At 40.9% G+C, this 262,170-nt stretch overlaps 1 protein-coding gene and 1 pseudogene across 1 annotated transcript; both read left to right on the forward strand.

Moving 5' to 3' along the window:
* Positions 1 to 11,125: 11,125 nt before the first annotated feature.
* On the forward strand, positions 11,126 to 26,888 carry LOC121961728 (annotated as a pseudogene).
* Positions 26,889 to 31,597: 4,709 nt separating this feature from the next.
* chst11 (carbohydrate (chondroitin 4) sulfotransferase 11) lies at positions 31,598 to 203,627 on the forward strand. The gene is made up of 4 exons (XM_042510939.1): positions 31,598 to 31,747; positions 156,923 to 157,008; positions 201,110 to 201,339; positions 201,919 to 203,627. Exons 1-4 carry the CDS (start codon positions 31,630 to 31,632, stop codon positions 202,541 to 202,543), a joined length of 1,059 nt encoding a protein of 352 aa, XP_042366873.1. The 5' UTR covers positions 31,598 to 31,629; the 3' UTR covers positions 202,544 to 203,627.
* Positions 203,628 to 262,170: the final 58,543 nt, after the last annotated feature.

Consider the following 262,170-nt stretch of genomic DNA (forward strand, 5'->3'; position numbering starts at 1 on the left):
TCACTACTTTCTTCTGGTTGTAAAGATGCAGACATGAAAGTTTCACATTTACCAACAAAAAATTATACTGAAAACTGTGCAAGACAGTTCCTTGATGTTCTGTGCAAAAATGATAACTGTTAACTGTTTTGCACGTGCAACATTGTGGTGGGACAAATGTCGAGACATTAAAAACTTTTATACCACAAAACAATTGAAACAACTGAAACAAGTTAAAACAGAGAAGACAAATCACCAAGCTGCTGCATCCACATCCGTTGCACCTGCTCAGAGTCAAGATGAGTTGAATTAAATATGCAGGTTAGTGGTTACATCAGTGTAGTATATGGGGATACAACATCCAATACTGATATCAATATATCCACTCTTTTCCCACCTAATTTTAGTCATCATCAAGTCAAGTGTAGTGGAATTAACATCATATATGCATACTCATGTGATGGCCCACCAGCAGATTGAGACAGAAAATACAATGCTTTTCAATGTATGTAATATTCATTCGTTGTGCAAAATAGGGAAAATATTTTAACTGAGGGTTGTGTTCCACATGTTCACTTTCTCAATTAAAAAAAGGTTTGTGATGTAGCAGAAATCAGTATGCTAGCTGATTTCGATATTTCTTTTTAAAGCCAGTATCTGTCTGTATGCCGATGACTTGAATATTATCATGCATCCCTGGTAACATAAATCATTATTTTGGAACAGTGCAATTTTATTGTCACTGAAACAAGTTGCCTTCCATTTTTTACGAATTAGACAAATTAATTGCTACTGTTCTTGTAATATTTATTTGCTCTGGCAATTTAATCACAAAAACACTTGAAAACATTTTAACATTCATAACAATGTCTTTAAAAAGCTGCTGTAAAATTAGACATGGAGCACTATATAATCACTGAGATGTATATAAGTGAGATGTATCTAAGTCTAAATTCTTGCTTTAAGTCTAAATTCTTGCTTGTGTTGTACGTCGCTTTGGATAAAAGCGTCTGCTAAATGAAATTGTAGAATTGTAGAATATAAAACATAAAGATTTAAAAATCTACAGTTACTTCACCACAATTACACACTCTGCCACAAATATATGTTATATTAGGATGATTGCTAACTAACAGCCTTGTTATCTCTGCAGACCTGCAAGAGGTCTGTAAGCCCTTGAAGTGGAACTTTTAGAAGCAACAAAAGGCATCTTACAAAGCTAAATGGTCTGAGCACCAACTGCAGCAACATCAGTCCAAAAACCAGCAACATGCTTCATGACATCAAGAGCTAAACATTTACATATTTGAAATGTAAGAGCAAATTTCTGAGCTCTAACCTGTAAAACCTGCCGTCAAAAGGTTGATAATCACAGGATCCTGCATCCCTCAGAGCAACCAATCTTTCTCATCAATCAGTCTGGTGATGGATCAATGGTTAGCCATAACACAGTATCCCCATTCTGAGCTGAAGCTGCCAGGACCACTGACCTCTATTTAACACTCCATTGAATGGCTTATTAATGAAGTTTGGAAAATGTCAAGTATTAACCAGCTCATGTCCTCTGGGGTCAGTCTCCACAGACATGGACTGTGAGCTTTATTAAATATTGTCTATGAATAATTCAGGCAGGCAGCATTCAGAGGAAAATCATTTGAATGTGCTGCTCTAGCACTGACCCCAGACAGCTGGGCTTTTCCAATGGCCGAAAAGTGACCTCTCAGCACAGTACCTGAAAACACAGTGTGACAGGATATCAAGTAGGTGAATGTTAATGATTGTTAATCATTGCCAGGAGAGAAATTCATAGGTGTCAAAAGCAGCAGGTAGCCATATTGCAGCAGTGTTGAAGTGGGTTCACCAAAGCTTTCCAAGGCTCACACACATTGTTTTTATCGATGACGTTTCAAAACGTTTGCAGAATATTTTACTCCACGTCCATGACTTGATTTAAAAACTTCTATATGGAGGTCTATATAGCTATCACAGCCCAAACAGCACTGCCACCTTCATAAGACCCAGGCTCTGTTTATGCAAGCTCCAGGTAGTGACAGCGCCAGTACTCCCTTCTCTTGCAACTGCCACATATTATATTACCTTACCTATATTACCACATGGCAATCGCAGCCCAAACAGCAATGCCCCTTTCAACAGACCCAGGCTCCGTTTATGCAAGCTCCAGGTAGTGACAGTGCTGATGCTACCTTCTCTAGCACAAGCATCACACTTGTTATATACTACAACTCAAATACAAGGCTCAAGCTAAAGGAAATAAGGATGAACTGTCAGAATCAACAAACAAACTTACTTGGGTGGCAGCATGATCTCACACAAAGAGACTCAAACAGGCCACTCCCACACCTAAATACCCTCCCACTTCCTGGATTTTCTCCTGAGAAGACTGATTGGTGGATCCGTCCACCTGATCTCAAGGAGTTGTCCATTCAGTCGGTCCCCCTGCTGGACCCTAAGTACCATTGTTTTTCCTAATCCAAATCCATTGACTGGATTTAACTGCCTCATCTGACATTTTCCTCACTGTCTTCCTCACTCCCAGTTCCCCCAGGAGTGAGACAGCTGATCCTGCTACAAATCCCCTACATCCCACTTCAACTGGGTGAACCCTAGCTTGCCATCCTTTCCGCTCAGCTTCTGCCTCTAAGTCTGTGTACCTAAGTTTCTTCCTTTCATAGGCTTCTTCCACTGAGTCTTCCTAAGGGACTGTTAGCTCAGTGAAATAAATGATCCGTTGACTCACAGACCACAGCACTATGTCAGGCCTCAAATTAGTACAGACTATTTCCTAGGGAATAACAAGCTTTCCTCCTAAAGCTACCTGTGTTTTCTTATTACAAAGTCCTTCCAGGCGGCCGCACCCCTGCCTCCTCCCTTACTTATTGCCTCTATGTTTCTCATCCTCATGCACAAACTGGACAACTAGACTCTCTTTTTAAAAACCTCCTGAATTCACCTGTCTTCTCTCTTCAGGGCCTGCAGCTAAGCTTCTCAACACCTGATTATGTCGCAAAGTATACCGGCCCTGTGATAAACTAATCTTCCAGCCTGACAAAATACGTCTCAAGGTTGCAGTACCTGAACACATGATGGCATGGGCATAATGGTTCGCCATTTATCCAGAGCTCCAGGTTTTGGGGGTTTCGACAGCACATTGTATGTAGCCCCTATCAGGAATCTAATGCAGCTCTCCTCCATGCTCCACAGGTCCCTCCAGCTAAGCCTCTTCCTCTCTTAAATTTCCCTCAGGATCAATAAAGTACCTATCTATCTATCTTTATCTATCTCTACACTTTCCCAAATCAACCACCTTCCCCTGCTTAGCCTGAGCCACTGTCTTAGCCCTCCTTATCGGCTCCTCCTGCCTGCTTACCTGTTCCACTACCAGCTTTCTTCTATCCTTGGGACGCTGCTATTTTTGATTCAAGCTTAGCAATTCATACTAAAGCTAAGCTAAACTGTAGTTCATTTGAAAGCCTTTTTCTTAGTCTTTCTCACCCACCCTGGAAAACTCTACAGCCAATTCTATTTGTTATAGTGTACCACGCCCCCGGCCCATACTCTGAATTTCTATCTGAATTCTCTGAGCTTATATCAAAAGCTTAAGCAAAAGCTTAGTGCTTAAATCAGACAAAGTTATTATCGTAGGGGATTTTACCATCCACATGGATATTAATAAAGATAACCTTAGTTCTGCTTTTTCCATGCTTTTTGATTCAATTGGCTTCAGTCAGTGTGTACATAAACCTACCCACCACTACAATCAAACCCTTGACCTTGTCCTTGCATACGGCATCGATATTGAAGATTTATTAGTCTTTCCTGAGATTCCCACTCTGTCAGACCATTTAATAACTTTAAATTTTTTATTATTCATCTACAAGCCTCTCAGTAAGAGTTACTATTCTAGATGTCTATCTGATTCAGCTGTGGCTAAATTTAAGAAACTGATTACTTCTGCATTGACCTCATTACCATGTCTCACAGTGACTGAGAATACTCTTACTAACTTAAATCATTCTCAATTTGACTGTCTCATTGATAATGCCACTGACTCACTGCGATCAGCTCTCGACTCTGTTGCACCCTTCAAGACGAAAATAAATAAATAATGAAACAAAGAAAATTAGCTGGAGGTTATGGTTTAACCTCCAGATCCGCAAATTGAAACAAACATCGCAAAAATTTTAAAGAAACTGGTGTTCAACCAACCTGGAAGAGTCCCGCTTAGTCTGGCTGGATAGTCTTTAAATGTATAAGAAGGCCCTCCACCATGCCAGGGCAAACTATTACTCATCATTAATTGAGGAAAATAAAAACAATCCCAGGTTTCTTTTCAACACTGTAGCCAGGCTGACTCAGAGTCACAGCTCCATAGAGCCTTGTATTCCTTTGGCCCTAAGCAGTGACAACTTTATGAGTGTCTTTAATGATAAAATTATAACTACTTGAGATAAAATCCATCGCCTCTTGCCCTTCAGGTAGCCTGGATATGGCAGCAAGGCCTGGAATTTATTTGGACTGTTTTTCCCCCATTGACCTTACGCCAGCTCTCTACTTTGATTTCTGCATCCAAACCATCAACATGCCTGCTACACCCCATCCCAACTAATGCTTTCAACCAGGCCTCTGTATGCCATTTCAAGTATGTGTGAGCTACAATTCTACAATTCTACAATTTCATTTAGCAGACGCTTTTATCCAAAGCGACGTACAACACAAGCAAGAATTTAGACTCAAGGAAAAAAACCCTTAATAAGTGCAAAAAGTGCTTCAGGTGTGATTGGTCACAGGTATTGCCGTCTAGTGCCGCACAGCCCCCCCCTTTTTTTTTTTTTTTTTGAAACCAAAGTACTAACCAGTAGCGATCCCAGTATCTGAGATTCAACAATCTCAGTATCACTACTTACGATAACAGTCAACATACAACATCACACAACTTTGTCAGTGCTAGATAATCAATAGGTGCTGGGTTTTGGACCATCTGACTTAATCTACCCCAAAGGGCAAAGAGGAGGAGAGTCAGGTTAAGTGCCTAGGTGTTCTCGGAACAAATGAGTTTTCAGTTGTCTCTTAAAAGTAGAAAGGGACTCAGCGGAACGCACAGAGTTTGGAAGTTTGTTCCACCATTTGGGAACAACAGAAGAGAAGAGTCTGGCTAGAGATTTAGAGCCGTGCTGGGCTGGAAGCACCAGGCGTCTTTCGCATGCAGAGCGTAGTGGGCGAGAAGGAGAGTAGACCTGGATCAGGGATTCCAGGTAGGCTGGAGCAGTTCTTGTGATTGTTTTGTAAGCCAAGAGAAGTGCTTTGAATTTCATTCTGGCTGCCACTGGAAGCCAGTGAAGAGAAATTAGCGGCGGGGTGACATGTGCTCTTTTGGGCTGGTTGAAGACCAGACGTGCTGCTGCATTCTGGATCATCTGAAGAAGTTTGAGTGAGCATGTAGGGAGGCCTGCCAGAAGAGAGTTGCAGTAGTCAATGCGTGAGATCACAAGAGCCTAAACCAGAAGCTGTGTGGCCTGTTGGGTCAGGAAGGGTCTGATCTTCCTGATGTTGTAGAGGGCATAACGGCAGGACCGAGAAACTGAGGCCACATGAACCTTAAAGGTCAGCTGGTCATCAATCATGACACCCAGGTTTCTGGCTGAGTTTGTGGGCACAAGTAGGCTCGAGTCAAGTTGGACACTGATCCGAGGCTGAACAGATGGACAAGCTGGAAAGACCATGAGTTCGGTCTTAGACAGATTTAGCTGAAGGTGGCGTTCCTTCATCCATGTGGAGATATCAGCCAGACACGCTGATATCCGAGCTGAGACCGTTCTGTCGACAGGTGGAAAGGAGAGGAAGAGCTGAGTGTCATCAGCATAGCAGTGGTAGGAGAAACCATGGGAGCGGATCACTGCACCGAGTGAGGTGGTGTACAGAGAGAAAAGTAGGGGACCAAGCACCGACCCCTGAGGAACCCCTGTCGATAGGCCATGTGACCTAGACACCTCTCCTCGCCATGACACTCTGAAGGATCTGCCTGTGAGGTAGGACTTGAACCACCATAGGACAGAACCTGAGATGCCGAGCTCAGAGAGTGTGGAGAGGAGGATTTGATGGTTCACCGTGTCAAAGGCAGCAGACAGGTCCAGCAGCAGTAGGACAGAGGATTGACCAGCCGCTCGAGCCAGTCTCAGTGACTCAGTGACTGACAGGAGTGCAGTCTCAGTGGAATGGTCACACCTGAAGCCAGACTGAAAGAAGTCGAGTAGGTTGTTGTTCCGCAAGTGTTCAGAGACCTGGTTAAATACTGCGCGCTCCAGTATTTTTGACAGAAATGGTAGAAGTGAGACTGGCCTGTAGTTTTCAACCTGGGCGGGGTTGAGATTAGGCTTTTTGAGCAGTGGGGTGACATGGGCTTGCTTAAAAGTAGCAGGAAAAGTGCCAGTTTTTAGGGAGGAATTGACAATGTGTGTGACTGCAGGACACCAAAGCTCCTCAGCTTCCTGATTAAAAACAGATGCTGATTTGCTTTCTTAAAGATGCTCTCTGTATTATCATCAAAATTCAGCGTCTGATCAATAATTGTGCACAAGTACTTAAAATGTTCCACTTTTTCGACAGGCTGATCATAGAGTGTGACAGTAAGGATGTCACTGGTCCCCTATGGTTTTGTTTGTATTTTTGGCCACATTCATCTCCACTTTACTTGCCTGACCACAGTCCTGAAGTACAGTGACCTGGCTAGAGTGAGCTTCACCATACACAGTATTATCTTCCAAGAGAAGACTCACCAGAAGCATATCATCTGTGTATTTAAACAGCTTGACATTGCTGAAATTGGTGTTCAGCCAACCTGGAAGAGTCCCATTTAACACTGTAGCCAGGCTGACTCAGAGTCACAGCTCCATAGAGCCTTGTATTCCTTTGGCCCTAAGCGGTGATGACTTTATGAGTTTCTTTAATGATAATATTATTACTATTTGAGATAAAATCCATCACCTCTCGCCTTCAACTGACCTGACACCAGACACAGGGAGCTTGGATATGGCAGCAGGGCCTGGAATTTATTTGGACTGTTTTTCCCCCATTGACCTTGCGCCGACTCTCTACTTTGATTTCTGCATCTAAACCATCAACATGCCTGCGAGACCCCATCCCAACTAGGCTGCTTAAGGAAGCGTTACCATTATTAGACAATTCTTTGGTTACCGTTTTTGGCCCCAAACACCTCAGAAACTCCTTTTTTAATGATGTAATTTCTCTGGATGGCATTACCTTGGCCTCTAGCACAACTGTAAGGAACTTCTGAGTTTTATTTGATCAAGATTTATCTTTTGCCTCCCATATAAAACAAACTTCAAGGACTACTTTCTTTCACTTGCATAACATCGCAAAAGTTAGACTTATCCTGTCCCAAACAGATGAAAAATTAGTACATGCATTTGTCACCTCTAGGCTGGATTACTGTAACTCCCTAGTATTCAGCCTCTCCAACTAAATGGTCAGGTCTAAATGGTCAGGCTCCATGCTGTCTGTTGCAGCTCATAATTCTTTTCCATCCCTCAAGATTACTGCGCTCTGAAAATGCAGGGTTACTTGTGCTTCCCAAAGTTTCCAAAAGTAGGATAAGAACCAGAGCCCTCAGCTACCATGCTCCTCTCTTGTGGAACCATCTTCCAGTTTCGCTCAGGGATGCAGACACCATTTCCGCTTTTAAGGGTAGACTTAAGACCTTCCACTTTGATAAAGCTTATAATAAGGGCTGGCTCAGGTTGCCTGGACCAGCCCATAGTTAGGCTGACATAGGTTTAATCTGACTCCCTATAATACGCTGAGCTCTTTTTCCTTCTCTTACTCGCGCCATCTGAAAATCATGCATGTCTGTGTACTGCATTACCCTTACTGCTAAGCTTAGCCTTGTATCTGTGACAGCTGTTTGTAAGCTTAGCTTAGCCTCAGTAGTTTAGCTTAGCTTTGCATCTGTGATAGCCATGTGGTGCTGTCACTACCTGGGGCTTGTGATTATGGAGCCTGGTACTGATGAACTGCACTACGCTAATCCCGTTGCCTCTCCAGAGCATTCCTGCTCCCTTGTTTCTTAGTTTTCCCGGATCCTTGCTGTAACCTTTGCTGTGCCTGATTGTGGTGATAGTGGTGCTGGCACTGTGACCCTGCCTTTGGTTGTGCTAGTGCTGTGGGTGCACCGATACTGTACCCCCTGCTCGCCCTGGTCGTGGTCTTCGTCCTGGTTGCGCCAATGACGTGATCTTGCCTTTCTTGCCACCTCCCTATATAGGGAGGTGGCAAGAATGATAAGAGTCTCATGATAAGATGAGACTCTTATCATCACCCTCAACATCATCATAGAGTGCATTTAATAATTTCACATCCATCGTTATTGTAATATGACATGCATCTGTTTACATTATTGCTGTGCCTCTTTCCCCCTTTACTCCCCTCTCTCTTGTTATTTATAACATCTATCGCACTTCTGTCCATCCTGGAAAAGGGATCCCTCATCATCCTCTACCGCTCTTCCTGAGGTTTCTTCCTTCTTTTCCCCCCGTAACAGGGGTTCTTTTTCAGGAGTTTTTCCATGGGTGATGTGAGGGTCTAAGGGCCGAGGGATGTCATACACTGTAAAGCCGAGGCTGAGGCAAACCATGTTTTGTGATAATGGGCTCTATAAATATAACTGACTTGACTTGACTTGACTTGATTCCTCCTCCTCAGGAGCAGTGTTACTGATATCCTGCGAACTGTGGTTTTCTACCTGCCGCTGGACATCATCCGACTGACTTGACTGACCTCTTAAAAAGTACTGATCAGTGCAGCCACTCTGGCCTTCCACTGCTAAACACTTCTTATTTCCCTGATGAGTTCTAAGGCCTCTGATTGATGTTACTTTCTGCCAGCCACAAGGACAAACCTGAAGCATCTTGCCCTCTATTGTACTACCTTTGTCCTCTACAGATGAGCTCACCTTATCCCAAATGCTGCTAGTGCTAGCGCTAGCCCTAGCAGATAGGTCTGTGCCCCTATCCTTCACTGAGTCACGTATCCGATGTATAGTCATGTCCATTCCAATGTCTTTTACCTTGTAATCCACTTGTGAGTCAACTTCCACCCCTTCTCTCACTGACTCTTGGGGTATTTTTCCTATGTTGTCTGTAACTTATTCTGGTTGTAAAAAGCCGACTACACCTCACCACAGCCGCTTTGGGTTGCCAGCCCATGTCAGCACCATTGGGGTCTTTTCCCCTCTGTCAGCTGTCTTTCCAAGTGGTCACATGGTTTTTCCCTTGTTGTCAGCTGCCCTAATCACAGCAGTCACTAGCTAAGCTAGCTCTGAGTTCAACTAAACACAAGAAACTTGTGCTCCAGAAAAGGATAAGCACTCAACATGTCAGTTTAAAAAAAACTCCCATTTATTGCAAAACAGTTTTTACGCTTGCATGAGGTGGTATTTCAAGGGATTCGAAAAAGCTGTTTTTTGCAAAACTGCAATGGCAACACCTTTTTGGCTTTTTCAGGTCACATGATGTTATGGCTATCAGCTTGTCGGTAGAAACTAGCTCCCTCGGGCATGATGCAACAGGTGCTACAGTAGGTCTTATTGCATCACATAACTCTTCAAAAGTTAAGGGGATCATCCAGAAGTTTTGAATCCACAATTCCTCTGTGAAATTGTGGACTATCGCCTCCCAGAAATCGCTCAAACCTGGCTGCTACCATGTGTAAGGGGCTTGCCTTTCCATTACCGCTCCATGACATGACTGCGTTGGAAATAATGATGGCTCGTGCGGTGGCTGCAATAGAAATAAAGCTGCTAATGTTTTGAACATCCATTACCATACTTCCTGGAATGTTATCACCAGAGAAGTTGTAGAACATCACTTAATGGAAATGGAAGCATCTCGCAATTGTGCTTTATCCATCCATCCATCCATTGTCATCCCCCTTATCCGTGGCTGGGTTGCAGGGCCAACAGGCAGAGCAGAGCATTTCAGACATCCCTCTCGCATTCTGGGTCTGCCACGGGGCCTCCTACCAGTTGGACGTGCCCGGAACACCTCCAGTGGGAGGCGCCCAGGAGGCTTTCTGATTAGATGCCCGAACCACCTCAATTGGCCCCTTTTGATGCGAAGGAGCAGCAGCTCTACTCCGAGCTCTTCCCCAATGTCCAAGCTCCTCACCCTATCTCTAAGGCCCAGCCACCCTGTGGAGGAAACTCATTTTGGCCACTTGTATCTGCAATCTCATTCTTTCGGTCACTACCCAGAGCTCATTACCATAGGTGAGGGTTGGGATGTAGATGGAATCGAGGGGTTTGCCTTCTGGCTCAGCTCCCTCTTTACCACGCCAATCCGATGCAACTCCTGCATTACTGCAGACGCTGAACCAAACCGCCTGTCCATCTCACGCTCCATTCTACGCTCACTCGTGAACAAGATGCCAAGATACCTGAAATCCTGTGCTTGGGGCAACAACTCTCCCTCACCAAGAGGTGACAGTCCAACATTTTCCAGCAGAGAACCATGGCCTGGTGCTGACCCTCATCCCAACTGCTTCACTGGGCACTGCAAACCGCCCCAGTGCATGCTGGAGGTCACAGTGTGATGGAGCCAACAAAATCATATCATCCACAAAGACCAGAGAGAGATGCACTTCTGAGGTCCCCCACACCAGACCCCTTCCTCCCCCCCAGCTGCACCTTGTGATCCTGTCCTTGAAAATCACAAACAGAATTGGTGACAAGGGACATCCCTGGCAGAGGCCAACACCAACTGGGAACGTGTTTTATTCACATTTCCAAAATATTGCTTAAGTTTTGTGCAAATCTGTATCTGAAACACTCCTAGTGCCTCAGAGAGACTTCAAAGAAAGACATTTTCACATTTTCAAATCCTAAACATAAGGGCTTTGACTCAACACTTTTATGGACATTACTAAGATTCATTGCAAATAGGTAAATGCAAATGTTACAAGTCACCATCTTACAACTGCAGAAGTTTGTTTTACAGGATTTCCATACATGTTAGACTGAGCTCAGCTCATTGAACCAAACCCGGCGAATGTCTGTGGCCTTGATGGTGAGAGGAAACTGATGAGGTTAGACCCCTGCCGTCAGCTAGAGTTGCCTATGGCAACAGTAGAAGACAGCAGGGAAGTGCCTGCAATAACCCTGACGACTGACGGGAGCAGGATGGCTGAGAGACTATCCAATGACATCTTCACCTGGAGCCTGATTGACAGGTGGGCAAGGACCGATGCTCTGCTGCTGACACGTCTCCCTCTATGCGGAGTTTCATGTCTGTGCTGCTTTTTAGGTTTGTTTGTTTGCATTTTTTATGAACTGTTTGCTTGGAGCAGAACTTTGAAATAAACAGCACCATTGATGCATTTTTATGGCTCTCAACTTTAAAGAAGATAAGATGCTCCCTAGGGTTCTGCCTCTGAAAGCCTCTGTAAGCTTTAATATAGCTGAGTTTTAAAGGCTGCAGGAGAGTGATAAGACTCTGGGATTTGATGCATTTACATGGAGTAAAAGCTCAGGCTTATACTCTGTGTTTTTATTGCTATGGCACAAGCCTTGGGGGTTTTACAGCCTTAATTTCATGTAATGAACTTGACAGGGATTATGGAATTACCCAAATTAATAGTGTTTATTGGCGACTGCTCTTGCTTTAATTGATGCATATGTTGTCTTTATTGAGACATTTGGCCAGAGTTCCTGATGCACTCTCTTGTTTGCGTTTCCTCTTTTATTTTCTCTTTGATTCAGTGCTGCCAAGCATAACGACTCTCTTAAAACAACTGTTGAATATTCATGCAGATCATTAAGTAATGTGTCTCCTTCAAATGAATGCAGAGACTGGAGTGCAGATATTTCCTAAAAGCATACCACTGACCCTCGAAGCTGCCCCACTACCACCACCTCAGGTCCACACTCTACATCTGAATAAAAAAATAAGAAAAAATTGTGAGTGCGCAACATGGGTGTCCCACGCAAGGGCCTCATTTTCATTCTGTGGGTGATGTAGACTCATCCATCCCAGGTTAATGCCTGTTCTATTTTGCACTGTACTATTGCTTGCTAAACACTATTGCTTATTATTAGATGCAAATTTTCCATGGTTATCCTCCAGACCACCTTCTGACTCTGTGCCTGACAGACTGGCTTCTGCAAGTAAGACAGATATCCTAATTAGAAAAATTTCACAGTAGTTTCTCTTTTGGCACATGCCTGAAAGTGTCATTAGAGTATAACTTCTGTATCAAAGCAATGCAGCCTGTGACTTTGTGCAGGTCTCACAGCAAGGTTAAGATGATGCACAGGGGACTATCTATCACTGCCTGCTTGTATTGGACTTTATTCAGGATTTCACCTGATCCTCGATAAGTTTGTGCTGTTTTGGCACCACCAGATGGCACTGTAGCTGCGTGTGGATAAGAGAAAAGAAGGAGTTCCATAAAGAAACAAAGATAAACAGGTACAAAGATGTGTGGTTTGAACAAACTTATTATAGTAATACTGTTTTTACTTCTACTATCATGTCTGCAACTACTAATACTTTCACGACTGCTACTTTCAGTACCACTGCATGTATTCTCACTTGTACTGTGACCTCTGCCAATAGAGCTTCCACATTACCTACTACAACACGAAGGTCTATCACAACTGCTGCAACCACTGCTATCTGTGCAATTACAAAGGTTTCCACGGTCATGGAAAAAAAGGAAAAGTCATGAAATTTTCCAATCACATTTTCCAGGCATGGAACTGGTAAAAAATAATGATACTTGTTTTAATGTATTTGTTTTAATGTCTTTTAAATCAGTATTGTTGTGATGACTTGTTTTGGATGGCTGAATTTCCTGCCTGCACAACAAATTTACCCTTGGGTACCAATAAGGAAATGTTGAATCTTGAAATCATTGAAGGTTGTGGAAAAATCATGGAAATGGGTTGTGTTTAATAAATTAAATTACATAAATGTAACATGATGGTGAATTAATTTTTTGTAGCCAACAACGTGTGACAACAATTTGGTGGTTTTGGTCTATTTGTTCAATATTTTTTTCATGTTCTCCTCGCATTGCGCCTTTCAAGTTACAAGGTACAAGGTAAATTTATTATCATTTTTCTTAAACGTGGTTTAAGGAGAAATGAAATTAACTCATTGAGTGCCAGCCCTATTATATAATGGAAAGTGGCTTGTGCCAGCTTTTCTGGCCATTTTGAGTCATCTTTCAAGACCCACAAAATATTACTAATAAATATTAATATTAATAATATTACTTGTGGTTCCCAAAGTCTCCAAAAGTAGGATGGCCTTCAGCTACCACGCTCCTATTTTATGGAACCATCTTCCACTTTCGGTCAGGGAGACACCGTTTCCACTTTTAAGGGAAGACTTAAGACCTTCCTCTTTGATAAAGCTTATAATTAGGGCTGGCTCAGGTTGCCTGGACCAGCCCCTTGTTAGGCTGATATAGGTTTAATCTGCTGGGGGACTTTCTATGATACACTGAGCTCCTTTTTCCTTCTCTTGCTCCCTCCATCTGAAAATGCTTATGTCGGGTTACTGCATTACACTAACTCCATTGCCTCTCCGGAGCATTCTTTCTCCCTTGTTTCCTAGTTTTCCCAGAACCCTGGCTGCAATCTTGGCTGTGCCTGATCGTAGTGATAGCTGTGTTGGTGCTGTGACCCTGCCTTTGGTCGTGCTTGTGTTGTGGCTGCACTGATACCGTACCTCCGGACTCACCCTGATTGTGGTCTTGGTTTTGCCATTGCTGTCTGTGGTCCTGTCTGAAGCTATGCCTGTGTTGTGGGTCCTGGTTGCACCGATGCAGTGATCGTGCTTGACGCAACTGCCATTATTATGAGCCATGCCTTCACTATTAATATACACATGGGACTCGTTTCAACACCCACAATATTATCATAGAGTGCATTTAGTTATTTTACACCTATCGTTATTGTAATATGACATGCGTTTGTTTCCATTATTGGTGTGCATCTTTCCCCCTCTCTTCCCCTCTCTCTTTCTATTTCCTTTTTGTCATAATTGTAATTCAGTTGTTATTTACGACATTTATTGCACGTCTGTCCGTCCTGGAAGAGGGGTCCTTCATCATCCTCTGCCGCTCTTCCTGAGGTTTCTCCCTTTTTTTATCCCCTATTACAGGGATTCTTTTTCAGGAGTTTTTCCTTTGGTGATGTGAGGGTTTAAGGGCAGAGGGATGTTGTATGTTGTAAAGCCCTCTGAGGCAAACCGTGTTTTGTGATAATGGGCTTCATAAACAAAACTGACTTGACTTGACTTGACTTGACTTGACTTCTTGCTTCCAGTGTTGTCTAGAGCACAAGGCATTAAGGGTCAGTCACACCGAGACGCATCGTGCAATCACTCCAAACGCCTTGAAAGCGCATCTGGAAAAACAGCTGGGAGCACCTGTGGAGCGGGCATGGCCAAAAATGACATTGACAAGTGGTGTGACTCCACGCCTTGAGTGGAAAAGTTGAAAATATTGTATCTTTTATGCGTGCCCAAAAACCACCAGAAACATGCACCACGCAGCAGCAAAAGAGGAGTTCCTAACAGGTGCGCTGTACCATAGGGAAACAATGATTTTGCTGGCAATGCTTCTCTAGCGACAAGTCTTGGTGTACAGTATGTGCAGGTAGTACTCATGGGAGTTGCAATGTCTTAGTGTCACATTGCAATGTGTTTATATTCAGACTGAAAAATATACTGTATATTAAACAATGCTGCCTGCCAAAGTGGTTAGTGAGAGTGCCCCTGTTTCCCACCACTGGTGAAATCTACCTGCATGTGGTGGGTGGGGGGGTGTTAATGTCAAGCCCTGCCCTCCACTGCTGGAAGACAATCAAGCGTAGACTTAATTCATTTTTGACAACTGAACTATTTATCTGAGTGAAACCAGGCCAGAGATGGTAACCAGTGTTATTGGTGAGTCGGAGGACCCTTGAGGAATGTAAGCAACTGTTTGAAAGGATAATGCAGCTTGAAAAGAAGACTGAAACACTATCAAATACATTTGAGTAAGCAATTCAATGACTGTTGCAGCTGCAAGGTGGACAGACAGATGTAGAGCATCCCTGGCTGACATGCTTCCCTGGATGTGTCCTAACGCCACTGGATTAACTGCAGAGGCTTCTCGAACCAGCCTCGATGCCTCTTACTGGCACAATAAGGATGCTAGACCCAAAGCATCGACTCCTACCGCGACTTGGACTGAAGTTGTCCACCACGGAGTTAAATCAAGCAAGAAATCAAATAAGAGAGTACCAACACTCACACCACTACCTGCACTCTCACTGACTCTAAACAGAACGTGTGATAATACCAACTACACTGAACCCAGGGAGGCAATCCCACCACCAGCACCAGGGCTGACCAGAACCCTCGAAATGGACTCAAAGCCACTGCTAGGTCGAGGGTGAGAGGAAACATTGTATCCCCAATAAGGTCAGAGCCAGAGAAAACATTTCTAAGCAAGAAATCAAATAAGAGCGTACCAAAGACTTAAAATCCAACTTCAGTTGATACATCAGGGAGCTAACAGAGCTGTTCCCAGTCATCCTCTTCACACATCTAATTCATATGAGCATTCTTATCCATACTGGGTCTACTGACATTCTGCAAAGGAAAACTGCCCCCAAGATTCTGAAAAGAGACACTGGTCTGCTACTGCTACTGTCTGTTAAACTGAGTGATTGATAGTCATAGCATGTGTTAGTTTCAGACCCCGTCCCAAATTTAGGGAGAGGAATTCAATCTTTTTGCAGACTCCTCAGCTTGAATACATGGCTGGCATGCACATGCCTCACTCATGGGATAAAGTTTATGACACCTTCAATACCTTTTGGGACTGTGAAGAAGGCTGATGGGATATCCCGTGCCTCTCTCCCCTGTCCTGTTCCTCTGCTTCACATCAACCAAGGAATTCAGAAGATGTCTTTGTCACAATCAAGGACCTAATGCCCCTCCACCAAGGGCCCAATTAAACCCAATTTAACCCAGCTGACCACCTATAGGCCGAAAGCCAACTTTCCATATATAAGTAGGATATTTGAAAAAATATTTTATGCAGATAAACTCCTTTCTTAAAAAGAATAGTATACTTGAGGAATTCCAATTAGGCTTTGGAACACACTACAGCACTTAAACTGCTCTTACTAAGATTATCAGTGACCTCAGACTAAATTATGATGAAACTAACCATCCATCCATCCATCCATTTTCTTCCGCTTATCCGGGGTCGGGTTGCGGGGGCAGCAGCCTAAGCAGGGAAACCCAGACTTCCCTCTCCCTGGCCACTTCGTCCAGCTCTTCCTGGGGGACCCCGAGGCGTTCCCAGGCCAGCTGTGAGACGTAGTCTCTCCAGCGTGTCCTGGGTCTTCCCCGGGGCCTCCTACCGGTGGGACGTGCCCTGAACACCTCACCAGGGAGGCGTCCTGGAGGCATCCTAATTAGATGCCCGAGCCACCTCATCTGGCTCTTCTCAACGCGGAGCTCGGAGCTCTACTCCGAGCTCCTCCCGGATGACCGAGCTTCTCACCCTATCTCTAAGGGAAAGCCCAGCCACCCTACGGAGGAAACTCATTTCGGCCGCTTGTACCCGCGATCTTGTTCTTTCGGTCACTACCTAAAGCTCGTGACCATAGGTGATGGTAGGAACGAAGATCGACCGGTAAATCGAGAGCTTTGCCTTTCGGCTCAGCTCCCTCTTCACCACGACAGACCGGTGCAGAGTCCGCATTACTGCAGACGCCGCACCGATCCGCCTGTCGATCTCCCGTTCCATCCTTCCCTCACTCGTGAACAAAACCCCGAGGTACTTAAACTCCTCCACTTGGGGCAGGACTTCGTCCCCGATCCGGAGGGGGCACGCCACCCTTTTCCGGCTGAGAACCATGGTCTCGGATTTGGAGGTGCTGATTCTCATCCCAGCCACTTCACACTCGGCTGCGAACCGATCCAGTGAGAGCTGAAGGTCACGGCCCGATGAAGCCAACAGGACCACATCATTTGCAAAGAGCAGAGACCCAATCCTGAGGTCACCAAACCGGACCCCCTCAACGCCCTGGCTGCACCTAGAAATTCTGTACATAAAAGTTATGAATAGAATCGGTGACAAAGGGCAGCCCTGGCGGAGTCCAACCATCACTGGAAACGAGTTCGACTTACTGCCGGCAATGCGGACCAAGCTCTGGCACCGGTCATACAGGGAACGGACAGCCCGTATCAGGGAGTCCAAAACCCCATATTCCTGGAGAACCACCCACAGGACTCCCCGAGGGACACGGTTGAATGCCTTCTCCAAGTCCACAAAGCACATGTGGACTGGTTGGGCAAACTCCCACGCACCCTCAAGGACCCTGCCAAGGGTCCAGAGCTGGTCCACAGTTCCACGACCGGGGCAAAAACCGCATTGCTCCTCCTGAATCCGGGGTTCGACTATCCGGTGGACCCTCCTCTCTAGTACCCCCGAATAGACCTTACCAGGGAGGCTGAGGAGTGTGATCCCCCTGTAGTTGGAACACACCCTCCGGTCCCCCTTCTTAAAAAGAGGGACCACCACCCCAGTCTGCCAGTCCAAGGGCACTGCCCCCGATGTCCACGCAATGTTGCAGAGTCGCGTCAGCCACGACAGCCCCACAACATCCAGGGCCTTGAGGAACTCCGGGCGGACCTCGTCCACCCCTGGGGCCCTGCCACCGAGGAGCTTTTTGACCACCTCGGTAACCTCAGCCCCAAAGATAGAGGAACCACCCCCAAGTCCCCAGGCCCTGCTTCCCCAACGGAAGGCGTGTCGGTGGGATTGAGGAGGTCTTCGAAGTATTCCTTCCACCAATCCACAACGTCCCGAGTCGAGGTCAGCAGCGCCCCATCGCCACCATACACAGTGTTGATGGTGCACCGCTTCCCCCTCCTGAGATGCCGGATGGTGGTCCAGAACCTTTTCGAAGCCATCCAGAAGTCGTTTTCCATGGCCTCGCCAAACTCCTCCCACGCCCGGGTTTTCGCCGCGGCGACCGCCGCCGCCACACTCCGCTTGGCCTGTCGGTACCTGTCTGCTGCCTCCGAGTCCCACAGGCCAAGAAGGCCCGATAGGACTCCTTCTTCAGCTTGACGGCACCCCTTACCGCCGGTGTCCACCAGCGGGTTCGGGTGTTGCCGCCCTGACAGGCACCGACCACCTTACGGCCACAGCACCGGTCGGCCACCTCAGCAATGGAGGCACAGAACACGGCCCACTCGGACTCAATGTCCCTGGCCTCCCCCGGGACATGGTCGAAGCTCTCCCAGAGGTGGGAGTTGAAGCCCCTTCTGACGGGAGACTCTGCCAGACGTTCCCGCAGACCCTCACAATGCGTTTGGGTCTGCCAGGTCTGACCGGCGTCCTCCCCCACCATCGGAGCCAACTCGCCACCATGCAATTAACCATAACATCTTAATCAGTCATCTTGAAAAGTTGGTTGGTCTGTCTGACAGTGTGTTAAACTGGTTCAAAACATACATCAAGGAGAGAAAGTTTTACATGAGTCTGAGAGATCATGTGTCTGAGAAACATGACCTCTGTTTTGGGGTATCACAAGGAAGTTGCCTCGGTCCATCATTATTCTCATTGTACATGCTGCCACTTTGTGACATCATTAGAGAGCACTATGTATATTTCAGTAGTTACGTGGATGACACGTAACTGTAGATTTACACTGAACACAATGATGTTGCAAATATAAACTCCACTATTATTATTGCTATGATGATGGCAGCGCATGTAGAGCAGCTACTTTTTTGCTATATTTTTCTTTTTTTTTTTTTTTTTTTTTTTGACTCCATGCCCCCTTCTGCTGAAGCACGACTCTTCTACAATAGAGAAGCACTTATCAACATCGAGAAAAGTTGCTTGGGGTTTGGACTGAATGCCAACAGCATACGCTGAGCAGCCAGTCAGACCAGGGGGGAGAAACGAAACCGAAAGTGCTGGAGGAAGAGAGGGAGGAGAGCTGGCATCAGGGCAAGGCTGACCCGACTTGGACCGAAGCTGTTCCTCTACCAAGCCTTCTCCTTGCTAATGTCCAGTTGCAGGAGAATAAAGTGGATGGGATGTGATGGCTCACTCCGCAACGGGAAATCAGACACTGCTCTGCCCACATCTTCACAGAGACATGGTTAACCTCTAACATCCCGGATCAAGCTGTTGCACTGATGGGTGGACCTTGTTCAGAGCTGAAAAGACACAAGACTCTGATGCAAATTCAAAAAATGCTCTGCAGGAATTGTATGATACCACCAGCAGCAACATATCCAAGAAACTGGATGGAATCTTCATAGTAGCTGGTTATTTTGATTAATTCATCCTTCAGCTCCAGGATCAAGTATCTACCATGTACCTTGTATTACCTGTCTTGTGGCAATAAATGAATGTAAATATGAAGTAATCACTTTTTAAAAGTTAAACAAAGACAAAATTTAAATCCTGCTTGATGAAACTAAAAAATAGACAAATGCTGTGTAATAATCTGGTGAATTTGACTCCTTGGATTAATTATGAGGTTACAAGTCTTAGTGGGATTCTAGAGCAGCACTGAGAGACTTCGTCTTATTCAACTCTGCAGCCTTGCTGTTAACCAGAACCAAGAGGAGAGAGCACATCAGGCCAGTGTTAGCTGGCTGCTCTGGCTTCCCTCTGCATTAAGTATTGATTTCAGGGTCCTCCTCCTTGTATACACAGCCCTAAATGGGCTCGTACCAAGCTACAGTGCTAACTTTAGTCAACTATTTCCCTTGAAGAACATTGTGATCAGCTTCTGCTGGTTTATTATATTTTGCTAGCATAAGGGTTACACTGTAAATAATTACCAGGATTTCACAATAGTCAACTGTAAAATTTCACTCTAAATTGCAGTATTATCACTTTACAGGATTTAACTTTAATGTTCACAGTATGACACTGTAATTTAGAAGTTTACTATAAAAACAGTGCCATCACAGTAAACTACTGTATTATTTGTTGTTTTAATTATTACTGGGATTTCACAGCGTTTTATTGTGTTATTTCAGTGCAAAATACTGTATTAAGACTCTCCACGCAAAAACACAGCAAATTACATGAACCGCACTGAATTGTGGGACCTCGGGCCACGGACTTTTTCAAATATTAACTGTCGGTGCATGGACTTGATACCACCCGCCCGGAGAACAAGAGAAGGTAATTTAGCCTTGTTTTCCACTTTTGTGTTCACTGTATTGACATTTTAAACGAGTGTGACGTTCATCGTATTAATTACTCTTTATTCTCTGACGCGTTTATTTCTACGCAGTCAAAACCAAGTGATACCCACCTTACCGAAGGCTGCGAGGGACAATCACCTGGAGGATTAACACGGTTAGTTGGTTTGATTAACTCTTTGTGTGAGCTAAAGGGACGTTTTGTGTCACTGTTTGCTCCACATTTTGATTTGAGGCTGTGGCTGCGGTAACGTTAGCAAGTTAGATAGTTTGGTTTGATACGGTGCAAAACACCCACGCTAACGTTAGCTTACGTTTCTCTTTCATCTTGCGTGTGAAATTCTCAGTAGAGCAGCATGTAGGCTAATATAACGCCAGTGCTTTTTTTCCCCTTTTTTCCAAGCATTTCTTGACCCATCAACGGCTTGTAACCAGGGTGTTTGTCTTTTAGGCCTTAACAACTTTATTATTTTTTTTTTACAGCCATCAAATGATGGAATAAAAAGTTGATTGTAGCTAAATCATTGACCTGTTGCATATGCTCTAGTTTATAGTTTGATTTGCATCGGTTGTCCTGTTTTTTGTAACTCAGTTTAAGAGATTTTGCTTCGGCAGGGGTCCATTTTCCTCTTCACATAACGAGTTGTTATTATTTTTGCCTGTATTTTCCTCTTCTAGTTTATTAATTTTATTGTTTTGGTGAATAATGTTCCACTGTAAATTTAGTGGGTGCATTTATGTGTCTGATAACGTTAGTCACTTTATTAAGCACATAAAGCTGCACAGTAACACTCCCAATTATTACTATCAGTGTGTTGTGCCTGACTGCACACGGAAGTACCTCAAAGCCACTGTTCTACAAACGCACATGTATAGAGAGCACAGATCAGCAGGATTGCATTGCAAGCAAGTGGACACAGCCTTAAAGTGTGTGGCTCAGTCTTGTGCATTCAAGTGTGATACTGTAACCTCTCTTTTAAAGCATTTGAAGACACACACAAAAGATGGATTGGAAATCAAATGTCCATTCAGAGACTGCAGCTTCACAGTTTCATCCAGTTTTGACTCGCACATTTCCAGGAAGCATAGAAGTAGGCGTGTAGATGATCTAATTGATTTGGTTCTACACAAGTCTGTTCCTACAGAGCCTTTGAGTTAGCCTGAACCGGGGCCCTCATGTTCAGATGTTTCTGATGAGCAACATGAACCAGAAGTTCCATTTGCTGTGGATGAAGCCCTATTCCTACACAACCTTACACTTCTCTACTTGAAATTACAGGCTAAGTTATTGTTACCAGTAAGTACTATTCAAACTATCATTGAGGACTTTCAAAATGCCCATGAAATTGGCCTGTCACACATGTTTAACATTCTTAGTGAAAAACTGAATTCCTGAGACCACAATAAGCAACATTATTGACGAAATTAACAGAGAGGATCTACTGAAGATCTATAACAAAGGAGCTCTGAGCACAGATTTTAAGAGGAAGAATGCTTTTAAAAAGAGTTTCCACTATGTTGAGCCTGTGCCTGTATTCTTGGGAAATGATGAAAATGGTAAAGAACGTTTTGCTCAATATGTACCTGTACAGGAGACATTGGCTGCCCTGTTCAAAAATGAGTCTGTGCGAGAACAGTATGCCGCAACGTGCATTCAACCCTCCACAGTTAATGTCTATCAGGATGTTAGGGATGGAGAGGTAGTTAAAAGTAATCTTCTGTTGAAAACTGAGCCATCTTCAGTCGGTGTGATACTGTACCAAGATGCATTTGAAGTGGTCAATCCGCTTGGCTCAGGGAAAAAAAAACACACAAAGTGTTGGCTGTGTACTCAACTCTGACTGACATTTTGCCTCACAACAGATCCAGTTTAAATCAAATGCAACTCGTCCTCCTATGTAGGGAGCAGGACTTTAAATACTTTGGGATGAACAAAGTTTTGGAACCACTTATCAAGGACCTTAAAGTCCTGGAGGAGAGAGGTATTGTGACAAGTGATGGTAGTGTTGTAAAAGGTACATTGGTTGCCATTTCAGGAGATAACTTGGGATCCCATTCTGTTGGTGGCTTTTTAGAAAATTTCAGCCGGGCTGATCATTTCTGTCGCTACTGTGAGGTAGACAGAGCCACATTTTTGAATGAACCCCTGTTGTGCGGTACCCCCAGAACAGAAAAATATTACCAAAGTCACTTGCAACATCTAACAACTACTGTCACTGACTCAGTATGTGGCATAAAGTGTGACTCTCCTTTTAACCAGCTGGCTCATTTCCATGTCTGTCAACCTGGCCTTCCACCATGCTTAGGCCATGACTTGTTTCGAGGGTATTGTCTCTTATGACCTTGCATTGTTCATCAGCGAATTAGTCAAGGAGAAGCATTTTACTTACCTGCAATTAAATCGGTGCAAGAACCAGTTCAAATACCAAGGAAATGATGGCTTTGACAAACCAGCAGATGTCCTCCCTGGAAGTGAGAGATTAAGTGGGCACGCAGTTCAAAACTGGTGCCTGCTAAGACTACTACCTCTCTTGGTGGGAGACAGGATCAAGGATCCTTGTAACAATGAGGTTTGGCAGCTCATTTTGCAGTTGAGGAGATAGTGGAACTTGTCTGTGCACCAGAAATTACAGCAGGCCAAGTAGCCTATCTGAAAGTCATCATTGAAGACTACATATTCCACAGGAAAAAGCACTTCCCTGGTCATTCCCTGAAGCCTAAGCACCATTATTTGTGCCACTATCCAGAGCTGATCATACACTTTGGCCCACTTATTCGCCTGTGGACTCTCAGGTTTGAAAGCAAACACACATTTTTCAAGCAATGTGCCAGAAAATTACAAAACTTCAAAAGTATTTGCCAAACTCTGGCCGAGAGACACCAACTTCTGCAAGCCTATTTGAGTGCAGGCAACCTTTTTCCTGCACCTATACAAGTAGAGAAGGGTACAGAGTTTTATGTACATGATTACAATGACAAGATCAGGTCATCTGTTGCCAGTTACAGGTTTGAATCACAGTCTGCCATGGCCTGTAACAGTGTCACAGTTAAAGGCACTCTTTACAAAAAAGGAATGTTCGTTTTGCTTGGGAGCAGTGATGATGAACTTTATGCTGGGAAATAAACCAAATCATTATTTGCCATGACTGTGTGCACTTTGTGACAGAGAAAACACACCTATGTAAAGTTGAGAGACATGGGAATCTGCTCTGAGTTAGGCAAAGCCCAAGAGCATTATGTTTGCATCAAGCATGATGATTTGCTTGACTACTATCCTCTTCCAGCTTACAAAGTGTTTGACCTGTCACTAATTGCTCTTCACCATTCTTTTTCAGAGGCGGTATAAACAGGCAGGTGATGCAAGTAGACAGGACACCTCAATACTGGAGCAGGCTGTTGAGGTAAAAAATAACTTTAAATTGCGAGAAAAAAAGGTGTATGGTGTATAATTTGATGAGGCATTTGGTGGAGTATCAAACTACATTATTCTGTTATATTCATAACTTACCACAAAGTTGCTGTTTATTTAATATGACTTGTACCTCAACATTTTTGGAATGCACTTACCCACCATCCGAATAGAAATATAAAGTATATTTTGTTGAGCTGTAGTTCAAAGTGTCTGTCTTACAATTGGAGCCAAAGCCAGCGTGACACACAGTGTGTTTAGGGTCTAAAAGTTATGGGAGTGGAACAAATGTATGGTTTAATTTCTAATTTCATAGCACAGTTGAAACTCGTTAAATTGGCATATTTATTTTTAATTTATTGAGATGACTCTTATCCTTGATTAATGAACAGAGGTATTGCAACAAGATGGGAATTGTTCGTCTTAGTGGTGGCACTCTTAGGGCCCCCACTGTTATAATAAATAAAGCACCATTAATTGAAGACTGTACATTGCTGTAATCAATTTGTCTGTCACTCTCTCTCTATCTTAAAGAACATGAATCGTGAAGACATAGAGAGGAAGCAATCTCAACACATCTACCTGGCCTGTCTGCTCAAACTCTTACATCCTTGGTGGAGGTGTTGGAAGAGCTTGGTGTTGAGAGTAGAGCAGACCTTGTTTTACTTGAAGAGAATGATCTGGTGAGATGCCTTTGACCAATCCAGTTCCGTAAGCTGCTGAATGGCCTTAAGAATGAAGGTAAATACACATTTAGATACTGCTGTACAAAAGTTGACCAAATGCACCACCAATTTCAAATAACAGTTTGAAGCTTTTGAAAATGTTCTATTTTCATTAGAGCATGAGTGGGTCATGATGAATATTTGGCCTATGATATCAGTAAAATAGCAAAAATTGCAGAATGTAACATTTTATTAATTGACACTTTTTTCAGCAATATATTTATCTCATGCCTCCCATTTACTTATTGATATTTTCTTGTCCTCTCACTTCTAGCACTTCCAATAGTTGAAATCGAATATGCATTGTCAAATCAAGCAAGACCATCACCAGGGGACAGGAAAGACATGGTGAGGGCAGTTGTTGACCAGATGTTTGAGCATGATCTCAACCCAACAAGAGCAATATGTCACAGCATTGCCCGGAGCATTGTACGGGAATACCCGAAATGTTTTGCTGATGTCGGGAAGAAAGGTGATATTGTTGGAGATGGCAGTCACTCTTCTCCAACAAATTAAGCGAGAGTGGAATACAAAAACAGAAAAAATACCCTTGCGCGGCATCGCCAAGAAAAACAACCGCGCACTGCAGTGGTAGAGGGAGGCAGACTGATGGCAAGAGGCCCTGTGGATCATTACGGCTGTGTGAGGTGGAGTCCCACAGAACTTCCATCTGGAGAGCTTGAATGAAATCAAAAACCAACTGTCTAACATCTACTCGGAGAAAGGAATGGGCGGGGAAGAGACAGCAGCAGCTCTGATGGAGAAGACATATGTTATCCAATGCCAGTACCTTAACAGTGTCCCTGCACCGGCGGTTGCAGACATTCAGAAGGAGTGGCCTTTTCTGTTTTTCACAGAAGGGCCTTTATACCCACTTCGGCCTACTGACAGATGTCTCCATCCTTGTTAAAATGCACGAGGCCATGAACAACAAAGGCAGTACCATCATTCGGTTCTGCCAGGAACTCAGCCGTCATCCCAAAATTGAAGAAATCCTGGCTGATTACGAGCCAGAGACATCAGACAAGGCTGTGTGTGTCCTTCTACTCCTGATGGCATACTTCAAAGAGCCCAAAACCTCCATCATGCTTGAGACTGATGTAAGTTTTTAAAAAGATAAATAAGCATGTAGTGATTGCATAAGTAAGCACAAATTTTGCTGCAGCAGATGTATGATACAGGGATTTTATTTTACAGCCATGTGCCACTGCCGTTGATGTACAAAGGACACAGGAGCTGCCAAGCACCCCCTGCTTGATTGTACAAGGTATTGTTCCTTTGATTTTAAGTTTATATTTGTATGAAAAATGTGAAAACTGTGAATATTTTATAAATGATTATAAATTCATTACATATGTTTACTTACTGTAACTGGCTGACTGATGTTTTGAAAATTTTTTTGCTAAATTTTGTATCTTATCTCCATCTCTTCTGATTCTGATCTTTTCTGATAATTTTTTTTTTAGCATTGAATGTTGCTAATCATCTCAATGACACCTTCAGCATTCCACATCTTTATGACAGCACCCATCTGCTTATTTCAGGTGACCTGATAAAGCCAAGGGCGTGGATGTTGTCAATTGAGGAACGAGTGGTGATGGGACCATACAGCAACATCGTGAGCGGGTTGGCTGCGCTTTTTGCCAGCTTCTACAATCTGAATCTTCAGTACCCTGAAGACAGTTCCTGCACTTTGGAGTTTATTCAGAGGTACAGTATAGTAATTTCAAAACTAGCATTGTATTGGATCCTTAGTTGACGCCCTTTTTTACTCAAAAATGAAAATCTTAATGCACACACACACACACACACACGAAAGAACGTAAATAGCGCCATCTACTGATGGAACAGTTATGCATCAAAATCAGTTTTTGTTTTTTGTTTTTTAACAAATCTTTGACTTATCCAAGACTCTGATACCAGATAAAAATATCCCTCCCCCCAGATCATTTATTATATAGAAAATCAGCCTTTGCATTTGAATTATTGAAAATATTTCAATTTTTGTGTTTTTTTTTTTTTTTACAAAAATTTGCAATGCCATCATAAACACTGGCATTTAAAGGATTAAAATTCTGAAAATAATTGAATATTTGGTAGTTATGATTAGGACTGGAGTTGATTCAAAGATTTATGAAAAAAATCAGAAAAAAAATATTAATGTGTGTGTGACTATTTTTTTACAGTGTAGAAAAGTATAGGGTTTGTCTTTGAAATTTCAAAATAGGTAAAAAACTACACACCTTTGCCAAATATCATGGCTAAAAACATAACATAAAGAAAATAAAACTTGCAAAGGACACTTTTGTCCCTAAGAGGGTATAAAGGTTAATTTAACATAAAAGATCACCTGATATTAATACTTTATTGTTGATTTACAGATGCTTCCTGGGTATCAATCCAGACACTGGCTTGAAGACAAAGAGGAGGCGTGGAGGGATCAACGCACATGTAAGCACTCTAATGCGCAAACTGGTAGATTTCGAGTGGCAGGCAATGTAGACGGTTGTAGAAGGTAGAATGTTTTGTTTTGTTTTGTTTTTTTAAAAACTTGTGAGTGTCCTTATCTAAAAAAATAGCTTGTACGGACAATTAAAGATAATGGACCTACTGACTATGGGGTTATGGCAATGGGCCAGTTTGCCAAAATGTTGAACTGTTCCTTTAAAACATGCCTTAATTGTAGTGGTTATACTATTGTACAGTTTTGCTGTTGCACATTTTAAATCGTTAATTTTTTAAAGCTGCTTGTAAAGGGTGTCCCTTTTGTCATGACCTCTCGATTCCATTCGCAGCCATTTAGATTTTATGTAAGAGCCAAAAAAATCTGTATTTCCTGTGAGTGGTTTACTGTTGCACATTTTTGCTGTTGCACATTTTATACATTTTATAAAGGTGCTTGTATGCTTGTTCTGAATATGTTGGCAGCATGTTTGCCCAGGAAAATTTCCTGTTAAATGTAATATTGCACTTTGCACTTATCGCAAGCTTGATTAAAAAGTGAAAAAAAAATCATCATTTTGTTTTGTTTTCTTTTTTGAGCATAAAGTGAGAGGGTGCAGTAAAATTACAATTAACAAATGGATTTTACAATATATTACTCTGTTAATTAAATTGTAAATTTACAGTAAATTATTGGTTAATAATTGCATTACTTTTACAGTAATTCAACGTAAATATTTTCAAAGCAATTTACTGTACTTATTTCACATTAGTTTACAGTAAGTCCACAGCTAATTACTGCTATATCACTGTAATTCCTGTAATTTACGGTAAAGTGTTGTTGTTTTATTGTAAATTACTGTGGAATAATTACAGTAAAGTACTGTGAATTAATTACGGTAAATTGTTGTGAAAATATTTGCAGCTAATTGCAAATGCAATTATTAACCAATAATTTACAGTAATTTTACAGTGAAATTTCTTACAGTGTAGGGTTAACAGCCAAAAGAAAATAGGGAATTCAGCCTTTGTCAATTACATCCGAAAGCTATGGAACTCACTACCTATATATATGAGAGAAGCCAGCTAACTGAATACTGTTGAAAGAAAGCCGGCAACATATCTCTTTATTTCAGCCATCAGCTCAGACTTTAGCAATACAGGCCTTGAACTCTCTTTTTACACTTCACAGTGCTGAAATTCTTTTAAAATGTTGTATCTTACTTCCCTGTTGAATTCCCTTGTTGGCCTGTTTTATGTTTATTCTGCTGATTTTCACAAGAAACACTCAGTGCAAATAAGTCCCTTACTGTGAAGCATTTTATGCTGTATTTCTTCCATGAAAGGTGCTGTATAAATAATGTCATTATTTTTACTGCTACTATTACAACTAAAACTTACTGGTTATTTTTAGATGCTTAAGTAAAAGAAAGATATCTATAGAAAGCGAAGACCACTGTATATACACCAGACCACAGACCCCCTCTTACATGGCTTCCTTCTCAGCTCAGCTGTAAAGTTACTTAGCTTGGTGGTGCTAGGTGAGCTAGCAGTAAACGCATGCTTCCTTCCTTTCTTCTGTTAATACTGTTGATGAGTGAAGTTCAGTTGAAAGAAAGCAGTTCTTACATAAAATGCTCACAGCAAGGTCTGTGAAATATCTTAAGTAACAGGGTCATGATTTCTGGGAAGGGGCGTTGCTTTTGAGTTTTTCAGATGGTTTGTTTCGACTATTGGAGAGAATTAAGACACTTCTGCAGATATTTCCAAAAATTAGCAACTCACACCAAAAGTATCTAGACTGATGAATAGTAGCCTACACTGTAAAATCTGACAAGCTGATCTTACTTACTCTAATCTTGGAAACCAATTACCTTGAAAAAGGAAAGTAAATTTAACTATTAATTTTAAATTATGTTGTATATTATTATGCCACAGTCTCTAGGTTTTCGTTTGATATCCAGTGTCTGCAAAAAATATTGTTGCATATTTATGATCCCTGGTTTACGCCATTAGTTTGTTTACTATGACATGACTGCTGTTGTCACATTGCAAACCAAAATGAATCATTAGAGTACAGCCCTCGTTCTTTCTAACTGTTAGCAACTTCAGTTAACCAAATTAATCCGACTTGATCATGGAGTTACTAAAACTCTGAAAGATTGATTTAATTAATTCTGTCATTTTAAGTTGCAACAACTTCACGAAACTAAGTAAATATAACTAAAGTTTAAGTTAACTTCAAAGTAGATAGGTACATATAAATTAACCTAGAGGGCCTTCTTTAATATTACACATACTCTGCACACAAAATATGCTTTTCAAAATCAAGCTTTAAAAAAATATTATACATTAATATTATTTTCTACTTTCATTAAGGCAATTTTTAACCATCAGTCCCAATCATAAAAATCAAATGATAATTCATTTTCAGAGTTGTAACCCTTGTAACATTGATCTTTATACATTATTATTTTTTATCCAGTATCAAATACTCACAATCATACTGCTCTGCACACAAAATGCACTTCTCAAAATCAGGCTATAAAAATATTATACATTATATGGTTTTCTACTCTCATTGAGCTTATTTTTAACCAACATCAGTCCTAATCATAAATATCAAATATTCATTAATTTTCAGAATTTTAACCACTTAAATGCCATTTTTTATGATGCCACTATAGTCTTAGACCCCCACCCGCCCACCCGCAAACACGAACACACAGACGCAATATGAATTGTGTTCAACTTACATGGTAAGTAGATTTTTTGGTTGAACACAGCCTGAGATGCGTCAATGATTAGCAGAAACATTGACTGTGATCCTGCATCTCATGGAAATAGCATGTATTTTCTCCATATGCCAAATATGGTAAAAATTACGTCATCAGGTGGAAAATAGTAAAAATGGCAAATTCTAAGGCAAAAGCCCAGAATGGCACCCAGAAATAATACAATGCACGTGTTTATGCTTTGATGGCCAAAAATGTCAGTTTGAATGGGTTTCAATGGAGCATTTTTTGCCTTAGCAGTCTGAATGTAACAATATTGTTCATACAGTGTATTTTAGACTTATTATATGAGCTGAGCAAGAAATTCCAAGATCTAACAAAAATAGGGCCTACATAATCTTTCCAAAATTTATGCCATAGGCTATGCATCAACACAGCCAAAATGAAAAAAAGGAATAATGAAAATGCACCAAATAGTTGCTAAGGGTTACGATTAATGGTTATATTTAGGAAATTAAGAGAGTCACTCCAGACTACTGAGCCATAGCACATTTTTAATTTTAGGTCATTTTTCAAGGCAATCTGTTTCCCATTTTTGTTAAGTAAAATTAACATTTTGCTGATAGTAACTTAAACGTGAGTAGTAATTGAAATGTAGACTTTATCTTAGGCCTTCATTGTAGTGGGCTATTTAGCCCACTTCATTGTAGTGGGCTATTTAGCCCACTACAATGAACACTAACTCTAACTCTAACTGTTGAAAGCACATATGTAAAGCCTGACTCTGTTAGACTGCTCAAACAACAGGTTTGAATTATGGATGTATTATAAGGAAGTCTGGATATAGCCGTGGGGGCGGGGCCTCATTCATTCCTATGAGAGCTGCTCAGTGGCGCATGAAGCAGAGAAAACTCTTTTTCCGATTCAGAAAAGTGCAAAATACCTGGATCTACTGGCCCATGGAGCATGCGTAGAAGTGATTAACGACAGCTGAACGCCGCCGAGTGTACCCAAACATTAACTGACTCGCTCACACAGATGACCCGAGTGCTCGAAGTGAACAGCAGCAGTGCACAAGCATTGCTCTCGTAGTAGCTTAGCTTATTAGCAAAAGCAGCTAATCGGCGGTATAACGACAGCGCTGTCGGTTTTAATATTTATGTGATTATCAGATAATGGTATATTTATCTCTCTTTACACACACACACACACACACACATATACATACAACTCATCAGGGAATCATATCGTAATCACGACCAGAGAAATCAAATTAACAGAATCAGAATGTGTTGTGCCCATAAAAAGGTAATAAAAGTGGGTGCCTTGTAACATTGCCCCGTGTTCTATCACACAGCTCAACTTTTAAAAATACTATGTTCAGTACCTTTTAGTAACTGTTACTAGTGCTCTGCGCTGTTCACTGATAACCGGTAGTTTGAATACAGACCGTAGACTGTATATACGGTCTCTGATACAGACACGGTAAGACATCCATATTACAGCTTTACAGCCAGCACTGTATGGATGTGTTGTAAAATGCTAAAAATGATGAATTGAGTTACATGCGCGCTCTCATGGTAGAGTCCCGCGGTTCTTAAAAATAGCGCATTTTACGTCTTTAGGACTTAATGTTTTTAATAATGGCTATAAAAAATGCGTTTTGAAAAGTCAACATGTCTCAAAAAAATATCCAGTGATTTAAGGAGGTCTCTTTCCCAACGTTAACAAACGGGGAAAAGTCTTTCTGGGCCAGTGTGCATCACGTGACGCTGTAGTTTCGCTTCAGAGGGTGGCGCACTTCCTGGGGGCTTGGTTTGAATCATGGATGTATTATAAGGAAGTCGGTTTGAATGTGATGCTCTTGAGTGGAAGCGCACACATCTGGACGCGCTCATTCCCTCAGAGCGGGGGTGCCGTCACGCTGTCCCTGCTCCCCCCTCCGGCAGCTCCGCAGTGGTACGCTCCGTGCTGGATGCATACAGCTCATTGACCAGCGGACAGTAGTCATTAGTACCAGCAGAACCCCGGAGCCTCCGACAGACCCTCCGCCTCTCCGTCCTGTCATGAAACAGACTCTTAGCGAACTGATGAGGATGAGCAGGATATGCCGGATGGTATTTGCCACTTGTTTGGGATCCTTTATTCTGGTCATCTTTTATTTCCAAAGTATGTTCCAACCAGGTAAGATCTCCCTCCTCTCTCGGCTGTGTGTGTGTGTGTGTGAGAGAGATATATATAGAGAGAGATGTATTGCATCTTATCTGGCAGCCTCCTGGCATGTTGACACATGGATTTGTTGGGGCTGTACAGTAACGCAGCGGATAAATAATTGATAGCTGTTCCGCGTGAACGCGTAAAGCATCCAGCCGGAGAACACGGCTTTAAATCAATCTTTGCTGTTGTACAATTAGTATGGGTCGATTGTCTTGCTGCACCTCAGTCCGGCTTTTGTTCAGGGAATGCTTCGGGTGTAATTGGATGTGAGCAGCCGGGCGCTGTCGCCTCGCTTCCCCTCTGCTGACAAGTGGCATGGAGATGGGAGGGCAGCCTTTTTGTCTGCGGAAACGTGGCTTGGCGACGGGAATCGGTGCATGGGCGTCAGTGGGGTTTGGCAAAGTGGGCAGGCTGAAGCTATCCACATCTGATCCACCTCGAGAATGTGACCACGACAGCAAAGACTGAGCTATAATGGGAAAATCAATTTGGAGTCCACATCTAAAAATAAAGCATCTGTAAGAGAATTCAACCCGATGTCTTCTCTACTCTGCGCGCATCTGGGGACCCCCTCAACAATTTATCACGTAATACAGTAAGCCTTCTCCACGCTATTAGGAGATTTGATATGTTGCTTTGTCAAATTCTCTTTTCAGTGAATCAACGCCCATGGATGTGATCCCCGTGTACAGCAGCTATCTGTGCGCCAAAATCACACAAGCCTGCATTCAGACGCGCAGAGCAGAGGAGGAGCGCGGTGTTCTTAGTGCTGCTGACCTACAGTACAACTGATTCACTGTATGTTGGGAAAGGAGAAACATCTTTCTGGTATTTATTTTCCACGAACAGAAACTGAATAATCCCTGAGCAGAAATGATAATCCCATAATGCTGCTGCAGGAGACAGTGTCTGCAGGGCTGATCTCAGACAACCTGCATCGTGCTTTATGAGAGTGTGACATCTTGTACACATCACATCCATCTACTGTTTTTAGGTGATGATGTGAAAGCAGAAATAGTGGAGCTCCTGGTGTGTGCTGGAGTAATGGGGCTACTGGGATGACAGAGGGAAGAAACACATACCAGTATGAGTGTCAGCAGAGCATACTGGACAGTCATCCACACTAGCATGAAACCAAAGCAGACATGCTGTCACATCCCTGATCAAAAGGTGTTTATGTGGAGATGCAGATTCTCAGATGTTGTTCTGAGAATCTTGATTTCAACCCAATTAATTAATTCAAAACACTTTAAAAATGGACCAGAGACATAGGCCCATGAAAGCTGCAGAATGCATGTTTTATGAATTCTCCACATTAATGAGATGCTGAAATTTGTGTCCTGTAGCAATAACTTTGTACGGAGTGAGACCTCTCTTCTGTGGAGTGTCATTAAATGAGCTTACAGGCAGGGAATTGATTATAAATATTGAACCAAGACTACAATAAACCCCTGTCAGGGACCCCTGTATCCTGCTCCCAAAGTGGTGCCAATCTCCACAGGCATTGCATCAGCTTCTGGCCAACTCGCACACACACACGCACACACACACACACACACACACACATAGAGCACAAAATGGATGTGTAATTGTGTTGTGGTGATGACAGGGTGCTGCATCCAGGATGCTGTAATTGAAAAGGTGGCGTCTGAAGCAGGGTGTCAGTGCAGGAGCTGGACAGAAGTTTTAATGCTGCAGTGTGTATTTATGTGTGATTGCACAGGTAAGAAGGATATTAGTGAGTAGTGTGTGTAAGCGTTGTTTGCTTCCTTTGCAGCTCTTCCTACCTCAGTCTGTTTACCTTCTTTGTGAATAACTTCAGCCCTCTGTCATAATCCCCTCTCTTAATTCATGTTTTTACTCTCCCCTTTCTTCCCACACACATGGCAGCACCATTGTTGTCCATCAGATAAAGTTCCAGGCAGTGTCTCCCTGCTGCAGGCATGTTTGGTGAGCCTGGAAATCCTGTCTGACCTCCTAGTGTAAACACTCACCTCTCCTCCAGGACCTACAGGGTCGTGACCTCTTGTAGAGTCAGAGGAGGGGGAGATGCTGTGGCCTGTGTGTGTGCACTGTGTGCACACACACAGTGCAGGGCTTTAGAGATTTGCAGTAAATTCAAAATAAAAAAGGAATTAAAGTGTTATGATTTCTACTTCTTATCTTCTGTGCATCCACTGTGACTAAGAAGCTTCTCCATCTGGTGTGGAAGCCGAAGAGCGAACAGACCTGGGGGACATTAGCCTGCAGTGCTGTATTTGACAGCCGTTTGAGAAAACGCCAAATTAAATTTAGTTTGGAGTGTTGTGCCAGCCTGAGTCAAAGCAGGCAGAAATCATGGCAGCAGTCAAAACATTATTTAAGCCTGTTCTCATGCTCTGTGTCCAGTTAAGCTATTTGCACCTGTGTGTTGAAGGAATATGCCAATGTTTTGTTAAAAAGTGCTGTTGGTGTGGTGGATGGGGATGTCCTGACCAGTGGTGCCCCCAGGAGTTATTTCAATGGGGGATACAGATGGGCTGAGGGTAAATCTTGGAGTAGCACACCAGATCAAAAAGCCATAACTGAATTTCAGGTATTTGATGATGGTGTTGAAGTGTATAGGGTAATTACAGTCTATGTCAACATAAGAGTTACATAATCACATACTGATATACTTTTATACTTTGATTTCCTTTTTAAAGTAAATATTACTAATTATCTAATGTTTATAGACAAATTGCAGTACCAAGAGTGGGCAGTATGGCCTATACATAATATTGTGATATTTTTAAGTTTTATCATAATACACAATCTATCTATCTATCTATCTATCTATCTATCTATCTATCTATCTATCTACCTATCTATCTATCTATCTATCTCTCTCTCTCTATATATATATATATATATATATATATATATATACATACATATATATACATACATACATACACAGCTCCTCTAAATACTATAGACTGCAAAAATACTAAGCTACTAAATGAACTACTGTTTAAATCTTCTTAAATAAAGTACTGTTATCATAATATTAAATTCTAACCTTCCTTGAGGCCTGAGCAGGGTGCTTCCCTGGCGGGGAGAAGCAGTGAGGAGAGTCCATCGAGCCAACATTATACATCATATCTACAACACTGTCAGGACTAAGGACTGAAGGACAGAGACTGAGCCCGGCAGCACTCTCCAAGGTGTGTTTGTGTTTGATAGAGAGAGAGATTTTAAAATCAGAACAAAGAAAACCAAAGCTCCCTGGATATACACATATTAATGTGATTTGGGTGAACTGATGATTTAATATGCTGTACACTAAAGCATCAGCACAACGTTATCCACCAGAGACTTGTGATTTGGGGCCAAACCTCTTATCCTACAGTGGCCAAAATTCCCAAAAGTTGGTGAAGTCCTTAAAGAGTCAAGTTGTAAATTGAAATTAAATATTCAATCTGACAAAATGTCTGCTAGCATCATAGAGAGCTCACATTAGAATATCACTCCGTTTATTTACTGACAGCTGTTCTCTCTGCCTGCCTGAAACATTGAGTCATGAGCAGCAAAAGCTCTTTTCCAAAATGAACACAGGGGTTTTGAAAGCAAACTGCACCCTACAATAGATTCTCTGTACAGTACACATAGCTGCACACACAAACACAAACAGCCTGCTGGTGAAACGCGGGTCAGCCGTGCCAAATGAGGGTTGTCACGCCTTTTGTTATATTTCAGCCAAAAGAGCCGGCTGGTTTAGTTTAGCCGCTGCTTGCTAACAGCCATGAGTAAGGACCTGGGCTCTTCCACCTCCATCTTGTCTGTGTGACTTCACTTTGAGCCTGAGGTTACTCTGTGCCTGTGACACATGGAGTGTGCCTCATCAGTTCGAGCGTCTGCTGCTCCTTTAAAGGCATTGTTGCTGCTGAGCTCAGCACCACTAATAAGGCAGTTTGCTCTGTAGGCTGCTTGTTGGTCTCTTTGTGAGAGCCTCTGGGAAATTTCTGAGTCTGTGTATGTGTGAATGTATGTGTGTGTGTGTATGTGTGTGCTGAGACTGCAGCTCTGTTCACCCACTGTACTGTGTCATTTTTCAGTCTGTGAGTAGTAACCTGCTTGTGCACTCAGGCCTCAAAATTGCCCGCTCACATGTCTTGTCTCTCACTATGGTACAAACCTTTGACGCAGTCACGTCACTCAGAGACACACCTCAGTGACCTGGTTTAAAATCCCAACTTGGTATTTTTGGCTGGACTGCAGTAAAGTGGAAGCCAGTCCTGTTAAGTGTGTCAATTGAGTGAGTGATGATGTTAAACCATTGGTTGGTTTCCTCATCTTTCAGAATGAATCGACATGACAGACTTTTGGCTGGTAATGCCTTTTCCTCTGTGATCAATCAGCTGATCCCCTTTTAATACATACAGGGCTGTTGTTGCTGCTGTGCAGGGCGTTTGTTACACTACTAACAAAGCTTACTCAGAAGGCTTCATTTAAGACATTCCGTGGCTTTGTATAAGTGTTTCAAACATGGTATTTCGACCATGTATTTATGACATGGCTTGATCAGTTATAAGAGAAGCATGGTGTCGCTGTAGCAAGTTTAAGGCCGAGCGAGAGAGAAAGTGACGGTGGATGCACTGAAAGCAAAGAGGTGTTGGTGATCGAAGCAGAGAGGAAATCAACAGTAAAGTTGTCAAGTGATAGTAAAGTTTCAACACAGGCACCAGAAAAAAAGTTGCCATTGAACCTTTCTATAAACCACAGATATGTTACATTTGTGCATCATTTTATAGTGGATACGAAAAGTTTATGTTCCTCAACAACGCTGTGGTTAATATGTGGTTATGTTTAGGCACAAAACCACTTGGTTACGATTTGGAAAATAATATGTTTTGGCTTACAGCACCTACATTTGATTGTCTCAAAGCAATGCAGCGCAATGTGTCAGCGGAAAAAAAAAGCAAGGCAGGTGCCAGAAACATGCTGGAAATGCTGCAGAGTAGGGCTGTGCCATATCATATCCTTTACCATAATACTGGTGTAATTTGTTTTACTTTATTAAGAAAAATGTATATTGTGATTGTGTCAATAATTTGACTTGTTGACATTATGATGCCATACTGTTACACACAGCAACAACAAACATGGCTTAAACAGAAATTGCTACCAGCTCCATGGTGGAAGAGTTCAGTTCCAAAAAAGGAAGCAACATCAGTCATTTGGAACCAGTGGCCTGGGTGTCCTGAATATTTTTGCCTGTGCTTTTCAGACTTGCAGCTTAGAGTAAACTAAGTCAGTGGCTTCGATGGCAGCAGCACAGTGCCTCTCTTTCCCTCTCTTTTTTTGCAATGTGCTGTATGTTGTAATATAAGACTTCATGACAGGCAGACTATTACATTTATGTTGACATATAAAACTGTGACACTTTTTTTTGCAATTATATATTCTTGAAATTGATAAAATATTTTTCAGTATTTGTTATCAAGAATATAATTATTGCAAAAATACCTTAAGGCCTTATCACCCACCACTACCACAAAGGGTTGGCAGTTAACAGGCTGTGTTGTTGTTTGTTGGTTTCGAACAGTAGCACGCCATCCACTGTCCCCAGAAAGTAATTTTGAGATGATACGGATGAAATGTGCAAATGTAACATATCTGTGGTTTGCAGAAACGCACAATGGCATCATTTTCTACTGGCAACTGGGCTGACAGTGAAGGCTTCAGTTTGTCTATGAATAACTCTCAGCTTTTCACGACCAGAACAAAGTTTCTGTGTGCCTTGCTTCCCAACTGCTGGCATGTTCACAACTATCATGGGATGCAATCTGGTGCAATCTGTTTAATAAGGTAGCCTAACACAAACCACTGCCTGCACACTCTATGCTGGCAGCTGACTGAAACAGGACAGTAACACTTAAGTGTAAAAACAGAATATTTGTTTTAAAGTAAAAAAAGTTAGTGTCCTGGCTGCCTTAAATTATTAAGTCGACTGAATTTGAGAAAACAAGTTGAATCATTACAAAATTACCTTAACTTGTCTTCTCAAATTCAGTCAACTTAAAATTTTAAGACAGCCGGGACACTAACCTTTTTAAGTTCAAACAAATTGTTTATTTTTTACAGTGTTAGAGTGTAGGTGAAGAAGTCAGAACAACAACTAGTTAAAAATAGCATGAATAAATTGTAGAATTTATAAAATGAAAGCAGTCCGTAATTATTTGACTCATAGTCATAGCCATGCTATATGACATGCTACCTCAAAGAACAAATGGCCTCTGCAGAACACTGCAGAAGAACAGTTAATATCTAGGGATTCATAGTACAGATACCACTGGATATCCTTGAAACAATTAGGGCACAAAAAATGGCACTTTGCCACTACATGGTACCGGGTCTACTCTACTCGCCTTTGGTATTGGGTACTTTTCTGGGGGTTGTTTTCCATTAGAAGATAGTACCTCGTCAGTGTAGCTAGTCATCATAGCGACATGACATCAGTTTCAACATGACACACACACATACGCACAGGGTTTCGAATTAAACAGTTACTTTCGGGGGAGCTCCATTTTCCGGTACGCACTACTAAATATGTAACATTCATAAAGTGTGCGGCAGTGCGCGGTCAATAACAGGGTTACTGCTAAATTTTTTTTAGTAATACCTGCCGTTAACATTTCCTCTCTCTCTCTGTCCCTTCTGTCGGATGATAAGGACTTCATTTGAGTACGTAAATGTTGAAGGTTGAGCGCAGCAGAGATGGCCACAGCAACGATAGACATAGAAGTTAGAGAATAATGGAGACAGATGTTCTAAAATGGAATGTAATGAGTGAATAAACACATAACATTGACATATTACTTCTATACTATTTATTATTCCAGGAACCATTATGTGCAGAAAATATATAATCTGTAACACAAAAGTGAACCATTTTTTTAGAGCCCCCTCTGAAATCTCAAGGGAGGCTTTCAGGGGATCCGAGCTCCCCTTAGCCCCCATAATTCGAACTATGCATACACACAGAGTTGCACTCGCTGGATACACTCGTCGGCCAGCAAGTGAGGAACGTTTGTATCTCCTCAAGCGACAACGGCGTGATCTTTCCGGTTGGCAGTTTGGGAAAGAAAAAAATGATACAAAACTGCGGCCGCAACAATAGCTTGGCTGTTTGCACTGTTCAGAGTATTCCGTGCGTGCCGTGCATTGAAGACGCACTGAAAGACTGATGTTTCTCTCTCTGACCAATCAGTGGTCTGCAGTGTTTCACGTCACAGTACCTAGTCGGCTGTTTTTGGAACCCCAGGAGAGCAGGTACTAAAAAGGTGGTACTAGGTACCAGGTACTTTTTCCTAATAGAAAACCAAAAAAAGGCGAGTAGACTAGAGTAGAACCGATACCATGTAGTGGAAAAGCGCCATTAGTAAACAAACTTACCATATACTTGGTTCCAACCTGGTCTTGTTTTAACTCTCTGTGTGCCTGTGTGTGTGACGGAGAGATTTCCATAACGACAAACATACAACAAAGCTACACTGGTTTGGGGCAAGGAATGGGAAAAGAGAGAATGAGGGATTCTTGCCTGGTATTTCAACAGGAAACTTGAAATTCCTCACCTTCATTGGTCAGAAGGAGACTGCTAAGTAACTGAGGTCGGTGACCTCAAACATGGGACACTGCAGTTGGAGAAATGGGCTGCGGTGCTTAAACCTTCCTATAAAACATTTGTAGTGTTGCCTTGGAGGTTTTCACTCTGAGGACACTGCGGACTATGAAGAGTTGTCAAAGTGTAATCTAAACATCATTATCATTGTGATATTTACACACCAACTATCACCAAACACAAAGTGGCAGCTGATGCCAGCACATGGCAGAGCAAAACCCATTAACGCCTCCTTACAAAATAGTCACTGCTGGAAGTTCAGTGATGTAGTGACCACTTACTGGTTGAGTGACCCAGCTAACATGATAGCTTCCACCAAGGGGGAGTTACCTCTCCTTTACTGACATGATTAATGTCGCAGACTACTCTGAGCTTAACATGAACATCTGTCTTTTTTTGTCCATAATAGCAAGCTAGCTGGCCTGGGACAACTGAGATCTGTTTATGTTGTGGACCGTCCATCTCAAGCAGCTTCATTCAGCCCCTGCATTTTTACACAGAAACAAATGATTGAATGTTATTGTTTTTCCAGTTTGCAGACATTTACGGCCGCTGTTCTTCTTCTTTGCATAAGCCACTATGCTAACAGCTAGGGATTCACGATACTGGGCTCACGATACATTTTTTTCATGATTTTTTTTTAATATAAAATTTTAATATAAATTTTTTTTATAAAATGAAAAAATACTGGCTGAAAAATATTCTGTTTATAATTTCAAACAAAAAATATACAAAATACTGCATTTTTTCTTCTTTTCTAAATCAAATTAAAGATTCCTTTTTTATTTCTTAGGTAGGGTATAAATGCAAAACACTAACTATGCAATGTAAGCACTTCTGGATATTCACAACGTCCCCTGCTGTAAAAAAAAACCAAAACAAAATTCACTCTGGACAGAAGTGGCCATTTCCCACTCATGAGTGATAAGTTAGGCACTCTCTTTGGTCTCTTGTATTTGTTTGGGCAAGGAAGGTTGCAACGGTGCTTGTAGGTGTGGTTTGGCTGTGTACTTGTCTTTAAGGAGTAACGTGTGTAGGTGGGGCTGACCGAAGCTCCGGCTCACATGCTGCATTATGTTAGTTGTACCATTTGTGTAGTTCAGCACCCTCTTGTAATATTTACAGACTGTTTTTGCCTTTTCTGTTACCATCTCGCCTTTATTACTTTCTGGTGAAACTGGAGGGTGCATCTTCTCTTTCAGTATTGCCTGTCACGGAGCCTTTGCCTCGTCTTATTTACGTACGTGAGTTGTATCTAGTCTCGGACATGACGTAGGAAGTTGAACACATAGTGACATGGCACGTCGATCAAGCGAAGGGGTAAGCAGATTACGCCCTCTGCTGTTAAAAAAAGTATCACGCTTTATTTTTTTAATTTCACCTATTTAAATGTAACATAATTTGTATCGATTCTTAACTGCCTTGCGATGTATCGTTAAATTACGAATAACAGCTGCTTTTAAATCTCCCATGTTGGGTGACACTCAAACATGTCCTCATGATAACATCTGTCCAGCCTTCCATTTCACGTAGAGCTCATTATGGTGCTGTCATGGCGTCCTCCATGGCTCAGAGGTGAGACCATGCTGTCCCCCGGACCTTATATACAGAATAATGAGGCGCCATAATGGTGTGATATTGCCACCTCGAACTGGCAGTTTAAAATGAGGTACAGGTATGACAAGACTCACTGAAGAATCAAATATTCAGTGATAATTTGATTTCTCAACATGAAATTGGAAGTCTGAGATCAGAAAGGACACAGATAGGAGTTTCCCATCACAAATGAACTTCAGATCAGACAAGCACTTTGGATATTGTTGTGTAATGAGGCCCATGAAGAACTAAATGAAAATAAACAGTATTTTGCACCAATAATCAGTGAGAGGGGCTCAGAGAGAAGAGGTGAACTTTACTAATCTCTCTGCTCATCTCATGCTTGTGTTCACTTCAGTCATAAGATTTGTATTCTTTGACAACACAGTTTATTTTCTATGTTCAAGCGATAGCATCACATTTGAAATGCACCTCAGTACATATTCAAAGGCAGAAGCAGCTGTGTGAGGAAACTGCAGGTCACTTTCATTCAGCTCAACGGATCTGAGCTGAAACTGCTGCTGTGCAGGAGAGAGGAAGCCCTCCTGCTTCTTTGTCAGGGACTGCTCAGGTTTAAGTGTGTAATAAAAGGCTGTCTTCCTATTTCAGTGTTCCACACAGAGCCCCCCCCCACCCACCCACCCGCTGGCCCCAGTCATTGTCCCCTGCCTTAGTGTGTGTGTGTGTGTCTGTTGTGAGACTGTATCCAGGATATCCTCTTTGTGAGATGTCAGTACTGTGGCTGTTTTCCTTCCCAGCTCTGCTTTAAATCCCACATCAAACATTAGTCCATAAGGGGGGAGGGGTGGATCCCTTGCTGAGTCCAACCAAAGCCTCCACAACCATCACCAATACACCCAGATCAGCTGCCTCTCATACTGTAAGCCTTTCTGTTTCTCGGCAAAGGTGCCCAGTGTCCTTTGTGATCTGAACTCCTGCTACAGTCTCTCTGAAATCTCTAAATTCAGTCAGGCCGGGCTTAGTGTGGGTAGAATCTGGCTCTAGACCATGTAGTCTGTGAGTGTTTTAAGTGCCCCACATGTCCTCCTGAATCTCTCTGTGAGTAACTCGGAGCAGACCGACTGTGACGTTTCACAGTCTGGACTTTGGCTCAGGCAACAGCCGGAGGGCAAAGCTGAGGACCCTTCATTTACTAGAATGAGTTGATAACCATCTGCACAAGCGTCTGGACTTCATTAGAGAGGCGATGAAAGGGCTGCCACAGAGGACACACACACACACATACACTTTTCAAGATCACTTTAAGTAGTGTGTAAAAGAATGTAGCCTAGATTGGCAAGATTTCCTTAACTGTCTCGCCATCTGACTTCACTTTTGTCCTTGAAGGTATAGAAATAGTGCACACACACACACACACACACACACACACACACACACACACACAGCTTTTACAGCCATTAAGGCATTAGTAGAATCAGTGAGACATCCCCATAGCTCAGCAAGCAGGTTTATTCTTTGAGGAAACAATAAACAGACACTGGCTGCCCTTCAGTGAGTGTGTGTGTGTATTAGAGAGAATAGCCCTGCCTCCAGTTTTGCATCCCTGATAACTTCATGTGCACATCATCGGAGAGGCCTCCCTGCCTTAGGGGAGTTACACACATGAAACACACACCCTCACTCAGTTGTCCTCAGCAGACACACAGCGGGAGTGTTGCACATGGGAAAATTGCCGTCACCCCCACCCTCTCTCTCTCCGAAAAACCACTGTCTGTCTGGAGAACAGGAGTCAGCTGTGTCTGTGCTCCTCCTCACCCAACTTGTACAAGTCTGTTATTGTGACCAAACTGTCATAAAACTGGAGTGAAGTGTGTGTCCTCATGTTGGAATATTAATGGGTAAAAGGTGTTTCGACGCAGACGTCTGTATTTAACAGATAATGGTTTCTCAGACGTTTTGGGGGGTTTTCTTTAGTCGGTAAAGATCTTTACTTGATGTTTCCATGAGTCAGACAGAAAATGTGAGCAGTGTACTCTGCCACACATCATAAAACATGTCTCAGGTTGCTCAGGTGGTTTAATGCAGGTTTTGAAAGTTGTCAAATCACTTCCCAAAGGCAGAGAGCTGATTCTGCCAAAACCTGGCACAATCAATAATCTGGCACATAAATACTCACACATTTAACATATTTACTGTGTTATTTATCACTGGGATTGTGCTGGTTTTTAAGGCGTCAGTGTGTGTGTGTGTGTGTGTGTGTGTGTGTGTGTGTGTGTAGGCCGATTAAAATCTTGTACAGCAGTAAACTGAAACATGGCTTCCATCTGTCATTTGACTTCCATGCTCCACACAGACATCTGGTCTGTCTGTGGTTGTTGTGTGTGTGTGTGTGTGTGTGTGTGTGTGTGTGTGTGTAGAGGAAAAGGATGTCTGCTACTAGCAAGAAAACTGCCAATAATTAATGGAGTCTTCAAACAAAAGAAGATGCAGGGATTTTTTAGTCTGTAGCTTCGAAGGCAGTGACACAAATGTGAACTTTAAGGATTTCAGTTTCCAGACATCACAAAATGAGAGTCAGTGAACTGCACACTCCTGAGATCTTTGGCTGAGATGACAGGTAGTCATTAATGATGCTAACTCCATGAACACTGCTTATTAATAGTGGCAACAGTGCTGAGAGAGCATACGGTGTGCACCAGGGGGAACCCAAGGGTGGGCACGATGTTTGACACTGTTCGATATCAGCAGAAACAGCTTTATATGTGCAGCACAGTACGGCAACAGTGAGCTAGCCTGTCAGAGACACATGCGTTGAAATCAATGCGCAGCCAGACCATCTTACCACAGCAAATCACAGAGAAGCTCAGATTACAGACACAGAGGGAGCGGGACCTCATTCTCTGTTCAGGATGCCAATAGACAGTATTGGTTTGCTGCTGTATTTAATGCTCTTAATGTCCCATGTTGAGCATTAAAGTGAATCGTATTTTTAAATATTCCTTATTTACCCAATGGCACTTTACTGTTAAGGATCATCCTTAAGGTAAGCTATTTATCTTTAACCATTGAGCTCATTAGCAAAAACGATGGTTTGTGTTGTTGGTAAATATGCTTTGTTCTTTCAGCATTGGACTATGTAATTAATGAGCTAGCATCAAGATTTGGTTTTCCTTTTTGAACAGCAGTTACAGACTACCACCATCTGCTGGTATGGTGGGGTGTTTTCTCTGAAGCAGGCGCAGAACATACGTACTTGTTAGGTGGTTTGGCGGTTTGGTGTGTTTACGGACAACTTTTTGGCTGAGACACTGCAACTGGGGCTTTTGGGGCTTTTGTTGTGTCAGTTCATCTGATATTGTTCTCTGATGTTGGTTTGGTGTGTCTGGTCCTTAACACACATGCCTTTGGTCTTTTTGTGTAATTTGTTGACAATAATAAAAACTGTTGACATAACCATTTCGAGCCTTCCTTTCTATGATTTACTGAAAGAATATAGTAAATAATAGAGAAAATATGAGTTAGTTACTGGACCATTTAAAGTAAGGTAATTTTGGGGAATGAATCATTTTCCAAGATGCAAAAGAAATGCAATGCATGATACTTAAATAAGACTGCCTCTAAACACTAGCAAGTGGAGGGGCTCAGTGCTATATGGTCTGTCAGGATCCTGAAGTCCCTAGCTGCACCCCTGGGTGCGTGCATCTCTGTGCATTCAGTGCTGGCATGTTAATAAGTGTATAGTGGGAGTGGAATGGTTACCATAGTCATTGTGCACGCTGCTCCTGCTCGTCTGCAGACCCCGAACAGCAGCAGTGGCATGGATGGGAATGTAATCACACCACCACTGCCTATAAATATTGATTTGGTTGTTAGGTTTTAGCTCCAAGCAGTGAGCCGAGTGCGAGTGTTGCGCGTTCGCCACATTTGGGCATTAATAATGGCAGAGCTGGAGGGAGCAGGGGGCATTTTTAGGCGGTGACAGAACGGCCTTCAGACCAAATCTCATTACCAGTGTTTACCTCTGGATTGCAAGGAGCCAGTGAAGTGTGTGTGTGTCACTCCTTATCTTTTGGTAATGTCAACACATTGATTTTGGAATTAGGGAAAGTACATGACTATGGTAAGCTCTTTGAAAGTCAACCCAAAACAGTGTAGGTGTGTGTGGGTGTAAGTGTAGGTGCAAGATGTACTATAGACAACATGACATAAGAGAAGAGAATCATGGCTTTAATTAAGTGGAAGAGGGCTGAGCCGTGTCTCATCAAATGGCTTGTGAAGGAACATTTAAACTTGCCTGCTCTCCACCAGCTACTGGGACAGTTAACTGAACTGGGAGGGATTTTCCACTCCTCGCTCCTCTTCTTATCTCTGGATTTGACTCATACTTGTCGCAAAAGAAAAGCAATAATCCACGATTGGATTTAAAACACTAAATGCCAATGCTATTCTGACCATTCTGAGAGGGTTTTTGTGATAAAGTGGTGCAGTTAACTTTCTCAGTGTACCTACTTTATTTAAATGGGTCCCATCTTGTTCTACTTCAGTCAGAGATTTCCTGCATTTCTTAGAGGAGCAATCCATCACATTTAAAGCCTTGGTGTTCCCTTAAATAGGAACTCTGCCCTTATTTTAAACATAGGTCAGTTTAATAATCTTAATGCCCAAAGCTGTGAAATCAAGCGTTAACCCCTCTCCCCACTGACATGTACCCGAATGGTCTAAAATATGGTTAACTAACCAAATAGTTTTCAGTTTTAAATATATGTTGTCCCTCACATAGCCGGCTGTCTTTAGAGTGCCTCTGGGATAATTATACATTTAGTGTTGCTGTGTTTCCCTCATCAAAAGGTCTGTGGAATTATTAAATCGGATTTTGGATCACTGTAGAAAACAAGCTACCTCTGGAGGGTGCATTTTTATTTTTTAGGGTGTTTTTTGCCTTTAATTTTGGACTTGGTTAGGGTTATGGTTTGGATTGGACAGCATGAATGTGAAAGGGGGAGAGGCTGGAATTTTACCCGCGGCCACTGTGGACACAGCCTCTAAACATGGGTCACCAGCTCTATCCACTGTCCCACCAGGCGTCCCTGAACAAGTATTTATGATACTTACCCATGTTGTTCAGCAAGGTAATGTTGACAAAGAACATTCCTTTTTGGATTTATGAAATGCAATCAACAGAAGTAAAAAGCTATTGTTAGGCAATAAACAATCTACACTAAGGTCACATGATTTAACGCTGCCACCACATTAAAGCTGTAAAGGTTGCTATGACAATGGCAGCGGATGTAGTTGCAGCAGCCAGTAGCTCCTGAAATCCTTGCTATCCTTGCAGTGGAGTGGATGAGATGCGATTAAGGCTTACTCAGCAACAGGAGATTAGAGACTGCCATTTGGACACAAGACTCTGGAGCATATTAAAAAATGCACTGCAGGAATTGAATGATGCCACCAGCAGCAACATGCCCAAGAAACTGGATGGAATTTTCATAGTAGCTGCTGATTTTAATCAACTTATCCTTCAACTCCAAAGATGTAGCAGATTCAAGAACTAAAGTAATTTTGTTTTTTTAAACTTGGTTTAAAAAATGACCAATAAATCTACCTTCTTCCTTCTAAAGTTGTATTCAGTTCGGCACGGCACAATGACATGCTGTAGTCTCATTTAGCCCCATGTTAGCAACAGTTTTTTAAGACACATAGATGCTTCAAAGTTCACAGGGGTATTAACTGACATATTCTGTGTCGTAGAACAAAACATGAAAGTCTCTTCAGCTTAACCGCAGACTTTATTTCAGACTTCTAACCAAAAACCCATTAAAAAAACCCATTGACCTTGAGACAAGGGAACTGCAATGCTGAAATTTCCAGGTTTTAGGACTCATTCCCAGGGCTCTCTATGCATTACCATGCCAGCTAGCAAGCTAGGTATGTTTAATGTGGTAGCATAATATAAGCCAATGTGAGCATTATGTGGAGAATTGTATTTACACAGCATCCGATTGGTTATACTGTTTCTTAGTAATCATTTCCAACTTCCTCAACAGTTGGAAATAGCAGTGTCACTTGATGGGGGCTCACAGGGCATTACTTTGTGTCATGGTCAGCTGTCTTTTCCCCCACCGTATTTTGGTTTAACTTTAATGATTAATACTCATATTTCTCTTTCACAACAGCAAAAATGCCACAATGATTTTTTTTCTTCCAGAGGGGCAGCTCAGCCAAAGAGGGCAAATGGGCTATTGTTCAGGCAACTTTAGCAACTTGTATACATGCCTGCACATGGGACCAAGCCAAGATGGCTTACGTTTTGGTCCAATTCCTGCTCCTGCTAGTGTAGAAAACTTGCTTCTACATCTCTTTCTGGATAGATATCTCCCTGTATTCTTGTTGAAGATTGGTTGTAAATGGACAGACTTGCATTTGGACAGAGTCTTTAACACTACGTGTCACATTCACACACTGGTGGCTGAGGTTACCATACAAAGCGCCACCTACTACTCAGTTTCAACCTTCACACACTCAGTATCCTTTAACAAAGTTTACTGGAACATCTGGACTGAAGGAGCTGGGTATCAAACTGCTGATTAATGATTGACTCGCGCTACCCCCTGAGCCACAGCTGCTGTTCACTGCCAGGCGGGCTTTCAAGCGCCTTTTGCATTGTGTTGTGTTTCTTCCCCCCTGCTTTTCTGACACAAAAAACAGACAAAGCGACACTAACACAAATATCCCGAAACACGCACAGAAATATGTCCCCGTAAAATACAATACCACTGTGCACCCAATGTAGCCTGAATGCACACTGTATCAGGAAAGTGATTTCTGCTTGATGAGAAGCTGTTTTCCAGCTTTTTATGCTACTTTTATCAATGTCTTGACAGTCTCTAGTTTTCACCAGTTCCTGTTGGGTGTGAAGTGAAATTACTTTTCTATCTAAATTGCTGACATGACAGTTCAAATCTGTGGATACTGAACCATTATGTGCAGTTCTACCTGAGTAATTGTGCAGCCAAACACTGACACTATCCCCAATTACTCACAAAGCCTCCACATTTTTCACACATCACATCTTTCTCCTTCCCTTCATGCAGCTCCCTTTTCCATTATCTGTCCATCTGGACTCAGTGTTGGGGGAGTTTTTCCAGCCCAGGTGATTTCTCCCAGCATGACCAGTTTGGCCTGTGGAGCTGCGGGATGCTGCCATTGGTCGTGCTGTAGACTCAATGGTGTGGCGGGCCCCAGCAGTGCAGGCCCTGCTCAACTGGACACTTCAACAGAGACTTAAAGACTCCTTTGGTGTCCTTCCAAAGAGGTCAGGACGGGCATGTTGGCAGAGAAAACAAACCTCTTCTCATTGACTGAGCAAGAATTGGGCATACAAAACCCACATTAGCCTCAACAAACCTTGAAGAAAGAGCTGTGGAATGGTATAACAAGGCAGTCTTGCAGCAGAAATGAGTCTACTCTCTCATTAAGTTAGCGTATCCCCCTGGGAGCATTCACTGCAATCTGTCTGTTAGATGCAATAGTTAAATTTGGCCTGAAAGCTATAATAGAGATAAGCACATTTTATCCTCTGTGGAGCATGAATCTGCACTCTCCTCATTAGATTTTAATGTTCTGTGTACATAAAGTGGAAACTTGCACTGAGAAAAGGTGCTGTGGAAAGGTAAGGGGGTCACTAACACAGTAAGATTCATCTTTGGATGGCATTAAAATCCACAATGTATGGAAATCCAGTTGTTTGTGAGCTACCTTGTGAAAAAAGATAAGGAATTGGCCCTCTGCACCATCCTGCCTGATCTCTAGTGCTTTCTGATATCACTACCAAATGTTAAGGACACGTATTGCTCTAAGGCCACATCAACGCAACTAAGTTTTTGTTTTAAATCAGTTTTTTTTAAATGAAAAAAATGAAAAACATGAAAAACGATCTCTGTACACAGTGTTACAGCAATGTTTTAGAAATAATCTTCATCCATACTAACACAACTGAAAACGCTGATCACATGAGCACACTGACCGGATACAGGCTTGCTGATATAAACAGGAAGCATATTATCTTCTCTGCAGCTGATTGCTTAGTCACAGAAAAATACTGCAAAGATGGCGAAAAGAAAACCAAATATACCGACAATAAGGTAAAACTGTGACTGAAAATAACACGAGCAGCCATGTGGGGGAAGACAGATCAAAAGTCAATATCAAGCAAATACCGTGAAATATCAGGAACATTACCATACTAGGAAGAAGTCATGGTAATAGGTAAAAATAACCACACAAAAGGAATGAAATCATAAAAGGTACTTAGGCCTAGCTATGACGTTTTGGCTTGACAACCTTTGACTAGAAAGAATCAATCAGGAAGTGAATGTGCGTGTTTGCATCAAGGTTTCCAAAAGTCTCTGCTTACGTCCATTCAGACTAAAACACAAATGTGGAATTATTTCAAACTAAAACAGGGTCAGCAGCATTTTGAAAGGTCTCTATTCAGAGGTTCCAAAATGCTCCAATAGAGTGGACTACTGTAGATGTAGCCTAAGACTACTGAAACATAATGGCGATAAGACAAAAAGTCAGTGTTAAGGAGTGCCCCTTTGTATTGTTAAAGATGTTAAAGAGGCATCAACAAATTTTTCTATGCTACTTTCAGGATTGAGCCCTCTCCATTGATATGTTTCAGCACTGTACAACAGCTGCTTTCCCTGGCCATCACTTTGAAAACCAAATTTCAGAGGTGTTTACCGCTCTTGACTAAAGCTTTAGACAAATAGAGAGCTGGATGGAAGGACCAACCAGCAGACCAACCAGCAGTGGCAGCCCTTGGTGTTTCTGTAGTGGGCTAAAATGAACCCCCTTCTCTCTCTCTCTCTCAACACACACAAACACATACACAATCCATCCCCTCCTCGTCTGTGTTGCGGTGTCTGGCCGGGTCATGCCAGGACACACTGTGTCTTAACATGACTGAGGGGAAAAGAGAGATTTCAACAGAAGGATAGAAACAGAGGAAGAAGGGGAAGGCACAGGATATTGAGACACTGAGGATGCAGAGTCCAGCAGAAGTCCAGTTTTTTCTTTTGGGACAGACGGTAGTAAAGCTTGAAGAAATGAACAGGCCTTAAAGCCGAACACAACCTAAATTAAAAATGTGTTATGCCAATGTGTTATTTCCACGTCCTAGGAAAGTTTATTTAATTATTTCTGATTCTAATTCTGATTTATGAACATGAGCTGCTCTCTCTCAAAGCCAGGCTTTACTTTTCAGAATATACTTTATGTAGTCTGCCAGGGTAAAGTAGGAAGTGGGGTGGCTGTGGCTCAGAGGTAGAGCAGGTTGTCCTCTAATCGGAAGGTCAGTGGTTTGATTTTCGGCTCCTCTAGGTCGAAGTATCCTTGGGCAAGATATTGAACTCCAAATTGCTCCCGATGCTGTCCAGTGCAGTCCATTTACCATCTGCTGTACATTTAACTACACAAGAAGAACAAATGTGTTTTTACAGCTGGTAAACAAGCAAACAAACCATAACCTAGCAGCAGACATTTGCTGCTAGGTACTCAACATAGCCACAGCAATAAATGAAAAGTTGACAGTAAGAGCCGCCACTTACAGAGAAATGTTTAATAGTTTGCACTGAAAAACAGTTGTGTTAAGAAATAGGAGACTAATTTTGTGGACCAACAGAACATTTTTTCATTTTCATTCCAAACTATATATCTACTTATTTATTTATTTATTCTATTGTATCTAATTATTTATTAGTTTATTTGACAGGGACAATGCAATGACCATAGTAGCAAGTTCGAAAACAATTTACTGATGTGTTGCATATATGGCCTCTAGCCAAGGCTAATTTGGAACCCCTGTCCCTGGTTGGGGTTGTAGTGTTCTCAGTTGTGAAACAGAAAATGATCCTATGCTAAGATCATTACCACTGATGCTCTCAGTGTCAATTAAAACATTTTTTCACCATTCATTGTTGATAGAGCAGCTCCAGATTTTATAGCCTTAGAGTTGTTCACGTTTACTCAAATATTCGGACTGTGTTTGACCATAGAAATAACAAGTATCAATTTTGACAATGTTTGTACCCTCATTTTAATGATTGGCAGCTTGTGTCTCATGCTCCTGGTATTGGTAGTGCTTGACTCCCTCAAAATCAGGACTACATTTTCCCCAAACCCTATGATGCTAACATTTGCCTGTCTCAGTTTGTCTTCTCTTCGGCTTTTCTAAAGGCAGATAACTGCGGTAGAAGTGATTTATCACCGGCTTTCACTCCTCCTGTCATCTACTATGAGGAGAATCTCTAACAGCCAGTTGAGATCAAAGATTCATTAAGCGACAGTGTGTAAATGACTCCACCTTAATACAGTGAAGTAGATTTCACTTCAAGTTGTTACATGACTATAAAATGCAGCATGAAGGCTTCTAGAGACTGCCAGGGTTCTCTGTGACAGTCTGTCTTCACAGTGATTATACTAATGTCTCGAAATGAATGTATTTATGTGTTGATGACGTGAAAACACTACAGCACATAGCACTTTGTGAGTGTGTTTACTGTGATGGAGAAGCAGAGCTGGGCTCAAGTCAAACCACTACCAGATAGGCACAGCACAGCATCATAATAGCTAAGGGTTAATGACAGCTGTCTGCTCCTCTCTTCTCTACTCCTCTGTCCGCACTCCTCTCTCTATGGAACATTTAGAAATCCTCTTCTGTGTCCATCTGTTTGTCACTGAAATTAATGTATCAACAGAGATCAATGAGTATTAATTTGATGTATCCTAATACAAAGATTTGTGTGATGTTTTATTAGCAGTTCATATGATATCTAACACAGGAACACATTACATACCTAACATAAGGCCAGATAGATAGGTAGAGTGATGAACTATACTAATCCCAAATAAAGGAATTCTCTTAGACCAGCATGATATTAAGACATTGCACAGGAGCTGTAAAAACACAGTGATACAAATATTGCACTAGAAGAGAAAAAAATTTATCAATAGAAAAATAAACCTTAGCATACTCAGTAAGTACAATATATATCTATAGAATATCTAAAGAATATACAGTATGAAGAATATAATATAATCCACTGTAAATATAGAAAAATACAGATAATGAAATATTAAATATAGGCAATAACCAGTATAACAAACTGTCTATTTTATCTATAGATTAAACAAAATGTACAAATTTGTTAAAGTTTTGGTTTTACAGAATGCAATAAATGTAGTGTTTTAAAGTGATATAATGAGATGTACAAGATGTGCACGGTTACTGACGAGCAAAACAGAGTGCAGATGTTTGGGACAGAACCTCTAAAGCTGACAGTTTTCTGTTAGACAGAGGTCAGGAAAGACTACCAGTCCTTGTGACAGTGAAGCTGAACCAAAACCAAAGCTGTTAGAAAAAGAGCTCCACTGCCTGTCCAGTAAGGCTGTCCCCGACTTAGTTTAATTAGTTTAATTAGATCTTCTACCAGTCTGTTGTCTCCAGTGCCATCTTCTTCGCTGCTGTTTGTTGGGGTAGCAGCATCAGAGCCAGTGACACCAACAGACTTAATAAAATCATTAAGAAAGCTGGCTCTGTGGTGGGTTTCAGGCTGGAGACTGTGGTGGAGAGGAGGACACTTAAAAAACTGCTCGCCATCATGAACAATGCTGAGCACCCCCTCCACCGCACACTGGACCGACAGCGGAGCACCTTCTCCAACAGACTGATTCAGCTTCGCTGTCGAAAGGACAGATACAGGAAATCTTTCCTGCCACAAGCCATCCACCTATACAATAACTCACCTCTGTCTGCTCTTTAAACTCTGGTCTTAGCTCCATGTCACTCTACACTGCTGACGTTATTTTTATTTATTCAGATACTGTTCTACACTTTACACGTATATATGTATATATGTACAGTCTCTTAGTTTTTTAGTTTTCTTAAGCGTATTCCTTTATATTCTATTAATAATGTGTGCTCTTTATTCTCTTGTTGTTACTGCATGGCGCTGCTACACCCCAATTTCTCAGTTTTGAGATCAATAAAGTATATCTATCTATCTATCTATCTATCTATCTAATTAGTTTATTAAGATCCCCATTAGCTGCAGCAAAGCTGTTGCTATTCTTCCTGGGTCTAAAAAATTATACATACAATAAAGAACAACAAAATGCCAGAAAAACTTTATTCAGCATGAAAAAAACAAACAAAAAAGAACCCCAAACAAACCTAAAAACATTACAGAGAAAAAAAACATTATAAAGCCTTTCAAAATAAAGCAAATTGAAAAGTTGTGACCTTTATGCTTCAACTTATCTCAACATACAAAAGTCTGTGTCCTTAATTTACATGTACCTACAACACACACACACACACACACACACACACACACACACATATACACACACATAAATACACAATATCTTACATTATATAGATATATAATATCCCACATCATATATATACATTACATATAATATCTTATATCTGATATCTTCTCTCAGTATACCACATAAAACAGTATGTATTATCCTTCATACACACATACATACACAAACATACACAGATATTTTCTCATATGTCCTATATCTTTTATCACAGGTATATATATCTTATATCTTACATCTATCTATCTATCTATCTATCTATCTATATATATATATGCGTATATATATATATATATATATATATATATATATATATATATATATATATATATATATATATATATATATATTATATATATATATATATACACATATATATTTACATAGTTGTTGCCTCCCAGATATGTCCTCATTTTGATAGATACTGTTTAACCAATATTTTAGAATTATTTAAGGTAGTGGTGAGTTTGATATGTTTAGGCAATGAATTCCATTCTTTCATAAAAGTACTAAAAGAAGGGTTATTAAACAAAATAAAAGGTGATTTTGAGTCAGAAATATTTCTAGTGAAAATGATCAGTGAATATAATAGTTTGTCTTTGACCAATTGCCAGTTCAGATATTTATGCATGGAAATGATATTTGTCCTACAGTTGCACTTGAGTGCTGTACGGGCAGCTATATTTTGCAGGACAACTCCCTTGGGGCACTCCACATGTCATAGTTCTGATCTCAGAGAAGCTGCCATTAAAAAAAAACACTGTTTGTGTTCTGTTTGATAGATAGCTCTAAAACCAGGTGAGTGCTGATTGCTCAACGTTGTAACAGGAAAGTTTTTTTATAGTAATAGATCATGGTCAATAATATCAAAAGCAGCAGAGAAGTCAAGAAATACAGCACCAACTCTGTTTTTCTTTTCAGTCTCTCTGAGCAAATCATCAGACATGTGAGTCAGCGCCGTGGTGTGGAGTGACCGTTTCTGTAAGAGTGTTGATAATCACTGAACAAGTTATTAGTGGAAAAATAGTTATATTAATTTGTTCGCATACAACAGACTCTGTCATTTTTCCTAATACAGGTATAAAATACTTATAGGATGACTATTTGTATCAGAGAAAGGCAGTTTCTTGTTTCTTGTTTTTATTTTAGCCTGTCTCCATGCTTGTGGACATGTACAGCATTTGAAGCTTAGATTGATGATATGGGCTAGTGCAGTAGCAATATAATCAGCAGCTAGTTTGAAGAGCTAGTTTGTCTTTACAGGTTTTCAGGAAATTCTTTACCCTTTTTATGTTAACTTTTTCTAGTTTAAACCTGGTGTTTTTAGTTTTCATAATTTCATTTTTTTATCAATAGGTGAGATATATCATTACTAAGATTAGGCATATTTCCTCTTAGTTTGTCTAGTTTGCTAATGAAATGATCATTGAGATTATTTGCAATATCTATGGGCTTTGTTATAAATTTACCATCTGCCTCCAGAAAGGATTCTTATCTTTCCTATCCGTCAGATTATTTAAAACATTCCATAGTTTTTTACTATCATTTCCTACCTCTTTAACTCTATTTTCAAAAATAAATTTTCTTTTTTGTCTTGTTAAGTTTGGTGACAGAGTTTCTTGTTTTAAGATAGAGGTCCCAGTTACATTTATTTCCTGTAATGACTGCAGTTTTTTTCATTAGATCTCTGATTTTCTTTGTTTAACCAGGGTGTTGTGGTATTTCCTGATAGTAAAACTTCTTCAATAAATTGTTAACTTCAAAAGAGCAATTTCCGGATTCCTCGTGAATAACACCTCTGACCAACCAATCTCTTTAACATTATGAATAAATTCATTATGATTAAACATTTTGTATGATCTTTTAAATATTACTGTGGGTCCAGGTCTACTCACCTTAGTGTTTATTACAATTATAATCAGATTGTGATCACTGCTGCCAACGGGCACAGACAATACCTTACTACACAGCTCAGGAGAGTTCGTAAAATATGATCAATGCAAGTTGATGTTTTAATGCCATCATTCCCAACACATATTCTTGTAGGTTAATTTATGACTTGAGTAAGTCCACATGTATTAGTGGCAGTTAGCAGTTTATTCTTCATGGGGCAGTTTTTTTAGTCTTTTATCAGTCAAATCAGATTTGGCTGTTAAATATGAATGTTTGACAATACTTTTTTTTCCAAATAAAAATTGTAAAGTTTGAACAGGCAAAGCAAGGGTGTTCAGTGTGATAGTGGCATTCACATAATATAGTCAACAAGAAAACGCGCGCTAAAGAAGGATCACAAATGTGCAACAACATTTTTTGCAGACACCAGATTTTCAAACAAAAGTAAGAGACTGTGTTGTATTAAGTTGCTGTGAGCTGTAAATTCACCACCTCTAAGCAGAAGAAAGAAGATGTTATCTCAGACCCTCACGGTGCAAACCTTGTCCTCCTCTGTACCATTGCCTTCATGTCAGCAGCTGCTTCTACCAAAGAGTCTGGAGAAAGTTAAGAGCAAAGGGTCTCAGACTGATGATTCCAATCTCTGACTTTCAAGGAACATCCCAATGTCCTTTAGGTGGTGGAGAGGGTGGATTATCCATGATGGACAACAGTTTGGTCAATGTCCTCCCCTCCAACCAGCTTCAAAAGTGTCTGGTTTGCAGTCAGTTACAGAGCTAGCGCTCAGTAGGTTTATTAAGTCTGTTGGTGTGGCTGGTTCAGATGCTGCTCCTCCAGCAGACCACAGCAAAGTACAGTGCGCTGGCTATGACAAACTGGTAGATGGTTTCGAACATCTTGCTCTACATCCACTTTTGTACATAGCCTCTGTGTTGGCTTTCCAGTTAGGTCTGTTGTCAATGTATACACCCAGGTACTTGTAGTCCTCCCCTATTTCAAAAATCCACTCCCAGAACACACAGTGGTTGTTAAGCTGTCCTCTTCCTTCTGAAGTCCATTACTATGTCTCTGGTCCTGACCACATTGAGAAGTAGATGGTGTTTCCCAGCCCACTCCACAAATCGTCCATCAGTGCTCTGTACTCCTCCTCCTGTCCATCACTTATACACTGCAGAGTCGTCAGAAATTTTAAGCAAGTGCCATGACCTGATATAAAAAGTCACATGCCAGCAAAAAATGTCATAACTGAGTTGATAGCAAATAGTGTCCATCTTTTCACAGATTGGATATAAAACAAAATTAAATACCCCACTTTTCAATGGAGAGTGCAAAGGTTGTCAGCAAAAGTTTTTGCAAGATCTCATAAAACGTTTTGCGATCTTGCAATCGTTTGGAGTTTCAGTGATTAACATCACTTAAAAATAGTAGAAAAAGAAAACTACATCCTACTCAAATAAACAACTTGACTGAACATGCAAATATGAATGTAGTTGAACTACCAGCAAACTCCTACCAGATATAATTACACAACTAGAATAATTACATGCAGCTCTCTGCAATGCACTCCCCAACACTGATTGGTCAAGTCAAGTCAATTTTATTTATAAAGCCCATTATCACAAATCACAATTTGCCTCAGAATACTATAAAGCATACGACATCCCTCTGTCCTTAGACCCCTCCATTTTCGTCCGCGTATTGGAGGCCGGGTTGCGGTGGCAACAGGCTAAGCAGAGCACTCCAGACGTCCCTCTCCCCAGCAACACTTTCCAGTTCCTCCTGGGGAACCCCAGCCATCACCACAATCTAGGCGCAGCCAAGATCTGGGTAAACTACAAAACAAGGGAGCAGACATGCTCCAGAGAAGAAGCCCAGTAAGTGTAATGCAGAAATAATACATGAGCATTTACAGATGAAGAGAGAGGCAGAGATTGGTGGTTTGAAATGCTTCTATGGACTTTTAAAATTCTCAACTCTATCTTTTCAAGTCAAAATCTTTCAGTCACTTTTAAACCAAAGATTTATAAAATTTATTTATAAAAATATACTTGTTCCAAATGTGACTATGTTCCCTTAAGGTTTAGTGTTGGACTGTCAGTCAGAACAAACAAGGAATTTTAGTATCAACTAACACTTTGGAAACTTGCAGCTCTAGAGTATTTTACCACTTTTGCCATGGCTCGGAGTCAGCATTAGAATTGTAATTGTGAGTCTGAGCTGACTGCAGTGTCCATCTTGTGCAAAAAGCTATTCAAACCTTTTTGAGAGGCACCTTTTGTATGAAGGTACAAGGTACTTGATGCAAAGGATTCCAGTGCAATATTCACTGAGTGATTTGTTTTGGAAGGACAAATGCAGACCAAGGTCTAAGTAAATGGAGACATATTTACTGATGACTAATCCTGTAGTCTGTCTGGTGTGAAGGTGAAACACTGAATGTGTGTTCACTACCGTGCCTCATACGAGTCTGTGTGGGAAAGTGATATAACTCTCATTTTCTCTTTGCTCGTTGCCTCGGCTTTTTGGCTCCTTTCTTCCCTCTCTTCTCTCTCCTCTTGGATCCTGATCCTTTCACTTTTTCTCCTGTCCTGTCCTGTCCTGTCCTGTCCTGTCCTGTCTTGTCCTGTCCTGTCCTGTCCTGTCCTGTCCTCTCCTCTCCTCTCCTCTCCTCTCCTGTGGTAGCCAATTGCTTTCAGCAGGCAGCTCAGGAGAACCTCAAAGTAATGTGTCACTCTCTGCCTGTGAAGGCCCATCTCTCCTCTGCTTCTCTGCATGTGGAACAGTTGTATATGTACCTTTAGGTTATCGTGAATGAGCAGTGATGGTGATGAGGAGATATTTATGAGGATGTGCATGTGCTGAAAGATGCAGGCTCAAGATGGAGGGAGCTTCAGCTACAGAGAGGAACAAACAACGATAGAGCGGGATAGGAGAGGAGGGGGGTAAACAAATGCACAAAGGTTTTACACCTTCCTCCTACTACCAGCATGCTTTGCAGGCAGGATGGGGTTGCTATGGAGACTGGGAGAGAATGGAAGCAGAGCAACATCCCAGTTGTCTGGGGTTTGCCAAACACAGTAGCGTAGCAGAAGTGTGACTGGCTTTGTTGAGTCTGTCTGGTTTTGGTGTGAGGGTTTGAACACATCTGTAATGGAAGCAGATGAAGACATCATGGCCAGTCACATCTATATTTACCATGACTGTCAGGTGGAAACCCTCTTTATGTCAACTTGCAGAGACTGAAGCAGCCTTGTTTACTGCATAACCCACAATGCATTTAGGAGTTGATCAGATAGGGTTTGAAAGGTTTTCATTGGGCATGTATAATTATCTCAGCCCATAGAGAACACTATGATCCTTGAGTTGGAGTTTAAATATTGTAACGGACTGACTGACATGTTTATGTTAATTGTGATGTCAGGTTCACAGTGTTAAGGCAGTTATGCTTAATTAAGGAAGGGATCAGTTAGAGAGTTCAGAGTTACCAGTTTTCTTCAGGTCAGTGAACACACCATGCCTGTAATATGAGATGCTTTGACGTTAAGCCTGTCAGTCTCTTGTTGCTGCCTATCACAGTGATTTGCATGAGAAGACTCACTTGTGATTGGCAGAAAGTTAGGAGGGTTGGTTGTTATTCTTCCTGGAGAGAGCGTGGTGTGTGTGATTCGGAAAAGACGGCGGCAAAGCTAAGAGTTGATGAGTTGTGTTACCGGAGCAGTAGACAGGCTGTTTTTGTTATTTTGGCGTTGGTTACGGCCTACAGTAACCTGTGTTCTGTGTCAGAAATAAAGAACGGAGAAACGAGAGAACGCCTGGTAGCCTCGTCAGTGTGAGTCGCTACAATATTCTCAATTTCGAGTCAGAGGGTTTCCACATAGCATTGGTTATATACTGTAAGTGTTATAAATCCATATAAATCCTGTATCTGTGCACAACACTGTGTATGTGTGTGTGAGGTAAATTCCTCAGTTGCCTTAACCGCAGAGGCTTTTGAATAAGTGTTACAGTAGTGGCATGCTTTTTATTTATTTTTTGTTAAGTAGGGAAGCAGAATATGGGATTTTTTGCAAATATCCGATATGCAGATATATAACAACTCATTTGCCCAGTAACCAATACTAATATCAATATATCTTTATATCTTTATATCTATCTTTTTATATATTTTCCCACCTAATCTTAGTGATCATCAAGTCTCTTCTGTAGTGGAATTAACATCATAGTATGCAGACTGTTATCGTGATGGCCCGCCAGCAGATGGAGACATGAAATACAATGCTCTTCAGTTTGTAATATTCATTCACTTAGGGTTAATGTGTTGTACATGTTAACTTTGTCAAAAAACAAAAACCGGAAACAATAAATACAAATATTGGTTTGTTCAGCATGGTGGCCAGTACCGATTTTTCATTTTAAAGCCAATATCGGCTGACACCAATGACCTGCCAATATTATCGTGCATCCCTATTTATAAGTATAATTTAAGGAAGCCATCTTCTGGTTTACTGATCTACTCCTGTTCTCATTTTTTGTTGCTGCTCCATATTTAATTTTTGTCTTATTAAACTCAGCATAAGTGTCCACAGCATTAGCATCAGCACAACAATGGTCTTTCTGTCTTCTGTTGAAATGGGTTCTATTTTGCAGGTTTTTTTTCGATCAATCTTATTCTTTTGTCAGTAAAACTCCTGCACAGGTGTTTCACATTAAAGGATTCTCAGCAGCTCAAAGGGCCTAGTCCTTCTCTTCACTGGTATGATTTTAATGTGGAACATTAAGGAAGTGTTGAATTTATTTTAGTGTGTTGTAGCACTGATAAAAGTAAAAGTGAAAATCTACTTTTTTTTTGTGTTACTCTATTTTTTTGTAACTTTATTTTTCAGTGTTGAAAACAGTGAAACACTGTGGTGAATTAAGTCTTGGATAAATATGTAATTAATCTCTAAATAAACAGCAGACCAACCTAATTTATCCAAACACCTATTAAAAAAACCAAATCAAATTAAAACAAAATAACCTGACAGTCACTACTAAGAAATTTCACATAGTAACAGTTATGTTCCCTCTTTTGGCTGTTGACCTAAAATATCATTAATTGCCTATTGCGTTGTTAGTCTCCCACTTGGACCACCACTTTCTAATTTGTGCCCCCATTCTGCTAATATTATATGTAAGTTGTTCAATTTCTTTTACTTGCTCTACTAATTCTCTCTGTTTCTTTATAGAAAGAATTAATTTCTTTCACCACTTTTTTGTCATAAGTGTAAGTGCAGTTTTCCTTAATATTCTAATTTGATACAAATCTCCAACCTCACAATTTTTGGCAATTTAAGTGTTTTCATTCTGACCCTTGTTTTTTTTGCCATCCCATATAAATTTAAGTAATAGTTTTTAAATATACTTGGTTCAACATACAAAGGCAGTGTCTGGAAGAGAAATACAAATTGGTGGGGTACTGTCATTCTTACAGCATCAGTTCTTCCTCTTAAAGATCTGGGGGCTAGATTCCATCTGTTTAAGTTTTGTTTAATCTTAATTTCTAGTATACTGTTGTTTAATTTATATAATAAATCCAATTTTTTTGTATTTCTATCCCTAAGTATTTTTACCCTTCTCAATCTCCCATTTTCATGGGTATTCCAATATCAGTGACATGAGGATTATATATCCTAGCGTCATTTAGTTTATATCCTGATACATGTCCATATTCATTATTGATTTTTATTAGTACTGGAAGGGTGGTCTCAATTTCAGTTAAATAAAGAATAATATTTGCATATAGAGCCAGTTTATGCTGCAGTCCCTCAATTTCTATCCCTTTTTTTTCTTCCTTCCTTCTAATGCTTATTGATAGAAGTTCAATACATAATGCAAAGATTAGCGGGGACAGTGGATGTCCTTTTTGTGTCCCTCTTCTCAACTTGAAGCGGCTGGATAATGTGCCATTGACTTTAACGTGGGTTTTTGAAATACCATACATGGGCTGTAGCCAGGAAATACATTTGTTATTGAAGCCAAATTTTTGACAGGTTTAAAAAATGAAATGATTGAATGCTTTCTCTGCATCCAAAGTCAGGACAAGTGCTTGAGCCTTAGTTTTCTGTATGTGATGGATTATATTGATTGTACGCCTAATGTTTTCTTTTAACAACGAAGACTGTCTGATCAAAGTCTATAATGTCAGGCATGATCTTCGCTAACCTTTCTGCGATTACACTACTTAAGATTTTTTTATCAGTATTTAATAGGGCTATAGGCCTGTTCCCCCACAGTCTAATGGGTCTTTACCCTCTTATATAACTGTATAACTGTTATCAGTGAATTGCACCAGGAGTCAGCCCATGTCCCATTATCAAGTGCCCAATTAAAAGCTCTATGTAGAGAACCACCAACACAAGAGGAATGGCTGGAAATTGTGGCTGAAATATATAACATGGAACAATTAACCTACAGAATAAGAACTCAAGAGGAAAAATGTCAAGAGAAATGGGAGAAATGGACATTGTTTATATATCAACGACAAGTCAAGAGGATGAACAGATGAACTTGTTATAGAAAGTGACTGATTTTGTGGAGACAAAGCAATCCAGACCCTTTTATATGTTTTTGGTCTCATGTGTTTGTAAGTTTACACTTGAAATTAATAAAAAAGAAAATGATAAAAAAAAAAAAAAGCTCTATGTAGAATGCGGACCAATTCCTCCTTAAACTCCATATAGAACTCAACTGTGAAACCATCACTGCCTGGGCTCTTTCCAAGTTTTAGTTTCCAAATTGCCTTTAAAATCTCCTCAGGTGTTATTGGTACTGTAAGGTTTTGGTTTTGTTTTTCAGTCACTTATGGTAAAATAAGTCCTTGGTAGTGTTGTTTTAATTGCAGAGGAGTGGGTATGTTCTCTGGGCTATACATCTGTCTATAATAGTCTGCAAACACTTCTCCAATCTCCTGTTTGTCTGCTAATATTTTGTTCATAGAGCCCTTTCTAATGGATACAACATTTGATTTTGTTTGCTGTTTCTTCAATTTAAAAGAAAGAATCTTAAGGCGTTTGACACTCCATCACAATATTTTTGTTGCGTAAAAGCAAGAGCTCATTTTACTCTCTCAGTTAGTAGCCCATCCAGTTCCTTTTTCAATTTTGTTAGATCTGTAAGGACTGAGGTGCACCCTGTTATCTTGTGAGTTCTCTCCAGGTTCCTGATTTTGAGTTCTAAATCTTTTGCTTTCTTCTCTGTCTCCTTTTTTTCCACGATGAGAAATAGATAATTTCGCCTCTAATAACTACTTTATAACTGGATTGGTATCTCTCATCTTAATTTTAAACTCTTTCATATGTATTAATGAGTTATTCAATCTCCATATCGTTTTCCCTTTTTTTGTTCCTGCCTCTAACAGTAGCGATGTTGGTGCATGGTCTGAAAGTGATATTGGGTGGATTTTACACTCTTTTACCTTAGGTAGCTCATTTCTGGACATAAAAAATATCTAATCTCGAACATTTATCATGTGATTTTGGGTAAAATTTGTAATCCCCTTCTCTTAGATTGATGGCAACAAATCCAAATCAACAAATCCAATCTCATCAATTGTTCTTCTCAGTATTTGAGCTGCGGGCTCAGTTCTATGTTTTGTTTTTGCCCCGAGAGTCCGATGTAGCATCTATAACAAGGTTAAATTCCCCACTAGCGATTGTTATTCCTTCTGAATGGGAAGCTAACATTTCCACTATTTTCTTGATTAAGCCTGGTCCTGGTGTACACATTTACTAAAGAGACCGCCACATCATCAATCTTTCCAGTGACCGTAACATATCTCCCTTCTTTATATGAGACAATTTTGTTAGCTTGCTATACAATACGGGGGATATAAGAATTGCTACTCCCCTCCTTGCTGATTTGTATGAGGAGTAGAAAACTTGGGCTGATGTTAATTTGCTCAATTTTTCATGTTCTATTTGAGTAAGATGAGTCTCCTGAAGGAAACTATATCATGTCAATCTTTTTTAAATTGATTTGTAATATCTTTTTACGTTTGATAGGGTTATTGAGGCTATTAATAGTGTGTGATATAACCTTAATAAGGGTCATAATGCTTTTGATTTCCTATATATATATAAAGGGCCCTACTTTTTTACAATATCTCTGAGACTTTTGGTCTCTTCTCATGATGGTAATGCAATTCAAGTCAGCCAAGTGTACAAGTGAACATTAAACAAACAAAACATTTAAGAAGTAAATCAAAACCTTGACAAGAACTTAACTTCCATATGTGACAAACTCTAACAGTTTGCCAAATAGTTTATTTCATTTTCATATTTAGGAACCTTGGGCCTTTAAAATTTTAAAGTGGTGACACAACTTGCGAGCATAAACTAAAGTGTCTCTCCCTGTCTGTCCCTTTGCTATATATTTGTATGCATAATCCCTGATCCCCTTATAGATCATTAAAGTATTTAGTTTACCCATAAAAACAGTTAAGTGAGATTTAAAGTAAGGAAATAAATAGGTACCTAAATAAATTAGATAACAATAACAACAATGAAACAGAATGTATTAGTAAACATAGATTAACTTGTTCCCTGCTTGGCTTTATAAAGGAAAGAGGTGAATGAATAAGAGCAAGTGATGGGGTCAATTCAGGATCCCATGACAGGGTATCAAACAGGAATTTGCCAGTAATTTGATACTCTTTTAGTTTGATTAATACATCACTTAGCATTGAGTTAGCTCGTAGTGCCATCTATTTGTGTGCTATTCCTTAAATTTAAAGAGAAAAAAAGAGCTTTTCAATTGAAGAGGCTTACAGCTTATACCCTAAAAACAAAGAAGAAAACAAAACAAAAATAAAAACCCATACAGCAGAACATTGTCTAGTGTATACATAGCTTCATGATATCTAAATAGACATACGTATAGTCCCCTATTGTAAAAACAACCGTCTTATCACATGCCCCCTCATATTTGTTATTCCCCATGAGAGAATGTTCATGCCCACAGATGGGTTTACAAGCCCTAAGAAGGCGGGGCAGTTTTTATTGGCCTTTTGGATGCCCAATGTCCCAGGCTCACGGTAGTTATAAGTGTTTTTTTTTTTTTTTTTTGTTTAAGTCAAGTCAATTTTATTTATAAAGCCCATTTTCACAAAACACGGTTTGCCTCAGAGGGATTCACAGCATACGACATCCCTCTGCTCTTAGACCCTCACATCACCTAAGGAAAAACTCCCGAAAATGAACCCCTGTAATGGGGGGGGGGGACCTCAGGAAGAGTGGCAGAGGATGATGAGGGATCCCTCTTCCAGGACGCACAGACGTGTAATAGATGTCTTAAATAACAATTGAATTACAATTATGACAAACAGCAAAGAGAAAGAGAGAAGGGCAAAGAGAGGGAGAGAAGCGCAGCAATAATGGAAACAAACGTATGTCATGTTAAAATACTGAAAGGTGTAAAATTACTAAATGCACTCTATGATAATTACTAAATGCACTCTGATAATATTGTGGGTGTTGATAAGAGTCCCATGTGTATATTGATAGTGGAGGTGTGGCTCGTAATAATGGCAGTAGAAGGTTGCATCAAGCATGATCACGGTATCAGCATGACCAGGACCCACAACACAGGCATACAGTATCAGTGCAGCCACAGCCAAGCACTACCAAAGGCAGGGTCACAACACCAGCACAGTTATCACCATGACCAAGCAGCCAATATTGCAGCCAGGATCTGGGAAAACTAGGAAACGAGGGAGCAGGAATGCTCTGGAGAGAAAACAGAGTTAGCGTAATGCAGTAACCAGACATGAGCATTTTCAGATGGAGGGAGCAAGAGAAGGAAAAAGGAGCTCAATGTATCATAGAAAGTCCCCCTGCAAATAAAACCTATGTCAGCCTAACTAGGGGCTGGTCCAGGCAACCTGAGCCAGCCCTAATTCTAAGCTTTATCAAAGAGGAAGGTCTTAAGTCTTCCCTTAAAAGTGGAAACAGTGTCTGCCTCCCTGACTGAAACTGGAAGATGGTTCCATAAAAGAGGAGCATGGCTCTGGCTCCCATCCCACTTTTGGAGACTATGGGAACCACAAGTAACCCTGTGTTTTCAGAGCGCAGTGATCTTGAGGGTTGGTATTGATCATTTAGAGCTTTGTAAGTAAGGAGGAGGATTTTAAATTCAATCCTGAATTTTACAGGGAGCCAGTGCGAAGAAGCTAAAACAGGAGAAATATGGTCCCTTTTCTTAGTTCCTGTTAGAACACGTGCAGCAGCATTCTGCACCATTTGGAAAGACATAAGAGATTTGTCAGGGCAACCGAATAATAGGGATTTACAGTAATCCAGCCTAGAAGTAACAAATGCATGTACTAATTTTTCGGCATCTGTTTGGGACAGGATATGTATAATTTTTGCGATGTTATGCAAGTGAAAGAAAGCAGAAGTTTGTTTTATGGGGGGGGGGGGCAAAAGATAGATAGAAGGAGTTTTTGAGGTGTTTGGGGCCAAGACCAATAACTTCAGTTTTGTCTGAATTCAACATCAAGAAATTACAGATCCAGGCTTTTATGTCCTTAAGACATGGTTGAAGTCTAGATAGCTGACCAGTTTCATCTGGTTTCATAGATCGATGCAGTTTTGCATCATCAGCAGAACGATGGACATTTACAGAGTGATTTCTAATTATGTTGCCAAGAGGAAACATATAAAGTAATAGTAATAGTAATAGTTAACAGAATAGAACATAATAATTGTTCAACTATAGCCCCCTTGAAATGTTAGCATGAACCACAGAGAAAATGAACAGTTTGAGATGTCAAATGTACATTAGAAGAAAATGAACATAAAAATCAGTGCAGAAGAACAAGAGATTCTTTCTTTTTATTTCATGCATTCTATTTCCCTTTCAAAACCTGTCAGCCAGAAGCTATGGCTGTAACAGCTCCTACATTAGTAGTATTGAATCATCATGGTTCAAGGATCACGGCTTAATGCATGCAGCAACACACAGGATACATAGTATGTCAACATGTCCTCATCCCATCTCGTCACGTTGCTGCTTTGCAGTGGTCTTCTGCATCTACAAATCACATTTTAGCTATCCTTCTGCTTCTGCTGTTTATGTTCCAGGATGCTGTGTTGTCAGCAAATGCACATGGTAACCAACTCCAGGACATCAATAAATGTTCATGCTGGCATGGAAGGTTAGGATATTAGGGGGAAAAAAAACGTATTCAAATCGAAGGGGGAACACATGACTCCCGCATGAAAGTCTGTTGTTTGTGGGACTCATTCCCCCCCCCCGCCCCCCCAATGGTGGCCTCTCACTCCTTGTATTACGTTGTTTCGGCACTGTTTCAACTTGCCGCTATCCTGCCGCATTGCACATGAGTGCAACAGGCTCTGGTTAGCCACATTCTCACATTATACGCCCTTGCGTATATCATGTGGATGCGACAGGTGCCGTACAGCATTTCGACGGCATATGATATCATTGTGACTGGTTCTGTCAGGCCACATTTTCACCTGATGCCATTCAGCGGCATTCCATTGGGTGCCTTTTGGCGTTGCACCCTGCACTAACAAAGCAGGGCTTTATTACAAGTTTGGAATGAGAACAGGCTGAGGATGTAGAGTAATGCACATAATTTGGAACCAAAGTTCACTAGATTCCACCACAAAACTTTTACCTGCACGCTCTTGGCAATATATGCTGGGGTTAGCACAGCTTATTGACTGGCTGCAGGTCAGTAAAGCTATGCATGTGCAAATGAAATGGGGGAACTGCAAGACCTGTTGTTGGATTTCCGGTCAACATCCATGGCAACAGAGAGAAAGAGTTGTGTATAAGACAAGGATGGTGTGTCAGTATTGCTCAGCTGTTGTAGGATCTGTGAATGGAAGCACATCCAACATGCTAACGCACATTTGACTGCATCAGTTCAGGTTCAGGTTACTTTATTTGGTAGATTTGTTTTGCAGTCAAGTGAGGTTACAGTGTCCATTTCAAAACACAGGCCACAGAACAGAACAAGCAGCAAACAAACAGAAAAACTAAATGTTATTTAAAACCTCCTAGAACATAAGAGCCCACCCCCACCCTCCAATTTATCCCCTGAAAAATTAAGCAAACATGCCATAAACAAAGGTTAAACATTAAAACATTAAAGTGCTCAAGGTTACATTAATAAAACAGAAATAGGCATAAAAGAGTGTGAAATACCATTGATTAAAATCAAATCAGATCTCAAAAACCAGGGTAAAAAACAGGTTTAAGATTCAAATGTGAGAAAAAATATAAAAAATAGATAAAAGTGCATAAACAAATAAATACATGTATTCTAGATAAGGCTACGACTTGTTCAGTTCAGCAATAGCAGCAGGGACAAAGCTGTTTTTATACCGCTTTATTCTGCACCTTGGGACTAAAAACCTCCGTCCAGAGGGGAGAAGCTGAAATTCACAGTGCAAAGGGTGGGACTCATCATTTAAAACAGAGTTAGCTATCCTCTGCAACTGCTTAGCACAGGGATGCTGGATCAGTCGACTTGACCATTTCACGACTTAACTCAAGGAATTTTTATCTTTCAAAGACGTGTGACCAAACCAAGACACCAGGGAAAAAGACAAAACTGATTCAATAAAAGCCAGGTAGAACATAGTCATTAGTGTTCGTTCAATGTGAAAGTGTGACAGTTTCCTCAGACAATACAGACGCTGATGAGCCTTTTTACACACCGCTTCAAAGTTAGCCTCAAAGTTCAATTTTGAGTCAATGATTGGCCCGAAATATTTGTATGACTACACACAGTCAATGGTCTGACCTTTGATTGAAGTCACACAGTTTTGTTGAGGTCTCTTCCTAAAATCAGTCAGCATATCTTTTGTTTTTGATGTATTTAGCTGAAGGTACGACTCCTCACACCAAGAAACAAAATCATCAACAATTGGGCCGTGGCTGGACTCTTTCTCATTAAGTAAACTTACAATAACAGAGTCATCAGCATACTTTATGTTGACTCCGTTCTCATGTTTACTCTGACATGCATTTGTGTACAGGATGAACAGCAGGGGTGAAAGCACACACCCTCGTGGAGATCCTGTGGATGTTCATTTTTGGTCCGACAGAATATTGTTTAGCCTTACCCTTTGTGTTCTCTCAGTTAACATCTTAAGCCCGAGAGCCCCAGGGGCGGGACAAGATTCCAAGATGAATGACCACGAAGCACATGATAATCATGTAGCAACCTAGACATATTGCATATCCACTTCATTGGAAGAATCTCAACTACAAGTCTAAAACAACCATTTCCACATGAACAGAGCATAGTTTCAATAACAAGCAACTAAACGAGCAAACAGCAAAAACAACATAGTGCCACCTACTGACAAAGATGACACCAGAAACTCTTATATTCTATCCTACCGTAACATACTGCATATTAATTGAAAGCCAAGAAGGGTCAGATTTCAATGCTATGAGTCTTGCAACGATACAACCAAAACTCACTGAACTAAAAGCGATAACTGGAAATTATGTCTTACCTTTGCTGTTTTGTGACCATAATTCTCATTTGTGTGCAGAAAGCCGCTATGGACAGATGGCTCTATACCTCAGTGTTCCATAGCAACGATTTTCATAAACATTCGACCAAGTTCGCTTTTGTTACGTACCTCTAAACTGGGAGGGCTGGGTCCCTCATGTCACTGTGTATTGCATTTACCACACTCTGTTTGGCTGATGGTGTTGCTGATGTAGATTTGGGGAGAATCATTTGATTCTATTGGCTCTGATGATTCAAAAGAGGGGTTGACCATTGAAATCGACCAATGGGATCGCAAGATATCTGTGCACGTACACATAAGTTTGTGTGACCCAGTTTATGCGCCATTATGCACTGGACCCATGACAGAGCACGATTTTTCTTCATTTTCACACACTCTTGGGAAATTGTGTTTGGAAACGTGTTTTCGAAGATGGCGGGCAGAAGTAAAAAGATGTTCACCATTGCGGAGGTGCTTGATATGGTGACTGACAACAGTTGGGCTGCTGTTTGTCTGGAGGACTCCTCCTCAGACGAGGACAATTTGATGCAGCCTGAACAGGATCAGGACAACAGTGATCCTGACTATAAAATACCTTCATCAGAAAGGTAAGTAACTTTGGTTTTATTGTTTGTTTTTTATTGTCATTTTTTATTGTGATTAGTGAGTCTATGTACCATGTTGTTGGCATTATGAGCTAGTCTAAACTTGTTCCTCTTGGTTTCCCCATTACAGGGCCAAAAATAGCTTAGCGTGGTGTGTGTTTTGAGTAACATTTTCATAGTTGTAGACCAGTAAATGAAGATGTTCATATATATATATATATATATATATTAATGTTATTTACAACAGTTTTTTCTTCTACATTTGTTTCCACAGTGATGATGATGAACACTCATCATCATCTACCTCTACCGCTCAGCCTAAGCAAGGCTCCACTCAGCGTGCCTCTGATCCTGCTCCTCAGCCAAGGTCAGCCAAGCGATTGAAGTGGTGGAAGTTCAGCTGCTTTGGCAGTGAGAGAGGAAGAGGACAGGTGGCACAACAGGGAAGACAAAGACAAAAAAACAGACCCACTGAGATTCATGCCAGCCAGGGTACCTAGTCCCACAGTTTGACACGACAAGGCCCTGGTCTCTTCTTTTGCTCTTTCAACTTTTTTTTAGTGCTTCTGTAATCCGGACGCTCATTGACAACACTAATGCCAATGCTGCAAGAAGACTAAAGGCTGGAAAAAAGTTTTGTTGGAGAGCGCTGACAGTGAGCAGCTTCTATATTTTCATGACTATTGTAGCCGAAGGTTTCTGTTGCGCCTATACTTATGAAGCTATAAACAAAGAAATACGGAGATTCCGTGGAGTTGAACAGATGACTTCTTCTTTATTACCGCACACAGCGTCAAGACACCCATCACCAACTTACACACTTCCGTTTTTGAACTTTTCACAATAAGAGCTGCTAATATATGCAATACAGTGATTCACCAGATAACTTCCGTTTACTCCAATAACATAATAAAATAGCTTACATACCTCCCCTCCTCCAAGAAGAAACGTCCACGTTTCACAACATGAACAGCACAAATGCAAGAAATAAACACATAACAAAAACAGAAACCTGCCTCTAGAACACCAGTATCAGAATTAACAACAGCATCCCAGAACTGCACGCTCCAACAAGTATGCCCCCACAAATCATAATTGTACACCAGACACAGCTGATACACAGTGAATAACGTTCAGACATACTATATGCACAGAAACAACCTGCCTTAACAGAAAGACATGTAAACAAGAACATACACATAATCTTATCACTCTATCCCTTCCTTCGCACATATCCTGTTGTGTACATTTTTCCTTTTTTTTTTTCTTTTTTTTTTAAACAGCAAGAACCAAAGCAGTCAACCATCAACAACAAAGTCCTTGAAACGAACTGGCTGTTTCACAGTTCTACCAGAACGAGACACAGTCCGTTCCGACCCGCTGGTGGCCGTGTCATACGCAGCCCCAGTGCCACCATCAAACAGCGGCTCAGTCCCCAACTCCCCATGTGTCGACCCCTCATCCTGCAGCGAGGGAGCATGAACACGAGAAGCTGAGACGCTACCTGAAGAATCAGCATGCAATGGCAACGTGTAGGGTTTCAGCCTATCATAATGGACAACCTGCCCCAGTCCGTCAGAGTTCAAAGGATTGCCAATACGATAGGTGAGCCCAGGTTCCCCCTGCGAATCCAACACAGCCATGACCCTGAAGGGTCCCCTCCAGTGCGGGGCAAGTTTCCTCCGGTCCTCTGTAGGATTATGCAGCCACACCAGATCCCCCACACAGCATATGGCTGGTGACGGACTGCTCCATCATAGTACAGTTTTTTGTCCCTCGTGTGCAGCGGCACCACGTTGCCTGGCACCACTGAAAGCTGTCCCCAGCTTGACAGCCAGAGAAGTCACAAAGTCTGCATGAGAACAAGACATGTCCAAGTGCACCGCTTGAGACGGCACTAAAACATCCACTGGAACACGTGCCTCACGTCCATGACACAAAAAGTAGGGAGTGTAGTGACAGAGAAGCCCGTTCACAACAGACAGGCGAGGCAAATACTCTGTCCATAATTTCCTACCCCCACAGGAGCTGCCTCGCATCTGCTCCCGTGGAGGCCGAGATCCATTACTTTCAACCAATCCAGCACTTTAGCAATATCTGGATCAGCCTGCTGCAGCTCTCTCAGTCCAGACCCCTCATGTGAAAGTGCTGATTATAAAACAAGTCATTCAACTCACTGTCCATGACCATTTGCTGGCCTGCGGCCTGGGCGGCCACAGCCGGTTGCCGAGACGATAAAGTGTCTGACTTGGGAACCTCTGATTCACTGTCCTCCATTATGGCATTTACCTGGATGACTGCTTCCTCAGAGGTATGATTCATCATAGCAACTCAGGGTTCTGAGGTCTCCGTGAGAGAGCATCAGCGTTAGTATGCTTTTGTCCATCCTTGTACTTTATGACCCAGTTGAAAGGGTCCAGCAGCCAAAATCCATCTTGCTCGTTTGCCTGTGGGATCCTTGTCGACAGACATGCTGCGGACGGGCCCAACAGCGGCTTATGATCCGTTATTATGGTGAAAGCAGCTGATCCAATGTAGTGTCTGAATGAGCACGGCCCATACTACAGCCCACAACTCCCGATCAAATGTGGACCAGCGCCTCTCTGTGGGAGTGAGCGCCTGACTGGCATATACCACCACTGGAGTCCATCCCTGTCCTGAGCCAACACTGCCCCCACCGCTTCCATGGAGGCATCCGTGTACACTCTAAAGGGGGCACTGAAGTCGGGCATAGTGACAACTGGGGAAGAGAGAGAGCACCCCTTTAAGGTACTCAAAGGCAGCATCACATTCAGTTGTCCAGAGGAAAGGTGTGTCTTTACATGTTAGGGGTGCAGGGGAGCTGCACGCTGGGCGAGTTCCTCACATTACATCTATAATAAGAGCAAAGGCCCACAAATGCTCTCACTGCAGTCGGGTTTTGTGGTGTGGGCCAGTTCCTGACTTTTTCATGTGTTTGAAAGGTCAGACTGTAGGCCAAACGTGAAACCACATGCCCCAACACCACATGATCCCGGGCCAGATGGCACTTTGTAGGGTTTAATCTAAGACCTGCTGCCTGGATTCTGGTGAAAACTTCCTGTAGACTGAAGAGATGATCCTCAAAGGTGGGACTGTATATCAGTACATCATCCAGGTACACCATACACACCTGCCATGAAGCCCTCTGAGCACGAGCTCCATCATGCGCTGAAATGTTGGCGAGTTGGTGAGGCCCATTGGCATCGACCGCCACTGGTACAGGCCCCTGCCTGTTGTGAAGGCCGTTTTCTCTCTGTCCTCCTCAGCGACCTCCATCTTGCCAGTATCCTGTGGAAATCTAACGTACTAAACCACATGGACCCTGCTTAAGGCATCCATGGTGAAAAGGCATCCACTGTGCTTTCTGATGCAGACTTGGGGATTCCTCCAGCGACACAACAGGCACATCCGTGGCCAATGTGGACCAGACACACTCTCAGCTGGAACCGGTGGGAGGGGCACAAGCTCACACTCATCCACAGAGAAAAACTCCCCCAGGTGCATGCCCTCTCTTAGTACAATGTCCTGGTCTGTTGGGTTTAAAACACTGCCCCCATTTTTCACTGATGTCACTGTGTGAGCCACTACACACTCACTTTTACTCTGGAGGTTACTGGGTGCCAAGTAACTCGGGGAGCTGGTCAAATGAGCCCGGCTGGGACACCTTCGCAGGCACCAGCATCTCGCTGAGGGGGGGGGGTGTCACCACAGTGGCGATTGAAACATTACAACACACAGGTATCAAATCCTTGCCACTCAACAAGGGAATAAACAGTGTCCCATAACTGCAGTCGGCGGCGGGCATAGTCGAGTTTTGTGGTGGTTGGGCAACAAGAAAGTCCAAGCCTTTTTCAGTGCTGCTTGTGTAGAGCCTCGAAGTACATAGAAAACATGCTGCCAGGTCTCATTACCTAAGTGGGGGTTGCTGTTTTGTGCCCAGTGTAATCGAGCATCTGGCCATTCACAGCGCGGGCAGCAATGAGGTCAGCATTTAGGGGTGGGACGTTATCAGTAGTGCTGGAACAGCCATGCGAAACTCAGCACTGATGAAGACTCTGTCGATCCTGAATCCACCAGTATGTTGATTTCTGTTCCTTCAATGCTGCCCCTCACATATGAGGTCTGCTGCTGCTCAGTTCTGTCTGGTGTTAAGGCATTACTTGCGGAGGGGGTAAGCATTATTCCCCCCAATGGGCCCAAGGAATCTGTAGCTGGTGTCTGCGCCGCAACATCAGCTACAGCTCTTTTCCCGACTGACTGACTAAGTCTCTCTCCTGGGGAGAGAGAAAACGCACTCCTCGACGCCTTGGGGTGTCATCATTAAAGGAGCCTTTGGCAGGTCTGGGGCTCCTCCAATTTGGAGACCCAGTGCGGCTATGTTCAGGCACCCTGTAATCCTGTCTTTCCCCGGGTCCTTCTTCTGCTCCACGGTCACGCCAGCTGCGGTCAAGGGAGCGCCCTCTCTGGTCCCCACGTGATCGGCGTGATTGGCAGCCTTGCTCCCCACAGGTACACTGACACTGACCTCCATGGGGAGGCAATCTCCATTCCTCCTTTCGACCACCGGACCTCAGTCGATGATTTTCCTCTCGGTGATTTGTCTCATTTCCATCCTCATTTCTCTCATGTCCTCTGTCAGTCTGTCCATAGCCCTGTACAACCCACCTCCATCAGATATGGCTGCTGCAGTAGGAGGCTGGTGTACATGTGGGTTTACATAGTCCATTTTTAGGGTCTCTCTGGCCATCTCACAACGACCAGCAATAATCAGAGCCTCTTCCAAATCAGTAGCGCCTTGCTCGTGGCATTTAGCTCTGAGTGCCGGGTCAAGTCCAGCCAAAAATCTACGAAACTTCTCCTCTTTCTGAGCTATGTCACCATAGCCTGGGAAGGCTTCCTGCACTAGCTTGCTTATTTCTGCTGCATACACTTCCAAACTCTTACCTGGAGCACGGCGTCAAGCAGCAAGGTTTGCTCTGAAACAGTCCATGAAATATCTTTGTCCAAAAGCTTCCAGCAATTTTTCCTTCACTGTAGAATAGTCAGCCTGGACAACCGCTGGGAGGCTATCCCACAAGAGGAAAGCAGCCTTGGAAAGTCGTGTTGGCAAAATCCTGATCAGTTCATATCATAGTCACTTCCATTGCCTCCCACCAGTGCTCTCACCGCCACTTCATACTGTCGGGCCCAGCACGGGAAACTTTGTTTTTCATCTCCAGCAAAGGGCGGCGGGAGTTCGATCCTGATGTTGCTGCTACAAGGTCTTTCACCGCGGCGCTCACTGTAGCTCAGCGGGTCCTCATCGTACTTCCACATTACGCCGGCTTTGTGATCGTCTTTGCTTTCCTTTATTTATTACACTCACTAAACTACTCCGGTGAGGAGACGGATGAGATCATCAGGCGAAACGCGCACGAACTCGTACGCTAACTACACTGCAAAAGTTAAGCTAAGCGTGCGTTAGCAGTGGCTAACATCGGCTAACTATCTGAGACTTCAACAAACTTATCTTACGGTGAATCGTCGGAGCAGGAAAACATCCCACTGCTGCCACCAATGTAGCCGAAGGTTTCTGTTGACTTCGCCTATACTTATGAAGCTATACTTAAACAAAGAAATACGGAGATTCCGTGGAGTTGAACAGATGACTTCTTCTTTATTACCGCACACAGCGTCAAGACACCCATCACCAACTCACACACTTCCGTTTTTGAACTTTTCACAAAAGAGCTGCTAATATATGCAATACAGTGATTCACCAGATAACTTCCGTTTACTCCAATAACATAATAAAATAGCTTACACTATCATCATCTTCAGTGGTCTTGTGAAAGTCCATCACAGAGCGGACTACTGGAGGAAGAAGTGGCTGTACAACTTTCCCTTCCCCTGTGAAAAGATGACGCATTACCATTTTGAAGCCATCTTGTGGTCACTTTACCTGAGCAACCCAAAAGAAGATGAGGATAACGACTGCAAGAAGAACTGTGCTGGTTATGACAGACTCTTCAAGATAAAGCCCCTGTACAGCAACATAGTGACTGCATGCCAAGCCTATTTCCAGCCCCATCAAAACATCTCCATTGATGAGTGGATGGTGGGCACCAAGGCACGCATTGGTATGAAGATGTACATGAAGGACAAACCAACAAAGTGGGGATACAAACTGTTTGTCCTTGCAGACTCCTCCACAGGTTACATATGGAATTTCTTTGTGTACACTGGCAATAGTGTGTCAGCCACAGGCCAAGGTCTGAGCTACTCCTCAGTGATGAACCTTCTGCCACTCTCTGTACTCGGTGGGGGCTACAAACTTTATGGAGACAATTTTTACATGAGCCCTGCCCTCTTTCAGGACTTGAGGCACAAGAACATTGGTAGGACCATCAGGACAAACATAGTTGGCTTTCCAAAGACTGTGGAAAATGGCCTGCTCAAAAACGCAGGGAGGGGTGATTTACGGTGGATAAGGAAAGACAATGTCTTGTTTCCCAAGTGGATGGACACACCGAGAAGGGACTATGTGCTCCTTGGTACATGAGGCTTTCAGTGGGCAGACCGTCAGGCGAAATGTAAAGGAGGCTGGTGTGTGGCCGCAAAAGGCCATACCTGCTGTGGTTGCCTACAATCAAAACATGAGTGGTATGGATCTATCCAATGCTTTGATTGGCTACTACAGCATCCGCCACAAATCCATGTGGTACAAGACTTTATTTTACCATTTTGTAGACATTGCTGTGGTGAACAACTACATCCTTTACAGAGAGATCAGTAAGTTGAGAAATGACGCCACACCACTCACCCAGAAGCTTTTCAGGGAGCAGCTTGCTGCAGAGATGCTGCAGTTTGCTGAGGGCTCAGCACCACCACCACCTCCACCACCTCTCACATGCATGCCCGAGTACTATGGGGAGGATGCCACACAGTCACGGATTATTATTATTATTACATTTATTTTTTATTTTTACATTATATTTTATTTTTACTGTTCCTTTTTACATTGTACTTTTGTTGTTTCATTTTTATGCAAATTCACATTTTGCATTTTTGCATTCAATTCAATTCATTCAATAAATCTGCTCCATTTGGAGTCAAATGTTATTTCCTTTATATTTATTTGTGTGTGTGCTTGGTGGATTTTCAAAAACACACCTAAAAACAGTTGTAATATGATAGAGTATGTACCTTTGGTGACATACAAGTGGAAGAAAATGAGTTTTACTGTTTGGTACCTGAGGAACCTCAAATGGCACACATGGTGCCAAAATTTGCCCAAATGGAACAGCTGGGGTGCTCGCCTACACATTCATCTAATAATATCTCTCTAGAATTCCAATATTTCACGTTTTTACCATGGATTTTGGCAGGGGTAATGGTCAGTGGTTGTACTATAGATTACAAGAGGTTTTGGGTTGAAACTGCATCATTTCAGAGGGATATTCATTCTAAAAGTGAAATAAACTTTAGGCGGAAATAATTTTTTTCATTTTCTGCTGTGTGCCATCATTATTTACTCCTACCCAGTAATATATGCTAATTCTGACACCTTTGAATTAATCTCAAAAGTGTTACCTTCACAATGATTCCAAGATCATACAGATGCACCTTGTAATTACTGAGATACACGCAGTTAAAGTTTGGGTATGTCATTTTCCAGCAGATGTTCAAAAAAAGGGCCTAGGGCTTAAGAGGTTAAAAAAATCAAGGATCCAGCCCACCAGATTGTTACTTAAATGAAATTGCTCCAACAGCCTTTCACAAGATGTGGGGCTGGATGGTGTTAACAGCAGAGGAAAAGTCCACAAATAAAAGCCTGGCATGCGTCCCATTATTATCCAAGTGTTTTAAAAGCAAGTTTAGCAGCATTACCATAGCATCTTCTGCTCCTCCATTAGGCCTGTAAGCAAACTGCATTGGATCCAGGGCACCTTCTGTTGTCCTCAGGATCTCAGATCTGACCAAGGTCTTCATTGAATTGAGGTAAGATCAACAGGTCTAAATTCATTTAAGGACTTAGGATAGCTGGATTTAGGAACTGGGACAATTTCAATTACCAACAACAGATATTATCTGGGCCATGTTGTTTGTTGACTTTTACAGTGCGAAAGGCCTTTTCAACCTATTCCAGCTGAATATTAAAGTGCTGATCATCCTTCAGTTTGTGGCTCAGTTCATGAATTTCAGTGCTATAATCAAAGGTATTAAAACGACAAAAACAGTTAAGAAGTCGGTGTCTGTGTTAAAACCATCTAGAGTAACACGAGTGCTATGCTCTGTGCTCTGAAGCCCTGTTAAAGTTTTCATGCTTGCCCAGGCTGAGCCAAGATTATTAGCAGCCATCTTGCTTTCTAAGTCTGACTTGTATTTGTGTTTTGATTAGAAAAATTCCGTCTTCAACTCTTTTGTTGCTAATAGCAAATCAGATGCTGATCCAAATTTAAAAGCCATTTTTTCCTTTGTATGCAGGATTTAACAGACCCAGAAACCCATGGTATGTTGTTTGGGTATATCTTCACACGCTTGGAAGGAATAATCATGTCTCTGCAAAAAGCAATGTATGAGCAAGTCACATCAGCCAATGAGTCCAAGTCATCTCCACAAGATTGAGCAAAGATATTCTAGACAGTACAATTATAGCACTCCTGAAGAGAGAGAACTGCATCCTCTGAGCAGATTTCAATGTCCTTGGTCTTCGTTTTTTCCCTCTTTAAAACAGTCTTGTATGAGGGTAGCAGGTACACGCAGTTATGATCCGCGGAGCCAAGGAGAGGAAATGGAATTGATTTATAGGCATCCTTCACTGATCCATAACAACGATCCAGTGTCTTATCACGTCTGGTCGGACAAGTGACATACTTGTGAAAGTTCTTAAGTGATTTTTTGAGACAGACATGATTAAAGTTGCCATTCTAAAATTAGGCACATCAGGTGAAACAACCTGCCGTTGCCGTATCACATCAGAGACTGTGTTGGCGGCAGAGGCAGCATCCGCTCCCGGGTGAATATACACAACAGTTATAAAAAGTTGAGGGACCTCACAGGGCAGGTAAAAAGGCTGTAATGATACCGATAAGAGTCACATGTGGCGTGCAGATGCGCTCTCTTACAGTCACAGAGTGACAGCATCGTTTATTCACATAAACACACACCCCACCTCCCTGAGACTTCCCTGTTACCACTGCATGACGATCCAGACGGAGGGGAGCTCCAGAACCATCGATAGTCAAATCGATGTCCCGGTCATGCTCATTAAGCCACGTCTCAGTGCCTCAAAGCCATGATGCAACAGTTCATAAAATCCTTCTGGAAACGAACATTTCCCTAGAGTTCATCCACTTTTTATCTCAGACACTGGACATTCCCCATTATAACAGAGGGCAGGGGAGTCCGGTTGAGCCGCTGTTTCCTCAGGCGTTGTCTGAGACCACCACATTTGCCCCGCTTCCTCTTCTTGAACACTCTAGTCTCACTCGCTTCATTAAAGTTTCTGAGAATAAAATCCGGTATACCGGTGAGGTCGGCCGGCTGGGCTATAGTGACGACATTTTGCTCCAGCAGCACATCCCTGGTATATTGAGTCCTCACCGTTCTCACCTGGCACACTGCCCTTCAGACATTACAGGCGAGCAGTCAGAATAAAAGAAGCCAAAACAGAATTATGTAGAGAAAATCCATCGCTGATGAATGAATCCAGGAGCACTTAAATATATTAAAAAAGATAAAACAATAGAAACTCAACGAAGACACTAAAAATACTTAAAACACGAAGATGAGGACACAAAGCTCTCACTCACTGCCGGTTGCTGCAGGCGCATGCGCCCTGCGCCTTAGTCAGCAGCTCTCAGTGTGTCAGAGGACATCACCCTGAAACCACTTTCTCTGATGAACTCCCTTTGAGATTGTGTTTGTTTAGTGTTGTAAAGTGTAACATATTAATGTTGGAAATGTTCCAAAATCTTAGCTCAGTCCCCAGCAGGAGGATGGTGTCTTTGACACTTGCACTAATGCATGTTCAAAATTAAGAAAAAAGAAAAACTGAACCTTGTACATTTGGATTTATTTTCCCATTATACTGCAGTTATTCTGAACAGTGACTTCTTAAGTGCAGTATGAACGGAAAATGTATGTCAGTGAAGAGCCTTTCTCACCTTCACGAGACAGAGAGAATTTATTTGCAGGACACACCCCAGCTATTATTTGACAATCGTTATTGAAATATCAGCTTTTCTTATTTAGTATGTATAGTATGTATGTTTACTCTCTATCTCTCAGCACTTATTTCTGCTGGCGTCTCTGCATGTCCACCTCTGTTTAAGTTGTGACAACTGACACATGTTTTGTGCATCGGTGCCATCCTGAGTCAGTTACCCACACATCCTCCTGCCAAGTCACGGCCGTGCTCAGCTGCAGATCTGACAGGTAACAGAGACACCTAACATGCCGCTCTCTATCCCTGCTCTGTGTCTCTCAGGGTCCAGCAGCTCACTGATTCACCATCTCCATCACTCACACACACACACACACACACACACACACACACACACACACACACACACACAAAAACACATGAGCACACAGGGCCATAGTTTCCACATCTGTCTATTTTAAGAGAGCTAGCAGTTCTCAAGAAAAAAAAAACATACACTATAATTTAGAGGTGCATAACTGCAGAGTTGCGCGAGTAGGCAGCATTAAAGGCATCTGAGTGCACTGAGAGAGAGAGAGAGAGAGAGGAAGATAGACAGACACAGCAGGACTACATGCATCCAAATCCTCAGTGCTTATCTCCTTCATTTATTTCCCCTTTTGTCTAATGCTATGCTCTCACAAATGAGCTCTTTGCATGTTCTGTAAGTTACTCTATAAAAAATAACTATACAAGTCCACTTAAATAGCTGTAATGGCTCAGTGCTTACATGGAGACAGATGCAGGTTTTTGGCAGCTGTGCTGTCAATGTGCGTCCTCTATTGAGGACAGCACGCAGCAATAAACACATGAAGGCCGTTGTGGATGGCGTGTCTGTCTTGCTGTTTATGTGAGGGCGTCTAAAGAAAACCAAAGAAACATGGCCCTCCATTGGCAGGTCCCCCTGCATGATATGTGTTTGTCTCTGAATGTGAAAGTGTGTTGTCCAGGCTCTGTCACTGAAAAACAAGTGAGAATAGTAGCTGCCAGCTGCTGTGGCAAAGTTGTGAGCTCATTCATTTTGGCTGGATGCTGATGAATCAGGGCAGAAGAGAGAGTGAGGGAGAAAGCCAGTGTGTTGTACTAATCCTTGTTTCATTTGTGCTCCGATAAACACTAAAATAATCAAATGAAGGGCCATATTGCTGTTTTCCACATAACTGTAGCTGTAATCGTGCTGTCATGGTAATAGATTGCATCCGACTATTCACGACAGCACCATTCTCTGTTTGAGAAAGAATGTTAACACTTAAACAGGAAGTAACACTGGCTGGCTGGAGGTGAGCTTTCAGTAAAGTATGCTGTCTTATTTGAAAGACATAAAGGCTAATATGAAGTTGTCAGTCAGTTGTCTTTATCATGTTTAACCAGGCAGGTCAGATATACAGTTACGAGTTTGATAATGATCCATCTCATTAGCACTCCTCTTTTCCATCCAGCATGCATCATTTTCTGTGCGTGCATTACATTTGCATATTTGCCAGGAACGTGAGATGTGTGATTTAGAGGTTATGGAGGAACACTTACAGGTGTGAATACATTAAACAGCCTGGCAGCCCCAGGGAGAGATACCAAATAGGACATTTGAAGATCTCTTTTGTTAACGCTATAAAGACTAATGACAGGCACATTCAAAGTATGATTGTAGATGAGCACCTAAATTACAACGGTTTTATTCAGAATGAATATGAAAAAGATTATGGAGAAGAGACTCTGAAATGATGGATTAGGGAAACATCTTGAGATTAAACCAGGCATATCACTCTGCTGATGCATCATGACTGAACTCAGCTAAATCCCCAACTTCTGCACTGTTACAGTACAAACAAACTGCACATCAACACATAAAGACAACACCGGTCTCATCAACGGTGAGAGTGTGTGTGAGCCGAGAGGAATCCCAAGCATAATGATGGGGGAATGGAGACGAAAGCCAAAAAGGTAATAGGTTCATTTCATTTGGAGGCATAATGAAGAATTGATTTCTTGAATGTAAGTTGAGATGAAAGCAAAGTGGCAGCTCGTTGCTGAGGATGTGCTGGCCTCCAAATAAACTAATGAAAAAGAAAATGACAACATGCACTCCTGAGCGATAAACCACCTATTAAAAGAATTACACTGACACACACACACACACACACGCACACACACACACACACTTGAGAAATCTTTTTTTTTTAACCTGCCTGGAAACTATTGAAAGGTAATAAGAAAGACTGTGAAAGTACACAATGTGACTCATTTTATCTTCAGAATGCACACACACACACACACACACACACACACACACACACTCACTCACACACACACACACTGACTGTACATACATATTAATAATTTACAACTTTTCTTGGCTGTGCACACAAACCAACACTGTGTCCTGACAGGATGTGACACGAGCAGCTAAATCAGTTTGATTGGATTGATTTTGATTGATTAGTCGTCCTAACTGCCCATGAGAGATGCAGCATGATGAAGCATGTCATTTTTGAGCAAACTTTTGTTTTGTTGTTGCAACGGACAAGGAACAGCTGATTCATGAGTTTTCAAGAATCAGCACCTCAGTTCCAACATGTTCTCATTCCAAGTTTTCACATGTTGCTGCTTTGCAGTGAACTTCCGGGTCTACATATTACGCTCTAGGTGTCCTTCTGCGTCTGCTCTATACATTTCAGAATGCTGCTACCATGATGTCAACAAAAATTCACATTCAGACAGAAGCAAACACTGGACTCTTAGCATGAAAGTCTGGGGTTTGTTAGACAGCCACTCCCGCCTGCCTGATAGGCACTGTTGCACTCATTATATTATTTTGTCGTTACTGTCAGTGTTTCAACCTGATGCCATTCGGTGGCATATCATGCAGATGTGACAGATTCTGTCCAGTCTTGCTCCCAAGTGACACTTCAGACTGACAAGGGCAGATGCCATCCAGCGGTCTGGCAGTATATAATGACACCGCCACAATGACGCCGGTTGGGTGGGGCTGGTATGGACACTTTCACAACTGATGCCATCCAGGGGCATATCATGTGCACACGAAAGGTGCCTTTTGGCGTCAGGATGGTACGTAAAAAGCACTGTCAAAGTGGTGGTATATAACAAGATTGTAATGAGAACAGGCTGTCAAATGACTACAGAAACCTGAGCCGGCATCTGACTAGAGGAAGGTGGCCAGGTAAGTTCTGGTAAGTTCTACACACTCACTCTGAACACATTCTTAGACCTACACACTCGAACCACTTTAAGAGCAGCACACACAAAATCTCAGGACATACACACTGACATTAAGGTTATTTTCAATGCAACACACACACACATAATCCATGTCCACACACACTCATTTTCTAACTATTTTCAGCTGTGCAAGCCCATTTAAATGCACATACACACTCCTAAACACACACATTATCGACAGTCATTTTGTGTCTATTTTCAACTATACACAAACACACACTTTCCCGTCACGCACTCACTGCACACACATCATTTTTTTGTGTGTAGCAGCAGACGCAGTAGTGTCTTGTAAACATACACACACACACACACACACACACACACACACACTCACTCTTCTCCTCTGCTCCCTGCTGATGAAGACTTTTATTATTACAGCCATCCAAGTGCCAAACTTGTTCACACTTTAAAGGCAGCCGGCCTGATTGGAGGAGCAGAGGCGACATCCTATCATTTCTCTCCAATCAATCTGTCATCATCTCTTTTCTTCTTCTCATCTTTTTACTGAGGCTAACATGTATTTATGGTTCCCAACACAAACTCATAAACACAGTATATGCAGTCATCCAGAAATTAAACACACACACACAAACACCAGCACACACACACACACTTAAAACAAGCCAACTTAAAGGAACAGTTTGGAGTGTTTGAGCTGAATGCTGATGCAGGTCACGCATTAGGTAGGTTCTCTTTCATTATCATTCATCCTTTTCTCCAGACTGGACTCTGTGCTCCTGCTTTTATCTGCAAGTGATGTAAATCCAGAATCCTCCTCCACTGCAAGAAAGCACTCCTCTGTGCATGACGCAACAGCAGTGATAGACTTAAAAAAACCCCACATGAACAGTCGGTTTCATTGCTAAATTAAGAGCTTGTTTCATTACTCTTTTAGTCTCTCTGTCCATCTACTGCTAATCCCCAAGTATGAATTCCAGTTCTTTTTTTTCTTTTTTAAAAAAACCCCAAACAATAATGATAATTCTTTTCTTGAGTTTGGTTAGACAATTTTCTTTAGCTTATGTTTCTGGATCTTTACAAACTGTGATTGATGAGGTCATTTGAGTTACTTTTCATTTTATTACAACAGAAAAAAGAACACACTCTTGAAACCTTTGTTTGTTTCTGGTTTGTCCAGGAAATGACTTTGTGACATTGATGCAAGGGATCATAGAAAATCCAATGATGTCATAAAGCGGTCCAGCTCACTGATTTGCAAAATTACGTACAATGGCCTAATACACGCAGACACAGCAATAACTCTATCATAGTATATAGGGCAAGCGTGTATTGTATAAAGATAAAGTTAAAAAAACAAGTGTAAGGACACAGTGGAGGCACATGTTTGCAGAGCTGCATTGACAGGACAGGTGAGCAGAAGCAGTCTGCAGTACATTAGCTCTCAACAAAGGCTTTCTGTAAGCTTTGTGGTTTGCTTGTTCTCTCGTGGGTTCACAAATCCTATTTCATTCTCTAAAGCACACTGTGACAAGTCATACATACAACTTGCCTACATATCCAGACATGGGGTGCTAAATAACACCATCATAAGGTTGAAATGTTCAAACATCTGCAATGCTATCACACATGCATTTATTTAATTTTTTCTAAATTCAAACGCTCAGTATGCAATTCTGAAGAAATATAATTGATTCTTGAGTATCATTCTGTGCTAGTTATCCTTTTTAAACCTTGATCAGAATTTATTTTCTTGTGCTACATTCAGATGCCTTTCACAAGTATTGAAACCTTTGGACCATGAGCAAATTAGTTTGATTGCTTAAAAAACAACAACATGGAAAACAAGTCAAAGAGCAACTTGGCAAGAAATTCCCTGCAAACTGCAAGAAATTCATTAAAAAAAATATGTCCCCAAGCGGTTTTTCATTTCCTCTTTTTTTTTCCTCAATTTTTTTTTTTGTTTGTTTTGGAGTTGTTTTTTTTTTGCTAGTTTTTGTTTTATGTCTTTGCAAATATTCAGGTAATTTTCTTGTTCTATTTACAAAATTCTTGGTTGTTTCTTCTGAAGCTGCCCATTACCTTATTCCAATGTTTTTGAAAGAGATTTGGATCAGAAGAACTTTATCGATTTATTTATTTAAGTGTTTATTTGACAGGGACAAATGCATGAAACATTGCTTCATAAGAAATATAAAGTAGATGCTATGCATACAGGTTTCTAGCCAAGGCTAATTTGTAACCCACATCCCTGGTTAGGCTTCCAAAGTTTAAACAGATATAACAGAGTACTGAGTTGTTGAAAATACTACAACCATTAGAAACATACAATAGAATCAATGTATACAATAACATGTAGGACTTCAAAAAAGATGGAAGCCTGCATAGGTAGAGACTAAAATAAAATACAATAAAAATAAAATAAAATATTGCAACATTATAAGTTTGAGGGGTGTGTGTGTGCATGCATGTATACAGGTCAATATATTTGTGCTTGTGTGTGGTCTAGGATTTTTAACTGCACACTCAGTGTTCACAGACTTGCTTCAGTTTCAGCCACTTCTTCATATGTGCGTTAGAAACCTCGAGTTCTGTCAGTTTCTTGAGTTCAGATGGTAATGCATTCCATAGTTTTATACTTCTTTCTGAAAATGATGATTGACCAAAGGTTGTTCTACGTTTTGATGCCAAACAGTTTCCACTTACTGCACCTCTAGTTCTGATTCCACTGTTTTAACAGAACTATCAAAACTTAATAAATTATTTTTCTGTAGGATGAGGCAGTGATGGTACCTGACAGATTTCTGATCCATAATTTTTAATGCCTGTTTATATAAAGATTTTAACTATGTGATTGTTGTTTGTTTGGCCTGGCCCCAAGTAGTTACACAGTAAGATAAATGAGAAAATATCATACATAGGTCTTGTTTAACAGAAACAATTTAGATTTGTTCTGACAGTTTTGAAAATTTTTTTTTAACATGTCCAAATTTAAATGTATTTTTGATCTCTTCTATCTCCCTCTCATCAAACCTTACTCCAAAGTTTTCACTGACTTTTCTTTTTATTGAAAAGCTCATTGAGACTGTCTTATTATAGTTCAAAGTCTGACGATTAAGTCAGAGCCAATGTGACACACCAGACATTTCTTTTGAGAGTATCTCTGCTGCCATCTCAGGGGTTTTAGCAGACACAACTGTGTCATCTGCATACGTCTGGCAGTTAACCCTTTTGCAGCTCTCAGGTAAATCATTTATATATAAACTAAAAATTGAAGGGCTTAAAATTGAGCCTTGTTGAATCCCCATTCTGCAAGTGAACAGATGACTGAGTAGAACGTATTCTAACACACTGCTATTTGTGTTCAAGATATGATCTAAACCAAGTTCTAGCATTATTTGACATGTTAAATTGCTGCAGTCTGTTCAAAAGGATTCTGTGATTTGCTGTATTTTTTTTAAGTCCAGAAATACTGCCCCCACTACTTTGCCTTCTTCAAGTGACTGTTTTCTCATTTCAGTAAGGTAATAATTTGCCAACTCTGTCGAGTATTTTGATGTAAACCCAAATTGTTTGGGGTGTAGAAGATTGTTACTAAGTTGTTTGGCAACAGTTTTTTCAAGAACCTTTGAGAGCAAAATGGAAATTGGTCTATAATTTGAGACCTGGTCGCATGCTCCAGATTTAAGAATAAGAGTTATAATTGCTAGCTGATAGCTTGATAGCTTAACTAAACATGTTATTGGTGTTAAAAGAAGAGAATTCAGGTTTTTTTTGTATAAAAGAGGTATCCAAGCCAGGGCTTTAGATTGTCTTAACTGCATGATGATTTTATCAGTCTCACTTTGGTCCACCTCTTTTGTAACAAGAGATGTTGATTGGTTTCTTAATGTGTCTTTTAACTGTACTGGTTTGAAATCTGTAGCCAGTTCCTCTGCAGACTGGATAAAGAAATGATTAAATTCATTTGCTGTCTCAGTTCTTTCATTACTAATTTTACCATTTATATTCAATTCAGTTACTGATTGTTGTGACTTCAGGGCTCGATTAGTTAAAATATTTAGGTGCTTCCAAAGTAGTGACGTTTTTCCTTCTGCTTGAGTACGCAGTACGCAATTCCCTGACTACTCTATTTCTTTGTCCTTTATAAACAAGTATATCCATTTGTGTTTTGTAGATAATGAGTGTTTAAGAGCAAGGTCTCTTTTTTTCATCAGGTTGTAAATATCTTTATTTAGCCAATGTTAAGGCTCTCTTGTGCCTGAGGTGTTTCAGAACCTGAGTGGATTTTTGAATTACGTCTGTGAGTTTTTTCATCATTCTAGCACAGCATGTATCTAAATCACGAGTTTGTTTAACATCATCCCAGTTAATATCTTGCAATTCATTTTCAAACCAAGTTAAGTTACTCTTGGGGATGCCTGTGACTTGTGGTTTGTGTGAATCATTACAGAGGGATTGTAGCCACTTTTTTGATAATTTTCTAACAATTAAAAACATATTATGGTCAGAAAGACCTGTGATTAAAAGTTTTTGTCACTCGCTCAGTTTTATTAGTGTTTTGCTGCTTTTAGTAAGTCTTGTTGGTTCTTTGATAATTTGATAAAAAATTATGTTTTGAATAGATCATTTTCAGTTTTTGCTTACTGCTTTTAATTAACCAGTTGATATTAAAGTCACCTTGAAAGATAGTTTTACAGTGACAATTAAGCTGTTTTAGTAATCCATCCATATTCTGATAAAAATAAACACCATGCAAGGGATGATTATAAAAAGTCACAATATTAAACATCATTTTTGTTGACAACATTACAGTGATGGCCCCCCTTCTAAAGGTGTGTCTAAATTAATTTGAACACTTTTAAAATTTTCTTTGATATAAATCAACACACCACCTACCCTATATTTTCTGAAACAGACATAACCAAGTACATCAATCATGAGTGTTAGGATATTACTATTTAGCCAGGATTTACTTACAGATAGACATTGATAATCCAGATTTCAGTCTATCAGTAGGTGTTGAATCTGATCTATTTTTGATATGATGCTTCAAATATTCAAACAATGATTCAACAATTCAAATATCCAACATCCCCTTTGGTTTAGTCTTTGAGTCTGATTTACAGTCTGAAAGAATTTAAGGCGGGGGGGGGGGCTGGAGCCAATCCCAGCTGTCATCGGGTGGAAGGCGGGGTACACCCTGCACAGTGCGCCAGACCATCGCAGGGCCAACACATATAGACAGACAACCATACACACTCACAGTCACACCTAAGGGCAATTTTAGAGTCACCAATCAACCTGAGCTGCATGTCTTTGGACTGTGGGAGGCCAGAGACCCCAGAGAGAACCCATGCAGACACAGGGCGAACATACAAATTCTGCACAGAAGGGCCCCCGCCAGGACCGAACCCCGTTCCAACTGGGATTTAAACCAGGGACCCCCTTGCTGTGAGGCAACAGTGCTAACCACAAAGCCACTGTGCTAGACTGTCTTTTGGCAAATCACATTTTTGGTCCGGGTTGAGGTTTGCTAAAGGACCAGGGTTTAGTTGTATATCCCCACTTATTAACAAAATAAACAGTAGAGTACTGTAGATATGCCATTTATTTATCTTGGTGTATTGTTTGCTGTTTTTACTAGAAACCTGATTGTTAAGTTCTTTCTGACAAAATATGGAGTAAGCATTCAAATTTCCATGTCCAAAAAATGTCAGTCTTGGTGTATTCATAAGTGCAGCGTGTCCTGGAGGAATTGATTGATTTCCAGCCATAGAGAGGCCTTGAGCAGGTGGGACAATCAGAAACAACATGCAAAGTGACAATATCCCAAAACATCCATTTTCTCTTTACTTTTTGGTTGATTCTTGTCTTTGATTCAGGTGTTTCTTTGTGTAAAAGCTTCATTGTTGAAATGCATTGGCTAGAGCTGGTAAAATCCAAATTAAAATGTTGAATAAAAGGATAGGTGTGGAGCCTAACAATCCACATCCACCCTTGGCAGCCATCTTGAGTGTGCAGTATGCCCCCTTTTTTATTGTGTCTGCATAGCTAAAACTAGTATTTATCACTATTAGAGTGCTGTTTTGAGCTTTTATTTCAGAGTAGGTATTGTCCAAGGACAGGAGGAACCATGAGTGCTAAAAGTGTATGTTAATTAATCAAACAAACACACAAGCTACTGCTGCACCAGCAACCAGCAACTTTGGCTATGTAAACAACAAACAACATAATACTAAAATAACTAGAGCTGTAACGATCAGCTGGCTAATGGATTAATATAGAACATAATCAGCAGATTCAGTTCAAGTTTTATTAATAAAGTCTAATGTCACAAATCACAATTTGCCCCAGAGGGCTAACAAACTTTTGTGGCATGATTGATCAATAACAAAAATATTGGTAAGTTGCAGCACTAAAAACATCAGCTAGTCACAAAAAATAGAAATATCCTGAAAGTTAAGGCTTTACTGAGCATTTGATGGGGAAAATTCAAGCTGAGAATAAAATAATAAAAACCTCCAATAGTCCACTTACATTACAGTCCAGTGTTTGGTATTGAAAATGCAAAAATAAATTAAAAAACAAAACTGGAGGTATGTAATACTTAGATGAGCAACTCTCAAGGAGTCCCCACAACTGTTTGGTGCCAAAACATCTAAAAACTGTCCACAAAGTTGGTTTGACTCCAGAAATGCTTGGTAAAGGGCCACTTCACAAAACTTTGGCCCAAGGAAGTGAAAACCCCTTATAATTTGGGTGAACTGACCCTTTAAAAGTGGCTGCAGTAAGTTAAGATGGTTTTATCTTTCACTACACTTCTATTTCTATTAGTAAGATTATGCACATAAATACACACACACACACACACACACACACACACACACATTCATGTCTGTGTTCACTGTGGCAGGATTGATTGCATGTTATCAGCTTGTGTGAGAACGTGATTTGTGTTTGTGTTTCAGGTCAAAAAAAAACTATCCTCTGTTCTCCCAGCAACATAGCTGGCAGTTCGATCCCTGCCGATTGATTGTGTAGATGTTTAGTAGACAGTTTTTCAATCCCTCTTCCTCTAAAGTGCACCTGGCTGCTGAGCCAATGTTGGTGTGGAATCAATCCTATCTCTCTTCCTGTCAGCATCATCACCATGCAGACTTTTCTCTCTTCAAATTGGTGTAATTGAGATGAAACTGGCCGCTTCCCTCTCCATTTTATGCTTCAGTAGCATCAGACGCACATGCAATACAGTGCAAATAGAGCTGACACAGGAAGTTAGCTCCATCGCTGCCACTGAGGCTATGATGGGAGCTAAACTGCAGGTCAGCTTCATTCAGTTTTCTTCTGGTTCTCGTTGATGTTTTTGGCATGAGAGAATTTCATGAGTAAAGCTGCAGAGGACTTTCACACTTCCAGACTGAAATAAAGGGTTTGATTTATCCCTCTTCAGTATGAGAGGTGCTTCTGTGGAGGCACAGGATACTGGAGGCTTCCACACAACAGCAGACAAATACAGCTGTGTGACCAGAGTACAGAAAGTGTATTTTTAGGCCTCCTTTGTGTGTGACACTTGTTTCCTTCAGCCAGCTCACTGCTGTCCTTTTCCAATACGCAGGAAACCACCACTCACAGTAGTTATCAATGGTATAACTAGTAAGCTCTTCGCTTTTTTCACTTCCATGTTTTGACTTGATAGTCAACATTGTGGATCTTACTTGAAACAGAGTCTGTAGAAAGCTACCAACATCTTAGGTGTATAAAGTATAAAGTACATTAAAAAAATAAACGTGGCCTTGAAATGACAAACAGAAATGTTCCAAAATAGACTCAAGGATGATAAGACTATATCTAAAATGTGATGCACATTATAACATAGTGATAAAGTTAAAGGACGCTAAATGAAGAACATTGTTGGGCCCTGACACACCAAACCAAACAAACTGTTAAAGTCAAGAAGGAGTAAGATCGAAACAAACTTCTCATAATTGGAGGGTTTTTTTCTTCAACTTTTTGGCTGTGACACACAAGAAATGAAGTGATACAACAGTCAGCCTCCATTGCCACTAGTCCCTTTGGTGTGTCTGGGCCTTAAAGCTGATGTGGCGTCTCTGCAAGTTAATTTTCATACTGAAGAATAAATTTATCAAGCTAAGTAATTATGTGCTCTGAAAAAACGTAATTTGTAAAAGAGCACAGGAATGAGCCTTTAAGTGTGCAACAGAGATTCTGCTGTAGCTTCATGCTGAGGTGGTGATGTGTGTGAGCAGCAGGACTGGCTGTAGTGCTGCTGCTGTGATCTACTGAGCCTTTTCAGCCTCTGGCCAGAGAGCACAGATTGAAAGCACAGTCAGAGCCATCGATACTGGTGCGTCTTAAATCACCTCAATCCAGTGTGGAGGTTTGGATTGTAAAACATGCTCTGTTATGCTCTCATGCTCTGCTCCTCTCACTGTCTTTATTATATTGCTTTCTTCTCCCTCTGTGCAACAAGCCTTCAGGGTTTTATCTAAATCGATCTTCCTTCCCTCTGCCTTAGTATCAGTTTCAGCCTCTGTTTTCTTGCCAAGGCCTAAGCTGTCTCTCTATATTTCATCCCTGAAGCCAACTGTGGCTCCGGAGGGGGCTGATCTGGCTTGAAGCAGCTCGCACTGGGGCTCAACTCACCCACAAAACCCTTAATTGCTGGGCCGCACCCTGGAGAGGAGCTAGATGAATGGGGTGCTAGCGAGTGGAGAGAAAGAAAAGACTGTATGTATGTGGAGTAAAAGGGATAGAATGCAGACAAGCTAAAAAGTAGATTTAAAAAAACAAGTGTGTGAAGGGAGGAAATGAAGAGTGGGAGAGAAAAGCTGAAAAAGAGCCCATAAAAGCAGCTAATTAGCTTTGGTGAGAAATCTCATTTTCAGCCTCTGAATGGAACAAAGAGAGAAATGAAAAGAACCTGGAAGGAGGAAGGTTTACCATGAGAAAAACACAAAACCTCAGTGGAACTGATGCTGTGCCCCAACAGAAAGCGAGTGTCTATCACATAACATCACGTAACACTAGAGCTCTCTGTCCAGAGGATGAGTGAGTAATGTAATGTTAAAAAATACACATTTTTTATATAGTGGCTTTGACTGGAAATTACATACAACATATCAAACAGCATGAAACTTTGGCCTAGCTTGCTTTTAACAATGATCACCATAAACTTTCAGCTTCCTGGCGATCTCCGCAGCTGACAGTGTGTTTCAGCTTCACGAATCAGCCACTCCTCTTCCACTGCAGTACTTTAAAAATGAGAGACATATATGAATGAAAAACAGAGCGCCTGATGAATGTTCAGCTCACCCTACTGCAACCAGTAAAGACAGCTCTTTTGTTGGCTTCAAATCCAAAATGTTGCCATGTTGGTGCACTTTTAGTCTTCTTTCAAAACTTTCAATACCTTACAATAGCTTACACTTAATATGCCACTAGGACAAACTGCGCCCACAAGTGTCTGTCAGGTTAGCTTGTTTAAAGCACCTGTGGTTGCACCTTGGAATGTCGCGAATTGTGTTCTGTCGTCAATGCTAGTGTTGGAAAGTAACTTTTTTGTCCACCTACCACTGGTGGATTCCAAAATCTGCCAGCCACTTAATTTATGACAACGACTTTAAAGGACTATGGTACATAGCCTGTTAACAGACACTGATTATATCTAACAAGTTGTCAATTAAGGCTAAAACTTCCTTCCTAGATGGGATGGGGTCTAACAGGCAGGTGCACAGATCAGATTTTACGGTACTTGAAGTGCTTAACTGTGTGTAGATTCAAGGCTTTAAGTCTTGTCATTAGTGGTATGCACATGCACAATGCTGTCCATAAATAGATGCTGCTGACACCCCTTATTTAACCTTGTTGGACATAACCTGGACTTGTTCTGTATGTTATTATGTAAAACACTTCTGAGAGACAGCATCCAAACTGAAATGTTATCATAGTCTGTTCCTGCACTGATGTAAAAATATTCTAATGGCTCTTTCTGTTTGTATACCACTTCCTGTGTGGAAAGTTGCACTAGTTTTTTATGCATCCCTGCATGTTGCTTCAGGCCTATACTGTGGGTCGATGACAGGTAGTCTGGGAAGTGTAGGAAACCACTAAACGTGGCAGAAACAGATGGGCCAGGTTAAGGGCATGTGGGTACCTCAAAAGTGAATTATAGGATTTCATGACAGAAATAACTCCTGGGATGTACCCAACATCACAGAATGCTGATATACATATAATGTACATGTGCAACAGCATGAGGTGTAATATGGTAGTATCTATATGTGACAGTCATAATCATATGGGTTATACTAGTGCACTACAATAAACAGAGTAATGACAACGGAAGTTCAAAATGCTCGGGCGTCACGTGACTCTTTGAATAGTTCCCGGAAGTGTAAAATATATATTTTAAAATAAAAAATATATAAAATCTATACACAAGCACACAAGCACACACACACACACACACACACACACACATACATATATACTGTATATGTATAGTACTTTTATATGTAAAATGTGTATATGTATACTTATATATATAAATGTGTATCTTATTTATCTTTGGCTTTCTATTGACCTACTTACTTACTAACAATTAATTAATGTAATTAATATCTAATAAACTCAGAAACATAAATAGCACATCAAGCAGTTGGTATGTGTCCTTTCTTTGGTGGTGTCCTCTCAGATAGTCTCCACCATGCTTTGCTGTACTGCATGGGGACGATCCAGGCGTGTAGAGAAAGGGGGTATGAGTGCACATTCTCTCCACTGACACGCAGATGAGGAAAAAATTGTTGAATAATGCCAGCAGAAGTAGTCTTACACTCACCACAGATTACAACTACAAAAAAATATGTGAGGTTATCATTTTCAAAAATTGCATTAGAACATTTTCCTCAAACAAAGAGCAGACCATTGGGAAGCCTTGTATATGGTTTAATAAAATAAGAAACAGGGAAAGGCTTGCAGAAGACAGGGAGCTGACACTCAGGATGAGGGTGCTGTCTTAGTGCAGGGAGTCTCCAGGCTCCATTGAATCCCTGTGTAGCTCTTTAGCTGAAAGAGGGAGGAAGAAAAGGACAGGAGAGAGGGTTACACATACCTTTATAGGCCTGGGTGGGAAACCACTTTGGGAGATGAGGTGTGTTTGTTCCCCAACTTCAGTTATGGAACTTTGTTAGTTGTGTAAAGTTTGTTCTTATCATAGTGAATTACTCACTTGGACATTAGCTTTTGCTGTGCTAACCTCAGCATTTGTCTATAGTGTTTTCTATTAAAGGCCTACAAATACTGATCCTTTTTTAATCATTTATCAGACTTTGATCCTTTGTCAGCCTGCCCGTCCCTGTGTCTAAGCTTTTTCCTTTGTTTAAAAAGGTCTAGGCTACTTAATTGTTCTATGTAATCGCACTACTGTTAATATTAGAGAGTGATTTTAAACAGTGTAAACCACTGCATGTGAATGCATGAATTATTCAGATCTGCGCTCCAGAGGAGAGCCTTCATCAGGCTGTGTAATATTGCCCTCTACTGGATTTATATGTTAATGAACTGCATTAAACAAGAGCTCTCTGTGTTTCTATAACCCGCCCCAAAATAGTTCATTCAGCAGCCAGTGCTCCTATTGTAAATTACCAATATAAAATAAAAAGATTACATATATAACACCATAATAAAAAATAAAATAATACAGTAGTGTAACAATTTCAGTATTTAGAATAATTCCCCATTAAGCCTAGTATGTTTCATTTTTCTAAATGATTTACCCTGTGATCTCAGTCAGGTCTTTCAGCTTCCCTCCCTTTGCCATCAATGGAAAATCAGCTGAGCTGAAAAATAATATAGACAAATGGAGTCAACAGAATCACAAAGCTAAAAACACTCACCTTTAAATTACGTTTCTGTTTACAGAAATGTTTTTTACATTGTTTATTAGTCTCAAATATGCACTCTTAATCCATATCAATACTAATATATCACAAATTAGCACTCTGCTATCAAGGACCATGTTATCTTTAACAAAGCTGACATGTAACTCAATCTGACCTGTAAAATAAATCACACAAGCCTTTTCTCTCCTTTAACTCCTTAATGTTAGATGAAACAGGACATGAGCAGGACATTTTAAATAAACAGGCTGTTAGTGGCTAACGATATGTGCTTAGTGTATACAGTGCAGTTTACTAATGTTAGCTCACTCTGTTAGCATGTCTGTTATTGCTTCGGAAATCTACTAATTTAGCGGAAGATAATCCAATATCATGCTTTGATGCACATGCTAATTTAGCTAAGATTTGCTGATAATATGAAAAAGGATTCTTTAGACGTTTTACCCTGTTAAAGCCCATCACAAATGGTCTTCTCTGCTGTAACTCCACTGCGCCGCTAGCAATTAATGCTACTTCCAGGACCTATTGAGATGCTCCATGTTCCACCATTGCTGTGAAAAAACGGTCCATTGGAGTGAATGGAAATGACATGACTTTAAGGGCTCTGGGTTATACCAGTATGACTAGAATGATAGCAGTAGTTGTTGGCAGCAGGTAGGACAACAGCAGCAGCGCAACCATCATTTGTGGGAACCTGTGAGACGAGAGAACAAGTAACAGGAATGAATCGATGAGACATGAAGGTTCAAATTTCCACCAATTTCAGACTTCTTTTTTCAGTGCTATTTCACATGACAGCTCTGCACTCCAGCCTCTGGTTCACAGAGCTCCTGTGTGGAGGTAGGTTAGTGACAGCAGTATGTCAGCAGTCGTGTCCGACTTGTCAACATTTCTACACAGGATGTGTAGGTCACCTGTGTTTGGCAGCACAATACACAATCACTGGAGTTACTTGCAAAAAAATATATAGAAAGCCTAAGGCCTACTCCAAACACCAAGGATAGTTTTTAAATGTAACCTTTTCTATACATTTTGGCCTTTTTTTCTGCACAAAAACTGCATTTAAGATCACTGAAAATGGATCCAGGTGAAGATTTTCAAAAAACTGTTTTCAGTGTTGCCATGTTGCGGCAGCCTGTATTGACTGCATTGATATTCATGGTCCTCAATTGATTGTCCTTACAGTAGTGGTTCTAGAGCACTTGGTTCAAGCTTCCTTCGGTGCCACTTGCCACTTTTTTTTTAAACTTAGGTTTTATTGTTTTCAATACATTAAATAAAAATGAAATAAACATAGTGTTAGAGATGGAAAAAAAAGTTGTTATAGTCACAATGTCCATTTTATTCGGGAGTATTAATGGTGTCTCTGTGAAGGGTCATACAGACAGTCCATTTTAAAAATGTCTCGAATATGCGGGTAGGGGTTTTTCTATTCATCAGTAGACCTTGATACAGTGCTGATATTACTCTACATGAATTATTACTGTACGCTTTACACAATGTTACAATCGCTTAAGTTCATGTCTTAAGTGAAGTTTTATCTTCTTTCCCAAAGAAATCTCTAACTTGCAAATACTTAAACAAATTATGGTTCTCAGGTCAAATTCCTCTTTAAGTCTTTAGCTTTTTTATTTTACCCTTGACAATAATGGTACTAATTGCTGTAATGCCCTTGTCTACTGATTGTTTATATCTTTTGTCTAAAATTCCTGACTTAAACATAAGCCAACCAGCTAAGAACTTTGATCTCCCTCTCAAATCAAATTATACTTACTGACCACTGTAAACCATACCTCAAAAGTGAATTTCGTAATTGAATCAAGCATTTCCTTTTTGTCCTTAAACATATCCCTATTTGCAGTCATATTTGGGATGTGACAACCTGCTGCCACCAGATGTGACACCAGTAATCTAGGTAGCAGAGCTGTGCAGCATAATAATATTCTTGTAGGTTTGGAGAATAACCCAGTTTTATGTTCTATGTCTTTTATCACCACCCCTTCTATGCCTCCATCTTGTCTTCTTGCTTTAGCTAAAGGCTCAATAAAAACTGTTAAAAGGGTGGGTGACAGACAGCACCCTTGTCTGGTAGATCTTTCTAGCTTAAACTAATTTGTGAGGTTACCATTTATTTGTTATTCTTGCCCTAGGATCTTGATAAAGTGTTTCCATGCAGTTATCTGAGTTTATATTACAGTCTTATTTTTCTAAGCAGAGGTAGAGAAACTCCCAGCTAATGCTGTCAAAAGCGTTTTCTCCATCTAAACTAAGGAGCACTGCACTCTCTCCTTTTTTGTACTTTAATTATATGTAAAGTTCTTATTATATTAACATGACTTTGGCGTCCCTTAATAAATCCTAATTGGTCCTCATCTATCATTTCTGTCATGAAATTCTCAATTCTGTTGGATAAGATACTTGTATTAATCATATAATCACAGTTCAGTTGGTCTGTAATTTACAAACAACTATTTTGCTTTGCCCTCCTTAGGAATAACAGTGATTATGGCCTCTTTCCATGTGGGGGGGATTTTACCTTTTTTCATAGTTTCATTGAATGATGCTAATAACAGAGGGCTTAACTCCTTAAAACTTTTGTACCACTCAGATGGGCAACCGTCACTTCCAGGGGCTTTATTAGATTTCAACTTATTATTGGCATCTTCCAATTCTTCTTCTGTGATATTTGAGTTAATTATCCTGTTTTCTTCTTTACCTAACGCTAGTAGGTCTAGTGAGTTTAGGTTTTTTTCCTCATCTGCTGCAGCTGGCTGTGGATAAAGATTTTATACTAATTTTTGAAAATCTTGTCTATCTTGCCTGGTTCAAATTCTAATGTGTTGGTTGTGGGATCTCTGATTTTGTGGATTGCATTCTGTTGCTGTTTCTTTCTTATTTGTTGCTCCAGAGTTTTGTGTTCTCCAATCTTTTTCTGGTATTGTTCAAGCCTAGTTTTTTAAGGTATGCTGTGATATTAATTTGACTACTGCAACTCTCTTCTGGCAGGCCTCCCTGCATGCTCATTCAAACCTCTTCAGATGATCCAGAATGCAGCAGCACGTCTGGTCTTCAACCAGCCCAAAAGAGCACGTCACCCCGCTGCTAATTTCTCTTCACTGGCTTCCAGTGGCAGCCAGAATCAAATTCAAAGCACTTCTCTTGGCTTACAAAACAATCACAAGAACTGCTCCAGCCTACCTGGAATCCCTGATCCAGGTCTACTCTCCTACTCGCCCACTACGCTCTGCATGCGAAAGACGCCTGGTGCTTCCACCCAGCACGGCTCTAAATCTCTAGCCAGACTCCTCTCTTCTGTTGTTCCCAAATGGTGGAACAAACTTCCAAACTCTGTGCGTTCTGCTGAGTCCCTTTCTAGTTTTAAGAGACAATTGAAAACTCATTTGTTCCGAGAACATCTAGGCACTTAACCTGACTCTTCTCCTCTTTGCCCTTTGGGGTAGAGTAAGTCTTATGGTCCAAAACCCAGCACTTAATGATTATCTAGCACTGACAAAGTTGTGTGATGTTGTATGTTGATGCTGAGATCGCTACTGGTTATTACTTTGGTTTCTAAAAAAAAAAAAAAAAAACAAGGGGGGGCTGTGCGGCACTTCTTCTGCCACTTTTTGCACTTACTAAGGGTTTTTTCCTTAAGTCTAAATTCTTGCTTGTGTTGTACGTCGCTTTGGATAAAAGCGTCTGCTAAATGAAATTGTAGAATTGTAGAATTGTAATTTCGCGCACATAACTGCCTTCAGAGCATCCCAGAGTCAACATCCCCATTATCATTCTCTGATAATGCTATGATACACTGATTTTGAAATTTTGGGCTGATGATGATACTACTGTTTAAAATAACATTCACTAACAAGACAATGCTGGATTGTTGGATAAATGGAGGCTCAGGGATGAAGTGAAGGGGGTCAAGTTCGATGGGATGATGGAGGTTGAGGGGAAGGATGAGAAGAGGATTCTTGTTAGACCCTAAAGTTATCAGGGTCATGTATGATGGGATGATGGGGACAGGGTCGAGGAGAGGGGAAGAAGGGGGAATTGAGTTTTTTTTTTATATATATAGAGAGATAGAGAGACTTTATTGTCCACCTCAGTGGAAATGTGTCTTTGCCTTCGCGCAAAGATACATACAACACATAAAAACAATACAACATTAAAAACACACAAATGTACAATATACAAGAGACAATACTGCAAACAGGCAATAATTTATATAAATATAAATAAATAGTAAAAGAGAGCATGTCTTACAAAATAGTAGTTTCCCAAATACAATTATCCTGTGTTCATTGCCTGAATGGTATATGGAATAAAAGACTTCCTATAAATGTTACATCTGTTTTTTGGGACCTGAAATCGACGGCAGATGGTAGCAACTAAAACTCTGAGTGTGATGGATGTGAGACATCTGCAATTATATGTTTGGCCTTCCTGTGTACAGCACTGTCAGATATATCGCTGACTTGTGTCTGTGACTTGCCAATCACTTTCCCTGCAATGTTGACAATTTTAAGGGAGCTTGTTTTTACTCTTTCCACTTAGGTTCCTGTACCATGCTGTCACAGCTCCATAGAGCCTTGTATTCCTTTGGCCCTAAGCAGTAATGACTATGAGTTTCTTCAATGATAAAATTTTAACTATTTGAGATAAAATCCATCACCTCTCGCCCTTAACTGACCTGACCCCAGACACAGGGAGCTTGGATATGGCAGCAGGGCCTGGAATTTATTTGGACCATTTTTCCCCCATTGACCATCGCCGAATCTCTACTTTGATTTCTGCATATAAACCATCAACATGCCTGCTAGACCCCATCCCAACCAGGCTACTTAAGGAAGCTTTACCCTTATTCGACATTTTTTTATTAGATATAATCAATCCGTCTTTATTAACCGGCTATGTACCACAGTCCTTTAAAGTAGCTGTCATGAAACCCCTTCTAAAGAACCCCACTCTTGATCCTGAGATTTTAGCTAACTATAGACTGATATCTAATCTCCCCTTTATTTCTAAAATGCTTGAGAGAGTGGTTGCTCATCAACTCTGTGACTTTCTCCAAGATAATGGTTTATTCGAGGACTTTCAGTACTTCCGGGACTTCCTTCAGAGTTCATCATAGTACAGAGACGGCACTAGCAAAAATTAATAACGACTTATTGATTGCTACGGATACTGGTCTGGTCTCTGTTTTAATCCTGTTAGATCTCAGTGCCGCATTTGACACCACTGACCATCAGATCTTACTGCACAGACTGGAACAGTTGATTGGCCTTAAAGGAATGGCACTAACCTGGTTTAAATCTTACTTATCAGATGGTTCCCAATTTGTTCACATCAATGATCAATCCTCCATGCATACTAAGGTCTGCTTCGGAGTGCCACAAGGTTCTGTGCTTGGACCAATCCTTTTTACTTTATATATGCTTCCTCTAGGCAACATTATTAGAAAACACTCTATAAATTTCCATTGTTATGCTGACAATACGCAAATATATCTATCTATGAAACCAGATGAAACTGTTCAGCTATCTAGACTTCAAACATGTCTTAAGGATGTAAAAGCCTGGATGAGCTGTAATTTCCTGATGTTGAATTCAGACAAAACTGAAGTTATTGTTCTTGGCCAAAAACACCTCAGACACTCCCTTTCTAATGATGAAATTTCTGTAGATGGCATTACCTTGGCCTCTAGCACAACTGTAAGGAACCTCTGAGTTTTATTTGATCAAGATTTATCTTTCGCCTCCCATATAAAACAAACTTCAAGGACTGCTTTCTTTCACTTGCGTAAATTAGACATATCCTGTCCCAAACAGATGCTAAAAAATTAGTACATGCATTTCTCACCTCTAGGCTGGATGACTGTAACTCCCTATTATTCGGTTGCCCCAACAAATCTCTTAGGTCTCTCCAACTGGTGCAGAATGCTGCTGCATGTGTTCTAATGAGAACCAAGAAAAGGGACCATATTTCTCCTGTTTCTTCTTTGCTTCTCTGCACTGGCTCCCTGTAATGTCCAGGATTGAATTTAAAATCCTCCTCCTTACTTACAAAGCTAAAAATGGCCAGGCTCCATCCTATCTGTCGCAGCTCATAGTTCCTTACCAACCCTCAAGGTCACTGCGCTCTGAAAATGCAGGATTACTTGTGGTTCCCAAAGTTTCCAAAAGTAGGATAGGAACCAGAGCCTTCAGCTACCATGCTCCTCTCTTATGGAACCATCTTCCAGTTTGGGTCAGGGAGGCAGACACCGTTTCCACTTTTAAGGGTAGACTTAAGATCTTCCTCTCTGACAAAGTTTATAATTAGGGCTGGCTCAGGCTGCCTGGACCAGCCCCTAGTTAGGCTGACATAGGTTTAACCTGCTGGGGGACTTTCTATGACATGCTGAGCTCCTTTTCCTTCTCTTACCCCCACCATCTGAAAATCACGCATGTCTGTTTATTGCATTACACTTACTGCTTTGCTGAGCCTTGCATCTGTGATAGCCATGTGGGATTGTCACTACCTGGGGCTAGGGATTACGGAGCCTAGGCCCGTTGAACTGCACTACGCTAATCCTGTTGCCTCTCTGGAGCATTCCTGCTCGCTTGTTTGCTAGTTTTCCCAGATCCTGGCCGTAACCTTGGTTGTGCCTGACTGTGGTAATAGCAGTGCTGGCACTGTGACCCTGCCTTTGGTTGTGCTCGTGCTGTGGCTGCACTGATACTCTTCCCCCTGCTCGCCCTGATCGTGGTCCTGGTCCCGGTTGCGCGTGATCATGCCTTTGGACACCTCCCTATCAATATACACATGAGACTCTGAGAGAGTCTCTAACTCCCTCTCTCCTCTCCTCCTCTCTCTTTCTCTTTCCCCTTTGCCACGATAGTATTTCATTTGTTATATACGACATCTATTGTACGTCTGTCCATCCTGGAAGAGGGATCCCCAATCATCCTCTGCCGCTCTTCCTGAGGTTTCTTCCTCTCCCCTCCCCGTTCCAGGGGTTCTTTTTTTGGGAGATTTTCTTTAGGTGATGTGAGGGTCTAAGGGCAGAGGGATGTCGTACACTGTAAAGCCCTCTGAGGAAAACCATGTTTTGTGATAATCGGCTCTATAAATAAAATTGATTGGACTTGACTTGACTTGCTGCTGTGGGCAGTGGTGGTCAGTTAAAGAGCCCCTAATCCAGCAAAATAAGACCCCAGTTCACATTTATTATAAAACATTCTTTCTAAAAGAGCACTGATTTGCATAGTATTGAAATCAGAGCTAAAATCAATAAAAATGATTTTGGTTGTTGCAGGTGTCTTGCTATTTGGTCCACCATAGTCGTCTGTTCCCCAGTGCAATTTATAATCAAATTTTAGGCGGTCAAGCTGATTCCCAACAGAGGACTTCAGATGGACACTGACCACCCTCTCCTTGCACTTAGCTACAAGTGAGGTGAGCGCAACATGTCTAAATCTTTAAAAGATGTTGCTCCAGGGACTTTGTGCACAGGCCTGATAGCTGATTTTTCCATGAGTGTGGAAAAATACAATTGTTTAGCAGTGTTTGAAATAATCAAGTGATGGGCCCTTTAAACTGTTCCGAGCTCACTTTGAAGACCCTCCCTCTCAGACCATCAGGTCCAGGGGTTTTGTTGGGTCTGGTTTTGGAAAGGCATGTGGCGATTTCTCTCTCAGACAGCTGAAAAGGTTCATAGCTACCCAACTCCTCGGAGATTGTACTGCAGCCTATTCTTGAGTCTCTCTCCTTTTTCCTTCCTTGCCCATCATCCTATTAAGCCCCTCCCATGCTTGCTTTGTATTCCCTGTACAAAATTTTTGCTCAACCTTATTTCTAAAAACAATTTTGGCCTGAGAAAATCTACATAGAAATCCCTTCTCTTTTTCCTTTACTAAATCAGTGTCACCCGCCAGAAATGCAACCCTTCTCTCATTTAAACATGCTTTAAGGTCTTTTGATAGCCTTTGATGGCTTGTTATTTCTGAACGCCTTTACTGTCTTGGTTGTGATAACATTGTCCTCACAGAACTCAATATAGCTTGTGATTGTATCTGTCAGTTCGTGGGGATCAGCACATGTGCCAAAAAACACCTGCCAGTCCGTGGTGTCAAAACAATCTTAGAGCTCCTCCGCTCCCTCTTGAGACCATCGCAGTCAGTCTTAAGGAGGGCTTTGTGATGATGGCTTTTGCAGGAGTTGTGGAGAGGCTGGAGCTTGTATGAGGGTCGAGACTCATAGTGGGGGACATGTCTCAATCAGTTCTGTACTGCGTAGTCCCCCAGGTTTCATAGCCAGGCACATTTGATGTGAGGCAATAGTGCAGATGGTCAGGCCACTTGCAGCCCTGCTGAGAAGGAAAAGAGGAGAAGAACAGGGTTTAGAGGGAGAGGTTGTGAGAACTGAGAAAACAAGGGAGAAGGGGTTAGACACGCCCATATACGTCACAGCAGGAGATTGAATTGATGAGGCACAGGTGATTAACTTAATGATGCTCCAGTGGTCATTTTTACTGAATAGAGCGCATCACAGTGAAACACAATGTAGCCTCTGTGAGCTGTTAGTTATAGCTAATGGTAATTATCCCTCTTCCTGCCGATTTCAACACTGATTTGTTTGTTTTGGGTTTTGTTGTTCATTTTCTTCCTCTCCTTGCACACTCCTCTCAGTGGAGTAGTGGTAGCTGATGATGTGGGTGTTTGACCAGGTAGATGGTTAGGTTACAGAGGAGGAAGTAGGTATAATCTGGCTTAATGGCTGAAAGGTGGGTGCAGAAAGGTCCTCTGATGTCCACATGACTCATACATCGCACTTTGTTGATAACTCACTTGAATTTTTTTTTCTGAGCGTATTTTTGGTGCCCCCCCTTGGGATTGCATCCTAGGCAGCTGCCTCTATTGCCTATGACATGTGCCGCCACTGTATCCTGTTGACTTTATGACTCCATATCAGTAACATTCTCTGAACATATTCATCTTGAAAAATATTTTTAAAAAATGGGAAAATTGAATTTAACCCAATTTGATTTTAATAACCTGGTGGCTTTTCCTCAAGTTCCACCTCAGGAAAAACTTAACATGTTTAGCCCCATTTATTTAAGGCTCTATGAATAGCACTGTTACTAGTGTGCTCCTTATTCCGTCAAACTCTTTCATACTGCAAACAATGCAGTCTGTATGAAGCCTGAAGAGCAACCTCTGACTTTTAGTCTCTTTTTACTTCGTCAGTCATTTGAATTAGGTGGTTGCCGTGCAACTGTTGGTTTGAGGAACTTGCAGATCATGTCTTCTCCCCCACATTTTCACATACATCTACTATATCTGTTGTGAATGTCATTAAACAACTTAAACTGACATTTCTACTTCAGATTGAGAACATGCCAAATGTGATGCTGTTAAGTATACTGCCAGCCTTTTACCTACTCTCAGTCCAAGCTTTAATCTGGCTCCTGGAAGAAGGGAAGATCAGCAAACATGACCTCACTTGGCAAAAACATCCTGTCTCTGACAGTCTAAAACTCAAAGTGCTTCTTACAATGATAAACAAATAGCACGAGAACACACACACACACACACACACACACACACACACGCACACACACACACACACACAGAGTATGTTTACCATCCCGGTGTTGAGGAGCACATCCCACAAGTAAATCCAGTACTTCTACGCAAACACAAAAATGAGATACATAGAAAATCAGTAAAAGAAGTGCGACAGTGAGAAGGACTCTTTGTAAAGGCCTTCGAGTGATATATGGAGAAAAGGGTGCTAGAGCATGAGAATAACAATCTGTCAGCTCCTGTCAGCCATCCCTTCACCTCAACGGCTGACATTGGAACGACATTGGTTTCTGTCAGGAAGAAATACTGTTGGCTTCACAGCCTTGTACAACTCTGATACACACACACACACACACACACACACACACACACACACACACACACACACAAACTTATGCTTTGTCGGAATATCATCAGTTATTTTACACCCAGCTTTTTATGCTGACTCTGACTTTCCACTCTCCCTCTCCCCCTCTCTCTCTCTCGCTGTCTCTCTCTCTTTCTCTTTCTCTCTGTCTACCTATCTCTCTCTCTCTTTCACTCTCTCCTGTTAAAAGACTCACTGTAAGCTCACTTGGTGACGTAGATCAAGGCGTTGTGTCAACAACACGCTAATGCTGAGATGACGTCAGCCACAGAGACCTTCCACAAAGAACACTTGATGAGCTGCAAGCAGTGAAAACACACAGCTTGTGCCATGTGTTGTGCAAACACATGTACAGGTAGACCACAGATGGTGCTCAAGCTCCTGCACTTTTGGCCTCTGTCTTGATAAATGCTCCTTTTGCAAGACATTTTTTACATTTTAGTTTTAAATTTTTTTTCCCTTTGGCATCAATTCTCAATTAAAAGCTTGTTGCTCTTGAGTTTTAATTTTGTGAGACAGCAAGAGCCCCTACCTCTCCCTCTTCCACTTCCCTTGTTGTTACAGCCACCTCAAGGTGGTTTTCCATTACAGATTTGCACAAAACCTAAGCAATATTTTTGAAATGTCAGTAAAACACAAAAGTAAGATGACTGTGTTTTCGCTGAGTGATTTTCTTCGACTTCTCCTCTGGGAATAACATTCCAGTAACCATGGTGATGGATGTTCAAAACATTAGCAGCTTTATTTCTATTGCAGCCATGGTACTAGCCATCATTATTTCCAATCCAAGGCCACGTAGGCTTGTTATGGAGCGATAACGACAGGACAAGCCCCTTATATATGGTGGCAGCCATGTATTTTTTCCTACATAGCCATAGCATCATGTGACCAAGAAAAGCCAAAAAAAGGGTTTTCATTGAAATTTTGCCGATTATAGCTTTTTCGAATTCACTGAAATACAACATCATGCTAGCGTAAAACCTTTTCTTACAATAAATGAGAGAAAATGACCTGTTTTTATTCTGTGTTATTGATACCCGCAATTCCAATTTGCGCAATTTTAGGGTTAATGGAAATCTGCCTACAGTTAACGCATCTGCAGAGCACGATTATGTTATCTACTGTGTGGCGAAGCTCTCACCAATGTGTCCAATATTTATTGTAGTTTCTTGCTCGGCCAGTCTCTCTTTTTCTCTTCCTAGTTTCCTCTGTCTCCATCCTTATCTGGCTTTAGCCACAGCCATTGTATCAAACAGCACCACAATAAGCTAACTGGCTTTTTTTTCAGACTGACTATTGTACACAAGATCGTTTACAAAAATGCATACAGATACATAGGAGCTAACTAGCTTCTTTTCAGCTGAGGGCTGGTGTGTGCCACAAAGCTGTACGCGAACCACAGCCTGCTGGCTAAGTTCCACAGTGCTGAAAGCAAGCGGGCAGGACACTGCAGGACTGAGAAGCCATTCGATGCTATTCTCCATGTTAAAAGTTAGTGTGGTAACTAATCAACATTGAAACTGTTATTTTTAAGGCAGATGAGCTTAAACTATAGATTTAACGATAGACTTAAATGAAACGAAGACTAAAGTTACTTCAGTTAATTCACAGCTGTCTTATTCACAAACATCATTGTTCACAAACACAGGCAGGACTGAATTTTAAAACGGGAATTTCATTTTATTTTTAAACCAACAGGAGATAAAGCAACATCTAACTGGATCATGGGGTTAAATCAAAGGGTTGTAATGAGAAAGTTACAACAAGAGGAAATATAAAATAAACCTTGCATTGAGGCATGCATAAAAGAAGCATTTGTAGGAAGCTGAATTTAATGAACATGAACCAAACAACCCCAAAAAGACTATCTTCAGCACTCAGTTAACTCAGTGGCTGTGGCTTAGAAATAGAGTGGTTATCCTCTGATCGTAAGGTGGGTGGGTCGATCCCCGGCTCCTCATGTCGAAGTATCCTTGGGCAAGATACTGAACCTCAATTTGCTCCCGATGCCGCATCACTGGACTGTGCATGCGTATGAATGGTTACTACCTAGTAGGTGGCACCTTGTACAGTAGCCTCTGCCAATACTCTGTTAATGTGTGTGTGAATCCGTGAATGTGACATGTTCTGTGACAGCGCTTTGAGTAGTTGAAAAGACTAAAAGCACTATACAAGTACAGTCCATTTACCATTTATTATATCTAACTGAAGAATTTCGAGGTAGAACTGATCCTCAGTGTCACTGTGTGCACTCTGTACATCTAGGACCACCCTCCCCCCCATTTGTCATTTGTCACCTGCATCCTGAATTAAGTGTTTTTCTTTACATCAATTGAACTGTTTCCACCATGAATCTGTGCAGAACAATTCACCAGAATATGGAAAATTAAGTGTTACCCTTAATGTGTCCCCCTCAAAATTCAACCAAAATGTCATGCCTGTCTCCATGACTGTTGAAATAAATAAATACATACATATTTAATTAAGTAAAGATATAACTTTATTCTTCTATATACAGTTACAGCACCACCATGGTGCAGATGGCAGCAGAGTTTAACATCACGTGAAAGCAACACATTTGGATTCACAAAGCTCCTACAGGAACAGCTTTTACAGAAGTGGCTCTATCAACAAAATGGCCACAGATCAGGACTTCATGGTATGGCGACAGGACACTGCAGCAGGGTAGATGGTTGGGATTTAAACCCAGGCACCTATCTCACCCCAGTGCCCCAAACCAATGAATGTAAAGGGCTGCCATAGCGCTGTTGCTGGAGACCTCCTGTGTGGCAAATGGCTCTGACCTGTTCGAGGCCCCACAGCACCATGGGAGGGCTGCATGAGACAACGCTCTTCTCCACAGGGTGCAGCTCATAAACAGACTAGCTCTATGGTTGCCATTGGAAACCTCCTGTGGTTGACCACACATACCACCAGATACCAAAAAAGTCAGCAAGCAGCAAACGGGTTACATGTCAACAGTGAAAACATGGAGAAATTTTCAGGGCTGTACATTTCAGATGTACACGTTATTTTTTACCTGTTTTGTTTTCTTCCCTTCTTCATCTTCTTTTGTTTTTCTCGGCTTTCTTTCATTAATTTATGCTGTCCGACCTCCAGGGCAAAGCCTGCCTGGGGGACTATGGAGCATGCTCAGAACACCTAGGCTAGTTCAGATCTGACTGAGGCATATATGTGAAAGAGTGGCTTGATTCCCAACCCCATTATCTAGGTGTGTTAGCCCAACAGTCTAACCTGTTTACATGTATTTTAAAGTCTAGTCTTACTCAGACTAATACAATAATTTGACTTTTTCTAACATCATGTAAACATACTGACACTTACACAGTACCTCTAATCTTTATTTTCTTTGTAACTCCCCCTGTGGGAAGTGAATTCCTAACCACAGTGTCAGGGTCTCGCTCTTAAACTGTTATAGCTATTAAGAGTAAAGGCTATAGAGAACTTTGTCTGTTTGTTTGTGTGTGTGTGTGTGTGTGTGTGTGTGTGTGTGCGCATGAGTGTGTCAAAGTGCTTTGCTGTGATTATTGGCAGCCTGATGCAGCTGTTGTGTGGGAGTCTGTGTATTAACCAGCATGATATTTTAATTATCCTGTAATCAATGTGTGTAATGAGCCACATGAAGACACAATGGAAGGTCAAAGGTCACAGCTCAGCTACATCCAAATGCACAGAGTAATACAGTTCCTGTTGTTTTTTAGACTTAGTTTAATTGTGCTCTGGGCACTATTGTGTTGAATGAATCACATTAATTTTTCATTACTTAAGTCATGAACATTTGTTTTTATTTGCTTACTGGTATGCAGGATGTTTGCAAAACTGATGAAAGGATTTTTATGCATACTGGGGAATAGTTAGGCTGTTTGCCAAGGAACAATTGATTAAATTCTGGTGTGGATCCAGATGAAGTGTTTCTTCCATCAGACAATTAACATTCTTATGCCCTTATAGTAAAAGTGACAGTATCAGAAGCATTATTCCAAACTGAGTGCATGTTTGCTAATGGAAATTATGTATTTTGGTGTGTTGGATGTGTTTTCACTAAAAACTAAAGGCAACATGACGTTCACTGTGATGGATCACTTATCTCTCTAGAAGATGATTTTCAAATGGAGCAAATGACTCTTAAAGGCAATCTCATGGCAATTTAGAGCACCTACTGCATTTCAACAATAAAGAAAGAGTTCTATTTTTTCCAGAGGAGGGAAGCTTTTTTTGGTTTCTGCAGCAGGACCCTCAGGCACAGCAGGGGCAGACTCAGCAGCCAAGTTACCCATTGCTTGCCACGAGAGCAGAGAAAGCTAATTAACTGAGCCAATGGTGGAAAGTCACACTCCTCAACAGCTGTTACACCTACATTTCAACCTCTTTCTGTCTCTCCGTCTGTCTGTACATCAGTGAGTTTTCAGCTTCCTGTCAAAGAACTGTATTTCCACACAAGCTCCATTTCAGCTTAGCATGTGTATATGTTTGTGTGTGTGCTTGTTTCACTCATGTTTGTCTTCTCATGTATTATTTTAGACCATCAAACATATATTTGAATTTGTTTTTTCTTTAACTTTATTGAATTATTCATACACAACCATACATATTTAGAAAAACATTTTTCCATACAGTAATGTATCCCAAACACTTGGAGTCTTTCACTGGCAACACACTGCTTGTAATGGGTAAAAATGCATTTGTATTTTAATTTACAAATACAAGTGTAGAGAAATAAATGAAGAAATTGCAGGCAGACGGTGGCTGTGATAAAGAATCCTTCCAGTCGCTTACAAACAACCTTTAGAACAGTGTGTAGCAATGAACTTAGGGTTGATAGTAATAAAGCTGTGGTAATCAGGGGTTGATCATCATGAGGAGAACTTAGTTTGCCTCGTCTCTACAAAGCAAATTAGCGTCTTTCAACTCACTGTTTTGGTTTACAAACTGCAACTTTCCTGTTATGGTTCAGTCTCCTCTCAGCGTTTGTTTCCAACAGCAGGAAGCTGTTATGAGTTTATAGCTGGTTCTGCTGCACCCAGGTGTACAAAAAATACAATAAATAAATACAACTTTAAGTCTTATTTTGGAAGATTTAGGCTACATCCACACTAATCTGTTTTCATTTTAAAACACTTTTGCTATGCTTACTCATATTGTCCATGTCCTGTTTTGAAATCACTGAAGAACAAATCTTTGAAAACACTGCTGACCCTGTTTATTTCATTGAGTTTACAATCCCTTGGGAAGCTTCAGTGGAAGAAGCCTATGAAAGGAAGAAACTGAAGTACACAGACTTACAGGCAGAAGCTGAGCAGAAAGGATGGAAAGCTAGGGTTCGCCCAGTTGAAGTGGGATGTAGGGGATTTGTAACAGGATCAGCTATCTCTCTCCTGGGGGAACTGGGAGTAAGGGGACAAAGTTTGAGGAAGACAGTGAGGGAAATGTCAGATGAGGCACTCAAATCCAGTCAGTGGATGGATTAGGAGAAACAATGGTAGTTGGGGACCAGCAGGGGGATCCACTGAACGGACAACTCTGAGATCAGGTGGAGAGATCCACCAATCAGTCCTCTCAGGAGAAAATCCAGGAAGTGTGAGGGAATTTAGGAGTGGGAGTGGCCTGTTTGAGTCTCTTTGTGTGAGACCATGCTGCCATCCAAGTAAGTGTGTTTTTTGATCCAATTCACCCTTATTTCCCTTAGCTTGAGTCTTGTATGTGAGTTGTAGTGTATTGGCAATTGTGATGCATGTGCTAGGGAAGATAGCATCAGCACAGTCACTAGTCAATAAATAGAGCCTGGGTCTGTTGAAGGCGGTATTGCTGTTTGGGCTGTGATAGCCATGTGATAGCCAGCCTAGCTAGCTTAGTTAGCTCAGTTTAGCCTCCTGGGGGATAGCCATGTGTTAGCTTAGTTTAGCTTTGTATCTGTGGTAGCCTGTGGTATCTGTCTGTAGGCTGTGCTAGCCATGTGATAACTAGCCTAGCTAGCGTGGCTAGCATAGCTTAGCCTTAGCCTTGTATCTGTGATAGCCATGTTATAGTGTAGCTTAGCCTTGTAACTGTGATAGCTTTATAGTAGTTTAGCTTGCATCTGTGAGAGCTTTGTAGTAGTTTAGCTTAGCCTTGTATCTGTGAAAGCCAGGTGGTACTGCCACTACCTGGAGCTCGCATTAACGGAGCCTGGGTTTGTTGAAGATGGCAGGGCTGTTTGGGCTGTATAGGAGCAGTGAGGGCTGGCACTAGGGGAGTGGCTTTGGAAACACTGATGAAAGGAGGTTCCCACCTGATGACCCCAAAGATGTGTTAGTCTTCACTGCTCTCTGACCGTTATATTAAGCCATAATAGCTGATTGGTGATCCTAGTTTCTTTAGTGCGTATATTCCTGGAGCACAAGTTTCTTGTGCTCAGTTTAAATCCCCATCCGTGTGACAGGTAGGAGGGGGAGGTGGCAGAGCTTTGGGCCCGATCCGGCTGGGGTGGTTTTGAGTCCATTCAGATCTGCCACCCTGGCTCTGCTTCCTCTTTCCCCCTTTTTTTTTCTTTTTCAATCTCTTTCTTTTTCTATTACTGCTCTCTGGCATTCATATTTAAGTCATAACTGTTGATCAGTGACCCTAGGATCCTCATTGAGTGCTTATCCTTTTCTGGAGCACAAATTTCTTGTGTTTTAGTTGAATGTGGCTGACTTTTAGTCTGGACTGAATCGGTGACACAAACACACATGTTGGCATCCATTGCAAAGCAGCAACATGTGATGATCCAGGGTGAGAACGTGTTGGAACATCATTACTCCATGATATCTTTACTTAGTGGTTTGCTGCTATATGAATACCCTGAATGTTGCACATAAAACCTTTAACTCAGAGACAGTTCCAAATGGTGCTTCAGCTCTAGTGTAGGTAAAGATCTTTTTGTTATCTTCATAAGTTGCCAAGATGGGAACTTGTAAAGATTTTTTTATAAAGCCTTAATATAACCATCACTTCCTGTGTGACTATTAAACCAAACTATGATGTCTATTTTAAAACCCAACCACATGCTTTTGTTGCACAAGGAAATAAATGGAAAAATGAATTGTTTTACCAATGTTGTGTGTGCGTTTTTAAAAAACTGTAAAAGTTTACTTTGAAAATCACTATGCATATAACAAGGGTAAACTGACAGGCAACAGATGCAGGAGGGTACCTAGTACATCATAATGTGATGTGTAGTGCCACTGACCAAGCAGCAGTCTTTCCTGGGTTGGGATGAGAATGTGTCAGCTCACTATGAAGATATGAACAGATCATTCATCATGGTAACAAAAATGCATTGGATGATTTTACATGAAAGAAAAGAACATCATATCATCATCATATCCCCCCAAATCCTGGTGTGTGTGTGTGTGTGTGTGTGTGGGCATGATTCAAGTCACTTAAGATGATTCTGTGTTGCGTTTAGATGGGTTCACCCTGTGGGCGTCTTAGTTTATGACTGATCTCCATGACTCTGAATGCTTATCTGTCTCTTTCCATTCTGTTTCCCAGCTCTGTGTGTGTGTCTGTATCAAGTGTCTCAGTAAAAAAAAAAAAAAAAAAAAGTTTTTTTTAAGCATGGTTATTGGTTTCCTCTTATGGGTATAAAAGGGTATTTTTAGCATTGTCAGCTCCACTGGAAATAAAAAAAGGAATTCAGAGACGCTTCAAACTGATAAAGGAGAGTGCTTTAAAGATCACCCAGGTTCTCTTCTTTCATGAAGTTACAGTACACAGGGTGAGGATGAAGGTGATTTTAGACGCGGCTAGAAGATCAGATGAACACTTTGTTTAAATTTTTAACCACAAGGGACCTGCTTTCTAAACCGAGCTAACAGTGCTAGCCAGCTAAAATAATCCTGTTTGCTCTGACCCAGGGGGCTTGGTTCTACAAATGGTACAAAAGTAGAAAAGGAGAGTCAAACTGGTGCCAGCACTCATTTGATTGGCAGAGTGCTGGTCATACCATGAGCTAATTCAAAAAGGAGATTAAACACCAAACGATACAACTGGGGTGGCAAGACATGACACAGCTATTAAACTATTAACACTTTCTAGAAAACTAGATGGTATTTCTTTGTCAGCAGGATGCAGCCATTGTTCAGCAAGCTAGTTGGTGAAATCAGCAGCCTGACCTTTACTAATGTTATATTCAGTGTCAGGTTGCTGTATCTGACAAACCACACAAAACACTTCTCCACACCAAATATGTGCTATAACACTGTCTCCATAAAGTATTTTGTAATGTGTCTTGCAATTTAAAAAAAAATGTTAACTGTAACTAGAAAAGATATGAATGCACCAGCTGCTGAGTCTGGCAATTTCTAATAATATCATAATCTTTTATAAATTATGTGATTATTATGTGATCACATCCATTGTTGATTAGCCATGAAACCTATCAGTTTAATGCCGTTTTTAGGCGTGTTAGATAAACCATTCTCATAATGTCAATAGCAGGATTATTATAGGTAGCTGCACTGTATTGGCAAAAGAGAGAAATACAATCCCATTTTCTAGCAAATCTATGTGGATATCAAGTTTGATTGGGCACAGGGGGATGTTTGCATTCTGGTGCTGGACACACCAACACCAAAATGGCTTTACCCACTTAATTAACCCACTAAATAAAACAGTTAATAACTGATGGATAAAATTATCATTCCTGTCACTGTGTGTGTGTGTGTGTGACAGGAGCAACAGTAATATCACTGAAATGGCATTCGTCCCCTGCTAAAAAAAAAAAAAAAAAAAAAAAAAAAAAAAGAATAAGAAGAAGAAAAGAATATCCCAGTGCCTAAACTGAAAAAACCAAGCACCCAAATATCCGAGTATTTGGGTCCTGCCCTGTTAATTTTGTTGCCTAAACCTAACCACCAATACTACACAATACTACATAAAGGGCTGCCAGGGTTTCTGCCAAAACATAAAAATATGACAAGCAGGGATGGGATCATACTGGAGGAGCAGATCAAGAAACTGTAAATGCTTCTCTGGCATATTATCACCTTGTATGAATGTGTGTCCAAGATTTTCTGTCCTTTTAGCTCGGTCTTTGGTCTCAACTAAAACTGGGGAGAAACATCTTTCCCTATATCTGGTAAACACTGTGTTATGTTCAATAGTTGCTCTCTGTGTCCAACTATTATTTGCTGCTGAGCAGATAGTGTACAGCGCCTTTTTCACTAAAAGCAGCTGCAGCTGTAAAAGACCCCATGAGAGCAACTACAATGCTGCATAGAGCAGAGGGTGATCATTTTGTTTTAGTTTGTCATGATGAGCAACCTCAGTCCCATCAGACATAGTCATTTCATCCATTGCTATAATAAAGACATTTATGAGAGCAGCTTTAAAGCCACTATATGCCCGCCAGTGGCTGTATCCACCATCATTAACCATTAACAATTCAGTCAAGTTGTCTGAGACAGCCAAGAACAGGGCCCTGGTGATGACTCACCACAGACAAACAGCTAAGTGCTCTTATTCATGATATCATGCAAATATATTCTATAACGGCTCTGGAACAGCTTTCAGCATATTGAATATCTTTCTCTTCCCGTCATGTTCCTCTGCCATGAACCTGCATTCTGTCAGTCGAGCCAGAGGGACACAGTCTGTGTCTGTGTCCTGCTAAGCTGTGCTGCTCATGCCTTGTTGCAGCAGACACTTGAACGAAATGAAACCGGTCGTGGTGTTGACAGAAATCACAGGTAGTGCATTAAAAATATGTTTCTTACAGTTTTTCTCAGTCACTTTGGTACATTTCTCAGATCAGAATTGAAATTCTCAAAACTACTTGTTCAGTCTTCACATCATTGTGTCACTTTTGCACATCAAAAAAACAGTTTCTTATTTCTTTGAACAAGTTGCAAATGCTTTGGGACATCCATGCAAATGATTATGTACAATTCTCAGCTGTTTCCTACATTATCAATTGCTTATGTCATTTTGATCAAAATGTATTATAATGGACCCCGCCTTCCGCCCGATGTCAGCTGGGATTGGCTCCAGCCCCCCCCGTGACCCTTGCGAGGACAAGCGGACTAACTGACTGTATTATAATGGGTCTCTGTTGACTAAGTCTCACCCCCCACAACATTTAGGCATTAGTTCATCGCATAAGTCTTTACATGCAAAATGGTTGAACAACTTGTCATAGTATGTCAAGCGTATTTCTACACATTTCCATTAGACTATTTCCTAAATCTGGCCTGAATTGGTAAATTGCTCCCAGGTGAATCTTGACTTTCTCTAACGAAGGGAAATGCATGAAGCATTAAATCAACCAATGATCAACCAGTTTTCTGAAATAGCTCAAAGGTGCATCTCATGAACCATCAGCTGGCAAGTATATATATATATATATATATATATATATATATATATATATATATATATGTGTAGCTGGAGCACAACACAATGTTACAATGTCTGACAATGGAAGGACAAGGAATTGGACGGGGTCGATAGCCAGAGAGAAGAAGAACAGGAAGAGGAGTGAGGCTGTGTGGCCGAGGAGTTGGGAGGCAAAACAGAGGAAGAGGCAGAAGAGGCCGAGGTCATTTTTAACATCCGTGATACGATCAGAAAGTTTTATCATGCCGATTATGAGCAGAGGACAACGACGCTTCCTCCGTTTCTGGCTTCGGTGCCTGCTGAGCTCTTCAGCCGGAGTCGGTTTTCCGTCCTCGGCGAGCGACCCGTAGGAAACGGGGTCGGGCTCGTGGCAAACGTGCAGGCATGCGTGTGAAGCTTCGGATCTGGTCTCTGGAGAAAAGTCGACATCGTCTTGGTGATTTGGCTCTTGTTCGAATGGATCTGTTTTACCGCCAGCGATGCCTTCTTCTTCCTGTTTACCCGGCGTTTGTGGAGCTCGACCAGCGCCGCTGGTCACGAAGGAGGTGGGGCTGGAGAGCCGGAGTGAGCCCCGACAACCTGCATCGGGTGCACTGTACTGCTTTTCCTCCGAATCAGGAGCAAAGGGTCCAAATGGCACTGATAAATGCCAGGTCTCTTTCGAATAAAACATTTGTCCTCCGTGATTTTTACGAGACTCATCAGCTGGATGCCATGTTTATCACGGAGTGTTGGCTGCGTGATGGTGAAGTGGGCCCCCCTGCTGGAACTCAGTCCTCCTGATACCAGCTTCTTCAGCTCCCCCAGACTGACAGGGAGGGGAGGAGGGGTGGTTTCAGTTTTTAATAACTTTCTTAAATGCAGACAGTCCGTGAACTCTGCTGCATTTACCTCTTTTGAGTCACTGCTCTTCACTATTAATCATCCCTGTGTGGTCCTAGTTGCTGTTATTTATCGCCCTCCCAAGTATAATGAACAATTCATATCGGACTTTGCCAACTTTTTAACTAGTTTTATTGTTCATTATGATAGGATTTTAATCGTGGGTGATTTTAATATTCATTTATGCTGTGAGGATAAGCCACTGGTCACAGACTTTTTAAACATAATTAATTCTTTTAATTTTACACAGTTTGTGTCTGGACCAACTCATTGCCGTGGACATACTCTGGATCTCATCTTAGGCTTTGGGTTGTCTGTTTCAATTAATGACTTTTGCGTCTTACCAGCGTTAGACCATTTATTAATTTTATTTGACATTTTAATTCCAATGTCATCAACTTCAGGAAGTGGAACGGCGACGTCAAGGATATCTCGGTACATCAGCCCAAGTGCCTTACATGATTTTAACTCAAGACTGCCTGATTTGGCTGACTCAGTTTTTAGTATTGATTGTACAGTGGATAACCTGACTGAACACTTTAACCTTGTCCTTCGGAACCTGCTGGATTCGGTGGCCCCAGCCAAGGTTAAGAGGAGTCTTAAAAAGAGCCCTACTCCCTGGCTGAATGACAATGTTTTACTTCTTAAAAAACATTGCAGGAAGGCTGAGCGTCGGTGGCGTCAAACCAGGCTAGACGTTTTTTATCAAGCCTGGAAGGACAGTCTAGCAACATATCAGTCTGCCATGTCAGCTGCAATGTCTTCATTTTATTCACATCTGATTGACAATAATAGGCATAATTCTAGGTTGTTGTTTGATACTGTGTCAAAACTCACCCAGATCAATCAGGTGGTCAGCTGTCCACAACTGACAGCACAAGACTTTCTTTTATTTTTTAATGATAAGGTTATGGACATCAGGCTGCAAATTCCAAAGTCTCTTCAGTTTGACTCATTATGTATTGCTGCTCCTTCTTTTAGCAATGGACAAGGTTTTAGTGATTTTGAGCTTCCTTCATTGTCTGAACTATCCAAGATTGTTAGTTCATCTCGCTCAACAACCTGTTCGTTGGATCCTCTCCCTTCTTGGGTCATAAAGGAGCTCTGGTCTGCACTTGGCCCGTATGTTTTATCCATTTTAAATTATTCTCTGTTTTCAGGGGTTTTTCCAACGTGTTTTAAATCAGCAGTGGTAAAACCATTATTAAAGAAGCCAGGACTAGATGCTGAAACACCATCAAATTACAGACCTGTCTCAAACCTTGCTTTTTTATCAAAAGTGTTTGAGAAAGTGGCGTCAAAGCAGCTGATCCACTATCTGACAAAGAATGATCTCTTTGAGCCTCTTCAGTCTGCTTTTAGGGCAAATCACTCCACAGAGACTGCACTGATAAAGGTGGTAAATGATTTGTTATTGAATGCTGACTCTGATTGTGCTTCAGTTTTATTGTTGTTGGACCTCAGTGCTGCTTTTGATACGGTTGATCACTGTATTTTAATTGAAAGACTGGAATACCATTTTGGCATCTCAGGCAAGGTGCTGTCATGGTTAAAGTCGTATCTGTCTGACAGATCTCAATGTGTTTTATTTAATAATGTCCTATCTGAGCCTTGCACAGTGAAGCATGGGGTTCCTCAGGGTTCTGTTCTGGGTCCTCTGCTTTTTTCACTGTATCTTGCACCACTCGGTAACTTATTACATTCCTTTGATATTGATTTTCACTGTTATGCAGATGATTTGCAATTATACATGCCATTAACATGTGAAAATAATTCTAACTTGTCAAAAATTGAGGCTTGTCTTTCAGCTGTCAGGATTTGGCTCTCTGAAAATTTCCTTTTCCTTAATGCTGCAAAGACTGAAATGATGGTCATTGGACCCCAAAAGTTACAAAATCTATTCGGTAATGTTTCTTTGTCTCTTGATGACTGTGTTGTTCTTGGCAGTGACAAGATAAAAAACCTTGGTGTCATATTTGACCAGACCCTTGCTTTTGATAAGCACATCAAGGAGGTGACTAGAATATCATTTTTTCATCTTCGAAGGATTGCTAAGATCAGGCCAATCCTGAGTGACAAAGATGCTGAAGTCCTCATCCATGCTTTTTATCACATCTCGTTTGGACTATTGCAATGCTCTTCTGTCAGGATTACCCAAAAAAAGTTTCCGCGCCCTGCAGATGGTGCAAAATGCTGCGGCTCGGGTTCTGACGGGTGCTGGGAAATATGAACACATGACCCCGGTATTGGCCTCTCTTCACTGGCTTCCATGTCAGGTTCGTGCTGACTTTAAGGTGCTTTTATTGACTTATAAAATTTTAAATGGAGCAGCACCTTCTTATTTAACTGATCTGGTCAGACTGTATGCACCGTCTCGTGCTCTCCGCTCTCAAGGATCTAGCCTGCTGATGGTGCCGAAAGTCAGGAAAAGGACTGTTGGTGAGCGAGCCTTTTCTTTCCGAGCACCAACACTTTGGAACAGTCTTCCTCTGGACATAAGACAGGCATGCTCTCTGGATGTTTTTAAAACGAAGCTGAAGACCCACTTTTTTATTTGCTATATGTCCTGATTTGTTTTTACTGTGTTAATGTTTTTATAGTTTTAGTTTTATGTTTTATTGATTGATTTTATTAGCTGTACAGCACTTTGACTGAAAGCGCTTTATAAATAAAGTTATTATTATTATTATTATTATTATTATATGCGTGTTCCTGGTGAAATAAGAGCCACACTTGTAGACCACCTTCTCAATCATGGGCTTACAATGGCCGAGGCTGGTTGAAGGGTGCAGCCAAATGTTGGGAGAACAACTGTGTCCTCAATCATTCAGATTTTTCGTCGACAGAACACTGAGGCACTGTACAGTAATACTGTATACTTTCTGTAATTCCTACAGCACTGCATGTACAGTTTTCCCAAAGGAGATTGTCCTATTTTCACATTACTACTTTTGTTTTTTTTTTTTGTTTTTGTTTTTTTTTGTGTTTGTTTTTTTGTTTTTGTGCTGTGCAGTGCTGTCTTTTCCTTTCTGTATCACAATGACATGGTCTGTCGACAAATTACAGTGCAAACAGTAAAAGCATAAATGGAAATCTTGTCCAGTCCCTTGCAATTAATCTCCCACATACACTAAGGTGCAACCTACAATTTACAATAATTGTCATCAAAACTTTAGCCATCAGAACATCCCTCCAGAGTACGCTGTTATATTGTCAACATGACTAAGCAATTTGACTGTCTTATCCGTATACAATGACACAAGGACTTGTCATTCTGATGGCACTGACATGTTCATTGATACAGATATTTACTTGTGAGAGATGAACTAAGGATTTTGAGCAAGAGACTGGCTTTTGCAGGTAATCCATGGTGTTTTGCTATTTGTATGAATTGTTTTGATAAATGCACTAACTTTGCAAATGTCGAGGATGATTCGAGAAATGTACCAAAGCAACTGAGAAAAACTGTAAATCATCAAGACAGATCTCTCTTCCTCTCTCTCCTTGTGGTTGCTGAGGAAATTCACCCTTAAACACAACAACACTGTTTAAGCAGTAACTCTTCACCCATTTTCTTGTTTGGTGACATGTGACTGCCTTAAGGTAAACACATGTCAGGGACAAAGAGGACAATTAACCTAAAATAGACAGATATGAACAAATTCTCTTTGAGTCTTTGGCGGACCCAAGATAGAAATTTTGCATGGGTTGTTGGGGGGGTATCCAGTGCGAGTAGAGAAAAAATACATTTCCTCACTAGTTACGCATCCAAACACGTATTATACATATAAATATATATATATATATATATATATATATATATATATATATTATAATATATCCAGACACAAAGTCCATGTATCCAGTTTTTGAAGGCAAAAAAATGGAATATTCTCCAAAGGCCAAGTCAGTCACTTGACCTCAACCCAATAGAGCATGCTTTCCAGTTACTGAAAACAAAACTGAAGGCAGACAGACCCAAAAACAAACAGCACTTGGAGACAGCTGCAGTGAAAGCCTGGCAAAGCATCTCCATGTCACAGCCCCTGTCTCTCATTCCCCTCCTGTCACTCTGCTGCAGTACTTTTACACTCACCCTCCCTCTGCTCCACTCTACCGCCAGCCAGCCACGCCCACCTCACCAGCCCAACTCTGCTCACCTGCCTCACAGCTGCAGCTCATCACAATCAGCCCTCCATATAAGCCTCTCCAGCACTCTCACTCACTGCCAGATTGTTCTACAGTGTCATGCGAGACTTTCCAGCGTTCTTCTCCTGCCTGATCTCCCGAAGCCGACTCTGCCTGTCCCCGACCTGCTCTCCTCGTCTGCCTCCCGGTAAACTCACCTGCCTTCTGTCCCTGACCTCGTGTTCTGCCGCAGCGTTTCTGGTATCTGACTGATCTTGCTGGTAACGACTTCTCTGCCTGGCCTCGACAATCCTTCTGCCTTCTCCCCACAACACAATCTGAACACATTCTTTTTTCTTACTAGTGTGCAGCAACAGTTAAACAGACATGTGGTCCAGCTTGTCATTTTTTGACTTTTGTAAAATGCAGAGCACATGTACCTATAAAACATGGGTCATAGTAGACAAAAGAAATTACCTTTACTTATGTTGAGGTGTGTGCCCTCTTGTGTTCCTCGAAAAGGTCCTGATGATCTTCAGGCTCCATCAGGTCACTGGGAGAAAAGGGCTCAGGATGGCTGCTTGGTGTGGTGTGACTCCTTTTCTCAGACACTGGAATGAAATGTTTAGTTGTGAGAATAAGTTTGCTTGAAACTTTGTAGGCTATCTGTGGCATCTGGTCAGTTAGCTGACTCAGAGATTTCACCGAATGGCTCATGCTTACTCAGGCAAAGCAGCATGTGTCCCACTACAAACAAACATGCATACCACGAAAGTTCTGACTTGAATGGTTGCCTGTGTTGTGCCACATACACTGTTGCTGTCTGTGATGCTTGATATGAACGCATGTGTATCAGTAGGCAATGACTCAACAAACACAGACTCCACATTTGAAGTCTGTACTGGTGGCTTGAAAAATCTCTGTAATGGCGGATAGAATGCCATCATGTTTTGGTGTCTCTCTGCCAATTAACACATTTTTGTTATGAGTGTCAAGAACTATTTTCTTGAAAACTTTGTGTTTCCCCTCAAATCTCATTGTCCAGAGATGCACCAGAGGACCAAAGCACTCAGATAAGGATAATGTTCAATGTAATGGTGCTTTGGTCGTAATCTTAAGTTGGGAAAGACTTCTCGAAGCAGCTGCCTGTGATCTGAAATCATACAGGCCATGTACTGAATGGTATCATCTGTGAAAGAATGAGACACAGCAAGCTCAACTATATCTTTTAATTCCATCATGCAGGATATCTGGCAGAAATCCTGTGATAGAATAGAAATAAGAGAGATGGTCGTGTATGTGTACTGCGCCAGCAAATCCTTCCAGTAACACTACAAAGTGTGTCTTTCCGACTGCTGAGCTCCGTTATTCCAGTATCCAATCTGTATTCCAGTACCTCCGTTATTCCAGGTTCACGTCGTGGCTGGAGTGCCGTCACTGAGTTGGAACACGTCACACTGTGGCCAGAATGCAACAAACCAAGCTGCCTTCTCTCTTTTTTTTCTCGTATATATATATCATCAGATACCTTTTGTTCTACCAAACCAATCCAAACCCCCAAAATATTAAATTTACATATTAAACAATAAATACATTAATTAATTAAAAAAAATAAAAAGGAAGAAAAAAAATACTCACATTTCAGACGCTGGAAAAATAAAGTAATGGTCACAAAGCAATGGTTTTACTTGCAAATGTATTTACATGGTTAATCAAAATAGCTGTTGGCTGTTCTGTTCTGTTAATTCAATCTTTATACTTTGGGAGCTCATTAAGAATTATTTGGATGCATTCTTTAGTTTATTTGCTCACAATATACAGATTTATGACCTAAAATAACAACAAAAACTGAAAATTCCTAACCTGTACTTATTATTATAGTCATACATTTTTATTTTGATATAAAAACAACTTAAAGAAAATTAGTCAATGGAAAAAGCTTTAATTACATCACCTCTACTTAAATGCTCAAACTTTTAGTGCACTCAAAACAACTGAGTTATTACATCAACAATTCATTTTTGAGTTATTTTAATTCATGGGAATGAGTGACTCTAACTTTTAAGTTCAAGTTATGTTAACTTATTTCTTTTATTAAGATGTAGTTAGGGTTTTGTTGTTAGTGAAACGGGTGGTGGTAGGACCCAGATGCAGTACAACAATAGGCTCTTGAAGTTGGTAATAACTTTTATTGTAACCAACACAGAAATGGCTCAGCTTACAGACAAAGAGTTCGTTCTTCGTGCAGGGAGCACTAGCAGTGTCTCTGGGTTTGTCACTGAGTGAAGAAACGAAGCTTGTACCCACAATGGCTGGCGGGGAGGAAACCCCGTAGCTCCACGAGCCGTCTCCACGTGCTGGAACGCCGACTGGGATCGAGCAGAGGGATGGTCTGGGACAAGCAGGGATTCGGTAACCAGGAAGTCCGTCCGCGGGAACAACAGTACCGATAGGGATCAGGCAGGAGGATCGTCTTAGCGAGCGAAGGAGTCTTTACCAGTGGAGCCGTCAGTTTTCCGGAACGCCGAAACTGGAAACGTGGTCGAGGACAAAGAGCAGGTAGGTCCGGGGGGAGTCAGGCGAGGAGGGCAGGTCAGGAACAGGCAGAGTCGGCAACGGGTGATCTGACGGAGAAACGCTGGAAAGACATGCATAATGCAGAGGAACAATCTGGCAATGTGTGTGTCCTGGAGTGTCTTAAATACTGCATTGATTGGTGATGAGCTGCAGCTGAGGGGAGAGCAGGCTGCAGCAGTGGGCGTGGTCAGCAGGTAGAGTGGAGCAGAGAGAGGGTGTGTGTGTGTGTGGAAAAGTACTGGCAGCAGGTAGGAGGAAACAGACAGCAGGTCCATGACAGTTAGGTTTTACAGTGTGTTTTGGTATGTTTATAGTTCACTGTGATGATGGCTGATAGGATGTTTATGATTAGACAGCAAGTGTCACGGTATTAAGGTGTGGGGCCAGGTTCATGATTTTTGTGGATTTTGTAAGTACGGTATGATGTCATCTGCATATAGACTTCTTTTATGGTTGACTGTGATGGATTGTACTCTTCTCTACTCTTCTATTTTGTTGTTCTAGCGGATAGCTGCGGCAAGGGGTTCAATGTATATTGCAAAAAGGGAGGGAGAGAGTGGACATCCTTGTCTTGTGCCTCTGTGTAGTTTGAAGTTTGATGAGGTTAGACCATTAATTGTGACTGTTGCTCTTGGTGAGTTGTACAGTGTTTTGATCCAGTTGGTAAATGATTTTCCAAAATTAAATTTATGTAAAGTGGCAAATAAAAAAGACCAGTTTACTCTATCAAAGGCTTTTTCTGCATCAGGTGAGGCAACTGCTGTTTCTTCATTGTTTTGGGTTGTCAGATGAATAATATCAATCAGTCTGCGTGTGTTGTTGAATGCTTGTCTTCCTTTAATGAAACCTGTTTGAACACTATGTATGATGGATGGGGTGACAGTTTTGATTCTAGTTGATAGTGTTTTACTGATGATTTTCATGATAGTATTGATAAGAGATATGGGTCGGTAGCTTGCGGGGACAGAGGGGTCTTTGTCTGGTTTCAATATTACTATATACTATATTCAAAATGTTTATGTTTTAATTGTTGTATTAAAAACTTTGCTTTTTTGTTTGTTATCTCAGTCATATCCAGTTTATATTTCCTGAGTTTGTTTAGATTTTCTTCCGTTGGATCTGTGGCATAGGTATTTTCTAATTTCTTTGATGCTTTTTTCTAAGTTGTGTTTGTAGGCAGTTTCTGTTTTTTTCTTGTATGATAAAAATTAAATAATTTTTCCATGTATTACTGTTTTTGCGGTTTCCTAGATGATTGTTGGAGAGTGGTTTGGGGTCATTAATGTCCATAAAGGATGTCCATTCTCTCCTTAGATATTAATTGAAGTTTTCATCTTGAGGTAATCAGTTGTTGAAGCGCCACCTGGTGGGTGGTTTGTGAAAGTGTTTGCTGTGGAGATTCAGGGAGATGGGTGTGTGATTGCTTATTAAAATCGGATGGATTAGGTTTTGTTGTTAGTGAAACGGGTGTGGTAGGACCCAGATGCAGTACAACAATAGGCTCTTGAAGTTGGTAATAACTTTTATTGTAACCAACACAGAAATGGCTCAGCTTACAGACAAAGAGTTCGTTCTTCGTGCAGGGAGCACTAGCAGTGTCTCTGGGTTTGTCACTGAGTGAAGAAACGAAGCTTGTACCCACAATGGCTGGCGGGGAGGAAACCCCGTAGCTCCACGAGCCGTCTCCACGTGCTGGAACGCCGACTGGGATCGAGCAGAGGGATGGTCTGGGACAAGCAGGGATTCGGTAACCAGGAAGTCCGTCCGCGGGAGCAACAGTACCGATAGGGATCAGGCAGGAGGATCGTCTTAGCCGAGCGAAGGAGTCTTTACCAGTGGAGCCGTCAGTTTTCCGGAACGCCGAAACTGGAAACGTGGTCGAGGACAAAGAGCAGGTAGGTCCGGGGGGAGTCAGGCGAGGAGGGCAGGTCAGGAACAGGCAGAGTCGGCAACGGGTGATCTGACGGAGAAACGCTGGAAAGACATGCATAATGCAGAGGAACAATCTGGCAATGTGTGTGTCCTGGAGTGTCTTAAATACTGCATTGATTGGTGATGAGCTGCAGCTGAGGGGAGAGCAGGCTGCAGCAGTGGGCGTGGTCAGCAGGTAGAGTGGAGCAGAGAGAGGGTGTGTGTGTGTGTGGAAAAGTACTGGCAGCAGGTAGGAGGAAACAGACAGCAGGTCCATGACAGTTAGGTTTTACAGTGTGTTTTGGTATGTTTATAGTTCACTGTGATGATGGCTGATAGGATGTTTATGATTAGACAGCAAGTGTCACGGTATTAAGGTGTGGGGCCAGGTTCATGATTTTTGTGGATTTTGTAAGTACGGTATGATGTCATCTGCATATAGACTTCTTTTATGGTTGACTGTGATGGATTGTACTCTTCTCTACTCTTCTATTTTGTTGTTCTAGCGGATAGCTGCGGCAAGGGGTTCAATGTATATTGCAAAAAGGGAGGGAGAGAGTGGACATCCTTGTCTTGTGCCTCTGTGTAGTTTGAAGTTTGATGAGGTTAGACCATTAATTGTGACTGTTGCTCTTGGTGAGTTGTACAGTGTTTTGATCCAGTTGGTAAATGATTTTCCAAAATTAAATTTATGTAAAGTGGCAAATAAAAAAGACCAGTTTACTCTATCAAAGGCTTTTTCTGCATCAGGTGAGGCAACTGCTGTTTCTTCATTGTTTTGGGTTGTCAGATGAATAATATCAATCAGTCTGCGTGTGTTGTTGAATGCTTGTCTTCCTTTAATGAAACCTGTTTGAACACTATGTATGATGGATGGGGTGACAGTTTTGATTCTAGTTGATAGTGTTTACTACTGATGATTTTCATGATAGTATTGATAAGAGATATGGGTCGGTAGCTTGCGGGGACAGAGGGGTCTTTGTCTGGTTTCAATATTACTATATACTATATTCAAAATGTTTATGTTTTAATTGTTGTATTAAAAACTTTGCTTTTTTGTTTGTTATCTCAGTCATATCCAGTTTATATTTCCTGAGTTTGTTTAGATTTTCTTCCGTTGGATCTGTGGCATAGGTATTTTCTAATTCTTTGATGCTTTTTTCTAAGTTGTGTTTGTAGGCAGTTTCTGTTTTTTTCTTGTATGATAAAAATTAAATAATTTTTCCATGTATTACTGTTTTTGCGGTTTCCTAGATGATTGTTGGAGAGTGGTTTGGGGAGTCATTAATGTCCATAAAGGATGTCCATTCTCTCCTTAGATATTAATTGAAGTTTTCATCTTGAGGTAATCAGTTGTTGAAGCGCCACCTGGTGGGTGGTTTGTGAAAGTGTTTGCTGTGGAGATTCAGGGAGATGGGTGTGTGATTGCTTATTAAAATCGGATGGATCTATGTATCTATTATGTCTTTGATTATTGATTTGCTGGTCAAGAAGAAATCTATACAGGAGAATGAATTATGTAGTGGTGAGAAGTATGACAATTCCTTCGTGGTTGGGTGTTGTAGCCTCCAGCTGTCGTCAAGACCGATCTCTTCCATGTATTGTTGTATGGTGTCGGTGGATTGCCATTTCTGTTTGCTATTCCTAAGCAGTCTATTGCTGTGTTGGGAACATTGTTGAAATCTCCTATTATAATTGTAGAATCTGTAAAATTACCTAACAATGTGAAGAAACTATGGAAGAACAGTGTATCAGTGTGCTGGGACTATAAATGTTTGCTATAGTCAGGTTGGTATGATTGAATAAAGCATTTAAAATAATCAATCTGCCCTTGGGGTCTGATTGCTGAGACATTGGTAAGTAGGGTATCTTTGTGAATCAGTATGGATACACCTCTTTGTCTTGAATTGTAGGAAGCAGAAAATGTCTGGGTAAAATCCTGGAAGTCTAATCTGTTTACATTGGTGTCTTTCAGGTGGGTTTCTTGAAGTAGACATATGTCTGGGTTTAATTTTTTTAAATGGTTGAATATTTTTGTCTTTTTAGCTTGGGAGCTAATCCCTCTTATGTTCCAGCTGATTTTTTTAAGTGATGACATGTTGGAGTGTGATTGGTGTGGGTTTTGTATGTGTCTGTTTGTGTGTGTGTTGTTTGTTGTATGTTGCTAGTGTGCCTGTGTGTACATGCTTGTATGTTTGTGGGATGTGTGTGTGTCTGAGTGTATGTGTATGTGTATGTGTGTCTGCGTGCGCACATGTGTGTGCATGTGTATGTGTGTGTGCATGCATGTCTCTGTATGGGATTAGCCTGGGGTGGTGGGGGGCTCAGAAGAGCCATGGAGTTATATTGGAGTCGCGGTACAGCTGACCGTGTATGTGGAGTTTATGAGGAGTCACATTAGCACGTTTATTGTTTTGTCTGTGTTGTATGAGGATGGGGAATAGGATTTTTGGGCATTTGTTGATTTCATGGGGGAATTGGTCGTAGAGTCCAAATTTTGTTCCTTTTAGTTCTTTCCCTTTGTTTTTAATGAGTTCCTTATGCTTGTAGTGTTCCAGTTTTGCGACGATGGACCATGGTGATTTGTTTGAGTGTGATCCAAGACGGTGGACACGGTGGAAGGTGATCTGTTTGAGGGTATCAGGTGGGAGTTTTTGTTGGTTTTCCAGAAAATCCATTACGAGTGTCTTTGCATTTTCAGAGGGTTGTTCTGGAATGCCAGGTCATCCAGTATTGTTCCTTTCATTGTTTCGTTTTCTTTGATAATCAAGTGCATTTTTTCGTTCAGGTCTTCTACGGTGGTTTGAAGCGAGTTGTTTGACTGTTCTAATTTTGGGCAAATTCAAGGCTGGAGTGGATGTCTTTCAGTTCGTCGTGGAGAATGACCAGTAAATTCAGTTTTTTGTTAATGGAGTGTAGTACACTGACCACAATGTCTGTAGTCGGCAAGTCACTTGTGTCTGTTGATGAAGTTTTTTGTCCATTTATTTGGTTTGCTGGGGTCTGGTGTGTGTGTGTGTGTGTGTGTGTGTGTCCCCGTTACAGGGGTTCTTTTTTGGGAGTTTTTCCTTGGGTGATGTGAGGGTCTAAGGGCAGAGGGATCTCATACACTGTAAAGCCCTCTGAGGCAAACCATGTTTTGTGATAATGGGCTCTATAAATAAAATTGACTTGACTTGACTCGACTTGACTTGACGTTGTTGTCCATCGTTTGGTGGATGTAGTAGTTGTCGATAAATTATTCCAGTTCTGATATGGCTTCCAGTATGTGGGTTTAGTGTTCCAGTTAGTCAGTGGAAAAAGTCGACTGGAGTGGAATTTTCAATCACAGACATGAAAAGTGTCGGTTGATGTTTTTCCAGTGACCGGGCACCGCCATGACATGAATGTTTCAGCAGAGTAAAACTTAAGCAGTGAACTTGATGTTTTTGCATTAGTAAGACCACTAAGGACAACAACCTGTCTAGACGCTGAGCATGGAATTGACTCAAATGCAATGCAGCCACAATGGTTTTTGGCCTGAAGACTAAAATCTTACACACTGTGAAAGAGGTCAAAAGCCACACATAAAACTACAAAAAAAATCCACAAAATAAACTTATTGATAATCTCCACAAAAATCACAACACTACACATAAACTGCACTGTAACTCACCCATAAAAGATGAAGATGGAAGGGAGAAAAGCAGAACTGAGGTTAAGTCATGGTTGTATTCCTTCATAACATGCACTCAGATTCATAAACACCATTTTATTTTATCATCCATTTTAGATCTTGGCGTCATGTTTGAAAAGGACCTGAATGCTTTTTCTGTAAAATCTGTCCAGTTTAGGGCCAAGTAATAATTTCTACACAGCTCAGCATTACCGACAAAAGCAAGCACAACTGAGCTCTAAGCTTGAGCCTGAAGATAACCATTATACTGTCACCTTACCTTTACTTACTGTTTTACAAACTGTTTATATGGCTCTTTTACTGTTTACATTTGGCTTATTCATTTACAGTACTGTCTACAACAGTTTATATTAGCAAACAATTCAATGGAAAACTTCACAAGGACTGCACCCAAAGAAAATACTGGAGCACATGATTCACTTAAATACTTAATAAGGTGAAAACAACCAGCGTTTCGAGGTGCATTGCGCCTTCATCAGAGTCAAACCATGGTCCATTCTGTAAGCACCGATCACCGCCTGTGGAGGGGCTCAAGCGCAAGAGATTCCTTCAACACTAATTTATATATTTATTATATATTTTTAGCCCTATATTTTAATTTTTTCTTTTTTATAGATATTTATTAAAGCCTCTGGAATTGTGGCTTGAAAGTACAGGTATAGTATAGTACAGGTATATATATATATATATATATATATATATATATATATATATATATATATATATATATATGAGAGAGAGAGATACAGACTACTTCATACGTTTGGATGTTTGGTTGTGAAAGGGCTAATTAGATGGCCACCTGTCCGATCACAACCCAAAGACTAGTATTGTTCACTTCCAATATTTTCTATTTTTAACATCAAAAAGATAATGCTGTTTGTCTATATCTAGATAATGTTTCTGTCTCACTGTTTTATGTGTGAGGTGTTTTTTAGAGCCAAAAGTGTTTTTGATCACACATGGTAGAGCAAGACCATGACAATAGGGTTCAAATCCTCTGTTGGTCAAAGTTTTATTATTGTTTGGTTTAATGTCGTATTACGAGCTTAAATGGAAGCTCAGGAAGAATGTCTAGCGACAGGTCTCATGATGTCCTAGATGTTTGGACAACTTCGATTATGGAACTTTTCTTTTTTTATTTTAATACTCAATAAAATGGTGCAGGAAATGAGTTAGTATTTTAGCATTCCAGTTCCCTCACCTTGATGTCAGTGTTTTTTGAAAGTGTTTTTGGTTGGATGTGTGAAATAAGGTCTGTGGTTAACACAAACTGAAGAGACTTTCAGTGTTTTGTTCGAGGACGTAAAATACATCAGTAAATACCCCACTGTGAAGCTTTTACTTGTTCAAAAATGGACAATTGCTAAAAAGTTGCTAAATGATACTACACAACGTCATCACGCTGAACATGACTGTAGAGTATCACTGAGGAAGTGATGTTTAAGTCATGCAACAGTAGTGTAGTTTATTTCTAGCCTAACATAAGCTTTTTACTCCTGGCAATTGCATTCAAACTTAGAAAATGATGAAAGTGGTGTTTGTTTGTGAAGATTTATCTTCTATCAGATGTGTAAGTATCATAAACATTAGTTTGCCGCACAGTTTATTTTAAGCAATAATCTAAAATCCATTGGAAAAATTACAATTAGCCTACTTTTTGTTGAGGGAACTAGGGTTATGTTAACTTCCAGGTTGGCCTACAAATAATCGTTTTAACACTCTAACACTCAATCTACACTGTACTAAATATTGCGTTAATTAGCACGTTATAGTTTGCTTTTATGACTTACAGAATCAGGCTAACTGTTCTCGCTTTCTTCCAGTCTTTACACTAAGCTAGGCTAATGGATGACAGGCTATCCAGACATGATTGTATTGATCTGGTCATCTGAAACAAATGGCTTTTGCACCACTTCTCTAGATATTCTACAATGTTATTATGGGAAGTGCAGGACACCACTAACTTAGAAAGAAGTATGAGGTAGGTTGAGAAAAAGTTGGCTTATTGAGAAGTCGATCAGAACACCACTCTGACAGAGCCTCTGCAATTTGGTGGTCAGCGCACATTGATGATCTATCAGTATAAAGCCTCATTCCCACTTATCAAAATACCTGCTAGCACCTGCCAACATCTGGCTTTTTAATGCAATGAGAATGTGTACGAATGGCATTATGCAGCAGACACAGGTTTTCATCGCCTCCGGCTCCAATTGGCATTGACTGAAACAAAACATCCAAATAAATGTGGTAATTTCAGCTCCTTAAACGGCGAAATGCAATGATGAATGAATAAGTGAATGAACTGAATAAGTAAGAGGTCTATAAATAAAAAAGAAATCACTGAAAAGTTTTCACAGACTATTCCCCATGCTGCTGTCTAATGTTTACTTTTCTTCAGCCTGTCCGTGACATCACATGGACACACGCACACAAACACACAAAAGCTGACAGGACGGTAGACTCGAGTGGTTTGTTCACTGGCAATGGGAATGGAATCTATTGTCTTTATTTAGTGGGTTTACCTATGTTTGAAAAACCTGCATGCATGTGCTAATTTTGGTGGAAAAGGGGGATAAGAGTGTGAGGGTGGGCTCTCCAGTGTGTCAGGCCTCTGCTGGAGCTGTAGCCTGACTTCCAGGCGCAGTTTGGACAGGAATCATTCCTGAACCTGGCTGTTAGTGTGAACACAGCCCTACCTTGCCTGCAGCAGCCGGGGCACCGCTCCATCCGAGCCTCATTCTTCTTTTTCTTCTTCTGAGCTTATTGCCACGGGGAGAGCTGCAGTCGCTCCTTATGTTCAACTAGAATTGATAACTTATCTCTTTAAGAATCACTTCAAGTCCACTCTTCCTCCCTCTTCCCTCTTCCTTAGCCTGTGTCTGACACATCTGTCATCATGTGGCACTGCCTGGCAAAATAAACTGTAATATTCAGCTCTATTCCTTACATCTATTATCACACTCTTGCGGTTTTGATCCTTGGCCTCTTTACAGTGGCTTTGTGATTTTCAAAATGGAAGGCTTCTCTGAGATTACAGTACGGTTGTACTATGCAGACACAGTAAAGACAAAGAGCTAGAATGTAATGTAAGTGTGTTAGTAGCTGTATTTCTCCGATCCCGCAAGGCTTTATGCCTCCAGCTCCACAGCAAACCTCAGGAAAAAGAGTTTTTCTAAATGTCCATGGTAAAAAAATAAATAAATCACACCCAGAGGTTTTAGTGCTGAGTCTATGCATTAGTATTCTCCATGTGAAGAACAACTTTCTCAGCTGAAGACTGAAGGTGACCCTCTGATGAATATTTATATATAGAGTCTCATTCCACAATTAAATTATTTGAACAGCATGGCTCTGTGCTTTGCTTTTGGGAGATGATTGCAGGCAGAGGCTGAAAGGAATTATTAAAGATAACAATCATATTATTAATGCTTTAGCACTTAGACATTTCAGGGCTTTCTTCCTAAATTATGTCAGTTAAAAAGTCCACCCTGACTTTTCCATACTTAACAAGTACTTATATTGTTGCTCAAGGATGGTCTCTGGCTCTGGCTCGTTTTTTAGCCATGCTAATGGCATGTATAGGGATAGCATTTTCAGTCGCACATTACTTTGGTCCAAATTGAAATATCTCAAAAATTTGTACAGACATTCATGGTGGCAAGCGGATTTCAAGTTCATGGTGGGAGGGTACGCAGCGCTGTCCCGATATCAGCCAGGGGTGCAAACTCATTAGGGGTGACATAGGTGAAGATGCAATCTCTCTTTGAACCCACTTTAAAATGTGGATTTACATTTATATTTTTTTACTTTTAATTCTGCTACAAAGGTGACGTAAGTCGGACATCAGTTCAGGGTACTAAGAAAACAGTTCAGAGTGCAGAGCTTGATCCAAAATTGTATTAAAATATATGCACTGTAGTACCTTGTAATTGGCTGGACCATGTACAGTGTTTGAGTAAAATGAACATGCATTTTAGGGATATTTCATATTATATTAAACTCATTACAGTAACAGCAGAGAACAACTGATAAACTGTACATTTAACCCAAATGCCTACCTGCAGAAAGTTTTTGTTAGATTAGCATTTATGCGTGGTTGATTGAAGTTTATTTTGAACATAAAGAAAGGAATGCAACAACAGATGATAAAAAGTTATCCATGTTCAAAAGGAGTGGGAAGAAGTAAAAATTTATCTAATCCCACCCCTTCTCCTATACTAGTGATTTATGTCACGGCTGGTGCCAGGACCCAAAAGCAACACACAAACCGGTAGGAGCCTTACAGAGTCTTTAATAACAAAGGCAGAATGCATCAGTTCCAACAAAGTCCACAGAGCTGAAAGTCAATGCCGGTGATCCACCGGAATGATCCCCGAACCGAGTCAAACCAACGATGAGGCTCAGGCAGGAAACCCACCAGGAAAGCGGAGCAGGTGAGCCGCGGAGATCAGCCGATCTCACCCCAGCGATGGCGGATCTCACAGACGAGCAGGCTCGCAGAATTCCACCTCTTTTCGGTGACCAGGGATCAGGAAAGCATGGACCGAACTCAGAATCAGGAGACAGAAGGCAGGTCGAATCACTGCGACGGAGACAGAGCGGGTTAGTCAGGGTCCAGCAGATTCGGCAACAGGAGGGCAGACAGGAAAAGAACGCTGGAGCGTCTCATTGAGACATTGAGGATGAGACACAGGACAGGTTAAATGCAGGAGCAGGGATTGGCAACATGTGAGCGTGATTACCACTGATGAGGGTGCAGCCAGACAAAGGGGGAGAGAGGGAAACGTCACAGGTGCAGGATATCAGCATGATTAAGGGAGAGGTGAGTGAGGTGAAGCAGCAGTGGAGCAGATGTGACTGATTTACATATCTATCATGTCTATCCTGCTTCCCCAAAATAGCTATCACTAATAGTTATATTGATCATGATAATAATAATAACATAAAAGTATCATAATAATATAAATAATCACAAAACAAAACAAGAACAATAATAATAATAACAATGATTGTACACCTACTGTATATACATCTGCATCAATAAAATAGGACAATAAAAAAAATGACTTAACAATAACAAACATAACGATCAGAAAAAGACCAGCTAATAATGTACATAAAAAAAGGAGGAATTAATATCAAGTAAGAGTATCCTGTGAACACGTAGTGACTGTCACACCCCTATTTCATCCCTGTATCCCGTGAAAACAGTCAGTCAGTCATTTTCTGTAACCGCTTGTCCTTGTAAGGGTCGCGGGGGAGCTGGAGCCAATCCCAGCTGTCATTGGGCGGAAGGCGGGGTACACCCTGGACAGTTCGCCAGACCATCGCAGTCCCGTGAAACCATATTCTTTATATTTTGCTTTAAACTGTTTTATGTTTGGACATCGTTTGAACTCACCTATACCATTCCACAGCCTCACCCCACAGAATGAAATGCAAAATCTTTTTCTGTTATGTTTCCCTCTTAATTGATAACCCCCCTCTCTATCCCTAAACAATGTTTGTATATTTTGTGGTAGAAGGTTATTTTTAGCTTTGTAAATAATTTGTGTTGTTTGGAATCTCACTATGTCTGTAAGTTTCAGTAATTTTGACTGCAAGAAGAGTGAGTATGATCCAGATAACCAACATTATTAATGCCCCGTATTGCCCTTTTTTGAAGAATAATCAGTGAATTGATTGAACTTATGTAGTTATTGCCCCAGATCTCTACACAGTAATCAAAATATGGTAAGACATTGGAACAGGATGCAAGATTTTTTATCCAGAACATGTTTTGCTTTGTTTAAAACTGAAATGCTTCTTGATAACTTGGTTTGCATGTTTGATGTGTGCTCTCCAACTGATTTTCTCATCTATTTTTACCCCAAGAAATTTATTTTCCTTAACCCTTTCTATCTGCATCCCATCTATCTGTATTTTTACCTGTACCCTAATTCTGCAATTCCCAAAATAACATTATTTTTGTTTTTATTTAGTTTTATTTAGTTTAGTGATAATTTATTTGTGTCAAGCCAGTTTATTCATTTCTTTTGTGACTTCTTTCAGTAGCAGAAAATATTTGTGTCATCAGCAAACAACACCAACTTCAATACCTGTGACACCCTACAAATATCATTGATATACATAATAAATAGTTTAGGGCCCAACGCTGACCTCTGGGGGCCACCACAAACAATGTCCAAACATTGTGAACAAACATGACCCAGCCTCTGTAGATACCTTTTGATCCAGTCTAGCATGATACCTGTGATGCCAAATCTTTCCAGTTTTTTTTTATTAATATGTCATGGTTGATTGTGTGAAAGTCTTTCTTGACATTGATAAATATTCCAACAGCATATTTCTTTTGCTCAATAGTGTTTGTGATGTCTTCAATTGCTTCTATTATTGTTAGTGACGTGGATCTATTTGGTCTGAAACCATATTGACTGTCAGAGAGTGTTTTGTGTTTTACTATGAATGTATCCAGTCTATTGTTGAAGAGTTTTTCAAGTATTTTGGTAAAATTGTGCTAGTAAGGAGATAGGTCTGTAGTTGGTGAAATGATGTTTGTTCCCAGTTTTGTACAGCGGAATGACTTTGGCAATTTTCATTTTGTTTGGAAATGAACCAGTTTTAATGATATTACAGATGTATGTTAACAGTTTTGAAATCCCTTCAATGACCTCTTTCACTACTGTCATATCCATACCATTATAAACATTTGACTTTTTATTTTTACAGTTTTTAACGATGTCCAGTATTTCTTTCTCATCTACCACTTTGAGTTTGGATTTCTCTCTATCAAAATCGATATCGATCTCATCGATATTTTTACCAAGTGTACCTGGATCAGAGATTTTTTCTGCAAGGTTAGGTCCTACATTTACAAAAAAATTATTAAAATTGTCAGCTACATCATGCTTATTACAAATTACATTATCCTTATCAATAAAGTACTCTGGAAAGTCTATTTGTTTAGAACTACTTCTTATAATACTGTTTAATATTCCCCATATCCTTTTAATATTGTATTATATTTCTGTTTTTGTTTATATTCTTTAATTGGGCAGTTTTTATCATATAATTGCTTAAATACAATCAAAAATCTTTCATATGCATTGTCCACATTATTTTCTTGATATACTACCTCCCAATTCTGTGCTAATAATCCATTCTTGAATGTGTTCATTGTTTCTTCTGACCTCACTCTCCTATTCATATTCTATTTGCTTGTCTGTCTTTTTGTTCTTGTAATTCCAATCATAGATAATAAAAAAATGGTAGATTATCACTGATGTCATTAATTAGTATACCATTTATTGTTTTGTTTTCAATGTCATTAGTGCACATGTTATCAATCAAGGTGGCATTGTTGGGCATAATTCTGGTGGGTCAGGTGATTTTTGGAAATAGACTCAAAGTGTACATCGCATTGATGAGTTCCTCTGTTGCTTTATGTTTATTTGGATTTAATACGTTGATGTTGAAATTGCCACATATGAAAACTACTTTGTTACTTTTATTAGAAAACATACATTCCATTCATTCTCTAAAAATATCAATGTTTGTACCTGGTACCCTGTAAAGGGTTAATGGTTACACATTCTTGCTTGGCATTTACACATTCTTTATTTTAAGGCCGACGTAAAGGGCATTGCAATAATTGAGTCTCGAACTAACAAATACATGAATTGCCTTTTCAACGTCCTGCTGATTGAGAAAGGGCTTCACTTTGACCAGGAGACAGAGCTGAAAAAAGCTTGTTTTAACAACAGAACTGATCTATTTATCAAATTTCAGGCCATTATCGAATATTACCCCGAGATTTTTTACTTCCAGTTTAAGAAAGGGAGCCAGAGTGCCACAATTTGTTACAATAGCATTAAGTGTAGAAGAGGAGCCAAACAAAATACATTGTTTTGCTGTCGTTCAAGTGCAAAAAATTATGCCAGCCACTGCTTTATGTCACTAATACAGCTCAGTAAGTTATTAAATGCAGTGCCTTCAATGGGCTTCATGGGTAAATATAACTGTAAGTCATTTGCATATAGATGGAAAGACAGGTTACATTTAGTTATAATTGATCCCAGTGGTACCAAATATAAGGAAAAGACTGTAGGGCCGAGAATAGAACCCTGTGGCACCCCACAAGGGAGAAATGCATGTGATGACTGGAGGTCACCAATCAACACAGAGAAGCTTCTATTGGCTAGGTACGACCTAAACCATTGAAGAGCGGTGCCAAGGATGCCTACAAACTGATCCAGACGAGATATGAGGACTGCATGATCGACTGTATTGAAAGCTGCTGTGAGATCAAGGAGCACTAGCACAGCAGGTTCCCAGCATCCACAGACCGGGCAATGTCATTGTACACCTTTAACAGTGCTATGTCGGGATCGGAAACAGACTGGAATTTCTCAAGGATCAAATTTGACTCTAAAAAAAGACTAAATGTATAAAAACAACTTTTTCTAAAACCTTAGAAAGAAAAGGCAGATGGGAGACAGGTCTAAAATTAGACCACACAGAGAGATCAAGATTTTTTTTTTAAGGAGGGGCCTAACCACAGCATGTTTGAAGGCAGCTGGGACAAACCCTGAACGTAGACAAGAGTTAATAAAAGCAAGCAAGACTTGACCCAACAGAATTAAAAACCTCCTTTAAAAGTTTGGCTGGAATGACATCCAGGAGACAGTTAGTAGGTTTCATGCTACCAACCACCTTAGTGAAAAATGGCAGAGAAATTGTCTGAAACTGTTCAAAGACAGTTAACTGAGCAGGAGGAACACACATATCACCAGGAGACATAGATCCATTTCTGACACTCTGCCTGACGGACACCACTTTGCCGGTAAAGAAAGAAACAATCTTTTCACAGGTTACAGTGGAAGCATCAGACAGGACAGTGGGACATGGATTAATAACAGAATCTATAATATTAAATAACACTCTTGGACAATGAGAGCTGTTACCATTAACTGACTGAGTGAGACCAAACAAGTCCAGAAGGCCTTTAAACTCATTGGCCAATTGATTGGCTGCACAACAAACATGAATATTAAAGTCACCACAGATTAAGAGTTTATCAAACTTTGGGATAAAATTAGACAAAGACTCAGAAAACTCTTGAATAAAATCCTTATTAAATTTAGGTGGGCGATAAACAGTGGCGCACAACACAGGGCAGGTGAGATCAATCACAAATAGCTGCAGTTCAAAACTGGAAAAGTTATTTGCGGTTATCATTCGGCATTTGAAGCTGTCGTTGAATATAGCAGGCAAGCCGCCGCCATGACTGACAGCGCGGGTTGCTGAAGAAGGAACAGCCGGGGGGAGGAGCTCTGAGAAGGCGCTGTCATCACCTGGTGTCATACAGGTCTCAGTCAACAGGAGGAAATCCAGATCATGCTTGGTGAAAAAGTCATTAAAAATAAACGTCTTATTCATGAGAGCTCTGATATCGAATTCATTCCATCCATTTGGACTGAGTATTGGTCTGTCAGCTGAGAGACGGGACCGAGCGGGCGGAGATTCCCGGGCACACGGCCCCGCCGAGAGATCCGCACTGGCCAACAACACGGAAGCGGCTCCCCGGTGTCTCAGACAGTCGGCCCGAGCCACTGGTACCTGTACTCCGTGGAATTCCGCAGATCATAGCTGCTGTACTTCATAGAAGATCCTGGCAAGCGACAGGGATCGTGAAGGGGAGAAGCCAAGTAAGTCTTCAGTCTAATGAGGACTCCTCCTTCTACGGCGACTCTTGCGAGGTAACCAGCACGAAGGATGCCGTAGAAACGGTGGTATGGACACCAGGAAAGGCGGGGGCGTCTTAGAATGCCCATCACAGCCACTAATCGCGGCGACTTGCGGATGCTGAGAGGGCTCAGGTGATCATACACTTGCAGCGGTGACACGCTCCATGTAACAAGTAGCAGGAACAGGAAAAACAACAACACACAGGAGAGGGAGATGACAAGCCAAACACAGGGGCGCCATCTTCACCCATTCAATATAATATATTACTATCAAAGGACAAATCAACTGTTTGGCAGATCATGTTTTAAAAAATGTATTTGAACCCATATTAGACTTTATTTTTTTATTAAATTAAATTAATCTGTTTGCTAAGACCTCTTGAACTATGACATGTTGAATAAATCTGCCTACCTTTGAAAATCCCACCACAAAGAGCTCTCATGTCTTGTGAAATTTTTGTTGTCATTGGATAACTGAAAAAACAGTAACTGTGACACAGACACAGCATCATCAAGTGGATTTTTTAGACTAACAAACTTAAACTAAATGATAGTGACAGCTCAATTAGATTGAGTTGAATTCAAAGGTTTTTAATTGAAATAAAGTGACTCAAAATGTGCTCTACCAAACAGTTGAGTAGAACATTAAAGGAATATATATACAGTATGGTATATACCCTTAACTCAAGTTAATGTGTTAACTAAGGTTTTGAGTCTCCCCCGACAAACAGATTTTAAACACAAGTCCAATCATGTGAACACCAGCAGCCCCCACGTATCCTCATCATTACTACATCCCTTGGCTTGAAGCAGTGTAAGGAATCACAACCTCATCGACAGAGAGCATCTCTCCAGCTTTAGAAGTTTTATGCATAAGACCCTGGTGCGCAGGCAGAGAGGACTGGGGAAGACAAAGATAATTTGGATCTGTAGTTTTTTGGGATTTAAATGGCTTTGTTTCTTCAGTGTATGGTGCAAATTTTCTCCCATCATGCCCCCTATGTCCGTCTGTGATGGTTTTGGGGATGACAGTTTGACTTGTCAGCTTTCCATCAAGCAAATTTATTCTTCACTTAGTTCAGTTTAGTTGTAGTGTGAAAGCGCTTTGAGTGGTCAATAAGACTAGAAAAGCGTTATACAAGTGCAATCAACCATTACCATTATTGGTGGGTAGAGTGTGAGGAGGTGGAGGTTACAAAGTATTAAGTGCGGGTTGGAGTATGTAAGTGTGTGACTCCCAAAGTGCATGTGAGTGGAGGGTCAGTGAGTTCGTTCTGATCTCTCTGGTCTGCCCATCTGTATCTAGGCAGAAGTCTCTCCTCTCACCATCCTCATGACTCCCCCCTGCAGCTTTTTTATCCCGTGATCTTGTGGTTTTGCTCTGGTGCCCCAGTTGTGGCTTCTCGTGACTGGGTTGGGTCTCTTCTACGCTTGACCACCTTCAGACTGAATTGGCCCACGGTTGACCGCATTTCACCGCGGGTCCATTGTCACCCAGTCTGATTGTATGTGTATGTTTGTGTGTGCCAGTGAGTGTGCCTGGAGGGAGGGGTGAACTATAAACAGTCATTGTTGTTGACTTCCTGCCATCCATCAAGGACTTGAGCTCCTTTGGGTCAGTGTTGCTTCTGTCTCCCTCCTTCTCCTGAGACCATCATCCCACTGCAAACTTCTAATGGAATGAAGGCTCTTTAAAAACTTTATTTGCATATTTCATATTTTAAATAGTTTATTTAACAACAGTTTTGGTAAACACCCCATATTTCTATATTTATGTCTTTTGGTGTTTTTTTTTAATGTTTGATGCACCAATACACTAAAGCACATCCCCTGTGTGTGAAAACTTTTAGAGGCAGTAAGTTTCCTTTCCAATTAAATGCCCCTCATTTCAACAAAATGTCAATTTTTAGGTTGTAAAGGGAGACTGTAATCATCAAACAATCTACAGTGTAAATTCAGGAGACCACCGCTAAATGCCTGGCATGAAAATCTTTAACTCCAAAGCCATCAGTTGACCTGTAGTTCGTACATGTTTCACTATCTGTCTGACTCATGCTTTCCACGTGGACTCCCATGCTGCTTGGCAACCTACCATGTGTGAGTTGTTGGTGTCATAGTGGAGGCACAAAGACTTAAGTGAACGTCTACAGTCTTGGTCGCCATCTTAAGGCTACTGGGTCTGGATTCCATCCCTTTTTAGTTGAGGGAACGTTAAGTCAGTAATCGAGAGGGTAGCTTTCACTCAGGGGTCCGGGAACACTGGGAATAATCAGATGTAGAAGTAGGAAAGTGATGTCATGGACAAAAGTTGACTTGCGTATTAACTGTGTATGTCTTACATATTTGTTATTCTATCTATCTATCCATACATACATCCATACAAACATCTTATTTTGAATGGTTCAGGTCACCCAGATGAAATACCTGTAGCAGTGGTGAGGTTTCATGCATCCTGTTTTGAGGTGTCAGACTCTAAGCTTTCAGTCTCTGCCTAAAAACCCTAAACTACGTAAAAACACCCTCTCACAGACCGCACTGTGATTACATACAGTGCTTTTTCTTTTCTAGAAACTGTCTTTATGAAAATTACTGATAGACTGTAGCTTATCCACAGTGTAACACTGTATTGTGTGATAACAATGGAAATATCTGACATTGGTATCTCAATTATGGAAAAAATGATTCACTTTTTGCACTGCTTAAGTTTGGGTCAACTGACCCTTTAACCCGTTGAAAACTGAGCAAATTGAATTGATTTCTATCAAAAACATGGGGAGCAAAGACCAACAAAAAAACTGATCAAAAACAGCAAAAGAAAATCAACAACAACAATTATTTGTTACTGTTAATATTATTATTAAAAAGGTGAGCTGGAAAAAGTGCTTAAAAATTATAATGACACTCTAAAATACATTTTATGTAATTATGATAAGCTATAAATTTATTTTCCCCTCTAGCTTTTTTCTTTTGTCCCTAGACATTTCCCCTCAGCTTTTTTTTTCATTAATAAGTTCAATATCTGCTAATTTCTTGCAATTTGTGGAACATTATTTACCACGTTGGTAATTGCCTTTACCCTATGAAATCTCGCCCATTTGCTCAGGGTTCAAAGGTTTAAATACTTCTCTGTGTATATATATATATATCAATAAATAAATATATATATATATATATATATATATATGTACCAGGTAAAAGACGCATTGAGATTTAAAATCTCTTTTCCAAGAGCGACCTGGCCAAGAGGGCAGCTTAAAACAAGGTTACAACAATAAATACAGACAGACAAATACAACTATCAAACAAATACAGCTATTACACAATACAAAGAGCAAGCACAATCTCCAGTTAATATGTGAAAAGTGCAATCATCAGATTTCAGTTGTCATTGGAGCAGCAGTCCCACTGACCAATAGTGCTATATTTTCTCGACCTTTTAAAGCGGACTTCAACTCAGACACAGTTTTAAGTCCTTGTGAAAGGTGCCTGAGGGAAGCACAAGAAAAGTGATGTCAATTCAGGTACCGAAGGGTTAAAGTGTGGTGTTTTGATAATAGGTATTATTTTTTAACCAGCTTTGCCTGTGGTGCACTATATACGTGCACAGATTTACCATTCACTGTGTTGTTGTGTGCAAACTTTCTTCCACTACCTGAGCAAGGACTTAATCCCAGAGACCAAATCAAACAGAAATATGTAATACCTTTACGTCCTCCTGCATGGATGCAACTCTTGGAGTCGACAGGGAAACAAAACTCAGCAGCACAACAATATCTTTCTTTTGGCCAACCAGAATCATCTACTGTAAGCATTATCATCTAAATGAGGCTGACAAAGCATGATATCTGCCACCAGTTTTGCATTTGAAATACTTTAAAGATCGATCACAGAAAATGCAATGTGTGTAGCCGTGTTTGTTGCATCCATAATCTTGGAGCATAATTATGTTATTAAATGCTGAGTATTGACCTAATTAATGGAAGAAGCCTTGAAGCTGCAGATTTATCATTTATTATTTCTTAGCAACAACATTTATCTCAAAAAACTTAACGCAATAATGACTGTATTTATTAAACATGTTCAAGGATTCATAATTTATTTCATCGCCTGTGCAGAAGTCATCCCTCGTGGCTGCATTGCATTCTGGTCTATTGAGAATTGAGGAGAAATTAAAAAATATATATCTACAAAAATAAGGAAGTATGATACAGACAAAACACAGCAGGACCGGATTCGGGTTTCATGCTTATTATCTCTGCATACATACAGTACATGTTACTGCATACTGCAGAGGATTGATGCATCAGTGTTGGGACTGCTCATGTTAAATGAATGAGAGCCCACAGTGAGGCGATGCAGAGGTTGTCTGAATGGGAGAGCCTGCTCAGTGACTCTTCCTCTTCACCCTGCCTCTTCCTGACCTGCTGTGTCTCTGTGTTCTGCTCCAGTGTGCTCAGTGACGGCTCTAAAGTGTTCCAGGAGGCCTGAAAAATCCTCTTCACTATTTCTTTAATTATGATGTAGACATTTTAGAGGCTGTCAAGTGCTATCTTTGTCTCGGGCTGCTTTTGCATTCTGTTAATGCTTCTGTATTGTCGTACGCGCTCTCAGAGTCATCATTTTATCTGTCAGCTACACAGTGTGGAATTTGCCTTAGTGATGATGGCACAGAAACATATTGACAGCTAACATGGGGAAATGTGAAAAAGTATGCTGGTACACAGGATACAGGACTACAGGAGCTCACATTCAGTGCCAAGAGGCAGTGCAGGATGTACAGTGCACGCTGTCATTGTGTGTGCAGCACTAATGCATGCAGTCACATGCAGACTCCCTGTCTCCAGGAAAAAAACAATGGCATTATACGGTTGCTGCAAACCACGGATACATTACATTTGCATGTTATTATGTCGCAGATACATTTTTCAACATCACTGTGTCAATGTTTAGGTTTAGTCAGGTGTCATCGTTGGATAAAACATCATTTTTCAGCTGATGCACCTAAAACAATATGACAATTAGCCATTTTTTTTAACATACAGCTCGCAGTAACTTTGGCAGAAAAAGAAAACTTAACAAGATGGCTTAGCTGTTACTCACAGTTTTCTGGCTCGAATTTTGATACGCCCCTCTTTCTTTGGCATCTGACATCTCTGGCACTCCACTCTCCGGGGTAGAAACAATTCCAAATATATGTGTGTATATATATATATATATATATACACACATATATTTGTATATATATATATATATATATAATATATACTGTATATGTGTGTGCACATGTGTGTGTGTGTAACATGTTAACCAGGTCAATTCATAGTCTATTTTCTTTTAAATCACCAGCCAACAGTCCTGTATTTAGGAGGTTGTACCGCACTGCGTTTAAAAGCTCGAGTGATGACTCTGGTGTCATATGACACCTGAAGACCTATGAATCGTGGTTTCTGATATCTGAATGAAAATGCATTCTATGGGTACATTAGTCTCCCCTTTAAAGACATGCTCACTTTATTTAAATCCTAATCAAGACAGTATGGTAAGAATTGCTTTACTTTGTCAATATGGAATACAGTTTTGTAATGCAAATCATGGAATTGAAAACATGATTACAAAATATGATTGTTCTCAATAAACTATTGACATCATATGATTAATCCCGATTTTAAAGAAATATTTGATTTTGGATGTCAATTACCATGGCAGCGAAACTTTCAAGCACTGAAGCATTCAGGTCAGCGATGATGCAAATGTTTCATATCCATCCAGTCCACAGGTGGAAGTCAAATCTTATATTTCTTATTCCAGAAAAATCTTGTCAAGCATAATTTGTTTGTGAGTATTTAAGTTATTACAAGGTTTGTATCATGATTTATTTATTTATTTTACATTTTGAGACAAAAATCTAATTCTGTTATCAGTGAAACACTTTCCAAAGCTCAGTTTCATCTTATTATCAAACTGTGCTATACTGATTGAAACCTCTTGCCTCCTGCTGCATAAAGCTGTCATTCCCAGCTTACAGTGATGCAGGCTGATGATAAAACCAAGCAGAGGAGAAATGTAGTTAAGAGTGATATCTGATCATCTCTCTTTTCATGACTCTGTCTCTGAGCCAGAGGTTAGGACTGTCAGAGCTGTAATCGCTTGTGTATTATCGTCATGTTAGTAATCATCATTTAGGGGATTAGACTCAGAACTCTAAACAGGAAGAGACACACAAACACACACACACACACACACACACATACACACACACAAAACCACTTCCCCGAGTTTGTATTTAGCAATGTTTAATGAAGTTGTGCCAACATTTGCTAATCACCTGTATCTCTACTTCTCTGCTCTGCTTGCATTGTTCATTTAAATCTCAATTAGGCTGCAGCACTTCAGTTTTGTGTAGGGTAATGATAACAACCACACACACTCGCACAGAGTGGATCTCCGAACTCTCCCACTGTGAAGGTAAGATTAGCGACAAATTAATCCTCCTCCAGCGGCCCATAATCTTTTGCTGATAAATGGCGGCAGATGTTGTGCGTGTTTGTGGGGCTGTCCTGAGCATGTGCAGCCTGCTGTGTAATCAAATGCAGAGACAATATAATGCAGTGTAATATACTGACTGCAGTGCCAGTTTTACATAAGGTGACTTCAGGGCTTCACTTCTTTTTTCTTTTTTTTTTTAAGATTTTTTTTTGGCTTTTATTGCCTGTAATTGACAGGACAGTGAGAGTGTTTATTGTGTGTGTGATTATTTCACTAACTCAAGAGAGACTCAGCAGACAGACGTTTCTCCATTATCTTTTTAGAAGCAGCTGGGAGTGTCACTACAATGAGAAAAGCTGGTCCACCTTAACAGTCCATCTGAAGGGAGCCTGGTCTGTTTTCAGTGGGAAGCTAACTCAGCTTGCTAACTTCAGGGCTAACTTCTGTCAGTTCAATCAACAGCTGGCAAGCTAGACATGGGATTGTATCTTGGGTCTTGAGGAGTTGTAGCATTTATGCTCTGACAAACAGCCTCAACTGTTGACACATCACACAGCTGCGGGTCACTTCATACTCTCGTGCTCATTGTCACTCGTGCTCTCTCTCTCTCGCTGCACACGCTGTAGGGAAACAAAATGAAAAGTTTCGAAACAACAAGAGAGGCAGCGCACTGTCACTTGCTGTTTTTGAATCGTGCTGAACTTCTGTTTCTGGGTTCCCCCTGCCCTCCCACATGCTTACGTGAAAAGCGTTAAGCCAGAACAGCACACATTCCTGCCCTTCCTGTGCATACGAGGAAAGCCTGAGGCAGAGAGAGCAGCAGCAAAACAAAAACAAAAAACCCCACAGAGCAGGCATCAACGACAACACTGACATTGATCAAGCCAGAATGGCAAAAAGGAGGAGGAGGATGCAAAAGCGGCATGCAGAGGTAACAGCAAAGAGCAGGCAGGATAGAGTAGCTTAAATAAGGCAGAGCGAGTGAGTTAAGTGAATCAGATGCTGAATTAGGTGAATTCGCTGGCCATCAGCTGATGAGGGCTTTCATGATATCAGCTGAAATAAACAGTAACAGCGTTTGACTGTATATACTGTATATAACACTTATATGAACCCATTTTATTGTAACATTTTATCTCTTTTTATGAACATATTCATCTTTTTTATTTGTAAACATTTGTCAATCTGAGATGTCATTTTAACATATTTATTAGTAAGAACTAAGCAGTTGTAAATTGAGGAATAAGAGATTTAGCTCTCAGTTGAGGAGAAGATACCTGCAGTTACGTGTGGTAACAGCAAATGCAATTTAATGCTACATGTCATAGAGCTCTGGGACAGCAAAAGAAAGTGTTGTTTCAATATGAACGTCAGACAATAATTGGATCTTTTGACCATTGTGTGAGCTACCATGATTTGACTGGATGCTGCACATGACATGATAGCGCAGACAGCAGGGCACAGTGATAGTTTGAGGTGTGCAGCCTGTCGCTAACAGCTTACTGTGGCTGCTGCTCACTGTTCCATCACTCTCTGCAAGATTTTAAACTGATCCACTGTCAAAAAATGCTGGGAATGGGTGCAATAGTATAGCGATTTCCTGACTACTTCATAACAAAAGTCAACTCACATATAAACAGTAAAATGCTTTTAATGTGAAGCTGCAGCAGTAGGAAATGTTAGGTTTGCATTTGCAGTTTCTTAATGCAGAAAACAAATAACCACAAATATTATTGCCGACCAAATTCATAAAACTGCAAATATAATGCCACACTCAGTGGCTCAGTTACCTTTGTATTAACTAATTGGCTGACAGACAGTGACAGACTTCAAAAGCCAGGGTGTCTTAAAATGCAGTTGCTCTTATGACCTTAAGATGCTTGCAGAAAAAATTATACAGGTTAAGATGTCCCAGGAACATTTACACCTTTATGTAGGAAGACAAGGAAGACCTGGTCCCCTCTTCAAAAAGCTTATAGGATTTTTCCATTGTATTTTGGATTACTGTAGAAAATAAGCTCTGTGGCCAACCAACATTTATGAAACTTATACATTTTGTTCAGCATGTTTACATATTAATAAATCTTTTAGGATTTTGAGGCCTAAATGCTATCGTCAAAAGTAAAAGGTTTGCACAAGCTCGGCATGATGACATTGTGTAGTCTCATTTAGCCACTTGTTAGCAACTGCCTTTTTTAAGACACATAAAAGCTTCAGCATTCACAGTGAGGTATTTACTGATGTATTTATGTCATAGAACAAAACGTGAAAGTCTCTTTAGCTTTTTGGCTCAACTGTTTGCAACATGGTCACAACATTCTCATTTAAGGCAATAAATTAACAGAATTTTGATTCATATTTGATCAGTGTGGATATAGTGACAGTTTTAGCATTAAAAATTCATCTTGTTGTAGTAAAGTCAACTTCAGTTTAATCAATAGGGACAAGTGGCATATCAAAATTAAAATGATACATAAACAAGCAAATACGTAATTAAATAAATACATACATACTGAATGAACTGAACCGGTTTCTTGATTCATCATCATCATCATCATCATCATCAGCAGCAGCAGCACAAAAGTCAATTGGGTTAAGTCTGTATTTTAACTTTCATCGAGGAACTTGATTATTTTGCTCAATCCATCCCAAAAAGGCCGCATTTGTAAAAGTTAAACCTCCTCAACTGTAGCTTTCAAGTTAACCCTGGATCACAGATCACAAAACTGGAGTTAAACGTTTTGGTGCCACAGAATTACATTTAGGGGCAGCACGGTGGCATCGTGGTTAGCACTGTTGCCTCACAGCAAGAGGGTCCCTGGTTCGAAACCCAGTTGGAATGGGGTTTGGTCCTTGGGCGGGGGCCCCTCTGTGCGGAGTTTGCATGTTCTCCCCATGTCTGCATGGGTTCTCTCCAGGGTCTCCAGCTTCCTCCCAGAGTCCAAAGACATGCAGCTCAGGTCAACTGGTGACTCTAAATTGCCCTTAGGTGTGACTGTGGGCATGTATGGTTGTCTGTCTATATGTGTCAGCCCTGTGATAGTCTGGTGACCTTCCTTTATTCTAAGCTAGTTAAAATGTAGTGCAGCAGAATTTAAACTTAAACCATGATTAATCAAGCTTAAATGCTAATCCTAGTTGATGCATTCCAGCCTAAGTGTACATTCTCCACCACTCAGTAGCTTCACTAATTTTCTGTAAGGGTGAAATCTCAACCCCCCTGTTTCTCTTCCAAAAATGGTCCTGCAATAATAAATGTGCCCTGCTGACTGTTGTGAGTCCACAACACTGGCCTCACATTTATGAATACTTGAGCCTATTAGCACATCATCATAAGTTTGTTTGCACTTTTCAGTTTTGCAGTCAATACCTGTCAGCACTGAGGAAATGAGAAGGTTCTGCTTTCCCATGACCTTACCAGATTCCAGACTCAAGGAATCCAGCCAGCCAGTGCAGGTGAGAGGACGGTGAAGGGTAGCAGTTCCCATTGTTAAGGCTCCGTTCTTACCAAACAAGGGTGACTTTATATTCCCATTTCCTGGGTGGGTGTACACTGGTGCTTACACACACTCTGTAATCTGGTTTTCAGTTTGGTTTATTTAGGTCCCAGTGGCTTGAATGTTGGTATGCATGGTGTGAAGCATTTGCTAAAGACAGCAAACAGACCACAGATGGGATTACTGAGAGATTAAACAGCTCACTTTGTGCCTGCCTGCTGTCTGAGTGTGTGATGCGTGTGTCTGTGTTCACACCTGGAGAAATCAGCAGACCTAAGCACAGTGATAAGGCCTTTGTGGATGGATTTCAAATAGTTGCATGTCACTGTATGCATGTCTGTGTGTGTGTGTGTGTGTGTGTGTGTGTGTGTGTGTGTGTGTGTGTGTGAAGCTATGCACCATTTGAGGGAGAGGGATTTAGAGGGCTTTTCACTTTTCTCTAAGGGTGGTTCTCAGCATAAACCTGCATAGAAATTAGTTTCATTTTGAAATTGGTTGAACACACCCAGAAGGATACAGAATGGAAACCATGCTTCCAAATGAAAAGGTCCCATTTGTTGAACTTTGACCTTCACCTTCATTAGTTGAAGCATTTATTTCGGATCAGGGCTGCATGTATGGCTGGGCGATAAAACAATTTCAATACAGGATCACAATAAAAAGTACGTCGATGACGCTGATAAACTATGGTCATTTTTACTCGATATGGATAGACCTAGATAGATTCGAACAGCTTGCCGGCCATGCTGTGTCATACAGCAGAAATTGTTAGACGTCTGTCAGTCAGCAGCGGGGGGGACACATGTCACAGTACACGCCCATTTTTCACTGCAAAAAATTCAAAAATGCATGCCCGGCAAAACAGCGCGACCGGCAAAACAACGTGCCAAGTGGAGTCTGTAGTAATAATGAAAAGAGGGGAAAATGAATGGAAGTGAGAACCAAAGCAGTAGTAAAGGTGAACTAGACATCACATTATCATCAAAAATGGAAGGAAATTAAACGTTTTCCCCAGTGTATAATAGGCCTATAATGTGTAAAGTGTATACTAAAGTTTTTTTATTTTTTTCTTTCCCCACCATTGATGAGCCGTTACTGAGGGACTTTTCTGTAGCTGTGGTGCTGTGGTGCTTCCTTCCGTTTTGGAATGTTCCAGAATGTTACACTCTATAGTTCCACTATAACTCAAACAGAATATTATTTTCGGCATTATTTTTGTACAATTCAAGTTGACATAAGAGAATTAGAGGGGAAAAAAATCTAAAAATGAAATTGATTTTGCTTTTGAAAATGACTTTCCTTTACAAAAATGTGATTTTCACAGCTTTTTGTCCTAAATGTCATTATTTTTAAATTAAAATGCACAAATTCAGATATTGATAAAAAAGGAGCAGAAGAAGCTAGAATTAAATGTTTTTTTTGTGTATGACAGCTGAGGATCTGTTCTTTATTTTGATGTATTAATTGTTTAAAAACACAAAATATTCTAGAGGTCTTGAAATGAATATGACAAAAATGCTGGCGCTGGCTGGCAACTTCATAAAAATACTCTGGCGGGGAAAGAGTTAAAGAGATTTATAGACTCCAGTCACAGTGGGGCAGTTGGAGACAGGGAACATAAATATTTTGAAAGCTTTTGAAAGACAGTGCAGAAAGGCATGTTTGCATGTTTACAGTTTAAGTTCAACTAATGAGTTTTTTTAATGAGTCCTTTGATTTCTTCAGGTGTCAGACATTATAAGAATACTTTTCAAACTGGCAGCGTTATCAAATTGTATATCGTGATAAATATCAATATCGATCAATAGGGGAAAGTTGTGAAAGCTGTGGGCTTTTTCTTTTTGTTTCTTTTTTTGTAAGAAATCTTCTGCAGGAAATATAAAGAAGGGCTTGAAAGGCTATAGGCTAGTTGCTCTCTGTTATAGAGCTGAAAAGTTCAATGTTTCAAATTAATCCTTTGACTTCAAAAAATGTTGATGAACTAAAAACACACTGAAATAGTGACAGCTATGGTTACACCTATACTTTGTGAATGTAGGGTTACACCATGGTAACCAGTGTTACCAACTGTATTTGAATGCAACAAGCTAGCACTAGCTCCAAAAGTCACAAGATGATGTTCTACACTAATTAACATTTTGGTAACATTGCACGTTCATGGAAGCATTGAAACTACCAAATAAGATTAAACAGAAAAATCCATAACAAAACATTTAAAATGGCATGATGGCTATGGTGCTTATACACTTTGTTGCACTTCCAATGCAGAGGCCTTAACCTTAGAAACTTAATACAACAGAACTCCCACAGTGAGTGTTGTCTCCTCTCCTACAGCCTTTCACACACCTACTGGCCAACACGTTCTCACTCCAAACTCATCACATGGTGCTGCTCTGTCAGGTCAACCTATGACATTTTAGATACCTTGTGCGTTAGCTGTTTACGCTCCAGGATGGCGTTGAAGTGATGTCATCAACTGCATGTGGTGGGATGATGTCATGGTGGGATGATGCTGGCCGTCACTATGATGTCAACGAATGCACGTTTGGTGGGATGAAGAAGCTTCACAGACTCTATGTTAACACAACAGCAAGGACTGTCTCAATATCACCCCAGCTCTGTGACCCATCCATGCCACGCAGCATACAAACACACACACATCCAGATTGAAATCTCATTACTTTAAGCTCCACCTCCAGCCTGTGTCCACATCAATCAGTGATCCCCACTGCTCTGCTGATTCAGCCAGCTGAGAGCGTGTGTGTGCTTGTGTGTTTTTGTGCTTTTCAGTATGAGTGAGCCTAAAAAGCAAATATTCCATGATTGCATTATTGCACAAAAAAGAGATCCAACCCTCAGAGGAAGCAGTGATTGCCTGTTTACATCATCCACAGTAGGATGGAGTGTTGAACTGCATTATTTAATACTAGCTTAAGTATGAAGGTTATCAATCACACTCTTTGTGTGTGTTTGTGTGTGTGTGTGTGTACGTGTGTGTGTGCGCGCGTGTGTGCGTGTGTGTGTGTGTGTGTGTGTGTGTGTGTGTGTGTGCGTGATTAATCATGTGTTGAGGGTGTAAAGGCATCCCTGCCTCTCTCTATCCTCCCTCTGGCATTTGAAGGTCATGGCTGTCTATTGGGGCTTGTTACACTAACAAGCACTCAGCTCGCTACCCAGGGCTCCATCAGTGGATCTGGTTTGGGCCAATAGAAAGGTTCCAGTTCATATACAGGAATTCTGGGTATATTTGTGGCCAGCACCAACCTCAGCACACTAGACTCTTCAATTTTTTTTCAATTTTTAACCAGGTTTTTAAAAAATCAACACCCGGCCAAGAAGTGAGTCTGCATCTTTGCTTTGATGTTCCTCTGACGTGAGATGAGAGTAAGAGCAGATGAACCCTTAGTGATTTTTCAAAGGAAAGTTGGCCAAAACTGTTGCAAAAAAAAGAAAAGAAAAAAAAGATGAAAAACAGTCACAAACTGCATCTTCATTATGCAGATACTGATTGCGTACTGGCAAGAAATCAGAGACAGATTTACATGTTTGTCGTCAGTAGATCTGAAAATTTACAGTTCAGCACACCAGCAGGTGTGTAGATGAGGAAATGTTGATTCTGACATTATCAGCCTTAACAGCCGATGTGCAGATTTCAATCCTGCACTACTCCCACAGACAAACACAGAACATGGCGGTGTCAAATGGCTGCACTCCTGCACATGTATAAATGGCTACTGACCATTTATCATGGACAGATTATGAAACAACAGGTCCCTGGGTATAGATATTAAAAAGGCCCCACACACCTCCTAGCAAGACAGAAAGAGAAAACACTTTTGCCTCTCTTTGTGGTAATTTTGTGTGCCTTTTTGGTCATTATGTGTCTCTTTGTGGTTATTTTGCTTCTCTTTGTAGTTGTTTGCATCTCTTATTGGATGTTAGGCAGCTGTGGTTTTGGGTCTCTGTAGTCAATTTGCATCTCTTTTCAGCTATGTGTCTATTGTTGGTGTTTTTGTTTCCATTTGTGGTCATTCTGCTTCTCTTTGTGGTCCTTTTGCATCTCTTGTTAGTCATTTGGCATCTGTTTTTGGTTGTTTTGCGTCTCTTTTTGGCCATTTTGCATCTGTTTTGTGGTCATTTAACATCTTTTTTTGGCTTGTTTTGCATTTCTTAATGATAATTGGTCATTTAATGTCTTTTTGGCTGGCTTGCATATATTTTGCACGTTTTGTTTCTAATAATTTCAAACTGATGATTTCAAATGTGCATAGTAATTTTTTACATATCTGCATAGTTGTACTTGTATTATTTTGGATGTAACTAATGTCAATGATCATTTGTTTTAGAAGTGCAACAAGGGCTGCAGCTAGGATTTTAGCTTTAGGCTCAGTAAAAATTCCATTTAGTTTTAGAAGCTATTGGATGATGTCAGGACTTCAGCTTTCAGAAATTAGTAGAATTATATAGTCCTAGCACTTTATTACAAAATAACTGGCCTGTGAAATAGATCAACACAATTTCATCATGCAGGTCTATAGGCTGTTTCATTGCCCTTTCCACACTGCCAGGAAGAAATTTCTGGTGGTCATACCTGAATTCAGGTGGAAAAATAGTAACTAATAACTGAGAATGCTAAAATGAGGCTTAAAAAAGTTGTAGAATGTGCCCACCTGTGGATAAACCCAAATATACAAAGCATATGCTAGTTGTAAATATTAGTTTTGGCATTGACTGCAACAATTGTGAGGGACTTACCCTCAAAGGGCTGAAACTGTTTTTGTATAAGTTATTTGAATTTTTCCAGAATGTTTTAGTAAATTCCTCAAAATTGTACACGTATGACACTTTCACCAAAGAATAGAACTTGTGACCAAATGCCACCAATCAAATATGACTCCAACCAGCCTGGAGGGGAGCACTACGAAGGCCCAAAAATGCCATTTGGAAATGTCACACCGTAAGTTTGATTCATTTGAAATTGGACACAAAAGTGCAGCTCAAAGTGCTCTACAAAAAAAGCCTCAAGAGCCTTTAAAGTCAACCGCACTAGATTTCAGCCATTTTGAACCCTTTGTAAAACATATTTTTGAAATCTTGCTCAGCACATAAGCAGACCTAGACAACGAAGCTTGCAGGATATGTCAATGTCAATGGGGTTTGATCATAAATTAATGAGCATCTGTCCGATCGTCAGAAAACCTGTCAAAGAGCCAGGTGCAACTGCTCCAAACATGCCTGGAAATGCACCTGGAAAAACAGCTAGGAGCGCCTGGAATGGGGCCGCGTGCACATACTGTGTGCGTGTCCAAAAGTGACATTGTCGAGAGGTGCGATTCCGTGCCTTGAGTGGAAAAGTTGAAAATATTTTAACTTCTATGCATGCCTAAAAACCACCAGAGAACACCTCATGTAGCAGCAAAAAAGGAGTGCCCAACCTGCGTGCTGTACCAGAGGTAAACAATGGTTTTGCTGATGACGCTTCTCTTGCGACACATTTCGGTGTGATTGCCCCCTTAGTCATCTTTAATGCACATGTGGGAAACTGTCAAAGATCCGGAGCATTTGTAGCTTTGATCTTTTAAAGGTCCATGCTGGCTTGATCCTGCAATTGCTGCCTGACAATATTATAGAAAAAAAAGAGAATATAAGAATTTGAGGTGCCTGAATATTTTTCTTGATTAATGACAATTAATAATTTATCACAACTGCTGTCAATTCATTATTTTCTGTTTATCTGCTATTCAAGTTATCGGGTAATAACCAGTTCTGACCTGTAAGGTTACATATTGAGATGGACACAGCAGTATTAAATAAGCATAGTTTTTGTCCATGCTGTCTTATAATGAATTACTTGCAAAAAATGGTAAGTTTAACTGATGGAGATGTACTCTATAGAGTTGTATCCTGTGAGAACGTGCATCATTTTCTTTATTAGCTCTTGTGATTGCAGTAACACATGTTCATCCATGAACATGAGGCAGATGTGTGAAATAAACTCCCATTAAATGCCTCGCTTTCTCGTTAGTGGTTCATTTTCTTCTCCATCGATCCTGTTCCGTCCTTCAGCACTTTTCCATGCAGAGTAATTGGAGAGAGTATGTTGGCGGGGGCAGAGTGTTGCGCTGGCTGCTCCCGCTGAGCTGCTGCCAGCAGCTACCGCTCTGTATTGAGTTGTGCAAAGAGCTAAGATCCAGCCAAACGCTGAACTGTGGCTTCGCCCTTGGCACATAGTCGCTGTTCTCATTATTTAACCCTGTAGCTTTCTGCATCTTTCTCAGAGCAGTTGGTGGTTTTAAGCGATGGTTTCCAAGCTAGTGTCCTTGAGGATGGGCCCAGGTGGTCCAGAATGAGGCTTAACAAAGAGCAGTTAGATCTCACTCTTACATAAATCACAGGAATACATCTCAGTGAAGAAGTGACCAAATTTTAGTTGAAGTTGCCCACTGGTATATGTTGTGTCCCACTCATCTTGCTCTCAGTCAGGTTGCCTAATGACAGATTTTTCCAGCTAGGATCACGTCTCTCTTGGCAAAAAAAAAAAAACAATCCAGCCCTGTCATATAAAATATAATATCTGGTATCAGAAATCACTGCTGATAAATGTTAAGGGAGAGGGAGGGACTGGGTCCTTTTAGGTGTGGTCTGTGATTCAAATCCAATACACTTTTTGTCAAATTAAGCTAAAATATATTCTCACAGTCTGCTAGTTGTCCATTGTGTGTGTACTGAAAAATCTGGTCGTTATACACAGCCCCACTCTGTAAATGGGAAATATACTAAGGAGCTCAGACCAAGCTTCACAACACTATTGTAGCCATAGCAACAGAAAGCGAGGGAAAGGGCTGTGGTAAAAGAGAAAGCCAGTTGTAGCAAGAGGAATGGTAAATCTGGCTACACATGCTGTGATGCTGAAATCCACAACACATTATCAAGAAGGAGAGATGACCAAGAAACAGCCACAGCAGAGAAGTTTAGAGGAACAAAAAACATAAAAGAAGGGATATATATGATTAGACTAATGTTAGGGTGCAGAACCAATTCAACATCAGAGAGGCTTTTCAGCAGGGGAGAAACCCCTGACAGTTGAAAGGCATAGACAGCTCAAGACAGCTGAAGATAGATGTGGAGGTTGCTCTGTTTCTGGGTAACATTAATTCTGCTTTTTCACAGAACTGATACCAAAAGGTCAGCTGTGAGTATCGCTGTCTGGAGCTGCTTACTGTTACTCTGTGAAAATGTGTCGTCCTCTCTGCATGTTATCTTTGCAGCATAGACTGCAGCAACAAATCGGATTGAACATCAATCAATACATCAATATTTAAGTGTGTCTGAGTGCATAGAAACAGAGTAGCAGGTGCCCGCGACTACCAGTGTATGCAAGTGTGTGTGAATGGGTCAACGAGACTCATAGTGCATTGAGGGGTCAAAATGACTTGAAAAGCACCATACAAGCTGAGGTCCATTTACCATTACTCTATAGGGAATGGGAACTGCATTCTGTGAGTGGTGCTGCCATCTTAGAAGGATAAGTGTCAGTAGTTGTATAGTAATTTATTGTGATGGCTGCCAGTGTAATCATCTGTCAATCATTTATCATCAGAAATGTAGATTTAAGCCTGAAAAAAAATGCTGATTTAAAGGGAAACTCAACTCAATAGAGGTAGCCGAGCAAATTATTTGAAAATTTGAAGTTAGTTAATGATTTTGATCCCTACAGACCTTTCCAGCTTGCCACCCATTAACCATATGGTCCCTGATGTCTATCTGGTGTTTAGTGTTAGCACCTAGCAAAAACCTTAAATCTTTAGAGGTCCATCTATCCATCCATCCAGTCTACAAACAGGTGGGCACAGGACCTTCAGATCTACAAGCCAAATGCCATCTACATAAATCTCTGAACGAAGATAAGCTGGCTAATGTTCATGCTAACTGAATGCTAACAAAATGGCAGCTAATCATTCATATTTGCCGCTATCCTTTTCTGTGTTCCAATATGACAGAGCAGAGGACTCTGGTGAGAGAAGGAGCGGAGGTGTGTGATTTATGGTGACTAAGAGTTGGTGTGTCAGTGGGTTTGTGTGCTGTACCGTTCTTTTGGTGTATTGACAAAACAGACTCAGGTTCACAAGCACCTCACTTTACTCGGCAATGTCACACAATACAGATAACTGCGCAGCACGCTCCAGCACCTTAACACAAAACAGTATTCACAGAGTTCCAAAAAACTGTCATATATGTTTCTACTATACAGCTGCTATGTGATCATTATACCACAGTACTGCTGTGGAATACTACAGTAATGTTAACATTACACTGCTTAGATAGCAGTGCGCATCCATGAGTTTGGGGGGCAGAGCTTCTGCAGGAAGACTTGTGTCTGTTTTGGTTTTGAGTTCCATTATCAAAAGTCTGTCTTCAGAATCATAGACTCCACCTTTTAGTTTGAAAGTTTAAGAGGATGTGTGTTGATAAATCACATTACTGTTGTTCAAGACGGACATAAAAACTGTTTCAGCAACCCTTCTCCTGCAAAACATGGGGAAGATGGTTTTGCTTCTGTAAAAATAGGAAATCTTTTGCCTGAATAGGAACATAAAATTATCTATGTGACTTCTAAATAAGACATTTATATTATGTGACCCTCAATTGTAAGTCCCTCCATGTTAGAAATATTAAGGTCAGTGTGGTAGATAGCTTTGGCTCCGCAAAATATAGCCTGAACTTTGTTTTATCAGTATCCAGGTCAAGTTTTAGGTCTTAAAGATCATTGTGCAGAATGTTAAAGAATGCTGTAAGTTTTTGTCTGTACAGAATCAGTGATATGATACAGGACAGTGTCTTCTGCATACAGATGGGCATGACAGTTTCCCAAAGAAGAAAATATTATTTTTGGTATAAATGTGAACATGGGGGTTTCAGTTGGGCTCATTAACTTGAATGGAAGTTCTTAGTCATGTCTCCTCTGTGTTTTTTAGTCATGCGGAGGAACCCTTTCGTGTTGGACGGTTGCTGTAGGAAAGGGTCCCGCAATGCCCTGCAGGAACTCTACAATCCCACACAGGTAAGAGGCCATCATGCTGGCTTTCTCTTTGAATATATCTCTCTCTTTCCCTCTTGACCCTCATCTCTTCCTATTATTAGTCTCCTTCAGCTGTGAGAGGTCTGACACACCAAGGTCCTCTGAGGCCCTGACCCTAGCTGCCTTAATTTTAGCATTTTTTGTGTTTTTTTTTGTCTTTTTTAGCTTCCCTATTCTTACATGTGGGTGTCTGCTCAGTCCTGAGTGTGACATGTGTGTCAATGCCAGAATGTCAAGGTTGAAGTGACAGCCATTGAAGTGTCCACCCTCCAGAGAGACCGCATCATGAAAACTCCAGGAGAGAGTATTATATAATGGTTGTACATATTCAGTCTGATTGTTGGAGAATGTTACAACAAACCCGAGGCGAAAAAGCCATCTTCAGGCTTGCAGGAATGAGAACAGACAACAAGGGACAAAACAAGGGCAGAGTTCCTGAAGTTTATCAGCTTACCTCTGTTAAGGTCAGACAGGAAAGAATAAGCAACAAAATACTGTGTTAAACATCCGCAGGTAGTATTCTTTAATTGTCTCTGTGAACAGCAAGACTGTTATTGCACTCAGTCAGTGCCTGTTCCAGCCAGTGAAGCCTCACATCATCTAGCACTCCACAATATACAAGATATAAAGTGCATCATGAGATAGGAGCTATCTGAGAACATGACACCTACTATAACTGCATGATGGCTGACATGAAATTAATGTATATTATGATTCTATTTTTCTAATGAGAAGATTGGTGGTTTGATCCCCAGATCTTTCAGTCAATATGTTGAAGTGTTTCTGGACAAGATACTGAACCCCAAATTGCTCCCGATGGCTGTTCCATCAGTGTGTGAATGTGTATTTATGTGTAAAAAAATTAGTAGCGGGTGAATCCTTTTCCAGTAGCCTCAGCCACCAGTGTGAAAGGGTGAATGTCACTCATAATGTGAAGGTGTTCTGAGTTTTCAAATGACTAGAAAACAGCAATATAAGTGCAGGTCCATTTACCATACACATTAGTCGGTAGTTTATAGTGAGGACAGATGGCAGAATGAAATGGAGACAGTGACAAAGGTTTTAGCGAGCTGCGTATAGCAAGACACTCTTGACAGACACTATTAATAGTTACTATTATAATTGCAAAAGGCATGATTTTGGTAAAAGACACCCGTATTAACAAATTAACAGTGAAAATGTGGGGGAAAGGGTCTCATATCCACTGTGTAGATTCATCCTATTTCACCAACATTTTAAAAACGTTATAAGTTATCTTAAAGAAGTATATCTGCAGTGTCACACTTAACCCATTAACTATGATACTTGCGTATTTCACATTCACTACTCAGTCCCTCCAGAATTTTGTGATGTTGTAATTGCAACGATCCATGCAAATCCGGCCAAAACCTGCGGATTCTGTTCGACTTTGTCAACTTTGGCAATTTTGTCCAATCACTGAAACTTTAACATAAATTTGGCAAATGTATACAGTCTCTTTTTATTGTAGAGCTGCACACAATGTATTGATTCACTCCTCAATGTCCCTCTGACCCCCCTATGTTTATCATGAGAGAACTTTTGCCCCAGCGACAGACAGTACTCTGTACACACATAAGGATAACAATGAGGATAGTTTTGACACCATATTGCTTGTATTCAGCAGGGCCAAAACCTTCCAAAACCATGTCAGCCACATGAGCAGAAATTAACTGTGTTTGAGTGAGTGAGGGAAATCTGCAGCTCACAGACAGACTGGGAGCTGATCATTCAATGTAGATATGGTTTTTATACAGCACATAGACAGTGGGATATTTGTGTGACTTTGAACAGCTGTCTGTGCAGATTATGCTTCACTAAAGGCTCAGAAACAGACTCGGACTGTGAAAAAATGCAGGCTGTCTCTGGTTACCATGGAGACAACTGAAACTTTTTGCAGAAGCATAAAACATAAATTTAAAATGTCACTCTCTCTGCTCTTTAATTTCTGTTGGGCAACACTCTTCAAAATGTCGAGCACCTTACCATAAATAAGGCTTTAAGCTGGCAGAGAAAGCAGTGTTAAACCCGCCTCCACCCCATCCCCCACACCATCACAAATATATTTAAATTCTGTGGGAAACAGTTGTGATGCTTACTGAGACAGATTTTTTTGCATTTTTAACCTGCTTCTAACCACAATTTCATGGAAAAAAAAACCTTGAAATATCACACCTTGTATCGCATTTTCTTTTAAGAAACGCTGCCACGTAATCAGGCATTTTAGGCCGCAACAATCCTAAAAACTGCCCACAAAATCCTGGAGGGACTGATTACTGCTGACCACTTTCAAAGTAAATTATGCATTTTAGGATGATTTCGTCCTTCCAGGCAGCTGTTATTTTTAAGGGTAAAAACATTTTTTTGGCACCCAACTCAGTTAAGATGTGGCTGCCAAAAAAGTGTTGCATTCATGAGCTTTATATAAGAAAATGAAAGACAAAAGAGCAAATGTTGTGAAAAGGATAATTCTAAGTGGATCCATGATAACTTTAAAGCACCTGTGCACAGTTTCACTGTGATTACACCTTTCTTTTAAGTCTTTCTGATGGCTTTGAAAAAACGAGAGCAGTGGCAGTTGGAGCAGTCTGTGTAGTTTTAGCTGCTGTCAGCCGGAAAGTGTGGTGCCTTGCAATGTTTGTGGTTTGCTTGTGGGTTTTTTTTTGTGCATGCTTGGTGGTGTGTCCCCTTGTTCTCTTGTGTTGCAGGGGCTGGGCGTGGCTTCCGGGTGCTGGAGCTCTGAGCACACTTCCTCACCTGCGCCTCATCTCCAATCACCTCCCCCATAGCGTTAAAGCTCCTGTTCCACTCTTCACTGGCGCCAGATTGTTTCCCACCTCACCAGTGTGCCATGCCGAGCTCCAGCGCCTCGCCACTCAGTCCCTAGCCTTCGTGCTCAGCCGCTCGCCTCCCTCACCACCTCGGACAATCCCTGCATTCTGCTCTACCAGCCTCACGCTTCCCTTCACCTCACCACTGCCACCAATCCCTCCAGGCTCACCAGCTTCCTCTGCCCTCTCATGCTCTCTCATGCCCTGGCTCCCTTCAGCCAAAACTCCATTCCCTTCCTCATTCATTTCCAAAATCATTAAAACCATGTTGATTGTTCTCTCACTGTCTATATGTTTGCTCTTAGGTCCTCCCCCCTTTGGTACCGAGTTGCTTAACAGGAAAGACTGTTTTCCCAGAAAACAAACAATTAGTAATTTGCATAAAAAAATAACAACATGTGATTAGAATATTAAAGTATTGCTTTATACAGCAACAAAAACAAGCACCATATGTGGTCACTGTAAATCACATCTTGACAGCACTAAATTAAATACTGTCAGCCCAACAATCAGATCAATACAGACAAAATACAGGACAATAGCATACAATATAACAAAACCATCAAGCTTGTCCAAATTGCAAAAATTCAAACAAAAGATATTGCAGGTGTCAGAGAGAGGGGTGCTACACTTGGTAAAAGGCTATGCTTTATTACAACTTGAATTTTAGTTTCTGTAGTTGCTTATCTTAGAATGCAGTAATCAGTAGAAAAATGCCCAAAGGGGTCCAAACAAGGGTGAGTCATCAGACAAGCAAACAGGTTGCAAGCAATAATTCTGCCAGATAACATTGCTACGACTTTAGTTTGATGTTAAAGCAACAGCAAGCATACTCGTAATGTCTGCAGTAATTTGTTGTTTAATTTATAAACTGTGTGAGCTAGGTTTGTGCTGGTGTAAACATTTTCAAACCAGTTTGATATAAAGCCCCAAACTGGACAGGTGTGCTGAATTTTACCACTGGGTGTTGTACTTGAATCAGCAGCTGCTCTTGAGTGGAACATAATGATACTGTGTCCCAACAAATGTGCGACTGACTATCAGCACCACAGACTGTTACATCACAAAACACCCCTAACCACATTGAATCCATTTGGCATGCACTCCTTTTTACATAATGTAAACAAACCACATAAATATCAGCTGTGTGCTTGAAATCAAGCTGGAGATGTAATCATTTAACAGATTGGAGGGTCCTTAATGTCTTCCTACATTTGTACTTTTTTGTTTTTATCTTTTTAAAGATTATTTTTTGGGCATTTTAGCCTTTATTAGAAAGGACAGAATAGCATGAAAGGAGGAGAGAGAGAGGGGATGACATGCAGCAAAGGATCTCAAGCGGGAGTCGAATCCAAGTCCGCTGCAGCAAGGACACCGCCCCCATTCATGAGGCGCCTGCTCCATCCACCCAGCCACTGATGCCCCCCACATTTGTACTTTTGAAACAAAAGACATGTTTTATGTTGGGATATTTAGCAGAAATATGTATAATGAAACAGCCTCGTCATTTAACAGAAACTTTCAGTACAATGCTATTACAACCAACAGAGCTGCAGCTGTACAAGCTTTCAAGCTTTCAGGTTATAAACCCAGCTGTGATAGTTTAAAAAATGATGCTCTTTGGCACAGGCCCCTGAGTGTCCTTGCATGCATCAATAGTTACCAAAAGCAAAGCAACTTAATGTTCGCTGTGATGAATTATCAATATCAAGCAAGTGAAGTGAAACCAATGGATGGCTTGAAGGTAGGAAATCAATTCAATAACTTAATGCTCTAAAAGGGGTTGGCAAGGATGAAAACTATCCACAATTTGTAGTTTATGAGCTTTGTCATGCAAAACCACTTTTTCCCAAAATGGATTTCTTCAACATTATGTAGGGAGGCCTGTATATACTATATATATATGTATTTATATATATTGAGAGAGAGAGCAAGAGGCGAGCACAGGCTGAAGAGCACTTTGTTGAGTAGATGCAGGAGAATAGGGAGAAGAGGGAGACAGAAGGACACTGTTGGAGGTGATGTTATCACTGTGACTGACTGGATAGTTTCTGTTCCTCCTCTGTTCTCTCATCACTGTCCCCCTCGATATCTACCACTTACTGTCTGCCTGCCTTTGTGGTCTGCAACTAACCGCGATCTCTTTCCATTCTCACACCTCCAGCTGTCTCTCCGCTCTGCCTCTTCTGTCCACATTTTCTCTGTTGCTCTCTTTTTCTCTATCAACCATTTATCACTGTGCACCTTTTAAATGTATTTGGGGGGCTTTAAGTAGTTTTCTGGACAGCCAAGATTAGACCAGGTACACGTGGACTCAGCGTAGGTTCATTTTCTGTGGAGGGTTTTTCCACACGTTCTCACTCATGTGAAGTCTCATTGATATATGACTGTGTGCAGAGGGAGGTGTTACTGCAGCTAGAGTAAACTCTAGCAGGATGCTCTTTCAGTGTTGAAGAAAGAGAGCCATGGCTGTGTGTGTGTGTGTGTGTGTGTGCGTGTTTGTGTGTGTGTATGAGAGAGAGAGGGAGAGAGAGGGAGAGAGAGGCAATTTGAATGGTGAACCTTAAGAGCGGGATTGTTTTGGCCATATTTTAGCAAAGATATTTTCACTCCACTGGTTGACTTCTGGTTTCTGCCTTGGTTTGAGGGTTAAACTAAAGGTCATTATGCATGCAGTGTTGAACTAAAAGTAATGCAAAGAATATTTTGAGAAATGGCTTGTTGGTCGGACACCAAAATTATGAATCATAAAGTAGCTATATTTGGATAATCTGGACCTTGTCTGGTTAAGTTAAAGTGCTTTTTAAGGTCCAGTGAGTATGATTTTAGGAAATTTTTTGGCAGAAATGGAACATATGGAACAATATAAGAAGTATCTTTTCGTCAGTCCCTGTGTCTGCGTGGGTTCTCTCCGGGGTCTCCGGCTTCCTCCCACAGTCCAAAGACATGCAGCTCAGGTTGGTTGGTGACTCTACATTGCCCTTAGGTGTGACTGTGAGTGTGACTGGTTGTCTGTCTATATGTGTCAGCCCTGCAATAGTCTGGCGACCTGTCCAGGGTGTACCCCGCCTTCCGCCCAATGACAGCTGGGATTGGCTCCAGCCCCCCCGCAACCCTTACGAGGTCAAGCGGTTACAGAAAATGACTGACTGACTGACTTTTCGTCAGTGTATAATCACCAAAAATGAGCTGTTTATATAAGAAGCAGGTCCTTGTCCACAGACATCTCAATGTTGTACCACCATGTTTCTACGGCACAGAAAGGACAAATCAAACAGGGTTGTATGCATTTTTGTATGTTGGCCAGATTAGTTAGCAGCTCCATTTTTTTTCCTTTTTAATCAACACCATGATCCCTTCTGCTGAAGCACAACTTATCAGCATCGGGAAAAGTTGTGTGGAGTGGAATGAATGCAGCAGACCAAGAGAGGATCCCCACCAACAGCAAACTCTGAGCAGCCAGTCAGACCAGAAGGGACAAACCAAACCAAAAGCGCCGGATGAAAAGAGGGGGGAGAGCTGGCATCAGGGCAAGGCTGGCCCAACTTGGACCGAGAGCTGTTCCTCTACCAGGTCTTCTTCTGGCTAATGTCTGATCATAAGAGAATAAAATGGACGAGATGCGATTGAGGCTCACTAAGCATCAGAAGATCAGAGAATGCTCTGTTTTCATCTTCATAGAGACATGGTTAACCCCTAACATCCCAGTTCAAGCTATCGCACTGGATGGGTGGACCTTGCTGGGAGTCGTAAGGACACAAGAGAGCAACTGGATGGAATTTTCATAGTAGCTTCTGATTTTAATTAACTCATCCTTCAACTCCAAAGATGTAGCAGGATCAACGTACAAATGTAATTTTGTTTTTTAAACTTTGTTTAAATAAGTGACAAATAAATCTACCTTCTACCTTATTTATTCAATATCATTACCTTTTTAAATCACGTTTCTGGCTTTTTTTTTTTTTTTTTTTTTGGAGAGGAAGATACCTCTGTTGGTAATTTAACTCCCTGTAAAAACTTGATCCTGCATCTGTATCTTGAATTATCAGACAAAAAAAGTGAGCACAAATGAACAGCTACAAGGTTTAGTGATCTGTTTGTGATGAGCCAAACAGAGTTGGAGAAACACTGATTTGTAACATGGACCTGCTTTATTCACTGTTTTTACCAGTTCATTCACCTACGGGCTATTGCACAAAAGTGAAAAGAATTCAGAAATCCAGGATAACAGAAAAAGCGAGGCCTGACCTAGTCTCATCAGTGACTCCTGGCTTAATCCATTGCACATTTGCCAAACAAGGGTGAGAAGGTGTGACTATGTGAAACCAGGTGTGAGTATTCTGGATAAGTGCATGCTCACAGCTGTCATGAATAGACCACATGTGTTGATCACAGATACACAAGTGCTGAGTAGTTATATTTGGGATATACAGTATAATGTAGTCGTTAACATCACTACTTTTTGTCAGCGGGTCTTTGTCTCTTTAGATAATAAATTGTATTCATTATTCATTACTTTTATCTGTAGCTGCACTGACTTGTCATAATAACCACACAAGGAGACACTTGTTACTTTTTCAAATCAGTTGGACACAAAAGTTAGTAGTGGAAATTAATAATTAATGAAATGTACTATGAAGACCAATTGCTAACACTTATAAAAGTAACAAGTATTTAACAGACATTTTTTTGCTTCTCGGCCGCGTTCATCCACAACGCCACACAGAGTATCTGTGGGAGGGTGAGAGCCTCATTTTTGACTTCACTGAAAACAGCTTTGCAACTTCATTGGCCATTTCTTATCATCTCAACTATCCTAATAATAAACTACAGATATATGTTACATATTCATTGAACTTCTGAGAGCAACATAACCAGGAGGACACGTGGTATTGTGGACAGGAGTGATGACTTTTAACTGTTTGGCCCTGGTTTAAATCTCCCTCATGGGGTGCACATTACCTTTGACTTTACTTTTATAACAGCAGGCCTATTTTAATGAATTACAGAGTAGAAGTCTATTTTAATGCAATAAAAATTAATAAAACACAGAGGCCAAGAGGACCATGGAACACACTGACTGAACAAATAAGGCACCAGGATTAAACCTGGCTGTCAGCCTCGTCAGGAGTACAGAATTAATCTCCATGGTAATTTATTTGCTGTCTGCTGTCAAAAACTAAACTTAAACCAACCATAGGGCTATTGCATAAAACCTGGATAGCGGATTAATCCAGGATTTTTCAGGTATCCAGGCTGAATTTAGCTGTGACTCAGTTGCATGAAAACAGAGGCACATAAATTACCATGGAGATTTATTCTGTGCAGCTAGCCTGCTACCGACCAGGCTGACAGCCAGGCTTGTTTAATCATGGTGCCTGATTTAGTCTGTCAGTTGTCACTCCGATTGGAAATGAATATTCAAACTATTCCATGGTCTCATTGGCCTCTTTTTTATTCATTTTTATTAGCCTGCATTAAAATAGAATTCCACTCTGTAATTCAGTAGTAGGCCTGCTGTTATCATTTTCAGTGTAAATTTCCAGGTAAAGTGCACACTGAGAGAGATTTAAACCAGGGCCAAGCAGTTAAAAGTCAGCACTCCTGTTTACAATACCACCTTTCCTCCTGATCATATTACTCTCAGAAGTTCAGTGAATATGTAACATATATCTGCAGGTTATTATTACAATTGTTGAGATGATTAGAAATGGCTAATGAAGCTTCAAAGGTGGTTTCAATGAATTCAGTGATGGGGCTCTCAGCCTCCCACAGATGCTCTGTGTGGCGTTGTGGATGAGTGTGGTGCAGGTAGAACATGTCGCTTTATTAAATACTTGTTACAGTCTTAATAGCATGTTTCTGGAACATTAAGTTCGCCTGCTGACTTTTAAGGCAAACTGTCCAACTGATTTGTAAAAATAACATTACCTCCTTGCATGGTAATTATGATGTGTCAGTGCAGCTGGAGGTAAAGGTAATGAGTAATAAGATCTAAAGAGACAAAGATCATATCGAAGGAGACTTGAACACGAACCCCATGGGCAAAAGTCAGTGGCAGTGGCCACTTCACTATATTCATCATAACTTTGTAGAAATTAAGTCTGTACTTCTTTTACTGCTTAGGCATATAACTGGTCTGCTGTTGTCTGTCAGGCCTTTTCTCTTTTTGATTAAAATGTCCATATTTCTTTTTGTTGCACATTAAATGCTTTACCTCCTCGTACATTTCCATGAGAAGCTGCTGATCACTTGCTGAAAACTCCACCGCACACATCTTCTTCGTGTCTGTATTAGGACAATCTTGTGATCCACACATGTGGTCTATTCATGAAAGCCGCTTACGCATATTTATCTGGAATCTAGATGGTATCTGACCATGTGTTGGGCCACATGGTCAGATACCAGCTAGATACCGGGAAGGAAACTCATTTCCTTACACAGTAACAATCTATAATCCTCACGGAAATGTTTTTTTTTTTCTTCCAGAGGCATGTAGACACCATTATTTGCAAGCTGAGGCCTGGCTCCCAGTTAAATGCTTTCTGGTATTAAGAGATGAGAAGTGAAGCTGGTGAAAATGGTGTGAAGATTTGGGTTTGGAACTGGGATGAATTATTCAAAGCACTAATAGAGTGTCACATTTTGTGCGTGTGTGTCTGTTGTGTGTGTCTGAGTCAATTAGTTTGTTGTTAAGTATCTGTGTTTTTAATGTCTGGATTTGTCTGAAAGCCTTTTTAGATACACCAATTTAAAATTGGGTGGCATGGTGGTGTAGTGGATAGCAGTGTTGCCTCCCAGGTTTAAACCAGGGTGGGTTTGCAACTTTGGGTGGGGGAACTTTGAGAGTTTGCATGTTCTTGCCGTGTAAGCATGAGATTTCTCTGTTTTCTTCCCACACTCCAAACAAACGCAGGTTAGGTTAATCAGTGACTCTAAGGCAAGACACATATGCATGATGCCATCATGCATATGTGTATGGACAACAGGGGCAGTGAAGAGCCAAAGCAGACAGGTGATAGCACTGGTGGTGCTTTTCATCATGCAATTGTCTTCATTGCTACGATGATGGCAGGGCATGTACATGCAGCAACCTGTAGCTCCTTAGATCCTTGCTACTTTTTTGCTAAATTTTGCTATATTTTTCTATCTTTTTCTCAACACCATGGCTCTTTCTGCTGAAGCACAACTTTTCTACAATAGAGAAGCACTTATCAACATCGAGTAAAGTTGTCTGAGGTTTGGACTGAATGCAGCAGACTGCGAGAGGATCCCCACAAAAGGCATATGCTGAGCGGCCAGTGAGACCAGAAGGGAGAAACCAAATCGAAAGCACCAGACGAAGAGAGGAGGAGTGCTGGCATCACGAGGCTGACCCGACATGGACTGAGAACTGTTCTTCTACCAAGCTTTCTTCTGGCTCATGTCCAGTTGCAAGAGAATAAACAGATGAGATCTGATTGAGGCTCAATCAGCAACGGGAAATCAGCAGCTTCTCTGTGTGCATCTTCCCCGAGACATGGTTAATCCCTAACATTCTGAATAAATCAAACACTGGATGGGCAGACCTTGTTGGGAGCCATAAGGACACAAGACTCTGATGCAATTTCAAAAAATGCACTGCAGGAATTGAATGATGCCATCAGCAGTAACATGCCCAAGCATCTGGGGGGAATTTTCATAGTAGCTGGTGATTTTGATCAATTCACCCTTCAACTCCAAAGATGTAGCAGGATCAAGGACAAATGTAATTTTGTTTTTTAAACTTTGTTTAAAAAATGACTAGTACATCTACCTTCTACCCTTTAACTTCTTGGCAGAATGAGAGTCATGTACTGATTTTATAGGCCTTATATACCAACATTGTCGCCTTTTCTGCCTTAATCTCAGCAATAACATGATAGTAAACTCCTCAAGTGTCACCATGTCTGATGTTTATATCACACACATCCAGTAGTTGCATACAGCCTGATCTCTCTCATGTGCCCTCTAGAGGTCTCCTCCAGCAGCATGCGTTGCTTATAGGCAAGTATATTTACAAAAATGCATATGATGCAGCCGTATGCAGCCGGACATGTGTATGTGAACGCATGGTTAAACAACAAGCATATCTTCGGCCTGGACCGTAGGTGTAAATATGAGTATGAATGGTTGTCTTTATGTATGAGTCTTTTGATAGTCTGGTCATCTGTCCAGGCTGTACCCTGCCTCTCACCCAATGACTGCTGGGATAGGTTCCAGCCCCGCATGACCCTTAAGAGGATAAGTGGTTATGGCTAAAACGTGAATTAATTATTTAAAATGTCAGCATGTTGGGCAGAGAAAGAACACAAACAGGAGAAACCCTAACCCTAGACTAAAGAGTATCGCCTATCTCTGCATTTGAGTGATTGTATTGAGAATTCTTGTTTACCTGTTATTTGCAGAGTTTTAGGACCCAAGTCACATGACTTAACTCAAGCCAGATTCGAGTCACAAAGTTGATGATGTGAGACTTTCTTGACTAACAATGATAAAAGACTGAACTTCACCTTGACTTGCATATTGTTTTTGAAACATGATTAGGTGACAATGGAGAAATCAGTCCTCTGTGCTCTGGTTCTATATATAGGGTCTATTCCCAGTCTGACATGCCTAGAATACCTCCACAGGGGTCTCCGGGAGACTCCTTGGTTGGATACTGAGGCACCTTTACTGGGTCATTTCACTGTGAAGAAGTTCCACCCGAGGCTCCTTCAGAATGTCCCTGTGAACAAAGCCTATTTTACAAAGCACTTACATCCATGGTCTCATTCTTTCAGCCATTATCAGATCACATGGACAGAAGGGAGGATTGATTGCTAAATTAAGACTGACTTTTGGCTGAATGGTGAAGACTGTACAAAAAAAAGCCAAAAAAATACAAAACAACCTGCTTGGAAATTTAAAGAGAAGATAATCTACTGATCAATCCTGGTTGAACATCCAACAGTTATCACTGGAAATGCTTTGAATGTGAATATTAATCACGTTTTGAGTGGTCATTTTATCATGTCATACATGTGTTAGTGCCACTAGATGATACCTGTCTGGATTGCTTCACCAACTGCAGCCCCACAATTCCTTGGATTAGTTTTGTGTGTGTGTGTGTGTGTGTGTGTGTGTGTGTGTGTGTGTGTGTGTGTGTTGGTTTCTCACGCTTCTCCTCCCCTCCTCCTTGGAACTGGGCCCCTGGGTCAGATTATGCAGTGACACAGCAGCAGAAGCTGGCACCAATTTCAAAGAAACATTGCACCTTTCAGCCACAGCAAAGACGCTAAAGCAGCTGTCTGAGTCTTGCGCTGTTGTAAAACCATCAGACAAGAGCAAAGCTATACGCTGCAGGTATGGGTATAGAATATGTGTGTATGTGTATATGGGAAGCTAGATAAGACATTCTGGGTATAAAGACAAAGGTATTTAGAGGATGAGGCTTCACTGTTGTTGTTTCTGTCTATCTCTGAAGGCTGCATATGAGCGTGGCTGGTGAAAGGAGGTGAAAGGAGAGAGACAAAGGGAATTAGATTAGATGTTTTGCTCTCTGAGAAGATAAACTGTGTAGAGAGAAGAGGTAGTATTATACAATAGCTGCAGAGAATATAAAAATGTTGTGTTTTGTCATTATCAGAAGGAAATTTCATGAGCTTGACATTACAAGTTCTAATCCAACTGGGACCCTTAGTGCATGTCATCCCTGTTGTCTTTCTCAAGAAGGCGTTAGGCTCATTGTTTTACTCACTAGCGGTCACCTAAAAAATATCCAGTTTTAAATACAGTTTATCATGCTTCATATATCCCCCTAAATTTCATGTCCAAAATCTGTTGGTTTTATCTTTTAAGAGGAACAGAAATAACATTACCTCAGTACTACACTCAGTCCCTGCATTTATAGCAAGGTGATTGTATCAAAGGTATAAATGGCAATCAATTAAAAAAAAACATACAATCTGTTTGAGCTCATGTCCCGCCTCCCAGAAACCTAGTCTGCTCTGATTGGTCAGCTGGTGCTCTCTATGCACATTCTATTTTATTTGTTGCATTGTGATGTCACCATTTTATGGAAGTAAACACTGAAACTCAAAAAAGCTGTTTTAGGCAGCTTAGGAGCAGTGTCTTTTTAAGGAGAGAGAGCCTCCTTATTACAAGCACAAAACTGCGATACAAAACAATACAGACAAGGTTAAAAGCATAACAGGTTCCCGTTTAAATTATTATTCATATCATGGCAGAAAAAATTCCTTAAAATATCACAACTTGTATAAATTAGCAATTTTTTTAGAAAAGCTGCTGCTGAAAGAGAGAGTTTTCTTTTTTAAATCACATTGAAATATATGGAGTTGCACTTGGCCATAATACACACCTCTACTATGAAAATTACATAACAAAAAGTAAGGAAATTTGTGTTTGGTAGATTATTTCTTTGTTGTAACAATGCTTCTTGGCAATAAATCTTATACCGTTGGAAAGCCTGATGATTTCCCTTTTATGGTGCCATGCATAAGCAACATGCATTTGTGGGACAATCAGCAGAACCGAGTATGTCAGATGTGACCATGAAAAATTTGTCAAATCTTCTCTGCCCCTGCCTTGAAATACTTGAAATGTGCAACCATAAAAAATTTTTATGGTGCAATAATTCTTTATTTCACTGTCTCAACTGCAATATTTGGTGCAATATTTCAACCACAGCAATCCTCTATGTTCTGTACTCAAATGTGCAATATTCTTCCAACTCTTGAACATAGGCTATATTGTGACACATATTGTATATATTGTATATATTATATATACAATAATATATATATATATATATATATATATATATATATATTCTTTTTTTTATTCTTACTTGTGTATGTCATTGTTGTTCATTGTAGCATTGCACAACTTGTAATTTTTATATTTTGAACTTACATACTAGTTTTATACATTGTGTTGTAGCATAAGGCACAGTTTTATATTTTACACACTTCACACACTCAGCACATTATCCAGATTATAATTTAAATATTCAAATATTAGTGTTAATTGTCTATTATTGGATTGTATTTCTTTTGTATTTCTTCTCTTTTTTGTATTTCTTTACATTTACATATTTACACACTTACATACTTAGCATATACTTACATTCCTACATTTAAAAAAATACACATTGTATTAATTGTTAACTATATACTTGTGCTTGTACTTATTTCTACTTGCAACAATTCTCTATGCTTACATCAGAACAACTGTAACAAACTACAACCTCCCCCCAGGATCAATAAAGTATTTCAGATTTCTGAAAATAATCAAACCAGAGATTGAAGCTTGAAGCTACACACACACACACACACACACACACACACACACACACACACAGACACACACACACGCACACACATAAAATATATATATATATATTTGTTGGAATATATTGATATGTGGATAATCCTAAACCATCATAGGTAAGTTACAACACTTTTTCTTGCAAGTTGTGATTGTTTCTTTTTCTGATATAAGTGGTTATAGAACCTGCTGTGGTGGTTGTATCTTGAAATAAATCACATCACAAGATTCTCAGCTTTCTGGTGATATGCAGCATGCCATATACTGCATTGAATGGCTGCTCTATTAATAGCACAATGTAATCATGATGTGTTACGGTCCGCGGGCAGGCCTCTTGCTTACTTGTTGATTTAACCATACGGCAATATGGTCCAAGACTACAGCTTTCATCTCACCATACATAAAGGGGCACAAAAAGGGAGGCTTGCACCGCAGCATTTCATTTTGAGTATTCATTATGAACCTTTTAAATGGATTTTTACTACTTATTTACACTCTACCAATGTAGTACTTCTGAAACAAATCTGAATCTGTTGGTAACCAATATTTAACTCTAATAATCCTATTAGTCCTGTTTATTTTAAACATTTTCTTTACAGAAAAAGGCCCTACGTTCAGTGTTTTCTCCCATAGTTGTATCCCTGTCTTCAGTTAGATCATCATAAAAACTCTCCAATAAAAGGTGCTAGTGCAATTCTTGTGAAATGATCTGTTAACAGCTCCTTTAGGCAAGGTGAGGCCTCGGGCTTCACTGCAGCTTTAACCATCTCTAAAGTGCCTAGAGACAAGTAAAACCTGCACTCCCAATATATTTCTGCTAGGCAATACTGACTCACTTACCCCTGACTTTTCTTAAAAGGCTATACAAATGATTACATCATTATTATCCAGCATTCTTTTGTACTGAAGATCAATGAAGAATATTGACCAGAAACCCTGCAGCAAACAGCATCACATTACTTGTATATCTGTGTGGCCAGTGATTTTAGCCCTCATCATATACACTGTGTCCATGCACTGCCTCTCTGCAGTGGCCTTGCATAAAAGGTGTCAGTTCAGGAATCATAAATCAGTTGATTTACAGCTTTAAAGTTTTTTATTTGCTGCTTTTCAAAAAGTTTAGGGGATGTCTCAGGTTAGAAAGCTAAGCGAGGTTAGCATGTGACCTCAAGGTTGCTGGTTTTAACCCCAGCAGCTTGTTGCACCAGCTGTGTGTAAATTTAAATGTACTTTAGTTTGAATGTCGTGTGGGAGGGTGTAGAGTGTGCACCCTGTATAGGCTGAGTCATTTGCAGCAGCTCAAGTTCAATTCAGACCATGTCGATGGTCTATATTGACCCTGACCTACAACATTTCATCCCCCTTCTTTCTCCCACCTTTCCTGTCTACACATAAACCCCACTCCCTCCATGCTATTGTATGTTCAAATATTCCTTTTTTGATACCTCTGTTTTTAATTTGTTATTCGATGCTATAAAAAAGGGGCTTTAACATCATGATTGACAGCTCTTGTACCAGTGGTTGTGGGTTGCATGGGTAAGAACTCCAGCTACGCAGAGATTGCTACTGCATAGACTCCAAATCAGGTTACCAACACAAGATGGCCATATCCATATTTTAGCTTTCTTTTTCCTGCATAGTTGGGGGAAGTGGAAGCCATAGAGTGTAAAAATAATGGACGATAATAATAATAACAAAAACAAAACAATAATAATCGATTCTCGATTCAAAATGATTTCCAATTCAATATCGATTCCCGATTCAAAATATAGGAGGTGTAATTTCAGGATCTACTCCAATCTTTTTTGCCAGTGGCATATTATGTTATGAAAGCAAAGTGTGCATGAAATTATGGCGGTTTTCTCCCAAGTTTTTGGAATTAGAAATTGAAAAAATAAACGTAATTATTATAGTTCAAAAAGTGGACACACTTTTCCAAAAAAAGTCCCATCATTTTTCTGCAGTTGTTTGTGTATCCCATTATCTGTGCCATTCTGCAAAGCAGCTCATATCTGTGATGATGCAGAGGGCCACATCACACTCCTGACACTTCCAGAGAGGGGCCTTATTCTCCTGCTTGGTCTGCCTGTAGTGAACAGAGAGTTTACATCCATATGAGGCCCTGCTGCTTGTTAGACTGTCTCTTGATTTACCCATGTCTCATTATTATTATAGGGGCTACCAGAGTTTATTCTAATGCACGAGGTGCTACCAATAACACAGAGCGATAAATACAGTAGGATGAGGCCAATCACAGTGCAGTTTGCTCCAGATTACGTGACATATGTAAGCGAATACAAAGCGTTGGATCGTCTTCCGATTTGTGGACAAGACCAAAACAAACCTCTGACCTCTCTCCAAAGGAACCATGAGAAACCAATATGGCATTTAGCATCGATGCCAATCTACTTTTATTATCGAAATATGGATAAAATATGGACGGAAGACACCCAATATCGGATCTATCATTATGAATTTATTGAACAAGGTCCTGTAAAGACATCCAAATTCCCAGGCTAGATACTGAGGCTTCTAAAAGAGCTACGGTGCATCTGAGTCATCCCTCTGCATGGCAACAGCCCACAGCTTTCACTGGTGAAAAAAATAAGGCGATCTGACAAACAGTCTCAAAATAATTAAGACTTTTCTAAATTATAAAAATTTTAGAGGGTTAAAACAGACTATATCTAGTAAATATAGTCTATTATCGATGTTTAGGATTTTTAATTGATTTTTAATTTTAATAGATTTAATTGATTCTGAATTGTTGGAAATGAGAATCGAGATTCTTATGTGACTCGATTTTTTCCCCTACCCCTAGTGGAGGCTGACTCTGTTTTGGAGCCAGCCTCAAGTGGACATCAGAGAAACTGCAGTTTTTGCAGTTGGCTTCATTTGTCAGCCTCAGAGGTTGCTGCTTGGTGACAGGAATCTTAATATACAGTCTAGTATAAACTGTATTTACTAACTTACGGTGTAACTTCATAAATGTGGGTTGCGCCGTAAAACATGGAGTTAAGACATAGCTTAAAATGTACACCTACTTCAGCAGGTGGAAGTCAGTGAAAAGGACAATTAAAGGGATTTAAAAAATAATTGGCAGTGAAATACATCTAATTGTATCACCTCTTGCTGGCACTTTCACTTATTTTTGTAGAATTGAACTGAATATGACTCTTGTCATATATATCAGTCATTTCCTACTTCTACATTTTTTTAAATAGGCAGTAGGCTACTTATCACTCTGTTGATTTGTCATTGTTGATTAGTTAAAAGTCTGGGTAAAGCAAAATCAGTGCAGCTTTGCTACAGCTGACAGTCAGTGTCCACAATTAACTTTTTGATTTATCAGCAAATTTGGCTGGAAGAGAAAATCTACTAGCCAAGCATATTTTTTACCAGACAAAAAAATAAATAGCCTTTTTATCCTCACATTTACATTTATTTGAGTAAATGTAATTGAGATAATATGCAAACTGAAAGAAGAGGTCAGAGCAAAATCTTAAGTTAAAGTATTTAATATTATGAACATCTCACGCCACAACCTCTGTGTATAAATAAGTTCCCTCTGGCAAGCTGTGATGCTCTGTATCTGTCCAGGGTTTTTATTGTGAAAGGTAAAAACAGGAGAAGTGCAGCTACTGCACTGACGCTGTCATTGTGAGAGCCAAAAAGAGTTTGCTCTGATGGTTCAAATTATGGGGCCTCTGTCATAATATCTCATAACCTTCATCAGTATGCATGCAGCATTAGCTCCCAGCAGACCGGCTGCTGGTGATAGTTTAGTAATCACCTGATGTCTTGTGCTGTAAACAGAGCCACAGAACAAGTAGCGTTCGAGATGGCTTGGCGCACCGTGCAGGTGACACAGAGACAGGTAAAAACGTATCTGAGATTCTCAGCAGAGTTTAATATGTGACTATTTTTCCATAAATATTTACCTGCCAATGTGTTGAATAACCTTCAGAGATTTGATCATATTTGGTGCTTGGTGGGTGATCATTTGGGACCCCGCTGTCAGTTTTTACCATGATTTCAGAGCACCATGATCACTCAGTAATCATGATAATTAAAATTTTAAAGGTATTACTAACCCTCGTGGAATGTCACCGCAGTTATCAGTGGAAACCGTGCCATCTGTGTTCCTATGTATTTTAAAGTGGCTTTCTGGTAAAACACGCTGCTCCACTTCGCTCTCTTGTGCACTCTGTGCTGAGAGTAGTTTAACAATGGAGTAAGTAAATGACAGTATATTTCTCCCCCATCCCCTGATGATCTAAATAAGTGTAAGTGTGTTTCTTGTTGCTTTTTAAATACAACGCCGATGAGAGGGTCCGAGAAATCCCTAAATAGGGATAATGTCGGCACGGTAATAGTCCTCTCCTCCTGTCAACCTGGGATCTTGGATCGTCTTGTACATGTGCAGAATGATGAGGCCATTGTTTATTAACTTCACAATATGTATTTCATGTTGCTTACTGTGAAAAAACTCTGACTGACTGCAACACCATCCACTGTTCTGCAACGCTGTCTGTCACTAGGTGCTTGAGGGCTGAGAGTAGTTTAAAAAGAGCGCACTCTGCTGGACAAACTGTAGACACAATTTCTAAACCACCGACCTTCATTTCCTGCATTATATGGTCGGTGAACAAAGTTTTCCTATCAGCGATCTTGGAAAAAATAAACGCTGATGCCAAAATGCTCCATTATGTCTATAAAAGGCTTGTATCGGCTGATAATATCAGTGAATTAAAAAATCAGTCGGGCTCTACTAGAAATGACAAAAATTCGCCCTAAACTTTCAATAAAACAAAAAATTATGGGCTTCATGTTGGGTTTAGGGCATGGCTCCAAAAGGTTTTTTTGTAGGTCTTGGTATGTTACACATGTCTCCCGAGTTTTGTAGCTCTAGGTTAAACAGTCGGCAGGGGCTGCTTTAGTGAAAATTTCTAGGGGGCACTATAGAGCCATTTGACTGATCAATGCAAAAGATTCATATCAACTATCACAATTAGCGATTTCTAATGTTTCTAGCCACGTTTGGTGAGTTTTGGTGCATGCCTTGCCCTTAAAAAAGTGTTTCCAGTTTTTATGGCAAATTATGCGTATCTTTGGCAACGGCGTTTCATGAAAACTCAAAAGTTTAATTTCTGTGCATCATGAAGGTCTTTTCAGTATTCTAACTGAGTATGAGGTCGATTGAGTTAAGAGTAAAAAAAGTGACTTCAGTTACCAATAGGTGGAGCAAGATTCAAAATTGCACTGCAGATGTATTCAGGCCCAGACTCACCTACAAAGAGAAGGATTAGAGAATTAAGTCAAACTTTAAATCACAACCTAGGTCCAAGCGATTCTGTCAGATGTTAGTCTCAACACAGGGATGTATAATGACTTTACAACATGTTCTGCCTTTTTTCATCTCAGCAGTGGGGGCAATGAATGACTGTTGCTTCATGTGCCTGAGTGACCCCAGGAGGTCATTCAGATATCTTACATCCTGTGGTATGCTGGATGTGGCCTCAAGAGTGCCTATCTCCCACACATCTTGTGATGGAAAGGGCCAAGCACTGACGCTCTCTGTGGCTTAAAAGCAGAATGTGTTTGCAGATGCCTACATGGAGTATCAGTTAAGTTAATTAACAACCCTCTGTTGGATGTTTTGGGTTGTAAAACAGTGTCTCTTGACGTGTCCCCCACTTGCCCAGGGGACGTTGAGCTCTGGAGTTCCTCAGAGGAAAAATGTAATGACCACGCCAAGGCAGTCCACTACAAACTGGAATTATGACTGGTCATAATGTAGTTTCAGATATCTGCATTTCACGTTTTGACTAGTTACATTCACTCATTCAGGCCGATCATTTTTACTGATTAAAACATGTAATACTGAAAAACAGAGGCGACATAAAAAAGACGAGGAGGAAAAATCAGATTTGTTACCTAGCAACCAGAAGATTCTTTGTAGCAACTTAAAGTCTAAACGCTACACTAACTGACGACAACACAACACATTTCTATTTCAAAATAAAAACACTTATTATTGTAACCTGTTACTATTATTATTAATCTATTGTCAGAGAAAAATATTTACAACACTAGCCCACATTTATATACTATTGAAAATATGAATATACTAGAAATACAATAAAGTAAAAAAAAATTTCACCAGGGTAGTCACAATTTCAGTTCAAGGTATCTCTATGTTGTTTTAACTAACTAGTTAAAACATAATTGAAGATATCTTAAAAGGAAAACTATAGATATATTTAATTAAAGGGAGCTGAAGATATCTTTAACCGTAATTATGTCTAGTCAGAATTAAATTGTTGTTATCTGTAACTGGAATTTTGACTCGTCATAATGTAGCTAATTGCAGATATTTCATGTTTTGACTAGTCACAACTGAATTAAATATATACAGTATGTCATGATGTACGCCATACACATGAATGGGAAACATGATGTCATTTCAATTAGGCAGAATCACATTTTTGATATCAAAAATGCCAGTCGTGGATATCTGAAATCTCATTATAGATATCTGAAATGAACAACTAGGTTACGTTTTGTGGTTAAAAGTAGAGTGCAATTTCACAAAAAATATTTACCTGGAAAATCCTGGCTATTTTTTCGGTAGTCATGTCCTCCTCCTTTAGGGTGACACGCTTTGCTCCCCAAAACAACACATAGCTGTCCATGGCTGATGGGGCTGGTGGCTCCTGGCTGCTGGTCCAGATCGATAGATTGTTGCGGCTAGCAAGTTAGCGTAGCTATGTTTGCTAACGCTCATTACAAAACTTCCGGGTCACGTACATCCAACCAATTAAATATTAAAATCAAATTTATTCATGTGGCCTGTTTTTCCATTTCGTATTTTTGATCTGATCCTGAAATTGAAATATTAAAAACCAGGCATTTTTTCGTTTTTTGTGTTAGATTAAAAAAGGAAAAACAAAATAATCTGTCCCTTTTTTATTTTTTTCATTTTTGATTGCCAATTGAAAATAGAAAGAACGAATGATACACGGATTTGATGAGATCCCAAAACAGAGACGGTTGTCACGATACCACCCAAATGGTGTGAGGAATGTGGTAATCAGGGAAGATTCTTCAGAGAGAAGAATCTACCAAAAGCCAGCATTGGCATCCAACTTTGAGAACACTTTGACTCCTGTGAGCTGTCCCAGTGTGTGTTTAACCAAAGGGAGTGGATGGCTCTCTGTTATCACTGATTTATTCAGCTCGGTGAGGTCAGAGCATATCCTCACTCTGCCTGTGTGCTTGGGTACCACCACCATGAATGCACACCACTCTGTGGGCTCATCTACTTTTGAGATCATGCCCTGCTGCTCCATGCGATTCAGTTCCTCTTTAACTTTTGGTAATATGGGGAGGGAGACACACCTGGGCGTTGTGATGGAAAAAGGCTGCGCCCCCAGCTTCAGTATAATGCTGTACTAACACTCCATCTTTCCAAGTCCACAGAAAAGCTTTGGGAACTCTTGCTTCACAGTCTCTGTGGAGTCCAAACTGATGTCATCTAGTCTGGTGACCAACTGCAATGTGGTTGTCGATTTTAACTACTGTGCTGTCATCTACTTTTATCTCTGTCATCAATGGACTCTCTGCATCAGTTGTCATTGAACCCAGGAAATCAACCTCACAGTCATCAGAATCCTCGGTTACTGTAGCAATGTTCATATCACACATTTTGGTTGTTCTACACATTCTAGCATAATGTCCTCTTTTTCTACATTTCTTGCAAGTTGCTTCCCTCACTGGATTTTGTTGCAGGTGGTGCCCTTTTATATCCCCAGATGTATTGCAACTTGCTTGTTTCTCTGGGGTTTTCAGAGTCGTCTGTCTGGACTGAGGTTTGGCTTGTTTTGATCTTGTGCGGCCGCTCCACTGCGCATGCACACTGTCGAGCAGCGTGTTTGAGATGTCACTTTTAAAGTTAGTCTTTAGCATGTCTTGTTGCTTTTTCACCAGTTCATTTTGGCTTTTGTAACAGCTTTCTCAAGAGTGAGCTCTAGGATCAATCTGTAATTGTTTAGATAAGCATTTGTCTCTCAGACCCACCACAAGTCTGTCCCTCACCATTTCATCATGTAGAGCTCCGCATCCACAGTGCTCCGTCAGGCAATGCAGCGCAGTAATGAAGCTTTCAAGCCAACTCTCTTGCTTCTGCTGATTAAACTTTCCCCTCTCAAATATGACGTTTCTGCAAGCTATGAAGTGCGCATCTAACTTTCCTTGACAGCCAGGTACTCACTTGTTCTTTGAGGGGTTAGCTGTAAGGAAATTATTATGTCCTCCACTTCCTCACCCATAGTGTCAATTAAGGATGCCCTACACATGAAGGGGCTGTGCACTAGCTATACAGCACTGTCGTCACAAATACATTCTCAATCTGGGTATCAAACAGGTGACTGGATGGGAGGGGTCAAGTACCAACATGTGTAAGGTGGTGAAGGCTAGGTCTTTTTTTCGACGGAGGCGACTGCCAACCTGGATGAGAACTCCAGTCTTGTCCAACTCTGGGGACAGGGTTAGGAGGCAGTGGCCTCCAACAACTCTTGCCAAGAGTTTTACTGCTGCAGGTCTAAGGCCACATTTTGCTTTGTAGTAGATGACACCCCACAGAAGGTTTCTTTACAAAGCTCAGTTGGCCTGGAGGGTCTTCCAGAATGCTGGTAGGGTCAGCCGGCCACTGGTCTGGGTCCATGAGTTAAAAGGGAGGTCCTTGACAACGTAGCGCCATGAATGAGGATTGGTCAGCTCGTGGATCTCTGCCATGCAAGTGCCAACAAGGACTTTGAATCTGCAAGATTCTGATTGCAGCCAAGCCAGCACTGTTGTAGAGTGGGTCCACATGATGGTCTTGTTGATCCTCAGAGTGAGCTCATCCTTGAGGAGCTTGGTTAGCTGTGCTCCTGTGAGTGCAGCACACAACTCTAGCTGGGGCACTGAGTGCACGCACTTCGGGGCCACCCTTGAGCAAGCCATCACAAAGCCTAGGTGGATTACACCATCGCCATCTACCATCCTCAGGTATGCCACTGCCCCATAGGTCTGCTCAGAGGCATTACAAAAGATGTGCAGCTTCGTGTCTTTCACCGGTGTAGCTGTGTCTTTGGGCAGGTATGGTCAAAGGAGGAGATCTTAAGGGAGAAACTGCAGCGCTTCTTCCCACACTGTCCCCTGCTGTAAGAGGGCCGGTGGCAAGTGGTGGCAACTGGCAGTCATCCCAGTCCCTATGCTTGTCCTGAGACACCTCACCAGCATCTTGGCCCTCATAATATAGGGTGAGATGAAGGGGTCATATCAAGTCAATTTTATTTATAAAGCCAATTATCACAAAACACGATTTGCCTCAGAAGGCTTTACAGTATACAACATCCCTCTGCCCTTAGACGCTCACATCACTGAAGGAAAAAATCCCAAAAAAGAGCTTCTGTAATGGGGGGGTGGGGGTGCAGTAGTGGATGATCCCCCTAGCGTGTCAGTGGAAAATGCCAGCTAAGGTCTAGAGTCGATTTGGGGATGTCTATCTTGTCCTGTGCAAGCCAGAGTTCAGCATTGTTGGACCAGACATCCTCGGGAAGGTGGCTAATGACATCTGGTTTGTTACTGGTCCACTGGCGAAGCACAAATCCAGCTGAAGACAGGAGGGCTCTCAGCTTGTCAACCAGCTCTCTTGCCTCTGCAACAGTGGGCAGGTTCTGGAGGCCATTAACAACATAGAAGCTCCTCTCTAGGGAAGTCCTCACCTCCTCTCCAGGCTGGCTGTTTTCTCTTGTGTGGGGCTGCAAGGCGAATGTGGCATAGCACAGGCTGCACATAGTGCCAAAGGGAAGTACCTGCCATTCATACACCGCAGCAGGCTCGTCCTTGTGCAGGTCACGCCACAGAAAGCTCAGGAGTGGGCAGTCCTTAGGGAGTAGGTGAACTTGGTGAAACATACCTTTTATGTCTCCACTTACAGCTACTGCACGCTCCCAGAACCAGAGGAGGACTCCAAGCAGTGATCCTCCCAAGGTTGGACCAGGCAGGAGATACTTGTTGAGATTCTGACCTCTGTGCTCAAAAGAGCATTTAAAGACAAGCCAGTGCTTGCCATTATGGCTTACCATCAAAGTCCTAGCACCAGGATTCATACTTCAACCAGGAGGCTAGGTCAGTAAGAGTGTGGTTTGGCCCAGAGTGTCTGTACATACATCTGCAGAACTCAGTTCACTGCTCTGGGGGTAACTTGCTTAGCAAACGGGCAACATGACAACCACACTGCAACTCTACTTCTCCACCCTGGACGCAACGTCTTTAGCATCCCCACCAGTGACTGGATCTGCAGGCAGAGTTTATCAAAGGCGGCCACATCACCACATCTGATGTCAAGTGAGTCCATTACTGTGGCTATTCAATTAAGGACTAACTGATGAGGTTGCCCTAACTTCTCATTTAAAGTCACCATGGTGTCTGTGAGGGTGTGGGTAAGTACATGTAAGGGTCGCCAATCAATCTGGCTTCATCCATCTTTAGGTGATCTAACAAAACTTGGTACTTGGCCAGCTCTGTACTGTCAAGGAGTAACAAGTTCTCTAAGGCAATCTTGAGATGAGGAAACTCACCAGGGTCTCAATGAGAGAGGTTTGGGATGGTTGGACGAGGCCCATGGTAGACTGTATCCAGACTGGTGTTCTCATAGGAGGGCCAAGAGTAAGCTGGTGTCTGCCTTGACGTGTTCAGGAGGTGCTGAGAAGGTGTTGGGTGTTGTGCTTGCTGAGAACACACAGCTGGTGGGTTCACAGGCACTTCATAGGCTGTGGAGGTGAACCTCAGTGGTGGGGGAGCTAAACCAGACCAGGACGGGTGACTTATTGGTGGGCCTGCAGGAAAGTGATTGCTCGGTCTTGAGCGCTCATGGTTGGAGGCAGCAGGGAGCAGGGGGTTCACTGACTGTTCCTGCCTGGTGTCTAAAGTGTCATTTTTTAGGACTTGAGGTTCACTCATCATTTTATCAAGGCGTTCCAGCACAGGTTCATTGCTCAAGGGTAGTGTTTACTCACCTTAGCTTGGCCAGGGTGGGGGCACCAGCCAGTCTCAGCAACCTCTTTGTCATCAGCGTGGTTGAGGTAGTTGGCTTGTGCAGCTTGTGCTTACTGAAGATCATTTACACTATCCATCAGTCCGCTGCCATACGTTGATGTGACTGCTGGAGGTGGAGCCGTTCCTTCTGAATCTCCTCTAACTCTGTTCAGATGACGGCAACTTGGGGGTGGCATGATGAAGGGCATGGCGAGGGGTGAGATGATCCCGTATCCTCTCATAGGTTTAATCTGCCGGGAGACTTGCTATGATACACTCTCTTGCTCCCTCCATATGCAAACGCTTATGTCTGTTTACTGCATTACGCTAACTCTATTGCCTCTCCGGAGCATTCCTGCTCCCTTTTTATTCTAGTTTTCCTGGTTCCTGGCTGCAATCTTGGCTGTGCCTGATTGCGGTGATAGCTGTGCAGGTGCTGTGACCCTGCCTTTGGTCAAGCTCGTGCTGTGGCTGCACTGAAACGAGTACCACCAGCTCGCCCTGATCGTGGTCTTGGTTTTGCTGCTGCTGTGATCCTGTCTAAAACTACGCCTGTGTTGTGGCTCCTGGTTGTACCGATTCCAAGATATTGCTTGAAGTGACGTTCTACTGCCATTATTATGAGTCACGCCTTCACTATCAATATACGCATGGAACTTTTATCAACACCCACAATATTTACCCAGAACATAACATGCTATCATAGAGTGCATTTAGTAATTTTACAACTATCATTATTGTAATATGACATGCATTTATTACCTTTATTGCTGTGCATCTCTCCCTCTCTCTTCCCCTGTCTCTTTCTCTTTCCTGTTTGTCATTATTTTAATTTAACTGTTATTTACAACATCTACTGCACGTCTGTCCGTCCTGGAAGAGCGATCTAATGAGGCTAAGCTTACATCTTGCAAATGAGTGGATGAGTAGACATAGAATCCTTGACTGTTTATGTTTGTTTGTTTTTGTAAACAAGCTGTAATTTGATGCTTATTGTGAAGGGATGACATATTTGTATAGGCCAACCAGGAAGTTAGCATTGCACTGGTTCCCTCATCCAAACCTTATTGGATTTCTGAAGGGGATTTTCTATTATCACCAAAAATGAGTTCTATGACGAACACATATATATAAGACTTACATGTTTTGTTCAGTGTGATAATCTTCACAGATCAACACCACTTTTTGTGTTTTGAAGTATACGGATTATACAGATGTATTTTATGTTGCAGAACAAAATGTCTAAATATCTTTAGCCTGTGTTAATCATAGACCTTATTTAAGTCATTTTACCAAAAACCCATTCAAAATACCCAGAGACCTTAAGACATGGGAGCTGGAAGTGCAAAAAGGCTAACAGACTTCCATGTTTTAGGACCCATTTCTTCACCACTCTGTTGAAATGACTGTTTAACAGAGTCTGTTGCCTGCAGCTAAGTTAGCAGCCCAGGCTTTTGTACAGTTATTGGCATGCTGCGGGAGTCGAAATAATTACACACACAAATGCAGGGAAGTTCACAAACCACAAGCACTTTATAAATGCAGATTCAACAGTTTGTGTATAAGTCTCACAACATACATGTATGTTTTAATGAAAATTGCAAATTATTTCAAATAAACATATTTGTGGATTTCCATTGTATATATTTAGAACAAGAAATATTTGTGTGTGCATCAGAAATACATTTGTGAACCTTATTATTTTAAATGTGGATAATTTTTGCATTTATATAGAACAAAAAAATATAGTAAAATATAATATAGTGTGTGAATTGAAAAATATTTATGTGTAAAAAGTAATTTACATATAAATCCCAAAATGCATTTGTGTACTTCAGTGTGCATTTATTCATTTTGCATTTATTCATTTTGAGATCATTCTAATAAAAGGCATCGTATGTATGTATGTTAACCACTTCACTTTTGACATAAAAAGCAGATTTTGTTAATACAATTGCCTGTTGTTAGTTTTTTACGGTTAGTCACTAGTTAGTCATGAATTACTCTCATACTGTATGAATGTTGCATCAGATGATTTTTTGTTGATTCTGTTTCTTAGTTTGTTCAAGTTTTAATGAAGGTCTTGCATGAGAAGGACGATAATGATGATACACCTCATCCAAAAACCTTAAATTTACTCCATTATTACCTAGGGTTCACTTTATGTGCCACTGAGGTACCTTTGGTACTGACCCCTCCTTAAGAGCTGCTCAGTAGATGTCTGTGGTTATATTAAGCTTTTTCCTTGTATGAATGTGCGGAGACCCATGAATATGAAGCACTTTCCATATTTTCCCTGGATAAAGGTAAGGTAAAGAAACATTTCCTCAGGTCTTTTCCTTGCCACAGAGGGTGCAGGAGGGCAGCAGCCGGTAAGGGCCTATCCCCCCTCTGCTGCTCTGACTCCTCATAATGACATTATGGAAAGTTAATGTGCCGCTGACAGTGGAAAGGATGAATTGTCCGCATAAACTGTTGGCATTGTCAAAGTTTTATAGAAGTGGCTGGCCTTGTTGCCTTTTACAAGACATGGATGAAGCATTATGCACTTGAAAATCAGGTGTGTGTGTGTGACTGTGTGTGTCTGTGTGTGTGTGTGTGTGTGTCTGTGTGTGTGTGTGTGTGGTTGGTTGGTATTGTTGTGGTACACTGGCTGTTTTATTCCCGCCTGCTCTATGAATGCCAGTTTGTAAGCAGAGAGGATGACTAAGACAGTCTGAGAGAGACACAGAAGAGAGATACAGAAAAAGAGAGAAAGAGAGAGAGAGAGAGAGAAAAAGGGAGAAAGAGAACAAGGGCAGGGGAGAGAGAGAGAAAGAGAGTGGGAGAGAGAGAGGTGCTTTGATGAATCCTATTGATCTTTGATTGACTGATTTTCTTAGGTTTAAGAAAATATGCAAGTAATTGTATCTGCTCTCCCATGGAAACGGCTTGACATGGCCCAAGGTCAGTGATCTGCTCCTTCGCAGACTGAATTGACTTATCTTCTCTCTCATCTCCTCCTCTCTGTCCCTCTCATCCTCACTCTTTCATCAAAACTTCACCAGAGACTTGATTGAGCTGTTTGATGAGGAGATTGAACAGACGGTAATCCTGTGAAAATAAGAGAGATAAGGAGAGGAACAGAGCAGGAGATGACAAGATTCCCTCCCTTGTCACTTTTTCCCAATTTAATTAGAGCTTGTTAGCGCTTGTCCTCCTCTGGGATGAAGAGCCGCACGCTCACTGTGACATTTGTGTGAATCATAGCTTGATGTCTCTGAGCGGATTAAAAAATGAGAGATCAACGAAGATGCTGCTATGTGCTGCTATTCTCTGTACACTGTAAGTATGCCTTAGTGGGCTTTGATGTGTGGGTGTAACCATCAATAGGGAAGAGTAGAGAGAGCACAAAGACAGAATAATTGGGAGTGAATCAGATTCATTCATATTCCATCATGCCTTGCCAATTTACACTTCCCTCCAAATGTTTTAAGTCAAGTCAAGTCAATTTTATTTGTAGAGCCCATTATCACAAAACATGGTTTGACTCAGAGGGCTTTACAGTGTATGACATCCCTCTGCCCTTAAACCCTCACATCACCCAAGGAAAAACTCCCGAAAAAGAACCCCTGTAACGGGGGAAAAAAAGGAAGAAACCTCAGGAAGAGCAGCAGAGGATGATGAGGGATCCCTCCTCCAGGATGGACAAACGTGCAATACATGCTGTAAATAACAAATGAAATACAATTGTGGCAAAAAGGAAAGAGAAAGAGAGAGGAGGGAGGAGGTGAATGGGGGAGAGAGGCACAGCAATAATGTAAATAGATGCATGTCATAATACAATAACGATAGGTGCGAAATTATCAAATGCACTCGATGATGATATTGTGGGTCATTGTGGGTCTATGATGATATTGATAAGAGTCTCGTGCATATATTGATACGGATGTGTCCAAAGGCATGATCACAGCATCGGCGCAAGCAGGACCAAGAGCACGATCAGGGCAAACGGGGGAGCACAGATATCACAACGATCAGGCACAGCCAGGGTTGTGGCCAGGATCCGGGAAAGCTAAGAAACAAGGGAGCAGGAATGCTCCGGAGAGGCAATGGGATAAGCGTTGTGCAGTTCAACAGAACCAAGGTGGTGAACATTAAAAAGGATAAGCACTCAATGAGGATCCTAGAATCACTGATCAGCAATTACGACTTAAATATGAATGCCAGAGAGCAGTAATAGAAAAGAAAGAAAGAGAGAGGAAGCAGAGCCAGAAAGAAAGAGAGAGGAAGCAAAGCCAGAGTGGCAGGTCGGAACGGACTCAAAACCACCCCCACCAGATTGGGCCAAAAACTCTGCTACCTCTCCCTCCTCCCCGTCACACAGACGGGGATTTCAACTGAGCACAAGAAAATTGTGCTCCAGGAATATACACACTAACGAAACTAGGTTTACTTAACTGCTATTATGGCTTAAATATAAAGGTCAGACAGCAGTGTTAGTCCCCACTGCTCTCTGACCCCTATAGAAAGTCCCCCAAGTTAAACCTGTGTCAGCCTAACTATGGGCAGGTCTAGGCAACCTTAGCCAGCCCTAAATATAAACGTTATCAAAGAAGAAGGTCTTAAGTCTACCCTTTAAAGTGGATACGGTGTCTGCCTCCCTAACCGAAACAGGAGGATGGTTCCATAAAAGAGGAGCATGGTAACTACAGGCTCTGGTTCCTATCCTACATTTGGAAACTTTGGGAACCACAAGTAATCCTGTATTTTCAGAGCGCAGTGATCTTGAGGGTTGGTAAGGACATGAGAACTGTAAACTATGAGCTGCGACAGATAGGATGGAGCCTGACCATTTAGAGCTTTGTAAGTAAGGAGGAGGATTTTAAATTTAATCCTGGATTTTTCAGGGAGCCAGCTCAACGAAGCTAAAACAGGAGAAATATGGTCCCTTTTCTTGGTTCCCGTTAGAACACGTGCAGCACGTTCTGCATCAGTTGGCGCGACCAAAGTGATTTGTTCGGGCAACCAAATAATAGGGGATTACAGTAACCAACCTAGAGGTGACAAATGCATGTACTTATTTTTTCAGCTTCTGTCTGGGATAGGATATGTCTAATTTTTGTGATGTTGCGCAAGTGAAAGAAAGCAGTCCTTCAATTTTGTTTTATATGGGAGGCAAAAGATAAATCTTGATCAAATAAAACTCAGAGGTTCCTTACAGTTGTGCTAGAGGCCAAGGTAATGGCATCTAGAGAAATTACATCATTAGAAAAGGAGCTTCTGAGGTGTTTTGGGCCAAGAACAATAATTTCAGTTTTGTCTGAATTCAACATCAAGAAATGGGCTCATCCAGATTTTTACGTCCTTAAGACATGTTTGAAGTGTAGATAGCTGATCAGTTTAATCTGGTTTCATAGATAGATACATTTGTGTATCATCAGCATAACAATGAAAATTTATGGAGTGTTTTCTAATAATGTTGCCTAGAGGAAGCATATATAAAGTAAAAAGGATTGGTGCAAGCACAGAACCCTGTGGCACTCCAAAGCAGACATTAGTATGTGCGGACGATTGGTCATTGATGTGAACAAATTGGGAACAATCTGATAAGTAAGATGCTGTTCCTTTAAGGCCAATTAACTGTTCCATTCTGTGCAGCAAGATTTGATGGTCAATGGTGTCAAATGCGGCACTGAGATCTAAAGGGGTTAAAACAGAGACCAGACCTGAATCAGAAGCAATCAATAAGTCGTTACTAATTTTTACTAGTGCCGTCTCTGTACTATGATGAAGTCTAAAGCCTGACTGAAAGTCCTCAAATAAACTATTATCTTGGAGAAAGTCACAGAGTTGATGAACAACCACTTTCTCAAGGATTTCAGAAATGAAGGGGAGATTAGATATCGGTCTATAGTTAGCTAAAATCTCAGGATCGAGAGTGGGCTTCTTTAGAAGAGGTTTAATGACAGCTACTTTAAAGGACTGTGGTGCATAGCCCGTTGATAAAGACACATTGATTATATCTAATAAAGAATTGTCTAATAAGGGTAAAGCTTCCTTAAGTAGCCTAGTTGGGATGGCAGGCATGTTGATGGCTTAGATGCAGAAATCAAAGTAGAGAGTCGACGAAGGTCAGAGGGGGAAAAATGGTCCAAATCCAGGCCTTGCCGCCATATCCAAGCTACCTGAGTCTGGGGACAGGTCAGTTAAGGGCAAGAGGTGATGGATTTTATTTCTAATAGTTATAATTTTGTCATTAAAGAAAGTCATGAAGTCGTCACTGCTTAGGGCCAAAGGAATACAAGGCTCTATAGAGCTGTGACTCTGAGTCAGCCTGGCTAGAGTGTTGAAAAGAAACTTGTAATTGTTTTTATTTTCCTCAGTTAAGGATGAGTAATAGTTTGCTCTGGCACAGTGGAGAGCCTTCTTATACATTTTAAGATTGTCCAGCCAGACTAAATGGGACTCTCTGAGGTTGGTTGAATGCCAATTCCTTTCAAATTTTCGCAATGTTTGTTTCACTTTGCGGATCTGGGAATTAAACCATGGGGCTAATTTTCTTTGTTTCATTAATTTTTCCTTGAAAGGTGCAATAGAGTTGAGAGCTGATTGCTGATTTCTTAAACTTAGCCACTGCTGAATCAGATAGACATCTAGAATAGTAACTCTTGCTGAGAGGCTTGTGGTTGAGTAGTAAAAAATTAAAAGTTATTAAATAATGGTCAGACAGAGCAGGATTCTGGGGGAAGACTAATAAATCTTCAATATCGATGTATGCTAGGACAAGCTCTAGGGTGTAATTGTAGTGATGAGTGGGTTTATGTACACATTGACTGAAGCCAATTGAATCCAAAAGAGTGGCGAAAGCAGAACTAAGGCTATCACTATTAATATCCATGTGAATGTTAAAATCCCCTACGATAATTACTTTGTCGGATTTAAGTACTAAACTTGATATAAGCTCAGAGAATTCAGATAGAAATTAAGAGTATGGGCCAGGGGCGCAGTACACTATAACAAATAGAATTGGCTGTAGAGTTTTCCAGGATGGGTGAGAAAGACCAAGGAAAAGGCTTTCAAATGAACTATAGATTATCTTAGCTTTAGGGTGAATTGCTAAGCTTGAATAAAAATAGCAGCGACTCCCCCTCCTCGGCCAGTGTTGCACGCAAGGTGACTATTTATATGACCAGGAGGAGAGGATTCATTCAGGCTAACGTAATCATCAGGATGAAGCCAGGTCTCAGTGAGGCATAATAAATCAATATGATTATCCAATATTAAATTAAATTATTAAATTAATGTTTAAGAGTCTGCATTTAATTCTCCTGTTATGACGCTGTTTGACAAGAGATGTATTCATTTTTATGAGATTTTTTGTACAACTCCCCTTATATTTATTTTAAATTTAAACAAATGAAGTGGTCGGGGGACGGACACTGTTTTTATGACATTTACATTATGGGTATGTGACTGTGCTAGAGGAAGCTCAGAGAAGCGTGTAAGACTGTGACTCTGCACCCTGGACTCTGGGATGTCATGGCTTTGGGCTTCTAATAAACTTGGCCAGATTCCTAGAGAAGAGAACATCCATCCCAAAGTGGGATGGATGTCGTCCCTCCGGATAATACTAGGTTTCCCCCAAAAAGAGTGCCAATTAATTGGCACTCTTTTTGGGGGAAACCCACATCATTTGCTGGACACCACCTCGACAACCAGTGGTTTAATGATGACATGCAGGTAACATGTCATCACTGGTCACATTGGGGAGGGGTCCAGAGAAAATGCAGTGTCCGACATCGTCTTTGCATACTCACACACCAACTCTGTTAATTTTAGTGACCTCCGACTGACGTAAACGGGTGTCATTGCCGCCAATGTGAACAACAATCTTACTGTATTTACGATTAGCCTTTGCCAGCAGCTTTAAATTTGACTTGACATCGCCTACTCTGGCCCCAGGGATACATTTGACTATGGCCGCTGGTGTCACTAACTTCACGTTTCGCAAAGTAGAGGTACCAATGACCAGGGTCGTGTCCTCAGCCGTTGTGTCGCTGAGCGGGGAGTACTTATTTGAAAAGTAAAGGGGGGTGTGAGGTGTACCGTGGGCTTCGGCTTACTGTGCTTTGCTCAGACAGTCACCCAGCCTCCCGGCTGCACAGGGGTTTTAGGGGGACGGCTAGCAGAGGCTACGCTACGCTATGTTGGTCCGCATCGGCTACAGGGGGCTTGCTAACTATCGCAGCTAAAGAGGGATTTTCCATGGTGCGGAGCCGCGCTTCCAAATCGCTAAGCCTCACCTCCAGTGCAGCAAATAAACTACACTTGTTACAAGTACCGCAATATTTGTTGAAACTTTGTATACGGTTCGATATACCTACAGTCATACATTCATACGTTTTTTAAAGGCTTCTTTTTTTGAGATGTGTTTTTTCTATGACAAGACAAGGCTGTTCAGTAGAGACTGAATACTTAATTCTGCTTTTGTTTAGGTCCTTGCAGTGCCCCATGAGATTTTAAAAAAAAAGGTATATGTTGAACATTAATCTAATCTTAAAAAATAAAATTGCATTGAATTATCTTAGTTGTTTTATGTTATTATGTTTTATTTTATTTTTAATGTTTTTAACAGCCTTTAAAATCAAGAAGGCCTCATGGCTCCCTGGGAAGATTTGGTGACCCACAGTGGGGTTGGGACCCCAGGTTGGGAACCAGAGGTGTATGAAATGTGTTGTTGCAGTCCAGCTATAAAACTCATGCACCCTTAATATCAGGGTTGCCAACTGGATTGAAATTTTGATGCCATGGGCTTATCGACGGTTAGCCCACACCTTTACAGTGGGGTCAGGAGGAATCCTTGACTGTTTTTGTTTGTTTGTTTTTGTAAACAAGCTGTATTTTGATGTTTTTTTAATGTACTGAATTATGAATTATTCTGATGTGAAAAATATTAGCAGTTGCCAGTAATTAGTATTAGTATTAAGTGGAAATGGAATACTTTACAACTGCTATTATTACTCATTTAACAGTTTTAAACAGCTAAATGTTTGTTGATTTACAGTGGCTACATATACTCAAGTATTGTACTTAAGTATAAGGTGACCAGATTTCAGAAATGAAAACCGGGGAAATTTCCAGTTTGGCAATCTATATATCATTAAATTTTGATGATCAATGTTATTATTGAAGAAATAAAAAAGGAGGACATTTACAGTTTCATTTGACCATGTTATGTTGCACTGTAATAAACATATGATGAATTATTATTTATTAAACTATCCAAAATTATATAAGAATAAAAGCTCCATCTTAAAACAAACTTCAAGTAGATTTAAGAACATTGTGCTGATAAAAGGCCAACCTCTCCTGACTGCAGGGCTCTAACTTGACCTTTTGCTGTGTGCTATTGATCATTTTACTTGGGAAAAATTGATTTTGAGTAGGCCTACTTCTTCTATAGCTGCATGGTTGAAAATAAGGCAATGCACCTATGACCCCAAGCCCCCAAATCACTATATCTGCCCTTGGTAATGAGAGCTCAGTGCAATGGGACACAGAGTGATGTGTCCTGTTGTTTCTAAATAATTCAAAGTCTGACTAAATCTGAAACAAAGAAGAGGTCACTTTCCATCGCTGAATATTTGGCTGTTTGATCATTCAGACACTCTATGAGGAGAAGCTCTGCTCTGTTTGTCTGTCTGTCTCACTGCGCTGCTCTACATCACCTGTTCGATCTGTGATAATGAAACGTGGCTTGGTTATCAAATACAAGCTGTATTAGAGTCAAAGTCGTTCACTGTATTACATGACTGTTCAACACTTCTGTGTCGCAGTGTTTTAGAGTGAGATTTGCTTGGGCAGTGTGAGAGCGCAAGACTGACGGTGAAAGCATGTGTCACACACCGGGAGCGTGAGAGTTGGCAACCCTAAAATATATGTTAAAACGCAGAACAAAACACTTATAATGTTAGACACCCTTAGACACCGTAACACAGCGGAGGGCAGCTGCTTTCTCTGGAGCTGTACCCGCTGATCATCCTCCCTCTGCAGCTCCGCTCAGACCCAGGGATGAATGTCCCTGTATGACCGGCAGAGGCTGCTCTACCTGCAGCTGCTATTAGAGCCAAGTACTGTACAGATACTGATAGTTTGTGAATCATCCTGTCGCTGCTGATTAACAAACTGAGAATTCTGTTATGGCAGCACCGGTCCAACACTGTAAAAGCTAACATTCACTTAAAATTCGATAAGTATGGGGGGCGCTGTTGAGCTGGCGATGGAGTAAGATTTTTTTTTCTATTTTAAGTTAGTAAGCACGCTGCACATTGATACATTAACCAGTCTGCTCTGAAAACATTTCTGAGGCTGGGTGAAGGTCCACATTTGAGTGAATGGCGACGAATCTGCGTAAATTCAAATTCACTGGAGCAGCGAACACTAGGCCCAACACCGCCTCGAGCCACACTGCTACTGCCACTGCGACGGAAGCATAAATGAAAAAGCGAAAACTTTGACTTCCTTAAAAATGAGTTGCAGGTATTGAAAGTGCAAGTTAAAAATAACATGGCGGTGATTCAATCAGAGATCAAATGAAAACCACAATTCCATATATGGAGACCGGAATATCAACGTGGTCAGACAAGGTGGTTACCTTGCAGACCACTGTAAATACTCTGAAGACGGAGGTGGCGGACCGCCGAGACAAAGTCGAAGACATGGAAGGAAGAGTGTGGCAGTGTAACATCAGAATACTGGGGGTGCCTGAGACGACTGGATCGAGCTCCACGACAACGGTCTCAAAGCTGCTGCGTGAAGTGCTACAGCTGGATAAAGATGTGCTCATTGACTGCTCACGCTTCTGCCTGGCACCAAGAAAGCCCGGCGGGATACCACAAGTGATAGTGGCCAAACTTCACTATTTCCAAGATTGTATTGAGGTTCTGAGCCGGGCGGGCACCCGTGCTCCATTTCGGTATAACGGGGAGACAGTTGCTATCTTTTCGGATTACACTGCAAAAGTCGCAAAAGCCAGAGCTGCATTCACAGAGGTCAGAAAGCTCCTCCGCAACCGTCAGAACGTCCGATTTGGTATACTATTTCCAGCCCGTCTTCGTGTCACACACAACGCCAGACTTGTTCATTTCTTGGACTTATTTATTCATTAATTTATAGATGTAACTTTCAAGTGCATGGCATCTCTCATTCAGTAGGTCGTGACGGATCCTAATTTTACCAGGGGGCAGCCCCCTGGTAAAATTAGGATCCGTCAACTTTGTGAGTTGGAACGTGAAGTCACTTAATCATCCAGTTAAGCATAAAAAGGTATTTACACACTTAAAACAACTTAAAACCGATATTGCATTTCTCCAAGACGCACTTGCGCACAACAGACCTGTTCCAAATAAAGAGAGGATGGTCAGGACAAGTCTATCACTCCAATTTCCACTCAAAGACTAGGGGGGCAGCTATCCTAATTGATAAAAATATAAAACGTCTGTCCTTACGGACTGAATTTGATATCCTATCAACACGACAGGCTGAATATCTCCTCTCCAAATCTCGACACGGATGCTACGAACATGGGGAAAAAATTGGACGAGTTCTCGCTCATCAGCTACAACAAAGAATTGCCAATCAGACTATACCTGCAATCAATGATGATCAGGGTTCGAAGTGCACAGACAGCCTCAAGATTAAATTTCAAAATTTCTATCAATCATTATACACAACAGAACTTTCAACAACACCCTCCGCGATGGAAGATTTTTTAAGATCCCTATATGTTCCATCAGTGGACCCAAGCTCCTGGCCCTGGAGATAGCATCTGCAATCAGATCTATGCAAAATGTCAAGTCCCCAGGGCCGGATGGCTATCTGACGGATTTTTTCAAAAAATTTTAAGTCCAACTTACCCCTTTACTACTGTAAGTTTTTGAAGAATCACATTCACGTTAGACCTTACCTCTGACCATGCGCCACGCAGTTATCTCTGTTATTCTCAAAAAAGGAAAAAAAACCCTGGAGTGCAACTCATTTCGCCCAATATCTCTTCTTAATGCTGATGCAGAAATCCTTGCCAAGGTTCTGGCACGCCGGCTGGAGGGTGTTCTTCCTTCCATTATAACGCCTGACCAAACAGGTTTTATCAAGAATCGTTACTCTTTTTTCAATGTCAGATGCCTTTTATCCTTTATAGCCCCTCTCCACCAGGCGTGCCAGAGGTAGTCCTTTCACTCTATGCTGAAAAGGCATTCGACCGGGTGGAGTGGGGCTATCTTTTCAGCACACTGTAGAGGTTTGGATTCAGCCATAAGTTCATATCGTCGATCAGACTTTTATATACATCTACAATGGCCGCTGTTCGTAGTAATGATAATCTGTCCCCCTTCTTTGAGCTTAAATGTGGCACCAGGCAGGGATGCCCCATGTCACAGCTTCTTTTTGCGGTTGCAACGGAACCACTAGCTCTAGCTCTGAGACAAAATACTGATATCAAAGGAATTCAACGAGCAGTGACATGCTACTATATATATCATAACCCCTTTCGAGTCTTTCTAAGCTAAGGCTCTTGCTAACTGAATTTGGCAAATTATCCGGCTACAGGGTTAATGTTCAGAAAAGCGAGCTGATGCTCATTGGCACTAGTAATGGTGAGACATCCTTGAATTCACTTCCCTTTAAAATTAGCCCTGAAAAATTCAAATACCTCGGCATATCGATCACAGATAAACATAAAGATCTTTATGCAGCCAACTATTAGCCCCTGTTATCGAATTTAAATCAGGATATTGAACGATGGGGTCCCTTGCCTCTCTCTTTGGGTGGAAGAATCAATAAAGTAAAGATGAATATACTGCCTAAGTTTTTATATATATTTCAGCGTCTTCCGGTCATTTTTTTTTTACCAAATTAAATAATCAGATATCAATTTTTTTTTGGAACAAAAAAACACCCCGGATAAAAAGAAGTGTACTTCAGAGACCTCGCTCAGTGGGAGGGATGAGGTTTTTGATAGGTGGTCCAGAAGAGTTATGGCTTCACTGGCTGATCTGTATATTGACAGTAATTTTACCTCCTTTGAACAGTTGTTACAAAAATAACATATTTCCAAATCACATTTTTATCGATACTTGCAACTTCGGAATTATGCAGTCTCTAATCTTAAAGGTTTTCCCTTATGTCCCCCAACTTGTCTGCTAGACTCAATTTTTGATTGTAGACAAGTTAGAAAACGGACTATTGGTACAATATACGGAGTACTATATTCTCATAACTTGACACCTTTGGACTGCTTGGAATAACTGGGAGGCAGATTTAAATGAACCAATCACAGATGACACTTGGCACAAAATAATACAGAGAATCTTCTCCTCCTCCATTTGTGTTAGACATTCAGTTATTCAATTGTACACCAGCTGAACTGGTCTTAAGCTAGACTTTCTAAGATCAAAGCTGACATAGACCCTACGTGTGATCGATGCGGACAGGATCCAGCCACTCTCCTACACATGTTCTGGAAATGTCCGAAGCTTTGCATTTATTGGCAGTTCAGACCTTTTCTAAGATTCTTGGGAAAGAGCTTGTGCCATCTCCATTTATTGCACTTTTTGGTGTAGCTCAGATGGGTTCCCATCTTGAGATGTGGGAAAGAACTATGTTGGCTTTCTGCTCTCTGCTAGCTAGGAAACTGATATTATTGAAATGGAAAGACCCAACACCTCCAACATACAGTCACTGGATTAGGGAAGTCATGTACCATATCAAGTTGGAGAAGATCAGATACACAATCAGGGGGTCTACTCGAAAATATACCTGGCAGCCTTTCTTAATGTTTGTTGAAGATATGGAGCCAGATAATATAGTACTGTAAATCTCTGTTTTTCTTTTTCTTTTTTGTCTTTTTTTTCCTTTATGTCTGGCTATCTGAATTTTGTATTTTGCACTTTGTACTCTACACTGTTAACATTGTACATCTGGTATTTGGGAAAAAAAGGGTGGGCTGGGGTTGAAGGGCTTTTACTGTCCTGTTTATGTTTTGTTAGACCTATGTTGAATTGTAAACTGTTAATTGTAAAACCTAAATAAAAAGACTTTGATTAAAAAAAAAATTGATCAGTATTTTTTAAAAATAGTTTAAAAAGATGTGTTTTAAGATGAGATTTTAAAGTGGAAAGAAAGTCAGTGATACAGATGTCAGTTAGGAGGGAGTTCCAGAGGTGGGGGGAAGAGCGGCTGAAGGCTCTAAACCTGGTGGTGGCGCAGTGAAGTGGATAGAAGAAGAAGAGCTGAGAGTGTGGGTGGGTGTGTTGATTCGTATGAGTTTAGAGAGGTACAGAAGAGCGAAGTTATGGATAGCCTTCAAGGTGAGGAGCAGTATCTTATAGTTGATGTGATATATGAATGGGAGCCAATGAAGCTGCTGAAGGACAGGAGTGATGTCATTAATGGAGGGGGTTCTGGTGATGATGGCGGCAGAGTTCTGCACCACTTAAAGTTCATGGAGGGATGTGAGAGATAGACCAAAAAGAAGGGAGTTGCAGTAGTCAGTGTGAGATGTAACCAGGCTGTGAATGAGAATCATGGTCCTTTTGGATGTGAGAGATGGGTGGAGGCGATTAATGTTATGTAGATGGAAATACTCTGACTTAGTGACATTTTTGATATGAACTTATACTGATAGTGTACTGTCAAGGATGACACCCAGACTCTGGGTTCAGTATCTGGTAGGCAATCAGAGAGGGAGGTGGGTGTGAGAGTGGAGGTTGGTTTGGTGGACAGGTAGAGCTGTGTGTTATCTGCTGGGCAATGGAAATGGATATTAAATTTACAGAAGATAGGGCCAAGAGTTGATAGATGATAAACACAAAGGACCTCAAGACAGAACCCTGGGGAACACCAGTAGTGACAGGAAATGGCCGGGATTTGAAATCTTTGAGTTGAATGAGCTGAGTGCAGTCAGAGATACGTATATGATTTAAACTAATTAAAGGGTATGTCAATGATTCCAATAGAGGCTAGTCTGCCAATAATAATAATAATAATAACAATAATAATAACAATAATAATAATAATAATACATTGTATTTATATCGCGCTTTTCTGGAAACTCAAAGGAGGATGTAATGAGAGATGGTGTCAAAGGTGGCACTCAGATCAAGAAAGATGAGAATGGTTTACAGTCCAGAGTTAGCTGCCCTGAGGAGGTTGTTAGTGATTTTTATCAAGGCTGTTTCTGTGCTATGGAGAGGGCGAAAACAAGACTGGAATTGTGCATAAAGCTTAATGTCATACAAGTGAGCATGACATTTTCAATGATTTTAGATATAAACGGTAAGTAAGAAATAGAAAGAAAACTATCAAAATTGTTAGGGTATGCACCAGGTTTTGTGTTATTGCAGGAGATTTGAATGATAAGGAGGTGATGGAGGAGTGTATGATGTCAATTATTAGGGAGGACAGAGACGGAAGGCAGGCTTGACCAAGACAGTAGGAAGAGGGTCTAACTGACAGGTAGATGGCTTGGATTTCCAAATGAGGTCAGATATTTCAACAACAGAGGTAAGTTTGAAACTTGAAAGTGAATGAGAGAGACAGTCTGAGACAACAAGAGAGGGTGAACTGTAGGAGGGGTTCGGAGTCAGTTGCTGGTGGATCTGGTCAATTTTGTCATTAAAAAATGACATGATCTGTCGATAATCTGTTGAGCACATATAAGGAGCGAGAGAGTCTGGTGGTCGAAGTATGTTGTTAACCACTGAGAAAAGGGCCCTTGCGTTCCCTTGACCTTAGTTAATTAGTCCTGAATAGTTACTGGATTTTGCTGTAGAGAGTGTTCCCTTGTAGTAAAGAATGTGGTTGTTGTACATTTCTTTGTGTACAACAAGTCCAGTTTTCTTCCTGAGGGCATTCCAAGTGACGGCCTTTTGCTTTGAGTTGACATAGTGCAGGTGTAAACCATGGGGCAGAACAGATGAAGGAGACAGTCCAGGTTTTTGAAGGAGCCAGGGCATTTAAAAGACTGTGTAGACCATCATTATAATGAGAAACCCGTTCATCAGGAGTGGATAAGCAGCTAACAGTGGGGAGGCTGTCAGTACCACTGGAAAGAGGTTTTAAATTAATATCTTTGATGTTGCGAAATGAAATGAGACGGAACAGATTTGTTTGGACAGTGTTAAGTTAATGTTAAAAGATATCAACATATGATCAGGAATGAGGAGATCAGCTGTAGTGCAATTAAGAGTCACACAATTTAAATACAGAACAGGTCCTTTGGAGTGAGTGGGAAAATCAACTTAGAGACTTCAAAGAAAAAATGCATAAAAACCTCTTTAATCAAGCTGTATTGGTGTCTAGTGCTTGGTGGTCTCTGAGATATTTCAGCACTCCAGCCACAGTCATTGCCGCACTGAATGGCCACACTTGCTGTAAGTGGGATGGAGCTGTAAAGATGCAGGCCAGAGTAAAATCAATTTAGAGTCAGGGAGAAAAGCGGGCAACTGCCCTTGACCTCAGACTCTTTGAATTTCTCCCCAGCCTCCTTTTTGGCTGGACATGACGTTGCTGTTTCCCTATTGGCCTTTGTTCTTTCAAATGAAATAGGCACGGATACGGTGGACAAGCTGACAGACCCTGACAGTCCTATACTCTAAAGTTATTCCTCATTCTCTGTAAGCAGTGTAACATGGCAGCATGGTAAAAATAGCAAGAGCTAACAAGCTAACAAGCCATCTGTGGTTTTTATTTCAGTTTTGGAGGGAGGAGAGAAAGGATCACCTCATCAGTTTGTTTGAGTAACAGCTATGTCTAAAACAGGAGCCCTGCAGTTATTAAAGTTCTTAACTGATACGTGTTAGTGTCAGAACCGATGGAGCTGTTGTTATGAAGACAAGAAGAAAATCAGACACTCATTGAAAATGAAGTGGACATTACATGTTTTAGTGTCGGATAGGGTCACGCTGCAATGACAGCATTCTCTGTGTGTTAATAAGTGGCAATAAGAAGATTCACAAACTATCGGTATCAGCGGAGCGCTGCCTGTCACACAGCGGCTACAGACAGCGCAGCCTCCGCCGCCCTATGTTGTTGACTGCATCTAACGTTAAGTGTATTGTTTTACATTTAACACATATTTCAGGGTTGCTAACTCTCACATTCCTGGCATGTGACACACACTTTCACCATCAGTCTCACACTCTCACACTGCCCAGGCAAATCTCACGCCAAAATACTGCTACAGCAGAAGCGTTGAACAATCATGTGATGCAGTGAATGACTTTAACTCTAATACAGCTAATTATTTGATAACGGAGCAGCGTTTCATTTTTGCTGATCAAACAATGGATGGCCTGACAGCAGCGCAGTGACAGAGAGACAGACAAACAGAGTGGAGCTTCTCGTCACAGCACCAAAGTGTCTGAATGAACAAACAGCCAAATATGCAGCAGTGGAAAATGACTTCTTTAGACTTCTACAGACTACTTTGTTTTAGTTTCAGGTTTAGTCATACTTTGTATGGAATTATTTAGAAACACCAGGATGCATCGTGCTGTGTCTCATTCTGCTGCTGAGATCTCATTATCATTACCAGGGGTAGGAATTTGGGGGTCTGGAGCCTTATTTTCAACCTTTCTCTAACCGGGAATTTTGTCAGGCTGTTGGCAACTATAGAAGAAGTAGGCCTACTCAAAACAATTTTTCCCAAGTAAAATGATCAATAGCACACACCAAAACATCATTTTTAAAAAATAAAATACAACAAAATAACATAAAATTACTAAGATAAATAAATGTAATTTTATTTTTTTTTAATTTAGATCAATATTCAATATTGTACTTTTTTTTTTAATCTCATGGGGCACTGTGAGGATCTAAACACAAGCTGTATTCGCAGAGCCTTCACTCTCTGCTCTGCTATCTAAAAAGAAGCCTTTAAAGAATGTATGATTGTGCGTATAATTGGATCCTATACAAAGTTTTAACCAATATCTGGAAAACTCTTGTGCAGCAAATAAACTGCTCACAATTCATCATAATTGCTAATCTAACACAAACTTCCCACAGAAACCATTTGGGTTAATTGTACAGTTTATCAGTTGTTCTCTAATATTATTGCTTAGAATTTAATATAATATAAAATATCCCTAAAATATGTCTTCAGTTTACTCAATGATAGTAAAGAAGTCCCCGAAAGTACTATACTACTACTACTTTTAAACTAGTCTTGTTTTTCTCCTGCCATGGTCCACTTCATCTCAAATGTCATGGTGAATATGAAATATGCCTCAGATATATGATTGCCGACTGAATTTGTGCAAGGTGAACACTCAATATCTGTAATATCCTCAAATATCATTATCTTCCTCCTTAGCCATGAACTAATCTCTCTCATGATGTGCGCAGCCACTAAGATAGGGGAAAGGATAGAGTCAGTAAAGAGATGAGTATGATATGAAAGGCTGAGATTAATAACACTCCACCTTTCTCTCTTAAACACTCCTGTGTTTTTGTGTATATATATATATATATATATATATATATATATATATATATATTCATGTCTATCCAAGAGCTGACAGTCTTCAGACCTTCATACAGATACACAACCCCCTGTGTTTAAATTTACAGTAATGTCCCTTCATGTTGCTGTTTCTGTGTTTACCTTCAGCATGTTTGCTTTTATTGCCATTTTTTTAACTGTTTGTCTGTGAGAGCAACAAAAACACTGGGTCAAATGCATGCCTGGTATTTGCTTACATTCGTGGCCAAAAATATTTTCCTGATTCTCTCTCCCACTCCCTCTGTCTCTGCCTGACCAGCTGGAGTTTTCCGGAGCAGCTGTGCTCCACCAGGCCAGGAGGGATCAGGTAGTGGATGCCTGTCGAGTCTACAGTGCATCCAGCCGTAAGCGCAGAGTCCTGACACCTGGAGACCTCAAACACCTCGTGGTGGATGAGGACCATGAGGTCATCTACTGCTATGTGCCCAAGGTGGCCTGTACCAACTGGAAGCGTGTCATGATGGTGCTCACAGGTCGTGGCAAATATAGGTGAGTCTTAACCTGGGAGACTTTCAGCCTTCCATTTATTTCCAACCCATTGCATGTCCTCTACTCAGAGTATGAGCTCTTGTATGAGCTCTTGTCTTCTGGTAGGCAATACAGAGTGCCCCCCCATCTCAGTTAAACTACGCAACAATGCTGTTACGTAGTCTTATGGTGTTTTTATTTCTAGGTGTGTGCTGTATGTGTTTTTCTTACTGGGTGAATGTGTGTTAGGTGGAAATGGGATTATGTGCAATGGTACATCTAATGTTTGTGTTTAGACTATTGTGTTTGTAATGTATGTATGGTGCAGTTACTGTTTTTATTGTAATTGTGGAGGCATTATCTGGGCAGCACTGAGTCCAACACAAATTTCCCCAACACGGGCAATAAAGTATTTTGTATCATATCATATCGTATCATATCATTGTCCTTGAAAGCCAATTACTCTGTGTTTGACAAATAGAAAGAAAAATGTGCAAGTCACATGTTGTAAGATGTACAGTAGAAGTTTATGATGATACAAGGATGTGATATATTGATTTTTTTTTTGTTCCTCACTGTTGTTATGCCTCTCTTCCACAGTGACCCAATGGAAATCCCCTCCAATGAAGCCCACATTCCCTCCAACCTAAAAACGCTGAACCAGTACAGTATTGCTGAGATCAACCACCGCCTCAAGAACTACCTCAAGTTTCTCTTTGTGCGTGAGCCCTTTGAGAGGCTGGTCTCTGCATACCGAAACAAGTTCACCCTCAAGTACAACTCATCCTTCCACAAACGCTTTGGCATTCGCATTATCCGGCGCTACCGCAAGAACGCTACGCAGGATGCCCTGCTCAGCGGTGCTGATGTCAAATTCAAAGAATTTGCAGAGTACCTGGTGGATCCAGCCACGCAGCGTGACGGTCCACTCAATGAACACTGGCAGACTGTTTCCCAGCTTTGTCACCCATGTCACATCCACTATGACCTGGTGGGCAAGTATGAGACGCTTGAAGAGGATGCAAACTACGTGTTGCGGCTGGTGGGTGTTGCCGACTCCTTGCGCTTCCCAAGCTACGCAAAGTCCACTCGGACCACAGATGCTATGACAGCCCAATTCTTTAGCAATATCAGCACTCAGCAACAGATCCAACTTTACCAGCTTTACAAGTTGGACTTCCTTATGTTCAACTACTCCACACCCAGCTATCTCCGGCTGGACTAAAGGACAAAGCTGTAACTCTGAGAATGGCTGCCTTGTTTAAGGAGAAGCAACAAAATGAGCGGAGGGATTTTTTGGAGGCAAACCTGATTTTAATAACTGTGGTCATAACTTGTGGGTGTGGGGTTTGAATTAGACTTACAAACAGGTGCTGAATGAAAGAAAGGTGATGTGTGCTTGTCTGGGCACAAGGGGGAGGATGTCCACTCTCTGTGTGATACAGGAAGCAGCTATTGGATGGGCTTAATGGACAAAATGCATGCAAAGACTAAACTGTGAGGATGAAGCAGGTCTTCAAGGTGTTTTTAAAAGGGGAACAGTGGACAGACTTAAAGAGGGATACTCCTGATTATGTTCCCTACATGTTTAAACAAACTGCTGACAATTAGGCTGCATAGATTCAACAAAGCAAACAGTGGCCTCGCACGTGCCCTGACCCCAATGCATCTTTGGGGCTAAGCTTATCTCCCCCTCCCTCTGATCAATGGTGAAACTCCGTCAAATTGTAAAACACAATTCATGTCCTTCACTGCGCTGTCAGTGCACTGCTAGCCCCCTATGACCCTTGCCCTCATTAAATACATTTACTTCAGAGCCAAACTAGCTCACCAAAGCATCGAGGCCCTGTAATACATGGCTACAGAGTTCACTCTCAAGATGTCTACAACTGCAACCATAGCCTTCAGTCAACAGTTTGAACAAAACAAGTTGTTGCTGATCTCTATCATAATGATGTTGGCAGGAGGGACCTCTTGTGTTAACCCTTTAGAGAAAACTGAGACTCCTTCTGCATCAGTAAAGTTTGGAAGTGCTTAATAAATCATTGCCTGAAACACCAAGCATCCTTAACACTTTCAGCTAGAGGACGGGATAAGAAAGGTACAGAAGATGTCCTCACATGATTGGGTGCATCAGCTGTGAGTGACAAGTCTATGCAGAACATTGGAGCTGAAAGAAAAGAGACAGCCTGTGTGGTTGTGAAAGGGTTAAAGTCACTGGATCTCATAACCCTGCCGTGCCATGCCCTGCCATGACCTGCCCAGAAGCTCAGTGGATGCACCCAGGGACTCGCCCTTAAAGCCCCTGCTCAGACGACCAAACATGTCTTTCAGTGAATTGAGATTATTGTTTTGTCTTCATGCTTATTTGTAATTTTATTGTCTTGTGAAGCATTGCTGCGAGCAGCAATAACAAAATATTATTTAATATGCTTTGTCGATTAAAGAGAGAAAGATTTAATTGTTCTTATTCCTGGGCTGATGTATAAGTTAGGATTTTTACAAGTTAAACTCTTAATGTTTTGTCATGCTGACTTCTTTTCACACAGATTGCATCCAATACATTATTAGTGCATTGCAGCATTTTCACTTTTGGAAGGTGTATGGTACATTTCAGCCAATGGCTTTGTCCTTCTGTGTCTTTGACCATCAAAGATTTATGAGTTATCTTCCATTTCCTGTTATCAAACATTTGGTGCCAAAATGGCTTTGAGAGCCACAGCAAGCCACACTCGGTGTTCAATACACACAGTGCACATCGATGTCTTTAAGCAAATTTATGGGAAGAAATCCTCCACCTCACAACAGAACAGGAGAACTAGCTGCTGCTCTCACTGCACATCTCAACAATCTACTGCCACCGAATCAGAGACTGTATCTCATACTATAATATGATTAATGTAAGTGATGCTAAGCATGTCAAGGTTAATAATTGCACTCTCAATCATGCTATGGGATTACAGGCTGTTGTGTAAGCATTATACAGGAGAGGGAGACAAAGAGATTTTTTGTTTTGGTTTTTTTTACACCTCTTTGTAGATTCTGAACCAGTCTAGCTTCAAAGTGAGTTTTTGCATCTTTTTGTTGTTCTCCACTGAACCAGAATAATATTTTCTTATGCCTTTAGCACATGGTACGTCTCACCCTGTCTGTTAGACTAAGTTTAACAAAGTCCTAATTTTAAAGCTTTTATCTGTGTACCTTTCTTTATCATTCCTGCTGGTAATGATGACATATGACTGACCAGATGATGTGTAGAGATGTTTCTGATGCTGTGATACAGCTAGACAAGGCAGGATGACCAAAAGGCAAAGCAGATCTGTGGTGTTTTAATTGTGCCTTTATATGGAAATATGCACCAACTAAAGCACAATATCAACTAACATGATGAGAGCCTTAAAACTGGTCTGTTTTTATTATCCTCAAAAGGTTCAATGACACAATCTAATATTAAGGTACAAGGCAGATGTATTTGTCTTTTTTTTAAAATGTAGTTTTAAGAAAAATTGAATTAAAATTTGTCCCTAAATCCTGCTACATATTTTGGCATCAAAGGAGGAGTTTGAGTCTCACAGCCTGGGGAAAGACGCTGCTCTGTAGTTTAACCTCTCGATTCCACCGGCAGCATGTTGAGAGCATTACGTCTGTGGTGCTGTTTTACCCAATCCTCCACATCGCACCAGGAGCATCTGTGAAGTACAAACCCCAATTCCAATAACGTTGGGATGTTGTGTAAAATGTAAATAAAAAGAGAATACAATGATTTGCGGATCCTTTTCAACCTATATTCAATAGAATATACTACAAAGACAAGATATTTAATGTTCAAACTTTTTTTTTTGCAAATATTCATTAATTTTTAATTTGATGCCTGCAACACGTTCCAAAGAAGCTGGGACAGCTGGGCAACAAAAGACTGGGAAAGTTGAGCAATGCTCAAAAAACACCTGTTTGGAACATTCCACAGGTGAACAGGTTAACTGGAAAAAGGTGAGTGTCATGATTGGGTATAAAGGACATCCCTGAAAGGCTCAGTCATTCACAAGCAAGGATGGGGCGAGGTTCACCACATTGTGAACAGCTGCTTGAGCAAATAGTCCAACAGTTTAAGAACAATGTTTCTCAATGTACAATTGCAAGGAATTTAGGGATTTCATCATTTACAATCCACAATCAGTGTTGGGGAAGTTACTCAAAAAAAGTAATTAGTTACTCATTACTAGTTACTTCTGTAAATTGTAATGAAATTACTTTACTAGTAAGTAAAGTACTAAGTAACTTCACTACTTATTACTTTACTTTCCCATTTCTTAATTTACCGAGTAGATACAGGACAAACATCATAGCTCTATCAACACTTAGTGTTTACTGTATAAAGCTGGTAACGTACAAAGTCACAAACTCTTGAACCATTAATGAAATATTGTGTGTTGCAATTATCACAATGCAGGAACCAAAGTGCAACAGAGAGAACAGGAAGTGCAACTTTATCCCACTCAATTAATTTTTCTCTCTATTCTTCAAAATCGCATAAGTAAAAGTCTTTCAAATCTTTTATCTGACAGCCGTCACAAACTCTTGTACCTATTAATGAAATATTGTGTTGCAATTATCACAATGCAGGAAACATAAAGTGCAACAAAAGTGCAACAGAGAGAACAGAAGTGCAACTTTATCCCACTCAATTAATTTTTCTCTCTATTCTTCAAAATAACGATTATATCGCACAAGTAAAAGTCTTTCAAATCTTTTATCTGACAGCCGTCACAAACTCTTGAACCTATTAATGAAACATTGTGTGTTGCAATTATCACAATGCAGGAAACATAAAATGCAACAGAGAGAACAGGAAGTGCAACTTTATCCCACTCAATTAATTTTTCTCTCTATTCTTCAAAATAACGATTGTATCGCATGAGTAAAAGTCTTTCAAATCTTTTATCTGACAGCCTGTTCCTTCTTGGGGTCAGAACAATACTGCCCAGGCTGAAAAGCCTTTCGACCGGTGCACTTGACGGTATTGGAGTGTTGTACTGCTTTGCGATTTCCTTAATCCTGGGGAACCTGGAGAGAACCTCCCAGCCGGATCCAGGTGTTTTGAAGTACTCCATAACTTTAGTCTCTGCTGTGTAGGAAATGTCATCTTCAAAATCAAAAAAGCCATTGTGACTGGAGGTAGCAGGGCTCTGATCTGCTGGTTTCATCAGTGGCTCTTCAGGAGGAGTCCGGGCACGACATTCAGAAATCAGCATGGTTTGGACAGCATCTCTTCTCTTCTCATCTTTGAGCCAGCGGAGCTTGAATTTGGGTGATGTGGCAGCAGCCATCAGAGCATCCTTGCTGTCCAAGACAGATGCAAATCTGTCTTTGATTGCCTGTGATATAAAATAGTAGGCTACATTAGACAAACATATACAGTTAAATTAACAGCTTTTACAGCCTCATAAATCTGGGCTAAATCAGCTATATTACATTCTAGGCCTATAGCCTACACTGCAAGATATTATGTAAGGGGTTAGGTAGGGTCTATTCATGTTATTATTCAATATGTGTTTACCTGTACAATAGCACCAGGCATGCCAGCTGTCATCTGGGAAAGGCCATCCTTCAAGGCAAGCAACTTTGACATGAGAATCTCCAAGGTTGGCAGGAGGGTGCCGTAGTAGCAATCATCTTCTCCTTGTAGTATGTCTAATGCAGCAGCAAGAGGTCTTGTCACTGCACAATATTCCTTCAGGAACTGATACTCTCGCTCAGTGATGCCCTTAAGACCCAGTCTAGACAAAATGGTGTTTAAATCTCTGATTGGGATTTCTGTTATGAGAGATAAGGCGTCATGAGTCGAGTTCCAGCGTGTAGCAGTGGGTATGAGGAGCTTTCTTTTCAGCACATCCTCAATCTGGTCTGAGGCCACAGTAGAGCGACTAGCTTTTGTCCAGAGTGCTGTACACTTGGCAAGAGCACTTCTGTAAACTGATTTACAGTCATTGTTACTGGTCAGCCATTTCTCCAGGTCATTTTTTGAGATCAGATTGAGTGTATGTGATGCACAGTGCAGATGAGGTGGCAGTGAAAATGTCTCGTCTGATCCTGTGGAGAGTGCTTCAGCAACATCAGTAAAAGTGACGTCCTCCTCCTCATCATCAGGTGGCTTGTCAGAGTCAGAACCATCAGGGTGGGATTCAAACATTCTAAAGGCTTTTGAAAAATTGCTGCCATTATCAGTGACACATGCTGTTACTTTATGTGATAGCCCAAACGCTGAATGACCCCCTCCATCTCGCAAGCTATGACATCGTACGTGTGTCTTCCTCTCACTCTCTTGCAGCAAAGAGCAGCCTTTTCACATTTAAAACTAATGCTGTCTATCCAATGCGCCGTCATTCCTAAATAACTTTTATTATTGGCGAACCAGATATCTGCGGTGGTGGACACATGATCCAGGGACTCAAAGGTTCTTTTGAGGTTTGATTCCATGTCAGAGTAACACTTGTCCAGGTAACGGGAAAATGTTTTCCTGTCGGACATTGGCTTGCGAGGTGACAAATGCATGTACTAATTTTTCAGCATCTGTTTGGGATAGGATATGTCTAATTTTTGCGATGTTACGCAAGTGAAAGAAAGCCGTCCTTGAAGTTTGTTTTATATGGGGGCAAAGGATAAATCCTGGTCAAATAAAACTCCGAGGTTCCTTACAGTTGTGCTAGAGGCCAAGGTAATGCCATCTAGAGAAATTACATTGTTGGAAAAGGAGCTTCTGAGGTGTTTTGGGCCAAGAACAATAACTTCAGTTTTGTCTGAATTCAACATCAGGAAATTACGGCTCATCCAGGCTTTTACATCCTTAAAACATGTTTGAAGTCTAGATAGCTGATCAGTTTCATCTGGTTTCATAGATAGATATAATTGCGTATCATCAGCATAACAATGGAAATTTAAGGAATGTTTTCTAATTATGTTGCCTAGAGGAAGCATATATAAAGTGAAAAGGATTGGTCCAAGCACCGAACCTTGTGGCACTCCAAAGCAGACCTTTGTATGTGCGGAGAGTTGATCATTGATGTGAACAAATTGGGAACGATCTGATAAGTATGACCTAAACCAGGCTAGTGACATTCCTTTAAGGCCAATTGAGGTTTCAAGTCTGTGCAGTAAGATTTGATGGTCAATGGTGTCAAATGCGGCACTGAGATCTAATAGGATTAAAACAGAGACCAGACCTGTGTCAGAAGCGATAAATAAGTCGTTATTAATTTTTACTAGTGCCGTCTCTGTGCTATGATGAACTCTAAAGCCTGACTGAAAGTCCTCGAATAAACTGTTGTCTCGGAGAAAGTCACAGAGCTGATGAGCAACCACTCTCTCAAGGATTTTAGAAATAAAGGGGAGATTAGATATCGGTCTATAGTTAGCTAAAATCTCAGGATCGAGAGTGGGCTTCTTTAGAAGAGGTTTAATGACAGCTACTTTAAAAGACTGGGGTACATAACCTGTCAATAAAGATGCGTTGATTACATCTAATAAAAAGTTGTCTAATAAAGGTAAAACTTCCTTAAGGAGCTTAGTTGGGATGGGGTCTAGCAGGCATGTTGATGGCTTAGATGCACAAACCAAGGTATAGAGTTGATGAAGGTCAATGGGGGAGAAAAGGTCTAGATAAATTTCGGGCCTTGCTGCCATATTCAGGCTATCTGAGTTCGGGGTCAGGTCAGTTGAGGGTAAGAGGTGATGGATTTTTATCTCAAATAGTTATGATTTTATTATTAAAGAAATTCATAAAGTCATCACTGCTTAGGGTCGAAGGAATACAAGGCTCTATAGAGCTGTGACTCTGAGTCAACCTGGCTACAGTGTTGAAAAGAAACCTGGGATTGTTTTTGTTTTCCTCAATTAGTGATGAATAATAGTTTGCCCTGGCATGGCGGAGGGCCTTCTTATATACTTTAAGACTGTCCAGCCAGACTAAACGGGACTCTTCCAGTTTGGTCGAACGCCAATGTCTTTCAAATTTTCGCGATGTTTGTTTCAATTTGCGAATCAGAAGGAATTAGTTTCTTAAATTTAGCCACTGCTGAATCAGATAGACATCTAGAAGAGTAGCTCTTACTGAGAGGCTTGGCTTGTAGTCAAGTAATAAAAAATTAAAAGTTATCAAATAATGGTCTGACAGAGCAGGAATCTCAGGAAAGACTAATAAATGTACAATATCAATGCCGTATGCAAGGACTAGATCGAGGGTGTGATTGTAGCAGTGGGTGGGTTTATGTACACACTGACTGAAGCCTATTGAATCCAAAAGTGTGGAGAAAGCAGAACTAAGGCTATCACTATTTAACATCCATGTGAATGTTAAAATCCCCTACGATAATAATTTTGTCTGATTTGAGCACTAAACTTGATATAAGCTCAGAGAACTCAGATAGAAATTCAGAGTATGGGCCGGGGGCGCGGTACACTATGACAAGTAGAATTGGCTGTAGAGTTTTCCAGGATGGGTGAGAAAGACTAAGAAAAAGGCTTTCAAATGAATTATAGTTTAACTTGGCCTTAGTGTGAATTGCTAAGCATGAATCAAAAATAGCAGCGACTCCCCCTCCTCGGCCAGTGTCCCGTGCAACGTGACTATTTATATGACCAGGAGGAGTGGATTCATTCAGGCTAACGTACTCTTCAGGACAAAGCCAGGTCTCAGTGAGGCATAATAAATCAATATGGTTATCCAATATTAAATCAGTGACTAAATGAGCCTTGGTTGATAAGGATCTAACGTTCAAGAGTCCGCATTTAATTCTCCTGTTATGATGCTGTATGACAGGAGATGAGTTAATTTTTATGAGATTTTCATGTACAACTCCCCTTTTGTTTATTTTAGTATTAAACAAATGAAGTGGTCGGGGGACAGACACTGTTTTTATAACATTTACATTATGGGTGTGTGACTGTGCTAGAGGAAGTGCAGAGAAGCGTGTAAGACTGCGACTCTGAAATCTGGTCCCAACTCTGGTTTGTCATGGCTTTGGGCCTCTAATAAAATCGGCCAGATTCTTAGAGAGGAGAGCGGCTCCATCCAAAGTGGGATGGATGCCGTCCCTCCGGATAAGACCAGGTTTACCCCAAAAGGAGCGCCAATTATTAACGAAGCCCACATCATTTGCTGGACACCACCACGACAACCAGCGGTTGAGTGCTGACATGTGGCTAAACATGTCATCACTGGTCACATTGGGGAGGGGTCCAGAGAAGATTACGGTGTCTGACATCGTCTTGGCGTACTCACACACCGACTCTATGTTAATTTTAGTGACCTCCGATTGACGTAACCGGGTGTCATTGCCGCCAGCGTGAATAACAATCTTACTGTATTTACGTTTAGCCTTAGCCAGCAGCTTCAAATTTGACTCGACGTCGCCCGCTCTGGCCCCAGGGATACATTTGACTATGGCCGCTGGTGTCACTAACTTCACGTTTCGCAAAATAGAGCTACCAATGACCAGTCTCTGTTTCTGTCTGTCTCTCTTACTCTGTCTGTCTCTCTCTCTGTCTTTCTGCCTGTCTCTTTCTCTTGCTCTCTCTCTCTCCCTCTCTCCTTGTATCCATCTCTGTCCTTGTATGTCTTTATGTCTGTCTCTGTCTTTCTACCTTTCTCTCTCTTCATCTCTGTCTGTCTTTCTGTATCTATCTGTCTTTCTTACTCTCTGTGTCTATCTTTCTGTCTTCCAGTTGCAATATTTTGACTATTTGGTGAAAGGTATGACTGTAAAATGTAAGAGTTTGACAGGGACATTTCCATCAAATTCAACTGCTTTCTTTGAGATGACCTGAGAGGAGAGGTGAGAGGAGGGGTGCACCTGGATTGATTACCATGGCAACGGGCACTTCCCGGGCCATCTCGGTGTGTCCATGACTTTTTCAATGCAAAGATGCCATTTAGTGATGCCTGGTCCACTTGTCCACTAGTCATTATTGGTTAACTGACCCTTTATAGTGCCATCATGTGGCCCCTCAGGTGGAGGGGGTCCTTAACTGGCCCTTTCTCTCTCTCTTCATTTTTATGTCTATCTTTCTGTGTCTCTCTGTCTTTCTTACTCTCTGTGTCTGTCTTTCTATCTTTCTCTCTCTCTGCATTTCTTTGTCTGTCTCTCTGTCTTTCTGTCTGTTTCTGTCTTTCTTTCTCCCTGTATGTCTTTTTGTCTGTCTTTCTATTGGTCTGTCTTTCTACATCTCCTCATCTATTTGTCTGTCTCTCTGTGTCTCTCTTACTCTCTCTGTCTGTCTCTGTTTTTCTGTCTGTCTCTGTCTTTCTCTCCCTTTGTTTCACTCACTCTCTATGTCTTTTTGTCTGTTTCTGTCTTTCTATCTGTCGGTTTATCTGCCTTTCTCTCTCTCTTCATCTCTTTGTCTGTCATTCTGTGTCTCTCTGTCTTTCTTACTCTGTGTCTGCCTCTGTCTTTCTGTCTGTCTCTTTCTTTCTCTCTCTCTTTGTCTGTCTTTTTGGCTATCTCTCTCTCTTTCTATCTGTTTTTCTACCTCTTTCTCCTAATCTCTTTGTCTGTCTTTTTTCATTTCTGACAGTTTTTCAGATATTTCAATCTATCACTTTGTAATACATCTCTGCATTTTCAGCAATAAATGTATGCATTTTCGGCAATAAATGTATTTATTTTCAAACATGCTCTTGAACTGATTTCAGCTATTAGCATCCACACGCATGTTCCGCAGGAAAACATACATCAAAACATGTGGAAAATTTGGGAATTGTGTGCCATGACTTTTCTAAGACTTTCGTCAAGCGGTTTTCCCGAAACAATCAAAAAACTGTCAAAAATTTCCCATACAACGTAAACAGAGCTTTGAGAAATTGATGTAAAAACAGCTCAAGTTTATGACTTTTTGAGGCCATAGAACTCGGCCATAAGTTGACGCAGAGTAATGATTCAAACGTTAAATGATTCACCAGGTTGTGAACTGTGTTCACATAAATGGAAATTTTGATAACGTTTTTTACAAATTCGCAGGTGATGTTTTTCACATAACAAGGCCACTCTGTTGGTAGAGTGTGGAGGAGCTGAAAAATAATCTAAAAATTTTCTGAACAAATTGTAGCTACTCCCGCAGCTAGCAGTGAATATACACAATTTGTACTTCAGAATGTAGGAAAACTTGTGGTGGTAGTATTAAATTGGGTTTGAAAGCTGACGACCCAACACAGCTGGCTCATGGGGCCTCAAAAAAAAGGGAGAGCTATAAAATTCCCCATTTACTCAAATACAGATTAAGATGAGAAATTTCTGGAAATTGGCTGCCACAAACTTTTCTTTACACAGAATCAAAATATTACCCAATGTAATATTTTGACGATTTGGTGAAAGGTATGGCTGTAAAGTGGATGACTTTGACAAGGACATTTCCATTAAATTCAACTGCCTCCATGGAGCTGACCTAAGAGGAGAGGGGGATGAGGGGTGCGGTTGGGCCATTAATTAACATAGCAACGTTCAGATGGGCCATTAATTACCATAGCAACAGGCACTTACACACACATACACAGAGCCATCCTGGTGTGTGCTTGACTTTTCCAATGCTAAATCCCAAAACAATCTGAGGATGATAATCTACACACCCTCTTGAGAGAAATTTCATTTAGAAACTATTTTCTCTCTGCTGAACTCCAACTACCAATTGTATCACTGTGGCAAATAGGCATGGGTATTGTTAAGTTTTTAATGGTACTACTATTCTTACCAATGCTGCTAATCAATTAAGTACATTAACCATACTCTTATCTGTTCTTTTAGGGGGATTTAAGAGAAAGGTTAAAAAAAAAAAAAAAACAGAATTAATATTACACTTAATACTTGCAACTTGTTGAAGTTGATTTTTTTCTGGAGTATTTGTGTTTTCAATACAGTATACAGTGTGTTCCTACATGTTCCAGTTGTATTTAATTAAGAGAATACTGAGAAATAAATATGTCAGATCATTATAACCTTGCTAAAATAACAAAGTTTAATATGGCCTAAGACTTTTGTAGAGTACTGCATGTAATAACATTTTCTAAATTATTCTGCAGTAGCATTGTTTTGAGCAAATCACTATTACAGACTCTTAACATACGTGAGGTGGATGGGGTAACATATTGGGTGATAAACTACGAGCGAGATGGTCCAAGACAGTGCATTTCCTCGCTAGATGTTTTCACCCTTACATGCAAAAGAGTTGTTGCACTTCTGGCAACAAGCAGTATCAACTGTTGTTTAACAAGTTAAAGTTTAACCAGACTTTGGAGCGAGACACAGAGAGCAGGGCCCCTGTGTGTGTGTGTGTGTGTGTGTGTGTGTGTGTGTGTGTGTGTGTGTGTGTGTGTGTGTCTTCTCCCCATTGACTTACATTCGGAAATAGATGTCAGTAAATCAGTAAATAATTTTTTATGAGTTTCAAAACCCCCACAAAACTCATTTCACTATCTAGATTTAAGCCATCCAGTTCATCCAGTTATTGGGAAGTCTAAAACAGCTACAAGGTTAAATGCTTTAGACTGCCCTTCAAGCTAGCGAAGCACTAAACCGGAAATCAATCGCTCTGTCAGCGAATGTTACTCGCTTGGGCACATTCGACCACGCTTGGCCACCGTAAGTCTCTAGTGCACATGCCTTATGGGCCAGTAGTTCCAGGTATTTTATATCTGGAAAAAGAGCTTTTTTTGCTTCATGCGCCAATGAGCAGCTCTCATAGAAATTAACGAGGCCCCGCCTCCAAGGCTGCATCAGCACTTTCTTTAATACAACCATGGCTCCCACACAGAGAGTTCTCTTCTGGATTGAAGAGCGAAAATTGATCACAGATGAATCGTCATCTTGTTTCAAAGTATAAATGGAGTTAGTGAGATAAAACCTGTAAAAGACAATTTATGTAACCTAAATAAACAAAAAATGTGTTTTCTTAAAATCCCCAGTGCCAATAGCAGAACTGTTGATCTTCTGGTCTTTAATATTTCGGCACTGGGTCCCGTTTAATACCAGGTTTAAAACCCCATCCCTAGTGGCAAAAGAAGTGCACATCTGCTGAAATGAAATTTTGTTTTTTGAACTTTCTTTAAAAAATGACAAATAAATCTACATTCTACCTTCAACGGGTAAGAGGAAAAATACATTTTTTAATGTTCCGGAGTTAACTGTCTGCTTAAGATACTTTAGGTATTGAATGTTGATGTATCATGACTGTAGTTTAATCTCAAGCTATTGGGGCTGTCTGCAAGAAAACAATTACCAGGTGCTGAAATATGCTTTGAAACAGGTTCCTGCTGTTTATACTGGCCTTTAAAAATCTACTCCTAATGTGCTTTGAATGTCAATGATGTGGGACAAATTCTGCAGCCCTTGTTCCATCCCCCATCACTAACACAGGCACATATTAAGCATTTTGCCCTGTTAAACTGTAAATGTCAGATAAGGTCTAACTAAAGACATAAACTGTCCTGTGTCAACATGTTTTCCATAATATTTATTGGATGAAAATAATTCAGCTGGACTGTGCTGTTGAATTTGAATTGTATGAGCTGAACTGACATTTGCAGTGAATACACAGGATGAGATCATTTCCATGCCTTGTTATTGCACATAACATCAGAATCACTCATTTAAGTTTCTTATGACTGGACTAAGCAGGCTCCTGACCAGAATGTTACAGATTCATAATCACACCAACTTCTCTTTTCTCCAGGCAACTGCTGTGCACCCTAAAAATACAAGTAAGAGATACTTTCCCTTGCCCACTGTCTCCTCAGCTAAAGCACACTGATCATTGATAAACAACTGTCAATACAAAAGTGTTAGTGTTGCTGTAAACATCATGCATGCTTAGTAAATTTTTCATCCATAGAGATGTAAAGTGTTGGCGGGAAACCCAGACTGAATGGATTATCTGGTGTGATGATTTCAGCTAATGCTTGACATTTAGAGTTGAAGGCTAAATCTATAGAAAAAATGGTGTTTCCTTTGCTTACAGCTCAGGCAGTTTCCGTTCCTGAGGGTTACTGTTGCCATTAAAAAATCATCTGTTATCAGAAGGGAGTATTTATATTTTAACTAGGTCCTGTGGTCAGAAACTGGGCTTTTTTTTATTTTTTTTTTATTTGAGAAAAGCAGTTTCAAATAACATGACTACAAAATAGCATACAGAGAGAGTTGGACACAACTATTGCAGTACATTTGGCATAGCAGTTCTTCTAGAGAAAAACTGGGCTTTAAACTGCTGATCCATTTATACTCCTGATGTGCCCATGGGCAAGATACTGAATCCCATCCAAAAAGGAGTGATTACAGCTATGTAGTAGGGGTTCTTTTTGGGGAGTTTTTCCTTGGGTGATGTGAGGGTCTAAGGGCAGAGGGATGTCGTACACTGTAAAGCCCTCTGAGGCAAACCTTGTTTTGTGATAATGGGCTATATAAATAAAACTGACTTGACTTGACTTGACTAGTATGCTATGCTTATAGTATGCTATGTTTAAACTGTGGTAGTGCCATAGGTTGTGGTGACAGCAAAAAAAAAAAAATCAATAAATAAGATAATTTCAATGGAATTACTAGATTCACTCTTAGAGGTGTGAAGTTCATGTGAAATTCAACCTTGGTGAACTGCCATTACAGAGCTGACCTCTGAGGGAACAGACGGAGCTGAAGAGTGCACCATGATGGTATGGTGTAATATTATGCTCTGCTGTAACAGATCCATAAAAGCGAAATGGATGATAAAGGAGTGGATAGATGAATAAACTGTGTTCTGGTAAGAGTTACGGCCCTGACACCTCTTCCTAACTGGATGTGCTGTGAACAAGCAAATATAAAGATTGCTTTAGTTTTTTTAGTTTTTAGTTTAGTAATGTAGATGGCCTCACTTCAAACAGGCTTTGCAATGTGACTCTTGCCAGAAAAACTGCCTGATTATTCTTTGCACACCTCAAAGCAACAGCAAGTCGCTTGATCAGGGTCCCTGGATGTTGTCTCTTGTGCCAGTCTGTTTAAGGACATTTTTTTACACTCCAGCAGTTGTTGTTCCTAATAGAAGAGATGTGACACACCAGCCAACAGCCAGCTGTTAGTCAGTGTCAGGCCCTCTGTGAGCATTTACAGCCCTAGTTTTTGAGGTGTGTCCTGCATCTTTGGCACTATAATTTGCCCTTGCTGGCCAGCCTGCAGCCTCATGCCTATTACAGTGGTGTTGATATACGAACACAACATCACTCCCTTTCGTGTGATATTGCTTGTGATTGTCATAGTTAAGTGACATGTTGATGTGTTCAGGGCTGCACCTTGATTGCACCTGTACAATTTGGGACCATTTGGCTGATGCAAAGTGAAGTTACAACAACTTCCTGTTTGGTGGCGAAGACCATGTTGCCATGGCAATGAAAAACCTTTGACACAGCAAGAAGGAATCATCAAGGTCTCAAAGCTTTTCTTACCAAGTTTGAGCTGAATATGGTCAACCAGTAAGGAGGTGCGCATCAAAATATAAAACATATAACTCCCTGTCTCCAGTAGGTGGCCCTGTCATGATAACTCGATAGAGCAATGCAGATATGTTCAGGCCGGGAATTTTATCAAGCATGAGAAGTTTTGGGCCGATCGGTGATGATGTTTGGCTTAATTCCGATAAATTCCTGTTTCATGGTGAAACATCAAAGTTGGAAACCAAACCACACTGACATGGTGTGAAAAAAAAACACAAATTGAATAACTTTTGATCTCCCATGATCTTACATTTTAGTGATAGTCGGAAAATGCATGCAGAGAGTTTGGACCCTTGAGTGAGATATTTCACATAGTGTAGTGTTATCCTATGACCACTAGGTGGTGCTGGAGACCACAAAATCTAAGTCATCCTGGTCTGCATCATTTGTAGACCAAAGCATGTGAATTCCATGTAAATCAAATGATAATTGTGTTATAAGGTATACTTCCTGTTGCAAGTAGGTGGTGCATTAAGTATCATGGTTAACTGACATGTTGATGTGTCCAGGGCTGCAATCTGATCACACCTGCAAAAAATTTGGGGCTAATTGGTTAATGCAAACTGAAGTTAGAGCAGCTTCCTGTTTGTTTGCGAATACTGCATTGCCACAGCAACGGCATTCATTAAAAACATAATCTTCACAAGGATGCATCATGGAGGTCTTTCAACAGCTTTTGTTACCAAGTTTGAGCTGAATGTGGTCAATGCACCAAAAAATATAAATCATGTGACTTCCTGTTTCTAGTGGTGGCGGTATGCTGTTACATCAAATGAGCCAAGCAGATGTGATCAGGTCGGGACTCTCATCAGGCATGAGAACTTTGGAGCAGATTGTACAATGTCTGACTGAGTTACTTCAACTTCCTGTTTCAAGCGAAACATCGAAGTTGAAAACTTAGCCACACCCACACGGTATGATGAAAAGTCAGAAATTGAAAAGCTTTTGATGTCACATGATCTTTCATTTCAGTGAAAGATGGAACAAGCAGGCAGATAGTGCCAATCCTTCAGTTAGATATTTCATGTGGGGTAATACTTCCTGTGGCCACTAGGTGGAGCTAGAGACCACACAACATGTAAGTCATCTTGGTCTACAGAATTTGTACACCAAATCCTGTAAATGTCATGTAAATCTAAGTATAGTTGTGTTAAGAGGCTTACTTCTTTTTTCCACTTGGTGGCACTGTGATTATCATGCTTAATTGTAATGTTGATGTGTTCAGAGCTGCACCTTGATCATACCTGTAAAATTTGGGGCTAATCGGTTGATGCAAAGTGAAGTTACAACAACTTCCTGTTTGGCAGCGAAGACCATGTTGCCATGGCAACAATGTTCAGAAAAAGCTCTGAAATCACAAGCAGACATCGTCAAAGTCTCAACACTTTTCTTACCAACTTTGAGCTGATATGGTCAACTTGTAAGGAGGTGCACATCAAAATATAAAACATATAACTCCCTGTCTCCAGTAGGTGGCCTTGTCATGATAACTCAATAGATCCATGTAGATATGTTCAGGCCAGGACTCTTATTAAGCATGAGAACTTTTGGGCAGATCGAATAATGTTTGGCTGAGTTACAACAACTTCCTGTTTCATGGCGAAACATCAAAGTTGGAAACCAAGCCACACCCACATAGTGTGACGAAAACCTCAATTTTCTAAATCAGTTGTTGTGTTACAAGTCTTAAGGTCTTAGAAACCACATTTGAAGTCAATTGGGTGAAATCTGTAGAAGATATACGTCAAAGAAGAACTCATACTGTGGTCAGTAGGAGGCGCTATATATGGTAATGCTTATCATGTAGATGTGTTCAGGGTGGGACTGTCATCCAACACGTGAAGTTTGGTGAAGACAGGACAATGTCCCTCAGAGTTATAAACTACCTCCAAACATTTCCATGTCTCGCCATAAACCAGGAAGTAACCTGGTTTATGGCGAGACATGGAAATGTTTGGTCCATTAACTCCCGCAAGGTGTAAAAGAACTAGTAAAGATCTAATAACTTTTGATGCCCCAGGCCTTTAAAAGGTTGTTTAAAATTTGAAGTCAATCAGATGAAATCTGTAGCACTAGTTTGAAAAGTTATGATCCCTCTGAAAGGCCAAAAATGCACCAATATTGCACTTTCAACTCAAAATGGCCTACTTCCATTGGTTTACAGTATGGCTACAAGAGACTTTTTTGTTCGTCTTGGGGTGTTGCATGTGCCTGCTGATTTTTGTAGTTGTAGGTGAAACGGCCTTTTGAGGCTCCTCCGTAGAAACTGTCTAGGGGGCGCTCATGTGCCATTTTATAGGTCCAAGCCTGAGACAGATAAAACATTGACAAGCTCATCAGTTCTGAGTTTTCATGAGTTTCATGAGTTTTCACGCATATTAAAGCCCTCTAAAAGCAAATTCATTTCAAGGAATATTAATAATAAAAGCTGCAAGCATTGATGAACGGGCCCTCGCACCCTCACGCATGTCAAGGCTACTGGACTCTGAGTGATGCAATCATCCATTTCAGTGTGACTTGGAAAAAGTATGTAGAGACTTTGGACCCTTGAGGGAGATATTTCACAAGGTGAATTACTTCCTTTGGACACACAAAATCTGTGGCATCTTGGTCTACATCATTTGTCGAACAAAACATGTAAATTTCATGAAAATCAAAGGATAGTTGTGGTACGAGCATCCCTCCTGTTGACAGTAGGTGGCTCAGTAAGTATCATTTTAAAGGACATGTTGATGTGTTAAGGGCTGCAGCCTGACCACATCTGTGAAATCTGGGGCCAATTGGTCAATGTAAAGTGTAGTTACAACAACTTCCTTTTTGGCGGCCACCATTGGGTCTCCATAGCAACAGCGTTCATGGAAAACTTATGCTTCAGAGGGAGGCATCATCTGTCACCAGATTTGACATCAATCGATACAATCTGTAGGAGCATTCCATCAAAGAAGAAAGCATGTAATTTCCATGACATTTTATGTTGCCAGTAGGGGGCGCTAAAAGTTATGGTAATTGTTATCATGTAGATGTGTTAAGGGCAAAACAGTCATCAAACATGTGAAGTTTGGTGAAGATTGGACCATGTCCCTCAGTTATAAACTACTTCCTGGTTAATGGTGAGACATGGAAATGATTGGCCCAGTAACAACCAGACGATGTGACGAAAATTTACAAATGTAAGAACTTTTGATGTCCCAGGCCTTCTGAGAGGATTTTTAAATTTTGAAGTCAATCAGAGGAAATCTGTAGATCGAAAAATTGCAAGCCCTGAAAATAGCCAAAAATACACCAAAATTGCACATTCAATTCAAAATGGCCGACTTCCTGTTGGGTTTAGGGTATGGGTCCAAGAGGCTTTTTGTAGGTCTTGGGCTGTTACACATGCCTCCCAAGTTTTGTAGTTCTAGGTGAAATGTACTGCAGGGGCTTCGTTGAAATCTTAGGGGACGCTACAGAGCCATTTTGCCACATTAGTGCAAAAACAATCATATCAAATATCACATTTTAGGACTTCTTATGTGTGTGCTCAGTTTCTGTGAGTTTTGGTGCATGCCTTGCCTCTCAAAAAGTGCTTCCATTTTTATGGCAAATAATGCATAAATAAATATATATATATATATATATATATATATATATATATATATATAACAAAAGTGTAATTTCTGTGCATCATGAAGGTCTTTACAGTATTCTAATCAGATATGAGGTCAATTAAGTTAAAATCAAAAGTAAAAAAGCAACTTCCTGCTACCAATAGGTGGTGCTATGACTAAGATTCAAATTTGCACTGCAAATGTCTTCAGGCCTGGACTCTCATGAAATCTGTGAAATTTTGTAAAGATCTGACCATCTGGGGCGAAGTTACAACAGTTTTTGATGTCATGTTGAAACATCGAAATAGTCCTACCGACTTCGGTAACGCCCTTCAACGAAAACTCTCAATATTCATTTTCAAGCATCATCAGCGTCTTACAGATTTTTTGAGACCATTTTAAAATCAATCAAGTCAACCTGCTAGGAGCTGGACATCCTACTGTAAAACTTTGCCTTTCTTGTGCCAATAGGTGGCACTCTCATTATCACTTAAAATTGTCATATAGATATATGACATATATTGGACCATTTGCAGCAGAGTTACATACCACTTCCTGTTTACTTCCTGGTTCATGGCAGAACATGCAAATATAGAGATGCCTCATACAGATCACACAGTGTGATGAAAACTCATGGTTTGAACAACTTTTGCTGGCAAAGGTCTTATGAAGGTAGCCATACCATTTGAAATCAATCTGATGAAAGCTCTAGGATAAGTTCTCAAGATTACAACCCCTGAAAATGGCCAAAAATTACACCAAAATTACAACTTTAAAATCAAAATGGCTGACTTCCTGTTGGTTTTACAGTATGGCCAAGAGACTTTTTAGTAGGTACTGGGGTCTTGCACAGACCTCCAAAGTTTTACAGTTCTAGGTAAAACGTGCTGCTGGGGCTGCTTCCTTGAAAAATCAGTAGGGGGCGCAACTGATACATTTCCTCCCACCCACGCACGAGACAATTAAGATATCAAATTTTTCACCGAACCTGATAAGTATGCAAAGTTTCATGACTTTCTGAATATGTTAAAGCCCTCAAAAAGGCAATTCATTTGAGAGAATAATAATAATAATAATTATAATACTAATAATAATAATATGTAAACTTCATGAAAATCAAAGGATAGTTGTGGTACGAGTAGTCCTTCCTGTTGACAGTAGGTGGCTCAGTGAGCATCATAGATAAAAAACTTGTTGATGTGATAAGGGCTGCAGCCTGACCAAGTTACAATAATTTCCTTTTTGGCGGCCACCACTGAGACCAACAGCGTTCACGGAAAACCTATACTTCAGAGGGATGCATCAAATAAGGTCTTAAAGGTTTTGTCACCATATTTGAAGTCAATCGTATACAATCTGTCGGAGCATTCCATCAAAGAAGAAAGCATGTCATTCCAGGACATTTCATGTTGCCAGTAGGGGGCGCTATAAATAATGGTAACGGTTGTCATGTTGATGATGTGTTAAGAGCAAGACAGTCATCAAACGTGAAGTTTGGTGCAGATTGGACCATGTCCCTCAGTTAATGGCCAGACATGGAAATGTTTGGCCCAGTAACAGCCACATGGTGTGACAGAAATTCACAAATGTAATAACTTTTGATGTCCAGCGCCTTCTGAGAGGATGTTTAAATTTTGAATTCAATCACATGAAATCTGTGGGAGAAGATAAAAATATTGCAACCCCTGAAAATGGCCAAAAATACACCAAAATTGCACATTCAATATAAAATGACTCACTTCCTGTTGGGTTTAGGGTATGGGTCCAAAGGCTTTTTTGTAGGTCTTGGGCTGTTACACATGCCTCCCAAGTTTTGTGTAGCTCTAGGTGAAATGTACCACAGGGGCATCTTACTGTAAAATGTTGCCTTTTTTGTGCCAATGGTGGTGCTCTCATTATTGCTTAAAACTGTCATATCGATGTGTTTAGGGCGGGACTCTTATCAAACATGTGAAGTTTGGGTCATATTGGACCATTCACAGCAGAGTTACTTGACACTTGTATTTACTTATTCACTTTTGTTTACTTCTCTGGTTCATGGCAAAACATGCTAATTATATATAATATAATATAATAATAACAATATAATTATAATAATACCTTCAGTGTCAACAGGGTCCTCTCACCGTTCGGTGCTCGGGCCCTAATAATAATAATAACAATAATAAAAATAATAATAATAATAATTCTTTCAGTTTCAAGAGGGCCTTCCACCATTCGGTGCTCGGGCCGTAATTAAAGTTGCAAGCAGCGATGAACAGGCCCTCGCACCCCCACACAACTCGGGGTATCCATTTGGACACACTGAGTTCTACCCAATAAATAATTTCTGAACCAAGAAACTGCATGTTTGGATAAGCCTATTTTGTGCAATGTATCAATCAGGATAATGTGATCCACAGTATCAAATGCTTTGAATAAGTCTATGAATAATGCTACACACATTTTCTTCAAATCCAGTGCTTCCATGATGTCATTTAAAACCTTAAGGGTCACAGAAACTGTGCTATGTTTTTTCCTGAAGATTGGTACCCTGATAAGATGCTGTTTTTATCGAGAAAATCCTGTAGTTGAATGATGACGTCTTTTGAATACCTTTGCTAAAATGCACAGCTTTGAAATTGACCTGTAGTTGTTTAAAATTGAGGGATCTCCAACTTTTAGCAGAGGGTTAGACTTCCACATGCTTGGGACCTCACTATTAAGAACACTGAAATTATACAAATTTGACAAGGGCTGAGCAGTCCACAGCCAACTTAAGAAAGTAGGGTTCAAGCTGATCAGGACGGGCAGATTTCTTTGGGTCCGCTGTCTTCAACTCTCTAGACACATCAGCAGCAGATATAGGAAGAAACTGAAATGGGGGTACCACATTTTCTTTACTACCAGCCAAGACATTGCTGCTTTCAAAAACAGAATCAGGACTATTTGAATTGTGACTGGATTCAAATAAGAAACCTTCAGAAATAAAATGCTCATTACAACAGTTTAGGATCTCAGCCTTATCAGTTTTTATACATGAGCCATTTTTGATAAAGGATGGTGGTTCGGTGGAGGAAACCTGTCCGAAAAAGACCTGATCACTTTCCAAAACTTTTTTGGGTCATTAAGGTTTTTATTCGTTTCCATGAGGTAGTACTCTGCCTTTGCTCTTTTTAGAGCCTGAGTACAGCGATTTCTAAGTTGTCGAAATCTGAGCCAATCACCAGTTTTACTTTGTCTTGCTCTGGCCCAGGCAATGTTTCTATCTCAAAGAAGACTGTTTAGCTCAGGAGAAAACCAAGGATTATTGCGGCCTTTAACTCGCAGTTTGTGAAAGGGAGCATGTTTGTTCAAAATATTCAGGAAACTGGCAGAAAAAAAATTCCAGGCCAGTTCCACTTCACCAATGAGATTAAGCAGATTAAGTGAGGTCTCTATGCCATATGGCTTCTACTATGTTCTATGTTTATTCACTGCTGATGTGCTGACGTACTGCTGACGTGCTGACGTACTGCGGGTAATCGTGTTACATCACTTCCGGTGTATCTTGTCTGTGTCTCTGGTAGCGTCTCTGAGCTGCTCCTACGAGCGATTCCCAGCTAATCTTCTAACTTGTTCCTTACTTCGGTTGCGTTTATCTGTCTGTGACTGAAAACTCACATAAGTTTTACTTAAATCACTCACAGCTGTCTCCTCCTCTCAGCGGTTTTTCCTGTGTATTCACAACCGCTCTCTCACTGCTAGCCGGTTAGCTTCGTTAGCATTAGCTCTGGTTAGCGATGGCTTCTCTCTGCTCCTCTCCCTCTTCTGCTCTCTCCTGCTCAGTGTGTCAGATGTTTAGTTACTCCTCTGCCTCCTTCAATGATAGTGGTACCTGTAACAAGTGTAGTTTATTTGCTGCACTGGAGGCGAGGCTTAGCAATCTGGAAGCGCGGCTCCGCACCGTGGATAATCCCTCTGTAGCTGCGATAGTTAGCAAGCCCCCTGTAGCCGGTGCGGACCAACATAGCATAGCCTCTGCTAGCCGTCCCCCGGCAACCCCCGTGCAGCCGGGAGGCTGGGTGACTGTCCGAGCGAAGCATAGTAAGCCAAAGCCCACGGTACACCACCCACCCTCCCTTCACGTTTCAAATAAGTATGCCCCTCTCAACCACACACCGACCGAGGACACAACCCTGGTCATTGGTAGCTCTATTTTGCGAAACGTGAAGTTAGTGACACCAGCGGCCATAGTCAAATGTATCCCTGGGACCAGAGCGGGCGACGTCGAGTCAAATTTGAAACTGCTGGCTAAGGCTAAACGTAAATACAGTAAGATTGTTATTCACGTTGGCGGCAATGACACCCGGTTACGTCAATCGGAGGTCACTAAAATTAACATAGAGTCGGTGTGTGAGTACGCCAAGACGATGTCAGACACCGTAATCTTCTCTGGACCCCTCCCCAATGTGACCAGTGATGACAAGTTTAGCTGCATGTCAGCACTCAACCCCTGGTTGTCATGGTGGTGTCCAGCAAATGATGTGGGCTTCGTTAATAATTGGCACTCCTTTTGGGGGAAACCTGGTCTTATCCGGAGGAACGGCATCCATCCCACTTTGGATGGAGCACACTCTCCTCTCTAAGAATCTGGCCGATTTTATTAGAGGCCCAAAGCCATGACAAATCAGAGTTGGGACCAGGTTTCAGAGTTGCAGTCTTACACGCTTCTCTGAGCTTCCTCTAGCACACACTCTACTCTCTCACACACTCTAGTCACACACCCATAATCTAAATGTTATAAAAACAGTGTCTGTCCCCCGACCACTTCATTTGTTTAATGCTAAAATAAACAAAAGGGGAGTTGTACATGAAAATCTCATAAAAATTAACTCATCTCCTGTCATACAGCATCATAACAGGAGAATTAAATGCGGACTCTTGAACATTAGATCCTTATCAACCAAGGCTCATTTAGTCACAGATTTAATATTGGATAATCATATTGATTTATTATGCCTCACTGAGACCTGGCTTTGTCCTGAAGAGTACGTTAGCCTGAATGAATCTACTCCTCCTGGTCATATAAATAGTCACGTTGCACGGGACACTGGCCAAGGAGGGGGAGTCGCTGCTATTTTTGATTCAAGCTTAGCAATTTACACTAAGGCCAAGCTAAACTATAATTCATTTGAAAGCCTTTTTCTTAGTCTTTCTCACCCATCCTGGAAAACTCTACAGCCAATTCTATTTGTCATAGTGTACCGTGCCCCCAGCCCATACTCTGAATTTCTATCTGAATTCTCTGAGCTTATATCAAGTTTAGTGCTCAAATCAGACAAAATTATTATCGTAGGGATTTTAACAGATTTTAACATTCACATGGATGTTAATAGTGATAGCCTTAGTTTCTGCTTTCTCCACACTTTTGGATTCAATAGGCTTCAGTCAGTGTGTACATAAACCCACCCAACCCTACAATCACACCCTCGATCTAGTCCTTGCATACGGCATTGATATTGCAGATTTATTAGTCTTTCCTGAGATTCCTGCTCTGTCAGACCATTATTTGATAACTTTTAATTTTTTATTACTTGACTACAAGCCTCTCAGTAAGAGCTACTCTTCTAGATGTCTATCTGATTCAGCAGTGGCTAAATTTAAGAAACTAATTCCTTCTGCTTTGACATCATTACCATGTCTTACAACGACTGAGCACACTACTACTAACTTAAGTCATTCTCAAATTGACTGTCTCATCGATAATGCTACTGGCTCACTGCGATCAGCTCTCGACACTGTTGCACCCTTCAAGAAGAAAATAATGAAACAAAGAAAATTTGCTCCATGGTTTAACCTCCAGATTCGCAAATTGAAACAAACATCGCGAAAATTTGAAAGACATTGGCGTTCGACCAAACTGGAAGAGTCCCGTTTAGTCTGGCTGGACAGTCTTAAAGTCTATAAGAAGTCCCTCCGCCATGCCAGGGCAAACTATTATTCATCATTAATTGAGGAAAACAAAAACAATCCCAGGTTTCTTTTCAACACTGTAGCCAGGTTGACTCAGAGTCACAGCTCCATAGAGCCTTGTATTCCTTTGGCCCTAAGCAGTGACGACTTTATGACTTTCTTTAATAATAAAATCATAACTATTCGAGATAAAATCCATCACCTCTTACCCTCAACTGACCTGACCCCGAACTCAGATAGCCTGAATATGGCAGCAAGGCCCGAAATTTATCTGGACCATTTCTCCCCCATTGACCTTCATCAACTCTATACTTTGGTTTCTGCATCTAAGCCATCAACATGCCTGCTAGACCCCATCCCAACTAAGCTCCTTAAGGAAGTTTTGCCTTTATTAGACAACTTTTTATTAGATATAATCAACGCGTCTTTATTAACAGGTTATGTACCCCAGTCTTTTAAAGTAGCTGCATTAAACCTCTTTGAAAGAAGCCCACCCTCGATCCTGAGATTTTATCTAATTATAGACCGATATCTAATCTCCCCTTTATTTCTAAAATCCTTGAGAGAGTGGTTGCTCATCAGCTCTGTGACTTTCTCCAAGACAACAGTTTATTCGAGGACTTTCAGTCAGGCTTCAGAGTTCATCATAGCACAGAGACGGCACTAGTAAAAATTAATGACTTATTTATCGCTTCTGACACGGGTCTGGTCTCTGTTTTAATCCTATTAGATCTCAGTGCTGCATTTGACACCATTGACCATCAAATCTTACTGCACAGACTTGAAACCTCAATTGGCCTTAAAGGAACGTCACTAGCCTGGTTTAAGTCATACTTATCAGATCGTTCCCAATTTGTTCACATCAATGATCAACCCTCCGCACATACAAAGGTTTGCTTTGGAGTGCCACAAGGTTCGGTGCTTGGACCAATCCTTTTCACTTTATATATGCTTCCTCTAGGCAACATAATTAGAAAACGTTCCTTAAATTTCCATTGTTATGCTGATGATACGCAATTATATCTATCTATGAAACCAGATGAAACTGATCAGCTATCTAGACTTCAAACATCTCTTAAGGATGTAAAAGCCTGGATGAGCCGTAATTTCCTGATGTTGAATCAGACAAAACTGAAGTTATTGTTCTTGGCCCAAAACACCTCAGAAGCTCCTTTTCCAACAATGTAATTTCTCTAGATGGCATTACCTTGGCCTCGAGCACAACTGTAAGGAACCTCGGAGTCTTATTTGACCAGGATTTATCCTTTGCCTCCCATATAAAACAAACTTCAAGGACGGCTTTCTTTCACTTGCGTAACATCGCAAAAATTAGACATATCCTCTCCCAAACAGATGCTGAAAAATTAGTACATGCATTTGTCACCTCTAGGCTGGATTACTGTAATTCCCTATTATTTGGTTGCCCCAACAAATCTCTTAGGTCTCTCCAACTGGTGCAGAACGCTGCTGCTCATGTTTTAACGGGAAGCAAGAAAAGGGATCATATTTCTCCTGTTTTAGCTTCTCTGCACTGGCTCCCTGTGAAATCCAGGATTGAATTTAAAATCCTCCTCCTTATTTACAAAGCTCTAAATGGTCAGGCTCTGTCCTATCTGTCACAGCTCATAGTTCCTTACCAACCCTCAAGATCACTGCGCTCTGAAAATGCAGGGTTACTTGTGGTTCCCAAAATTTCCAAAAGTAGGTTAGGAACCAGAGCCTTCAGCTACCATCCTCTCCTATGGAACCATCTTCGATTTTCGGTCAGGGAGGCATACACCGTGTCAACTTTTAAGGGTAGACTTAAGACTTTCCTCTTTGATAAAGCTTATAATTAGGGCTGGCTCAGGCTGCCTGGACCAGCCCATAGTTAGGCTGACATAGGTTTAACCTGCCGGGGGACTTCCCCTGATACGCTGAGCTCCTTTCCTTCTCTCAATGCCGCCATCAGAAATCATGCATGTCTGTTAACTGCATTGCCATTTGCAAGCTTAGCTTCGCTCTGTGATAGCCATGTGGTACTCTCACTACCTGGGGCTCGCGATTACAGAGCCTGGGTCTGTTGAACTGCACTACGCTAATCCTGTTGCCTCTCGGGAGCGTTCCTGCTCCCTTGTTTCCTAGTTTCCCTGGATCCTGGCCGTAACCTTGACTGTGCCTGACCGTGGTGATAGCTGTGCTGATGCTGTGATCCTGCCTTTGGTTGTGCTCGTGCTGTGGCTGTACTGATACTGTGCCCCTCGCTCGCCCTGACTGTGGTCTGGTCCTGGTTGCGCCGATGCTGTGATCTTGCCTTTGGACACTTGCCTATCAACATATGCATGAGACTGTTATCATCTCCCTCAACATCATCATAGAGTGCAATTACTAATTTCACACCTACCATTATTTGTAATATGACATGCATCTGTTTCTATTATTGCTGTGCCTCTCTTCCCCCCTCCTCTCCCCCTCTCTCTTTCTCTTTCCTTTTTTGCCATGATTGTATTTCATTTGCTATTTACGACATCTATTGCTCGTCTGTCCGTCCTGGAAGAGGGATCCCTCACTATCCTCTACCGCTCTTCCTGAGGCTTCTTCCTCTTTTTTTTCCCCGTTACAGGGGTTCTTTTTGGGGAGTTTTTCCTTGGGTGATGTGAGGGTCTAAGGGCAGAGGGATGTCGTACACTGTAAAGCTCTTTAAATAAAACTGACTTGACTTAACTACTGGTAATGTTTTGTTAGGCTTGGAAATAAATTTATATAGTTTAGAAACAATCCCTCGTGTAGGTCCTAATGAAGCTAATATTTTGTGGAGAGGGTGTGTTGGGGGTGCCAATCCCCACGGGACACCATAGGCCTTCATGGCTGACCTTAACTGTAAACAGAAAAAATGGGATGAACCCGGTTAACCATATTGAATTTGCAGATCGTTAAAAGCTCGTAGGCCACTGTTATCATATAGGTCTTTCAAAACATTGATTCCCTTACTCTTCCAACTTGGAAATGAGAAAGGCAGGCGTAATTTGGCTTTTTTCAATGATTTGTTAGAATAGACTAGGTCTTGTAATCTGTGAGGCAGTGAGAGATTTTTCTCAATTGGTCTCCAAGAGACAGAGGAGCTAGACCAAAAGTACACCTTAAGATTTGGTAGGGCTAGTCCTCCCTGTGATTTGTCATGCTGCAAAGTTGCAAGTTTCAAACATGGTCTTTTCCCTTTCCATATGAATTTGGAAATTAACGAATGAAGCTTCTCCCAGTATCCTACAGGGGGAGCAAGGGGAATCTTTGATAAATAAAAATTCACACGGGGAGGTACATCCATTTTAACTATTGATATACGGGCTTGAAATGAAAGTGGTAGTTTAGACCAGCATTCAAAGTCTGTCTCTATCCTATTACATATACCTTTAAAATTTTTTATAGCAATTGAGGGTGTAGAGGCAAAAATCATATCAACATTGAGATATCTGAAAGTCTTAACAACTGGTATGTGTGAAGGCAGGGTAACTTGGGACACAATTGAGTTTAAGTGCATCAGTGACGACTTTGTCCAATTAATTTTATATCCAGATATTGAGCTAAACGAATCAAAAGTAGAAAGCAGGTGTGGTATTGAGGAACCGGAGTTACCTACATAAAGAAGGATATCATCAGCATATAACGCAATCCGGTGTTCCGTATTACAAAACGTGATAGGATGCACCAGGGGATGTTGTCTGACTTTTTGAGCTAACGATTCGAGGGATATTGCAAATAGAATAGGTGAAAGGGGGCACCCCTGGCGGGTACCCCTACATATTGGAAATTGGGTGAGCAGATATTGCTTGTGCAAACCATTGCTGTGGGACCCGCATATAAACTTTGATCATATTAATAAATTGTTTACCCAAGTGAAATTTGTCCAAGGTAGTCTAAAGATATGCCCATTCCAGCCAGTCGAAAGCTTTTTCAGCATCCAGTGATAGAACCGAGCAAGGAGAATCAATACTGTTAGCTGAATGGATGATGTGCAAAAGGTGACGCATGTTATCTGATGCTTGGTGATTCTTAATAAAACCGGTCTGATCATTATGAATTAACTTTGTAAGATATACCTTCAGTCGGGTTGCAAGTACTTTGGCATATAATTTAACATCACTATTCAAAAGAGAAAGGGGTCTGTAATTACCGGTTTTGGAAGTACAGAGATTATGGCAGTGTTGACACCTACATTGAATTCACCCAAGGTATAGCTCTGGCGGAATTCCATCCCATCCTGGGGACTTATCCTTTTTCATACTAACAAGAGCCAACCTTAACTCTTCTAAGGAAATGAGGGCATTGAGCGACTCAGCTTCATCATTAGATAGGGAAGGCAGAATTTCAGATGCATACAGAGTGAAGTAAAATGTTTTGAATTCAGTATTGATGTCGCGGGGGTTGCTCAAAGTACCAGTAGGAGTTTTTATGGCCATAATATTTGAGTATTTTGCTCGTTATTTTTCAATCTTAAAGATTAAAGGTGGCTAGGTCTAGCTCATTTAAAATAGTATGTTCTTCTGGTCCTTTGCATCGAAAACTCTGTCCGGCGTCTTAACAGAGAATTCACCTTCTGAGCCTACTTTGAGATTTATAAAGACATTTACATTCTCTCTAAGAGAGTCCAAGAAGTCTTCACTCTTCAGCAGTGAAGTTTTGAACTGCCACGGTGGTGCTCTGGAGGGTGTACCCTGGAGTGTGAAATGTGCTGCAACAATGCTATGATCTGATAGAGAGCAGGGTTTGATTAAAACATCATGTATCTCTGAGAAAGATGCAGGCGCAGCCAGTATATAATCTATTCTTGAAAATTTTTGGTGTCTTGCTGAATAAAAAGCATACTGTTTAGATGTGGGATTGACAGCACGGTACAGGTCTGTTAAACTAGGTGCAGACAGAAAATTTTGAAAATCTGTGGATGCGCGTGATTGGTTGTATGTGAAACGTTGCGTAGATTTATCCAATGTGAAATTCACAAAGCAATTCATGTTTGCACCAAGAATTAGAGAGAAATCTTGAAGCTGCAGTATGGTTGCAGTCAAGTTGGGAAAAAACTCAAATTCATATTAAGACGGAGCATAGACAGAAATAAAAGCAAATTTGCGCCCACCTATAATAGTCTTGATATAGGAAACCCTGCCATCATTGCTACCAAATTTCTCTAAAACAGTTATTGAAAGGTTGTGTTTCAATACTACTAATGAGCCCCTGATTTTGGTATCTAGAGATGCAGACGCAGCCACATAGTAATGCTTGTTTGCAGAGCGATGAAGATCTATAGATCTTAAATGAGACTCCTGTATGAAAACAACATCCACACGCTGTCTGCGCAAAAGATCTAGACAAGCTGTGCATTTGAACTGACCATTTAGCCCATTTACATTCCAGCTAATAAAATGTATCATACACATGTTTACTTACAGTAGCTAATGTGTTGCTGTACCTCTGTAGTCAAAAGAGGAGACGTAGTATGCACACTAGTGCAGCGAACCGACAACAGTAAGAAATCAGAATACAGAGAGAGATCCATCCCACCCCAAAAGTCCAGTCGCCATAAACCCAGCCACTCTCCAAAGAACGGGAGGGGGTGAAACCAAATAATCCCACACATGAACACAAGAACATAGTAAAATAATAACAAAGATTGCAAACTCCTCCCAGGGAGTCTAAATTCCCCCCGCAAGTTGGACACGTGCTCCTCGAGTGGCATGTTCCTCCCTCACAGCGCGCAGCCCCCCCAAATACAGTTGTGTCATACCATTAAAGTAATAATGGGCAAGTTAAGGGTGGGCAGCCCCACATATGTAATTTAAAAGGTCATATCTCTGTCCACAGACTAGGCAATGAGCAGCTGTATCATGTAAACATTTTCAAAACAAACAAACGAAATAAAACAAGCCAAAAAAAAGGAGCCAGAATAATGCAAGTTCCACAGTAAAAATGAAAATTAAAATCAGCTCCTCTGTACCAGAATGAATGGCAGTTTATTCTCTGAGAGAGTCTATGAAAACCCTCACCTCTTGCAGGCTGTTGAACAAGTGGCTCATTTCTCCACGAACCGCTTTAAGTTTTGCTGGTAGAGCAAAAAAGTGCGAAACAGATGCTATTGATAGTATTGGGAGTTTATATGCAGGGTGTTTCTGTGGAATTATGTGTGTTGTTGTGGCATGAAGAATTAGAGGTAGAAAGAGTTGTGACAGCTTGATCCATCAATCTTGACATGTTTCGCTTAAACCCAATCATGACTATTTGAAGGGTCAAGGACAATTACTCTCCTCTGGACTCAAGTGATGACATTTAAGGATAAAGGGAAAGTTGTCACTCTGCCTGGAAAGTGTCACCACTACTGAGTGAGGGACACTGGTCCCTCTGTGGTGACGGACAACTAGTGTGTCTTTGGTGTTTATAAGGTGGCACACATGGAGTTGTGAATGTCCCCACAGAGTAATGACTGTTGGCCTGCTCCTATTTTCTCTGTTTTGGTTCTGCTGCCAAATGAAATTGATAATGGCCCAAAAGAGGTGGATCGACAGGCGTTTCACTCCAAGAGCACTGAGCACCTACCACAAACTGAGTCATCCATCCTCAGCAACAGTTCTATCGATCTTCCCTTGTCAAAAGTAAAGTTACCATCAGTTAAAAAGATAGGGGATACTGTGGTTGGGATACAAAGGTCACAGTATCACATCCAGGCCAGCTACCAGCTGTCTCTGGGTTTTTCTGAGAAATTACTCAACATTTAAGACAGTAGGATGACACCTGTGTGAGTAAAAAACCCTTTGAAGAGGATAAACTGTAGTAAAGTAAATCAATGTCAGAGCTCAATAAATTCAGCAGGGGAACATTCATATGAGCTGTCTGACTCAAAAAAAAATGTTACATTAAGGTGACAGGAAGCTCTTTGCAGATGTCTGAGCAATCTGGCTGACTGGCAGACCCATACCAACCCGTTGGTGGACACCAGCAGTGAGGGATGCCGTAGAGCTGAAGAAGGAGTCCTATCGGGCCTTCTTGGCCTGTGGGACTCCAGCGGCAGTGGTGAGGCCATGGAGAAGGACTTCCAGATGGCTTCAAAGAGGTTCTGGTGTCTCAGGAGGGGGGAGCAGTGCTCTGTCAGCACTGTGTATGGTGGGGATGGTGCACTGCTGACCTCGACTCAGGGCATTGTGGATCAGTGGAAGGAATACTTCGAAGACCTCCTCATTCCCACCGACACACCTTCTGGTGAGGAAGCCGGGCCTGGGTTCTCAGGGGTGGGCTCTCCGGTTTCTGGGGCTGAGGTTGCCGAGATGGTCAAAAAGCTCCGTGGTGGCAGGGCCCTAGGGATGGATGAGATCCGCCCGGAGTTCCTTAAGGTCCTGAATGTTGTAGGGCTGTCATGATTGACATGACTCTGCAACATTGCGTTGACATTGGGAGCAGTGCCTCTGGAATGGTAGACCGAGATGGTGGTCCCTCTTTTTAAGAAGGGAGACCAGAGGGTGTGTTTCAACTATAAGGGGGATCACACCCCTCAGCCACCCTGGTAAGGTCTATTCAGGGGTACTGGAGAGGAGGGTCAGCTGGATAGTCGAACCTCGGATTCAGGAGGAGCAATGCAATTTTCGTCCTGGTCGTGGAACTGTGCTTTGTGGACTTGGAGACGGCATTTGACCGTGTCCCTCTGGGAGTACTGTGGGGGGTTCTCCGGGAGTATCCCTGATACGGGCCGTCCATTCCCTGTATGACAGGTGCCAGAGCTTGGTCTGCATTGCTGGCAGTAAGTCAGACTCGTTTCCAGTGAGGGTTGGACTCTGCCAGGGCTGTCCTTTGTCACCAATTCTGTTCATAACTTTTTTGGACAGAATCTCTAGGCGTAGCCATGGTGTTGAGGGGGTCCCGTTTGGTGACCTCAGGATTGGGTCGTTGCTTTTTGCAGATGATGTGGTCCTGTTGGCTTCATCAGGCCATGACCTTCAGCTCTCACTGGATTAGTTCGCAGCCAGTTGTGAAGTGGCCGGGATGATAATCAGCACCTCCAAATTCGTGGCCACGGTTCTCAGCCAGAAACGGGTAGTGCCCTCTCCAGATCGGGGAGGAGATCCTGCCCCAAATGGAGGAGTTTAAGTACCTCGGGGTCTTGTTCACGAGCGAGGGAAGGATGGAGCGGGATCGGTGCTGCGCCTGGTAATGCGTTGTCTGCATTGGTCTGTTGTGGTAAAGAGGGAGCTAAGCCAAAAGGCAAAGCCCTAGATTTACCGGTCGATCTTCGTTCCTACCCTCACTTATTGTCACGAGCTTTGGGTAGTGACTGAAAGACCAAGATCATAGGGTGGCTGGGCTCTCCCTTAGAGATAAGGTGAGAAGCTCAGTCATCCGGGAGGAGCTCGGAGGAGAGCCACTGCTCTTCCGCAATGAGAACGGCATCTAATAAGGATGCCTCCCAGACACCTCCCTGGTGAGGTGTTCAGGGCACGTCCCACTGGTGGGAGGCCCCGAGGAAGACCCAGGACATGCTGGAGAGCCTCTGTCTCTCGGCTGGCCTGGGAACGCCTCCGGATCCCCCGGGAAGAGCTGGATGAAGTGGCCAGGGAGAGGGAAGTCTGGGCTTTCCTGCTTAGGCAGCTGTCCCATATTATTAATATTTCATTAACCTAAATAGAGTATTCACAACTATATGGAAAGTAAACCCACTCTAAGAGTAGAGTTAAAAGTCAGTGTAAAATTTTGCAGACATGCAGTGAAAAATTCAACTCTGCAAAATGATGATTACATGTCAGTCTGCGTAACGTCTTGAATGCTGTGCCGGCACATGCAGTGGGAGATGTCTGGAGTGGTGCCACAGTCAGGTAAGTAACGTTAACATTCCTGTGTCCGCATCATCGTTTAATAATTGTTTTTCAACTAAACACAGTTTTATAGTTTCATAGATGTTTGAGGACATGTTGTCAACATCTATCTCTCTGTTGGATGACACTGTTGAGTAGCTAACAACTAGCAACTAACTTGCTAGCAGTTCGTAAGTTCGACATGTTCTCATTGAGTAAAGATGCACCTGCAGTATTTAACATGTTAACTACGTATTTTTTCTGAGTGCTGGTGAGACTTAAATACACGCAGCCTGCCTTATGGCAAAGTTATATCTTGTTGTTTATTAGTATGCCAATCATAATCGCTAATTAGCTTGAAGCATATACCCTCTGTGTGGCCTCAATACCCGACGATTCAACGGTCAGTTTGTCCCTTTTCTGAAGTGGCCAAAGTGGTGCGTAAATTACACAAACAGTGGTGCTTCTTTACACAGCGCCACAGGCATTTCGCCGTGCACACCGCACTGTTGCTCGCTCTCCCTGATGAATAAAGTAAAATAAAGTTGTAAAGTGGTGCTTATGCACAGCAAGACACGCTCACCCACAAAGCGACAAGGAGTGCTTGAGTATAACGTACGTTTACAGCGGGTAGTGTACCGCTGTCGCCGAAGTTAAGTGTCTTCTCATGTACTATAGCCGCTTCATTGACTATGGGACATTTAGGGAACGTCGTAAATTGTTATTATTGAGCTAACTGTGGCAGTGAACTCTCAAATCAGCAGTTTATTTGATACCCCCGTGTTAACTTCGTGGAAAACTTAAGATGAAGAGGGACTGCTTGGAGAGGAACTGGACAACTTTGAGCATGTAATTTCCCAGTCAAATATAACTGAAGGACTTGGACTCCTACTAAAATAGACACGTTTTAAGTCTTTCTTTTCTACGACTTAATGGAACTATTTTGTCTTTGCCATAGACTATTACATTTTTGTGCTGATTTGGCCATTGTGACTGTGTGTGAGTGCTTGGGACTTTCTGTGTGTGTGCTGGGGTTGTCTTTTCTGTCTGTCTGTGTTGCAGGGGCTGGACGTGGCTTCCGGGTACTGGAGCTCGGGGCACACTCTCTCACCTGCGCCTCATCATCAGTCAACCTCTCACTGCTTATATACTGGGACTTCACATCTCCTCGGCGCCAGATTATTTCCCGCTCCGCAAGTGGTAGATTGACTGTCTCATTCTAAGATTCTTTCCGTGCTTCAAGATTCATTTTGGTGTCTCTCAGATTTTTACTCATTGTGACTCTCTGTGTTTTTCTCCAGTGCCTCTCGTGTCACGCTCCAGCGCCTCACCACCCAGCCTCTCTTCTTCGAGCTCAGCCACCCGCTCTGGATCTTCACAGCCCTTCGCCATATCAAGCTCACCTGCCTGCACCATACCTACCACACCTGCCATCCCTGTCCATGGTTGTTCCCCCCGGCTCCTTTCCCCCCCCCTTTCATCACATTTCCCTCATTAAATGTTAAGCTGTTCAATTTTTCAATCCCTGTCCAAGTGTTTGCTTGTGGGTCCTTCCCTAGTCGCGGTTCCCACGCCATCACAATTTTGCCACAGTAATCCATTTGACTTAAAAGTACACATTTTCTGCCAGGGGAGCATGCCCACAGACCACCCACCATAGTCCCTCCAAATCGATAATTTAGTTAACTGATAGCATGATTGATTTGTTAATCACAACTTAACTGTATAAACTTTGCCTTGTTGTTCACAGTAATCAAGTGAATTGCAATCAGAGTGGACCGATAGTTGGTAAATAGGCTCAGGTTATGGAACAATATAAGCACAGTTCAGTGGTTCAGTTGTTTTTCTTGGTTGTTATTTTTTCCTATTTGGTTGTTATTTTTTCCTTTTTCTTTTTTTAATATGTTAAACAAGAAATATCTTGTTTATGCTACTGCGTGTTTTGTTTGGAGGGGAGCAGAAGTATGTTAGGCTGTCTGACCAAACATGCAATGCCTTCATTAAAGAAGGTTAGTGAGTACATCAGGATAAAACAATATCACAACTTTTTACTTGGTTGATACACCTAATTCATCATAAAACCATTCCTTCTGAATTATCTGAGTTGATAATTGTTTTTGCTATGCCTTAAAATGGATGGGAATGACCTATTGACCTCATTTTCAACACAAAATTTTGTAAAAACATGAGACTTACTCTGCTTAGTTGACATTTTGATTTTCACCAGAAGGAAATGGTCTTTCAAGCTTTGTTATGATTTCTGTAATACCCTTTTCCTTCCTTTACTTTAGTGTGCCTAAATTTAACATACCAGAAGGCAGGCAGCCAGATATGAAGGTGCTGGACACAGAAGCTGACAGAGAGGTCTTTGAAGAAATAGTGAAGGAGTCACCTGGAACCCTCCGAGTCATGTTGATCAACGAAGAATTTGGTAAACACTGACCATTCACATATGTGTTCATGTTAAATTTAAAGGCTGGGATGGGAGTAATAACAGTTACATTTAATATTCTTCTGTTTTGTTTGTTTTCCATAATGCATAGATGCTTCTCTATCCTCATCATCATCATGCTCAGTAACATCTGAAGAGACTATCATTCTGAACTTCACGATGTGTGACCATCCTGAAGAAGCAGCTGCTGCCGAAGGAAGTGAACCTAAAAAGGCCATGCCACATAAACAATGACACAAAAGCGGTGGGTAGTGGACATTGTTGTTAAGTCTAATCTGGATTTTGTTCCATTTAATGGGGAGTGTTTTTATGTTATGATTTTCCAGTCATACATATGGTTTAAAAATTTCTGACTGCATGTTTTTTCCATTTAAGTTGATTGAAAAAATCCTTACAACAAAGCCTGGCAGTGAACACATCATGCAAGAGTATGCAAAAACTAAATCTCTAAGAGATGCCACCAGAAGACAGATGATAAACATACTTGCTGCTGAGATGACACAAACACATGGGTAAGAATCATACAAGTAGGCTAAGAAGAAACATTGTTACTACTTGGATTGTTTTTAATTGTGTTCAACTGAGTGATTGTCATCACCCCCCCCCCCCCCCCCAAAGTGTCAGAGTGATGTACACACAGGGGATAGTTGCTCTGTTTCCATATCTGGAAGACCCATATTCACAACATGGATAAGTAAAAGGGTTATAACAACATTTAACACATAATTGCCCTTAGAAATGTTGATAGCATAGTCAGTCTGTGTTTATTTAATTACATAGGAACATTACTATGACCCAGAGAGCGGTTCAGGATACCTTGCATGGCGGTTTAAGAGCATTCAAAGGAAAGCTGCAGAGGAAAGAGGTCCCTCTGTCTCCCAAAAGTAAGTTTACTTATCAGTTACATATGATTTTGATGAATTGTGTAGGCAGGAGTCAATAAAATTGTGTTTTGTCTTAAGGTGGTGGGCCAGGCCATGGTCAGCCTAGATCCTTCACTGCTGACAAAGTGTTATCTGATGAGGAGGTGGAAGTAGCTATTGCTGTTTTGAAACACTCTGCTGATGAAGACACTGTCCATGAGAAGATGAATGCTACCTTCAGTTATCATCATTCAATGGTCAACGATGAAAAGACCACAGCAGATGTGTTCTCAGTCTTCCCGAGATTTCTAGAGATTTCATTAGTTGAATCACTGAAATATCCCATACAGCATGTGTTACAGGTACCAGCTGCAGATGCCCGTTAACAGTTGTATCTGTGTCTGTGAACTGAGAAAATGAGTCACCATTTGCAGGACATGGCTTCTTTGGTCAACTTCTCTCACACATTTTATTATTTAAGCCGTGAGACAACATAAAACAGAGACATTTGAGCCACCGAAATCATAATGTTACCTTTGCCTGTATTACACAGTAACTAAATGCATCGCCACCATCACATTTTACATACGGTCAGGGTTTTCCTTGTTTTTTTTTTTTTTTTGAGACCAAGGTGGCAAAGGCCTGTGTGTACAGCTATACACATACACACATACGTGTGTATGTGTATAGCTGTACTGTCAGATATTGTCCCAAAGGGCTAAAACACAGAAACAAAATAATTAAAGTTCACAAATGTGGGCACACATCAGTGGGCATCACAAATGCAGTATCTCTCATCTCTCCTTTCTATGCATTGTATTTTTGCTTTACAGATAGAACAAGCTTCCGACTGCTGTTAGGGTAAGCCACGGCCAACAAATTCTTAGAGAAGTGGCCCACCAATCTCAAGACAAAAGTGATAACAGAAAGCCAAGGACTGGTACCCACAGAGCTGCTGGATTTAATGTGCAATGCTGAGTCAACTGCTGTGGTTGAGTTGGTTGGTTTTAATTTCTGTTGTTTGTAACTGTGCCAGTTTAATGTACAGGTGACATAAATATTTCATAATTTATATATTATATATTATATCTTACCTTGTGTCTTTTTATTTTATTATTTCTTGTGACAGGCACAATAACACATTTCACTGCGCATTGTTTTATGTATAATTGTGTATGTGACAAATAAGTCTTATCTCATCTTATCTTTATGCTAACTTGACGTTTGTTGGTAGGCTAGGACAGTGACATGTCTGCCATCTTGCTGCTTCTTCATCTCCTGCCACCATCCGCACAGGGAAGGAAGAGGCCAGGGAAGATGTCAGCATGTCAGGTTGTGGAACACCTCATCAGATTCATAAAAGTATGCTGAACAGTTGTTTAAAATATAATTTTCATCACCTCAATTTCATGCCCAGTGTTCTATTGTCAGAGGGTGGTCACTAAATATTTTTGTCGAATGTTTGGTTGTAGGCTGGAACCAGTGTACAACAGTACCTGGATAACATCATTCAAAGCAGCCAGCCCTACCTCCTCGCTCAGGGGCCTGCAAGAAGCAGCAATCACACCTTCTTTATTGTGGTTGATAAGTATGCACTTCCATGTATGGCAAGGTTCAGTGGGAGCCCTCTTTAAGGCCCATTACGTCTTATTACCTTATACAGCTCTTCCCTGGCCACGTTTCTGCAAACAACCATTTACAATATTGACGTTGGGGAAACGAAGAAAACTCCCAGAGTTGCAGAGTTGCGAGTAAGAATGATGCGTTAGTGTTGAGATCAAACAATGAAGTGTTTTCTTTGCAGAAGTGACCATGGGAGACAAAACAGCCTTATAAAGCATCTTACAGTAATTCATGGTCTTTGTACTGGCCGGACTCTTAAATGTGGCCAAGAAGGATGCTCACGATCTTTTGGTAGCTTTTCTGGCTTCAGAAAGCATCTGAATAAGTGCCATGTAAGCGGTCATTTGATTCTGTTGAAGAAGGTGATTTTTCACCACACCAGAGTGTTGAGTGTAATGCTGTTGATGTTAACGTGTCATCTGTGTTACGGCCAGTCACAAACGCCAGGACCCAGTTGCAGAGTTTCAACAAAAGAAGTCTTTTATTACAAATCAGGAAGCGTTTCACAAAAAACGAGAAAAGTATCAACAGAAAATCACCCGAAGGGAAAAGTAACAACAAAAAGGTAAACTAAAAATCACCATCGAGATGGGACAAACTGCGGATCAAGTAACAATGAAGGAAACGGTGACGAGGCACCCAAAACTTACTAACACAAACAATAGGCAGGAGCGGAACACAAGGCAAGAGGCAGGACATCACAGGAAGCACGAGTGAGACGTGGAAACACAGGGGAATCATCCGGCACAGGAGACAAAGGGAAGAGAATCCTTTCACAATCTTAATTCAGAATACAAGCGATCAAAATTTTTATCAGGCAAGTGGGAAACTGTAGAACCAGTGTAATTGGCTCAAGATTTGACACAAGGCGAAATAAAAAGACTGGAACATATGATCAGATTGTTATTCAAGATAATTTCATGTATGTTCCAATTTTATCTACACTGGAGTTGATATTTAAAAGTCAGTATATTGCTGAAATGTTGAAAAGCTCAGACACTGATGACTCGAGACTCAGAGATATTTGTGATGGATCTTTATTTAAGACTTACCCTCTGTTTTCAACTGAAAAGCACACAGTGCAGATTCAAATGTTCTATAATGACTTTGAGGTTTGCGAATCCTCTTGGTTCCAAGCAAGGTATTCATAATTGGGTGCAATATATTTTTCCTTAACAAACATCTCTACATGATGGAATTCTGTGTTGGCCAACATACACCTTTGTGCCTTATTTCATGCACAAGATCTTAAACGGTACGGTTTTAGTGAAATTCTTGCTCCTGTTGTTCGAGACATTTTTAGAGAATGATGGTATTGATATTACACTATATGGAGGTCGTGTTTGTGGCAGTGTGGTACAGGTCACTGGTGAGAATTTAGGCTTAATAGCTTGTTTGGTCAAGTGGATTCTTTCAGTGCAAGGTACTGTTGCAGATTTTGTTTAGCTGAAAAAGATTACTTTCAAACAGAATTCTCTGAGGATTCTTTCATAATTGTGTTGCGCACCAAAGACACCCACACTGCTCACTGTCAAGAAATGGCTCATAGTCCATCTCTTCCATATGTTTTTGGTGTGAAGAGGTCAAGCTTATTGAACTCTGACATATTTTCACATAACTGGGAACTTCTCAGTTGATGTGATGCATGACATTTTGGAAGGGGTGGCCCAGTACGAGTTGAAGCTGTTGTTTTTGTATTTTAAAGAACAACGTTACACTGGGGGAGCTGAATTCGAGAATACAAAGTTTTGATTATGGATTCATGGAGAGAAACAATAGGCCAGTGGCTGTGAATTTCGGTGGAGGGTCTAATGATCTGGGTCTGAGTGCAGCTCAGTCATGGTGCTTATTGAGGAATGCTCCCGTCCTCTTTGGCGATTTGGTAACCTCTACTGACCAACATCGGGGCCTACTTCTGTTATTACTACAAATAGTGGACATTGTATTTTCTCCCATGTTAACTCAGGGTCTGTGTGTATATTTAAAACATTTGATTGTGGCACACCACAAACTGTTCAAGATGTTGTGTCCTCAGAAAAATCTTTTACCAAAGCACCATTTTCTTATCCATTATCCCGGCTGCATCCAGACAATAGGACCTGTACTTCATAGCTGGTGTATGCACTATGAAAGCAAGCACAATTTTTTCAAGAAACAGCTCAAGTCATTTAAAAATATCACCAAAACACTGGCCAAAAAACACCAGCATCATATGGCAACAACTTTTAGTCGGTTAGACATTGGTCCTGGAAAAATGGTGTCTTTAGAAATGGTAAAAGGAGGTTCTGAAATTGTCAAGGCAATGCAAGTGCCCTCCAGTGTTAAAGTTTTAAAAGTGAAATGGGCTAAACACAATGGTTTTGTTTACCACCCACATCTGGTTATTTGTGGCAAAGTTGAATCTGAAATGCCTCTCTTTTACCTGATTGAGTCAGTTCTGATAATACATGAGAAATTGTTGCTGCTCACTGTGCCTCTATTTACAGTAACTTTTCAAGAATATTTCCATGCATATGAGGTGACCAGGACAAAGCATGACGTTGTTGTCTTTCATGTTGACAATCTGCATTATCCCAAGCCTTTTGACATACAAATGTCATATGGAGTTAATGGCACAGCTCTCTTTGTTGTCCCTTATTGCTTTATCTGTGAGCATTAAAGCAAGTTCTTACTGTAACCTTGTTTGTTTGTGTTTATTTCCATTTGATAGGTTAGATCAAAGCAATTCAGTAATATATATAGCATCATAGTAAAATAGCATCATATCACCTAGATGTAAAAATAACACTACAGAGAAATAAAAATTAAATATTATTGCACATTAGAGTGTAATTTTAAAAACTAAATTTGGAGTAAAATTAGCTCTATAAAGTGTAATCATATTTCTCTGAACAATGTGAACACGCCTCAGTGTTAAATATTTTTACACATTTCATTGTTTATTTTGACACTGAATTGAGTAGAATTAACTATGAAAAGTTGACACTGGCCATAGAGTAAATTTTACTCTAATTATGAGTGGTGTCATGTCAAGGAAATTATGTTATGTTGTTTTTTTGTCTTTTGAAATCCTAACTCTCCTCTCGTTTCAGGTCACCTTACTTCCTCCCTTTGTGTGTTTTCCCGTCATTGTGATTGTCGGCCCGCCCTGATTGTCTCCACCTGTTTCCCCTTACCTTGTGTATATATAGCCTGCGTCTCCCTTTGTCCTGTGCTAGTTCATCTTGTCTTGTCTGCCAGTCAACCAGCGCCTTACTTATGCCCAAGTCAAGTTTTGTTGTTCCTTGCTCCACTGCTTCAAGTCAAGTTTTTGTTTTTCCTCGCCTTTTGCATTGTTCAGGATTGAAACCTATTTTCATTTGATACTTTGTTGATCTCTAGATTTTTCATGCACCTCCTTCGAGTGATTTTTTGTTGATACTTTTCCTCTTCTGAGTAATTTTTGAGTTTTGCATCTGTTTTTGTAAAGACTTTATTGCTGTCTTTTATAATAAAGTGTTTTTGACTTTTGATACCTGGTGCCGTGCATTTGGGTTCATTCCAGTTCAGTCTTGTCAAGTGGGACCAAATGTTATCTGAAATAAAGTTAAATTAAATTCTCGAAGAGTTAAATTGACACTGAATTGACACGTTTTTTACTGTGTACTGGCCAGTACTCGTTGCATCTGGTTTTTCTCTTCAGTAAGTTGAATAGTTTATTTTTGCATTTTCAGCTACATTTCTCCTGGACTTTGGAAAAAGAAGGACAATGCGGAGGTGAGAAGGGAATAAGAATCCTTCTTTGACATGATATTTGTGATGTGTTTTTAGTGGAGAAGTGGACAGATTGCTGCAACTCCTGAAATCCCTGGTAAGTATGTTGTATCCTGTAAGCTAACCACTGTGGATTCTTCCTGCAAGCTAACATTAGCTGGGTCATTTTTTTAAAGTGAGCCATTTGTATCTCATAACTTAGGAAAAAATAAATAGTTGATTTACCTGGATATGAAAGTTCTATTATGTAAAGGACGTATTTAACACATCGAAAAACATATTGGTTGAGCTCAGACACCTAAATATTATATTTAGATATTTTAACAATGTGTGACACATTATGTCCACTCTTAAGGGCATAGACATATCAGTTTAAATGTGTTTTCAGTGCATGATTACTGTTGAAATGACCTTTTTATATGGAGTGTGTGTTTCTCACTCTAATCATTTTTTTTTTTTTATAATGCAATAATTTTTTAAAAGCTTATGAGAAAAACAAGTGCATATTATGGTAATAGGACATATTACTTCATTTATTTTCTTTAAGAAAAGTGAATTATGGTGCAAATTACTAAAAGTTTCTGGTATGTATAATCAATCCCCTCCATATCTTTGTCACTCCAAATATGTATTTGATATTTTTATATTTAATGAAACTATAATGGAAAAATACTACCATTAGAGAATGGACAGAGCGTAATAGGGTGGACAAAAACCTGAATGTAATTGAATGCGTTTTATTAATTCTAGCGTGGATAAACTTTCTTTATGATGGACTAGGGAAAAACTGGAAGAACAGATTTCCACAAATTTTATTTTGTTTTCATTTTCAAAATTATTTAATAAGACAGCACATTTCTTCACAATAAACAAATGAAACATATCAAATATCAAATGCAGGAAATGGGGGCATACATTGAGGAAAACACCCTCCAATACAACCAGACATGCCTTAATGTGGAACCCACAAGATAACGGAAAACAAGGACGTTCCGGGAGCAGTTGGAAAAGGTCAATGGAGGCAGAACAAAGAGAAACAAGAACATCTTGGAATCACCGAACCACCTGCAGAAAGTGCATGAATGACCTATGCTCTCCAAGGGTTTAAGCAAAAAGGGTTTAAGTCTTTAAGGGTGCTTTCACACCTAAAAGTCCGGGTCAAGGTGCAAACCAAGGTTTGAGTTTTTGTTATATTGTATACATTTGGTCCAGTTGGTTTTGGTTTCACACTGCAATTAATGCAAACAGACTAATGGAATTTACGTGACAAATATACGTCATATCGTCATCAACTACGTGTGTTACTTTTCTTTATATATTTACGTGCTATTTTTTATTTCAACGCCCATGTTATCAAGTTAGAGCATCCACACTGCCTATCTGAGCAGAGGTGGTCAGGAGCGTCTCAGCTGCATGTCAGCTGCGGCACATCTACAAACTTCAGAAATAAAAGTAGGCCATCTTTGTAGTATGGTAGAACAAATTTGATGTACAAGGAGGAATAGGTGGAATTAGGTCTCCTCTTCACCTAATGGGCTTCTGGGGGTCATTTTGTTTTGGCAATGTCGTGTGGTTCAGTTGGATCCGGACTGAGACCACCTTCTTTGGTCGGACTGAGGTTTGGCTGTTTGTGCAGACCATGGTACAAGGGAAGTTTCACACCTGTCATTTTGGTTTGGATCAAACTGAAAAGTACAAAAGTCCAGACCAAACGACATAGGTGTGAAAGCACCCTACATATATCTAGTTTCTATAGTGGTATTCTAGATATTTCCATGTGGACTTCTCCAGTTGGACAAAGCACTTTTTGACTGCCTGTGGCTCTGGTAAAAGACACAGAAGTTGGTCCACTGCATACCAGCAGATATCTTCATGTGGACTTGGCCAGCAGTATTTGTTCACCTTACTGCGATGCATGCACTTCACTTGAATGCTATGCTCCTCAATGTCCATGATGATGCCAAGGTACACATCATTGTCATACCTGACAAAAAAACACTCTCTAATGAAGTTGCTGTCACCCTCCTGTGGTTGCCATGGGGTCTCTGTGTTCTTGGTTGAGGGTGTCTGCAGTGGGAGTGTCACTGCATGAATCCAGGGTAGCTACTTTAAGGTCAAAGCACTCACAATCCCGTCAACCATCAAGCCTCTGACAAAAACAACTGATGTCCCTGTACTTGATTTGCCCAGGTAAGATGCTGATTACCTGGTGCATCCTCACTGTGCCCTTAATTGGAGACAGAGCAGAATGAAGGGATGTAACAGTTTCTGTCCACTTCTGACACAAGACCTCCAGTCATTTTAAAATCTGATTCTGTGGCTCAACACTCTGACTACTGACATATTGTCAGACTTCAGTCTTTTCCATGTATATTCAAAGTATTCTAGTATAAGGTAGGCATTAATCGCTTATGATGCCACATAGATTCTTATAAATGCATGAAAATGATTACACCAACAGTGAAACCTGATGAAGCACAAATAATTATAAATGCATCAATATGTACCTCACTTAATGCATACGATAACTTATGATATTGCATGAACTATGATAGCACAGCATGAGTCCTCACTACAGTTGGTAACTGATATGTGAATACATGAGTATGGGTATTTATAAAGCAATTTCTTAATAAATCCTTTGTTTGTTACTTTGGTCTCAAGTGTCGTGCATTTGGGTTCACCTCTTGTCACTCAGACACCTAGAGTGTACTGAGTGAGTCTGACAAAGAAGATCACATTCAGTGACATATTTTTAATTGCAACACAGTGTCAGGAAAATCAAGGAGATTACCTCTGCTGAGATAAGGTGTACTGGAACAAGGAACTCAACAGCAATTTTCCTCACACACAAGTGAAACTTCCAAGGAGAGTTGGTCAGATGATTGCACAAGTTCATATGAGTTAACTTCAGGTCAAATAAAAACTTAATGTAAGGTGATTGATGTGAAAATATAGGTAAAGGAATATTTTTGTCTCTACATTTCCCCCTTTGGCCATTCTATGGCCATAATCTGTTTACACAACTTGCCACAGTATCAGTAAGAGCAAACATTTACATGTTTAAGTAAACACTTCATGAAATGACCAGTAGAAATTAGCATTAGCTGTTTTAGGAGAACATAGACATTGTGATATGGATAAGTAAGCATGGGGAAATCACTATTTACACTCATGCATCAAGGTCTTCATCAGGTTTTTCATGATAATGATAAGGTGGAATTCACACAGGAGTAGGGAACAACCATGGAATTTCTGTTATCAGGGTTTTTTTGTTGTTTTTTTTAGTAAAAAAACAATTTGGCGTATGACTGACCTTTCAGAAGCTCTGATGATAAGACCTCTGACACAAGTAATAATAAAACATCTTAACAGAGCAATGTACATGTACCATGTACAGATACAGCAGTCAGAATAAATGATTTCCATTTTTCAAACATTAAGACAAACCAGTCCATCATCCATGTTGTGTTTGTTACAACATTCCTTTTTAGTTCCTCGATTAGAGCTTCTAGTTCAGTCAGTGTATTTGTGAATGATCCATTTAGTGTCATGTTATAAGGATGAATGTACAGCAGTTTCTGTTGCAGCAAGTGAGTTATAGTGTTATGAGTAAGAGAAGTAGGGCCATCATGGCTGGATCTGGAAGGTCTGAAGGATCTGGGTTCCATTGCTAATCCCTCATTGGTGACACGGTTGTCTACCGCTGTCACTTAGGTGGTATCTTGGCACGCTACTTGTAGGAGGAGGTTGCCGTTTCACCCCTGCTCATTGCGTTGTTTTGTTGGTGTCCTCAGACAGTATGTCAATACTGTCATCCTAGATCTTTTCCTGGAGTATGCGTGACTTTAATTTGCTCTCTGCATTAGCTAATGTATTTGAAAAGCGAATGGAGGGCCCTGTGTCATCATAGAGTTCTGGGATGAGTTTGGAATGGCTGGTGTGGCCTTTACAGCTGTTTCTGTAGATCGCAGCACCTGGAATGGATGGTGATATTGTCTTTGCCTCCTGTGACGCCTCCTGTGGTCTTTAATGAGCACTCAATCGCCTGGCTTCAAGTTCTGAAACACTGCTGTGGCTGCTAAGGGCAGGACACTTTTCACTTGATATATCGAGGCCTAAAAAGTGTGACACTTTGGAGAGCACATTGCCAGTTGGTCATGACGACTGATTGTTGAAATAGCCCATCTGAGTATTATTTCAGCGAGAAACTGCACTGGCATCTTGTTTAGCTGTGGAAAAAAAACTTCAGTCCATTAACTGAACATGTCAGCAATAACAAGACTATATTAGTATTTCTTTCCTTCATGTTGTGTTAGTTCAGTAAAACTCATCACAAAATGGCCAAATTGCATTGTTGGCTGCACAAACCATACACTTCCTGTAACAAGGTGCAAAAACTGAAAAGTGTGTGTGTGTGTGTGTGTGTGTGTGTGTGTGTGTGTGTTTGTGTGTGTGTGTGCTTGTGTGTATGGTCTGGTGGTTCGTCAGCAGATACTTCTGTATCTTTTTCCAGATGGCAGCAGGGTGAGTAGACTGTGGCTGAGGTGGCTGCTGTCTTTCAGTATCCTTTGGGCTCTGAGCAGACACCTCACTTCACCGAGGTCACTGATGCTCTGTACTGTAAATGGAAACCAGTGATGTTCTGGCAGTTTTAATGACCCGCTGTAGAGCCTTCCTGTGCCGTGCACGAACCATGCCAGTCCGTGATGTTTCCAGTCAGTATGCTTTCTATTGCTCCTCTGTTGAAGTTAACCAGGACCTTGCTCTGGAATTTAGCCTTCCTAAGTTTCCGTAGGAAGTAGAGCCTTTTGTGTGCTTTTTTAACCTGGGTGGTGATGTGTGATGACCTGGATAGGTTCTCAGTGATGATAATTGAAAGTTACCTATAGCTGTTCACCTGCTCCACCTGATGTGGACAGGTGTGTGTGTCTTTGCCTCTAAAATCAATCAATCAGCTCCTTAGTTTTACTGACGTTGAACAGTAGGTTGATTTCCTCCTGGTATGAACTCTCATCGTTGTTTGTAATACTAATGTACAGGAGGTGTTTGTTCCAATTTCGAACTCTCTGCAGTCTGCATGTGAGCAAGTCCAGTATCTAGTTGCAGAGTGTTGTGCTGAAGCCCAGAGTGTTAAGTTTTCCAATCACCTTCATGGGAGAGATTGTGTTGAATGCTGAGCTGAAGTCAATGAACAGAATCCTGATGAAGCTGTTCTTATTCTCCAGGTGAGTGAAGACTGAGTGTAGAGCAGTAGATATGGCGTCCTCTGTGGATCTGTTGGTTCTGAAAGCATACTGGTGAGTCAAGGCCAGCAGGGATGTTGTCTTTGATGTGCTGGAGAACCAGTTTCTCGAAGCATTTCATCAGGATGGGGGTAAGAGTCACAGGGTGGTAGTCATTGAGACTAGACACAGCAGACGTTTTATGTATAGGGCGATGATGGCTCTTGAGGCAGGAGGGAACACTCTCTTGTGAGAGTGAGATGTTAAAAATGTCAGTTATAACATGAACTAGCTGATCTGCACAAGTTTTTAGTATGCATCCGGGAATGTTATCTGGACCAGCAGCCTTGTTAATATTCACACTCAGCAGGAGTTTTCTCACATCTGCTGTAGTCACTAAGAGTGGCCGGTCTTCTGGAAGCGGAGTAGACTTCACAGCTGAGTTTTTACTGTGGAGGTCAAAGCAAGTGTAAAATGTGTTCAGCTCATCCGGCAGCATGGCTTCACATATGATGGGGGCGCTCCTGCTTTTGTAGCCTGTGACATTTTGAATCGCCTGCCACGTATCTTTAGTGCTGTTGCTCTCCAGCGTCTGCTGGTGTCTCCTCCAGTTTATAAAAGGGCAGGTTTTTGTTTGCTCTGAGAAGAGCCTCCATCTCCCCATTCATCCAGGCTTTCTGGTTGAAAAATGATCTCACCGTCTTTGTAATCACTACATCATCAACACATTTGCTAATATTTGATGTCACAGAAGATGCACATTTTTAAATATTGATCTTGTTATTTTGAGTGACAGCATCTTTGAACATTTGCCAATCTGTGCACTCAAAACAGTCCTGTAGAGTAGCTACAGCTCCATCTGTCCACACTTTAACAGTTTTAACTGTTGGTTTGACTCTTTTTATCAGCTGGCAATATGTGGGCAGAAATAGCAGAGAAATATGATCTGATAGGCCAAAGTGAGGGCGTGGGAGGGCTTTGTAGCTATCAGAAATATTTGTATACATGTGGCCCAGGATATTTCTTCCTCTGAGTGGGGATCTGGACATGCGGGTGGAATTTAGGTAAGACAGATTTGAGGTCTGTTTGATTAAAGTCACCAGCTTCTGTGAAGATTCCTTCTGGTTGCTTGGTGATGTTCCTGCTGATGGCATCATATAATTATTGCACTGCATTTTTTGAATTTGCATCTGGGGGTATGTATAAAGCAACAAAAAAAAAATACCGGTGAATTCTCTGGGCAGATAATGTGGACATCTTAGCACCAAAAACTCAACATCTGGTGAGCACAGTCCATCCACTTTAACTGAGTTTGAGCACCAATCACCATTTATATAAACACAAAGCCCTCCTCCTCTCTTGCGACCTGTCTGAGAGCAGTCTCTGATCTCCCATTGCTGAGTGAGCCTCAATCGCATCTCATCCATTGCGACCAGACATTAGCTAGAAGAAGGCTTGGTAGAGGAACAGCTCTCAGTCCAAGGCAGGTCAGCCTCACCCTGATGCTGGCTCTCCTCCCTCTCTTTATCCAATGCTTTTGCTTTCGGCTTCCTCCTCTCTGGTCTGACTGGCAGCTCAGTGTACGCCATTTATGTGCATTCAGTCCAAGACTTACACAGCTTTTCCTGATGTTGATGAGTGCTTCTCACAGTACAGGTCACTTAACTAGAAGTGAATCCCTTTTATAAGCCGCTGTTTCTAGTGAACACATTTTTTCTCAATATGTATGGCTGGGTTGTGCCATAAAGATGCATATGATTGTCTTAGATGATACACACCACACTTGTTGTGTTCCTCTCTCAAGACTAGACTATCAACATGTCTATCAGTCTTTAAACCATGTGAAAGAACATCCTAAGGTTTGAAGGGGCTGACTAGCTCCTGTTCAATTTGGATCCAGCTCAGTCCTGAATCCATTCCCTTCCAGTGCATATTCAGTTCAGACATTTCAAATGCTAGGTTGTATAGTCTTACATTAGGGAGGCCTAAACCTCCTATATCCCTTGGCGACTACAGTTTCCTTACGTTGATCCTTGGTCTTCTCTTGTCCCAAAGAAAGTCTTTGATTATCCTATCAAATTTTTTAAACATTTGAGGCAATATATTAACAGGCAACAGCATGGATAATTGAATAACATAATTGAATTGCGGGGCAACCACCATTTTGATCACATTAATTTCCCCCCACAGAGTAAGCCTCAACTTCTCCCATTTATCCAAATTGTTTTTTATCTTAAAAAGGAGTGGTTCCACATTCAAAGCCATTATTTCCTCCAGATTTGGATTTAACTGATTACCCAGGTATTTCATACCTGAAGGTACCCATTTAAAAGAAATAAAGTAACATAATTAGAGTGACATGTATTTGATATGGCATACCCTCTGATTTATGCCAGTTTATCTTATAACCTGACAACTTAGAATTGAGTCAATACAATCAAGTAACACTGGGAGAGAGTAAAAAGGATTCATTATAACTGCTAAAATGTTGTCTGCATACATAAGCAACTTGTGTTCTCTCAATCCTGCATGTGCACCTTTTATTCTTGCATTTCCTCTAATTGCTAGAGCCAGTGGTTCTAACACTGTTGTGAAGAACAGGGGGGAGAGGGCACGGCCCTGCCTAGTTCCCCTGAAAAGGCAAAAAAAAAAAAAAAAGGATACTAGCCCATTTGTGAGAACAGCTGCCCTTGGTTTGGAATAAAGCACTTTCACCCAATGACAGAAACCAGGTTCAAACCCAAATTTTGACAGAGCTGACATGAGAAACCCCCATTCAACGCAGTCAAAAGCCTTCTCAGCGTCTAGCGAAAGGGCTGCCACTGGAACTGGACTGGATCAATTTATATGTATAAGACGTAGAAGCCTTTGCATATTATCAGCCAATGACCTGTTTTCAATGAAGCCTACTTGGTCACCATTTATGATGTCTGGCAATACTTTCTCTAAACGTGACGCCAGAGTCTTTGTCAAGATCTTACAATCTACATCAAGGAGACTTAGTTGTCTGAAGTTGGATGGGTGTGCAGTGTCTCTGTCATTTTTGGGGATCAGAGAGATTAAAGTGTCATTAAATGTACCAGGCAGAAAGCCTGTTTCAAATGCCTCCAGATACACATCATGTAGGATGGGAGCTAGGATACAAATATATTTCTTGTAGTATTCGACTGGGAGGCCGTCCAAACTTACAAATTTTTTGTTAAAGCTTTCAAAAACCATATTAATGTCCTTTGATGATGTCACTATCCTATTGCCATTCTTGATCATTGGAATATTGTTACAATTATCCTGTTGTTTCAATTGCCTTGCTAAAAGTCTGCCATTTTTTTCACAACCTTCGTAAAAATTGGATTTAAGTCTCAGTAAGGCATAATATGCATTTTTATTTTATATTTCATGCAGTTGATATTTTACATTACAGATGGTTTGGTTTAGATTCTCAGAGTAGTGCCTTGCCAATTCTTTCTCCACATTACAAATGTCTTTGTCTAATATTTTTTCTTTCTCTGTATTCTGTTTCTTGAATTAGCACTGATTTTTCCTGTTATATACGCTTTAGATGCCTCCCAAACAGAGGATATATTTGGTGTGGAGCCAATATCGATTTCAAAGAAGGATTTAAGATCCTCTGATATTGTGAATATAGTATTGAGCCTCCACCTGCCTCTTTTAAATCACTTTTCAGGTCGAAAAGGCATGGTCACTGAGTGCAATGGCTCCTATCTCACAGTCTACTACTGAATCTATTTCTTATCTATTATACTGAATCGATCTTAGGTGTTAAAGATCAGGAAAAAGTCAAAGAAGGTGTATTCTCTCACGTGGATTCACCAGTCTCCATATATCAACCAAACTCAGATCTTCTGTCAACATTTGGGTTGCAGGTCTATCCCTAGGAAAAGACTTGCCACTCAGCTTGCTCTTATTAATCATTCCATTTATTACTTGGTTAAAATCCCCTGCCAGTATGACTTGACCCTCCATGTCTCCCAACACTCTATCAACTTTATGAAAGAAATCAGGCTCTTTCTTGTTAGGTGCATATACATTACATAACACAGTCCTGATTCCGTTGATCAAGGCTTCAGCGCAAATAAGTCTACCTTCCTTGTCATTATATTGTTTCAACATCACAAAGCTTAAATTTTTATGGCTAAGAATAAGCACCCTATGTCGTTTGCTTGAGTAAGAACTATGGACAACTTTGCCTACCTACTTTTTAAAAATGTATCTGCTTCCGCATCCTGCATTATATGGGATTCCTGAATAAATGCTATGTCTGTATTTTTGGATTTGTGTGTATGGTCTGGTGGTTCGTCAGCAGATACTTCTGTATCTTTTTCCAGATGGCAGCAGGGTGAGTAGACTGTGGCTGAGGTGGCTGCTGTCTTTCAGTATCCTTTGGGCTCTGAGCAGACACCTCACTTCACCGAGGTCACTGATGCTCTGTACTGTAAATGGGAACCAGTGATGTTCTGGCAGTTTTAATGACCCGCTGTAGAGCCTTCCTGTGCTGTGCACGAACCATGCCAGTCCGTGATGTTTCCAGTCAGTATGCTTTCTATTGCTCCTCTTTTTTTTTTTTTTCAAACTTTTTTTATTGGGTTTTGCAGAAGTATACAATTTTATGCACTTCTATGTATAAAGGGTCAAGTATACAAAAATTTCTTTTAGAAACACAACAGAAGAATAAAGTGGTCACAGAAGGATTCTGGCATACCCAAACAACTTGTGAAAAACTAGAATAACCACAATAAAATAAATGAATAAATTAATCAAAAATAAATAAAATTGGAAAAAGGGGTAGGACTATGACAGAGATAAACAATTTAAGGGGAAAATAGATAGAAAAAAAGAGAAAAAAGAAAATAAATAAAAGAAACACAGACACATCAGTCAAGTAAAAGTAAACAGCAATAGCAACAGACATCCCAAAACAGAGTACTGACCTATACTCCTCATTACGCCATAAATAACATATCCACCTCACAAAGCTGCTTCAGTCGTGTCAATCAGGGGTGAGTGGAAGATCCGTCTTCTTAACCAATTGAATAAATGGACCCCATAGTTTCACAAATTTACTGGAGCGATCAGTTAAGGACAGTCTGATTTTCTCCAGTTTAAGATAATAAAGGGTATCTTTAATCCAGTGGGCATGACAAGGCGGTATTGTTGACTTCCAATTGATTACAATCAATCTCCTGGCTAGTAGAGTGATAAAGGCAAGTACATCCTTTTTGGATTTACTGAGAGAAGGGGGAGCAACGCCGAAGAGCGCACTCAAAGCATTTGGTTTTATTTTTTCCCCAACTACCTCTGACAGGGTATTAAAAATCTCAGTCCAATATTTATAAAGAGATGGACAATGCCAGAGCATGTGTATTAGGTTCGCAGGTGTTTGTTGACACCGATCACAGGCTGGGGTTACACTATCATAAATCTTAGCCAGTCGAGCCTTGGTATAATAGGTACGGTGTAAAACCTTACACTGAATAAGGCTGTGTCTTCTTGCACAAATAGAAGATTTATGAACACGTCTCAAAATCTCTGTCCAAACTTCCTCTGATAACACCATCCCCAGGTCCTCTTCCCAGAGTGATTTTATTAAGCCTAGGGACTCTGAACGTAGAAGACTGACTTGATTATAAATATATGAGATAGAGCCTTTAAGAGTAGGAACTGGTGTCAAGAAACTATCCAGTGCTGAGTCAGAGGGTAAATTAGGAAAACTGGGGAATGTGTCATGAACGAAGCTGCGGACTTGTAAATATCTAAAAAAAATGTTGCTTAGGGAGTGAGAATTTATCTGAAAGTTGCTGAAAAGAAGCGAAGACATTATCGATATACAAGTCTTTAAAGTTATGAATACCCAGATTTGTCCACCTTAGGAAAACACTGTCTATAAGGGAAGGGGGAAAGGCATGGTTAGCAGCTAGTGGTGCATAAATAGAGAATGTCTGTAAGCCAAAAAAGCGCTTAAACTGGACCCAGATCCTAAGTGAGGTCTTAACAATAAGTAAATAATAGGTTGAAGTGGAGGAGTTGATAGGGGAGTGAACTAAGGCTTTCAGAGAAACTGGATTTGCTGAACTCGCTTCTGTAACTAGCAGGTGGAGGATCAAAAGCCTCATATTGAAGCCAGTACTTCCTGATGTTGGTGGCCCAGTAATAGAACCTAAGATTTGGCAGGGCCAGCCCTCCCAGTGGCTTCGGCCTTATTGGCAAATATTGTCTGCGCAGCCTAGGAACCTTCTTATCCCAGATGAATTCTGAAATCAAACTGTCTAATTTATGAAAAAAGGACTGAGGGAGGAAGAGTGGTAAGCACTGGAACAAATAGAAGAGTCTTGGGAGAATATTCATTTTGACAGAGTTGACACGTGCACTCAAAAACAGATTGAGCAAAGACCATCGATCAAAGTCTTTCTGGATTCGGGACAGTAGGGGGGCAAAGTTAGCTTTGTAAAGGTCTTCAAATTTGTGTGTAACATGAACTCCAAGATATACAAAACTATGCAAGGCAACTTTAAAGGGAAATTTTTTCAAAGGATATATCTTAGCAGCAGGGTTAATAGGAAATATCTCACTTTTGTCTAGATTTAATTTGTATCCTGATACTTACCCAGATGAATGAAGGGTGGCAAGGGCAGCAGGAATTGAGACAGGTAAGTTGGAAACATATAAAAGGAGGTCATCTGCGTAAAGGGAAACTCTCAGCTGAGTATCGTTTCTAAATATGCCTGTAATAATGGGGTTAGACTGAAGGGCTAACGAAAGAGGTTCAATGGCGACTGCGAATAATAGGGGGCTCAGAGGGCAGCCCTGCCTAGTTGAGCGATAGAGGCGAAAATATTCTGATTGAATGTTATTTGTCCTGACTGATGCTTGTGGGGCTGAATAAAGCAACTTAATCCATGAAATAAAGTTATTCTTAAAACCGAATTTCTCCAAAGCATAAAAGAGGTAGTCCCACTCAACTCTATCAAATGCCTTTTCGGCGTCTAATGATATTACGGCTTCGTGGATATTAGAAGGGGAGGCATTATAAAGTACATTGAACAAACATCTAAGGTTAGAGAAAGAATGCCTATTTCGAATGAACCCTGTTTGGTCCAAGGAAATGATAGAAGGGAGGTACAATTCCAGGCGAAGGGCTAATAGTTTGGATAACAATTTAAAATCGACATTCAATAGGCTTATTGGGCGATAGGAAGTGCATGCTAAGGGGTCCTTGCCTTTTTTAAGGAGAAGGGAAATGCAGGCTTGATTGAGAGTTTGAGGAAGGTGGCCCGATTCAAATGACTCATTGAACATATCCAATAGCAATGGGGCAAGTTTGTGCCAAAATTTTTTGAAAAATTCAGAGGGAAAGCCATCTGGCCCAGGGCTTTTTCCATTTTGCAGCGAGGATACAGCCGTATTAAGTTCAGCAATCGTGATTGGTCTCTCTAACTCTTCCGCAGCAGATTGATCAAGTGAGGGAATGTCCAAATTTTCAAAAAAATTATCAAAATCAGGAGTGGCATCATGATCAGATGAATAAAGGGATATAAAAAATTCCTTGAACACATTATTAATTTCCATGGGATCAGTGGTGTTACGTGAGTTAGAATGAATCTGCGGAATAAGGTGAGATGTTGATGCCTGACGTAATTGGTGTGCTAACAGTTTACTGGCCTTATCTCCATGTTCGTAGAACTGGGACCTTGTTTGTAGGAGAAGTTCAGTAGTACGTTGTGTCGTTAGAGCATCATATTCTGCCTGTAAACAGAGGCGCTCTTTATACAGCTCTGAAGTTTTGTGAGTAGCATACAATCTGTCAAGTTCAGATAAGCATTGTGTCAGCCTGGTTGATTTCTCCTTCCTAAGTTTCTTCTCATATCCTGAGTAAGAGATTATCTCCCCCCTGATGTATGCCTTTAAGGCCTCCCATAGTACTGAGGCAGACACATCGGGAGTTTTATTTAGGCTCACAAAAAAATCAATTTGTTGTGAGACAAAGTTAACAAAGTCATCATTTAAAAGTAGGCGAGTATTAAGACACCATGGTGCACGTGCAGGATTAAAGTTCTTAAAGCGTATATCCATGGAAATAGGGGCGTGATCAGAAATGACAATAGCGTCATATTTACAAGTAGATACCGATGAGAGCAGTCTATTATCAACTAAAAAATAGTCAATACGGGTAAAAGTGTGATGGACGTGAGAAAAAAATGAGTATTTCCTCTTGGAAGGGTTAAGAAAGCGCCAGGCGTCAGTGACAGCAAATTCCTCCATAAAGGACTGGATTACCTTAGCCGACTTGGATGGAGCACAAGCTCTGGGAGAAGAGCGGTCCAGCTGAGGGTCAAGCCAGCAATTAAAGTCTCCACCTAATATTAAGTGATGTGACGACAAATCAGGAAGAGTTAGAAAAAGGTGTCTAAAGAAAGCATCATCGTTAAAATTGGGAGCATAAACATTAGCTAAGACCACACGGGTATTAAGAATCTGGCCAGCAACTATGACAAACCTACCATTAGGGTCAGCGATAGTACTTGAATTTACAAAGGGGACAGATTTATGTAACAAAATAGCTGCACCTCGAGATTTGGCTTGAAATGAGGAGTGGTAAGCCTGACCTACCCATCCCCTCTTCAATTTAGGATGGTCTGAGACTTTGAGGTGGGTCTCTTGTAAGAAAATAACATGAGCACCTAGATGGTGAAGATGGTGGAGTATCTTGCTACGTTTTATAGGATTGTTTAGATCTTTACAGTTGAAGCTTGTAAATCTAATGGCACACCCACTGGATGATGCTACATTACATGGAGTCATTGTAAGAAGACAGAAATATTATGTGAGGATCTGAAGCAAAACTGGAGGAGAAAACTTGACTGATGTAAAACAAAACAAAACAAAAAAAAAAACAAAAAAAAACCCCAAGACAGAAAGAAAGAGAGAAAGCATAAAAACGCACACATACATCTTTGCCCTCCCACCCATGTGAACCTTAGCAGAAGCGTCCCCCCAAACGGGATGCACGCAATGTACCCCTTTAAACAAACAAACTATCATACCTCTTATAGCTCTAAAAACAACCTATGCTAAACAGCTACTGAACTAGAATTACTAGGCATAGGAGCTGTGACATGGAGTTGAATCAATGAAAAGATTACACTATAATAAATGTACTATAGTTAAGCCAGATGGCTAATGCCGACTCAATACAACAGTCTTAAACAACAATAATAAAAAGAAAAAAAAAAGAATTAAAAAGATGAGAGACACAGAGAGAGAAAAAAAAAAGCAGCAGATCACGATTCTGTTATTACAGTGAAGCACCAACAGTGCTAAAGATTTCACATGAGGTATACCTGCACTCGAATAGTCACCATGAGGAACAGTCCAGAATCAGAATGGTAAAGAGGAGAGAAAAAAAAACTGTGTTACCTCAGAATTGTAGTGCACCAAGCACGTTGAGAAAACAAGGTATCCAGGGGGAGAGAGACAAAAAAAGTCTTCAAAGCTAGCAAGAATAGCATGTCAGCTAAATAGTGTCAGGCGTGACTCCCTTTTTAATGTTTTTTCCAATGAAATCCAGCGCCAATGTCGGATCCTCGAACCTGTGGGTCTGCCCGCCGGGCAGAGTGATGCGAAGCGTTGCTGGGTACAGAAGGCCAAACTTAATGTTCGGGCAGGCGTGGAGCTCCTTCTTTACTGTGGCAAAAGCGGCCCGCTTCTTAGCCACCGCCGGGGTGAAGTCGGGGAAGATCGAGATCCTCCTGCCCATGTAGGAGAGCGGGGAGGCTTCTCCGGCTCGACGCAGGATATGGTTCCGGACTTGGAATAGATTAACCCGAATGACAAGTGGACGAGGAGGCTCGCTGTCCTTAGGTTTGGCACGTAGAGTGCGGTGATCCCGATCCAGCACAGGTTTGTTGTCAAGACCGAGCATGTCTTGCAGGAGGTGGGCGGTGAACTCGGTGGGACGGGGTCCCTCTGTGCCCTTGGGGAGGCCTACTAGGCAAACATTATTCCACCTCGAACGGCTCTCCAGGTCTTCGCATTTCTTTGACAGGGAGTCAACCGTGGCGGTTAGCTTGCTAACGTTAGCTCGGAGGTCGGTTAGCTCCGTGTCGTGAGCGTTAGCCGAGCGCTCGAAGTCCGCGATTGTTTCGCCATATGAAACAAGTCTGTTCTCAAAGGGCTCCAGGGCCGCCACAATCTCTCTTTTAACTACTGCCGAGATAGTGGTTACTGAGGATGTCTTCGTCCATCATCTCCCTCATGTTCAACAACAGGGTAGCATTGGTGTTAGGATCTGGCTGATCCAGGGATTCTGGCTCAGGTGATAGTCGGGGCTTGCTGCAGCCTGTTTTGGTCATGTCGCCTCTTCCTCGGTTTGCCATCATAGAGTGCCCACGAGCGAAATAAAGTTTACATATAGTGAAAGGCTGCAGAATAGGGCCTAACGCCGGCAGGAAGAATTTAAAAAAGTGTAAAATAAAAGTGTAAAAAAGTCACACTCCGGAGGAGCTTCTGCGAAACGCGCCCTACATCTTCCTCATTCCGTCGGAAGGTCTATTAATGTACCTTTTAGCTACCATTTGCGAACCTATAAGTACCCTGTGTTTTCAAGTTTTTTATCCTAACAGTGGCTTTAAGAAAAAAAAGTAAAAAACAGATTACCCAAAACTGAATTTGCCAGGTCAGTACTGTCTCAATGCAAAAATCGAACATGAACACAAAGAACATAACCCCAAGCCAAGCAACACAGAAAATGACATTGCTAAGCACTCATGTCCACAGTGTCTCCAGTCTATTGTCGCACTTCATGCCTTTCTCCATCCGTGTGTTTGCATGCTCGATGTCTGATATCTGTTGTTCTGCATCCCCGAGCCTTACAAGTATGATCTCCACGGCATCTTTCAGCTCTTTCGTTGTCTCCTTAATCGAAACGACATCCACTGCCACCACATGCAGAATAGTGTTCATTTTCCATATCTCCTCCAGCATGTTGTTGTCGTCACTCCTTCCAGAGCGGCTGCTGACATCTACTTTAGATTTTTCCTGCAGAGATTTAGATTTAGTCCTGGGCAGCATGCTGCTTTGTGACGTATCTTTGTTGTTTCTCGTCTCCGCACCTTTGAAGGAGTTTGCTATGTTATTACTCAACATTTTACCATAGAGTTTTGATGATAATACTTTCTTTTGAAGAAGACCAAAGAGTTACAGTTAAAGGCAAAGTGTATGTCTTGAAATTTTTGAAGTTATCCGATGGTTGTCAGGAGCTCCACTAGTGTGCTGCCATCTTCCTCGGTGGTCCCACGTAACTCCTATAGGCCTCTTATTAATGGTGAACAGATCATCAATCATAAACATATCATAGAAGTGCACTTCCACCTGGCAAAATTAGGCTTTCCAGGTTTCCTTTTAATGCTGCGTTTTAAATTGCTGAATTTTCACAGAAGCCCGTAGCTAAATGGATGAAGCTTCATTTTATTTTTGAAAGAAACCATGAACCACTACTGGGAATCTATGTGCACAGGAATACTTAAAAAAATGTGTTTACCAAATCAGTGGTGGAAAACTGTGTGGCTTCAGGTGGAATCACTCGCAAAATTGTGTGTGGATTGGAAATTAACAACACACATGGATGGGCAGAGGCATTAACTGCCTGTAAATGTTGGACAAAATGCCACTGTGTTCGCTGGCCGGTATCAAGAATTTTCTTTATCAAAAATATGGGTAATCGCACAGGAGAGTCATGACAGGGAAGAAATGACCACAGCCTGTAACAATGAATCAAAAATAGGTCAAATATTTTTGAGTGCTTTGTGCTTGAATGGTTATTGTTTAATGCACATCCAGAAATCTGACTTGGTGAATCACCAGGGGTGTCGCACCTGTCATCAGGTCAACATCATGTTGACAATAATTCAGACGGCACCTCGGATAATTCAGCCATGTCGACTGTTGTTTCTTGAACCATGGTATGTGTCCTATTTATAATAGGAATGAGCTCAGTTGTTCTCTTAACTAAAGCAGTGAAAACATTACCCCTTTTGCTGCACAAAATTGTGGGATCCCAATCCTTGGGACTGAAGTCAGTCAGCAATATCTGAGTGTGGACCCATATTTCCAAATCCTTCCACTGCCATCCAGCAGGCTTGGACAGTGGCAGGTGTGGACATGGAGACAGAGATACAGAAACAGCTGCAGCCTCCTTTGTCCAGAAAACATGTTGACACAACTTTTCTACTTCCTAATTAATTCATACCATACTTTCTTAAACTTTCAAAAATTTCATCTGGTCTTTCAGATACATATGATGTGCAGTGTAATCAGTCTGTCCGCATGTAACAGGTTGCTTGGGTGCTGTGTGTACTTGTGTGTGCTATATTTAGAAACTCAGCATTCACTTGATGCTGTGAGGACAAGAGACCATTCTAATTTGTGTAGAGCAGTAAGTTTGGACTGCATTTCACCATTTGCGCATTCACAGGCAATCTGGTTACTTCTTTTAAGGTGATTTAGGTGATGTTAATGCTTTTAGTACGGGTAATGTAGTTCCTGAATCAACTGAAAATACATAATTTACTGCTATATTAAAATTTACTTAGGTAATTTTCTAAATCCTTTATGTTCATCATTATACATCGCAATTGTAGGCTGTTCAGGTTTGGTTATTTTAACCTTAGCTTCAGTATATTTAGTGGCATTCACTATTTTATCATGCTCAGTTTGAGATTGTGACTCACCCAATATTGTATGTGTGTGTGCTGCAGGCTGCTCCGTCACTTGGGTCCGTCCTACCTCCTCCTACTCTCAGTCTGACATAGGATGTGGGATTTTCTCCTCTTTCTTGTTGTTAGAACAGTCTTTGCTCCAGTGTCTCCTCAGTCCACAGTTGTGACAAGCATACAGACCATAGGGCTTCTCTTGACCACCACGAGCACCTCTGCCATGTCCTCTGCTTGGCCTTTCCCCCCGTCGCCTCCAAAGTAAGTTGCGGGCTGTATTCTAATGTGCTACAGTTTTTTTTTCTTTTTTTGTTGTTGTTGTTGTTTTTTACATTAGCTGCATTCCCACAGAACTATAACCCAACAGCAACTTTT

This window comes from Plectropomus leopardus, chromosome 22, assembly GCF_008729295.1.
Source record: "Plectropomus leopardus isolate mb chromosome 22, YSFRI_Pleo_2.0, whole genome shotgun sequence".
Taxonomy (NCBI): domain Eukaryota; kingdom Metazoa; phylum Chordata; class Actinopteri; order Perciformes; family Serranidae; genus Plectropomus; species Plectropomus leopardus.

Excerpts from the sequence above, each read along its gene's own strand:
- chst11 (XM_042510939.1), top strand. The coding sequence starts at position 31,630 with ATGAAACAGACTCTTAGCGAACTGATGAGGATGAGCAGGATATGCCGG. Across the intron at positions 157,009-201,109 it reads AACTCTACAATCCCACACAG|CTGGAGTTTTCCGGAGCAGC; the intron begins GTAAGAGGCCAT and ends CTGCCTGACCAG. Across the intron at positions 201,340-201,918 it reads ACAGGTCGTGGCAAATATAG|TGACCCAATGGAAATCCCCT; the intron begins GTGAGTCTTAAC and ends TCTCTTCCACAG.